The sequence below is a fragment of the Epinephelus lanceolatus genome, chromosome 2 (genome assembly GCF_041903045.1).
Source record: "Epinephelus lanceolatus isolate andai-2023 chromosome 2, ASM4190304v1, whole genome shotgun sequence".
Classification (NCBI taxonomy): domain Eukaryota; kingdom Metazoa; phylum Chordata; class Actinopteri; order Perciformes; family Serranidae; genus Epinephelus; species Epinephelus lanceolatus.
In genome coordinates this window covers 42,470,445-42,735,570 of record NC_135735.1, presented here as the reverse complement: position 1 = coordinate 42,735,570, position 265,126 = coordinate 42,470,445, and the positions used below count along the sequence as shown (strand labels likewise).

Here is a 265,126-nt window from a genome sequence, read left to right as displayed (position 1 = left end):
ATGATATAAATAATTTATTGATACATTGGTAATACAGTAGATATGCACATGAAATATGAGCAATAAATTATAAAATAAATCAATTACTTATTAAAATTTAATTCACTATTATGAAGTGCTGTTTCTTCAGGCTTATTTTTTTCAGTTTTATTGCCCTTCAGCAGTTCTAATTTTGTGGTGTCACTTTCATTTCATAATAGCGCTTTTCTTGACAGAGTTGTTGTGACCAATTTCCACCTCCTCACCTTTCTACCAATCAAATGCTGCATGCTGACATTTCAAAATAATGGGTTCACCTTTAATAATAAAAATTACACGCACACTCTTCACAACACAAAGTCCTCATCAGATGCACACGTTTATTCTGTGCTCTGTGAGCTTGCAGATCATTCAGTTTCCCACATTTCCCCCCTCCTGAAATAATATTATTGAGGTCTGGTCTTAATGCAAACTCCTTTTTGTTATTCTGTGTGTGTGGGAAAAGATGGCATGTGCAGATTCATACCCACTCTACCTTTCTATCCCCTATGGATTGCTCTAGCTCGCTTCAAACAACTGCATTTGCTCCAGGCTGTGTGGTTTGACTAATTGGTCTCTAAATAATTAAAGAGTTTCATTCTAAAATGACATTTCCACCATTTGTACAAACGTGACGCCTACTTTTACAACAAGATTGATAGCACCATTTAAAACATGCAACAGCACTTTGAAAGTCCTTGACTGACAGTATTACAATACTTTCACAGACTAGATCCACATACATATCCCATGATATAAAAGTTAAATTGATGAGGTATTGTTTGGGGAGAGTCTGTGATAGCAGATGTTTGGAGACAAAAAGAGAAAGCTCCAGTGAGAAATGGGTCAAGATCAAGCTGCCAGTTTCCGGACAAATCATGTCCCACACTTCTTTTTGTTTATTTTTACTGGAAAGAGTGCAGGAAGGATCAAAGCGCAAATATCTATCCTTTTTACCATGAAGGACAATATCCTGGCTTACGTCCAATACTCTGTGCCAGGGGAGAGGGGCAGTGAATTGGCTGACCTCATGACTTGGCTAACTCTCTCTTTCTTTTTCATTCACACACAAACGTGTACTTGCAAACTCAGCCAGCAGCAGTGCTCCTGTAAATCACATGTGCAGGGCTAATTAGCCTTCTAATGGGAAGGTCACTGTAAAAGGCATTCCTGCATGCATTAGCAACATGGCTGCAGTGTTCTGAGTGAAACATGCAAGGTAAAAGACAGATGAAGAGACTGAGATGCAGCATTTCAAAAATTTGTGTTGAGTTTCTGATTCACTGACTTTGTTGCTCACTGAAATTTAGGAAGAGATGACAAAGATGTTGACACCCATCACCTTGTCATAAAAACATTTAGAACTACAAATAAAAATGTACTTTTGTCAACAAAACAAGCAAATAAATTACAAATTTCTTCAACCCATTTCAAGCTATGCTGGTATTAGCCATATACTGTAACAATTACTGATGTAGCTATCATGGCGTCACCCACTGGTTTGTGGACTCCCATTCTGTAGCCTTGAGTTCACCATTTCAGCTGTCACTATCACACTAGAAGCAACTATATTTGGGCGAGAGGTTCATGCTGTGGAGGAGTGAGGGCTGGATCTGAATGAGAGGCAGAGGACACATAGGCAGACAACATGTCACTCAGTGTGACCTGTCCTTAATTATGTGTTACTTAAAGCCTTAATGAAATGTAAATGGGTGATTTCCATAAAAATTCACCCCTTGTGCAGTTGTCATGAAGGGGGAAAGTAGCTATAGAGACCGAAACTGTTTTTTGTGCCAGGCTGTAAACATGTTTACTTCTGCTGTAAAGCTGAGCATTTCAACATGTGGGTCTATGGGGATTAACTGGTTTCTGGAGCCAACCTTGAGCAACCATTCAAAGAACTGCAGTTTTTGGCACTTCTGTATTGGCTTCATTTTTTAGCCCTGGAGGCTGCAGCTTGTTGTTAACATACCCAGACTCCATGTGGTACGAGTAATCCAACCATTTTCTAGCCCAAACAGCTGCAACTGAGCTAAGAGGCAAGGCAGGGAAATGCCAAGTATAAGCCCACACAGAACTGACATGAAGTCTAATCAGCCAAAAATACTGTGATTAAAATCCCCTGGTCACACTTACCATGGGTGTGCATGACCTTTAAACCTGCATTTATAGACTGGTGCAGGGATGAGTTAGCATTTTTTCACTCTGGTTCCCTCCTCTCAAAGTCAGTGAGTTTTTGGTTAGATGCCTGACATTAGATCTGTGATTAACACAAGCTCAAGAGACTTCCACGTTTTGGTCTACAACATAAAATATATCAGTAAATACCCCACTTGTAATTTTTTTGCTTTTAGGTTTATAAAAAAAGGCAGTTGCTAACAAGTAACTAAATGAGACTACAGAATGTCATCATGCTGAACACAGCTTTACAACCTTGCTTTGGTGGTGATGTTGAGTCATGCGACTGTAGTGTAGTTTGTTTATAGCCTCATGCTAGCTTTTTTTGCATTCATTTTTGAAGATTATCTTGCTGAACAAAACATGTAAGTATCATAAACTAAACAGAGGTTATTTTGGCAATAATCCAGTGGAGAAATTCCATAGGCTTTTTGCAGAGGAAACCAAGAACCAAGGCAACACACAAAAAGACCAATGGCCTACAAGAAAGAAAAAAAAAACTTAAAAAAAGTCATCCCTGCAGAACTCTGTTGCTTTAAAACACACACACACACACACACACACACACACACACACACACACACACACACACACGTTTATGACAAATCACCTTACAAAATTGTTATGACAAACATATTGGCAAACACTAGTTAGCATTCATTTTAAGTCATGTCTCCACCAACTCCTGAGGGAAATATCTGGCTTTTTTTTTTTTTATTCTTTTCTATATTCCACTATATTCACCAGCTAACTGTTAACTTGTCTACTGTTTGTTGCTGGAGGTGTTACGAAGTTACAATTGGTTTATCAAAGCTTTTTGTGCTGAAAACAGCTGTCTGCTGTGACTCGAGGGGGAGAGTCATGAGACTAAACCAAAACAGTAAAGTTAGAGACCATAAAAACAAGATCTTAAAATTGTGTGTAGCTAAAGGAGCTGCAGTGTCAGGTGATAATTCTCTACAGACTATTTTCAAATCACACGTTCATTCAGAATTTGAAAATACTGATCAGAGAAGCTTTAACAGTAATGTGAAAAATAGACTGTCACTTGTAATAAAATGCAACAACTCATTAATTAGGGCAGCTTGGTTAGTGGCCCTACACTTCACACTATGATGCTCTAGGTTCCCCTTGAGTGTCAGTTTTGGACGTGTCAATTTCCACTCATTACACGTCACAATATTTTTCAGAATGAACCTCAGTCATCACAGGAAACGTACCATCTAAACTATTCTAGGTTTTGGTAACAAAACAACTTGCATGGGTTATGTAAAATAGCTATGTTTGCTAGTCAGCAGCTCTAGTGAGAAGTTTTGATTTGTGCAGCCTGACATGTGGGTAGAAAAGCAAGTTTCCTTCACACAGATTGGACTGAGATGTGGGGAAGCAGAAGAGGAAAGCTGAGTAACAGAACAGTGGAGTGAGAAAAGAATTGGGAAACAGGAGGGACATAGATCTGTGTGTGTGTGTGTGTGTGTGTGTGTGTGTGTGTGCGTGCGTGCATGCGTGTGTGTGTTCATGCGTGCTCGTGTGCATCGTGCGTTCATGTATGTGTGTGTTTGTGTATGTGTGTGGTTTTCACCAAGGCTGTGTAATGGAGTTACGATGGTTTTTTTAAAGGTGGCCATATGGGTCCTGACCACAGAGCGAAGTGTCCAGCAGCTGGTTGTCTGTAACCACAGATGGTGTTCAGATCAAATGATTCTCACTGGTTATGTAGCTTCCTTTCCTGATGCAACCTGCAGAGCATCTGGTTCAAGCAGCAATACGGACTAGCCATCTGTCTAATTCAGACAGCTTTGTGGAATATAAAAACTATTGCCACTGGCATGAATTCTTCCATAACTGTGCTTAACTGAAAACAGCAATTTTACATGAAGCTAATGGGTCTAAAAGATACAGCAGACAAGATTTTTATATAAAATATAACCATGTTGTCTGCCTAAATCAGGAAGCAGGGTTGAAATTTAGAAAAGCATCAGTTCCAACTAAATCAATTCACTGCTCAAATTAAATTGTGGTGTTTGAACATTGCATGGAAATATTCTTTGCTCAGGGAAAGTGATGACTCAAAAATAAAATAAATTTATACTCTCTCTTCAACAGCTGCAATCCATCCAGAGAGATGTGGATTCCCTGACATTAGAACTCTTAAAGGAAATGGCCACTTTAGAATGAAAATACAGACAATACTAGGCTAGCTGCCTTTACATGGCAACTCGCACGAGACTAGCTGATGGCTAGTGATGGTGCTAGTTCTCGAAAAGCTATTTTTTTGGGGCATTTTTTGCCTTTAATGTACAGGACAGTTAAGTGTGAAGGAGGGAGAGAGAGAGAGGGGATGACATGCAGCAAGGGGCCACAGGCTGGACTCGAACCCGGGCTGCTGCGGCAACAGCCTTGTACATGGGGCGCCTGCTCTACCACGAAGCCACTGAAGCCCCAGGTGGCCATTTCCTTTAAGCTACAGCTTAGTCACCAGAAGAAAATGTTAGCACTGGAGGTGACAATGGCCAGTATTACTGGACCTACCTACCTACCTAGGTAGTTTAATGAAAATTTTGGGATATAAGAAGAGACTCGCAAAGCAGCAATGAGTTCCTTAGCACCTCTAACTTTAAAGAGAACATCAGTGTTGATATAACCATGGCTGAAGTGAAACACAAAGGAGCTTCTCTGCCAGCGCACAAGGCCCTTTTAGGCCCATTTGGAGCAAAGCCTTCCCATCTTCAGGACGGCAGCCAGTATGGCCTGTATCAGTAGCCCTTTTTAAACAAGAATTGTGCAGTAGTAGCGAATTTGCAGGAAAGCCCAATCAGTCTTTTTTCAGCATTTGCAATATAAAAACAAAATTGGAGAGTACGGCAAAATGCCATCTATGCCTACTTTTGTTTATATAGAATGCGCTTTTTTGGGGCAATGGGGGGCGTGAGCAAGTAACAAAACATGTAGCTCAGCGTGTGGCATAGGGCTGCAAGATGCATCGTTTAAACATCGTCATCGCGATGTGCGCATGTGCAATAGTCAAATCGCAGGACGTTCAATGTTTTCTCTCTCTTTTTTTTTGTTTTTAGAACATGTCAACTTTTCTTTTGCTTCAGAAAAGCATCTCTGAAGCGGCTCCTTGCTCTGCGCTCTCTCTCTCTCTCTCTCTGCAGCAGTCAGCTCACAGTCAGCCCCTCCCCCTATGCACATGCAGTCCATCACACGGCACACACCAAGCTGAGCAGAAGAAGCAGAAGATGAGTGATAGACAAGAGGAAGAGACTGCGAAGGACGAATTAGTCCCCAAAAGAAGGTCAATGTCCGAAATATGGAAATATTTCGGATATAAAAAAGATGATGTCAACCAAAAGAGCATACTGTGCCGACAGTACCTCACCGTTGTCGCCACAACACAAGGTAACACAACGAATCTTTTTGATCACCTGAGTCACCATCACAGAGCGCTATATGATGAGTGCAAAGCAAGAATTCAAACAAACGTTACGGCACAAAAAACTATTCAGGATGCCTTTGCTGCTGTGACATCATACAACAAAAAGTCCAAACGGCATAGAGATATTACGGAGGCCATAACCTTTTGTTTAAAAGATGTTTACTACTTAAAATAAAATGTTAAATAACGTCTATTTTGTCACTTGTGTTAATTCCACTTGTGTGAATCAACCTAATTCTTTACAAATAGAGCTACTCAAGTCACCTGGTGAGAATTCTTGTATTTTTTAACATCGCAATATACATCGCAAAATTTTTTTTTAAAAAATCGCAATATCTAGTGTGACGTAAACAGTGACGTGGAAGGGAAGCTGCGGCTGGTCAGTCCTTCGGCGATTCTCTCGTAAGTCGCCCCTTCACCGTTCCCATCATCTGACGGTTAATGGCCTCTTCGTTTGCGAGGGCAAGGAGGGCGCGCAATTCCCTGTCTCCTCAGTTGCTCATCTTTACTGTGTCTGTCAGGTTTGTGTTTCCCTCTTGCTACTAGCTGCTCGCTAATTCCTGCTATCAGCTGTTTCCTGTTTATCCACCGCCAGTGGGTCGCACGTGCGGCGTCATCAACAGCTCTTCCCACAAGTTATCAACAGCCCCTCCCGTGGCGGAAGGCCGCCTCTGTCTTTTTAAACTAAAAGGGTTCCGACAATATGACTACACTACGAGGCAGAAAACTGGGCACCTCGGATCAACTTGCCAGTCCGGCTCTGTGTGTCTAAACGCTCGCAGCTTGCCGGCAAAACGGCCCAACATTCACGGAAAATCTGGCAGTGTAAAAGGGGCCAGTGACTTACCACCAGCAATGGCAAGTCCTGGGTGGACTCCCTTCACAGTGCTCTTGGAGAAAGCAGCATGGATTATTTTGGGGCAATGCCCTTCACAGGTGTTCTTTTTTCCCTACTTTTTTTCTCAGCATTGCTGGGGGTGGTCTTGTGGCCCACTAAGTGGGCCAGCCCATCTGACATTTGCCAGAATTGCCTAATGGCCAGTCAGAGCCTGATCACACCTACGGCCATAAGGGTAATTTTGGGAGGCTCCTGAACTTTGCTCCAACAAGCTTTATTAATTCAGTAGTTTATGTAATTGATCATTCAATAACAGTTACAGTTACGGTTGTGTTTCGGTTCGGCCAATTCTGAGAGGAAGTGCTACCTTTGAGCCTCCACTCAGGGAACAAAAACCTTCAATGCACAAATACCTGCAAGCAGCTTTAAAAAGAATGTGCAAGTAAATATATATTTCTTAGGGATGTAAACATTTTTAGGGATGATATTTGTGTCAGTCTGTTTTCAAACAGCATCATTATTTTTCTTAGCAATGTCTGAATTGTGACGAATGAAGAAATGAAGCTGAACAACTATTTTCGAACTTCCGCAAAGCATTCAATGCACATGAAAACAGCATAACATCAGAGTGGCCTCTATGGCTGCTCACCGAAACTGAGAAAAGCTACAGAACTACATTTCTATGTCTTGTATTTGTCAGTGCAAGTTACCTTACACAGAGACACAAGAAATATCAGACAGAATTATTCATATGGAGGATTCTTCATACCCGCAAGATTGTCTTTCAAAAACTTCAAGTTCCTCCTTTCACAGTGAAGTCAGAGGCTGCCGTGTTGTACCAGTGGTATCTGGCACATACAGTACTGTATCAGTCATCGTCAGACAACTGCAACTTGTAGCCAGCAGGGAAAACATCACATGAGCTCAAAGCAATACAAACTTGCACACACCCATGCAAACAAAGAGTCCCACAACAAGCCACTGTGTATAACGCACAATATCTCATGTCCCAAGGGATGTAGACTTCATTGTAATTCCCCTGATGAGGCAGGAGGCCTATAACTTAGCCTTGTTTGGCTGAGCCCCCTTCCAGCCCCCACCTCTTGTCTGCTTGTGGTTGAGGTCTCTCTTCATTACATCCTAGGGCTCATTTTTGACATTCTTAACTTGCCTTCTCATCTTGTACTTCTTGTTGTTTTGATGGACTCATTTTCAAACCACAAACCTCACATGCACGTGGGGATGTTGCTCTGAAACAACATGACATTTTTTATTGTAGCATCCCTCCTGTTGCCTCTATCGCAAACTGCCATACCTGCCACACCTGTCGCATGAGCCTCTGGGCTTAAAAACACACACTATTTTTAGGTGATTACTGCTTCAGTGCACTAGATCATACACAGAGGGAGAAAACAAAGTAGGAGAGCTGCAGAGATTATGCACAACAAAGGTCATGAACCAGTCTCTTATAGCCCGCTGTGCCCCCAGGGAACCCAAGAAACACAATTTTCCATGAATTGTCTCCGGTTGCTTCAGCGTTTGCAGTGGTTGCAACATGCAGAACACGACCCTCGGTTCCTAATATTTCCGGCCAGGTCTAGCTGCTTAACATTTAAACAGCATCTATTCTCATTAAGTGAGATGTACTTGTGGTGTGCATCATCCAGGAAGAGGCATAATCCACACCTACGCAGCTGCATGACAGGAATGGATGAGGACTAGACAGACGCCCGACTGGCACGATAAATAGCCCTATAAATCTACTGAGCTGCTGTCTGCATGTGTGTGTGTGTGTGTGTGTGTGTGTGCATCATCCCTGGGGTGTAAGTTAGTGGTCAAAACAGAGCTGGTTGCTAACTTACTATCTGTCTGCATTCCTGAGCCCAATGAAATAACAAGACAACACGATACAAATGCAAACACATTCCATGCAACAGAGAATAACTGGGGTGGCAGAGATGTTCTTATAGCCTCATTTAATTTTTACCCAGCATGCATTCTTATGTCTCTTGGTGTTGATACGTTCCTTGTTTTTACTTGTTGTCTCTGAGCTACTTCTGATCCTTACTATTTCTGCAACCTTGATACAAGGAAATCATTGTTCTACTTTTTTTTTTCTTTTAGGGGGCGTATGATTTTAAGAGTCTCATTCTACCATATAATAATATTCTAATAAATTGGATGGTGAAGTTGCATTCCTGCAGAGGTTCATAATGTTGCTGCTGAATACATTTCAGCCAAAATGTGTTATTCTTAAGCCAAAAAAGCCAGTGGCAAAAAGCACTTTCATTACTGCAGTATTTAGTAGTCTCATACTTCACTTCTCTCCTTTTTCTTGTTTCTAAAAAAAAACTTCTGCTCTAAAACTCCATCTTAATCTTCTCCGTTACGAAGGCATGACTTCAGTATTAGTCTGGTTAATAATAACTGAGAGTCTTAATTAGTTCTATCCATCCATCTATTTTCAAACGCTTGTCTGCAGCCAGGTTGCAGGGGCAGCAAACTGACCAAGGTACTCGAGACGTCTCTCTCCCCAGCAACACTTTCCAGCTCCTCCAGGGGGATCTCGAGGTGTTCTCAGGCCAGATGAGATTCCTCCACTGCGAAATACCCGGAAAACTTCTAGCTGGAGGTGCCCAGGAGGCATCTCGATCAGATCCCTGAACCACCTCAACTGGCCCCTTTTGACGAGAAGGAGCTGCGGCTCTACTTCAAGCTCCCTCTGGATGTCTGTGCTCATGATCTCATTCTTTCGGTCACTACCCAAAGCTCATGACCATAGGTGAGTGTTGGGATGTAGATGGACTGGTAACTCAAAAGTTTTGCCCTCTGGCTCAGCTCCCTCTTTACCGTAACTGTACAGCACAGGGCCTGCATCACTGCTGATATCCTATCCATCTCCATTTTACCCTCACTCATAAACAAGACCCCAAGATACTTGAACTCCTTCGCTTGGGGCAGTAACTAACCCCCAACCCAGAGGGAGCAATCCATTGTTTTCCGGCAGAGAACCATGGCCTCACACTTGGAGGTACTGGCTCTCATCCCGACCGCTACACATTTGGCTGCAATCTGCCCCAGTGCATGCTGGAGGTCACAGTGTGATGACGCCATCAGAATCACATCATCTGCAAAGAGCCAGCGAGACATAACTCTTGGGTCCCGAAACCAGACACTGTCCTCCCCCCAACTGCACCTTGAGATCCTGTCAATGAATGTCAAAAACAGAGTCTGTTTGACTTTATGCCACATATGCGGACATATTTCTCACTTTGGTTATACAAGGACCGGACTTAATTACTTGTCATAATTAAATGTGTGTGACATTTTTGTGCCACAACTAGAGATACCAGTAACAAGGTTTGGTGTTGCTACAGTCAGCTATCAAGGCACAGTAGGGTGATATTTTCAACATTGAAGATAAAGCTCTGTCTTCAGCCTTTGTGCTAAACTTAGCTAGTGTTCCATACATAAAGCTTTGGGGGAGTTTTTAAAAACCTGTTATCCAGCAGCAGGATACATCTTCAAATACTTGAATCTCACATGCATCTGCTTTCAGCCTGGAATTATAATATGTCTGCTCAGGGCTAAACCAAAGTTTAAAGGATCTGTATGCAACATTTTGAGCATTAACATAGCACCACCGTTAGCGGCTAGCTGCAGGCTTAGCCACTTCCATGTTGAGAACTGTATGCAGACAGCCTGAGTCAGACACTTAATCATAGATATATCTTATACAGCTCATTAAAATCTACAGATTGCACCTCTTCATTGCTGGAACGGAGTGCTGCAATCCCAAATGGGCCTACAGTAGCTATATGTCTGCTGGATCTCACTCCATATGTAGCTTACTAACTTGTGGAATCTATCTTTTCATCTAACTCTGGACAAAAGAAGAAAGAGAGAAAGACTATCTCGCAAAATGTTGCCTTGATTAGTATAGGAGCTAAGGTCAATAGGTACAGCCACCTCAGTATGTGCCCATAAACCAAAAAAGTCATAGAAAATGTAACAGAGTCTGGATTTGGTCCACAATCAGTGTAATATCCAGTAATCTAAGGGACCTATAAATATTAAAATTCCATATTGAAGTGTTTCAAACACACAGCTACATTCTCTTTCAAAGCTGAACTTTCCATCTCACTTCCCTCTGTGTCATACATTTTTGGACAGACTTATTAGTGTTAATGTTTCAGCTGGACTTCCTCAGGCATTTAATGTACATATCTTATGGATGGTATTCCCCTATAGTTGTCCTCCAGCTCTGTTGGGAACGTGGCTTGTCGATCTCAAGGATGTGATTCGGATAGGTCACAGTACGAGGACAATGCAGCCATTCAACCACCCAGCAGCCAGCAGGCCAGACAGACATCCAGCAGGTCAAATAGCCAGTCAGCCAAAATGTCTGCAAGGGCCTGATTCAGATAATACAAAGTATTTTTGCCCTCTATGAATTGAGATGTGCAAATTTGAGATATTTAAAGAGTGGACATGTAATGATGCCTTTGCTTGTACATGAATTGCTTCAGCTATTGCAATCCAGTCTCTGGTATTTCCCGACAGAACTGTATTGTGATAACTAACCGTAACAAAACCCATGATATCTCTATCTCTAGTTGTGACACAAAATGTAATGCACATGTGAATATGTCAGTCATGCCATAGATATTATTTGCCAGACTGAAAGTGAAACACACTGAAGTCATGCCTTCAGAACAGAGAGGGGTAAGAGGAACTCCTAGAGCACAGATTCATCAGCAACTACAAGAAGTGTAAGTGAACAGATGTTGAAGCCAGAAGCACCTTGCAATGGCTAGTGCTGGAATTACAAATTACAATTGTTGGCATTAAATAATCCTGGGTTTGTACAATCGTTGTCAAGAGGAGTGGCATTGGTTAGGGTTAGGGTAAGAATGTCAGGGTAAACCAATCAGAGGCACAGTAAGGCAGAGTAAGACGGGCCATTCCTTTGCCATCCTAGGATTTGCAAATTCGCTCCCTGGTTGGCCTGTCTCCTTGATTCCTTAAAAACCTGTGAGAGAATTTACAAAAAGCTGTTTAGAGTTGTAGTCTGACACATCTCCACCTTTTCAAATTGTCATAGCAGCCATATGCTCACATTGCAATTTTTTCTGTTGGTGATGTTTTGTTTTCTTTTTTAATTTATATTTTGTCTTTTTAGAGTTTTTCATTTTTTCCCCAAACAAAGTGGCAACGTGACACGCATCACTTCCTGTACACCAGACAGGGTATTTTAAACTTTGAAGTAACACTTCGCACCAAATCTATTTTAAATATCTAACATTAAAGCTGAGATAGGAAGTTTAATTTTGCATCAAGAGGCAAAAATCCCATGAATAACCTGAGCGAATTGAAATTTAAGTGGTCTGAGAAAACACAAGACTTCTGCACTTCCTCGCTCTGTTTTCAGGATTTACTTAGGATTTATTTATCTCAACTTTGGCCAATCACAGGTAGTTTCAGTGAGGAGACATTCCTATTGGATCTTCTAAAAATGCAGATGCATGTGCACATCTGTTCACATGGTAAAAGCCTGATTTAATGGTGGGGAGTCCTGCAGAGAAAGTTGCTATTCCAGCATTGGCAACAACTTCCTACACTACTAAACAATGCAAAAAGGAAGACAGACTTATCAAACAGAGAGTATGACAATAACTAAATTAAATGTATCAATACTGGCAAAGTGTTTCAAAGATGGAGAGAAAATGTTCTGTTTACCACAGCCAAAGGCGCACATCTGAGGCGAATTCAAGTTTACGTTTATGTAGCTAATGTTAGCTAATGTTAGAGCCTCAAATCACAGTGTTTCCTCCACCTCACTCCGGCTAGGCTACCTCATCAGGAGGGGAGCAGGCAGTAGCCTCGAGACAGACCTCAAGCCAGCGACTGCAGCAACTGGAACTCAGGTGGCACTGGGGTACCGGACTGCCCCAATTTTTGACTCAGTTGACCCGGCAAGACCCAGCACTGCCGCTGCCACTAAATCTGAGATGCTACAGCTATTGACCAGAGGTCTGCCCCCCCCCCCCCCCCCACCCCCCCGCGAAGCAGCCCACAGCAACGGGGAGTGAGGCGCAGGAACCGCAGGGTGTGGTAGATAGCTAATTCTTGTCTTATTTGTGACAAACAGAGAGAGGGCTGTAAAATGAAATAGGATTAAATTAATCAATGTATAGGAAACACTGGGTTAAGGTATGAAGCATGTGCATATGCTCATGCTCATCTGGTGGGAGTGGCTTAGAGGGGAGAGTGGCAGGAGGAGGGGATTTTCAAATTCTGCCACTTTTTTTTCTCTTTCCAGAAAACTGCATACCCAGCTTTTAAGTCAAAACTAAAAACATTCCTTTATCACACTGCCTACTCCACCCTGTAATGACTGCAAACTTGATTTTAAACTCAATTTTAAATCATTGTAAATAATCTTTTCGTCTTTGCACCTGTCTGCATTTTTGTCAATTTAAGTGGCAACTTTTTTTTTTAAGTTGTCAATCATTTAGTAATTAATTTTAGCTTTTAAATCTTCCCCCTTTACTTTCCTATTGTAAATCTGTATCCTTTATTTTATTTTGTGTCTCACTGCTCTGTAGAGCACTTTGAATTGCCCTGGTGTATAAAATGTGCTTTACAAATAAAACTTCCTTGCCTTGAAAGGTGACTGCAAACAGTCTGTAGTTTTGTTTCACTGCAGCATAATCTTCACTCTCTTTTTCCATGAATGAATAAATAAATAAATACATGCGTCAACACACTTGCAGAAGGAAGAAGGACATTTGTTTTTGTGAGAATCTCAGTATTATGACAGAAACCACCACAGGTCTTGGTTATTTCTAGCTATCTCTCACTGAAGACAGAACTCTGGGTTGGGCTGTAAAAAACTCACTGGCTGTTTAAAATTGAAATGGGGCTAATGTCAAACTCTCTGCAAGCAACAACCTCAACTCCAAGTAACACCCACACTTAGCTGGTTATCAACCCCGTCAGCCTGTTAGAAAGTCACACAGGCAGACTGCAGATAGACAAGCAGCCACCTACTCAGCCCACTCAGCCAGTCAAGAGTGCATCAAGACTGAAGCCATTGCCCTGGGCTGAGATGAGACGGAGGCTGGAATGCATGTAGAGGCGAGAGTCGGGCCAGACTGCGCTCACTCTGCACAAGAATCCTTTATTCTGAGACAGACATGAGAGAAAGGCACAGTCGCTGTTAGACCAATGGAGGGAGGGGGTGACGAGAGCCTGATAACCAACTGGCTTGAGAAAATAAGTTGCAGACATCAAAAACAGCGAAGGGCATCTTGGAAGCGGGGTTTGGCTAAATATGTTTTTTGCTCAATTAAGAGTCAGGCAATGGAAATTCAAAAATGAGAATACATTTACTTTCATTCCCAGTCTATAAAACATTACTAAAAGAACACTTTTCCATTATGTTGTAATTTGCACTTCTTAAATTTAACAATTTAAATCAAGCAAATTGAAACTGAACTGCCAACAGGGACCTTAATACTCGGAGTCTCTCACAGTCCAGACTCTCTTTCGCTGACTTACAGCCTCTCCATCTCTCTCTTTCATGTGTGTCAGTGTGAAGGCATATCTTCACTTTGAGGATGCTATCACAGGAATCCTTCTGGCCCCAGGCGGGATCTGACGGAAAACGAAACGAAGACAGAACAGGCTCGCCTCGACAGCACGATGAATGAGCAGGAGTGATAGAGGGAGATGAAGCGAGCCGAGAAGTGTTTCTGCCATAAAAAAAGATGAAAATGGGGGAGAATGAGAGCTGAGATGTAGAGGCCCGAGCTGAAAAGAGTTCTTATCACTGTCAGCACGACAGCGAGAGCGGTCCGACAATTGCATGTAGAGAATGAAGAAGTGATTTTTGTACAAAGAGGTGCAAGAGAAAGCAGCATTATATAATTACCTACCTGTAGCATTAAAATTTCCAACTTTAATCAGCATGAACAAATGAGACTGTGGTAATAATTACTGTCATGGCAGGCAGTGTTGTTCATGCTAATGTCTCTTAAAATAGAACCATATTTTCTGAAACCCACTGCTTCTTATAAACAGGATGTTAGTGCTTGGATCTATTTATGTTGAAAGAGCAGTACGTCTTCCCGTTTTGTGCCTTCAAACACTTCTGCTTTGTGCCATGCAGCAGTAGATATAATCCTCCATGTAAATTGGTAGAGTGGCATTATATGACACTCCTTAATGGTCTGTTTTGTGTTAGGTGTGTCCATTATCCTCTCTGGATTAATGGTGCACTGATGCCAAATATCAGAAGAGACATTAAGTTGTTTGATAGTTAACACATGTTTATTACACAACCACTAACTAGGAAGTCTTTACACATACACACTTACTGGCTTTCTTACAGAAAATTCGATGAAAAGCTTGATACCTCTTTCGTGTTTGGGCTTTAGGAAGTTTGAGGAGACTCGAGTAACATGACTTGTCTTGAGTCAGACTGAAGTCGCAAATCTGAGGACTTGAAACTTGTTTGACAAACACTGATGAAAAGAGGTGGGACCAAGTCATTTTTTTGCAAGTAACAAGTGAGGCTGCCTTTACACTACCATGTCTTGATGCCCAATTCCGATTTGTTGCCTATATCCGATTTTTCCTGACTGCTGTTTACAGTTGCCTACGGGTTACATCTGTAACAGGAAACCGATGGAATTGGGAGCCGGCGATGTTTTTATTCCCACAGCTGGGGAAATCACAAGTTCGCACCATTTTGGTATTCCTCTGTTTACCTACAGCAGCTGACGAGGGTGTGTCGTGAGCCTGAGCTGGTGTTCGCGCTGTAGTAGTAGGTACAGTCAGGTCCATAATTATTTGGACAATGATACAGTTGTCGTCATTTTGGCTCTGTACACCACCACAATGGGTTTTAAATGAAACAATGAATACCTGCTTAAAGTGCAGACTCTCAGCTTTCATTTAAACCTTTTTTAAGCAGCAGGATGAAAGCTGAAGTGTTTGGGGCAACATTATCTGCTCAGATTCATACAAAAGGCTTCAAAACTCATTGGACGATGCTTCACAGTGCAGATGGACAATGACCTGAAGCATACTGCAAAAGCAACCAAAGACATTTTTAAGGCAAAGAAGTGGAATGTTCTGCAGCGGCCAAGTCATATCATCTGACCTGAATCCAACTGAGCATGCGTTTCTCTTGCTGAAGCCAAAACTGAGGGCAAAACACCCAAAACACAAGCAGGAAGTGCAGACGGCTACAGTAAAGGGCTGGCAGAGCATCACCAGGGAAGAAACCCAGCATCTGATGATGCCTATGTGTCCAACACTTCAGGCAGTCATTGACTGTAAAGGATTTGCAACCAAGTATTAAAACTGACTGTTTAATTGATGATTATGTTAGTTTGTCCAAATACTTATGAGCCCTTAAAGTTGGGGGACTGTGTGAAGAAATGGTTGTAATTCCTACACGGTTCATACTACATTTTTGAAAAAAGCCTTAAATGAAAGCTGAGAGTCTGCACTTTAAGCAGGTATTCATTGTTTCATTTAAAACCCATTGTGGTGGTGTACAGAGCCAAAATGACGACAACTGTATCATTGTCCAAATAATTATGGACCCGACTGTATATATAGGGCTAGTACATCTTTTTCCTCACTAATAATAGCCTGCTGGTTCTCTATTGGAAACAGCTGATGAAGTTTTCGTTAGCCGTTGCTATCCTGCGCACCTGCATGGCGTGGTGATGAACTGTCTGATTGATTTCTGTTGGCGTGCTGTCTTGCGGGCCTGCACGGCGGAGTGATACTGGCCAGAAAATAGTCCCAATTGATAGTAAAGTCTGACGTAATGCGGGGATGTTTTAAAATTATTGAAATAGTCTAACAAAACACATGCATACTTTTTTGTAGCTTAAACCCTTTTGGTTACGTGTCCCCTGTACATCTTCAGAACTACTTTTTCTCCGGTAAGCTATGGGCCATTTCTCAGAGCAGGAGGCTCGTTGACAGTAGTGACACCGTCACATCAGAGCTACAGATGGTCAGCGTTTCACACAACTTCATGTCCAAAAACCTGAACTATCACTTTAATAACATGACGTTAGTTTGTCATAGTTCTCTCCTGCAACTTGATTAGATGCTGCCAAATTGGTTCAAACAAAGTGGATCGTCTTGGGAACTGAGTGTTGACTTACTGGAAATACAGTTAATGATAACTGATTTAGGAAATGAAGGTAAATTATTTTTTTAAATAACATACTTTGAAATCTTTTGGCTTGGGGGGACGATACCAGGTATTTTCCAGTCAAGAGGCTCAAGTCCAAGTAAAGTCACAAGTCACTGACGTTTAAGTCCAAGTTGATTTGCAAATCTGTTCTGATTTTGTCAAGTCATGTCTGAAGTAATCAAATTTGACTCAAGTCCAGGTCATGTGACTCGAGTCCACACTTGTGCTGATAAAACACTTGAGATTGACTTGGTGATCGTGACTTGACACTTGACTTAGATTTGAGACAGCTGGCACAAAAGAATTTTTTTTTCTATTGAATTTTTCTAGTTTATATTTTTCTGGACATGTAGAAATGTTGTCTTGTTTTTAAAGCATAATTGGGTGATTTCTGCAATATCTGGCAAAATCTCACAAATTATTAAGACGCAGCAACAGCGCAGCAGAGATCAACATGAGACAGTTACCATGAGGGCTAGTCCAAAAACAATGAAATTTGTACTCAGGCTCATGTGGACGATGATAGTAAGAAGAGAACAGTGGTATGCAAGATCTGCAGTTAAAAATCAATGACATGGCCACAACAACATCCAACTCCATCCATTACCACAAGACCCACAAAGAAAGGTACATGAAAGTGTACTTACAGTGAACTTGCTGGCTGGTCAAACGCTAGCAAGAGAGCTTACATTAAGTTTAAATAATGTTAGACTTGGCTTCAAAAAGATTATGAAAAAAAATCCTTTTAAATTGAAAGACCAATTAATGTTGAAAATAAGACTAAACTTTTCATGACCACTGCCTTTGTCCTCCACTCACACCTCCACATCTTGCATCATTAGATCAGGAGGAAGAGAATCAGTTAGAGTAGCTACTACCCACGAGCTGATGTTCAGTCATGGTTAGCTCATTGGTTTTTGCATATTTCTGGCATATAACACGTGTTTTATTTAATTTCCTGTATCTTTTAACTGTTCCTTTAAAGGGCCAGTGTGTAAAATGGGTTGAAAACAGTGACATCAGTGGTCAAATTCTAGATTGCAGGGCTCACTCACTCACCCCTCCCGTCGGGTAAATGACGGTGGCCTCGTAGGGACAAAAAGCCTTGCACACGAGTTTTTCAGGAGTAGGTCAATCTAGTGACGAGGTGAATATTTATTTAGAAATCTAAACCATGTTACGATATTGTAATGAATCCCTCACGAGCAGGAGACCAGAGGACCATTCGGGAAAAAGGCCAGTTTATTTGAGCACTCCAAAAACTCCGGTAACACTCCAGGGGGTAAAAGACTCCGTCCCAAACTCTGACTCTTCTAGTGTAACAGACACACTTCATACACACATACTCGTTTACCATACCGAGTGGGGACCCCCTCCCCTCTCTGCTCCGCCAATCTCCAGCCCGCACACTGACTGACAGCGTAGCCGGTAAACAGAGCTCAGCTGTTTATTTAGCCTAGCAATATCTCCGGACTATAGTAGCTGCAATGGACGACTTTGAACGCGATTTTGAAGAGTTTCTTGAAGTGGACACAGACCCAGAGCCATATCTGTTTGAGCCGGAGCATACAGATGAGGAACTCCATGTGTTTGATGCTGAGCGGGCGAGAAGAGAGGCTGAATGCACAGAATGGGATTCGGTGCTACCATCGTTGGGGAGATATATCATCAGGAGGAAAGGCCTCCTGTTGCGTGGTAAGTGTGGTCCATTCGCAAACTTTATAACTAAAAAAACTTTTCACTACTCTCCATCGACGAACTACTAACACTCTCTGCTGTTTCCTCCTCCTTCTTCCTTCCTTCCGCTGTCTTCGTTGGTTTATTTATACACGCGAAACGTGTTCTCTGGCTGGCTGGATTGTCCGCTCGGTCTGCCATACATACATGGCGGCGCAAGATGGCTACCTCTCTAAAGCAAGGCCCTTGCTATATATACAGTATATATATATAAAAGCATAATTATAAGGCTACGAAAACCAAACGAATTTTATTTTATGGCGATTATACACTTGTGTAAACATATTAATGGGTAGAATATTCAGTTTCAGATTCAGATTGACAATAAACCATGCCAAATATTACACACTGGCCCTTTAACAGAGAATTATATATTTACATATTGTGTGTCGACACCCAGGCCCAACTTCTTTAAAAACTGTTGTTTGACCATGTGTGTTTGTGTACAGATTTAATAAATGAGATGAATAGTGTAATAAGTGAGTTTTACAGGCTCTGGGAGGTGCAGTTTGCTTTTTAACTCCCAACTGGCTCGATACTTAGGCCTTCTGGTATCATCTTATCTAATTCTTGGTAAGCATGTGAACAAGTGTATTTCCCCAAACACTGAAGTGTTCCATTAAATTAAAATGAATGATCCTCTTTTATGTATACAAGGAGCTGTAGTGCAAAGGGAACTTGTCTCCTGTCCAAAAGTGTTTTTCTAACCCAGCTGCAATTATTTATCCTGTTAAAGTGTCCTTCATCAAGAGTCCTTGTCCTGAATGTCATCATAGATCATTGCTGTTTTGGTTGACTCTAAATATAAATTATTTATATGCATAATTGGCAAATATCCAGTATGAATACGATTTTTCCCCCTAAAGCAGAATTAGGGTAATGGGACCTGGGTGCCCACCTGGTGTGTAAAAGTTTCTCATTTCCTCACACACAGACACACACATGCACTTGTGTGTCTTTCATTCCATTCTCCATTTGGCATCTGCTTGTTTTCTGCCAGTTAGTAGCCCGCCTCACCATTCCTGCCCCAGCTGCCTGGAAAACATGACGGCATCTCCAGAGCCTCTTCAGGACTAGGGGCTTTACTCCTGCTGTGTGGCCCCCACTAACGCTGCCTCTCGGACTCAGCTCCAGATGTCCCTGCCCTGATGGAGGCAGAGTTTCTCCAGATGAAGGTGTTGTGTGTTTCTGTAGGTGTGTGTGTGTGTGTGCGTTTGTTTGTTTGTGTTTGCAACCGTAACAGCTGTTAGACAGCTAGAAATCATGGGTGGAGAATGTTTGACTAATCTTGTATCCAGATGCTTAGTGTGCGTGCGTGTGTGTGTGTGTGTGTGTGTTCTCTGTAATATCAGCTAAATAACCTGCCATAAACACACTTATCACAAAACACACCCTCACAACAAACATGTACGCATTAACGGAACTATTACCTTTTAAAATAACTCAAATTAAAGTAATGACGGAAGAACAAAGACAAACAAGGAAAAAGAAAAGAAAGAGTTATTTCTAAAGAGGTCAAAAGGAAACAGATTATAATTATTCTTATTATAATTAGTATGGGTCCTTAAGTTGCTGTTTATATTCACTGCATATCAAATCTGACATTAGGCAAATAAATTGGAAAGTGTTATTAATAGCTCACTCCTTATTAGTATAACCAATGACCCAGCCCCACTGCAGGCACCCCAAGGGCCCCAGAAGTTGCAGGTTCACGTCATAGTTGTATCTAATCGTGGTTATGTTTGGTATATGGGCCCTGTGACAAATTCTACTTTTAAGACCTATACCATTTGCTTATATTGAGCTCATGTGGTTTGTATTTCTACATAGAAGGTTGTATTAAAAATACCACTAACTAATTGGCACAACCTGAGGTCAGGTAGTCTGCTGTGCACTGTGATTAATGGGAACTAAACGCAGCAGAGTGCATACACTGAGGGCAGTAGGTGCAGCAGAGTCAGGTTTTGATCTAGGCTAAAACCATTGTTTTGCTAAGGAAAACGTAGCAGGTTGAATCCCAGTGACCACAAAACAAACCCCCCCCCCAGTGTGCCATCCTTACACACCCTCCAACTCTTAACAAAACCAGGTGATCCCAAACTAAGAAGACACAACAAGGAAGACAACTTTTGAACATGGTCTTCTTTGTGCAGAGGCTAGCTGCCTGCTACCCTGCAGAGCCAGAAGCTATCACATCCAGTCTGTCCACTAACAAAAGCAAGTGTATAAGATTTGGGGGAATTTAGTGACATCTAGGAGTGAGGACAGCAGATTGCAACCAGCTGAAACCTCTCCTAGTTAGAATTCCTTCAGTGTTCATTGCTTGGGAGGTTTTTCACTGGGACCAGATTTGTCTGCAGATTTGTATTCCTCTCTTTAAAAATGTCCCCAGAGATTTAAAGTGGTAAAACCAAAGCTGTTTTACACTACAAATCAGTGTTTTTCTGACACTGCTCCTGGTGGAGGGCGTGCCAACTACGGTGGCTGATGCAAAAATATGAAATCGGAAATGGCTCTATCTTAGGGTGACCATATTTTGATTTCCAAAAAAGATACTCGCAGTTTACTCAAAGATGCCTTATAATTTTAATATATTTAAAGTTTATATGTATGGATAGAATATTCAGTTATATTACAAAATAATATCTCTCAAATACAGAAATTCAGATAGGCTTCTCAGAGGTTACTCAACTTGCTTTTATTATGCCTAAAATAATAATCTTTTTACAAGTTTCAATTGTACAAAAATAAATATAAATGTAAAATAAATGTAAAATCTCTGGCATTAAATAATGATAGAAATAATGTCTCTTCTGTATTAGAAAAAGGAAAACCGGACATTATCATCAATTTATAAAACCCCCCCGGACAGGACGTGAAAAGTGGACATGTCTGGGCAAAAGAGGACGTTTGGCTATCTACAGCTAATAGCGAACATGAAACAGTAAAATAAAACAGATATCTAAGGTAAAAAAAGGACGCAGGAGAGAAACTAAACTCCAAACCATAGAAATTCAGTCAGAAGCTACAAAAGCACTGAGAGCTGAACACATTGACTCATAAAAACGCCTTTCTCTCTGGTCTTGGGCAGACAGAGGTGAGAAGAGTCTCGCAACACACAGGCTTGTTTGAGGGGGAGAAGCAGGGCGGTCGGGGGTTGGCTGCAGTCGGCAAGATGTCTCAACTACCTACTGGAGGGCGGGCAGCCCAGCTTTTGGACCTACTCAGGAGAAGGTCCATCACTGATCAGCGCAGCATGGCTTAACTCAATCAGCACAGACAAACTTTGCAGTGGAAAAGGCCCACTGAGCCAGTGCTTGGTTTGTCCATTCTGGGCTACTGTAGAAACATTGTGGTGCAACATAGCACTCTGATTAAACACTAAAGAAAACAAACGTATTACATTATATTCCAAGTCTGCCACAATATGCTCCTAAATACTACACACTGGATTTTATATACATATATTTATCTATTTTTATTTTTTTTCTGATCACTCGACTGTGATGCCAACAGAATGTTATCACTTCTGTGCCAGCATACACTTTGTCCTTTCTCATGTTGCCCATTTGCCTAATGAAGACCCACTAGGGTTGAAACTTTGCCTTTTTTCACTCCAATAAAGTTTTGGGAGCTTTAATTGAGTGTGCAGATAGCATTATTGGGAAAAATAACTCCAGTGTAATTACTCAATAAAAAATTGTAATCATTATAGTATTAGCTACATGGAAAAGTAACCACACTGCTGTAATGTGGCACACAATAATGTGTCACTGCCCAACACTGCACACCAGTACTCTTCTGTGGTCTCTGACACAAACAGAGTACATCTTCATTGCTTTCTCTCACTGCAGTCACACACACACAGCTGCAGATACACACACCATGTGTCCCTTGTGATGTTTTGCTCATTAACTTTATTACATCCCATAATTTTATGAGCTTTCCTGCCGGTTGTTATGATAATAGGTTTAACATCAGTGTGAAACTAGACTCTGTGCAGGTTGTTTCTGCATACACATCCTGATGCATGCACATAAGAGTGTAACCGCATACTCACACATATACAGGTTTTATTGTACAGATGGGGGAAACTACATATCATAATAAAATACACGGACACAGCAGGTTTGCATTAAATCTCAACACCTCATCTGGGTTCTCTTTGTAGTCTCAGCTTTGTAGTGCACATCAATGCACCATGCTACACTTCATCCGCTGCAAAGAGTTGATGTAGGATGTGATAAAAGTTTAGAGATAGTAATATAAAGTCAGGAGAACATGATGACCAGGTAAGTCTGCCTGTGACTGTTGTACGATTTCCCTGTGGATTTTGAGCTGAATGTAGAGGGTTTGATAGCCCATCTTTTTAGGCTCCAAATGTTCCCTGCAGGCTGTAGGAAGCTCTGAATATTTTGGTTCACCTAGGATACAGTGATGTAAGGGTGTAATGACTGAAAAGACCTGTGGGAAAAAGAATACATTTTCCCCTCACAGTTCCACAACAAAACTAATCTGTTTGTTCATACCATTGTGTAATTCTGAAGATGAAAAACTGGCAATATTTCTTACTTTTCTTATCACGAACACAGTAGCTTCACAGATATGAGAGAGGATTCATCTTGAGAATACGTCTCCTGCTATTATGTCTCATCTCTCATGGGTTTGTGGAGGTCAGAGGTTCATAAAACAGGGGATTGTGGGAAGTGAGTAGTCTGCTCGTATTTAAGATTCAGCTGCTGTGGAGACAAGGTCAGAACTTTCTCTTAGGAAAAAGGGATGGACTGACTGTGGAAGTTTGGCGAAGACATTTCTAGAGCAGCTGGACCAATCGGGAACACAGATACACAACATGTACATGTACAGAATCTGTAATGCTTGGTGTTTTCAACTTTTTACAACTCTTCAAAGTCACATTTTACAATATGGCCCCCACCGTGAAGCATCTTTTGTTGCAAATATTATTTCATTGTCACAAGTTGTAGTTTTAGTTTTTTTTAATAATTGAAATAAACAGATAGGCTACGAGCCATAAGACTCATTTACCACATGATGGGCTTCAGTGACACCCAGCTGTGTGTGTGTGTGTGTGTGTGTGTGTGTGTGTGTGTGTGTATATTTCTAAGTACTCATGCACCTGCATCTGTACATGTTAATTCATGAATTCTTTGCATGTTTGTGAGTCCAGATGGAATTTGTGAGCACAGCCAGGTGTTGTTTGTGGTTCCATGCTGGAGGCCAGCTGGGCTTGTTTAGCAGCTGAGTGGACTCGACATCTCTACACAGGGCCAAACCCACTATAATGTTACACAGGTTCATGCTGTAGAGGTATGAGTGGAGGTCTATATTTTGGTTTAAAACTTACCTAAATGGCTAAATTGCAGTAATGACATGAAACAGTGACAATTGGCTCATCTTAGGAATGGCAGAAATGTAACTATTAGGTAATAATATGGTCTAATTGCCCTAAGACAGAATTGATCCATCTTATATCCAGCTTATTCTTTTATATAATGACAATACTGCGTGTAAAGCTGGAAAGGGGCTTCTGACCTCTAGGTCCTCTTCGATTTTTATGCCACTTTTTCCTGCCAGACATGGTCACCACAATCTAAAGACGATCTTATGTTTATGTCATTGTTAAGTTTAGAGGTAAACTCTGGCTTGCCATACTGAGCTTCAATTTCCAGCTAATGAAACCATTTCAAGCTCAATTATATTAAAGCAGAAAACAGGTCTGCAAGGTAGATAAGAAAGGTTTATGTCTGGGTTTTATGGGTTGGTGGAGGAGACAGAAAAACTGCACTAGAACCTTTGACAGATTAATTAAGCCAGTGCACTTGGTCTCTCTCCCAGAAACAAGGAGATGGACTAGGAGCACTGATAGCTTAACACAGAAAGAGCAGGCTGTTCTAATGCCATGTTCGTATGTTTTCCTATGAAAAATAATGTACCACATCTCATACATATCCTACATAATCCATGTATTTTGGAAGGCTGCAATCATGTGACCAATGTGTTCATGGGACTACAGAAAGTGGACCACATGAAGGGTGGCAGGTGGGTCACAAAACATAGGACCCCCACAAGGAGACTAGTGTTCGGAACTGTGTAACGCCAAATGAACTTTGATGTGTTTTGAGGTACGTCATCTCCCTGTTTCTTCTTTACTTAAGAATTAAACATCATCTGTGGGGCGCTAATTTGTTACATATCATACAAACTGTTGTATGAGGATATGTTGGAAAGAGAGGCATCTACAGAGACTTACTATGCCAGAAAATTAAGAAAAAAAGTTGCAGGGCTGACAAATCTTTCATAGTGAGTGCTTATCACCAAAGAAGGAAACAAAATAATCGCTACAACATTGCACAAACAGTGACATTTTGTGAGAGCACCAAAATAAGGGATGAGTAGTATCAGAATATAACAAATCCTCATGGTTTGTATGATGTCTTCGTGTAGTTGGGCATTATCATGTTATGTAAACTTACAGAAGATAGGAAGAGTAACATGATTGGGCATCATCACATTACAAACTCAACATGACGATGTGACAACATACTTTAAAATAATTCAAAGTTCATTTGGATTCACACAGGACATGAACAGCGTTCTCCCAGGAGACAGTCCTATATTTTTTTCATCCATCCACCAACCAAAATACCTCACTTTCACTCTTTATAACACATCCTCCTTTACTTGCTCCAGGACTTCACAGTTACGTGGATTATATACAAATTCTGTTGGATTTTTTTTTTTGGCGTACATACATACAGTGCATGAAAACAGCCTGCAGAATGATAAGTGTATCTTTTCTTTGTTTAGGTTGTTTGTTAACTTGTACATCATACAAACATACAATATCTGTTACAGTGTGTTCACATCGTCACACTGTTAATGTGTTATTATCAACCAGAGGTCTAATCAAAATTTGCTTAAAGATATGTTCCATCTGACTGTGATTCTTTTATGATGTGTAATATGTCTGCTCTGCGCCGCAGGTTTTTGATTATATAGTCAAGTATGGTAAGTAAGACGTTTTAGGGATCATAAATATAAGACACTTTTGGTACTTTTGATTTGAGGCATTTCCTGACATAAACCCACCTTTCCAGAGCAGCATGTGATGACTCTGAGCAGTAGGGGTGGACGGATTGATCTTAAAATATCGATACTGTCAATACTAGGTTTTTATTTTGAAGATCAATCCTAGCGTCAGCAGGATCGATATCAAAAAAGAACACATCTAATCTCAAGGCAATTGAATCGAACGCAACTGGACTTAGTTTTTGTTGCGTTAGTTGCGTTCGATTCAATTGCCTTGAGATAACTATGACCTGGATAAATGAGAATATCCACAGGCAACACATCTAATGCATGAACTCTTTGTTTCTCCACTGCTTTTGTGTTGTCTGCACTCAATCAACTTACTTAAGATCCAGCAGTGTCTTCTTAGTTTCACTTTCACCTGATGTCAGCAGTAGAAGGACGGTAAGCTCACCTCCCAGCCCTCCTTTTTACTGCTGTGTGCTGACGTGGACCCTTAATTGTACTATAAATAGGACGGCATGTGCATCCACTTGACCATAGCTGTCTGCGGACATTCAATGCGAATAGTATGTCCAAGCCTGGCTAGTTTTATCCAACACATCATTGTAATGATGGATTAATGAAAGGGGAAAACACATGAGAAAGAGAACTTGGAGCTGTATCTGAAAAGAAGGGAGGAGGAGGGAAACACCTCAGCATCCAGACCTCTGACATAGAGACAGAGTTCACTGGCAGAGTCTTTTCAGAGAGGCTCAGGCAAGGAATATCTAGGCATATAGTAGCCTGGTGAAATTAATATTTTAGTCAAATCAGATCTTTAACAGTAGTTAATGTTAAATTTTCAATTTGTAATTGGTCATCACTTGCTGTGTCTTAATCAGACCGATTATTCACCTCATAAATCGTAACATATGGCTTTCACCCACATTAAAAAAGTCACTTTTAATAATATAAAGTATCCTGTCAGTATTGATATCAGCAGTTCTGGCCCTGTATTACTTGGTATCTGATCAAAACCAAATTTTGTGGTCTCGCCTACCCCTGCTGAGCAGTGTAACAGGTCCTCCCTGATTGCTCCGCCTGTCACTCATTGAGGGATTGGCCTCAGCTGTTTAGGAGTCTACCATATGAGCCAGTTTGCTTTCAAAATGGTTCCATCCCTCCCTCCTCAGAGGCTGGTGGCTTTTAGGCATCCCACTTGGTTTGCTTTGGTTCGATTATGTTTAGTTTATCCTTTGTCCATGCCACATGTAATCATAGGTTAGCGCCTTCACTTTCATAGCACCCAGCACCCACACTTGACCACTGATGGCTGACTTCAAACAGCATGCTTTGCTTATGTTGAATTATCCTTAATAAATGACATGTTTAATTAAATTGTTGCTGCGTGGACCTCCCTTCTTTATTATGGCCTGATCGAGCTGGGCATATCAAGTATTACTGTGCTGTAACTATGACCTACACAGTATTTTACAAGCATCAGGAGTATCGTGGCATTGACCAAAACACTGGCAATCACACCAGTAAACCCGTGCTGCCCTGCAGTAGCATGTCCACGCCCCGTGCTGTGGGGATGTGTGCCACGGCACCAAAACACACTGGACCCGACTATATTACAGCTCCAGATGTTACCTCAACATTACCTCACTGTAACATAATAAAAGTGAAGGAGGGAAGGGGGATGAGTCAAGGAGGAGAAAAGAAAATAGAAACTGTGTTTTTATGGTGAGGAATATATACATCACATGCACAGTACAGAAAATATTCTCATTTACGGCATTTTCTTGTCAAGCTGTTTGCATTTAATTTCATAAGAGAAATGCTGTCACGCTCCATCCCATATTTGTCATATTTCTATTCTTTGTCTTAGTATAGTAACATACTGTAATTCTGTACAGCCACAGTGCTTTTTTTTCTCTGGATGCTCCTCAGCTCTACACTTATTTTTCTTTGCTGTATCCCATTATCTGCTGCCTCAGATTACCCCCAGTGCTCATTAAAGTTTCATCTAATCTAATCAGCTAATCTAAATAAGTTATGTTACACCTAAAAAAAAGTAAAATAAAAGAACATTGGAATGGTTTGAATTTATAGCTCATTTACTCTTGTCTACATCTTTTTTACATTTTGCCAAATTGCTTCACAATGCACACTGTAAGTAATTACTAGGGATGCACCGATTTGTCGGTCGCACATTGGTATCGGCCAATATTCGCCTTGTTGACTGCCATGGGCCTATCTACAGAAAAGATGGCATTCACCGATGGTAGTGGCCAATGTTTTTCTGTTGTGTCACATCAATGTTGCACAGGCTAAAAAGGAAGGCTCAAAACTAACACTGTCCCATTGCAAATTTTCCTAGGATAGCAAAAGCCTGACCTGCCCTGATCTCCCTTTGATTGGCTAGTACTTGCCAATTGGTTCAATTGGCTCAGTTACAACACATTCTCACTCCGACCTTGTCACACATAGACGTTTGGTCATGGACCTTCCACGTCCAGATATGACGTGAAAGGCACCCTTCGTGTGTTGGCTGTTGACATTCTGGGATGCTGTGTCAAGTTAAGCCTGTTACATGCATTGTCTTCTTTCAAAATACACTACCGTTTTCACAGGAATGTTATCGTTTACATACTGTCTCTTTCACAATAAAAAAAACCCACTACGTCAATACAACACAAATAACGCACATAGTTGGGTTTAGGCAATAAAAGTACGTGGTTAGGAAAAAAGAGCAGGGTTTGGCTTTATAATCTTATGGGATGTGAACACAGCTCTCCCAGGTGGAAGTCAGTGTTTGTTGGACCCATCCACCCATCTTACTCAGACTTTTGCTCCCTTAACTTTTGATCTTTTCCTGCCATGTTTCCCCCTGACACTGCCAAGCACAGTTAAACTATAACTTTTTTCATCCGTGTCTGGCGCCGCACGTCACTGCCCAAGCCCCGGATTTCGATTGACTTCATAGTGAGGTTGTAAGTTCAGGCAAAAAGAGTGGGATTGGTTAGAGTTAGGGTAAGAATGTCATGTTAAGACATCCTGAGGGAGCTCAGAGTAGAGCCACTCTTGCTTTGCATTGAAAAAAGCCAGTTGAGGTGGATGGTCATCTGACCAAGATGCCTCCTGACTGCCTGCCTTTGGAGGTTTCCAGGCACGTCCAACTGGTGGGAGACCCCGGGGTAGACCCAGACCACACTGGAAGGATTATATATCTTATTTGACATGGGAACGCCTCATGATCACCAAGGAGGAGCTGGAAAATGTTGTTGGAGAGAAAGCCATTTGGAGCACCTTGCTTAGCCTGCTGCCACCAAAAGCTGGATAAGCAGAAGACGTTACAACAGTATTGATGATTGAAAGTCAGTTCACTCCAATAAGCAGTCCTGGTTTTTCTGAATAATCTATAGGCATTATCATAGGAACTATTTGATGATGATGATGATGATGATGATGATGATGATGATGACGATGACAAACTAAAATTTATACGAAGCCCCAGTCATTTAAATTGCTGCTTGTTTGCATGCAGCATTCAGGATGCCCAACAGGTGTAGAAGCATTTTATAACAGGTGGTTCAGTTTCACCACATTCAGACATTACAGCTGTACCTGCTAGTGATTAACTTAATCTGTGTGTGTATGCACATGCACATACTGTATGTGTGTGCGTGTGTGCGTGTGTGCGCGCGCGCGCGCGTGCGCGCGTGTGTGAGTGCATGCGTGTGTTGTAGGGCTAAAAGTGAGTTAATTTTCTACCCAGAAGAGAGAGATGACTGCAAGTAATTATGGCACTCCACAGGGTGTACCTAGTGATAACTGTAGAGGATAGATTTAACAAGCAATGATCCTGGCCAGACTCAGACTTCACATCCACAGCAGGAAAGCATTAAAAGCATGTAAACAGTGCAAAACAGGCCAACGTACTCAAACAGCGTGCACACACACGACATGCCCCATTAAAGTTGTTTGTTTACAATGTGCACAGAGGTATGTCCAACAAAAAATGTAATGTTGATGACGCATCTCAAAGTAGGTCATTAGGAGACAGAAAGTTTGGTTGTGCATCCATCCTCCTCCAGTATTACAACAGTTCAGACTCCTGCTCTGTCAAGCAAGACTATAATCTGACAGTCTACTGTAAGTTGGCAGTTACCAAGTTTTCTAAGAAGTTGTATAACAAAAAAGTACATTTCTCAGATTCCTCTGTTGCAACCCAAGGACTAGTGATGGTCATTAAAGTTGTTCTTATCAATATTTCATAATAAAAATGGTTTAAAAATACTATGCATAATGCGTATTATAATAATAATGTGAAAAGATTGTCTCATAGTAACCTGTCACCTGTCTGTGCAGTTCCCATCACCTCATCTTCAGTTTGTTTTGCTTTTACAGTTAAAACTTTACTGTTCTGGTTGAGGCTCATTACTCTCATCAGAGGTCATGCAGGCAGCTGATTACAGTCACCCATTGTTCAGCACCTCCCCAGCACCAAAAGGCAGTTTGCATCATAGTGGAGAATTGAGCAGCTAAAGAGCCATATATTTCACTTAGCTGTTGGTGGAGACCAAAAACAGAGCTTAAAGGAGAGTGACCATTAAATTTACATAAGCCAGGTGCCCAGGAAAATATCTTTGGATTACTGCTAATGTTGCTCTGTGTTACCTGAATGTGTAAAGAGGTGGCTGTTTGTTAACCTGTTCACCATTCGCCTAAGTAGCTAAAACATTATCTTAAAAGAACAGTTCACCCCAAAATCAAAAATACATGCTTTTCCTCTCACCTGTAGTGAGATTGTTTTGGTGCCAGTTGCCCAGTGTTGGAGATGTCTGCCTTCTCTCCAGTATAATGGAACTAGATGGCTCGGCTTGTGGTATTGCTGGAATCTATTGTAATTGGGAGGAAGCTAGTTACAGCTTTTCAGAGCCACCTATCAAACCAGCAGGCGGTGAACATTAGATATGTAAAACTTACATGCTGGGACAGGGGGAACATTTTACCCGCTGGTGGCATGAAGTGCAGTGTCAGAGAACATCAAAGTCAGAGTCTAAGAAAATATCCTGCACTTTCACTTATTCAATAATTTCCATTATAATTTCCATTAGACCCAAAACAGATAGAGCTCCATTGTTGCAACAACAAGTGAGAGCACATCATTGAGCCACACTGCCGCACTGGGTGTTCCTTCAATACCCTGAACATGGACAGCTTATTTTGAGTCAACCTGTTGCATGCCCCCCAGTACACATTGTTGAAAGTTGCCTGCAACATACCTATGTAGGCTACATACACTCCTGTTTGACTAAAATTCGCTGAAAACGTTAGAGCCAAGCTGTTTTAGGAAAATTCTTCGCCTTTTTATAAGTGACATTTTTGAGGGCAGTTTTTTAATATTCATGACTTCAGTAGGAAAAAATGGTTATGGTTCTGACTGAGTACCACTGACAGGGTAGAGATGTGAGAACGTACTGAGAGAGGGCCTGATGTGTTGGTATCTTATAGCATCTGTTGACAATATGTATAGTGAGGATTCTTTTACTGGGGGGCATTTTTATCTACTATATGTCAACTATCCATCCAGTGGTTGGCATGATATTTCACTCTGAACCAGACAGACACACACTGTCTTCCCTTAAGACATGTCTGTAGTATGTCTTGTTTTCTTTGTCTCATCCCACTGATATATACCTTCTTTCGAAAAGCTTGCAGTCCTCAGATAGCCTCCCAAATTGATCACAAGGACCCAGATGAAAATAAAATAACTATCATTTGGTGTCAATTTTGGCCAATTACGCCTGCGATGGGATGTGAGTAGGTGTCGCTTTATTTTCGGTCTTGGCAGCAACTTACTTCAAGTCACAAAACATCTTATTAAACGCAGCCGTCAGTCTCTGTTCTGTAATTTGGGTGTTTGGATAAAATCCATCACAAAAAAAGTCTTGCGGTGCTGCGAACAATGAATTTCCTCTCAGTGTGATGACACCATTGCCCTGTCGGTTTCTTACAGGCTCTACAAGCTGCTTGCTAACTTCCTCCCTGCTCATGTGGCTTCCTGGCAATCAGCCAGACCCCTCTCTCCCCACGCCTCAGCCGCTTTGCTGCCTGTCCCGTGTGAGACAGGAAGCAAGGCCCTATGGACAGTGACCTCACCAGGAAGAGTGTGTGTGTACCGTATGTGTGTGCACAACTGTAGCCCTCTAGTCTCTTCAGATAGCCAGAAAGCATAAAAAACATTACTTTCAATATTTTCAGAGCATTTTTTTAATGTGTACATGTCCAGCATGGCTTGTTAACACACTCAACTAGAGGTGAACACACAACAACACAAATGTATAAAATCTTACATTTTCTACAGAAAAACAAAACACTAACAACCAATCAAAAAAACTAATTGGAATGTTATTAACAAAAATATTCTATCAAGTTTGGAGCGAAAAAAATGCACAAATAAAATCAAAATAATTTTTTTTTAGACGAACAGTAACCTCATCTTTTCTGATCGACGCTGCTTTCTTCTTTTTCTCGTCTCATCCCAGTCAGGGATGATGGTTTAGTTTTTTTCAGAAAGTCACTGAACCATTACTCAGGTAGTAATGAAGAGAGGCCTAGTGTGAGATGCCAAGTTCCACTATCGATGGTCAGCACAGGATTGACTGAATCCAACATCTACTCTCTACTTTAGCTGCAGTTAGAGGATGAAAACAGTTTTCTACAGTGGGCTGCTCAACAGTTTGTATGCCTGTGTGAAGCACCATGAGAGCTGCACTCGTCTGGGGCAAAGCCGTGACACAGATGCTGAAAGTCATTTGTCAGCCATCTTTTCTGTTCCATCCCCAGCGGTGAGGAGTGGAGTGGTGATTTAAAATGAGTGGTTTCAGAGTGGATAGGGGTCGATGAGCGAGGTGAGATGCACTCTGGGAAAAGACAGAAGCATCTGGACAACCCACGATCCTTTGGGTTCGAGCCATCATTAAGCCACAAAGTTGAGCCAAGTGAAACGGTAACAGAACACAGTCATACTGTTGCAGTTTTTTTTTTCTTTTTTCTTTGATCTGTTCAGTCCGTTATTTATTGATCTGGTTTTTCCCAGTAGAGTTCAGACTTTGCACAGGGGCTGATGCAATGACTTTGAAGCTCGTGGTTATTAGAAAGTGCAGGGATACACAGTGACCGCAGGAAGCTGAAACTGGAGAGCACAGACACAGCTAGAAGAATACCTGCCGTTTGAGTGATTGTGGAGATTTTAACAGTTCATTAAAATAAAAGACAAAAAAAAGATGTTCAGAGTCAAAACAGTGGGGCTGAATGAGAAGCGCTTAACTTGCAGTGTTTACAGAAACACATCCTGAGAGAGATGAAAGCTTAGACAAGCTCAGCGATGTCCTAACCTTACCTAAACTTTGCATCAAGGCCCTGTTCATCAAAACGACCGCGGCATTAACATAAAAGAAATTCAGCCTTTGCAACTTTATATGTGAATGTGACATCCTGTTGCTGCGTTCAACAAACCTGACAGGTACACTGTTTGTAAGTGAGTCATTCCACAGTATTAAATGTTGCTGAACAAGGAGGTTGATCTAAAAACAGGCTCTGCTGTGTGAAACTGGACCTTGGCCTGGACTAGTTTCTTAAAGGGTGAGGGAGGAAAGAGGGGGAAGGAGGGGAGGAAGGTGATGCCGGGGAAGACAATAATGTGTTTGTGTGTGTATGATGGAGAGAGAAAGTAGGGGGAGAAGAAAGAGAGTGAGAGAGAAAGAGAGAGAGAGAGAGAGAGAGAGAGAGAGAGAAGGCCATTGTTGTTGTTATGATCCCCTCGGGTTTAGAGGGCTGGGCTGAGTATGTGGAGGGGTGGGGAGAGAGGGAGAGCGTGGCAGATTTACAGTCAGAAAACAGGCCTCGCTTATGGAGAGCAGAGCTGATTAACTGAACACCTCCACACACACACAAACACGCATCAATCAGCCTCTCTCCATACCTTTCAATGTTTCTCTCCTGCTCACTGTCCGGAGACAATGAATCTCCGTCAGCCTCAAACCACAGAGAATCTCTCAAACTGCTGAATCGCAGAAACTAACATTTCAGGTAAAGAGAACTCAGGTGACTTTTTTTCAACACTGAAGTGGTTACTTTAGCTTTGAAGTGGTTATCTCCCTGTGGGCTCGCTGTGCGGAGGTTACAGAGGAGAAAAGGAGGTCTGATAAACAAGAACTGCACACACAATGCTGTGTCTAGTGCAATGAGTCGACATTTTCTGAGCCTGTCCAGACACTCGGCTGTCTGAGCGCTCATTGATGTGCCTGTAGGACCAATGGAAGGACAGGACAGCTGAGGAGAGAGCAGAGGAGGTGGGGGTGGGGGCTTTTAACGCTGATTAGCTACGTCCGCCAATCCCCCCCCTCCCCCCCAAAACCCTGATGGCGAGGAGGTGAGCGATGGACACAGGACACCGTTTCCTGGCAACTGCTATTGACTAGCCACAGATCAATCTCCAGACTTCTGGTGACGGCTGATTATGCTCTTCCCTTTCTTCCTTTCAGTAAGTGTCCTGTAAGCTTTACCTCTGTTTGTGTAGGTGTCTCACCTCAGCCTGTCTGCACCTTGCTGGAGACCTGACAGAACAGCAGAGTCATGTATCTGTGCCGTCTTTCAACATGTGGGGCAAAAGAAAGACGGATGAAGCAAAACTTTTGCTGCTCGTGAGGCACAAATGGAATCGATATGCAGGTTGTTACATGGGGGACATCCGCAAGCAAAGCGCTTACTTAAAAGATCTGTCGCCTACTGTAAGCTAAAGTTTCCTCTTTGGCCAGCGCTGCTGTTGAGCTAACAGGAGATTTGGGTCACATGAACTTTTGCCAGTGGGATAGAGCCATCAAACTCCTGTCTCACTCTCTCTCTCTCTCTCTCTCTCTCTCTCCCTTCCACCCCTCCTTATTCCTGAGATTCAAGCTCTGCAAGCTCAGGGAGACGAGGTCTGCCTCCCTCCCCCTCCACCCGCTTTTCCTTGTCTCCAGTCTCTCCTCACCCTCCCCATCCACATCTGTAACCTGAGCCGGGTGAGCTGAGCCCCCTCTGGTCAATTTGGCAGCTTACCTCTCAGATAAGCCTTCCTCCCATTCATATTTGAAGTGGCACTCTAAAGTCGTCCACTCCTACACTCTCTTATTTCAGGCTGGTTTCAAGACTCAAAATTGATTTTTTTTTAGTGAAAGACTAGCAATGATGAGATAATTTCCCATTTTCCATTCCTGCTACAATTTTCGAACATCTTGAGATAAGGCTGCTCATTCCACAAGAAATGAGTTATGTCACCAGACCAAAGAAGTTCCTGAAAATGTATTCACAAATGGGTCAAAGGAAATGTTCTTGTCTTTGATGAATATTGCTTCGCTTCTTTCAAGGAAAAATAAGAGATTATTTTACAGGATAACACATTGCACCTCCTGAACTACTACTAAACAATGTAAAAACCATTTACAACAGTCGTGTATACTGTGCTGATTTTTTCACGCATATTTCCATGGCAACCATTGGCTTCCATTAATTTCTGTGCAGTATAAAAATCAGTAAGCAAACTCAAAAAACTTGCTTGAGATGCTTAAATCATCAAAGTAAACTATTTTTGCGTTTCAATAGTTTGTTAATGTGATTTCCATACTCTACTACAAAAATAAATGGAAATCAATGACTGCCAGGAAAAAAGGAAAACACAGCTTTTTTTTTTTTTTTTTTTTTTTTAAACTGATATAACAGAGTAGTTAAGAAGGACAATTTTCTTTGTCCCATCTTTGTTCTTGCGAGATGAAAAGGGGGCAGAGAGTGTTTTGGTTCCGGGAGTTCAAGGTTTAGTTTAGGGGTCACAGGGGTTAACAACATTCGCACACACCTGCTGTTTTTTAATGAAGAGGATTAGTCTGTGTTCACATGATCCTGCAGGGCCTGAGCCCGCCCTGGTGCTTACAGCTACGGTATATTTACAACAGATAAACCGCAGGTCATCTGTAGAGTTTCTTAAATCGTCCTTTCAGAAAACACCAGCAGTAAAAAGTCTATTACAAACTGCATGGTACATTAGCTGCACCCTGCCACTGCTGTGTTGCACTTGTGGTGTTACATCCTGTCCCGAAGTTAAAGGCCGCGGCTTTGCTTTGTTTCTCCCTTGTTTTATGTTACACACACACGCACACGGATGCGATGAATGCTCCCACTCTTGTGTTATTTCACAGTGAGCTGACTTTTTAAATTAACCATTAGTCTGTCTCCTCTCCCGTACAAAGAAAAGGTCTTATTGTTGACAGAAAGGAAGCTCTCTGAGAATTAGCCACATAAATGAAAGTTAAGGGAAGAAATCCCCTTTAAAGTCTGAACCCTTTCAGCCAAAAGGTATTTAAAGGCTTTCCAAATAAGGAAAAGAAAGAAGGTAGACTTATTGTTCAACTACGTGAGCACAAGATTAGAAGGAAAACAAGGCAGCAGTGGTCTGAATTCAAAGGACATTTACTATTTATTACAACTTGGGTCTTATTTTTATAGCTACAATTTCTATGTGTTATAACGTTTTACTTAGCTTAAAGACTGGAAGTAGCGGGAAGCAGCTACACTGATTAAAGCTTCCTCCATTTTTTGGAGTTTATCATTATCTGAATCGTGGGTCTATGGATAGAGGGTGATGAATACTGTACAGATCATAAAGCCCCTTGAAGCAAGTTTTGATATTGGGCTACATGTCCACCAACAGAGCCCTATGTTAGACATTGCCTGAACCAATTTATTTGGAGTTAGGCCAACAGTGAGCACACATAAAATGTGAGCATCATCGCACCCTAATGCTGTCTGTGCACAGCTACGTTAAGTACGGCAGGTCAAGGTCGAACCAGGAAGCTGGTCTGTAAACTGATTTATGTTTACACCAGACAGTTTGAGTGTGAATTTTACCATCTGTCTTCATTTTTTCCTCCAAATAAGTTTGGCTGACATGGGGGTTTGTTTTTGAAGGAATACTTCACCCCCCAAATGACCATTTGTATCAATTAATCTTAGGCAAGCATGAGACGGGTGCCTGCGCTGTTAATGTGCAAGTGTTTTAAATAGTACCATTTTAGAGAAAATGCATGTGTCTGGGGAGTACTGAGCAATATGTCCGAATAAATGAGAATGAGAATTACAGTTTGTAAATGGGTGTTTTGCTGTTATTAAATGCAGTCCCCTATAACTTCAATTCATTAAGAATTCTCTGTTTTCGGATTCTTTGCTCAATGTGAAGGCGTGAGAAAACGTTTTTTTAAATGCAACAAAAATAATCTACAATTTATCATTTGGTGGGTGAAGTGGGAAGCACTTCACCCACCAAAGCTCTACTAAAGCTCTAGTGCGTCTTACTGTGAAGTTGCAGATTGCAAACAACTGAAATTTCTCCCGTGTGTGTTGACAAACTACGTTGGCTGACGCAAAAACGCAATTAGCCCTATCTGGAGCCAATGTTTGGTTTGTCTCTTCTGTAGAATAAACACGGTGGTAAGGTGGTAACGAAAACACAACAATTTTCAGGTCATTGTGTGAATACTATATTCTATTTCTGCCAATAGATGCCCCTTAATCCTACACACTGAACCTCCGAGCCTGTAAAATCTTTTCAGCGATATTGCTACATTCCCAGTTATCAGCTATTATCTTGATGAGTACAGTGTTATTATTATTATTATTATTATTATTAAAACCACTATAAAAAATAAAATCTAAGTTGTCATAAATTGGAATTATCCTTTAAAACCAAGGTGATGCCTGTATGACAACAAACTGAACTGGTCCAATCTTCAGAGTAACAGCCGTAGCCTCATCTGTTAGTGAGAGTCAAAGGGAGGATAATATCTGGGCTCAAGGCAGGAGTCAAAATACCTCTTAATGTAAACTACAGTGAAATGTCTGTGACCAAACCCTGTTTCACTCTCACTCACCACCCAGCCCATGACATACTGTACTGCAGAGCAAAGGGAAGAGATGGAAGAGGATGATGAGAGAAGGGAGAGCACTACTGAAGCACTGTGGTCCATCTACAATTCTCGCTCTTTCTTTTCTAACCCTTTGCATTAGTTCCTTTTGTGGCAGCTGCGATAGCATAAGCAGATGTCAAGTTATCAGGGAGGACAAAGCCCCTACTGAGATTAGAGGGAGGAGGGAGGCGGTGCAGAAAGAATAGAATGGTCTTCCTGGTTTAGAAATAATAATAATAACAACAAATAGTCACACAAAATGAACCAAAACAAAAACATGAAAAAAAAACAATGTGCAAACTTCTCTCATATAAATAGACTACAGTCAACGCATTGTAGAGCACCATGGGAGACGGAAGGAGGTTAGGGTGGTGTGTGTTTGTGTGTGTGTGTGTGTGTGTGTGTGTGTGCAGATGTGTGTGTGTGTATCAGTACAGTATTGGATCTTCTACCACATGTACTAAGAGTTGCAGGAGCCACTGAGCACAGAGACATGAGACAGATGGATCACTGGGAGGAGGGATGGATTAGAGGAGGGTGGTGTCTAAGGTTTCCATTTAAGTTGAAAGTTCACTGTCCCCTAATGTCAAGGGTCAGACCCAGTCCTGCAGTGAGCGCTTGCAGTGCACCAGCAGCCGCGGCGCCCCTTTGCTCTGCAACGTGTTGATGATGGCGTAGATCAGTCCCAGGATGCACAGCACCAGGACCAGTGGGATGGTTACCATCAGGATGTTCATGGTCCGCTCCTCGCTGTCGTCCACCTTCAGCACCACGTCCACCTCGTTGGTGTCTTCCTCGCGACCCTCTCGGTAGTCTTCGTCTTTGTCGCTGTCCGACCCTTTGCCCGTGTCTTTGTCCGTTCCACCACGATCCGTTCCCTCTGGGTCTTTGCCTTTGTCACCGTCACGTCCGTTCACGTCCGGGTTGAACGGCGGGCGGTTCACGTCAGGGAATTTGCGTCCTGAGTCTGTGTCCGTGTCTCTGTCTGGGTCCAGATCCACGGTGCAGCCCATGAAGTCTCTTAGGATGGACTTGGGGTAGCCTGGTTCGCTCTTCATACGGTGGTTGTCAAACTTCCAGTACTTGGAACCCTTGTAGAAGTAGGTGTACGCTGGAGAGGGCAAAGAGTGCAGAAGATGTCAGCCAACACAACAATTGGAAGTCATGAAATTTATAGCAATAGTTCCAAATTTGCCAAGATTTAAATGAGAAGCATGATACCACTCTTATTATCGAGTGGCATCAATCTTCTCATCGTAAAATTCTCTTTTTATCAAAACTAATTTGTTGTATAAATGGAAAAATGTCTTTAACAGAGACTCTGCTTTGAGATTGGATCAGCCCTCTCTGTTTTCAGTCTCACTAAGCACAGCAGAGCAAAAAGCACTTCACATGTAGGCTCAAATTCTCACACACATGCTATCCCCTGTCCCTCCTGACGATTGCATGACCACACCCTAATTCTTTGTTTCAGGCGTGTCTCTCTCTCTCCCCAGCCCCTCCTTGCTCCATTACACACATATACACACACACACAGAAGCCACTTGTCTCGTCTCAGCTCACCTCCATCATCACTGAGGAAGGCCCCCTTGGGAGAAGAGGGCACTGACGTTCCCCAGACACTGATTGGTTTCGGGTAGCCTCTGTCAGCCAAGCGCGACTGCTCGTTGAAGCGCCAGTACCTGCAGACAGCAACGGAGATGGTTGTTACTGTTTATGAACTGTCCAAATGAAAAAAAGAGCAAACTTCTTACACAGTACAGAACATGGTGCGTACATATCTGTTCTATTTCCACACAACATCCATATCTGTTGTGCGTGTAAATGCACCAGTAAACCTTAAGCACGTCAGTCATATTGTGCTTAGCGAGGGCTTATTGGATTCACAGACCTAAAGTGAAATTATTTTTCTATCAGTACTGTATATATTACCCTTGCATATTTACAGAACTTGCTCATATTGTTAACACAGAACTGTACAAATACAGCTGCTGCTATTCGTCATGTGTAGCTTATACTCACAGGGCAATGGGGGAGGGGCACTCTGCCATGTTCTCTGCTGTGATTGGTTGTTACATCACCAATTATCCATTCTTACACAAGCCAATGCAAGAGTGCTGATTCTGACCACACCCCCGAAGCTTATCAAAAATAATAATTCCAAAATCACATTTTCACATTTCTTTAGAAATGGGCTGGAGAGACAGTCATGGTGGGTGAGAGATGAGCCAGGGCCCACAGAGCATGCTGGAGGCTCCACATCCAGGGGTGCGTGGACACTGGAGGACATTTGACAGTGGACACAAGGCCGTGGGCACAGTCTCTGCAGACTTACTGTCGCTTGCTCTGGTTCTCAGACATGTTCTGCAGGCCCTGGCTCTCCATTCACCCACCATGACTGCCTCTTCATGGTACGGGGGCCCTGGCTTGACTCTCAGCCGCCTGGCTCTATCCCACAGCCCCTAAGAAGCTCAACAGGTGAATGAGAGGTTTCATGTGATGTTGACAGTTTGCAGGCTACATTACCAGTCTCCTTGGAAGAAGTAAGTGTAGCCGGATGGCTCCCACCAGATGGCTGTGTCTATTCGGTCGTAGGGAATATCTTGACCGTAATCAACCAGCTCCATTGGATAGCCCTGTTCCAGGTTAGCCTCCCTGAAGAGCCAGAATCTGTTTGCTGAGGAGAGGAGAGGAGAGGAGAGGAGAGGAGAGAGGAAAAGTGCTCAATGATCCTTTATGGTGCACACATCTGTACATTGCATATCCACCCCCACTCATAACCCTTAAAGACTCTGGAAAATGTTAATGCACACAATCATACAGCATATGTCATGTACACTTGGTTACACACGCGTCCACCCACACACAATAACAGATGTACCAATACACACTCGGGCACGCACATTTTAATTTGCTGGCACAGAATATGTTAAATAATTGAAACTGAATGAGAAATAAAAGAGAACAATACAGACAATCAGAGAAAGCAGACCAGCATTTACACACTTGTAAATTATATGAACGCAATAATGATTTGCTGGCAGGCAATCAGAAACACAGCAGAAATGAGCACATCATTGACTAAGGAGTTTTGGTTTAGCTTGTAATTATCCATTAGGAGCGGCTTGTCTCATGTCAGGCTGAAGCAGATTTCTCGCTGAAGGGAAGGTTTTATTGTGTTTTATTGTGTCAGACAGGGGGACTCCGTTCCTCCTGGCACCATTACATCTCTCTTCTTGGCTTCAATCCGCCTTTCCCTCCTTCTCCCCCCCTTCACACCCACCCATCCATCCACCCACCTCCAGCCCCTTGCTCCTTGTTTAAAATGAAAGCTCTACGCTCAGCATCTGGAGAGAACAAGAGGTTGACGCAATGCTTCCCAGGGTTCCTGCAGTGCACAGCCCTCATGTAAAATCCCATGACTTATTCCATGACTTTCCATAACCACACTGAAGCGCTTCAGTGACCTAAAGATTTGATTCCTTCCTGCTGTGTATCTTGTTTTTCTGAAAGGATAAACAGTTTGGTGTCTATTACAGTTGGGCTTATTTGGGATAAAAACAGCTGTGAAACCCCTGGGTAATAACACAACAGCTGTGTAAGAGAAGCGGATAAATATTTTTTACACCTTTTAAAATAGACATTCCAGATATTTGATGCCCAATATGTCCTAAATCAATTAATCCCTCTATGCATCCACCCATTTATCCTCATTAACCCTTTGAACTCTGCAACAGAAAGTGCAAAGGCGTTGTGATGGAATCATCATTCATTCCTCTGGCACCGCCACATGTAATGTAATGTGATGACACAGATGATAGAAGCCTTAGCTTTTTTCTGCAAAAAGACTGAATGTTCTAGCTGTTATAGTTTCCATTTTAGATCTATATATATCCAGGATTATGCAAACAATGAATCCCGCAGCCATTACAGGAAATTACCAGCAGAATTATGGTGAAATACCGTGTTCCTAAGGTCATTACGTGATGACATAGAAGATAGAAGCCTTAGCTTCCTGCTGCAAAAAGAAGGAATACTGTAGCTAACACGGTTGCTATTTTAGAGTGATTTCAACAAGATCATGCAAACAACAGTCTGCTGCAGCCATCCCCAGGAGCTCTATTTTTAAAGGGTAAAGTATAATTTAAAGTTTAAAAAAAAAAAAAAAAAAAATCAAAAGGTTTAGCCAGTCAACACATGCAGAATGCATCATATTGTCAAAGCAGAATACGTATAATGTTGATACTGGGCGTCTTGTCACTCCCCAAAGGGACACACCAAGCTCAGGACAGCAGGAGGTGGGGAGTGACGATAATAACTTCCCCCACAGGGAAATGTAGACTGTGAAAGCTGTGGGTTTTGTTGACCACTGTTTCCGCTGATTGGATGCAAACTGTATACTGCGATTCTTGTCTATCTCAAAATCACACGTCAGCTCACAAAGCAAGTATAAGAACAAGAACACATCCCTACATTTGGACCATTCTGGACTAAGTTGAGGCCATTAGTCCACAAAAAAAGTACAGGAAAAAAAATCAGGTCTACTGTCTTCATGCTGAAAGCATCAAGATGATGTTCTATTTTGATGTGCCCATTTAAAGGTCTGTGTTTGTCTCTCCCTCTCACAGGTCTGCCAATCCTTCCTTCCTTCCTTTTATCTTCCCTTCCCCTTCATTCCTCTTGTTCCTTCTTTGCTAATGGCTTGCAGCCAAGTGTCACACTGAGAGGCTTGCCGATGACATCATCCTCCTCATCAACAGCTGCCCCAAAGCCTGTAGCTCTCAGAGTGAAGCGGCATGAAAGACTGAATTCTTTTTTCGTTCAACAACTTTATCCACCGTTGTAAAAGACAAGCCTCTCTCAGCGACTTGCAGCACAAATAATGAGCTGTGCTAAAAGAGATTTATACTCTGCATGTAGAATACATTATGCACCCTCTCAAGGAGGTGGGGGGTGTATATCTTTAACATAATCTAAAGAAGATGAAAAAAGTTCCAGAATCTGTTTTATTGTTAATATATGAAAGCAGTGAGATATGGTGGTTTCAAATGACCATGGAGCATTATAAATGTATTTAGGTTGTTAAGAAGAAACCAGATGGTGGATGGTTTTCTATGCAGGAGGGTTACGTTGAAGGGTATGCTTATGTTCCATATACTAGTGATATGAACCCTGCACCACTTGTACATTGCATTATCTATAATGATAAAAAGAAAAGAATATATATACCTCAAAGAGCTGACATGCTGCTATATATGGTCTAAGACAGACTGACATGATGATAAACCTAGATCTTGTGAATCCAGCTATGATTGTGTATTGGCACGACAGAGTAAACGGCGCTGCTTCACTGGAAACTGAATCCAAACACTGGTGTTGTTTGTCATTGTTGCTACTTGAGCATAGCAGTGCTGAGAAACAAAGTTTGTATGTTACTTTCCTGCAGGCTGTAAGGCAGCTACAACCCTAATTAAAAAATTGGGCATATTTTCAGAGATTGTTTTTGATACTGGAAGTCTGTCGTGCTCTAGAAGTGACAGCTAATAATACCAGAAGACGATTATTTAAAACAGACCTAGGCCTGTTTTTACAGCAACAATAACCAGAAACATAAATGATATGTGTATTTCCTGCAGGAGGGTGGAGAGGCTGCTTTTCACTAGCAAGATAAGAGGAGTATGGATGAAGAGGTGAATGTGAGTCAGTTGGAAGAAATGTAGTTTTGATGTCAAACTGTGGATCATTATCTATTTTATATCATTCAAAAATATATGAATGATAATTGTAGGTTTCTGCTGTATTAAACATGATTCAGCACTTCTTTTATGACCTAGAGATAAAAGATAACAACTACCGGTCCTGACCAGTTATTCTGCGCTCTTGTTCTTTACAGTAATAAGTGAGTTTGTTGCCCTTTAATCCCCCCCCCCATTGGGCAGCAAGGTAAAAGGTAGCAGATTCAGAAGATGGATTTCTTTCTCTGTTACCAGGAATTGCTTCATTTTGGTGTCAACATTGCTCCATCTGGATACTGTGGAAACAACAAGTATACCAGACAACTGCTAACTTTGGGCAATGCAGAGCTTGTCTTGGAAACAAACCAGCAATTAATAACATGATGACTGTACACACAGTGAGGTGCAGACCAGTGTGAGCTTCAATGCAAGTAAATCAAAATGAAAACACACAACACCACTCTTCTCCAGTACAGCATTCCTCATATACCAAAACTCTATATGCATGTGTTTGCTGCTTACCTTTAAAGAAGACGAACCTGCCGTCGTGTCTCTCATAGGCAGCGTCTATGTCTCCAGGCAGACCCCTCCAGAAGTGACTGATGGGCATGGGGTAGTTATCCAGAACCCTGTTCCTACGCACTCTCCAGAACCAACGGCCCTGAGGAGACAAAATTAAGAAGTGTGTTTGAGTGTGCATCATTTCTTATCATCAGTTAAGCTAGAAAAACTACATTTTCTTTTTCCTCTGTCTTTCTTTAAGGAATACTCCCCCCAGAAAATAACCAGTTGTATATTAATTACTCACCCCCTGTTACCTTTAATTTGTGATGAAAACTTTGTTTTTCTCACATGCCTCCACGGTGTACAAAGAATCCAAAAACCAAGAACATTATTGATTAATTGAAATCCTGGGCAACCACATTTAACAACAGCAAAACTATATCAAAACATCTGTTAACAAACTCACACAACTCCTGTCCACCTCCTGAATGAGCTGGAATGAGGTGGTATTTCAACTGAAAGCACAGGCAGAGTTCAAACGTACGTGCTTGCCAAGGCATGGTACTTCCCCCTGCATGAGACTGTTGATGCAGAAGTGTTTTAAATAGTAAGATTTTAGCAAAAATGCAGGTGTTTGGGCAGTTCTGAGCATACAACAAGGTAATGAGATTTGGATTATACTGGAAAAGTTGTGTGAGAGTTTGTAAACAGGTTTTAATATAGTTTTGCTGTTGTTAAAGGCGGCCCCCATTTACTTCAATTAATCAAAAACCATTTTTGGATTCTTCGTTCACCTTGGAGACGTGACAAAAACACAGTTTTCTTCAAGAATTCACTGTAACAGGAAGTGAGCCATGAATTTTCCAATAAAAATTTGGGGGTGAAGTATTCCTTTAATTCCTGGCTGAAACTCAAAGCCTCTGAATAAATCAGAATCAAACCAATGCTATGGCTTCTTATCTAAGTATAAATATAAATCTCTGTTCAGTGGATGCACAGAAAGCTACTGTAAGCAAGGTGTTCTCTTTTCATTAGTCAACTGATTATAACTATTTTACCTACTGACCTGAGCACTGTAGTAAGGTTTTTATGGTCACCATGCCAAGCAAACTGAGGTCTGCAGGATAACTAGACCAGAACGTACAATAAACTAACAATAGCAGAACACTGGCAGGCTAATAATAGTCCGTCTCTGCTCTGGTGGCTTTATCATGTCCCTTATTGCACTCTCTCTGTCGATCATAGCCACAAGATCACTTTTATCAAGAGCTGTTAGGGTGATTTCCTCATCAAGTCAGCAGCACAAAACATGGGAAATCACTGGTAGTACTTTTTAACCTAAGAACTGCTGAACATTCATATCTTCTCTTTGTGCTGCGCACACAAAGCAGCAGACAGATTTACACCAGAAGCCCTCAGACTCATTCATAAGTGGTGAGTCAGTGGCCCTGCTCGTCCTGGATAATGTAACGGTAAAATGCTCAGTGCTGCTTCTTTCTGGCAAGCACACCTAGTTTTGTCCTTCACGCAGGACACACTGGCAGACAAGACGGCGCGGCATGGTATGGAATGGAACAGAATGGAGATGGGTTGGAGAGAGCTGAGAGAAATAGAACAGGGCCAAACCGAACAGACTGCACACCCTTCGATCTGTGTGGTCTGACAGCTCCTTGCGTTGACCAGATTAAGAGTGAATTGACCATATTAGTCCTCAGCAGACGAGAGCTGATCCCAATGTGGGAGTCTTAATACTGAAAGCAGCTCCGTGTGCTCTGCTGGTTGTCTTTATGTCCAGCCTTCTGCTGTGAAGATATACGAAAAGTGAATAAAAGAAATGACAGCTCCTTTCTTCTTATAATGGACAGGACTCTGTGGAGAAGAGAGAGTGGCGCTGATGTGCTACAGATTACTCCCACTCATGCAGTACATTAAGTTGTTTTGCCAATGCAGAGTAATAGAAGGGAAGAACAATGTCTGCCATTAATAACTAGAATTTCTTAACAGTGGAGGCATCACTTCCAAATTTACATTGGGGAATATCTGAATATAGACAGCAGTCTGAAATGAATCCCAAGTCAAGTACTGAATAACAATAAAACATATAAATCAATAACAGTCAATACTAGCTGAACATTTCTGACAACATCTCAAGTGTGTACATCACATGCCTCTCTTTGTCCTTTCTGACACACTCTCGGAGCCACGACTGATGTATTTTACTATTTGGCACTTGGTAGGTGGCTGTTCCAAAAATACTTTTTCCATAATGTTTTATAGTCACAAAATTCAACTTCTCACTCAAAGTATATGAATTGCTTTTGGTCTGTATTCACTCTGATCAGGTCTGCAGGGCCGCCCATACGGAACATAATAATTGTTGTCCCCCATGGGGGATAATTGTTGTCCCCCATGGGGGACAATAATTATCATGTTCAGCCTAAATATGAGCAACGATAACCACATTTCATTTTGAACCAAAACATTCACCATTACTTACTAAAACAATTAAAGTAAATGTATTATTGTTGCTTGTAAGCAAACTGTTGCAGGAAAAAAAAAGAAAAAATGCAGGTGGCCAGCCACATGATCTGAGAAATTTAGTGATCTTAAACAAACCAAAGCCAATTTGACAGTGGCCAAACTGTAAAATTACATCTTTACGCGCGTCACGTGATACCATGGGGCCAAAATGACATCTGTAAATAAGTGGATAATATTTTTTGAGATACAACAAAGTACAAACACTTAAATAGCTCTTATTTAAATCACTATGTCCTAAATGTTGTAAAACCCAGAGATATTTTCCTGCTGTTATTCATGTGAACAAGGCTGAGACCGAGTGGTTGGGAGGAGGGGTTAAAGGAAACGCTGGTGCGCTTGGTCTATGGGCCCATGGATGCAGAAGATCTGGGTATTTTTATACCTGGAAGTAAAAGTTTTTTGGCTTCATGCATCACTGAGCAACTTTCAAAGGAATGAAAATGGCTAACCCTCCAATGCTGTATCCAGTTCTCTTCATAAATCTATGCTCTAAACTAGGAGAGAGAGCACGCGCATGCTTAATATGAGAAAAGCAGATCTGGGGAGGTCCTATTCACTTGACCTTTTCAGGGGCTCAGCCATTTCTGTGGGTGGGCCTAGTCATTTGTATTAGGCTAAGAACCGCCGGTTGGCAAGGAAAAAGTTAATTTTGGACACTGATTAATGTTATCTGGTCTAGCTTCATGACTGTGGATGAAACCTAAGAACACAGACATTACTGGCTGAGATGAAACCCGAGAGCACAGATATAACTGTCTGACCATGTGCAGCACTTGTCCAGGCAGCTGTAGGCCAAGTGTTATAACTACCGGTCAGTGTCAGACACACTTACAGTCTGAGATAAGAGATATTCATAGCCTGATCTCTGGGTGTTTGTGGGGACAGGGCTATTCTATACTTCACTCGTCAGCAATAATAATGCAAAACAGAAACATCTTCCTAAGTTTTTTTTATCTTTCTTTCACTCAAAGTAAACAAACAGTTTACTTCAAGATATGGCTGATAGTTTGATACTATTAGATATCTTCAGCTGCTTGAATCCGTGCTGCTTCCGTTCCCTGTGAAATGTCAAAAATTGCAGATATCATGACAACATTTGTGGAAGAGAGGCTGATGCTATTTTACAGTAAAGCCTGGGTGTTCTCTCTCCAGCTCTGTCTAATAGCTGCCAAACTCTTCAGAGTTCATCGCTGCCAACACTGGACGCCTCCTCTGACCTCTCTCACTGAAACACATCATTGCTTATCTTTGTAGAGCTGCACTATGTATAGAGCATCGCTGAATAATCCCTGAAGAAGAAATGGAGTCCCTTTTCTTCAGAAATTTCTGTTACTTAAACTTTGAGAATGACCATGTAAATTTCTTGCATGATCGCCACTGAGCAGGAACCCTTACCTGGTGGTAACACTTAGCAGATGTTTAATAACACGACCACAGGGCTGAGTTACATAATATCAAAAGACCTCCAATATTAAATAATGAAAACAACCCAGTTGACAGCAACTGCAGCCAACAGTGAAATGACCTGTAGGTAAAAACCCAGCTAATAGCTCAATACTGCTTCAGCCCTTATGAATATTTTGTGTGGGTCCCGAGGCTCTTTAAGTCAAACACCTGACCACACCCCACCCTTTAAACAGCGTTCCGTCTCATAAAAAACACAGGCCCTGTTGGTTTACAATCCACAAGGACCTGATTGAAAACAGAGCCCTTGTTGGCTGTGCACACGCCGTTTGTTTTAAACTGATTCTACAGAAAAGAATAAGTAATTTATTGACACTGTTAACTTGTCAGGACAGCTCCTCTGCTGGAAGCCAGCTGAATTTCCAAGCAAGGACATGTAATAAACCACTGTGAAGGTACAGTAAACATATCGCCTCTAATTTTTTATGTTCATAACAAGCTAGCAGGCTGTGGCTGAAGTTAACATCCTTATTTTCTGATCCCCAAACAATTTACCTTGAAAACAAACATCTCTCCTCGGAGCATTGCAACCGTGTCAAAGTTCCCTTCGCAGATATTGGGTCCATAGTGATCTGGTCTCTCTGTGGTCCTGGGACGGTCAGGATGCCGAGGAGGTGTTTGAGGTGGCCTGGGCTCTGGGCGGCGGGGTGTCACAGTGGGCAGGGCCTGGGTGGGGCCGCTGTCTGGTTGACCTACAGGGACAAATGGAATGAGTTAAACATATTGTATCACATTATGAATAATGACAAGATATACCTGGGACTGGCTGAGCAGGAAAAATGTTACCCAATATGTCTTACTTTTCCTTCAGTACTTCTGAAATGCTTGAAATCAATTTTCTAGATAAATTAAGGCAAACTATTGGGATAGGAATTTGGATAAACTAGAATTACAGCCTCACAGATGTATGCCTCCACCAACCAGTGACGCTGCAGTTTACATCCATGTCTGTCTGAACTCATATATTACATGCAGTGAAGACTTTGACGGAATTTAATGAAAGGTATTAAGTGTTATACTTCAGCAAAACATGGCTTCAACCCAGCAGCACAAATGTTCTATACAATCAGAGGAGTTTCAAGGTGGACACTCAAGATTATTCTCACCAATTCAGTATCTGACCAAATGTCTCCCCTTCTGTCTCTTAGTTTCGGTGTTGAATAATGTCCAGGAAAGTAATTTTGCAGAACATTCTGATATCACAGATAAGCTGACCTTTGAACTTTTGGATATAAAATGTCATCATGTCTTTGTTTTATCTTATTAGACATCTGTGTAAAAAAATTGTCATAAGTTATGGCGAAAACATGATTTATGAGGTCACAGTGACCTTTGACCATCAAAATCTAATCAGTTCATCTTTGAGTCTAATACCCCTTTTCCACCAAAATTAGCATGTGTACGCAGGTTGTTGTTTTTTTAACTGTGTGTCACGTCAGAGTCAGGCCGGAAAACAGGTTAGTCAACAGTAGAAAGCAGCATGGAAATGTTACAATGGTTACATCTTTATATATATCTGTTACTTATTTGGTCTCTCTTTCAAACTCAGTGCAGGCTAAGTTGGAATGATGTTTAAGTGCTGCTTGGACAGAGACAGACAGGGTTTTGTGGTGGCGCGTCATTGCATCTCGCTAGTAAAGGGGCTAAAACTAGCATGTTCACCTGTGCATTGTGTGACGTTTGGAGCAGGAGGCGTGAGTAATTTGACCTGGGTGTGAATGCCGATTGTAACCTTTCCCGTTGCATTAAAAAGCCAGATGTTAGCAGGTTTCTTGTGCAGTGGGAAGAGGGCTTAAGTGGATTTTGTGCCAAATTTTAAGAAACGCTCTGAAGGCATTCCCGAGGTATTATGCTCACTAAAATGGGACGGACAGAGGGATGGACAGATAGACTAATGAACCAACAACCCAAAAACATAATGAAAACACATAAAAATGAAAAGAAAATGGTCATCAACAGAGTGGTCATTTTGTTGCTGGTAAACATACAAAAAAAATATATTTCAATTTTACAGAAAGTGCAATCATCAGTTCATGTTTGCATGATTTAACGCACTGAAAGGGTTATTTATATACTCTTGACATCAGAAGAGTCATCCATAAAACATCCTACCATAGATCTGCTGTATGCCCCGCCGGTCGTCCTCAGGCAACTGGAAGTCGTCCGTCTCCATCCATTGGTAGAAGGGAGCCATGATGGCCAGTGGGTTGTTGGAGTGCTCTAAACCCAGGGCGTGGCCCAGCTCGTGGACTGCCACCAGGAAGAGGTCATTACCTGTGTGGATATAACGAAGCAAAGACACAAGTTAGGGGAGGAAAATTAGAAGATATGCACTGAGTTTTTTACATTTGATCTCAAGAAAGGGACAGTTTGAGTTTGTTCAGAAGAACTAAGAGAGAATACACATGCCCCTCTGCATTTATTCATGTGCCTTGGAAAAACAGGACGGCAAAAGCTGCAGGCAACAGAGAGCAGGAAGGCCCAATAAGTCCATGCAGTCAGTGTATAAAAACAGCTTTTCATTGTTCCCTCCCAGTTATGATGTCATTAAACATCTCCGTAGATGTGACACATAAATCACACACAGGCATGCTAATGATTGCTGATATGAATCAACATACATTTGTAACATTTCTACCCAGTCAAAGGATGCTGTTGTCCACTGCCACCACAGCAATTACACACTGGCAGAGCTGACACACTGACCACTGCATCAACTTCCTCTTTGCACAAAAGATGTCTTTTTTTAAATAGAACCAAAGAAAACCTGGTCCAGAATTGACCAACATATCCCTTAAAGTTCATCTCTGAAGTAAAGCCAGCACACACACGGTTATTTCCCCTCAGTCAATACCTCCTTGTTTCCCTGCCCTGCTCTTGGTGAACTTTGAACTTGCTAGGCATTTTGTCTGGCGAGATGGACTTTGCTGATTGGTCAGATTTGTATGAGTGACATAACGCAGTTGGGGGATTGGGACTTGGTGATGTCACTGCTGTGCATGCAAAGGGAAGGGGAGATGTTCTGGATGCCTGTCCTTGTACATCTCCTCATTTCCTCTTTGCAAAACACAAACACACGCAAACACAAACACACACACAGGGATACACACAGTTCATCTCCCCCACCATCTATAATTTCAGAGTCACATGAATGTCCTCATGGTGTACTAAGCTGCAGCTCACACTCAAGGAGAGAAAACAGCAGAGGGCAAGACAGAGTGCTAGAGATAGCTGGGGATGGAAACAAAGAGAGACAGAGAGAACTGAGAGCAGATAAAGAGGCCTTTGTGAGGTAACTGTGACAACCATTCAGTTTGACAGAGTAAACTTCAAAAGTCTGGGCAAAGTTAGAAGTTCAGCCAGTGCAACTACTGCTAATTCTGACTACCCTGTACACATACATGCATATTTTGTTATTTAAGCAGTATTTCAACTCTTTGAAGCTTTGTTCACTTGTTTACCATGTCTCACACCTCATTCATCAGCAGCTGAAGGGACTCCCTTTGACGGACACACACACTAAAGCAGCACCCCGACAACCAACATGGACTCTCCAAGTCATTTGCTCTGCCTTTTTGCCAGTAACTGACTCACATTTGTCTCATCTGACCACAAAGCACCACAAAAGCCTCTGACCTTTTACTGCTACTGGCCTTTAGCGTTTCATCTGTGTGAGGTGTGTTCGAGTGTGCCTGTCAGCAAGTTACTGGGCTAAAGGGTAGAAGCTGTTTTTGTTTGAACGTCTGTGCCAGAAAGGCTGATTAATCACATTGTGCATCACAAGGTGCAACTGCTCTTCTCTGACAAATCAAACTGAGGTCAAGGAAAGGGAAAGAATACACTTTTCCCACAAAGAATAGATTGAATGGATTTGTGCTTTTACCATCATATACATTTTTTATGTTTAACTATTGATCCCTAAGCTGAAGTCCGTTTCTGTTTGGCCTCACCCAAAAAGAGGTCAGAGGTCAGATCTGATTCTATCTCATACTCAAGGACACTGCAGCAGGGCTAACTAAGGCTCACTTTTCTCTTCACAAAAATTATGGTTGCACAATGTATCTTTTTTTTCACATCATAGTAATACCAACTTCTGTGTAAACACATTGCAAATGACTGAAGTATTGCACTCAGGGATTTTTTGCGTAAGTTGAAACAGTATCAGTATTGTGAATTTTCCTCATATCATGAAGCCCTTTATACTGTGCACTGTCAGCCAACTGAAGGGTCAATCTGTTTGAGTTTTGCCAGCTGAAAAAAAATCCTAAAATTTCACAAAGGGTAGAATATATGTATCAGCAATAGTGCAACTGTAAGGCAGTAAAAAGCTGAAGTTAAATGAAGACTAAGTCTGTGAAAAGTTTGACTAATTAGATATGTGTCTAACTGGTGTCAGACACGTTTGTAATTTGGTTCTACTTTGCTTCTGAGCTGTTTAAGTAGCGTGGTGCAACAAAGGGACCAGTCTGCAGATCTCCCCAAGTGGAACACACTCCCACTTACTGTGGCATTCCACCGTCCCTGTGATCTGTCCTGCTACACATCCCACACACAGCTGATCACACAGATACAGACACACACACACACACACACACACACACACACACACACACATACATGCGTGGTCACACATGCACACACGCAGAGTTAAGCTGTCTCTGTCTGCTGTGTGCATGTTGATAACAGGGCAAGGAAGCCCATTGTCACAGAATATCCCTCTCTAGGCAGCAGGGTTAATGGGTTCACAGCAACAAGAGGAAGACTTCTTAAAGATTCTTGAAAATGAAGACATTTTCTTAATCCTCACTTGTGAATATGATTAGTTTAATTCTAGACATTGGTGATAAGAGTTGTAATTGGGTTTAGGGTTCATCTTAAGGAAAGTGTAAAGGTTAGGCAATGGTTTAGGCAATGGTTTCAGCAAACTGAAGTCCTCAAAGGCACAAATGTACAAATATCTTGCATGTGTGTGTGTGCGCCTGGTGCAGCTTGACAGATGGATCACAAAGCCCATAGCGTTATTGTATGTCAGTACAAGTTCTTAGCAACATTTGAGATCTATAAAGAGGTGCAGTTGGGGCAAAGACTGTGATGTCAACAAGTGTCGACTTTGAACTTTTACAGAGGTAAATGGAGCAGCAGAGCCTGACAAATGAGAGATGATGTAGCTGGCTAAGCCATGCCAACTCTAGTTAGATGTGGAGGAAAGCGACGGGGACAGCTGTTTGCAATCTATTATACAGATCCATTACAACCTGTGCAACATGGCATGACTGCACTGCTGCAAACTGACCATAAGCTGAACACTCACAGAGATGATCAAGGACCTAACAGCCCCTCAGTCCTCATTTCTACCTGAAAGTTCAGTAATGACTCCCTCTGCCCTCGAGAAAAAGTTTTATAACACAGTGAGCTGTCTGTGTGGCTGCACGCACATAAACAGACATTCTACACACCAACTCAACTTGTACAGCAAAACATCCACCCACCTGAAGCCACTTAAGACAGTGTTTCTTTTTAAAGTTGTAAAAACCTCTCCCAGAAAGGTTTTTGTATATTTGGAACATCATTTTCTTTCTGGTTGTTATTTATGCTTTCTGTAGCACTAGGCTGTCACTAAGAAAAATAACTACTGTCCTTAAAATCCACAGTGCAATAGACATTCTGAATCATACAGACAGTAACCATTTACCTTGTACATTCTGGTTTCCTATGGTCCATGGTTCATCCGAGTCAAAGTGTGTGTCTCCACCCATCCCAGGTCCAGGGAAGTAGGCATGAGCTAGGAAGCCTCCCTCCCCATCGAAAGGAGAGCTGTCACCGTGAAAACCAGAAGCGAAGAAGATCATAATGTCGGGCTCCTTACGGCGTCCATATTTGATCTCCTGGTAGGGAATTTCATCAAAGGTCAACGGGGTCACCCTCTCCCAGACTTTAAAAGCGCGACGGATGGCTTCGTATGAATTATACTCTCCAATCTTGGGAGTGTAGTTCTGGATACTGTGGGAACAAAGAGGAGAAGAGAAAATGAATCTAACAAATACCATTGTCCCAGTGGAGTCATTTGTGGAGTCATAAGCAACATGGAAATGAAAAAGTAGGCCTGTCACAATAATTAGGTTATCAACTTATCGTATGATATATTGACATGACTTTGATAATTTTTCCAACCTTGATACTGCCTGCTGTGTTTGCATGCCTGTTTTCTTCACAAAGGATTGTCACCAATATTTTAGCCAGCACGAATCCTAAACAGCGGAATTTTCCCGACCATTATAGGACTTGGGAGCAGCAATTTTCCCTTTTTTCTTTCCACCCTCGCCTATTTGCACAAGTCCAACTAAAAATGAAACAACACTCAAAGATGTCACAGCATAGCTTAGCGGTAGCCTGCAGCTGTACGTCTGGAATGGAAGACGCACAGTCCTCATAGTTAGCTTGTCAACCTCTGGCAATGAGCCCAAAAGTCCAACAACTTTGTCCTCCACTCCGTAAATCCATCAGCAAACCACACGGCTCACAAGCCGGACATGGAGGTTAACTGTGGTGTTCGCTATGCTCAGCTTGTCTATAAATTGCAAAATGCATCACTTAGTTTTGTTTTTGTTGGCCAAATTTTGTATTAATTCTCAAACTGAATAATTGTGGGCTACTCCTACACATTTCCTATAGTCTTATACATACCTTTTTTTGTATATATTAACAGGTGTTTCTTACTTTTTAAAAAATATGTTTAATATTTTTTTCATAATCTAATTCCAGTGTCTGAATATTATTTAAAAAAAATCAAAAGTTTAATCTCTCTGAAAGGGTCTGTTTGTGATAATATTATCATTATATCAATGGCATATGATGGTCTTAAAATGACAATGTCCCTAAGCCCACTTATTTCTGGGACAATGTATCATTTCACAAGGTAGTTATTGTGATATTGTGATAGAAAGATTTTGTGGATGTACTGTGCATTTGTGGCAGGTCAGATTTCCTTTACAAGCAGAACGTCTTTTTCTTACCTGTAAGTGAGGTGGCTCTTGTTCCATTTATGTCCTGTGAGGGCATAGCGTTTCCGCCGCACGTTGGTTTTGATCTGGCCTCCAAACTTGTCAGGCACACCGCAGCGGGGTCTCCTCATGGCACTGAAGGAAGTCAGAAGCAGGCAAGAGATATATGTGTGAGAGTGTGTTGAAAGGCAGGAGCACCCAAGAGAAGAGATGAAGGGGAGCATGATGTTAAAACTTCTACATTCTCCTCCACTTTTTGTTGTTTAATTTAAAGTGTACATGTGAGCTGCCTAGTGCAGCCAGGCTTCTGATCCTGCTCCTCTAAAGTAACTGGGGATAACCTGCGCCTTGCTCAATGGTGGTTACTGAGTATTTGACCAGCAAAATCCTGTCCTGGTTAAAAGTTTATTTCCAAATTTGAGGCCAAATCATCATCAAAACGGACAGCAGGACAGTGATTTGGGAGCTGGTCCACATTAGATATTTTTATTAGTGGGTGTTCGTTTAAATGTGGAAAACATCCTAGTTAATCTCTGCTAACCTGATGGTTTGAGGGTCCATCGTTCCAGTGACCTCCAGGCCATAGAACCGCTGCATGTCGCTGACTGCGTTGGACAGGATCTGAGCTGATCGCATGGTCGACATCTGTCTGCTGGCCTGGGGCAGGTAACCGTACATCCTCAGCCATGCCTGTAGACAGGAAGAAAAACATACAGAAAACTGTTACATGTATCATATATACATACATTTATCATTATATCATCTATTTGTATATTGTGATGCCAGCTCACTTGAATCAAAGCTCATTAGACTTATATCTCTGAAGATGACAACACCAAAAAAGGGGAGAAAGATTTACCCTAAGACAGAATGTGACAATATGTCCACAAAAGCCATTTCTAACCAAGGATGGATTTGGGGCTGAAACAACTGCATGGAAATCTATAAAAACTGATTTTGTGGGTTCTTATGAATGCTTGCACAACCCTGCAGAACATATTGAAAAAAACATTCTGACAAACCTCTATTTCAGTGGATTACTGCCTGCCTTTGACCAATGAAATCCTTTGTTTCAAATGACTCTACCCCCTGGTCATACCTAGCTTGGGAAACATCTTATTAAATTTGGTTTCTCAACACACAATATTACATGACAAACACTGCGACGACTCCCTTCACAACCAAAGATCACCCAGCAACTGCCAACATTGTATGCTGGTCATGGAACAGGGCTAGCTACAAGGACATCAACACTGTAGGGCCTACTGTATCTGACTGTTCTCTGGGGGTGTGTAACTGGTAGGGCTGGGGTGCAGGGGGTTAATTACAGACTCACAGAAACGTGATATTTGACCCAATCACAGATGACGCAAAGTCTATCCCACCTGTTATGTAGAAACCTTATATCACACGCACGCACACACAGGCAAGCACTTGCCTATGGGGTAGTCTCAGACACTAGATACGCCTACACACGGACAGACTCCCCACGGTGGTGCAGGGAATGTAAAAGGATGTGTGTCTGAGTGTGCATGTGTGCTCATGCATGTGGCTGTGTGAGTGTCTTTGTGTGCAAGTTTACGCCCAGTTTTCACAATGCAGAATACTGCCTGATAATCTGTATTGACTTATCCACTCCTTAAAAGCCATAAAAACAAAACTCACCTCTTTCAGTCTGTCTGTCTCTCTCTCTCACACAAACCAACAATACACACATCTCATAAATCTGAAATACTGTATATAATAAGTGCTCTGGTCACATAGCTGCCCAACAAATTGGTTAGTGGAGGTGGTAACCCCCCAACCAGACGAAGGGTTTATTTGCTGTATGTGTGTCCTACACAAACAAAATATCCCCACAGTCCAATGAAAACAAATTACAAAGGGTCTCCCAGACCTGCCTTGATTTACTCTGTTTCCCCTCTGCCTGAGTCTTCTGCACTGTATACACAACTATTATAGGACTGTATGTAATAAAGGGAAAAGGACCTGTGCTCCTCTTTGAAATCACCCACTGATGAGAGGAGTTGATATTATCAACACAGAGCTACTGACATTAAAAGTACCAGCCCAGCTGGTGATATTAAACCTCAACATGACTTCAAACAGAGTACTTTGCCTGCAACATTCACAGCTGGAGATAAAACCACATTTTGCCTACACCGTGAATTAATGTAAAGAGAATGCATAATGCCTATCAATCAATCACTGTCAATTTCTGAGCTGAGTCTGACAGATACTGACGGCATCTCATCCTTTGTGATCAATTAATGTAGGAGATAACTACTGTCACCCATTAAATATGGAGCCTTTACTGAAGTGGCGACTCTTCTCTTTTCCCCAGAGGTTAGACTTTTACACCAAAAGTGCATCAAATTTTTCTGACAGTGGTGAAAAAAACGACAGGAAAGCTGTAAGTCATTCAGTAAGCTCATTTGTCAAAAACTTAAAAAAAAAATGTTGAAAATACAAGCAGATGATCTGTATTGTTAGGCTTGTTCTGGTTGTTTCTTCTTTAGGGAATACATTCATAGAAATATATGTAAAAAAAATTACCGCCTAGCAGCACAGAGGATCTATAGGCCTACAATTAGCACAGTTTCAAGGTGGACACCCAAAGTTAGTGTCCGCAATTTAGTCTCTGACCAAATGTCTCCCCTTCTGTTTCTGTTATCATTGAATATTGACCAGAAAAGTGTTTTTGCAGAACCATATGATGTCAGAGTGAAGATTTACTTGTGTTGTTTTTTTTTCTTGGAACCAGAAAAATATGCAACAAAACAAGAAATATGGAACAAAACAAAAAGAAGGAAAGAACACAGGTTGTTTCAAAGAAAAACTAAACAGTATGATGACACATGCGATAAGTGAACCATAGACACAATAAAAACAAGGGCAACTACAAACAATTGAAAAGACCAGCCAGAACACACCCTTACATTGGCATATAAATGACTGCACACAAAATTCCTGCGACAGTGCTTGAAAACAGCCTTGAGGAACCAATGACTGCAATTTTAAGTCCCTCTACAGAAGACTCCACAAATATGGAGCAGCATACATACAGGCTCGTTTGCCAAACTCTGTACATACCCTAGGTTTAGACAATAAGATGACCTTTGACCTTTTGGATATAAAATGTCATCAGATCACAGTGACAGTGACTACCAAAATCTAATCAGTTCATTCTTGAGTTCAAGAGGACGTCTGTATGTATGTATATATATATATATACATATATATATATATATATATATATATATATCTTACTATATAATGACGAAAACTCTGTCTGTGTGTCTGTCTGTGTGTCTGTTCCATGTTTTTCTCCTCGCTGACTTGGTGGTAGAGGGTCATGGGAGGATGCGAATGAAGCAATATTACATCAATTGCCCAAGCAACCGATTGAAATTGCAAACTTTGAATGGGCATATCTCATGCCCCGTATGTTGTAGAGACGTGAAACTTTGCACAGAGATGCCTCTCCTCATGAGGAACATATTTGCTTCAAGAACCCATAACTTCCGGTTATATAGATTTTCTGCCATTTTGAATTTTTTGAAAAACACTTAAAATCGATCTCTTCCTAGGAAGTTTGACCAATCTGCATGAAACTCGGTGAACATAATCTAGGGACCAATATCTAAAGTTCCCTCTTGGCAAAAGTTGGAAAACTTACTAAAACTGAGCTTCTATAAGTCAATGAATATTGCGGAGGGCGTGGCTCGTCACATAAAGGTGTATAACATCTCAAGGGTTTCACCGATCACCACGCAACTTTGTAGGCATATGACCACACATAATCTGAGGGGACCCCTCCATTATTGACCCCATCAAACAAAATGGGGGTGCTAGAGAGTTAATTTCTTATCGAGGCCTAACCGCCACATCGATTTTTACTAAACTTGGTAGATATGTATGTGTGTCATTCTGTCAGTCAGTCATTCTGTCTGTCCCACGTTTTTCTACTCACTGACGTGGTCAATCTATGTGAAACTGCACATAGGCATTGAGGATCGGCATAGGTAGAAGGTGACAAAGCTATGGACTAGTATATATGTACATATATATGTACATATATATATATATATATATATATATATATATATATATATATACAGCCCTCCAATCCGAAACCCCGCCGTTCCGAACCACACCCACTCCGAAATTGATTTTCAAGTCCATATCGAGTTTCCTGCATCAAACACTGCCGCCCGCTCTCCGGCCGCACTCGCACAATTCTGAAACTCGTTGTACTACAAAAGCTTGAAATGAACGTTCAACCCATTGTTTTTTATTGAAAATATGTCACTGTCTTCATTTATTATGTATAATTTCGCTAGCAGCGAACACATTTAGAGGAGACGCTTGTCAAGTCTTTATACGCGCGCCATCCGTGGTGCTGAAATCCCCGCTGCAGCCGCCGCTCTCTGCTGACAGCAGACCAGGGGAGAAAATAAAGACATTTCTTTGCTCTGTGCTTTCAGAAAATAACCAGGGTTAGGGTAAGAAAGACCAACGGTCTGTACAGCAGTCCCACCGTGTTTGCAGGGCATATCAGGCTGTGTGATTATGCACAAAGATTGGTTTAACGCATTGGAGCAATTTCATACAATTTCGGACATTTAACATAAACTAATTTCAATTCAACATGGTCATTTTCTTAGAGGATTCAGCTGAAGCATAATGAGTGTTATATGTCATTAAGATGAAGTATTTGCTTGTTTTGTGGTTAATGTATGGGATTTATATTCGTTCCTGCAGACAGAGGCAAAAGGATCAATGCGCAGCCTCCGTTTCCTTTGCATCCGTCTCGTTCATTCTTTGTAAACACGGTTGGGATTTGTAGGGGACATACATGTGTATGCCGCTCACTATAAAATGTGTTTACTAGCCTCATTTCTAGTCAAAACAAATCTCTTTACACTTAAAAAATACTTGTTTCAAGCAAATTTTCACTTGAAATAAGTATGAAAATCTGCCCATGGAGCAAGTTGTTTTTTTTTGCTTGCAATAAGAAAAAAAAACTTGCTCCATTGACAGATTTTTTTTCTACTTATTTCAAGTGAAAATCTTTGTCTAAAAACAAGTTACTTTTTAGGTGATGAGTCTTATTTCAATTGTAATGAGATTTGTTTTGACTAGAAATAAATATTCTTGGTAAGATTTTGAGTTTTTGCAGTGTACATACACACACATATACGCATGTACGTTTTTGACCATGTTGCGACTGTTTGAAGCAGGTCTTCATTCTTGCTGTTGTGGTTTGAGTCGTGTTGGGAGTTAGTGCAGGTCACTGTTCAATAAACAATTGAACTTAACTTTTTTACCTGCCTATCTGTTTGAGTGACAGTTTTATTGATCAGTAAGATAACTCTGACTTGGCACGAAGTTGGTTCAATTTAGTAAAAAGCTTGGATGTAGTTGCACTAGTTACTTTCATTTTGCTGTAGCTTAGCTTGCTACATTTCTGAGGGTGATAGCTTTGATGTAGTAAAGCTTCATTTAATATTAGAGTAACTAGTAGCTTAGCTCACTACACTTTCCAAGTAGCTTGCCCAACACTGTATATATATATATATATATATATATATATATATATATGTATACACATAATTTATTTTAGCATTTCTCCCTCTCTGTGACTCATCTTTGTCTTTCTCATCCTGTCAGTGGCTGTATCAGCTCTCTAAGTGAGTGTGTAGGAGCAGGAAGAGATGTGGAGAGTATTGAACTGGACGTGACCCTGACCCACCTCTGCCTGCAGATAAGAAAGCTTCAGACACACAATGACACACACGCACAAATAAATTCCAACACAAATATGCACTTCCTGAAAGACTATCTAAATACTCTCACCCACATGCACACACACGCACACACACACACACACACACACACACACACACCCAGGCAAAGGAAACAGGTGGCGGGGTTCACAAAACACTCTCTTCATCTGAAATAACTTCAGCATACGTTTTCACTGTTACACAATGACTATGAAGACACCAGCATCATCATTAGTATATCAGCTGGACAATAACTCAACACCAATGACTAATCAATAAGCACTCCTCCTCTTGGTTACTGTTGCTATGCCTGTAGTTTTCCAATCTTGCAAGACGTATAATGCAGTTAACAGTGATAAGAGTGGCAGATTTATCATTGTATATTTTCAGTAATGTCTGATAAAGGGTCCCTGGTTTCAATAAAAGGTCAACAAAAGCAGGCTTCTCATTTTTAGACAGTGACTATTGATTTTCCCAATTGAATTGATAACTGTCACTGGCAGATATTATCATGTGGGTTGAAAAATCCATCTCAGACTGACTTGTTTTAAAACAAAACTCTGTGGAGAGGCAAAGACCATTCCTTTCCAGTGAACCGCCATGGAACCTTATTTCAGAAAAAATATATGTGGTAGTTAATGGGGAGAAAAACAAGGAAAACAACAAAGTCACAGTTTGTTATAGAACTGCTTAAGTCTCAAGGGAGTTACGATACCTGCGTGTTTCATGCCAGGATATACTCACATGAGCAAGGGGTCTCACATGTGTTTTTCATGGCACATTTCAAATGGGATGAAACATGACAAATAATAAATTCATCTTAAAATGAAGAACAATACAGTCAGACCGAGTCACACAGCAGAGGGGACCTGCCTTCTCTGGAGCTGTACCCAGTGATCAGCCTCCTTTTTGCTGAATTTAACACATTGTATAAATTAGCCTAGCAGGTAGCACCCTTTTCCTCTACTCTCATGAAGCTGGGGACAGCAGCAACATTTAACAAAGGTAACATATCGGCTCCATTATTACTCACAAGGTTCAAAAACAAAAAATGTCTTAAACTAGACATGTTTTCCTCACACATACAACATGCTAACATTATAAGCATAAGCTTGTGACATTTCCCATTGCATTAATTAGCCTAGCTGCTAGTGGACTTTCCTCTACTCATATGAAGCCATAATGAATCACACATAAGATTTAAAATGCTATTTGTGGGGGCTTTATCATCTCATTTATTGTTTACGTTTTATGGTTTCTAATTTAAAAAAAAAAATAAACAGGAGGTCTGGGTTGACTTGCCACGTACACTCATCAGTTACTCCAAAATGGTGTAATTTCATCACTAACTCACTAACAGACAGACTTTCGTCTAGGGGGTCTGGCTGGCCTGCATTCTACGGTCCAGCCAAAAATAATTATTACCTCGCCATTGACCACCCTAAATATTTTTTTCCAAAATAAGGTCCCATGGGCGACCATCCAAACTCTTTAGATGCAGAGTATTGTTCTTACTACAGCCTATGCATACTACCGTGGCATGTAGAGAAATCCAAAGTCTGACAGGCATACTGTGCCTGGTTACCACTGAGCTATGACAAACTCTTCAGTATAAAATATTAAGAGAGCATCTTACCAGAGTTTGATTTCATCACAGCAGCATACAACCTTTGAACTTTTTTTTTTTTGCAAAATGCTAATTTTATAGGTTGGATTCCATTAGCTGGGTTGAAGAAAACAAATGATTCTTAAATGACAAAAAACATGTCCATAAAAGACAGAAAATCTTTCAAGAGCTAATTAGTAATGAGCAGCATTGATTGTTGCTTCATGTCAGCTAATGCTGTTCATATTTCATACTCTCTTAAGATAAAAACAAAGCACTTGCTGTAATGCCCCCACTAACGCTGGTAGTGTTGCTACAGTCACCCAACCACAACAGAAACTGCAGGAGAAACAGAGGAGTAAAACTGCAATTCCCATCAGAATTCCAACAAAAGTAATTTAAAGTAAAACCCAAGCTCGTATTCTGTGTAATCTCCAACATGAGCCTTTCCACATTCCAGCTACTTCCTCCCCGCTCCTCTGTGATCAGTATCTCCACATGGTTGTCATTGTTGCACTGATAGTAATTGATGAAAAAGGGAAATGCCTTCATGTCTGTTGATGTTTGTGTCTCGTGTATATAGGAATGTGAGGTTGTCTCTACACACTCTCTGTCCCTTTACCAAGCCAGTATTTACAACGGGCTGCAGTTGGGTATGCGGGAAGAGCTGCAGTGCTGTTGGGAAGATGTATGGAGGCATATGAACCCCTGCCACCCCTCACGCCCATCGTCTAAAACAGAAAAGTACTTCAGTCTGGCTGTTCACCTTCCCTCATCAGCTGGGCTGAATACAAAACAAGTCTTAGACAACAGGAGCAATAGGGGAGTGCTTGTGTGTGTGTGTGTGTGTGTGCGCCTGTACGATTGGCCTCGTCTATTAAATGGTCTTTCAAAGAGTCCTTGAGCTTACCTGCCAAAACCAGACCTAGCAATATACAACGAGCTGTAAAACCTGCCAGGAGTGTGTGTGTGTGTGTGTGTGTGTGTGTGTGTGTGTGCGTGTGCATGTGTGAGTGAGTGAGTGAGTGAGTGTGTGTCCACCACAATGTCAGCCAAGATACTAACAGAGCTTTTATTCCGGGGCTTGGTCTGCTGCCATCTCTTACCCCCAAAGTCCTACCAAGAAGATGGATAAGTAAATGGAGTACGAGAAAGAGAGAGAAACAGAGACAGACAGAAGGAAGAGGATTTAATTTGTTCAATTTAAAGATTTCATGAGGCACACAGAGTTAGAGAGGCAAACAGACATGCCACTTTTTCTGCCTGCAAGACAGTAATCCACACATACAGACATATGAAGCAGTAGAGCTGCACAAGACTGGGAAAAAATAACATTGTGATCTTTTTTGTCCGGGTTTGAGCAGCAAACCCCCTTTCATCACTGTTAGCGCTGCTAGCAATGTTAGCAGCATCAGCACGGCTAGTGGTGCTAACAATGCTAAGTGGGTTTTACCAGTGGTAATCACAAGTAAGCGGCGCTACCAGCTAGTGCGTAGTGCAGAGCAGCCAAAGCTAACCAGTGGGGACTGAAGGGTGGACACCGAGTTTTCACATGTAAAAGCAGCTCTGTCAGTTAAGCCATCGGAAAGCAAAAGGCAAGACATTTACAACACCACACAAAAGTTTCACCACCTCTAAATGGATAGCTCTTTGAAATGTCAAAGGAGTGCTGGACAAAAAGGAAAGCCTCTTGTTTGTCATGTCATTTTGCATTTTTCTTAGAAATCAACTGGTTAGTTAACAGTTAATGGGTGTCGGGCTATCAAAAGCAAAATTAACCAAAACTGACAACCCTAATATTGCAATGTAAAAACACTGGAATCTTTTCAAGATGAACTGAATAGCTGTATTTGTAAAGGATAAATCATTCTATATATTCTATAGTCTCTGCCTGGAAAATAATAACAAGAAAACCTGCGCCTGAAAATGGCATTTTTGATGACTGATGACTTTTTGAGTGTAAACCGTCCTCTGAATTGATTTTGGAGGGTGAAATTAGATACTTTACTACACTGGTTGACTCACCATGACACCATTGTATTCATATAACGTTAATAAGGGAGACCAGGGGCAATTATAAAGGGGCCGATTGTAACACACTGTTGAGCCAGCCTTAGTCACCGCAGGGTAAATTCATTCACCTTGACAGCCCTAACTTCCCATGTCACTTACATACGTAACCTGTCTTACAGGGGAAGACATGGCTAGTTACATTAGTCATCGAAAATGAGGACCATGTGAGTTTTCATTTTGTATCAAGCAGCAAAAATGTTGTAGTGTGAGGTGTTTGCGTTAATTTGCCTTACTTGACATCACACATCCTGCGATGCCGCTATTGCGCACATCTTAATGTCAATGCTGAAATGATATATTGTGTAGCCCTATAAAGTATACTAGGACACATAAAAACACAATTGGGCATAGGACAGGAAATACCAAAAACATATAAATAAATGCACAATTATCCTAAGACACACTCAGAGATGGCTTCCATCCAGTTTGTGAACATGGTGTTAGTCAATCACAGGGGAGCAGGGGGGAAGCGGTTGGAATGTGAAGAGACAGCATGCTGCAGATTACATGGATATAAAGAGGATACAGACTGAGGAAGTTGTCGAGTTATCTGCAGCAATAAGTCACTCATTACTACTCTCCCTACTATTGCTCAGCTTTAGCTAAAAAAATGCTGTTGCACACTTTTTGCATTCTCTCTATGCAGTCTGTCTTATCATGTCCATGTTTCTTTCTGTACTCTGTTTCTTTCTGTACTCTCCCATCCTTTTTCTCTCCTATTCGCCAGTTTTCTCTCACAGCTTTCTCTTCAGACAAGAGGGTCCATTGTATTTCCTAAGATGCCTTCGAGTCCCAGGCCCAGCATGCCTGTGCACTGTGTGTGTGTATGTGTGTGTCCCATTTAGAGAACAGCTGTCACATTCAGCCATCACATGCTGCACAGCTGAGACTGACCACCACCGTCCCCATCAACTTTCTCTCTGTCTTTGTATGCTCTCCCTATTTCATAAAGAGCCCCACCACAGGTTTCTCTTGGCCGTTGCTCTGATATTTCTCTTTTTCAATCAAAATTTCTCTGATTCTTGTCGCACTCACAATCTCTCTCTTTTTCCTTCATTCCTCTACCTTCCCACTTCATCCTTTTTGTCCAGACAGAGTAGGAGTTGAGGTCTCAGGCCAACTCCTAAACACATGGATTGAGCTACATCTGAGAGTGAGGATCAGATTGAACTCCAGACAAAGTATTACAGTGTGTGAATAAACTGTTGAGTGTGTGTATATCGTAGTTTCAACACAATCCAACACAGTCTAGGTTTGTTTTACAGACACAGGCTGCTATGGACCAAACCAAATAAGATACCATGTTATGTGATTTTATATGTTGATTATGCTGATCAAGACACACTAAGGCTTCATCCAGACTTAAATTCCGTACGCATTAGTTTTTTAGCACCATTTCAGAATTAATTTCTGTCCATATTATCACACCTGAAAAATGTGTATCAAATGACTTCACGTACACTAAGCATGCATGTACCAATGTAAATAAGGAAGCAGATTGTGTACACTGCAGGTGGTTGCTTAGTTACAAAAAAATCCTACAAGGATGGCGAAAAGTAAGACCAGTGATTTATTTACTAAACCGACAACAAGGTGAAATGAAAGTGACATTAGTATGGCGGTCAGAGCAAACAAATAGGGCAACATACTAAGGCAATACCATCTGGGAGCATTATCCATCATCAAAGAAAGCCATGGAAATGGGAAGTAAGTACCCACACAAGAAAGATGAAACCACAAAAGGCATGTGGACCTATCTAAAATGTTTTGACTCTAGAAGCTGTGGTAAGACCCAGTCAGGAGCAAACGTGGGTGTCTATGTCATGGCTTCCAAAAGTCTCAATTTTTGCCATTCCAGACTAAAACGCAACCCCGGAGTTTTCAAAGGTCTTCATTTTAAGGGCTCCAAAATACCGGAGTAGTGCGGAAAGTAGGTGTAAACGTAGCAAGAGTTATGTTTTTTTAAAACTGAAACATAATAGTGTAAAAGTAGCCAAAGTCCTTCTTTACCTTTATTTGAGAAAGTAGACCATAAAGTGTGTGCGTACCTAATTCCTTACCACAGAAAATCCAGCGTATTTTCTGTTCACACATACAAATTTCTATAATCCCTGTCATGGCATTTGTGAGTGAAATCAAATGTTCCTCTCAGACTACAAAGAAACGTAGCCTTTATCAGCCACAACAAACACCAGTGACTTCTTAAAGCAGGGTCTCCACTACCATAAGGATTAGTGGGCAGGTCATGGAGATCAGCAGACCCATCAACAAAACAACAGCATGACATGTTGACATGTTTAAGTCAACAAGAAGCACTTGTGGTCTTAGGACACATTCACACCCGCACTATTTGGTCGGCTTTAAATGAATCCTGGTCCGCTTCTATGGATAGTTCAGTTCGTTTTGAGTGGTATGAACGCTCATTCGAACTCTGGTGTGGACCAAACCCTGGTCCACTTACAGTGGGAATTTCAAACAGACTATCCAGCGAACCAAAGAGAGGAGGTGAACCAAAGAGGGGAAGTGACGTACAGCACAGTGCATTTTGGCTAGGAAAAAAAACAAAGCCAACAACGCAAACCGGGAGAAGCAGAGGTAAAAAAAAAAGAAAAAGTTGGGAAATGTCTCGTGGGCAGACGTGGAGTAGTGAGGAGATGCAGGTGTTGCTCCATTGTTTTTGTGGTGACCAAGCCAGCTGAAGGGGACGGATTTCCATTTTCTGTCCTGGCCAAGCGATTAGCCGGGTTTTCTTCTTCCTCATGCTTTTTTTCTTCCTGGTCAGTGGTTGTTTTGGGCAATACCGCCCCCAAACGAGCAGCTGTTGTAACTGCATGACTTTAAAAAGTGTAGTGTGAAAGTGAACCGAACCAAATTAAGGCATGAAATTTTTCAGCATTCCCCGCCCAATCAAACCAAGTCCCCTGGACTATCCTAGTGTGAATGTGCCCTTAGATACAAGCCTCCGTTCTTTACCATACTTGCCAAGGTGCTGCTGATTTTAAGATAACAATGCAGAAATAAAAATCATCTGAACTTGTCAGATGGAAAGTTACAGGCTTTCCTAACAACAACCGTGGCATGGCACGAGCATCCTGACCATATAGATATTTAGCATATCTTCATATGTAAAACTGACCCCAAAGTAAAGGCAGTCCTGACACTTACATCGTCTCATAATTTGACTTTTAATGCAAATAGCCTAATAGTGTTTTGAGTACCTACTTCTTAATAAAACATTCATGCACGACACCAGTCTGTATTGTCTTCTTTATTTTGCTTTGTAATACGACAGAGTAGGAGCTGAGGTCTCCTATAGCTATCCAGTAAATGCCTATCCAGTAAATTAACTGCTACAGGGGGACAATATTTGTTGTTGGCTTGACTGTCATTGACATTCAGCTCTTTTCAACAACACCACAGATTTCTACCAGCGCAAGAATATCCTATTTGGGAAGCTGTCAAGCCTTTCTTCTTCAATTAGTTATGGAGCCTTAATTTACTTTTGTTGGAACAGCAACCATCAATAAAGTGCAAGTGCAGCGTGTCCAAGATGCACTTTACTTGCGGAGATCTATGCTTGTATGGAGCATTCCAAATGTTAAGTAGACAACATGGGTAATGCAATTGTTATGATTTCAACTGACATACACAAACACAAACACATTTAGCAACAAGTGCTTAGGAATTTCTCATCTGTCCACACATTGTGTAAACCCTTTAGCTCTTGTCTGAGTAAGACACATTAGCAGACACCTGTGCACACCCACACAACCCCACACCCACACACAATACGCCACCAGAATATGTTGTAACCTGACTGACAAGCAGCTCCCTGAGTTTGGTAATGCAAGCTCACTTCTGATGACCAGGCGGTCTCTCTAGCTCTCTGTCTGTCTGTCTGTCTGTCTGTCTCTCTCTCTCTCTCTGTCAGGCAACAAACAAAAGCTCCACCACTAATTACCTTCTTATAGGTATAAAGTCGGCTCTTATCTCTTACATTGTCTCTCAAAACAAACAAGTGTCCTGGATAGCCGCTGGACTGGCGGAACAAACATGCAAGAAATGCTGGTTCAAGTTCCAACTTGTTACTTTGGTGCACTTTGGCTAATGACACACCTAAATGAGGTAAAAGAAATGTGTGCAGGTGTTCCTAAGGGTTAACAGGTCAGTGAAAAAGACATTACGAGCATTAAAAAATATGAATTGCCAAGAGAAAGATCTCATTGGATATCCTGTTGGAGAAGTAAGCTAAGTCTTGTTGATTCTGCTTTGCATTAAAATAGCTCTCAAAGTGATAAGCATGAGTATGATGCTTTGCTTTTTGTGCGTGTTTTGCCATTCACCTAAATTTTAAGGATAGGGTTCCTAAATTCTAGCACAGTAATTTTCAAAGAAAGGTCTAGAGGCAATGAAGTGTCTTTGAGAAGGTGCGATGGGAGTGCCCATTAGAAAAAATAAAACATCTCAACTCACGTTCAATTACTAAAGGACATGAAGGTCTCTGAGAGGTAGGGGGAATTACATTATAGATGCAAATGGTCAAAATACTGGGTCCCTGACAGGCAGATTTTTGGAACCCTTTGGATGTAAACGATTGCAGTATAAAAGAGTTTAAGTTCACATAGTTCTTATTTTGCCTGCCACAGTGTAAGGGTTTGCTGAGGAAGCTTTTCTTTTTGTGGACTATACACCTGTCAGTCAATCTGAAACCAAATGAACCACACAGCACAATAAGCTTGTGTTAATGGTATTATGGTTATAATGATAATGTAATTATTAGTATCATAAACCAGATGCTGTGCACTGGATGGTCCTGCGTTAATAATGATTGAAGTGTTAGACAGGTAACAATAATAATAAAGGCTGCTATCATGAATTGTAACAGTATAATGCTCAGAAGATGAATACCATTTTAAACACACTTGTGTGGTTATTTTAACGTATTTGACTTGAGCAAAATTGAATTGTACTCTTTCCAGTGCAGCAGTGAATCCCTGTTTCTTTGTGGAAGCAAACCACTGCTTGACACCATGACTTAATTTGGTCATTTTCAAATGGTGTAGTGTTAAAATTAATATTATGAAGTATTCTCTAACCTCTCCTGTCTCTGTTTTTACTGCTGTATGTAAGTAAAGAGAATCATTTAGTTAGTTTTATCAGTGATAACACTGTTGTGTTTTTACCTCTGCGTTGAAGGCGCTGGCATCCTCCGCTCCACGCGCCACCAGCGCACACAGCCACAGCGCGAGGAAGGTGCGTCTCCAGAGCAACCAGAAGCAACTGCTCCGCGAGGTGGAGGCCATGGTCCGAGCGCGAAGGAAATCACTCGTCGTTCGTCTTGGTTCAATCCCGGCGGTGTAATACAATGTCTCTGACGAGTTTCTAACTCGCGGTTTTGCTAATTCATGCGGTAAAAGCCCTAATAAAAAACTGCTGTAAACTACTCCCTGGCAAAAATGTTACGACAGTCCTCAACAGTGCACTTGCATCTTGGAAAAGAGCCCCACTCCAGATTTACAGTCAGAGCTGTACTACAAACCCACCCTCCATAAATGTCGGTAAGTTGTCTTCACTCATGTGTGAACCTGTGAGCCCATACAGCTTTCTCCTTCAAGTTTTTTTATAACGTTGACAGACCGTGGCACCTTTATTTGCTTACAGTGCTGTGTTATCTCTAGCGGGAGTAACCCACCAGAGCGCACGTCTCATTTAATAAACATCGAAGTCGTTGCCTTCCTCGTAACCTTGAAAGTGCACTTTACCAAAGAGCCACACCGTCTCCAGCTAAGCTAAGACTACTATCAGCAAATTGGGTCTACCGCAGAAATGCTCTGTAGTAAATCATTTACTGCCAACAATGTTCAAATCCGGCTGGTGGATAATCTCCCCTCGCGATAATGCCTATTACAGTGCAGTGAAATATACCCTGAGAAAGTTTGCAAACTACAAAAACAACAACAAAATGATAAGTTCACCGCACTTGACCGACTCCTTCAGCAGTAGCTTGAACCGGTGTCGTAGCGAGCACCGCTCTTTTAGACCGCGACCTCTCTTGTTAAAAAACATATATACATGACGGTTTCTTTGCCCTCTACATCCAGTTTGTCCCTTTTCTCAGAGGAAATCTTCTCGGACGCCGACACCTAGCTAGTTGCTATCAGTCATGTCCTGAGTGAGTGGCTCTGTGTTGTCTCCCGACCGGAGCGGGACGGACAGTGGACTGCTGCTCGTGCCTGTTTCGGTACCTAACGTGGAGATGCCAGCGTCAAGCGTGACAGCACGGTGACGAGGAGTCCCTGTCATGACTTTCAAAATAAAAGCTAGGTAATCTGATTTAGTCTGACAGCAGAGAGACGAGGCAGAAAGAGGGATATATGATAAACTAATACACAAAGCTTATTTTCTCCCTTCAAAACCTATGACATTTCCTTTCTCAAATATGGTCTTGTTAACAGCACACAACAGTTAAAACTTTGAAATGTTCGTGAGAGGTAATGGGAAAGATGTATTAGCTTATAACATTTTACACAGGCAGCCAAGAGAACTGCAAACTACCTGTCTTGGTTTTTAATTGAAATATTTTTAAAAGCTTTTTTTCCCCATATGATTACCTTTGCATCTTATTTTAAAGGCACATCGTTTCCGGCACTGTCTTGTCTCTTTGTGGCTGACTTGATGGAACTGACCACTACAATGCTCTAATCAACCGGACGGATGGAGGTGGAAGTGGGGAGGGAGCAGAGAGGCCGGATGCTAGCAGACAGGACCCTCCCCCCCGGGACTCCACCACAGCGACGTGATAGACCATATCACGCACACACACGCGCGTGCACACACAATCCGAATATGGCAGGAAAGAACTGATAAGATATGAGATTATAACCACCATTATGTATAATAAACTAACTGTAAACTCATTATTCATTAACCAACATAAGAGTGTTGTTACTGTGAGTTTCGTGTGGGCACACACACACACACACACACACACACACACACACACACACACAAATACATAGCAGCACACACAATGGTTAAACTTTATGTTTGCACTTGCATCTCATTTGACATGTTTGTGAGCAATGCTGCAACGTTAACTTTCTATACTGTATGTCACTTTGAAATCCTTAGCCTATTCAAAATAAGGTATACTTATTTAGTCAAGAATAAAAGTATGATGGTCAGCACGTGCCCAGGTGAGAGGGAAGCATCCGTCATCACTGCAGATGGGTTAATGGGACAGCAGAGAATGATCTTAGCTCCTCAGGCGGTCCCTGTCATTTGCTCCCTCTCTGAGACTGTGGAGAGACATGTCCATATAATCAGATCCCTATCAAGGGATCCCATCTAAGGCAAAAGGAAGTAGCTACTTGCAGAATGGGTATGTTAAAGGTTACTGTTTGTAGAAGCTCAAACCATGCCTAAAACTGCACTGCATGATCAATATCCAGGTTTGTAATTGTATTTTGTCATTTCTCATTCATTGGGGAGTCACAAAAAAGATTAAAGAGGGTAAGAGAGAGGGTGATAGTATGGTAAAGGTCTAAAAGGCTCACTGATCTCAGTAGCCTGAGGTCAGTACAGGAGAATAGGTGCTATAGTCTTACCAAAAACACATAAAGGTCACTAGTAAAGCCTTCCTAAAGTGCTTCTCAATATCTGAGCCTCGGTGCATGCAGGATATTATAATGCTTCTCAGCTAGTGTTTTAGATGTGGAGGCAAAAGGCAGCAGTAGATCAGCAAAACATTTTGTCATCAGTAAGAGTTTTTCTTTTTTGGAAATCCCCACTGTCTAATGTGTAGCCACTTTTGCTGACAGCTGAAAATGCTACATTTACGGACAAATAAAGAGTATGTTTTATCACCCAGGGTTTTCCATTTAGTCATGAGGATCATCACCTGGTGTATGTGAGTCATTCTGCTTCACTGGTCTCTTTGTATCCAGGTGAGCAGTCAATGGTGGTTTCTCACAGGTAGGATCAAACCCCAGAGGCTAACATCAGTCAACCCCTGCCCACATACCAATGATCTCAACTGTCTTGACATCAACCAACCAAACATGGGGAAATCCCTCCATAGACCCCGTCCTGATACATTTTTAGAGGAACTAGCCTCTGTTTAGTTTTTATGCTGATTTATTATTGTTCTTCAGAAATGTTTTGGCAAATTCCTCTGAGATAGTACATCACAGAATAATTAAATTTTCTCCAATGACTGGAAGTTGTGTACAAATACAGCTCAAGAAATATCATAATATGACCCTTGCCTGGTGCTGCACTATGATTAGAGGTAACTTTTGAACAGTTTTAACTTCTATACAGTTAGATGGATTGACTTGTAATTTGCCAGATAAGTCCAGCTCAATGTGCTCAAAAAAGCCACAGAACCATTAAGGTCCACCAAACTAGAATTTCCAACATTTCGATCTTTTTGAAAAATAAATTTTTGACATCTTCTCCTTAACTGTAGGTCTGATTTGCACCAAATTTTCTGTGGATCATTATTGGATCAAGTTTATCGCCAATGAACTTTAGAGGAGGTGCGCCTTAGCACATAAATAGACCTAACTTCATAACAGCTGAGCCCATGGATGTATTGAGATCAAGACACTTCTGGTTTAGCGCTCCGATTATTTTGAATGGGGATAAAGTAATCAAATCTTGAGGCTCTTCTAGACTCTCAAATGTTATTGAACCAAATGGATTAAATCCCGAGTGCAAGGGCTGCAACATTCACAAAAATGTATCGATTGATTTGCAGACATCTCATTTACAATATATGTCTAAGAGCATCACGTGACGGGCTCTGAAGTTGGAATTCGGCTACTATGAAAACCGGCTTCAAAGCCAGGGGCACTTCCTGAGGGCCTGGTTGGACCAATCATCACAAAACTTGCTGAAAATGTTGGCATTCCAGCTTGATTTGGGCAGAGGAGGCGAATTTCCGTTTCCGACGTCCGTTTACATGTAAGTAAATATGCTGAACCATTGCGATGGATTCAGAGTTTGCAGTGACGCAAATTATGTTCCGCCTCGTTAGTTCACCTCATGGAGCGTTTAACCTGGCAACAACTGCAGCCGGCTCAAATGTGATTGGTCAATATCAGGCGGACTACAAACAGCCTACAACCGGAAACCAGGGCTCTTCCGCTCTTCTTCTGGAGGCAAGATCTCCAGGGTTTGCCTACAGACTCTACATTCACTGAATGCAGAGTCTGTATAGAGAGAGTACTTGCAACATACCCTGAAATGTTAATTTGAATAAACCACTAGGGGGCAGCACAAATGCAAAAACATGGGCATGACAAATTACACTATAAATCAGAAGTTGTTTGCACAATAGTTAGAAAACGCAAGATATGCTGAACAGTGTTGAATCATATGTGTATAATTATTTTGACATCAGGCAATAAGGTGGTGCTGCAATGCAATTTTGATTTATTTTTTAAAACTTCATACCACATCTTCCATGGACCATTATTGGATAAAGCTTATCAAAAGTTATCAAAATCTTTTTGATATCTCATTGTTTTTCGAAGATATTGAACAGTTTCTTCACAAGCAGCATAGCTCAGCTCATAAATAGACCTGCTTCTACAACCATTACTACGAAATTTGCAGGATATGTCCACATAAGTTCCAGAAACATAACCTGAAAGTTTCATTTCCAATGACCAATAGGAGGTGCTACAAATGGAAAAGAAAAAAAAAAAAAAAAAAAAAAGATAGCTGTGGCATAATACAAATCAGATGTGCCCCCAGGGAGTGCACCTTGAAGCCAATTTTTGTAGTGGCCAAACAGTGGAACTACAACTCTTGAGCATGTCACCTGATGCTACCCAAAAATACTTTCCCCCATAGGCTTACTTTGAGAAAGAGACATCTGATCTGATTCACCAAACGGTCTATTTCACTATCGGGATTTAATCCACTCAGACCGATAACATTTTGAAAATCTAAAAGATCTGCAAGATTACATCTTTTTATCCCCATTCAAGTTAGCAGAGTACTAAACCTGAAGTAGCCAGCTCGTCCGGCAGTAGTCTCTAGTGCACTTGCTCTATGGCAACAATGATGCGGAAGCAGCACCAATCACCCAGGTATTTTCATACCAAAGAAATAGAGCTTTTTTGCCTTCACGCACTACTTAGCAACTTTCATAGGAATGAATGGGGTCCTGCCTCCAGCACTGTATCCAGGTCTCTTTTTTCCATCTGTGAAATCAACCCATAAATAACAAATTGTTTTTCCAATTATTACAGAACTTGCAGGATATGTTCCATAACAATGTTGAACCATGTTTGTAGAACTATTTTGAAACTGCTCCTTAGGGGCCACCACCAGCTCCAAACAAGTGTATTGACCCGGCACAAAATCTGGCCATTAATCAATGAGAGTCATCACCAAAGTCGATAGTTTTTTTTTTTGTTTTTTTAAAATCAAACAGAGTTTCTGCAATTAATCAATAGGGGTGAACACTGTTGCCAAAGAAGAGCGTGGCACGGTACAGATTGGGACATAAATAAATGAGCATCTATCAGATGGTCATAAAACCTGTTCATTATCTTTATGCAGTTGTTGTGAACCATCGAAGGTCTTGATCCTTTGCAACTTTCAACTTGAAATAGTTCATGCTGCCTTGAACTTCCAAATCACCACTTGCTGCTATATTTGCATTATTGTAACAGTATTTTATTGTTTTCCTTAGTAAGTAAACACAGACAACATTTGTCTCCCAACAAGAAAACTTTGTCCACAATGACCTCTAAAACAGCAAAATGTGTCACTATTGTCTTCAGGGTTTTTTTTACTTAGACTGTTAAGTTATACAGTAATGCAATACACAACAAACATGTATTTACCATACATACACTTGTAGGATAGCTACAGATACATACAGCCATGCTAGTCAACCCTGTCTTCTGCATTTGGCAACAAGTTCTCATTCACATAACACCTTATGTTTCCCTTATGTCCTCTCTTGTCCCCTTACTTCACCTGGCACTGTGAGGAAAGTCGCCATAAAGGTCACACAGAAATGAAATGAGGCAGTCAAGTGTTGTACTGTCCAATTTCAAGTTATAATGTATGTATGTCATGTTGTACAATGTAGCAAATTGCAGTCTGGTTTACAGTAGTGATGTGTTAAAGTAGGTTTTAAAATTGTATATAAATTGACTGTAAATACATACAGCTTGTCTGAGTTTGAGTAAGAAAACAATTCATGACACTTTGAAAGATGTCGTCAGTGAACGCGCTTTGTCAAAGCAATGAAAAGTTAATCACTGTTGTGCTGAATGTGTGGAGAGTTTTGAAAATCAAGATCTGGCTGTTGAGAAATGTGTGTAAACAATTGAAATGTATTGTATGTTCTTCTTTGTTTTGTTTTGCTCAGTCAGCTCTGTTCTATTCTGATTAAGTCTTGTCTTGTCTGATTTGTTGGCTCTTTGCCGAACGGGCCACCTGGTGGAAAGGCCACCTGCGTGCCCAGCCAGTTAACTTGTTGATGGATCAAGCATAATGCGTAATACACACACACACACGTACACAGCAGAGAGAGAGAGCAATGGAATGCATGCTCAGCATCACAAGCTACAGGTGGGTCCATAAACACATAAGAGTTAGAATTAGTCAGGTGGCCTCAGGTTCTTCTGATGACAATACCAGCTCCAAACACAAAACATCAAACACCATCACCACCATCACTTCCTCCACAAGTCAAATGGGCCTGACAGATATTAAGCGTGTTCAAGATTACGTAAGTGAATTCATAAATATGTATGAAATAAATAATCACATGAATAAAAAAATGTGGAAAAAATGTAAGTGAATTAATAATTTGTGAAATGATTTAAGATTTTATTAAATCTCAGCTTATAATGTTATTTTATCTTCCTTTTATCAAGGGTTTTATAGGACTTTTTTCCATTATAATGTCACTTAATTTAACAATGTCATTTTTTATAATGATGAAAAGTGACATTATGGCCCCCAGGGGTAGAGGGCAGTGACAACACCACTGTCATGAAAAGTCATATCATCATAAAACAACATGAAACATGTTAACAGGAAAAATGTCACAATAAAAATAAATATGATCTGCAAGGAAATTTGGTAATTATAGGTATGAATTGTGAAATATTTTGTAATAATTGCTTGAGATTTAATAATTTCTTCAATTATTCCAGAAATTGTTGGCTCATTTATGAATTTTACACACTTTATTCCTGTGATTATTTTTCTCATAATGTCTGTTGTATTTATTTAATATTGAACAGTTTTGGTTTTATAGACAGCAGACATGGGCATTTTGTCTATTCTTAATAGTGTTGGGGGGGGGGGGGGGTATGACTTAATGAACATGCTTATGGGTTTGTTAAGATTTTTTTTTTTCTGCTCCATTACATATAAATGTCACAATAGCCAGAAAATATGGGAGTAAGATGTGCATGGCTTGCAATAAAGATCCAGGTTTTCATGTGGAATGCATATGTGATGGAGAGCAGTGGGGTCTTCATTGGGGGAAAAGTGGAACTGATTACCCAGGGCCCCAGTGGGAGGGGAGCCCCTGAAATTCTAGAAGTTTAGTATTATTTGCTTATTTTTTATTTCTAAATAATTAATGCCATTACTAAATTAAAAGTGGCTGACTTAATCGGTTGAAAGACTGAGCGTTGGACAGTGGAAAATGGCAAAATGGCTTAATCAACCCCTGCACTAGGATTCGTCTTGAAACGCAGCTAGAACTGAGTAAGCGACTGCTTATGCTGCTGGAGCACCAGCTGACAATGTCATGTCTTTCCAAGAAAGAAAGGAAGCCAACTTTGTCAGAAAAAAATTCAAAAGGTGCGTGAGAGAGACATGGATCAAGAGAGGAAGGGCGAGGACCCACAGAGACTGCTTATGTATTAGGCCCAGAATTTGGTGCTACACCCCTGCAGGAGAGTCACAATTCAAATGTTTGCCTGTTACCAAAAATACATTTTTGCAATTACTGAATTCTCCAGGCTTTGATTTAGCATTTCATTCTTGTCATACAAGAGGACAAAATACAACATCATCAAATAAAAGGACTTGATGCCTTCATTCAACTCACAACACCTTGGTTTGTTTGATTTTTTTTGTGTGCTCCTGCCCTCTGTTGGTTGAAGTAGTGACATGCAGCCATTAACCAAGTGCAGTGCAGTATATTGACCAATGACTGCAATGAAGTTCAGGATAAACAAACTTCTAAACAAAACCTTTAGGGCTTACAGTATATAATGTATTTGCAATGCATCCAGTGTTGAGTATAATGTTCTTTAGTTTGTGAGCCCATATTAGGTGACAACAAAGGTGATACAAAAGGTATTTTTAGCTTTTTGTCAGTTACTTCCTCCTTACTTTCTTCCTTTTGTTTCAGAATGTCATTTACATGTTGTTGGGTTTTTTTTTTTCACTTCTCATGAAGCGCTTTAATTTCAGCTGGTTTCCTCACTTGCTTCTGTCCTGTTGTCACATCAGCTATACTCGGTATCTTCTTCAGACAGGGGAACCAGCAACCTGAAAAGGTAGACAATGTTTTGATTCTCTTTAGGTCAGAACTATATAACTTAGCTATCTACATTGATGCTGATATTAGGCCTATGGAATATCTGTTGGTTATTGGTTAAGTGTATGGAAATTACTGCTTTTGTAGTCTCAGCTGAGATCAACAAATGTGGTCAGGGGATTGTGTTTGTATTTCCCCCCATGTCTGTGTTTTGTAGATGACCTCAGAGGGGTCACATTTAATGACTATTTCTTTGCTATACATTTGTCTGTAAAGCACAAACAGGTTTTTGTTCTAAATGAATCCTGTTCCCTTAACAGGATGGAGCTGTGGCTCCTCTGTTGGCTGGTCCTGTCTTTGGTGTCTCATAACATCACCTTTCAAAAGGGTTCAGGTCGTTGTAAAATGTTCAACGGAAGGAAACCTAGTTAGTTGCCACAAATATGTTTTCTTAAAAATATATACTATTTTTGTATTTCTTGAATATCAATCAATCATTCATTTATTCTACAGAGCCTCCAGACGGCAAAAAGTGTATGGAAGACGTGAACAACCTTTTGGGAAACGGAAAACACTGTGACTCTATTGAGTAAACATTTTAATTCTCTACTATTTGTTGGGATTTTTATGTTTTTGTGAGCATCCATGTTTGAGTAATAAAAAAAAAGTATTTCACCAGATATGTACATGGGAGTAAAAACCAGGGCAGAGGGTTGAAATCACATGTAAGGTTAAGGCATTCAGTGGTCCAGAATTAATGGCATGTTTTAAGGAAAACAATTTTAAATTGGAATGATGTGAATATGTTTGTACTTTGTTGTCCTCTTCCACAAGAGCAGTGAAGGCCCTAGAGGAGTTTCTAGAGAAAACAGAGATGAATGAGACTAAAGCCATGTCTGTCGGCCGTTTGGTGGCTGTTCTGCACAAACAAAAAGGCCCCTTCAGAGGTCTTAAACTTTATGCTAATGATGATGCGGTAAGTACGCTAGTAGCATGGCCCTATATGGCAATGTTAGCAATTAGTTAGTGAACGTTCTGATCCCTTGTCCATGTTCCTAAGAATGAATTTTATTCACACTGGTGATCCCCTGACTTTTTCTCTATAGCTCCACCACCACCAACACCATTACTGCTAATTAGAAAATGTTAGGTTTGCATGCTCACATGCAAATCTAAGATGGTGAGCATAGTAAACATTATACCTTCTTTGCATGCTAACATTGACTTGTGAGCATGTTTGCATGTCAACATTAGCATTTAGCTCAGTGCAGCACTGTGCCTAAGTATAGTCTCAATGAGCTGCAAGCATTGTGGGTCTTTTTTAACATACTTGCTTTGCAACATTTGCATCTTTTTTTAAATGTTTGCAACTGGTAATAGAGTTACCCATCTAAAATGATGACATTCAATCATGCATTTTGCTTTTTAAATGATAATTATTAGATCAGCCAAAGGAAAAATGATCTTCTCTGCATCCACAGGGATGTCGGAAGTCAGTGTCAGCTGCACAACATTCACCCAGATTGGTAGTGAATATGCTTTCACCAAAAATACTTAAGCAGGCTGAATGTTATCCCTCCACATGCCTTCTGACTGAGCATTTACACTGTGTTGAGTCAGCAGCATTGTTTGCAAATTCATATGTGTTCTCTGATGGTGGTCAGATACAAACATAGCTGTGAGAGCAGCATTGTTCTGTTGTTCTGATGTTTTTCTGTTTTTGGCTCTGTGGCTCTGATATAGGCAAAGTCAGACGAGGCTGTCACCAACAGCAAAGTGAGCGTTCGACTGCCGAGAGAGTTGGATATTGGATCAGACAACATGGTTGTGTTCTGCATGCTTACCTGGCCAGAAGCAAATGGGGTCAGAGACTACACACTATTATGTAAAATTTTGCGTAAAAGAATCTGAAGAACTGTAGTCCAAAAGACTATATGTGCATTTTACATTGTACGCAAGGGACCCAAATCATCTGGAGCACTTTGCACACCATAACTACTCCTTACATTGACATGCAGTTTTGCAGCATGTTCATTGTTTTCATGATCATATTATTACGATTTAGATAACGGGGTTCAGATGGGATTCATTTGGAAATGGTCTGATCTCTTGTGTTACATACCACACACTGTATCCTCAATCAAGCCAGTTAGGAAAACAGTATCCAAATATTATATTGACTGTAATATAATAGTCAAAATCTTTTTATATAAAACTCGGGTTGTAAAAAAAAATCAATCTATTTTTATAACAACAATATGTATATATTTTGCATAAGTGGTGCCCATTTTCAAATCATATTTTGGAATTATTTATTGCATTCTAGGCAGCCATTGATTCTATGCTAATATCAATGAACCGGGGCTGGGACAGGTGTGAAACCAGAGTCACTCTTTACTGTGGTGTCTGTTTGTGTTTTTGCAAATGAACCAAGTAGTTGCAGTGTTTCACATTACCCTTTTAACTTTAAATGCATGCACTGTTTCTTTTTTTCTTTTCTTTTTTTTGTGGCTAAAGAAAAAATTCAGCCCTATAGCACCTTAATAAATTATTTTATTATCAGTATTAGCTTCTCTCTACTGGCTGCATTGGTTTATAGGAAGTGGACTAGGTGTGCCTCATTTACAAGTGAACAAGGCTTGGGCTGAGTTTATAAAAAGAGGAACACTGTCGAAGGTTGCAAATCTGACGTCATAGCTTGCATGTGCTCATTTTTCCAAGCTAAATTACTCAATATATTTAGCTCATATAAATGACCACATAGTTTCTGCTTCAGCTGACCACCGGCTACTCATTTTAACCACAGGAGGGCAAACCATGTCAAGTTTAGTTTCTATAAACAGACTCTACATATCGCTGTCTGCCGGAAGTCAGGTGGCGAATAGGCCTACAGCCGATGGGTTCCAAGAATGTGTCAAGTTAAGTGAGCTGAACAGGGCACAGATTCATTCATTTGATAATATAACTAGCACTGTTTCATTTCATTGATTTAATTTTTTATAAGAATAGTACTAACCAAGTAAAGCCACTAAAAACAATTACATTGCATTTGTGGGAGTGTTCACATTTCGATACTAAGCATAGTGGTTTGACACATAAACTGTGTGTTAATTTCATGTCTTGTACAGTTGTTCAACAATCACCCTGACAGGAATCATTCATAAAAGAGGAAGAGATCTCAATTTCTGACTAAATACAATATCGTTAATGGTGCAGCAAAGCATGCAAGGGTAACAAATAGCTGTCACTTTTCGCTTCAGTCTGCAGTAACATGCAAAACATTATGAGTTTCAGTAAGCTTTTATGAAGGATACACCGATACAGAAAGACTGATAATATCAAGCACAGGATGATAGGGTGGATATTTTCTATTAACCACAGTGGTAACTTCAGGAAAGTGATGACATTTGTCATAATACTTGTCTTGCATAATCTGCCAAAGTAACTGTCTGACTGTACGTTGTCCTGTAGATCATATGGGGAAACAAAGATGTATTATATGAGAGCAGACTGGTTGGCCTGAGTGTGGGGGGCAAGAAAATTTCCGGACTACGGGAGTATGTCAACATCACATGGAATCTTACTGTAAATGTAAATACAAGCTCATTTCTCCAATCATTTACTGTAATCTTAACTTCTGTGACTTTTTAGATTTGTATGTTTTGCCAAACAAAAGTCATAATTAATACATACAATATAAAATACAAACGTAAAGCTGGTATATTGTTGTGTCACAGGAGACCCAAGAACCCAGGTGTGTCTTCTTTAACTTTTCAACCAAGGGTGAGTAACCAGACATCACATCCATCATGAATAACTTTTATCTTACAATAGAGTTTATGAAATTGGGATCTGTCTGTCTCTTTGTTTGACTTGCCAGAATACAGCAGCGAGGGCTGTGAAACAGTGTGGGAACGTGGTCAGAGTGACGTCACCTGCTCCTGTAATCACCTCACATACTTTGGTGTGCTCATGGTAGGCTCAGCCCTCCTCGTACATAGTAGAATTGCATAGAGACAAAAGAGACATTGTGTACAGGATGTAAGTAAATCGTGAACATGACGTAACGTGACATAAGCAAGTTAAGTTCAAATAAGTCAACACTGACTTTTGGTTTTTACACGGGACACAAACAGCAGTCTCCTGGGTGAAAGTCCTGTGTTTGTCAACCCACCCACCACCCCAACTGTCTTCTGTACAAGGACTTTCTTGCAATTTATACTACCTATGGGGTCATAACCAGGGATGTAAAAAGAGAACTGGATACAGTGTTGCAGGGCCCCTATTTATTTAAAGTTGCTCAATGCGCATGAAACCAAAAAAGTTTGATTTCCGGGTATAAAATCACCTGCATCTGCTGCATCCATGGGACCCACAGAGCACTAGTGTTTCCTTTGACCCAGTCTTCCAGGTACTTGGTCTCAGGCTCTTTCACATAAATGACAGAAAGAAAGTAACTTTGGATTTGGCTATTAGTGAATTTTACAACTTTTAGGACATAATGATTTAAATAGGGACAATTCAAGTGTTTGCACTGGGAAGTTTACATGCCTCAAATAAAGAAAAAAGATCCACTAATTCACAGACATCTTTTTCACAATGTAAGTCTATGAGAAAAATACTTTTAGGCCCAATGGCATTGTGTGTTGTATTCTACAGTTTGGCCACTATGTCAAATTGACTTCAGAGCCTGGCATTATTCCTGGGAGCTTGGTCATAACAATCAATAACTCACTGTGTGACGTTGTTGAACCAGGGAATTCATGTCTCAACCACAACACGAGAGAGGATCCTAACTGACTTTCCATTGGCATTGTTTCTGTTCTTCCGGTACCTAATTTGAATACATGACATGACAAAACATCTTCCATGAGGCCTATTAAATTGCTACTCCATCTACTAGCCAGAAGCGACAACAGTCCACTGATTTACCAAAAAGATATATTGAAAAAATGTAGATAGACAATATAAACGTATAGAGTGTAGATATAGTGAATAACCTTTTAGCATGACCTCCGCACCTTCAGCCCTTTAACTTATCTTAACACGTATCTTAAATGTCTGCAGTGTGTTGCCTTTGACTGTCAAACATTTCCCTCAAAGGTTCATTGTCATGAATTTTTATATGCTGCATTGCTGTGTGATATCATGCTTTGCTGCTTACTGTATTGTCATGCATAATTCTACCACTAAATCTTTATATATATGTATAATTCTACACATTATGACTTTTAGTTAAGATATGTAAGTATTAGCAGCAAGATATCATGGTATATTGAAGTATCACTTATAGAAGTAATCAAGAGTCATAATGCACAATGTAATTATATATAATTTTAGATTATTAGTAATGACGCATAACGGTTGCATACTGCTAAATGAACATATGGAATTGAATACAAAACCTGGTGAGAATGGAGCCTATTTAAACCGCATTATGCGTTTCGGCAGTTTAATTTGTAACTCTGCGTCATTATTTATTAGCTTTTCTCAAGCAAATCCTTATCAGCTCTATCAGATAAATGTAATAACATAAAAAGACAAAATTCCCCTGTAAAACATAATCTTTGTACTCTCTCCTCAGGTGTCTCCTTCCTCCTTGTCAGATGTAGACCTGGAGGTTCTGTCATACATCACTCTGATTGGCTGTAGTCTTTCTCTTTTTACCCTGGTCATCACTGTTCTGCTCTTCATCACAAATAGGTAATTTATTCTCCCCAGGTGAATGACGGTACTTCATCCCTGCTTACCTTCAGTCTAAGCTCTCATATTTTCAGGCACAGCAGCAACCCTCTGTCCCCGCCCCATCACTTATTTACTTTAGCACTTTCTTAACGGCTTTGTCCACATTTTCCTGATTAATTACTTTCCTTCTTCCATGACTTTAATGCCATGTGCTCTACCTCCTTCTCTATCACATTTTGTCATTCCTTCTTGCAGTAAATGCCATCCTTCCTTCCTTATTTTTGGATGCAACATCCTTCCTTTCTTCCCCAACTTTATATGACTTAATTTCAGTGCTACTGGTAAGATGGTGAAATCTTCACATAACTGAACACTTACCACACATCAACTCTCCTCTATCTGACAGAAAAGCCAGAGCAGATGTCTCCATGAAAGTCCACATCAACCTTGTCATTGCCCTGATCCTCCTCAACCTGCACTTCCTCCCAAGCCAGGCGGTGGCAGCACTGTCCTCCACTGGGCTTTGCCTTTACATGGCCCTCTCTCTTCATTACTCCCTGCTGGCCACTTTCAGTTGGATGGCCCTGGAGGGTTTCCACCTCTACCTCCTCTTGGTCAGAGTCTTCAACATCTATGTCAGGAGATACTTGCTCAAACTCAGTGCGGTGGGATGGGGTGAGTGCAGTTGCCAAGGCTAGGGACCTATAAATTGCCAGCATCAGTCAACAAACTCTTGAGTGATTAAACTCCTTGCTTAATCCTTGTGTTTCAGGTATCCCTGCAATCGTAGTGGCCCTAGTGGTCATCATTGACAGAAGCGCATATGGACGTGTCCCTCTTGACTTCGATAACCCCAACAGCACTAAAATGTAAGGGAGAGGCAGGAACAAATTTGCAAGCGAGTACAATCTAGACTAACTGAGACTTACTGTTTTGCATGTGCATCATATTTTCTGTGTATTTGAATGCATTTGGAAATTCACAGTAACAACCGTTATTATAAACGACAGTTCCAGGAATACTTCACAGCTGAATCTTTAGTCGCCTGAATTTACATTTTTTAATACAGAATTCATATTTGATTTTCCAGTATATTTGATTTAATCCCTAATCTATACTCTCTCTTTCTATGTGTAGATGCTATATAGGTGATACTACAGTGAAGACAGTGACTACAGTTGGAGTATTTGGCTTGGTGTTCCTCTTTGATGTGATCATGTTAGGGGTGACATTCAGACACGTTGTGAGTCTCCACCGAATCAAAGAGGTTCGAGTCATAACTATTATTCCCCTGTGCTACAATCCTCATCCTCTGTCAAAATTTAACATTGTAAAAGCTATTAAAAACAATTCACTGCACCACTCTGACGCACTATGCCACATGGACCGGCTGTGCCAGGATCCTCATTGTAAAATTACATATTTGCAACCTTTTTGTCAAGACTGACCCCTCAGTATGAACCAGTGGGCTTGAGGCTAAGTGCCACAAACACAGCAGGGAAGATGAAAATATGATCGACACGTTGTTTATTTTGGTCTATGTATGGGATTTGTGGGCAATTTAGAATGTCTTGTTAGAATGTCATTTAGTCTATGTTTGCTATTGCGATAACCTTCCATTAGTGTCTGGTAATTTTGTTAACAGTTCACCCCAGAATCAAGAACACATATTTGTCCTCTTACCCATAGTGCTATTTATCAATATAGATTGTTTGTTGTTGCTGAACATTGGAGATTTCTGCCTTCTTTCCACTATAATGGAATTAGATGGCACTTGGCCCATGGTAGCATCAAAAAAAAAAAAAGTATACATTTGAAAAACTCAACAGCAATGTCTCTTTTCAGAAATCATAATCTAATTTACTCAAGATAATCAGCACACCTTATTGTGAGCAGTTTCATATGGGAACTATTTTCTTTCCACAAAACTATGCTCGCCAACTGTATCACTGTGCAGAAGGAAGCGTGCATCTACTTATTTACAAGATGCTTATGCGTGATACAGAATGAGATGTATACATTAATGGTATCCTCAGCTGAGCTGTGATGTTTGCTAGCTCAAGTGAGCTAGAAGTATCAAACTAAGATCCGCACTTCCCTCTGCACAGTGATACACCTGATGAGTGTAGTTTGTCAGAAAGAAAATAGTTCCGACAAGGTCTGTGGGTTATCTTGAGTAAGCAGGTCATTATTTCTGAAAAGATGCATTGCTGTTGAGTGTCATCTAGTTTGCTACAGGTAACAGGAAAAAAAAATCAATCCTGGGTTGAACTGACCCTTTAATACTCATTCTCACCATAGTTGTCTCCCTTACACACACAGTCTGTATACAGTAAGTGAACAGCTGTATCTCAAAATGATGATGACATAATAAGACTCCTGAGAGAAAAATTTTAAAATGAAGAAAATAAATCTACTTCCACTCAGGACGAGTTTTCTAGACTCACCACTGTCCTCAAAAGCACATTTGATGTTCAGTGTTAAGACCAAATACACTTCATTGTCTCTAACCAGTAGTTTCTGAGTGTCTTTAACTTGCTCATGTGTCATTTTTGCAAGTCAGTTTGGGAAGAGTGACCCTGGTAGAGCCAAGAGAGACATCTGTACCCTGCTGGGAGTCACTACACTGCTTGGCATTACCTGGGGCCTGGTCTTCTTCTCATTTGGCTACCTGACCACTCCTGGCCTCTATCTCTTCTGCATCCTGAACTCACTGCAAGGTCTGCATAACCTGCCTTCACATGATCAGCTCTTACATGTGGTGATGTCAGCCAAGCGTTGTTGGCTGATATTTCATTGACAGTATTCAAAGTCAATCCTCTTTGTTTCACGCTTGATTAGTAGATTTAGGATGGGGCACAATAATGTGTAACTTCCATAACTACAGAAAGCTAAAAATAGCATTTTTTTTACATTGATTCACATGTTTATGCCAAATATAACTTTGTTTAGAGCAAGGAAGCTATCAAGGAAAGGTCATACGTCAGTTGAGGATTATGAGATATTGAGGGACTCTGTTTGTCTAAATATGCGCATTCATTTTCCTTGTTAATGGTCTCCAAACAGATCATGGCTCTGTCAGCTGCACCTCAGCCTCTGCTGGACAGAGCCATGATCTGTTTGGAGACCATTGATAAGGAAAACAAATGCGCATAATCAGATAAAATCAGTAAGCGTCATGTAATGTGTGTTTTTTAATCTGGTCGAAGGGTTTTTCAGTGAAAGTTGATGGGTTATAGTGTGATTTGCAGGGCCCACCAATAGAACTAACACCAAAGACTCGCTCCTCAAACACTGCCACTGACGTATGACCTTTCCTTCATGAAAATTTCCTTGGTTAAGAGCAGGAACTGTAATGTTTTGTCCATGCAGAACCATAAAGGCCAACTTGGGACTCTCTCACTGTGAATGATTAATTGAAACACAAATTTGTACAGTAGCATGAATAGCTTCACAATACATGGTGAAAGTTTCTGGATTTTTACCCATGACACAAGTTCAGGAGTTTTGCAAACTGAGAATTCCTCAAATGTCAAGAATTGGTGTATGTTATGATAATATTTTTACGGGTATCAGCCTGACTATTTGTATACCGACAAACAGTGACATGGCACGGTTGTTTATCAGTCAGCTATTTGCATGATTTGCATGATCCTGTCCTCCTGTACTCTCCCTAACACTGTCCCTGTCTCTTTTCCTCCTTTCACTTAGGTTTATTCATCTTCCTGTGGTTTGTGATGTCTTTGAGAAAGACTGAGAACCCATCGGCTAAGACGAGTAGTGAAACACGCAGCACCAACAGCTAAGGCTAAAGCCATCACACCAAGACATTTTTATTGTGTGTGTGTGTGTGTGTGTGTGTTTAGACGTATTCATACTGTCAAGTTTGCTAATATTATTTCTTTTTTAGATGTCTTGTACAACAATGTAGCAGAGAAGCAAACATGCTAGTTATGGTGAACTCAGCTGTAGGTGACTCTAATATTTAATACAAAGATTCATAAATTTAGTGTGATTTTTGTTTGTTTTGTCGTGTACCCTGTAGCTCTGTGTTGAAGTGTTTATCCATCCTCTATACCCAGCAGCTCTTCTGCTTCATTTTGTGTACAACTGTGTGAACATGAAAAGAGCATGCATGCTACTTTGAATCATGGACTGCCTTGGTGTGACTGTCACACCCTGAGATTTCTTTTTCTTTTTACAAAGAACATCCAGAAGGGAAGTTAAGAGGATATCATTAATTTCCTCTTTGAGCCCTCACCAAAATCATTTTGCTACTGAACTCTGTATCCACTAAACTAAAGTGTCTGGTGCAAGTGTGACCCGTAACTGTGTAGATCATTGCAACATAGTTGAACACCATCCATCACTATCCCCGAAACACACTCCAGTGTAGCACAGAGTAGATGATTAAGCATTTTACCTTTTCCATTTTGGGGCAGCTTGATGTGGGTCGTACCCATCTCACTCCTATTAGCGAAAGTTTCAGGAGAGAATGTTGCAGTAAGGAGATCCCTTGATAACCCATTAAAGAAGAGAGAGAGAATCCATCAAGCAATGGCAACGAGTTGCCCAGATGTGACAGGGAGAGCTACTGTAATTGGTGCAGATTGATTTTATGCCTCAAGCCCAGTCGCCAGAAGAGAGTGTTGGCATTGTACATTTGTGCAAACCATGCTACATTTGTACATTTCATACGCATAATATCAAAGTTTCTAAGATGATGTAGTTGACTACATACGAGCGGATTTTGTCATCCGGAGATGGTGGATTGTGTGACACCATCTGCCATCCCACACCACTGAAGACTATTGTTCAAGACCTACAAAGAAAAAATTTGATTGTTTTTAGCTGAGCTACTAAAATTGTGCCACCAAAAACAAGTAATAAAAGCCAAAACAGGATCTTTTCCTAATGATAACCAAGTGTTTTTTTGTGCCTAAACATAGCCACACATTAACCACAGCATTTTTGAAATATAAAGAAATTTACAAATGTTACATATCCATGCTTTGCAGAAACGTACATATGCTAATATCCATTTTGGTGACTGGGTTGAAGGCTCATATCCACTTTTCTGCAGTATGTCATGACAGGATCTGGGTCGGATCTGACACTGATTGAGTGCAAGACTTTCTGAGAGTGTAGATTTTGAGGTGTACCCTTGCAGAGAATCGTCTATTTCATATTGTATATTTTATCTGAAGTACTGTTTTGTGAACATTTTCATCATAAATACATATATATATATATATATATATACAGTATATATATTAAACTTTTTTCACATGTTCATATGTGTCTGCATATGTTACTTTAATGCCGTGCATTCATTTTCACTGAAAGCTGTGTACACCAGTACACCTGGAAACTTTACAGCCCTCAGTGGTTTTCCAAACCATAAGGTTATTGTATATGATATCACCTTCATGGTGACAGACCTGGTTCACTGTAGCAGTGGAATTTAGACTCTGACAAACACACTCACCTGCAGTAAATTTACTGTACTGATATGGAGTTTTTTGCATAAAACAAATACATGGAGCAGACCAAACACAAGCACTATTGTATTTTACTTTAAGCCCCTAATCATGAGATAACCCAACCAACACAGTTCACAAGTGTTTGTCTGGCTCACTGCGTACACTGCGGGAGGAAGGAGAGAACTGCTCTGGGTCCACTGAGTAATAATGTAAGTGTTTGTTAAAATATTTTTTCTTGATAGGCATGTACTTTAGGTATTACATCATTTGGTATTGTGTCATTGCTTGTCAAAGTGTAAAGATTACATGTCGGCGAATGTAATCTAACCAGAAAAGTTGAACATTTGAATCATAGACATAGGAACTGAGGTGATGGATTTTAAATATAACTTTAAGTAGAGCTGTATGAAAGACTTTGGCCAACAATATCCATGTCTAATTTTTACTTTACTGACTGTTTTTGAGTTTTGAATTTGGGATAGTTTCTGCAGCGTTTCCATTATGAGAACTGACCCCATATTTGTCTCTGTTAATCAGGTGTGAACTAGGCTGCTGTATCCATGGGAGAGCAATCTAACAAGAAGAGAGGGACAGAAAGAGGAGGGGAAAGGAACAAAGGAACTTCTGCTATTTTTCAAAACAAGTACTGTAGTTAAAATCAAGTGCAATCCTTTGATTAAGCAGAAACCTGCTTTTAACATTTTAGCACTGTTGGAATCCAGAGAGTAAGCTCATATTTGTGGGTATTTGATCACATAGAAAAAGCAACAAAAGAACAACGGGGGGTGTCATATACTATGCTGCTTTGCTCTGTTTTGTTTCATCTGTCTGAGTTTACAATTTTTTATTTTTTATTTTTTTGTGGATGTGAAATAACATACAGCTGAGATACACTGAATATATCTGCACTTAAATGTTGCCCCTCATTACTGCTTTTTATGTATTCCGTCAGTCACATATTCAGAGCAAGCTGCACAATGGCTCCCTTACTGCTGTTACTACTACTGCCCGGATCGCTGGCCTGCCATGGTATGGATGTCAGTTTTATCTGTGTAGGTTTTGCTCACAAAAGAAAGAGTTATCCACAAATTCAAATTAGGTCAAAAGTTATTTTATTATTTAGTCATTTCTTTGTTTTTTGCTATTTATTTTTAAGGTAACTATTTCAGTCAAAGCAGAAGTAAAATAGCACACGGTTGGTTATCTAGCACCGCAGCACATAAGAGGACTGACTGGGAGATGGTCCTGTGGAGTCTAAAAAGGAAAAAAGGAAGAGCTAGTATTGTTGAAAGTCAAATCATTGTACTTAGTAGGGGACTAAAATTCCATTGCACCTTATCATTTCTTAGATTTTCCCTAATAAATGTAGCCATCCCACTCCACTGTTAAAAGCCACTTTGCTTTCTTATGCTTCACACACTTCTTTGAAGCTGGGGAACATCTGTAAAACCCCTAACACATTTGGTACCTGTAAATCAGAAAGAACAAAAATGAACCTTTTTAGAGATGACATTAAAAAGCGAGAAGCTGGACATCTTGTGCTCCTAAGTATGCCAGTGTGATCTTTATGTCTTCAAGAATGTGCTTACCTTTTAGCCCCTTTCCTACTGCGCAAAAAACCCCACTAACACCTGCTACCATTTGGCTTTTGATTATTTGTTGGTTAAGGTTACAGTCACAGACAGGTTAAAGACATTCACTGGACAAATGACTATGCAGTAGTCCCAGGTATTTATCAACTCCTGCTCCAATGTGGATGGTGGATGTGCTAATTTCCACTGCTTGATACAATGATATGCTGCTACAAATACCATCTATCTCTGTCCAAGCCAGCCTGTTTTCTCTCCCAACTCGTCAAACGCTGCCATTTTGTCAGTGGATCTTGGCACCACATAACAACGTACAGTGGCACCCTTTGCGGCAGTATGATATGCACAGGGCAGTGGTTGTTTTTCATGCAGCGGAGAGCAACCCAACTTGACACACTCTATCAGTGGACCTTGGTGTCAGACAGTGAGCATAGAGGCAATGTTTTTAGCAGTATGATACGTGGCAGTTTGTGACTCTACCAGCAACTATACCTTATCATAAACAGTGAGAAAGTCTGTATAGGGCAGGTGGGAGGGAAGGTGAATGAGTCAAGCAAAATTCCACCTGGGAGCCCATTGTTTCTCCTCTAGACCTAGCCACGTGATTTTGGTTGCCTAAATCCAAGGAAGTAAACCTAAAAACGAAGTGTTTTACCCTTGTCGTAAGTTTATTTAAAAAAGACTGTATGCAAGTAATGAGTAGAAACTTTTTTCTGTGAAAATGGAAGTGTATTTTGAAAAGACACAATACATGGAACAAGAGTAAATTGATGCGCCGTCCCTGAAATTGTAAAAGTGACGCAAAAGGGTACCTAACGTCATATTTTGAGGTGTAGATCCGCTGACAAAGTAGCGGTATTTGATGAGTTGGGATGAGAATGTGTTGCAGCAGCACTGGAACATTGTTCAAAATTAGTCGGGACCAAGTCTGAAAGAGAGAGACTAAGTAACAGACATAAAAAGAAGTAACTACCGTAACCTCTTCACTGGCTTCCATGCTGCTTTCTACTGTTTACTAATATGTTTCTGGTGCAGTGGAGTCTGTGATTCTAATCCAAGACACTGTCAAATTCAACAAATATCTCCTCACAGTCCACTAGCTGTCGGTTATGTGTGTGTGAACTGAACCCTCTTCCATGTCCTCGCCCATGAGGAACCATGATAGTAATGAAACATAAATAACATCGGGATACTACCGGAGCTTCTGAAGGAGCGCAGACAGGAGGGGTGTATTTCTTCGAATGCTGACTTTAAATATCAATTATCTTTCTCCACAAAGACTCACACAGATTCCACCTGAAAATATGTTGAAAAGTCTTCTTTCATGTCTTTGTTCCTGAAGATGTGTAAGATACAGTAAGTTATTTCTCATCTTCTGTTTTTCTGTTCAGTTCATCTCAGCATTTCAGATGGTAACATTAACTTTACCATTAACACCAGCCACACTGTAATTACTGACAATCGGCCTGATACTGTGACAAGTTCAGAGGATGGATTTCCCTGCCACATTGAATGCACGCTCAGCAACTTGACCGTATGGCGCAATAAATCATTTGATTGCTTCAAGGCTGAAGAGACACGAGGTCCCAACATGACCGAGTACAGAATAACACAAGGTAAATACACTATCTCTCAAGAAGACTGATCACTACAGAATGAGGCACAAATTATCTCTGATCAGAAAGGTGCTGTGGCTGATTTGCCCTGTCTCCTAAAATATCTGATTTCTCTCTCACTTCTCAGATAGCAGTTGCAGTGTCTACATGTGCACCGACACTAGCATCTTGCCACTCATTGCTTCACTGGCTAGTAACAACTCTGGCCAGACAGCAATGATGCAACTCTCCCACATAAGGTATAGCTGTCCAGAGCTCTTCAGTAGCAACCATCAAGTCAAGAGAGCCTTTATAAGGTAAGTGTCAGAGTTGCCTCTGTCTGCTGCTCTCGAGACACACTGAATTAATTTCTCCTGTTTTTGGTCAAACTGTTTTAGCCACGGCTCTTAGGATGGCAATATTGGCTTGTCAGTCAATTACACCACTTTGGTCCAGTAGGAAATGCCTCAGCCACTGCAGGGGCTTTTGCACAAAATGTATTTACCTATAAATTAAATGTATTTATTTATAAATATATATGAATGACTACAGAGTCGCTGTTGGTGCTGTCATTTTCCTGATCTACAGTATAATAATCATGCAATATTATTATATTGTAGTGATGCTCTTTACACAGCAATGTCCCATCAGATCAGCTGACCCAACAATAAACAGATTTTGACTGAAGGGCTGTTGTCTCTTCTCTTCTTATCTCCTCCAGGATGTATTTAAGAAAGTACAGCATCCTCAATGATGATGAATTTCCAATTCAGATTAAATCATCATAATTCTTAAGTCAAATGAGTGTTTTCATGGCTTGGCGCTGGCGATAGCTGTGGCCAGAGGCATTATATCTTTGGGTTCTTCGTCTGTCCGTCCCATTGTCATGAGCCCATTGTCAAGCACTCCTCGAGGGAATTTCTTTACATTTAGTACAAACATCTACTTGGACTCAAGGATGAAGTGACTAGAATTTAGTGGTCAAAGGTCACTGTGACTTCACCAAACATGTTTTTGGCCATAACTCAAGAATTCATATGTTAGTTCATGTCTTAATTAGTGTGGACCACTGCTGAATTTTGTTTGTACCAAACAGAAAATTCTAAGTAAGAACAAACTCTCCAACAAAGCAAACTAATCTGTTTGAGGTCCATTGTCTCTCTGCAGTGCGGAAAAAAAGATGATTGATGACATCATGGGAACATCCCAGCCTGAGCCTGGAGGCTTTGTTTACTGCAACCTGAAAGACTTTTCTATGAATGTGTACAACATCAGTGAGGCTGACCTCAACTCCATAAACTCCAGGATCCAGCTAAAAGCCCCACAGGTACACAAGCTATGATAAAAATAGTGCTAATAAATGTAGAAGGAACAACCAGGGGTGAAAATCCCATTTCATAGTTGGGGGGGACAATAAACAGTAAAATTTTAGAGAATAATTCCAGGGGGGGAAGAGGAAAAAAAGTTGTAGCCTGTCTTTTATACAGCATCTTTTACCGCAATTTGACGCTTTAATCTTTTTTCTATCTCCAACAGGCAGGCATAGGACTTTTCTTAGCGCTGGCTGAGTCCACCTGCACATGTCCAGATTTAAAGCCACAGTGTGTAGGAATTTCTCCCATCTAACGTTGAAATTATATATTGTATTCAAACAGATGGCGCACTCTAGTGCCTCACTGAACAATGAACAATGCAGGAGAAATGTTGCAGACAGTTTATATTATCAGCCTGGGCCTGGGGCTTGTTGTAACAGTAAATGGGATGTGTTGTAACTTGTGTAAGTTAAACTGTATCTGCGAGAGTACATCTTACCCCGTGCGATGTGGACAGCCGGGTCCAGCCACACGCTGCAACTGCTGCCAAGTACTAACGGCTGCTAGCCCCGCCCATTGGAAAGAGTGTGGGATATACCAAGGGAGAGGGGGACTAAATCTTTTAAGATTTAAATAGCACATTATTGCGCTTTTATAATGAGCACCGCTTACATTGTGCTTTTAATAAATACTACTGCATTATTCAAAAATTATTAATTGTGTCTCAAATTATTCTAGGGGGGTACAGCTTTATTGAAGGGGGAGTCATGTCCCCCCTGTCCCCCCCCCCGGGATTTCCGCCCCTGGGAACAACGATGATAACGGTGACATGATGGTGAACTTTTCTGGCTGACATGACATTAGGCAGTGCTCAGTTAAAACAAACCTTGTTGACCAATGTTAAGATTGACATTTTTTTATATTCTGAGTGACAAATTGCCCTGCTTAACCTCATCTTCTTATATCAACTGTTAGCTGCTGCCTGAAAACAAGTCATACATCCCTGACGTTTGGCTGCCTGCGTATGCCCTTCGCACTATCCCAAAGGAGAAGAGGATCATTGGTTTGGTCAGCTACATGCAGCACAGCCAGTTCCAAGTATTTCCTTTGTCCTATTTACCCTCTTTTTTCAGTTTAAACATTAGTCATAGTTGTGAATGTTGGCAGATTGTTTGGTCATTGTGGTTGTGACATAATATATGTACTGTATGTATTTATATGTTTCTTTTCTTGACTATATTGAAACTGTCTCGCAGTTTAAACAGGAGGAAATCTCATCGATGGTTCTCAGGATAGAGCTACTGGGCGAACAACTTCATAATCTGACAACACCAATCAAGATGACTTTCAGAATTCCTCCACACACAGATGTGGGAAGTCTAATTAAGCTTGTATGCATTAATGTTTTTAATATCCATCTGTTTGATTTGGCAAATTTGTGCCATGTCAAATAGATTAACTTGAACTTGATAAATTTTGGCATTGAGCATTTCTGCAAACCAAGAACATGTTATATTTCCACATAAGTGAACAAATTAAAACTATGTATTTTCAAAAATGCATTGGCTAACCTGTGGTTAGCTTTAGGCACAAAAACCACTTGGTTATGTTTAGAAAAAGATCATGTTTTGGCTGAAAATACCCTGTTTGGAGGGCACAATCCCGGCCAGAGAAGCAGCGATGTTATGGTATGAAACAACTGAATTTCTTGCCAAAAAAGCCGCTGGGAACATCAGTGACTAGCTAAATCACAGCCCATTTTTGGCTGGTCTTGAACAGAGCTCTGCAATGGTCTGCAGCTCAACAGGCATCTCGCCAACACATTCTCACTCCAAACTTGTCAAATACCGACACTTGGTCAGTGGCCCGTCACATCAGTTATGACATGCTAGGTGCTCTCTCTTTGGACTTTCAGGGACGATGTGTCAATTTACGCTTGTTACATGCATTGTCTCTTTTTCAAAATAAATCTCAGTTTTCCCAGATGATGTATGGTTTCTGCTTGTTAAATGCATACAGGCTTTCTTAAAATAAATAAGTAATGAAAACGTTTTTAGGTTTATGTCCTTAAATTTAGGCAACTAAAGCCTGTGGTATTACAATATATATATATATATATATATATTAAAAAAACATCATGGTTTGGGTTTAAATTGGCATGATTGTTACTAACGTACATACATCACATGACAAACGTCAGTAGCATACCACATTGTTATTACAATAACTCCATTAACATTTGGTTTCGCATGGGACACAAACAGCTGGCTACCAGGTGAAAGTCCAGAGTTTGTTTGGCCCATCCACCTAATCTTCCCACCTGGCAGACTTCCTCACTCTTAATACCACAGTAGTTGCCCGGAACATCAACAAATGCCCCTGCCAGGTTGTCTCATACTGCCACTAAAGTGTGCCTCTGTGCGTTGGTGTGTGATGCCAATGGGCCACTGATCAAGTGTCAAGTATCAAATTCTGACATTATTTTTATACCTTTGTATTTTAATAACTTGGTTTAAATGTACATTTTGTTCCTGCAGCCAAGCAGTCCATCAGTCCATCTGTGCCTCCTTAATAAGGATACATTGTATTTTTTTGGTGCATAATCGCACAAACTGTCAAATCAAATTCATCCCAGAGTTTACAGAACACCACATCACTGAACACTTGATTTTATCACAGTGTTTTGTTAAATCTACTTTTAATCTGTTGGGTAAGCTTGTTTGACTGCATGGCATGTACAACTGTTAACTATGTTTTTTGCATTTTTTTACAGAATGAATCATTACAGTGTCACTATTTTAATGAAAATGGTGGGTTGTATGTTGGTTTTTGCTCAGAGCAGGATAAACAGGAAATAACTGGAACTGTATTCTCTGTTTATTACTGACAATTTGGAGATAATACATCAGTATGTTTCACATTTGCAGCAAAAAACGTTTGCAAAGTTATAAAAATTGGAAGTACCTGGAAAATAAGCAAGTCAGGAGAGAAAATCTCAGTTACATACAGTACAGGCCAAAAGTTTGGACACACCTTCTCATTCAATGCATTTTCTTTATTTTCATGACTATTTACATTGTAGATTCTCACTGAAGGCATCAAAACTATGAATGAACACATGTGGAGTTATGTACTTAACAAAAAAAGGTGAAATAACTGAAAACATGTTTTATATTCTAGTTTCTTCAAAATAGCCACCCTTTGCTCTGATTACTGCTTTGCACACTCTTGGCATTCTCTCGATGAGCTTCAAGAGGTAGTCACCTGAAATGGTTTCCACTTTACAGGTGTGCCTTATCAGGGTTAATTAGTGGAATTTCTTGCTTTATCAATGGGGTTGGGACCATCAGTTGTGTTGTGCAGAAGTCAGGTTAATACACAGCCGACAGCCCTATTGGACAACTGTTAAAATTCATATTATGGCAAGAACCAATCAGCTAACTAAAGAAAAATGAGTGGCCATCATTACTTTAAGAAATGAAGGTCAGTCAGTCCGGAAAATTGCAAAAACTTTAAATGTGTCCCCAAGTGGAGTCGCAAAAACCATCAAGCGCTACAACGAAACTGGCACACATGAGGACCGACCCAGGAAAGGAAGACCAAGAGTCACCTCTGCTTCTGAGGATAAGTTCATCCGAGTCACCAGCCTCAGAAATCGCAAGTTAACAGCAGCTCAGATCAGAGACCAGATGAATGCCACACAGAGTTCTAGCAGCAGACCCATCTCTAGAACAACTGTTAAGAGGAGACTGCGCGAATCAGGCCTTCATAGTCAAATAGCTGCTAGGAAACCACTGCTAAGGAGAGGCAACAAGCAGAAGAGATTTGTTTGGGCCAAGAAACACAAGGAATGGACATTAGACCAGTGGAAATCTGTGCTTTGGTCTGATGAGTCCAAATTTGAGATCTTTGGTTCCAGCCGTCGTGTCTTTGTGAGACGCAGAAAAGGTGAACGGATGGATTCCACATGCCTGGTTCCCACTGTGAAGCATGGAGGAGGAGGTGTGATGGTGTGGGGGTGTTTTGCTGGTGACACTGTTGGGGATTTATTCAAAATTGAAGGCACACTGAACCAGCATGGCTACCACAGCATCCTGCAGCGACATGCCATCCCATCCGGTTTGTGTTTAGTTGGACGATCATTTATTTTTCAACAGGACAATGACCCCAAACACACCTCCAGGCTGTGTAAGGGCTATTTGACCAAGAAGGAGAGTGATGGAGTGCTGCGGCAGATGACCTGGCCTCCACAGTCACCGGACCTGAACCCAATCGAGATGGTTTGGGGTGAGCTGGACCGCAGAGTGAAGGCAAAGGGGCCAACAAGTGCTTAACACCTCTGGGAACTCCTTCAAGACTGTTGGAAAACCATTTCAGGTGACTACCTCTTGAAGCTCATCGAGAGAATGCCAAGAGTGTGCAAAGCAGTAATCAGAGCAAAGGGTGGCTATTTTGAAGAAACTAGAATATAAAACATGTTTTCAGTTATTTCACCTTTTTTTGTTAAGTACATAACTCCACATGTGTTCATTCATAGTTTTGATGCCTTCAGTGAGAATCTACAATGTAAATAGTCATGAAAACAAAGAAAACGCATTGAATGAGAAGGTGTGTCCAAACTTTTGGCCTGTACTGTATTTAACTTTGTGATGGTAGTCCATCTTATTATGTGTTAGAATGTTTAAAAATGTTTTTGTTTTTTTTTGTTTTTGTTTTTGTTTTGTTTTTTTAAAGTGATGTTTGTTGATCATGCTATTTAGAAAGCCAGCAGAATTAGATCTTATTAAGCTAACTAAGTTATAATGTTCATGTTCCCAGAGTGGCTCTGGAAAACAGATGGCTGTGAGACCAATGGTAGCCAGACTGAGATCATTTGCAGCTGTGACCATGCAACACCTTTTGCTGTCCTACTGGTAAGAAGACAAACTTGCTGTCACTAACTCGCTCCTGATGATGTAGCCTTTGTTGATTTATTACCTTTTATACAGGAAATAAAAAGTACAACAGATGACAGTCATCTTTGATCATCTCTATCTATTCAGCAGTGGTGCAGTGCTGGTATTAACCCAGCATTAGAAATCCCACACTGTCTTGTTCCAAGATGTTGGTGAAAGTTACGCTGTAGATCACACTTAGTTTCCACACTTCCATATTTTTTGCAGATCAGAGAGCCAATTGCAGAAATCCACTGGAAAATCCTGTCATACATCAGTTACATAGGCTGTGGCCTGTCTGCGTTCTTCACTGCTTTGTCCCTGGTGATATATGTCTTCAGTCGGTAGGTATACAGGTATTCTAGGCATTCTATACAGCTACCTCTCAAACTTTTTCATCCTACCAGCCACTTCTGTATTGCCAGTCAAATGATCAAGTAAACTTATTGAATGATACATTTCTGAGTGTTAGCCCCTTTTCTTTTCATGGTTATCGTACCAGGCAGATATCAAACTTGGAGGAACAATCATACTGGGCTACCACTACTGAAAAATCTTAGTGTGTCTATACACACAGAGGCAGAGACACAAGAAAAGTAGACATACTGTGGAGGCCATACTTTTGAACATTTTGATGGTATCTCTGCACGCCAGCTCTGTCAAATACACCACACTCTTCTTCACCAGAACCACAGTGTGTATGGGCTGTAGCTGCTGCTGTAGTGGGTCAGTCATGGGTCTCATTAAATAAAAAACGCTTACAGTCATTGGCTGCAAGCAATACTATACAAATAGTCATTCTATTCTAGACCTGGGTACAAAAAGGATTGAATGCAGGTATCATTGTAATGAAGAAGTGAGGGTACTACTTGGTACCAGGCTAACGGCAGCCTCCAGAATGAAGCTAACGCAGTGCCAAAAACAGCAGTTCTTTGAGCAGCTGCTTGAGGCTGGCTCGGGAGGTTACTCAATCCATAGACCCCCATGTTAAAATGCAAAACTTCAAAGCAGAAATAAACATGTTCACAGCCTGGAACAAACAATGGTTTCTATAACTAATTCCAACATTCATGACAACATCTGTACAGGGGGTAAATTTTATTTGACTCACCCGTTTAACATTTTATTAAGGCTTAAATTTATGCATAATTAAGGGCAGGGCCACTTGAGTGACAGGCTGACTGTTGCCACCTGTAGCCTATGGGTCAGATCAACCCCTCATTCCCCACAGCTCCATCTTCTTGGTCAATTCTGGCTCCAAAAATCCAAGATGGCAACAGCCAGAAAGCCAAACTCGAGTCCACAAACCAATGGGTGGTCATGGTAGCTACATCCGTTATTTCATACAGTCTATGGCACTGGGTTATTTCGATCGATACTTTAGGTATTGAGTAGGGGTGTAACAATAAATTGGCATGTCTGTGTCACAATTTCCATGTAAGTTACCCTCCTTCCTAAATATTCAAACAGTGCTGACAGCTTAGCGCCAGGCAGACAATGGTAGGCAGCCAAGAAAAAAAGACAATGAGGAAATTTAGTGGTCTCATATCGATTGCAGGCACCTGAACTGCAACTGAATCAAACTGAAAGTGTATCATGGCAGACTTTGTGATATCAGCAAACATTGTATTGTCCAAAGAATCGCTATAATGTCGTATCAAAAGAAACTTGTGATTTGAACCCCTAGAATAACGTACTGATACCCAGCCCTATTTTTCCAAATTTAAAGAATCACATTCACCATGAGTATCCTACAGGCCCACAATATTTCTCTGCCAAGGTTACAATAGTGTTGGTTATTTCACTTAAGGGATTTCTGTATTCTTTTTTCTCTGCACTCTTTAAAGATACAAATAAGGGTTTTGCTTTCTTTGTATTTGGTGTTTCTTTACTCATAATCAAGATCAAGAAATGGCTCCAAATCCTGTCTGATTTTCATAAAGCACCCTATCTTGCTTGTGACTTGTTTTTCTCTTTCTGTCTCTTCCTCAGAAAGCACAAACTGCATTACTCCATCTCTATCCACGTTTCTCTGAGCGGGGCCTTGTTTCTGCTCAACTCAACCTTCCTGCTGACCGAATGGGGGCCCAAAGTGAAGCCGGACTGGGTGTGCGTGTTTATCGCCGCTTTCATGCATTATGCTTTGCTCTGCTGTTTCACCTGGATGGCCATAGAGGCACTTCACCTCTATCTACTGCTGATAAAGGTGTTTAACACTTACTTCAAACACTACCTGGTCAAACTGTCTCTTGCTGGATGGGGTGAGTGAAGCAAGCGCACCTACTGTGTTGACTACCTGCTGGTGTGGTGTGAGATAACTTTCATGATATCTCCAGTTTTACTTATTACTGAACTTTGCTGATTGACAACAAAATGTTTGGATGAATGTTTTACACCATCAAACTTCATCACAGCATCACCAGAAATATGTTGACGTGATGCCATGTTTTGTATGCTTAGTATATGAAAAGTCCATCAGGAGCAGGTTGTCTCTTTAATAACCTAGTGATGTTAAACTGTGTGTGTGTGTGTGTGTGTGTGTGTGTGTGTGTGTACACTTGTGATTCTCAGGGATCCCTGGTGTAATCGTAGCAGTCTCTTTGGGAGTGAAGGACTTCAAACAGTTTTACGGAGTTACACAAATGACCATTGCTGATACTAATCAAACTAACGCCATGTAAGTAAGCTAACTGCTTTTAGCATGACAACAGGAATCAACAATTTCAACAATATCAATCCTTAAAAAAACACAATCTGACCTGTCACAATCACAGAGCATGGTAAAATGTCATTTTTACACATTTATATATGATCATACAGTGTTTGTTGGTTTTGGCCGTTTTCACACAGTTTTTTGTGTGATTTCTGTGGCAAAAGGCCTTCAGGTTATTACAATCTTTGTTTATTTGGTGAAACCCATGCTTACTAATGGTAACATCAAGTGTGGTTTACAGTATTAAAAAACATTAGCATGTGCGAAGACGTTTTGAGTATCGCAAGGGAATGGCGGACTCCGCCACCAACACTGAAAACTTATGTAGAGAGGTGATGACAGACTGTAAACACATTTAATGGCTACTGCTGAAAAAACAGCAACCATTAATAGTATCAAAAACTGTATTTCATTTCATAATAAAAAAAGGACTGTAGCTTTAAACATTTAAGATGTAATAATAATAATAATTATCATCATCATCATCTATACTGTACTGTATGTCTTCTGTATGATCTGTTGTGAAAGTATTCTGACAGTCCATTGGGTTGCCCACAGCTGCTGGATCACTGATGACTCTTTCTTCTACTCCTTGAACCTGGTGTATTTCACCCTTATATTCATCTTCAACTCTGGCATATTGATGGCAGTGGCCTCTAACATCTGCAAGATGAAACGAGTGTTCAGGAACAAGTCCAAGCTTGGAGTGCAGGCTGATGGAGAAACATGGAACGACTCGAGGTTCAGTGAGTCCTGCAGGAGTGGCCTCACTGTGATGGGTCTTACCTGCCTGATGGGGACCACCTGGGGCCTGGCCTTCCTGGGCTCAGGATATGTCAACTACCCCATCCTCTACCTCTTCTGCATCCTCAACTCCACACAAGGTCTGCTGTCACTTCTGAGTTTGTCTCTGTTAAAATGTTTTTAACCTGTCTATGTGTTGACAGGTTTGTCTTTATTAAATGTTACCAGCTACCAGTTTAATAATTAATGTGTCTCTTTGTCAAGGTTTCTTTATTTTCCTGTGGATCTGCCTGTCGGCCAAGAAGCAGAGGAAGAGAGACATGGAGGACAAACTGTCCTCTACTCCTGTGAAGTCTTCAGGAGTCAAATTTGATTAGACTCCCTTTGCTGCCATTAGTCCTGATGATAAAGGCCTGATGTAATCACTGATAGCATAGCTGTGCTGGTAATCCCCATGTAACCACAGAAACTCCCATATGTAACCCTGTTTGAAATGTCCTTAAACTGTAAAACACTTTTATCTGTAACTTTATTATTATCCTCACGTAAATGTACATTTATTTTTTAGGCTTAAGTGTCATTTTAGTGAAGCTCTTTCCTTCACTAACCTACTATAGAATTTTGTACCTGTGTTTCTGAATAAAGTCTTAATATACCAGAATAGAGCAATGGTAACTTGTTGCTATTTGTAAATGGTTTACATTTTTTTTAAAATCATATAGCTTTGAATTATTTATATCATATATTAATGGGACAGTTCAGATTTGTTGAAGTGGAGCTGTATGGGGTACTTATCTATAGACAGTGTATTACATACAGTAGATGTCAGTTGTTACGCCCCCAGTTTGGAGAAGCAGGCAGTAGTCTGACGTGGAAGTTACGCAATCGACTGCTGTGGAGAGGTCAGCAACAAAAAACATTTTAGCCACATAAAAAAGTCCCACCTGAATATTTTCACAGCTTTACCTTGCTGTCAGACAGTGATTTCCAACGGGACAATAAAGCCGGTATATTGCTGTCTTCAAGGCCAGACTTCAATGAGAAAATCAATTATTTAACATCAGCTGAACACAGGATTTGCCGGTCTACCACTGCCTTGAACAATTATTTTGTGTTTCTGTGTGACTTTGGCTTTTAAAAGTTTGAATTCAGATTCACTAAAGTCACACAATGGCAAAAACTAACTAACAGATTAAGGCAGAGGAAAGCAGCTCTCATGTTCAGTGAACTAAAATTACTGTTTTTCTCAGTAGAGTCTGGTTGGTCTGATGAGAGCAGAGATGAGTAACTGAAGCTATTCATGGCTTCCCCTTTGAAACAGGCTTTCTGGTGGAAAGGTAAAGTGATGAAAATATTCTTAATATGCCATACACTTAAATTGATATTGCTTTTTGTAGGTAGCTAAAATGTGTTTTGTTGCTGACTCCTTCACAATAGTACATTGTTAAGCTTCCATGTCACACCCCAGTGTGCCAACAGATTGATTATGGAAAAGTACCGCTTACAACCCCACTTCAAAAAATCAGAACTATCCCTTAAAGAATATATGAATACGTGTGATCAGGGGCGTAGCCATCATTTCAGAAGTGAGGGGGACAAATTGTTCAGAGGTCTATTGAGTGATTTATCATCCTCTCGCATTCAGTTGCACCTCTCCATAGCGGCTAAAGAACCACATAACCACAAACAGCCACAGTACAGCACCAAGGGACTGACCGAAGATGGATATTTTCCCCAAAATTACATTTGAATTAAATTATGAGTGGTCGTCAGGAGAGGACGAGGAAAAGGAAAGCCAGGACTCTTCTGTGCAGACCTCCAGGTGTGTTTGTGTAACATCAGCCGACCTCGACAAACTGGAGATTAGCAAAAATTAAGCGAACACGGTCAGGAATTATCAATGATCATCTGATGAGCCTCATAGACGACCACTCATAATTTAATTCAAATGTAATTTTGGGGAAAATATCCATCTTCTTGGTGTAACGCCAGTGTCAGTTTGCGTCACTGTGAGTGTAACAACTGGTTAATTAATGGTTGTGTTTATATTTATAACACCTGTGAGCAGAGTGATTTTACTGTTACAAGTCCCAGTGATGTTATACTCTATATCAGCACTCATGGAATGCTTCTCGTCCAATCAAATTACTCCTTCGGAACTAATTGTTGTATAATTAACTTTATGTCTTAGCCAAACAGAACACTTAAAATCAGCACTATTTTACTACATGTTGTAATTTGTAGACTACTTAAGTAGCCAAACATACCCATACCTCACATCAAAGTGTAGTGTGTGGCATATCCGATGTACATGAGTTATTACCTCATTGTTTTGAGTTAGTATCCGTCAATGATGTTATCCATCATGACTGAGAGATGAAGAGTATGGATTGTCAAAGGCTGTAACTGTACTCATTCACCTCATTATTGGACTTAGTATCTCATTATTTTGACTTAGTATGTCATTATTTCGACTTAGTATCTCATTATTTTGAGATACTATGTCATTATTTTGACTTAGTATGTCATTATTTTGACTTAGTATCTCATTATTTTGAGTTATTAGATCTTATTTTTTTATCATCAAGTGGTGGAAATGGGCTTCCATACCCATGCGTGTGATGTGTATGTGTGCTGCCAACTTTGGAAAACATGAAGCAGTTGCAGTGTCAGTTTCGCTTCCCCAGAAGGCTGTAAGTGTCAGTACTTGTTTACAATTGTGACGAGACAATTTCTTTTTTTCTTGCGTTAATAGGAAAACAGTAACATTCAGAAACTTCCTCTTTTCTCAAGGCACTTTACTCTACTCTTAGAGATTTAGTCATGTTGAAATATTGACATCCTTTGTTTCTGTGAACAACCACATTGTAAGTGGTGAATTTATTTTCTTCTCTCTCAGTGATAATTACTATAAATCAAAATGTGACAGTTTACTCTCTCATAAGCAGATCAAATAGATTCCCTGTCAAAATGAACATCAGTAGCTTAAAAGAGTTGGGGCATAATATTTCCTTTAAAAAATATGTCAGACATGAATCACTTTTAGTCTGTATGAGCTCTCCACCCCCTCTCCACCACCACCATGTGACATATGTAGATGTGAAACTTACTGCTCATTCAACAGGCAAACCTCACACAAGCAGAACAACACTGCATCAAACAGTCGCACCATATGTGTGTTGGAGAAAAAGTGAGACATGATGTGGATTACTCTGTTTCTGGTGACACTTGTGTGGGTTTCAACAACCCAAGCTGATGGTGAGTTTTTCTCTTTTTATTGTGTTTTTTTATGGTTGTGTGCTTATGAGTCAAATGCAGTTTTAACGGTTAATACATTAAGATCCTAGATCTGTAACACCAGAGGCAAATGATGTCACTTATGGTACTGTGTCACCCAGCCCGAGGGACTCTGACTCAACCTGTAAGTGGTGATCATATGTCACATATAAGTTTAATCCTATTCACCTGTCTGTCTTATCTCCATATTTTGTACTACCTCTGACTTTTTCCACTTTTTTTCTCTGTCACTCTGACAGACTACTGTGAAAACGTCCTCAGAGACTGTGAAACTGACGTCCTCTGGATCAGGTAACTCATACTGCTCTAATAAATGCTGGGATAGCTTTGACATGATTGTGACACCCTGGAACAAAATAAGTACATAAAAAGCGACTGAGAAAATTATTAATTATAACTTACCATGTTGTTGTCGGAGGAAATATTTCTCTTCATCAGCCTTTTAGGAACTAAACGCACATGACTGTGCATTTCTCTGCTAATACCACAGTGTTTTGAAATGGCTTTATCAGCCAAAGAGGTGTTCACCTTCTTCAACCTATAAATGAGTGTGGCATAAAAATCATGTCAAAGGTTAAAAAAACAACTAAGATGTGTTGTTTGCTCACCTAAAATCAATACCTATCAATGTTCATGTAAGTGTTTGTATTGCTGAAATGCTGAAATATGTGTTGGTAGGTGTTATGAGAAAGGAATTGGGAGCTGTATACCAAAACGACGTGGGCCTATAAGAGACTTCATTCTTCTGCAGGCAAACTCGTCTCAAGAGGTGAGAACAAAATTTTGGATAACTGGCTTCGAGCTCTTGTCTCATCTGGCTATCAGACAGTCTAAAGTTTTATATGAAATGCATCAACAAATGAGCAGAACAGAAGGAAAATAGTTTGAGTTGTTTACTCATCATACACATAGGGTTCAGGATGTTAGTTTCCACTGCAATGTCTTTACTCAGAACATGTGCAGAAACCAGTGCAATCACCAACAAGTTCATCTCTATATCTAATATCTCTATCTAATAATACCAATCCATTTTTTGCATGTTTTGTGTAAACTGTATGTTTTATGTTTTGTTTAGGCTGAAGTGAGTCCCACTTCTAAACACAGGGTTTACATTCCATCCTCAGCTCTCAGGAGAAGCAGAGGAGATGAGTCTCAGGAGGAGGAGGTACGGCTGGTGGCCTCTGTGGTCAACAGCACTTTCTTCAAGGTCAGTAGTTGCTCTGAAGGTAAACGAATCCATCCCTCATTGATCGCCCTTATTAATCAAATGCTAATCAGAATAGATGTGTACATAAAGAGAAGTAGGCAAATTAAGGAATTTGTTTAGCTTTGTGAAATCTAATGTGCGAAAGGAGGATGGATGCAGAGGAGGACCTTCATATTATTGTGACACTGGCCTCTACTTTAAGTTAGCTCCTTCTGTATAATTACACAAGTGCCTTCCCCTCATGTCGATTTGCATTGATTTCCACACACTCACAGTAGCCATTGTGTATATTAAAATGAAGGAAAGGTTGATTGAGGAAGCTGATTTACCTTTAATTTACAGTACAGTATGTCATGTGTTGCAGCTGAGTCCCTCTCAGAGAAGACCACGTGTGAAACTTTTCACACCAGTCCACATACAAGGCACTGTTCTGGGGGGGTTAGTTCTGGTAGTGAAGGCAGGGAAGTATGCTGTCCAAAACCTTCCAGAGCCCGTCAAATTAAACTTCCAACACAACAAAGAGGTAAAGAGACTAAACCAGCTATTACAGTGTTATATTTGCAGCATGTATCAATCTCCTGTCCTCTTATACTTTGAATATGTTTCAGGAGGTGAATGGGACGTGTGTGTTTTGGCAGGAGTCAGATCTTGACAATACAACAGGTAGGCTACACATGCCAGCCTACAGTCTTTTTGCTCTTAAATAAACAGTCAGATTTATACATTATACCGTGTGTGTGTTTTAGGTCATTGGAGTGCAGTCGGCTGTGAGACCAGTGACACAGGAACTGAATTTATTTGCAGCTGCAACCACCTGAGCTTCTTTGCTGTGCTTGTGGTAAAATAAACATTTTCTCTCATCAGTCAAACGCTAACTAATGTACAATCATTTGCCATGAAGAGATGTTTTCAGTAATTGTTTTCAATAATCTAAAATGTAAATGTGTTATGTCCTGTGTCACAAAAAGAGTTGCGTGCCTGATAAGTAGGGTCATTGGCTTGTGGTGTGTTTTCTCGTCACTTGTTGGTTAAGCAGTCTCTGTGGGTGGCGGCCCCCTGCTCTGTCTTAAAGCTACAAGAGACCTCACGCTTAATTGTAACGTCAATCAATATGATTATAAATGTATTTAATTATTTATTTAGTGGTCGTTGATATACAAAGATACTGCCTTTACTGCTAGCACAGTCTGCAACCACGACTAATCTGTATCATTCAGTCCAGTTTGCCTAATTTCCCAAGATTTAGAAATAAAACAAGCCCATACTTTGCCACACAGTTCTACCTCTCATTTTCATCAAACCAAAATAATTCAGAATTTTTATGCCTCAGCGCCAGCGATAGCCGTGGTCCAGGGGAATTATGTTTTCAGGTTGTCTGTACGTACATACATCCGCACATCTGACGTACATACATCATGTCTGTCCCATCCTTGTGAACACAATATTTTTAGAATGCCTCAAGGGAATTTCTCCAAATTTGGCACAAATGTCCACTTAGACTCAACAAGGAACCAATTAGTTTTTAGTGGTCATAGGTCAAAGTCTGTGTCATTCTTGTGAATGTGGTATCTCAAGAACGCCTCAAAGCCTCCTGAAATTTTGTGGTCAAAGGTTCAAGGTCAGTGTGACCTCCCAAAACATGTTTTTGGCCAGAATTCAAGTATTTGTAAGTAAGTATGACAAAACTTCACACAAATGTCCGACAAGATAAAAAAAAATGTAATGACGATGTTTTATATCCAAAAGGTCAAATGTCAACTTCACTGTGACATTTTAATTTTCTGCATTAAACACTTTAATGGGCATTATTCAATGTCATATCTCAGGAACAGAAGGGGAGACATTTGGTCAGATACTTAATTGATGACACTAATCTTGGGTGTCCACCTTGAATTTGTGCTGAATGAATAGATGTTCTTTGCTGTTGGGGTGACAATGGGTGTGAAGCGTCCATGTTTTCACAGACATGTGTGGAGGCATACAGACATGGGGTGGTAATTCTAGTTTGTTCTGTGTTCTTACAAACGTGCATGCAGATTATCATATATATTTCAAATGTGCACTCAGAGCACAAGCTGAGACGATAGACTACAACTGAGAGGGTCATGGAGTTCACCGAAACGTGCAATGTTTTATCCCGCATATCACCTATCCGGGTGAAATTCCAAGATTTTAGTGATTATAGGCTGTCACTTGAGGTACAAAATTGTCATTCAAGGTCCCATCCAAAGTCACACAAAATTTGCAAGAGAAAATGCAGATTAATAGCCACTAATTCAGCCAAGCATAAAAATGCAATTTATGCACATTTTTAAATTGCGCATGAATTCCACCTGAATTTTTATTATATCTGCTTCTGTTCCAGAATCCTGAATTATCCGTGGATGAAAGTGACGCTGTGAACCTTAGCTACATCACTTACACTGGATCAGCACTTTCCATCTTCTTCACAGTTATCAGCTTGATCCTCTACATATGTCTACAGTGAGTCTTCACTTCGACTTAAAACGATTATTTCCATAAGACTTGAGGAAACTGTATTGAAATATATAAGGATATCCTTTCACAGAGATGCTGTTGTTATACTGTGCATTGACAATTCGTCATACTGCTTCACTGTTTCACACATAGATGCAGGGGGGTTGATCTAGTTTTCTGTCAGGATGTGGGCATGAACAGGAAGAACATAGTCATAGACCTATATCTGAAACTCAGCTGAATACATACATGTTCTTTTCTAAGCTATAGAGCCCAGAAGTAAAACATTCCGGTCGTCTTCACACAGTGGTGCTTTATAATCAACAGCAAGCTTATCTGCACTGCCAATATAGCCACCCTCTATGTTAGAGTTTTGACAGGCTGTCATGACTAAAAGTGAAACACCACCTCGCCAGTGGTGTCATATGTCATGCTGAAAGTAGCAGTACACTATAACGTAGACAGATGACCAAGGGAATTACTATGCTTTACCCAGAGTGCTTGTGGGATGGTTGACCAGTGTCTGAAACCCTCTCCCCCCACACCTTCCTCATGTCAGAACTGGGGGTTTTGCATTTGACAATTTCTGTAACTTTCCAAATAATAGTCTGACAATTATGCCTCTCTTTCGAGATCTCTTTATTTATTAACACAACTACTTCTGTCACTTTTTGTTTGTACAAAAATCTGACTGCAACACTATGAATGTTTCCAGTAAAGACAAAAGTGATTGCATCTCTACATGTCACACAAACTAGTCTCAAATCAAAGTACTGTGGCACAGTAACCAGACAGTCTGCAGAGTGAAAAAAACTTTTAAACCAGCAACTAAAATAACTTCTAACATCTTAACTGTCTGGGTGAGATAAGTGGGAGGAACTGCCACGTTCAGTGCAAGTGGAAACGCTGCGAAAAGTCCCCAAATAACAATGGGTGTTGCTGTTTGTTGGTCTCCAACAGGAGTCTGTAGCACATGGGTGTCACACCATCCATCAGCTCTTATACCACATGACTGTAGAAATGTTTATATGATATAAAACATACAATTGTAATGTATCCGTGGTTTGCAGAAACGTACAAATCTAACATTTCCTTCTGGTGAATGGGCTGACTGAATCTCCTCAATAGGCAATACAAAAATGATCATAATATATTGTAAACTGTTTCCCCTTCAGACGGCGACGTCCAGAGAAGGCCATCGGTGTGCATTTGCAACTGACAGTAGCACTGCTGTGCCTCCACATCATCTTCCTGCTGTCCAACCTCTGGGTGTGGCAGCTGAATGAGACTGAGGACGGCTGGGTTTGCAGGGGTTTGGGTCTCCTTTTACACTGGTCCCTACTGGCCACCTTCAGCTGGGCAGCTCTGGAGGGATTCCACCTCTACCTTCTCCTAATCCGAGTCTTTAACATCTACGTCAGGAGATACCTGCTCAAACTCAGCCTGGTGGGATGGGGTGAGTGGAGCCTGGTTGAGACAGTGTTTCTGTCAAATGTTTAAGGTGTATGAATTCACTTTCTTTAACTGTGCTATCAATGAGTCAGAAGATTACGACGGATATTTTCAAATTTAAAAAAGTCTTCAATTATTATGTTTTTTATAAATTTGAGAACATCAATGTAAATGCTTAGAATTATTTCCATGACCATGTCTTCACATTGTAATATGGACAGTTTTAATTCAAAGCAATTTCATCAAGTTACAGGGGCCTTTTTTTAACCACTAGGGGCGCAATAAACCAACGTACAGTTTTTGTATCTCAGGTTGTAGCATCAGGCTCCCAGAAACTCTGCTCAGCCTTGCAGCCAGTTTTTCCCAGTGGCCACTTGCAGTTTTGCAGCAAAGAAAATATAATAAAAATCCTGCTGCCAAAAAGAATTCTCCCCACAGACCACCATTATAAAAGAGATGTCTGTGAAACTGTTGGCAGGACACCTTTAACTGCAAACAAGGTTAATTATGACTCTTTTTATTATGAAGTGTTAGGCGTGATGTGTAACAGTACAACATCAGCCTTTAGTGTGACATACAACATACATGTTGGCAGCACTTTATAAACAATAACAGCGGGATAATATTGCAATAACAATCATTTGCTGTCCCTGTTACATGGTGGCTGACCCCTTCCTCTACTCGGAGGGTAAGGAGCTCCCAGACCTCATTGTTTTTCCAGTTTGCTGACAATTACGGTTGCTGTTCTTCTTCTTTGCGTTTGCTGCTAACTGCTACTATCCACTTTTTAAACCTCCCGACAGTGGGTCACACACGTAACAAGTCATCAAAATGTCACACCTGTCCCGTCCATTGTCCCGTCCTGCTGGCTGGCCCTTTTACACAGACGTTGATTCACCGGTGTTTCTATCTCTGCTGCCGGCTCAAAGGCGAGACAACTCTGTCCCTCCATTCAGTGATGGTACCTTTTAAAAAGAATGGCCAGATAAAACAACTGAAATAATACTCGTTTTGAACAGGCAGTATAAAAGGGCACAAAAGTCACAGAGGTTCGTTTATTTTGCATCCTGGAGGGGCTGAACAATGAGGCTCCGTCACACACAGGAATAAGCTTAATCAGGCTTAAGTTATACAGTCAGTAATTGGTAATATGATCAGTTCATTATAGGTTTTGGTCTTAATGGGATTTTGTAAAAATAAAACTAATATAGAATATTACTAGACTTGCCTTTTAAGCTCACTTATGCAAAGAGGGAGTCAATAGGAAACCACAGCTTATTTTTATCCTGGAACTCCCAGGTAAATCATCATGGTTATGAACTTTCTGCTAAGTGTGGTTGGTAATGCACCAAAAAAGCATCAATGCAATAAGTGGAAGTCTGTAGGTGATATAAATGTCACAGGTTTCAAAACTTTTAAAAACCCTCAAATGTTGGAATTTTGATCTTAATCTTTATTTTGGTCTTTGGTTTAATAAAATGATTTTAAAAACTGAGAACAGATGTGTTCTGTTGTCCTGTCTGTGCTCAGGCAAGCATGTCGAATGGTAATCAGAGCTTGTTAAATGAACTCCTCTATCTGTCTTGTCTTTACACAGGTCTTCCAACACTGATTGCAGTGGTTTGTGGGATTTCAGGTGTTTACGGCAAATTCAGTCCAGAATCGGAGGGTGTCAGCATCAGCAACTCACCAATGCAGTTGTAAGAATTGTTGGGATTTAACCATTCAACCATGCAGGAGGTTTAAATTCTTAATTGCTGACTTTGATTTTTTAATCTGCAGATGCTGGATGAGCAGACACAGGCTTTTAGTCAGCTACATCACCACTGTTGCCTACCCATGCCTTGTGATACTGTGCAATTCCTGCATGCTGGGCCTGGTGGTGTTTAAGCTCTGGGGGCTAAGGGCAGGTAACGGAGCCATTGGAAGCAGTAGTGGCTGGAGGAAGACGAAGAGAGAGAATAGGAGCAAGTTATGGAAGGACTGTGCCACAGTGCTGGGTCTCAGCTGCTTGCTGGGCTTACCTTGGGGGTTAGCAACCATCAGCTACGTCTCCATCCCTGGAATCTACATATTCACAATACTAATCTCCCTGCAGGGTCAGTGTGTGCATGGTCCTCATATAAAGGATCCACTGTGCTTTTACGATTTACTGGAAGAATTCACAGCCTTTCTTTTTTCTTCCTAGGTGTATACATGTTCCTGTGGTCCGTGGCTTTGAACCGCAAGTCTCGATCTGACTATAACTCCTCAACCAAAGACCCTTCCTCTCAGAAAGTGATGACCACCAGTTTCAATAATTGATATTCACACCTGACACAAATGTATTATCCATTGCCTATAGTAGGTGTTTACATGCCTTTGGACTGCAGCCGTTGAATGATAACTGACAATAATGCATCAAACATGCATCATGAACAGTAACCCCTTCTAATTATTTATTGTTTCTATGATTCTTATGGTTACAGTAGGTCGTCAGTGGTGAATCACTGAATGAAAAAAATCTCTGTCTTTTCTGTAAGCATTATAATACATGTCAAGATCAGGAGGACAACTTTGTTAAAGCAGCGCAGACACCGTGGATCCTACAGACGTTGTTTGCTAATGTGCTTCCAAAGATTAACACAGATATGTTACATTTGTTACAGAAACTGTCTAATAAAAAGGACACAGTACAAGTTCATCTTTGTCCAGTATAGCAGTGTGTTGTGTCTGAATTCTTGATGCTACATGTTGTATCGGGTAAGGCGGCGTTATGATGGAAATCCTACACAGTGAAATGTACTCACTAAAAGCATTAAATATCCTTTATCAAACTTAGAACTTAGAATATTATGATTTACTATAATGGCCCAGTCACACCAACCATGAGTACGGTGATATTCATCAAGGTAACTTCACAAAATATTTGGTTCCGCGAACCGGAACATGCTAACACCATTCTGTCGCAATAGCTCTCCAAGCTTTTTGTCAGCATAATGTGCTGTGTACACCATCCTGGCATTTCGTCCACAGGATCATTTCATTTAGGCACTGTGGAAGGGAAAAAGGCTTGTTTGCTTGGTTGTTAAGAATATGCAACCCACTTGCCAGAAAAAAAATATTGGCATTGTACATTTCTGCAAACCACGGATAGGTTACATCTGTAAATTGTTTTGAGATGGATACATTGAACCCTAACATTTCTCAGCAACACTGTGGTGAGGTTTGGTTTAGGGACAAAAACCACTTGGTTATGGTTAGGAAAAGAGCATCTTTTTGGCTTAAAACACCCATGTTAGCTAACCCTAACCTGCTGGAAAGGCAGGTAACGTGTCGCAGAAAAAATCAGGTTCCACACCACAAGCGCCACTGGGAAACACTGCAATGTGCCGCAAAAAACACCCAGGTGTGATTAAAAAGATATCTAGGCTTTGGTGCCACAAACACCATTAGAAAACACTGCATTGTGTTACTAAAAGTACCCAGGTCTAGTGGCACAAACACCACTGGAAACGTTGCAAAGGATCTCCAAAAAACAGCCAGTGTTGTTGGTGTCAAACAGTGGTCTGCAGCTTGGCAGCCATCTTGCTTTGGGCGTCACACCATCCCTTCCACCTCCTGATGATAAAATCAGCTCATATAGCCTACTAAGTCACTTTATGAAATATGTATGTATGCTATGTATGAAATGTACAAATTTTTACATATCCTTGGTTTGCGGAAAGGTATGATGCAAAAAATAATAATTATGCCAACTGGGCTGGCATAAGATCATAGTTTAGTCAACATACCTTACTACTGCTCAGAGGACGTACAAAAAAACGTACAAAAACAAACAAAAAAACCCTTAGTACTGGCTCTCTGTTTTCTGCAAAGTTAAAGTTGTTATGAGCAAATTTACATATCAGAGTTCACCAAAGCTGTTAACAAGACTTCCCAAAGGTCATATCATAGTCTCTGGCTTAGGGTCCCCCTGACCCAATTGGGTCCCTGGGCCTGGGCCTACTAATCTCTCCATGTTTGCAGGTTTACATGTGGAAGTGACAGCATGATTCCTTTTGTGAGTTTGAAGAGTTATCTGTTAGACCAGTGCTCTGTTTTACATTCCTACAAGTGTACAATTATGCCTTGATTAATTTGGTCTGTGAAAAATCATTTTGGTCTGTTTTGTTTATTTGTTTTGTGAAATATCAGTGTTTATTTGGGTGTCCCTATGTTAAGTGATGAGTTGTGTTATTTTGCTTTGTATGTCAGTATTGTAAATGTTGCTTTGCACTTCAGGGTAACAGTTGACCCTGTTCTGCTTGCACTTACACCAAAACCATCACATTCAAAAGTTTTTATCGGGCCCAGAGGTGTTACTGCTTTGAGGGGTTTTTTAATCTACAAAAAGGAAAAAAAAAAAAACAAAGAAAAGATATACAACCCTGACATAGTTTGTAGAGACACTTTTTTAGAAAATTAGCTAAAACAAGCCCAGTTTATAGTTTGTATTTGCTGCTGGTGCACATACAACTTGAACTTAACAGCAGCAGATGAGCAAATGATAGTTGGTTATCTAAGGTAAAAACATGGAAAGTACAGCTCTCCCATACTGATCAATAATGCTGATTGCAAAACAATAAACAATAAATACCCATAACATAAAACCATAGAATAAAAAAAACAGAAAACAATATAAACTAATAAAGCTTTTAAAAACAATCCCAAAACCAAAACTAAGATTATTTAGCTATTTCTTTAGCATTAGATTCTATTACAACAAAATTCATGGATTGCATCACCAGATAGTATCTCATAGATTTATCGGAAATGCCGCAACAAAATGCTTTAATAGATTTTCTTTGTTGTTGTTACAATTTTTGCAGAGTGATTTGAAATGCACAAAATGAAACCAAACTAATTCCAGTAATTCAACATTTGCTCCTTGTATTACAAGTTAAGTTTTAAGTTTAGTTTACTAATGGTAATAATAATTATTGCTTGAGAGTTGCGTGATAATGGGGAAAATAATTACATTTTGTTTGTCTGTTCGGATAAAAATGGACATCAAAGTTCAGTATCTCTTTATTTTACCCTAATAATCTACAGATACAGAAAAACAGCAGTGCTAGTCAACACTGTCTTCTGCATTTGGCCACAACTTCTCATCCACATCACACCTGGGGAAGACTGTGTCTCCATGTTAGATACATCCATGGCAGGCTTCTTTTGCTGATATGTCCAGACAGCTAGAATGCATTGCATCCGAGGGACATCTGATCATGTGGCTGGTCATAAACTTTCCACCCCCATGAGGAAATGACTTCCACTATGAGGTCAAGGAATTGAGAGTAAGGTGGAGTCAAAGTGCCACCATCCTGAGAAGAAACACCTTGTGACTAGAAGAGAATGGTGAAATGTCACAACATCCCATAAATTGTCAATTGTCTTGCAGGTGCAGGATGTAGCAAATTGCAGTCTGACTTACAGTAATTTTGTGTTATGTAGGCAAACTCAACAGTCTTTACAGTAGTATGTTGAAAACAGACTGTAAATACACAGGCATTTGGTGGTGGTTGAGTCTGAGTGAGAAAACAGCGTTTTGAGAGTTGTAATCACTGTGACAAACTAATGAAAAGTGATCAGCTTGCATCTACTGTTAGCTCAGCTAGCACCACTGAGCTAACATCACAGCTTCCTTCTGCACAGTGATACAGTTGGTGGGTGTAGTTTGGCATAATACTAAAACTACTACTACTACTACTAATAATAATAATATTAATATTTTTTTTACATTTTATAAATAAACAACATGAAAACAATACATATGTAAACAGATGATGCCAGGAGATCAGAGCACTAACAGAAATCATACATCAGTTCATGAAATATAGGCGATGATAATGATTGTTGTGTCCTAATGCTCCGCCGTACTGTGACGTCTGTGGTACCCGAAAATAAAGGCGGAGCTCCTCAGTTTTCCTCCTCCCTCTCTGACTGCCAGACAAACCAGACAAACTCAGACAGAGAGACAACATGGATCCGAACACGACGATTCTGCGAGTCAAGAGAAAAAGGGGGACCGACCCCGCGGATGCGTTGTTGCTGGCGTGTAAACGTATCCGACCGGAGACAGCCCAGAGCTCAGGTGAAACGGTCCCGGAGCCAAATGAAGCCGAGGTGGAAAACTCTGTGTTCAAACTCGTGGCGACCGTAGCGACACAGGTGAGAGGCCCGCTGCTACAGCACGGTGTTAGCTGACCAAGCGCTGCGGGCTAACGTCACGCAGCTGGCGGTGGAAACGGCAAATAAACCTTAGCTAGAGTGTCAGTACAAACCTACCAATATAATAAATGTGACTGGCTGATAGCAAGCTGCATTTAACTGCTTAAAACGATTGTCGTTGTTGGAAAACTACGCGCCTGCTGTGCTAGTTGTTGTTAGCATCATACTCAGTTTAGGCAGCGTTGCTAGCTAACATTAGCCGCACATCAGCTCCAAATTGCACTAGCCTCTGCAATAGTTAGCTCATCTTGTTGACGTTGAGCGTAGCTGTGACGTCTTTGCAGGCCTCGAAATGATGACTTCATCCAAAATCAAAGCCGCTGTAGCTTTACCATCACAATGTGTTTGAACACACAATGTCAAACAGGGACGCCTCTTCTATCACATAAGCTAATTAGCTTAGCTGCTAAATATCCTTGTACATACCTATTACGATGTAATGTGATGCAGCGTCATACGTGAATTTCATTGTGTTTTCCCAGCTTTTTATTAAAATGCAACATAATGCTTTATATGATAACCTAATGCGCACTGTGACACATGAAGAGAAAGCAAGTGTTGTCAGTGATACAATGAGGATTGAGTTTAAGAGAGAATTATGTTTGAGGAGATGTTTTGAAGAATTCTGTTGGTACCTGCTTAATTCTCACCCCTGTCATCTCATCACCAGGATGCTCCTGTTCAGACTCAGGTGCGACAGGCTTTGGCTCGGCCTCGCATGGCCCATGCCCTGCGCCCCTCTGCTGCCAGTTCACAACGGATAATTGGGGATCTACGGAGCACGAAGTGGAGCACCCGGAGGGAGGAACGCTACAGAATACTCTCCAGCCACCGTACAGGGCTGTCAAGTCCAGCTGAGCAGCAAACCCTCCAGACAGAAAACTCTGAGGGCGTAGAGGAGACTGGGAAAGAGCAGGACAAATGTCTGGGTCTTGGTGCGATCCAGGTGGTCGATCTCCTACATGAGGATGCAGAGGACCAGGACAAATCCCCTGGCAAGGTGGGTTCAATGTTATTGCAGCCATTTAGAGATTAGTAATATCAGGGTTTTGTTTAGAATGGAATCGACTATCATGCTGCCTACTAAAATTGAAAAGTTTACTTTGTAGCTGTCCACAATTTTGAAGGTAAAGAAGTGTTTTCCGAAATATAGATTCATACCTTTAAAAATAACAGTCAATAGAGTAAAACAAATGAACAGGGCAGAGAGAATGAATTGGTTCAAAGTGTGGTTACATTTTCCTTGAGCTGACAATAATGCCTGTATACCACTTTGTCTGATAAAACGTGCAAGCGGCTCCTAGATTTGCATCACTCACTGGCCAAACAAACAATAATTATCTATTGAGGGGCTGGTAGATTTTGGAATCCACCAGCCACAGTGGCAGGTGGACAGAAAATTTTATTTCCAACCCCTCCACCAGTGTAGGAGATATCATTGTTCTAAAACCTGCTAAACAAGCTGAACATACATTTGAAGAAACATGACACCATACCACAGTCAGCTCCCAGACCCATCTTTATCCATGGCCAGTATGTTTTACCAAGCCACATGGAACCTGCTGGGCTAATATCAAACTGCTGTGGACAGTTTAAAAAACAAAAGCTACCTGTATCTAATAGTTTTGCTTGTTCAGCTGAATGTCTTAAAATTTGGCAGATGGGTGCAGATATTTATAGGCTAACACTAACCAGCCCTTCCTCCTGTACCATTAGCACCTGCCTTCAACATTTATGTTTATCTTATTCTAAATTTCCTATTTTTCTTGCACAGCAATTAAAAGGAACACGTGAGCAATACTAATAAGAGTAGCTGTATTAATGCAGTTCTAACAATGCAGTTTCCATCCACACCAGGATTAAATTCACAGTTCAGTTTTATTTAGTAAAAAGGGTTCATCTATACAGGGTTCCTACAGTCATGGGAAACCTAGAAAAATTATGGAACTACATAATCACAATTTCTAGGCCTGGAATTTTGTTGTCTGTCATGAAATTGTTACAGTAATCTGCCATGGCTAACCTTCCATGCAGTGTAACACAATGGCAAATTTATTTTCTGTAGCTGTGGAAGTAACGCAGCTCTAATATGCATCACTGTGACATTGTTTTTGTTTACCGTCATTAGGGCTGCTTGATATTTGAAAAAATCATAATCACGATTATTTTGGTCAAAATCACAATTATGCAAATGATTATACAGCGCACGTGATGACTGATTGTTTACACGATGGCATGTCATTTCTGTCTCTACGGCATGTCATTTCTGTCTCCACATGGTCATGCGTTTACAATTCTCCTCTGCTCTCTGTACTGCGCACAGCGGAGTTCGGCCCCGATGCGTGCACACACACAGACGCATGCGTGCGTGCGCGCGCACACACACACACACACACACACACACACACACACAGACCAACCTCTCTTGCTCTCCCTCTGCCATTTTCGGCACACTGGGTTCGAAATCTTCCATGATCACCTGCCCCTTGCATTATTTGTAGACCACCTACTTGACTGGCTCGTGGAGTGAATAGAGGGGAGGGGGCAGTATTGCGCATGCACTGCTTCCGTAGAAGACAAAATAACATCTCCAGGCGTCCGTGACCAAAAATAGTTTACCCTGGATTTCATTAATTTTGAAATAGTTTGACCTCAAAATCGTAATCACAATCACCAGACGATTATTGCACAGCCTTAAAGGAAATGGCCACTTTAGAATGAAAATACAGACAGTACTTTCTCTTCTTCACGTGGACAAGAAGTCCAGTGTAGTTTTTTAATCCACAAAACTCGTTCGGGGTATCAGAGGATAACAGCTAGCTGGAATAACAGCTACTCTTGAAGTGCACGTAACCCACATTTTGAAAATGTAATAAGACTCCGCCAATGCAAGCTGCGGCATGCAAAATTGACTTGAAAAGACGTAATTTACACCACTTTTATAGCATAATTTCTCACTGTGGTCAGTTAGCATGCCCTGCAGGCGTGCTGTATTTACATGGCAACTTGCGCAAGACTAGCTGATGGCTAGTGGTGGTGCTAGTTCTTGAGTCTCGCACGAGTTGCCATGTAAACACAGCACGCCTGCAGGAGTGTTTCTTGTCACTATCTGGCATTATAACTCCATGCTTAACCTCCCTAACCATGCCTTATCATAGTCATAAAATCCATGTGCATGGATTGAACAACAAAATGTTTTTCGTGTTATCAAAGGCTTTGAACAGAAGCAACAGTAAATATTTGAAGGCGTATTGATTCGCTGTTGAAATACTGTTTGAATACAAAGAACAGATGTAAAGTTGTGACATAAGGTGCTGCATAAGTTGTTTAGCTTCGTATTTCATTAGAGTTGCATTTGTGAACATTGGTAATATCAATAGCCTCAGCAGTGATGTTTTCTCTCTGTCTCTTTTTGTATAGACACTGTCCTCAGACCCAGAGGTGATCCTGTGTAACAGCACCAAGATGCTGCGGGAGCGCCTGAGCATAACCGGAGAGAGACTGGGGGAAGAGCACCGGGAGCAGGATGACGACTACGTCTATGATCTTTACTACCAGGAAACAGTCACACCAGGGTGGATCCAGGACATCCTGTCTGTCAGGGCCTATGCTGATGAGGGAGAACTGGTGTGTGTAGATGGATGGACGGACAGATGAATGAGTGCTGGAATCGGAGTGAGTGAATGAAGACATGGGAGAAGTAGAAGGTAGACATGGGTACAGCCTCACAACCTTTATATGTTAACTACTTGTGCAGTAGTCATTTGGATAAATCAGCAAGTGTCAGCTGACGTGTCGCTGGTCTTGACTAAATTACATGACTTTGCCAACCTGTAAACTTTACCCACACTCTTGCTTACAGTTGCTTAATTAACTCAAAGCAACAGCCCTGGACCAAACCAGTCAGTCAGCACTATATAATCTTGTTTCTCCACATGCTGCTACTCTGATGTGGCTCTGATGAGACTACTTGTAAAAATAGTTTGTGCCTCTAATTTTGCCTATAGATGCATAAAAAGTAGCATTTAATACCATTTCTTCAAATCTTAATATTTTGGCCAAAAAGATCCCAACAAAGAACTTAAAGGAGCTCACTAGCTGTACAAAGAATTTCTCAGAGGACAATAAAACCAGTAATGATCAACAAAAATGAGACTTTTGCATAAATAGGTTGTTGTTGTTTACCCCAGGTGCCCGACCTTGTGGTCCATGAAGAGGAGGTGTATGAAGATGAGGATGATGAGAACGAGGAAGGCAACTGGAGGAATGACTACCCTGATGAGGAGAGTGATGCCGACAGTGACAGAGAGGAGCGCTATGGTGGTGCGTATTCATGTACTTATTAATGTTAGTTATTGTGGTCTGTGTAGGTTTGTACATGGGCCCCTTTTTAACTCAACATTAATATTAGTGTTTTGTGAATGTGTGATTTTACTTTACCTGCCTCTGAATAATAAATGTTGCACCCTGTTTTCTCTTCACTTGGAATGACAGTTAGTCATTGTTTTAAAAGTAGTAGCTATTTGGCCACCCAGTTTTTAGGTAGTGTTATCTTTGATATTTTTTATGTACTAAATTTTTGATAAATATACACTTGGAGTTAGTTAACAACAAATAACAGGCTCCTTGTCTTCTCATAAAGCAGGACACACACATTTCGACTGATGACTTCCGAGCCAGTTATGAATGAATGATGAATGAATGATATTTGGCTGTGATGATTGATGGGACTAAGTTAATCTGAGTCTGATCTAGGGCTGCTTGATTATGGAAAAAATCATAATCACGATTATTTTGGTCAAAATTGAAATCACGATTATGCAAACGATTATGCGGTGCATGGGATGACTTACATTGTTTACACTACAGCATGTCATTTCTGTCTCTACATGGTCGCACGTTTACAAATCTCTTCTGCTCTCTGCATCGCGCACGGTGGAGTTCCGCCCCGATGTGCACACACAAACACAGACACGTGCACACGCACACACACCACACACACAGACAAACCTCTCTCGCTCTCCCTCTGCCATTTTCCGCACACTGTTTTCGAAATCTTCCGCAATCACCTGCCCCTCGCATTATTCATAGTTCACCTACTTGACTGGCTCGTGGAGTGAGGAGAGGAGAGGAGGGGAGGGGGCGGTATTGTGCATGCATGGCTTCCGTAGAAGACAAAATAATATCTCCAGGCGTCCATGATCAAAATCGTTGACCCGCGATTTCATTCATTTTGAGATCGTTGGACCTCAAAATCGTAACCGCAATCACCAGACGATTAATGCAGAGCCATAGTCTGATCCATCTGCTGGGTAAATAAGTGTCTACCTGAGCACAAGGTCAGGAAAGAACTGTCGCTTGTCAACCCTCTGTTAGTGACAGAAGAGATAATATTTTTATTTCAGCTGGGCATTTTTCAAATAGAGAAAAAAAAAAAAATTTAACTGATCATATATTTTATGTGTAAAATTGATAAGAAAAGTAACCATAGCTGTGAATTAAAAGAAGTAAAAAGTACTATCTTTCTTTCTGAAATATTGTGTATGTAAGAGTGGAGGTATAAATTAACAGAAAATGAGAATACTTAAAGTACAAGTACCTTTAAACTGTCCTAAAGTACTTCAGTAAATATACCAAGTTACTTTGCACCACTGCTCTCTGCTACTAAATCACTTTTTGTCTGAAGCTAGTTATTGGATTAGTATTGCATTTTTGTTCAGATCCTGAACCCTTACTTCAGCAAGACAATTTTTTCCTGCTTATCATAACAAATCATTTGGCAATATTTTGCTGTTAATGCATAATGTAACGGTCACAAACAGTAACTTGGGTGTTGCTGCTGCCGAGTTAAGAGATGAGCAGTGACGATGTAGCTGTAATACAGTGCGTAATACAGTGACGGTGTTCTGCTTTTCACTTTTAGTTGAAACTTATCAGTTTCAACAGTGACAAATCTTGACTCATAAAGTTCACTTTTTGTAACAGCAGTGACCTGGGGTCATCTGGACACTATATTGGATCTTTATACATGAAGCACCAAAGCTTAGGCCTGAGTGACTGGGAGTGACAGGCGCCTTGATGAAGCAACGGTGCAAAACACTAAGTGAATGTTTTATGTCATGAGTGACAAATATTTTTGGTTCATCATGATACAGTGGCAGGAAAAATTAGAGGAGGTAACTGATGGAAAACACTGCGCCAGAAGAGCCTATACATATCTTTGCCGACTACAAGACTTAAAATTTCCATGAATCATTGAAGCAGCGGCACATTTGTGATGCGTGTGCAATTGTAGCCCCCAACACTTTCCTGTGTGTGGGCTGCTTATCGCAGTGCTTCCTGTCATTCACTGGCCGACCTTTGTCTCGTGTTTGCAGGTTACTGGGAGGAGGAGCACTCGTACAGCCGGAGGAGCTGGAACCGCTACCAGAGGGAAGTGCTGCATGAGCTGGGCTGCCATGGTGAAGATGACAATGAGGAGGATGATGATGATGATGGAGACAAATATAATTCCGATTGATCTATCCCTTAACCCCACACCTGTCAGTGGATCTTCCCATTGCTCTCTCCACTAATAACACCGTACTCCATTGACCTCTGTGTAGATGAGAGCAGAAGGAAACAATAATGGCACATGAGAGAAACCTGAAAAATAGATCCCATGTTTAAGTGTAGCAATTAATGTGTAGCACTCATCAGATTTGACAAAGTTAAATTGACTCAGAAGATCATGTTCTTAAGTGAACACCACTAACTATACCCTGCATGTTAAAACAAATTCCATTTTATGTGCCAATGCAAAAAAAAAAAGGTCACAGAGCACGTCAGCCACTAATGGTTGAGAAAACTGCAAACATACCATCTCTCAGTATACATGTTCTTATGATGAGATCCATCAGTCTCTGCTACACAGAAGGTGAAGGAGTAGGCGTTACTTCCAGAAGGATCCAGAGTGTCTTTTTTTTTTTTTTTTTAAACTGTGGTGGAGTGAATTTGTGTGTGGGTGTTTGTTCAATGTGGATGTGTGTTTAAAAATGTTGCACATTAGTGTGATATGCCTTGTATGCTTTGTGCTGTTAACACTTCTGTTAGTGAGACGTCTCGGGCCGCGCGTGGTTGCAATTTAGGATGCATTCTGTGCATGGTAGTGTGTGTAGGTACAACTGTGTGTGTTAGATTTTTTGCATAATGTGAAAGTGTGATGCATACGTTTTGTTGTGGGTGTGCAAGTTCAGTTCAGAAATTCCCTTTGAAGTTCAGATTGTTTCTCTTGGATGCTTGTTGAATTTAAATTTTTTTGTAAATATGTAGATGTGTATAAAAAGAAAGCTTTCAAAATAAACTTGAAACATCTCAGTGTCAATTTGTCCAGCATGGTGAATGCAAAGATCAGTCCCAGCTGGTCTGAAATTTTCAGTGATGCATCAAGTGTTTTAGGCGTAGGAGGAAAATCTGAAAAGCTTCGCTCTGACAAGTGAGGAGTTCAAAGCACATAGAGCATTTTAGGCCAAACATGAAGCACATCAAGAAAAGGGCTGGGATATGGATGCTTGACTGAAATTATATTTTAATAGACACTGTTCTGGATGCTTGTTTATCTGCACTGTAGTTAATGAGTAATTGTGCACTGTCAGTGAACGTCCCCTAAAATGTTTTAACAGGTAAAGATTGTTGTGTCTGACAACATTATGGAAAGGACCCCACAGAGATAAGGAGTTCATTTGTTAAAGACTAAGATCCTTTTTTCCCCCAACTAAACAGCCCCAAAATTTACACCGCCAAACCCACCACCACATAATTAGTAATTTTATAATCACGAAACAAACTTCATTCAAAGTCTACAGAAACAAAATAAAACCCACTAAAACCATCTTGGTTTGTCTTTCCACTCTCCCAACAACCACCAACTCTGGTTTGTTTGAAATAAACTCCTAATTCACTCTGTTACACATGAAAAATATGCTGATTCTGTACATGCTAAAATTACTGCTGATTTAAATGGAGTCTGGTGGGTTTAGCAATAGTGATTTCTGGGGCTGTTTGTGGTTAAATAAAAATGATTTTACCCTTTCACAAAAAGGTCTGTCTGTAGGAATCATTTCCACAATGTTCTCAGATACTTAGAATAACAATCTGAGCCTGTCAGTGATAAAAATAATATTTTAGTAGATATAAATGGACGTTGCAAAAATGCATGACGTGGTTACATTGCTGCTGGCTGCAGCACTCTTGCTCAGTACTGGACCAATTAAAAAATTGCTGTCTCCAATATTAACAAAACATGGTTAAAAGGTTCCAGGTTTGAAAACACTTAAGTTGCACTGTAATGGCACCAGATGAAACGCTACATTGAAACCAAGAGGTGCCATTTAAAGTTAAATGTAATTTTACCAGTTAAGTGAATATGGCCTTCAATCCTGTGCATATTGACCTTATAACACCATACAAATGACATGTTATTTAGAAATTATATTTAATATAAATTGATTTTTTTGCCACACAATTTAAGTCAAACAAAGAACAGGACAGCTTCCTATACTGCTGGACAGAGTGGATTCAGCAGACAGTTAACCCACCTCAGCCACCAAATGGAAAAAACCCTAATACTTTATTTCAACATACAATACTTAAAATGCCAAAAATAAACCAACCGACCAGACAACAACACCAAAAGTACATAAAGGCAATAACATTAGGACGATGTCTCAAAGTCTTCACATAGCAGCAGACAAACAAAATCTTCCCTTTTTCATTCCAGAAGTGTAAAACAGATAAGTCATGATTTGTCTTTTAATTCTCAGGTGACATTTAGCACATTCACACATACTGCACATAGTATCTTTCAGTTAAAATAGTTTAAATCCATATAATAAAATGTACTATTATAAAGGTCCCTGTGGTCATTTGCAACACCTGTAAAATCTCTCGGCACATACTGTTATGAAGGCATTTAAAGGGGAACACCACCTAAATGATGAATTCCAACATATTTCCATGGAAAGTTTAAGCAATATTTGCTAACATGATTTACTCTCTCTGAAAGCCAGACATCAGAGAAGCAAGTCTCAACCTTGTGATGCCATCAAGCATAAAGTCTGGAGCTGTTCTATAAACAACAACTTTATTCTCATGTAGTAATCTCAGTGCTGAAACAGAAAATGTACCCATATACTCCCAACAGACCCCTGGATAATCTCAGTGGCATCTAGGACATCTTTACCAGTTCACTGTCTATGGAGCAGCTCCAGACTTTATACCCTATGACATCACACATTTGAGTTTTAGCACTCTAGTTTTTGGAATTGGTAGAGAGCCCTTCTGTGCGGAGTTTGCATGTTCTTCCCTGTGTCAGCGTGGGTTTTCTCCGGGTACATCGGCTTCCTCCCACAGTCCAAAGACATGCAGGTTAATTGGTGACTCTAAATTGTCCGTAGGTATGAATGTGCGTGTGAATGGTTGTCTGTCTCTATGTGTCAGCCCTGGGATAGTCTGGCGACCTGACCAGGGTGTACCTCGCCCCTCGCCCAGTGTCAGCTGGGATAGGCTCCAGCACCCCCGTGACGAATGAATGAATAGAGAGTTGTTCATGTTTACTAATTTTTTTGGACTGTCTTTGACCGTAGGAATAACGTATGAATTTTGAAAATGGGTGAAGTTCCCCTTTAGTGAAAGCGAAGGGAGTCTCTGACTCTCTCTCAGAGAAAAATGTCTCTGTCCTAGCTTGTGCTGTCCGACAACCGTTTATCCAGTCGACTTCACACATGGTGGCTGCATTGCTGAGGACCCCAGGAAGTGCAGTGCTGAGTGCAAGCTCTTCAGATCTACGCGTCTACGAGTAGTGCATTACTACTGCCAGAAGTACACACTGTGTAGTGTACTGAAATGTGGACCCCTATTAACTGTTACACCTCTGAAAGGCATGCTGGATACAGCTCGTTCTCCGACGCTCACTCCAGTACATTCATAAACAGACGAAGACGAGATCGAGGAGAACAGAGTTGTTACAATTAACACATGTAACTTTTGAAATGAACAGCCGGGCTGTGACTTCACTGAGGCCATAAATGTTCGTGTGAGCTTTTGCACCCAAATGATGCGTATATTCTAGCACTGCTAGGGGATGCAACTATGTCATGGCAGGTTATTGCTCAGGAAGGAAGCTCAGTGTTGAATGTGAAGTAGTTTGGATGAGTGGCGCTCGAGAAGGCTGCAAGCAGCAATACTAGAGGCCAAGCAGTCTGCACGTTTTTAACGGGCACTGCACCAGTATAGACACATACCTGTGGAACTAACAAGGCAAATCTTTTATATTAATATATCTATATATAGAAAGATAATTAAATAATGTGCTGAAGAAATTAAACTGTAGCCATGTCCACAATATGCCATATAACAGTACTGTCTATCCTTATGGCTGGAGGTTTTGAATGTCCTTGAGTTTCAGGATAAATCTGCAAGTGAACGTGGCGTCTGTGGCAGCATCATCGGTGTTGTAAACAAGTCAGTGGAGCCTGGGAGCTTCATCACGGTGAACAGTACAATAAAATCTCTTTTTTCATTGAAGAATCCCTCGTCTGGCTCCCCTGGTGACTGTCAGCTGCGAGGATGCAGAGACTGCTGGATCAAGTTTTTAAGTGTATTGGATGCTATTCACTCTTGTCCATCTCTGTCAGTACGCAGTAGCAGGTGTACTGGGTGAGGTGAGTGAGAGAACCTGCGGTAAGAGACGACGACAACGTGTTAGCCTGCTGAATCCAGCTGTTGAGAGAGTGTAACAAGTGGATGCAGAAATAACAGGTGTGCCTTTTGTCAAAGGGTGTTAGTTTAGTGGTAAACTCACGCAGCAACTTGGTGATGATAGGCGGCCGTTTGGACTCTGGTAAATGGACACCCAGGAAGTAGACAGGAACGCCTGACAGTGCAATGGCGATGCCAATCAGGGAGTTGATGATGTCGCTGTAGAGAGGTACTGCCACCAAGAAAACAGCACATAGGCAGAACACCACCGGGTACAATAAAGACAACTGTAAAAAGAGAAATCAAGAGGCAGACTGTGAGCTGTAAACACAACAAAAAACTTTGTATTGTTGTGTGTAATTTGCTTTTATGACATGTAATAATTCTTAATATCATTTTTTCCCTATTCAGTTAAACAAACCAACAAAAAAACCTAAAGAAAAAAATCTTGCAGTTGTTATAAACTATAAATGACTGCAATATTTTCATTTAAATTTAATGGCACTTTGATGTTCAAATATTGAGCTTTTTCTGTCTGTTTACAATACAGAGCTTATCCACAATCATCATCTTACCCAGTATGAACATAGAAATAACTGATTTTTTTACATGTTCTATCATAATTAAATTAATTCATCAATTCAGTGGTATATTTAAAGGGATCTGGAAGGATACGTGTGCAATATTTGTTTGAGTTTGCTGGAGGAAATATATTTATTTCTATGTGACACAGGGAAGCTAAAATATGACTATTCTTGATAACATTTATTCAGCACAGAATTTACTCAGACTACTGTAACTATGACCCAGACCTGGATAAATGGCAGAAAAAAAGAGGAATAAATGGACGGGTGCGCAAGATTTACACAAGTGTGTTTAAGTGGTCTCACCTTGAGCGGTCTGGGTCTGTCGGGCTCTTTCCAGCGGAGGTAGATCTGGCCGGCGATGGACAGACCCATAAAGAACCAGTAGCTAAAGCTGTAGTAGTTGATGAGTTGGAAGACGTCTTCCACTGTCAGGTAGATCAGAGACATGATACACTGGACAGAGGAGGAAAGAGAGAATGAAGACAGTAAGTAAAAACAAAAACAGATGTGACTGAATATACACTGAGATATAGATAGAGATTACATTATTATCACCTCTACTTTATCTGCCTAAGTTGGGTAACTTTTATATTTATTAACAGGCAAAGAACTGACAGCTACTTCTAGTTTCCATTACCACCAGAATCTTGTTAATGGAGAAGGTGTTTGGCATAGAAGTTAATTAAAAACATATATGAAGTTCCAACTTCAAATCAACACATACAGTGAAGGAGACTAGTAAACTAGTGAGACTAGACTTTATAGTAAACTACCACTAAGTTTAAGTACTCTGTACTTGTCCTCAATAATGTACAAGTAATGATCTATTTTCATACATTGAAGATCAGAGCAGGGATCGGAGTGAATCTCTGAATGTGGATCATAGACAGAGCGTCTGGAAGGTGACCCTCACGAGAGCCCACAAAGAACAACCTGGACACAACAGATGGGAATTAAGTTGGATAACGCTTAAAAAAAAAAAAAAACAATTTTTAAATAACCAGTGCAGATTTTTGCAGTTGCAATTGGTGTGTGTCGTGTGTGTGTGTGTGTGTGTGTGTGTGTTCTACCTGGATGCAGCTATAATGGAGGCATTGAGGCCTCCATAGCAGGACAGAGCCACAGCAATAGGGATGGTCCAGCTCATCACACCAAGAGTATGATCTGCAAATGTCTGAAGCAGATGCAGAAACTGGTTTAGTAAATGCAGTTTGAACTTGTGCACATGCATCAGTCAATTAGTTTACTCACCACTGCCACTGCATCACTGGCCAGTATAGCACTGACATCCAGAACAGCATAGTAGGCCACATTGGTGAGGATGTAGATGATAGTGACGATGGGCATAGAGACGCCGATGGCCAGGGGCAGGTTCCTGGAACGACAGGACATTGGATCATTACCAGGTTGATTCAAGTATTCTGACTTGCCTCTGTTCAGCCTCTCTACTGAAAAGCAAACAAAAGCAAAAGTTACCTTTCAGGGTTTTTGATCTCCTCAGTAACAAAGTTGAGGGTGTCCCAGCCAGAATAGGAGAAAAGAGCAGAGTAGAGTGCCAGCGCGATGTCACCAGGGTCTGTAGACGATCCCTGAAAGGATGCTTCAAAGTTGGTTGTGTAACCTAAAGAGAGAGAGACACAGAGAAAGAACAATCAAAGGAACAATCTGTGAAATGTTTTTGCATTTATGTACAAAATGATCAGTCCTTATTCCTCTGTCCATGACTGCTAAGATTTCAAACTTTCTACAATGTAGGGCTGTCCTGGCACTTTTGAAAATCATGGCCTAGAGGAACAATGTGAAAAGGTAAGTATGGTAGCAACCCTACTCACCCTGGCACAGTTTGACAATGCCAGTAATGATAATGACAATGAGGGCAGCCACCTTGGCATAGGTGAAAATATCTTGCACTCGGGTCCCCCACTTTACATATGCAGAGTTGATGAATGTCAGTAAGCCTGGGGAGACAGGAACATTTCACAGAGGTTCTGTTGCTTCTACTCCGGCAGGAACAGTTAGACAGGCATGAGTAAACAGCAGTCGTACACAAAGTAGATCTACTTACATATACACGCTGCAGCGATGAGCCTGGCTGCTGCATATGGTGGTTCACATGTTGGAAAGAGTGGCTGCACCAGGTAGTTTGCAAATGTAATGGCTATGACCGCTTGGCTGGTGGGCTCAATAATCAATAAAGATGTCCACAGACGAATGAATGCTATGAAACCACCGAATGACTCCAGGATGTATGCATAAGACGCCCCTGATTTGGTGATGGTGGTGCCCAGCTCAGCGTAGCAGAGGGCCCCCACCACAGAGAACAGTCCCCCAATGACCCAGATGACTAGCGACAGCCCGTAAGAGGCACTGTAGATGAGCACACCCTTGGGGGAGACGAAGATGCCAGAGCCGATCATGTTTCCTACGATCAGGCTGACTCCATTGAGCAGTGAGATCTCCTTCTTAAGCTGCATGCTTTCTTTGGGTGGCTCTGAAAGATGGGGAGAGTGGCCCGCACTGCCGTTCATCTTCTTCGATTCTTCATGGTCGGCCATGGTGCCGCTGTCTCAGGGCTGAACCAGCAGGAACTGAGGACTGGCTGTGGACACTACAGAACCTTGTCCCTTTCTGGCAACCTCTGGAACAACCTGTACAAAAGATTCAGACGTAACAAGTTATTGATGGTGACGTAAAGAGGAGGTCAATGCTAAATGGTGAGTCAGGAGTGTCTTACAGCTGGTATTTTCATCTCTAATGTGTCAAACACTGGTAAAAGAAAGGTCATGACATGAGTGCAGAGTAGGCAGGGAAACAGAAGAGAGGTTTGATGAACAGATAAGAAAAAGGGTGGTGAAAGTGGAAACATTATCAGCAGAGGTAGGAAGGTGGAGAAACATAACATCATGCATCATTAATGTCCCATGATGCCGAAGGTGATTCAGCAGGGCCAGTGCTCATCATTAATCATCAACTACACAGCCAAGCTCAGCTCTTTAGTCATGTCATATGACAGAATCTGCATTCTTAGAAACACCCAACAGGAATGAGATACAAAAAAGAAAAGAAAAGGACATTCTTACAAAAATGTTCGTCCATTCCTAAACGTACAGTTCACCCCGGAATCTAAAGTATATATCTCTCCTCTTACCTGTATTGCTCTTTATCAATCAGATCGTTTTGGTGTGAGTTGCCAAGTTTTGGAGGTATTGGCCATAAAGATGTTTGCCTTCTCTCAAACAATGTCTCATGACATGGTTACTCAAGATAATCCACAGACCTTGTGAGCAGTTTCATGTAGGAGCTCTCTTCTTTCTACCAGACTCCACTCGCCAGTTGTATAACTGCGCAGTAAGAAAGGTGGATCTAAGTTAAATACTGCTAGATCACCTGAGCTAGCTGATGGTAAAGCTCAGCCAAGGAGAACACCATAATGTTTACATCTCACGCTGTCACAAGCATAAGCACGGTGACACAGTTGGTGGGTGTAGATTGAAGGAAAGAAAATAGTGCCTATGTGAAACTGCTCACAATAAGGTCTGTGGATTATCTTGAGTAACTGGGTCATGATTTCTATAAAGACACATTGCTGTTGAGTTTGGCAAATGTATCTTTTTGGCGCTTTGAGCACCACAAGCAAAGTGCCATCTAGTTCGATTATATTCAAGAGAAGGCTGACATCTCTACGGCAGATATCTCCAATACTCTGCAACTCACACCAAAACAACCTAGACTGATAAAGAGCACTACAGGTAAGAGAAAAAAATGTGTATTATTGCTTTTGGGGTGAACTGTCCCTTTAAATATGACAGGAAATCCCTGTTGGTCACACACCAGCAGTCCCAGGTAGTTAAAAAGACACATGCAAAACATTTATCCTGTCACTTCAATAGCAAGAGCGAAGTCATGAGGTCCTCCTGCCTCATACCACGCACACAAAAACAAGACATCACGATAGAATGCTGAACCATTTTATGTTTACTGTGTAGACACATAATAAATTACTGTATGTTATATGGAACAAAATAGTGAAATGGCATCATTTCAGAACACGATCTAACCTATCTCCAAGCCGGCCTGAGAGAGAACAAGTGGCATATAGATGAGAGAGGAGCAGGTCAGAATAGCAGGGGTCGTGCCGTGACAATGTAGGTGTGGAATGCACAATTTACAGGACAGTAACATAACTATAAATCGGACGGAGGGGTCAGTTTTCGCAAAGAGCTGGTGCTTGTTTGTTGGGTCTCTGCACATGAGGGGTGCATGCTTCACTTCAATCATTAGACATCTGTTCAACACGCACAAACTCACCACCACACCACCTGCTGACAATAACAGACCAATCAATGAGTCAAACAACCACACTGCTGTGAACCCGAATGTCATTACTCAACAACAGACACTTTCCCACACACAGATCGACACAAAGAAGTATCCTCCTGCAAGTCAGAGCACAGCTCGATTCATGCTAGGAGCTAAATGTGTTAAGTGGTGTGAACAATCCCGAAGAAGACGTAACAAAGGTGTGGTGTATGATAAACCTTGTGATACCTCAACTACAGCTAGAAATACATTGCTGAAAGGATTGACATTCAACACTGTTATGATTTTATAACTCTGGTGCAACCATGTGACATGTCACCATGATAGATTCCCTAATATGCTTACAGGATCAGTCACTGTTGCTACCTTGAGGCTACAAAAATCTGCAATGCTCTGTATATGATTTTATTGTCCTGGGTTTAGCCTAAACTCTTTGCCACATGTCATCCTCCTCTCTCCATCAGGTTTTCTCTATTTTCTAATAAAGGCTTGGAAGTACCTATAATAACCCTAAGAGACAAACAACGAGTAAATACAGAGTAAATCATTTTCCAGTGCAATAAAAGGTCAACACTGTGGAGGAGCCTTGTGTCTTTGGACTCCTTTGAGCAACGTCTCCTTCTCACATAAACTGAGAAATCCAACCAGCAGTACGAGCAGCTTGCTTGCTGCTGCGCTAGCTGGCTGAGATCATTTCAAAGCTAATAATTCATCTTACATTTAGTGCTGAAGCAAACGGTTAGTAACCAACAGTCAATTTATCTGCAGCTATTTAAAGAATCGGTTAATTGTTGAAGTTTTTTATCAAGCAAAAATGTCAAACATTCTGCGGTATCAGATTCTGTAATGTAAGGATTCTGCTTTGCTCTATTTCCTTTATCATTGGAAACTGAGTATCACTGGGTTCTGGACTCGGTAAATAAGAAACAAGCTTTTGAATTACATATTTATGAGCTGCTGGGAATTGTGACAGACATTTTTTACCATTTTCCTTCAATTTATAGACCAAACAATTAATCAGTTAATGGAGAAAATAATCAGCACATTAATCAGAGATGGAAATAATCATTAGCTGCAGCCCAATTTACACTGATCATTTCTGCAGCTTTATCATTCTCAACTGAGTGTGTGAGTGTGTGTGTGTGTGTGTGTGTGTGTGTGAGTATTTATACTATGCTTCTGTCTAAGACAGCAGGCTCACTATCATGTGTGACTGCTCGCCACATGAGCTTTGTTTTCAATTTATTGAGTAACAGGAGACAGACCCAGTGCTGGGGGAGCTACAGTCAAATAAACATGACGGGAAGCTCCTGATAATGAGAATTATTTACCTTCTTCTTTCACAATCTGTGACATAGGCCACAACAGGACGTTTTCCACCTATGGTCCCTTGTGGCCATATTTTGTATGTTTTTGTACTTTGTCTGTTTGTTTGTTTGTTTGACTGAGATAATTGAAATTAAGCTAAAATCCATATCTAACCCTTGGTATTCTTTTTTCAAAAACAAAATGACACTGATAAGAATCAAAACGGCCAGTGACACATTTCAGCTAAGATAAATTGTAAGAGTTGACATTCACAGTATTTGTGAAGTAATTAAGTGGATACGGCCAATCGTATTCTAATAAGCATCTTATGTCACGCCCCTCTACAAATGGCACAGACTCACGTTTACCACAATATTATGCCGAACAGGTGGATAAATCATTACAACGAATAAAGGGTACTGATGACTTCCCTGCTGCGACCATAGCTCTGATGACCTCAACCAGTTTTGGATAATCTCATTTCAGTTTTGATGATGGTGCAGTAGGGAGCAGTCTATTCACTGTTGTGACGTCACACTGGAAAACCCAAGCGCGCTACGAAAAATTAAAACACGATCATTAAAAATCATCTTACCGCAACAAAGCACCGGGCCGGTGTTTTCTTGTTTTAATTGCCGGTGTGTCAAGCGACATGATATCACTACACCCAACTTCCGCTTATGACTTTCAAAATGAAGCCACAATTAAATTGTCGCAACTTAGCGTAAGTTTTGTGTCTGTCTCCTACTGCTTTTTACTGAATATAACGAGTCAAATTTTGACCAAAGCCCACGTATGTCACATTACACACGGGCTTTACGAGACACGAGGCATAAGGAGGGGGCAAATCATAGAGAGAGCCCTGTCACTCGGTTAACGTTAGCTGGCGTGCAATGACAAAACAATGAGAAAATATATATGTATTTGCTGTTCTTAAATAGCCAAATATAAGTCTAATAAAGGGCAAAATGCGCTCTTAATAACAACAGGCCAATTTCCTGCAACAATTTTAACAATGAATGAACATTAGCGTTACTAGCTAGCCTACATTATTGCTAACATTAGCGTATTCTTTCATTAAGTTAAAGTTAACGTTACTCCCTCACTGCGTATCATTGTGGCATTGAATCCTACTACGGCAACCAAGACGAAAAATGTCTGCGCTCTCCTCCCTTAAAAAATTCAAAGGTACGAACGCTGTCACAAAATACACAAAGTAAGGTGATAAATTCAACATGTTGGCTTTCATTTTGAATGTGACCCTCTGTACCTCCGGTAGCATCTCGGCTGTCTGCGGTTAGCTTGCCGCGACTCCAAACAGACGGGACTTCCCTTTTGTCCCAGTGCTTTATCTAAATTCAGGTAGCTCTGTCTTCGGCGAAGACGCAGACATTGTCCCGTTTTAACAGGAACTATTCCTGCTCAGCGGCAACACTCACAGGAATTTATCACTCTTACCTGTGCTGCTTTCCCTCCTGCCGAGCTAGCTCTTTTGACAGCCAGCCAACACGATGTTCATCCGCAAATACATCAGTACCCGTAAACAACTGCTGCTGCTGCTCACAGGAGACGTCATGTGACCCCGCTATACTATAGGAGCATCAGGAGGAGCACAGTGTGCACACACAAGTGTTAGGATGCATTTCACAACATTTAGTCCGTGTCTGACAAACGTTTTTATGTCATTTAGTCAAATTTTTTTAGTATTCTTATTTTTTTGTGAGTAATACTGTTTCCAGGGCAACACTGCAGTCAAGGAAGCCATTATTATCTGAGATGTTATTTATCATATTTAATCATATCTTAATTAAGGATGTATAAAAAAGAGTATCAGTTACACAGAAAGCTTTATCATGATAAAAATCTTGAACTATTTTGGCATAGAAAATCAAATCATACCATACTGTACTGAAAGTCAACATGGAAGTTTTTATCACCATGCTGTTGTTATTGGCTGATTTGCCATTTCCCTTGTCCATTTCTGTGCATTACATTAAAACAGACAGTCCCATGACACACTGCTGGTGTGTGAAGAATGGACATGTAATTAGAGCAGCCCTGCTAAGGGCATAGGGCAGAGGGGATGGGCCTCAGAACAGTATGTGCCATTATCATGTAAGTGAAGTGACAGGGATGGGAACACACATTAAGCCAAGACAGAATTTTTCAAAGCTTAATCTGTGTATAGGAGCCATTTGTAGTAATATGTTTAAATGCATAAAGAGAAAGGATTTACTGGAAGGTTTCCCACCTTACACCTTGGCAATAAAAAGGTGGTAGAAGACAATTAAGTAGGGTCTTTGAAGAGGGAACACAAAGCCAAACTGACTCATTGCAGTTCTGAGTATTTAATGCTTATCTTAAGATAAAATGTCTTTTATTGTGTTGCTCTAGTTTTAGTTTATCTTATTTACAGTTATGAGGAAGATGACATTACATCACAGAAAACCATGTATGATACAACAAAGGCTTATTTCCATTGTGGCCCTTGATGTAAAGAGAACAATGATGCAGGATTTCAGGTTAGGTGACATGTTACAAACAAACGTAACAAAAGAGAACATTTACCAAAACTCTAATCTTTGGAAGACAAACAGGCCACTGAGCAGACTGAGAAGAGTGCCACCTGCAGACAGCTACACACCACTGCAACTACTAGCACCAGTGATGTGGACTGAATGAACAGTGCAGCACTGTACAGTGTAATGTTTTTATGTATACATATTACTTTTGTGCTCATATTGGTGGCATAGATGCCTTGTGATCTACCTTATTCTTTAAAAGTAGACCTCTGGGTCTGGTTTGACGCCAACTTCACACTTTGACCTGGCATGTCTGAAACTGGTTGGCAGTTTAGATAAAAATCATGGAAGAGGGTTTAAAAAAAGAAGCATTTCTGGTGATTGTTTGGCGAGCTTCTTGTGAGACAACACTTAGCATTATTACAGATTATTAGGAGGAAATAAACCCATAAACATGGTGGCAGAGACATTGAGAATTTTGATGGTGAACAAGCAGCATGTTTGTGAAGAGAACCAGAAATCTAAAACCTCCAGGGAGGAAACACACAGGCACAGATAAGAAGGAGGGACGACTGAGCAGGAAAACAGTGAGTCTCCAATGTGCTTACATTGCACTGGTGCACACTCAGTTTCAGAGACACAAACAGCCATTACTTCCTTTTAAGCAAAGATTTTTTATTAATACTATGTAAATCCATAAAAACACAACTATACACAGTCATTTCAGTGACATAACATTTCACCTTAGAAAATAAAAAAGTGCAAATATCACAGCATTTAAAACTCACTGGTGGGTTCTGCTTGAGATGAAAGAAATGTCATATTCACTAAAATTATATATACAGGAATCTGAAATTTCAGTTTGAAAGCTGACCACATTCTGCCAACCACATATATTAATTCAGTTTAAATTTGGTCCATTTGAAGAGGAAGACCTGATAATTATTGTATTTTATATGTATTATTTTGACTTTAGCTCTGTATGCAGTCTGGGGCAAAGTTATTATAAAACATTAAGCTATTATTTACACACATACTGTATGTCTTTTATTATGCACACCAGAACAATACAAAAGACGAGTCACTAAGCTTCTATAAATTCAGTTTTTTAAAAGACTGCAAATCTAAAGTGCTAAGAAGACTTAAAATAAGCTATTAAACAAATGCTTACACGTGACATACAAAATAAAAAGCTTATCTAAGGTTCAAAGAGAGCTTCACTTATAATATAGGCTATCATTTTTTCTTTGCAGACAACATAATGAAAATCACAGCACAGTAATCATTTACATCCCCATGTTTCTCTGTCTGGATGTAAAGCTTAACTTTATCCAGTTTACAATATATAATCTCAAACACATTTTTCCCTTCTTTAACTAGACCCAGTCTAGGTATTCTACAAACACAGGCTCCAGGCCTGTTTTATGAGTTCCTGAGTGATGGTGTCAATTCTTCTTCACTGTCCCAGAGAAGAAGAATCAAGTAATCAAGTATCTTTTCCTTAACCATATTTTGACTGCAAAGTGTACGTTGTTGATTAAAATACTTCCAGCAGAGTGTTGATTATATTTAGCTAGTCTCCAATAGAGGTCTTCACGGGTCTACCCCGACCCTAAGACACGAGACCCATAAAGGTTAGGGTCCACATTTGGCTCTAGGTCGGGTCCCATTAAATTACCATGGGTCTGTTTACCATTATGTGCAATACCTGAGTGGATCCGAGATGAACGCATAGGCTAAATGCTGTGTGTGTAACTTCAGTGATAATAAGGCTGATTTAGGATCAGATTACAAGAGCGAAAGTAAGGTGAAAAAAGCACTGAGCAACAGCGTCACTGAGTTGGCGATGGAGCGGAGAAAAGATGGATAGCCTAACAATATTCCTAACTTGAATTGATTACATGAAAAAGTGTTTTGACTGGTGGACCCTTAAAGACTAAAGGAAAATAAATAATTGAGGAATGGACACATATTCGGACTTTCTCTTGTTTACCATACTGGTAAATTTGAATAAATTATACTTCGGTGCTCATAGTTTCCCTAAAATTAACTGAACGATTGAATTGTGGAGAATCTAACCAAGCTAACGACGTGTAACATGTCTGTTTACATGTCACTAAAATTTCAACATTTATATTTGTACGTGCTATCAAAACGCTTATCAAAACTGCGAACAACTACCGTAAATTGTTCCAAGCAGGTGTAGCAGCTCACATCACAGCAATAACAACAACAAAAATGTGAAAATTGAATAAATAAAATAAAAACAGAAATTTGAAAAATTATTAAACATTATTTCCAGTGAGATGCCCAAGAACAGTAGCCTATGTTGTAGGCCTATCTGACATGAAAAACGTTTTTAGAAACAGAATGGCATGGAACGGTTGCAAATTTAATTACTGGGTTTGTAGCATCCATAAAATAAACCTGAGATCCGTCAGACCGCTCTCCTCTCTGACATGCACCGGTCTTGGGCAAAAACGTGTCAGGTAAATACGTTTTTCCAACCTGATGATTTTCATCAGGTTGGATCTTAGAATGAATTTCCTGTGTCTTTTAAGGTTCGGGTCCGTCATCTGGGACCCGTGAAGACCTTTAATCTCCATTCATGTGCTTTACACTTTTGTTTGTTATACCAGAGGACACCAGGAGCATTAGAGGCACAGTATGTATGGAAAGCTTGCTCACTGCTTTTTGGAGTCACTCTTCACTCCGCTCAGCTTTTCCAGCAGTTACCACACCTGACAGCTGAATTTTACCTGAAGAAACAGTGACTCTACAGTGTAGCAGCGGTGGAACGGTCTCCATTCTGTCATTTACTTTGATAAGAAGACCGTATTTTTACATAAAAAAAACTTGACTGCAGCAGCTTTGATTTGCTTTATGTGCCATGTTTTTTTTTTTTTTTTATGAAGTCTATCTAACTCTTCTCCTGGGCCTGTAGCATGTGTTGCCTGGTGGACCCAGTGCTGGTGCTGCCTAGAGAGGAGCCATCAGCCTGTTTCCGCATCCGGTCCAGCGTGAAGAACCGTAGCATCAGCAGGAACCCTGGGAGAACAGATCCAGAACAGGTTTGGCTTTATTAGCTGTCACAAGATGTTAGTACATGTATCCTAAAATGAAAAGCATTTGCTCTGTTGATAAAGGAAATGTTTGCCTGCCAGGTATCTCTGGTTTCAGTCCAGAGTTAATCAAATAAGAACCAATTTTTTGTTTTTAAACTTTTTACTTATTGTTTTTGTTGTTTCATAGAACCAAGTTTACGAGACTTATTAATATGAGACAAAATAATGTGACAAAAATAATTATTGCTAACAAAGACCACCTATATATTCTATACAGTACACGTCTATCTGCTATCTATACACTACTCACAAGTTTCTGTAGACATTGCGCAGAAGACAACGTGCTGCTTTGATCAGATTTACTTTTAGACAAAGGCTAGTGTTATTTCACTGTGATAAATAATCTGTGTTTCTGTGGGACCACATCAATTTATTTGGAAGCTGATCTTTTTCAGATCTGCTTTTCTTATTTTTCTATGGAAAGTACTTAATGTCTCATCATTGTATCTGTGAAGATTAAGTTTAAAGAAATCATTAGACATAAAGATCAATGTCCCTCTATCTAACCATATATGTCCTTCAAATCTGTCAGATGAAGCTACCGCTCAGCCAAGACATAGTCCAGCACATAACCCCATAAAACCACAACTTGTCATTATGCATTTTGGTTTTTGTAGAGAGGAACACAATGTGTGAGTTTAAGATGGGCTGGCAGGTGGATTTTGTTTTGTTTGGACAAAGCCGGGCAAGCTGTTTCCCCTGTTACCAGTCATTATGCTAAGCTAAGCTAACCGGCCCCTGGCTGCACTTTCATATTTACTGTACAGACATGAGAGATGTCTATTTCCCAAATGTCTAAGTACTTCTTTACATGTTTGGTGTGCATAAGTCAGCATACAATACAAATTCCATCCTCAATAAAACTCAAATGGAACAGCTGTTATAAGAGGGCCATGCACAGTGTGCATAGACCCGACCAGTTATATCATTATGCTGTCACATTAGCTAGCTGGCATAGAAAATTCTCTCACTGAACTACCAACATGCAGCAAAAATGGGGTTAACAAGTTGAAACCCGAATCAAAAACAAGCATCCTGCATGTGAGAGGAAACAGCCTCTCTTCTGATAGGCACCAGTAACAGGAGGCCTTGATTAACCACGGCCATTGTCTCATTCCCACACTGATACAATGGAGCACTGGCTCCACATAAACAGTCACCAATCTCTGAGCCAACAATGAAAATACCCCCAACTATATATAGTTAAACCTTGTGTGAAGGTGGTGATGATAAGCTGATGATAAATGACAGAAATAGGTAGCTTGTCTTGGTTTGTTTCATGTTTTTCCCCTTTGGATCAGTATATCTGTGACCAATTGACAAATATGTGTCTGGTGACACAGTACAACACCTGGAAATACAAGCCTCTGTCCTGCTCTGATAGTTCTGTTTTATGCTCTTTTATAAATGAGAAAAAACAGTCTACACAAGTTGATAGAAGCTGGCAGCTAAGCTCCTCCTGCTATGCAAAGCTGAGTGTAACAACATGATATAAACCCCAAGCTCAATCTGAAGTCTGCATGTTTTTAACTGGCACATAACACCACGAGCACAGACCTTGAAATGAGTTGAGGATGCAGGAGAGGAAGAGAATGAAGTCAGAGAGGGGTCCAAAGTCCAGGAAGGTCAGACCCCAAGTTGTCCCGAAGAGACAGCTGAGGCCCCAGATGCTGAGAAAAGCCACACGGTTCTGCCTCCATTCATCCCTGGTGCGAATCTTCCTGTAGACCAGGAAGAGCATCACAATGCCCGTGGACACCAGGATGGCCAGGATTGTCAAAGTGGTGAAATAGTGGGCAAGCCAGGCCTGACTGGTGTCTGTCATCCAGCACCTGGAAACACCAAATGTTTTAAAAGAGGGGAAAGCAAATAATCCTACAGAGGACTAATAAAATGCCAGAATAATGTTAAAATTATTCCTGTTTTTCTGAAACAGACATCCCACCATCCTCCTGCTAAAGACTATTGTCAAAACATGTGGTGTGTGAAATTGTGATTTACAGTGTTTGCTTTTATATTTACACTGTTCAGGCACTGTATTTCTCCCCAGAAATATGTAATCTAATGAAACAAGCCTGCTTACATCAGATAAGGATTGTGAACGTCATCGCTTGGCACCACCTCCCTCACTCCGTAAATGCCACCGACTGCAATTAGGATGATCACAGGAACAGCAGGGAGAACTGGAAAAGAATTTTCAAAGGTCATACCACGTTAACCTTAAAGTGCCATGACGTACATTTTTATAAATATTACTTGAAACACTCACCAAAGCCAATCAGGTTCCATATATAGGGCTTCGGGGAGGGGATGAAAATCATGTAGACCAACCAGAAGGTATGAAAAATTTCTATGCCCATCCAGATGAAGGAGCTGAGAAGGGTGTAGTGGAGGCCTGCCCCCACCCAGACACATACACTCTCCCCTCCCACGTTGGCCAGGACTCCAGTTAAGAAGAAGAGCAGGTTGAGGGAGGCAAGAGACACAGCTAGGCCTAAGTGGATGGGTATGGACTGCTCCTTACATCGCCTGCTACAGGGAGAGTAGAAAAGAAATGAGTAGGTTCCATAATTGTTAAAGAAATATTATATAATGTATATCTATTTTAATAAACTGCATAAGCGCTCAAAAGGCAGTATTACCTCTTCCTACAGAGAAAAATGATGAGAGCGATACAGCTGATTACAGACACAGCACAGCCCAGGGATGTAATGGCGGTCAGGGCCAGGAGGTGGCGCACTGGGCGAGGCTCCATTTGCTGTCAGAGGTCACAGAGCAATGAGCCACAAGGCCTTCAGCCACCAAAATGTAAGTGCGTATATGTTTTTTCTCTATGCATTTTTTGTGTTTCTTCACTTCAGGTTAATACGTGTGATAGTCTCTATATATGTGTGTGTAAACTCATAGATGTTGATTTTTTCCCCCACATTGTGTCACTTTCTCTGTTCAGTGTCGTGTGTGTGAAAACATAGCAGTGTGTCTGCGGCACGTCTCACCACTAGCACAGTGAAGTAAGTCAGATGGTTACAGAGGCACTCGGTGTGTTTCGCTCCTTTCTGTTTTGTCTTACATCCATCAACCAACCAATTGACCTGCAATGGATCTGCACAAATACAAATAAAGATTTAAACAAACTTAATTATCATCTATGGAAATTATAGTACATAAACACAGAAATCTGCACATATGTTGAAGGAATATTGTTTTTAAGGTTAGTTCTAAAGGGTTCCAACCTTTCCTGGTGTCCCATGAAACACATTTCCTTGAATGCATTTTCTGAAATAACAAGGTAGAGAAAGGCGTGAGCTGTGATCACTTCCCATTAAGATGCTGCACATTTTTGTTAATATTAAAGTTTCAAAGTAACCACTTTATTCAGTAGTAGTAGAAAGAGCCGCCACTGTAAATAGTCACAATAGTTACTTGAGTCCAACATGTAAAATCTGGTTTGCTGTGTGTAAACACATCACAACAGATAGTGGAAGTCACAGTGTAATATTAATAATACAGATCAAGTACGGCAATAAACTGTGGGTTTATGTGCATGTGTGCATTACAGAGAAGAGGCAACAGACTGTCCTACATGTATGAAGAGTACCATCTGTTTTCGCAAGACGTGAGGTAGGAAAAGAAACCTTCAAGTGGTTTCTGTGTTGTCTGCGTTCGTAAGGTAAACTGCCTGAAGCAGACGTCATGAAACTAAAAAGGAGCATCTTGTTTTTCTTTACAGCATCTGCAGCAAACCCACATTTGAGAAGTCTGTGAAAAATATCCGACTGTACTATTCGTAAATGCAGTATACAGTGGGGGAAGTAAGTTTTCAAGGCGTCAACATTTTTTCATTAAACATATTTTCAATGCAGCCACTCACATGGACTTTACACCAGACATTGAAGTTATTCCACTTCATTGCATATAACTTATTAATGTAAAATAATGTTGTAATTATTTATCTGTGTAGTTTTTTGAGTTAATATTAATGTCTGGTGTTCAATTCATGTGAATGGCTGCATTGGAATTACATTTAATGAAAAAAAAACCATTTATTTCCCCTACTACATATCTGTGGCTACCATTAATTTAAATCAAAATTAAAAAATTAAAAATCAAAATTAAACTTAAAATTTGACAGTATATATTTTTAAGATATAGCAGACTTTGATCATTCCAACACAGACAAAGGGCACAACAAATACACAAACTTACAGGTATGAAATCATGGTGAAAGTCAATCCTAATTGGCTCGGACAGATCAGCGATGACCTCGTTCTCCACAGTGATTTCCACAACATCATCAAGAACCCTGTCATGCTTGTGACCATCCTGGAACAAACACACGCACACACATCTTTACCTGTCCCCTGATATAATGCAGCCTACATACTGTATTTATACACAAAGGAAATGGTGCATTTTAGTATAGATATTATGTCGGTGAAACTGGTGTTTTATTACAAAGTCTAGTCTTGGATCAAGAAATTTGGTGCACAGGAGGAAGGTACATGAAGTCATACTGACTTCTTTTGTCCTCTGCCCGTGTTGACAGAGGGCAAACAGAGCCTCACCTGGAACAGGGAGTTGTTTTGGAAGAAAGTGCAGACTACTTTGCTGGTCTTTTTTGCAGCTTTTTTTAGAGCAGGGGGGAGGCAGACAGTGGTAGTGGTCTTCACAGATACACCTTTAGGGGCCTGGAAAACAGAATATACACAGAGAGAAGCCCACAGTTAGAGAAGGCACAGCAGGGTGTGGGTCAATTCATTTTCAAGTCGATACATGAACAGTGAGCAGGAAAACACTATACATGAACTGAGCATCAGTTCTTCATTAATTTATCAAATACAGGATGTAGGAACATTTTCAACCAAATAAAAAAGTTCCTAAATCACTGACACGACTTGAACCTCTCTGTTGCTCAGCTTGTGAGCGTGCATCACAACCCTATGCTGTACACAGCTGTAATTAGTAGATCTGCATGTGGGATTGCTGGGTACATACACAAATGACCCTATTTTAAGATACATAGTTTAGAGGGAAAAAAGTCAGCATTCAAAATCCATCCTGTACTTGTCAGTAAAATGCAGCTATCGTTCACTTTCATGTGGTTAACCTCTCACCTATTTTCTCAACTAAATCACCACCACCCCCGACTTAAATGAAAATGTTAACACAGTTACTCATTCACTGGGTTAAAAACCTGCTGTTAAGGAAGCCCCTGATTAAAAATGGACACGTATAGTTACAGGAGTGGAGCAGCCTACTCAGTTGAGCTACGTTATACTGCGGTCTCGAGACAAGTCAGTGCAATGCTTTCCAATGCTGTCTGACCACTGCTAAGGGGGAATAGACTTTGAGTGAATACATGAATATATGAGTTATTTTCTGAATCAATAAATTTCTCTGAACTGAACTGAGAGACTAAATCCTTAATTATTGATCTCGGAATGCTCTCGTAACTTCACATGTCACGTTTGCAGCAGCTATGTGCATTGTACACAAAATAACTGGCCAAATGTTTGCAAGGCTGGGGCAGAGGTGCATGCCCAAAAGAAAAAGCCCACATTCCTGCTCAGAAAGAGAAACACACCCACATTTAAACATTATGAAAGACTTAGAAATTAACAGGTTTTTGGATATACTCAAATATAACAACTGTACGTAAACAGGAATGTTAGTGGAATATTCGTTGTCATTAGACATGTAAACAGCTTAGTGGGAATATTGTCTCTTTCAGAATCAGGGAAAAACCAAAGTAGTATGTGCATGTAAAAGTAGTCACTGATTGCTTATAAATCCCTATGTGAACACGCTGCTGTGTTTCATGCGTGCTGATCTTCCCTTTTATTCTATGGTTCCAACAAAACAGGCATAAGAGCATAAATAACTTATGAATTTGAGTTTCTGTCTCAGAAGAAATTTGCTTCATTTTTGAATATGCAGCTTAAATGCAACTGAGACGAAACCAGTGTGGTCACAATATTGCTGATGTGGTTTGTGAAGGCTGCAGCGTAGGCTAACATGTGATACGAGACAATTAAGTGTAAATTCTAAAGTTCAAATTTAATTCTTGAGCTAAGACATGGCAGTTTATATATTGGTATGATGATATGTTTGAAAGCTCCAGAACAGCTACGAAATGGACCTTAGGGTGAGACTTTCTTCTCCACACCTTCCCAAGGTCAACCTTAGCCTTTAAACCAACAAGTACAAGCATTTTTTAAATGTGCTCAAAAAAAGCAAACATTCTAGCATCTGCAATTCCCACACATCTGAGCAAACTTTAACTCTTTTTGTTTGTTTGTCTTACAGGTGATGAGATGCTGTAACCCCTGAAATCGTCCTTCATCTCCACCTCAGATCTGCGAGCGCAGGGATGCTCAGGACTGAGTCCAATCTGGATGATATCCCCAGTCTCGTCAGTCCTGGATACACACATCAGCACACACCACCATGATATTAAGTCAAAAACGGTGGTTTCAATGGTAATTTAAAAGGCAAGTTTATTTTTGCTACCCCGCCCTAACAGAGTATAAAGTTTAGCTTCCTGTTTGTAGTCACAGTTCCCTTGATTACATAAAGCTTCACAACAGTGGCCTTAGCAATTAAGACAAAGTCATGTGAAAAAGGATGTTGACAAAAAAAAAACAAAAGTCTACAGCAGTAAATATGATGGTGCATTGAGAAAAAGAGAGGAAATTACATGTTGACTTGGGTGGATCCCTGGCTCATTTGATCACACAATACCGCTGCAAGAAAAGCAAAGTTTGGAATTTGACATGTTAAACATGTGTCAACCGTGACACTTAAACAGAAATGTGACTCTAAAGTCAGACAACAATCAATTTGTAAACACTGACTTAAAGGAGCAGAAACAATACTAAAACAAATTTAAATTATGTACAGTCAGTAAAACCCTCACTTGCTTAATATATTCCATTTACAGACTGTACTATAGATCACATTCATTTTACGTACTGCAGTTGACGGATTGTGCCTTAAAGTTGTAGGCTGTTCGGATTTTGTCGGTGACAGGATCAGTTTTGACTACTGCATCCTTGATGCCATAGGTTGCTTCAGGTGCCGTAGAACCATCAGACAGATCAGTGCAGCAGGAGCCCTGCATGCTGGCAGGCCAGCACAGAGTAAGGTTCTTTGCTTCAACCTGTACAACAAAATAATATAAACTAAAATTAACAACTTTCATTAAGCTTTTTAACCAGTATCCAATTAAGATACAGTAGCATAACTGCAACCAAAACTCTCTTCACTTGGTAGTACTTTTAAATTTTACACAGTTCATATACATGCATTAGTATAACACATTTCTATCACTATCACTTTCCCAGCTGCAGTTACCAAGAGAAACCTTCTACATAACAGACTGTATGATGTGTCCTTGCCATCCGCTCACTTTGAAAAGTTATTGAGTCAGATAATGGGAAAAAAATGGCAGGTGAAAAACTTGGGTTATATTCGTATGCCTCAAGAAAGTGCAGAGGACAGGAGGAAAACCAACAGTGTCATGTTATTTCACACTAGTTGGCTACTTATGTCTACTTTCTTATGTTCAGTGACAAATGAAGCAGTAAAAAAATGCTTACAAGATGTCTTAAAACAATCAGTGCAGCTCTGGATGGAAATGCAGCTTGTGTGTCTAATGTGTCACTAGAAGCCTGTCAGTCCAACGAGGGGTGACGCTGCACCAGCAGAGAGAGGGCCCATCCTAAGGAGGAAAGCTGACTGCCCCTCACCATTGCTTCACAGAGAATGCCCTTTCCCCCTCAGTTGTCATCTAACCCCTGACCCTAACCCATGAATGGATTTTTTCAAAGAAATGGGGAGTGAAATAATTTTATACGGAGATTTGGTAATTGTTTCTGTCAGCCAATTACTCCTTTATATATTTTGATCTCCCTCCTTTCTCTCAAAAATAGATTAGGAGCAACCTCCTCTGCCTCTATGGACCAGCCTCCTCCAGTTTACAAATCCTCACCTTGCCTCCTTTCTCCTTTGTCTGATTCACTTGCAGTTTCACCTGGTCCAGCAACGGCTCCCAGTACAGACAGAACTGAGTTTCTTCCCCTGAATAAAGCCCAAGATCCTTGAGAAGAATCACTTCAGACCGCCTACACTGAGCTGTGATCTGCCCATCGATGGACAGAGAGCTCTGATTAGCTGAGATGGAGATCCCACGACAGCCTGTGGAGAGGCTGACATTCAGGCTTGGGGAGTCGTTGCCGTGGCGCCAGGTGCCACAAAACTTCCAGTCCAGGTCATTTGAACCTAAACCTGAAGGAGACAGAAGAAGGCACACACTGACAAAAGGTGGCTGGATGTTTGGTTTTACTGTAAATATATCTAAAATACTGTAGCGACCCTGGGGCAGTGGTGAGTGTGGTATTAGTGGAGTCAGATGTCAGTCAGTGTGAGGGCTGGAGATTGGTGGAGCAGAGAGGGGGAAGGCTGTCCCGCTGGAGGGGGGGGGGGGGGGGGGGGGTGACAGTAGAGGAGTCAGAGTTTTGGGACGGAGACTTTACGTGCTACCCCTGGAGTGTTACTGGAGTTTTTGGAGTGATCAAATAAACTGACCTTTTCCTGAACGCTACTCTGGTCTCCTGCTTGTGAGTGATTCACACTAAATAAGACTAAATAAGAGCTGTGGACGCAATACTGAAACAAACACTCGAGGTTTACACACAGATGAACTCACACTACAAAAATGGTCATCATGAACAAGTAATCTCTTTCAGTTCTGATTCAGTAGCTGGGTTTCCATGAAATTGTCACATTTTAAGCAAACTTTTGAAATGTTGCAAAAAAAGAAATGTGAATTTGGTGTGTTTCCATCAACAGCTGATCAGTCATGTGAGTTTAAAGGTTGCTTTGTCAGAACTTATTCAGAAAAGGCGTTTCCCTATCTTATGCATCAACTCTTTTTTGACAGAAAGTAAAACCACCTCAAGCAAGTGAAAAATGTTTTGCGCAATTCAGGAAGTTTTATTGAATTTTTTTATTGAAAGTTTCCATAAAACTTTTATGATGCAACTTATCAAAATGTGCATGAAAATGGTATTTTTATGGGCTAAAATGATGCTCAATAACATTTTGGACTTGGAAAATGACATTCAGAAAAAGTTCTCGGCTATCATCAAGGTTATAGTACACGTCTTCCTATGGCGGTGTGCGGCAAGTTAACAGAATGCCAAACTGTCTTAGGTGAGGACCTCAGTGCTTGCAGGGAAATGCAGAGGTGCCTCTCGCCATGGCAACAGAGTAGAGCCCTCTGTGTGACACATGCACATATACGATTAATTTACAGGTGCAACTTGAACTTAAATATGTGTGCATGTATTTGTGAGCATGTAACACCTATGTTACACAGGCTGGTGTTTCACAGTGAGTGTTTACTAAAGGTGATTTACACCAACAAATGTGATTTCTTAACATAATTTACTAAACCTCAAAATCTTGACCCTTAATGGAGCCCACACATCCATTTTAAGATACTGACCCTCAAACAGTTCTTGCTACAAGTGAAACTGCACTGGTGGCAAGTGGAATGTTCCTAATGTCAGCTGAATATTTTCCTATTTTTTTAGGAGGCACTTGTACGCCCACAATGCCACACTTGTCATGAAATATTAAACATAACACAATACAGCAATTAGATTGTTAATTACGTATTTGATGACAAATATATGTTATCATGTGTGCCATCATACTGTTACTTATATGTACATGCAGAGACGTTATAGCAGTATTAGGCTGCTGTGTTTTGTTCACAGACATGCAAATGTACGTTGCAAACGCTTCACAAATCTAATCAGATCATCTTCTCTACAGAGGAAACGTGTGGTGTCTGTTTGAAGTTTCTACCATATGTTGTATTTGAATGTCTCCACACATGATAACGTATACTGCGTATAGAAACAGGCACAGAAGAGCTACAGCGTGTTGTGGATTTGTAACAAAGAAAATTAGGCTAAAAGAGCTTCTTACCTGTAGAGATGAGGATGATCAAGATTAACAAAACCCTCAGGTTATCTGTCAATCGGGGCTCCATTGGTAACAGCTGTCATTGAGAAACAAAGAAGGAGAAATGCAATTGTAAAAGAGGAACCAATCTGTAGTTTATTCCTGCGTAGACAGGGAGTGTCAGCAAATTAGAAAGCCCATCCCTGAGACCGGCTGCTGATAAAGTGGAGGATTAAATAAAAAAGCATGGTGTGCATTTGCTGCTAAATTATGACCGTAAAAGGCACATTTCAGTGAACCACAATCATTCTTTCAGTGTGTAAACACACATCCTATATAAAACAAAAAGTCCATATCTAGAGGCAGCACAGGTTTAACATGACACGTTTTTTAATGATACTATTCTTATCCAGACGCCTGCTTTCTTATCGCCTTACTCTCTTATCAATGAATACAAATGCGTTCATGTTCACAATCCACACAGGGGCCTTTCTGTGCTGTTATCAATGGAAACAGTCTTTCCCTTTAACTGGCACACATACGTATCCAAACACACACACAAACACACACACACACACACACACACACACGCACCAACAGTTAAGTCATTGCATCCCCCTATAGCAAGTTGATGTTACTCACTGCAAGGAAAAAGTAACAAAGCTGATATTGACTGTTTCAAAAATACACTGCAGACATTAAAATATTTTGAATAGAAGAGAATACGTTTCCTTGACAACAAAACTCCACTTTGCATCATTTTTAACTTACTGAGAATCATGTGAGTGTTGCCACACACCACACAGCATGTGTCAATTAACCACACACACGCACACACACACACACACACACACATATGTGACTTTCTGTTTTCTCAATTCCTACCAAACTAGCCAACTCATTCGAGACAGTTTTCATTACACAGATGTTCCAGGTTTACTTGTTGCTTGCATGATAACTAGCTTACCAGTTTTGTCACATTCATCCGTAGTCACACCTTGCAATTTAAAATACAACCAAAAAACACTGCATTGATGACTGTGTGGAATGACTTTACAGTATATGTGACACTGGTTACGTGTGTAGACATGCAGATGCTGATTATGAAAGGGAAACAGAGTAGTCGCGGTTGTCTCCGACATAGCAAGAAGGGAACCGGTTGAACCACAGACAAACAGAGAGGCAGCAATGGAAAAAAAGAGACAGACATAAAGAAAGGGAGAGAAACATATCAAGCTGCATCGCCTGGGGGGGTCAGCTGGCTATTTATAACTACGTGCGCTGAAACACACACCTGATACTGGAGAAGGACCTGAGTCTGTCCTAAGGACAGTCTGATAAACAAACACACACACAGAGGAACGGATGTTAAAGCAATACAGAGCAACATGCTACAATGAATATGTGTTATATGTGACACTTCAACACTTTGACAGATGGTAGTAGCTTGCATGTATTTTTAAAGGTAAATATTTCAACAGCATCACTCATTGGTATTGACTGTTTACTGTAATCAAACTAATTCAGGGACCAATATCTTGCTTCAAAGTCATTTTTAAACAAAGTCAGCAGTGTTACCATAAATCTCCCGAGGATACATGATATTGCTTGCTAACCTTTAGCTGATATAGCATTTGCATACCTTCTAAAATTCATTTTTCTGACTTTAGGTCACTGAAGCCCATTCAAAATAGGTTTGACATATGGCTTAGCATCATAGCAAAAGTATTTCAAAAGTGTCTTTAAATGTAATGTTTACAGACAAAAAAAAATGCAATTTGTTGTTTTAAATATACAGAGTATTACTTATTATGTGGATACATTTTTGACATTTATGATAGATTTTTCACACAATGAGAAAAAAAGTGTTATTCAAACTGGGCTTGAAACCAAGAGGACGCGATTAGACAGCAGCACTAAGTTCATCTATTTCTGTGCCCTTAAACTGTTGCCAAAGCTCACGCTATACATTCATTTTTTATGTCAATTTTCTGTCTTCAAAGATTGTTTAAAAGGTGCTGCTCTGTGGTCTGGAAATCATGACGCCTCAGTCTTCCTCATAATTAATCTGTGTGATGTTGTGCATTTTGAACGTGCAGTTTTCACACCAGGCCTGCAGTATTGTTAAGCTTTCTGGATCAGAAAAACCTGGTTTAGGATAAACTTGATTTGACTGGCTCATTTAAGCCACACTTTCAAAATGAAAGAAAAACAGTACTGTTAAAGTCTGCACTATACATTAACCACATAGTGGTTTCATACATCGCATTTTCTCTTTCACACTGACTAAATCCTGTGTGTATGTAAGTTGTTCTGTTGCAATCACCATAGACATGACAGCATACTCATTACTTTTTTGGGTAAAATTAACCAGTACAATAGAGTGTGAAGCAAATTTAAATGATGATTGACAAACTGAGCTCAGAAATATGGCTGTATGTATTCTAGGGAAAGTGAGTATTAACTGATACAGTGACATTAGCCCTTTTTAGATAGGAATTGTGCAAATTTGCAGGAAAGCCCAATCAGTCTTCTTTCAGCATTGGCAGTATAAAAACAAAATCGGCCTACTTTTGTTCATACAGAATGCGCCTTTTTCAGGGCAATGGGAGGCATGAGCAAGTAACAAAACGTGTAGCTCAGCGTGTGACGTAAACACGGCTCCGAGGGTAGCCGCAGCTGGTCTGTCCTTTGGCGATTCTCTAATAAGCTGGCCCGTCCTTCACCGTCCCCATCATCTGATGGTTAACGGCCTCTTCATTTGCGAGGGCAAGGAGGGGTTAAGTATGTGTTTCCCTCTTGCTATTAGCTGCTCATTCCTGCTATCAGCTGTTTCCTGTTAGTCCACCGCCAGTGGGTCGCACGTGTGGCATCATCAACAGCCCCTCCCGTGGCGGAAGGGCGCCTTGTTCTTTTTAAACCAAAAAGGTTCCGCCAATATCTCTACCCTACAAGGCGGAAAACATTCACCGAAAATCTAGCAGTGTAAAAGGGGCTATTATCTTTCTATTATTATACATACTTATATACTGCATACTGAAATATACAATTCTATAATACCAAAAGACAATACACCATAATAATCTAAATCTTAATACCATTTAGACTGCTTTCACTTCAGTCAAAGTGCATGCATATTGTGTGAAACTGCAGCATCTCAGTACTTGATCCGGCATGACTGGTTGCTTTGTGGTTTTGACACTTCCCTTTTTTCTAATTTAAGTGCGACAATAGAAGTTTTGGGGAAAAGGTGCTAAGGCGTAACTTCACAGTGGTTTTGTGATGGAACTTATATATTATACGCACACACACACAGGCACACACCTATTGTCCTACAGAGCATAGTGGTTCAGAAGCTACATTGGACGTAACCTGTGACCAATATCATGGCTCAGCTGCTAAAATAGTTTAGTAAAAAAAGTAATGGTGGACTGGCTAATACTAATTTTTTCCATTGTTTACAAATCAGCGACTTTCGACACAAAAGGTTTGCTAATTTCCCAACTATCCTCCCATTATCTTGTCTGGATCTTTTGTTAAAGGTCAATATGCTAAACACACGTAGAGTTTCACTGATTTATACTCAGATCATGGATAGATATAATCCCTCTTTATCTCATATTTAAGAGGAATGGGAAAATGATCTGAGGGCCTACTATCAGGTGAGGAATGGGACATGGCTCACTCTAGGGTTCATTTGTCTTATATATGCTCAAGGCAAGCCTTGCAGGTCTAGTGTGAAGGATTTAGTGGCATCTAACGGTGAGGTTGCAGAATTGAATCTTGTCCCGTGTGCTAAGTGTTTGTTAAGAGAACTACAGTGGCTGATGTGAAAATGTGAATCGCCTTATCGAGAGGCAGTGTATTTGTCTGGGCTACTGTAGCACAACACAGTGGATTTGGTGGAGGAGAAACCGATTCGTATGTAGATATAAACAGCTCATTTTAAGGTAACGAAAACACAAGAATTCTTCGTTTCATTTGATCATGAATTAATGAAAACATAGTTATGAATATTACACACCATTTCTACACGACTACAGATTCTACAGATGCCCCTAAATCCTACACACTGGACCTTTAATACAGTTATGACAGGTGCAAACAGACCCCAGTGACCCTCTACCATATGTGGTGGTCTTGCCAAAAACTTGTCTCTTTCCTGGTCATCCTTTTTTGACACCAGTTCCAAACCTTATGGCTGTAATAGTATGCCTAATTGCTATTTTAGGTATATCCTCAGTTCCAGATGATTCCAATCTCTGTGCTCACTTCCAGCCTTTACCTCTCTATTAGCTAGACTCTCAATTTTATTTGAATGGAAGGATGCAACCCCTCCATCACACAGCTAGATTATAGATATGTTGCAGAACATCGAGCTGGAAAATCAGAAATCTGAAGCCCCCTTAAAAGCTCCACTTAGAGATTTTATAAAACCTGGAACCAATTAATAAACTATGTAAATAGTCAACCTGGCCTGGAGCGCATACCTCTACAGGTGGTCTGTCCTATATGTGCTTGAATACTCTGTGATGATGTTTGTTTGTTTTCTGTTTTGTTTTTTGTGATCTGTCTGTTTCTCTTGTGCACATATTTGTACCGTAGCTTTTAAAAAACAACAACTAGTGGTTAACATTTACACGCGTTTCAAAATATTGTCTACAGCTCAGAATTGGTTTAGGTCTGTACACAATCATGCAACCGACAAATGTGGTTTGCAGTCTACCATGCTAGGACATGCAGAAACTTGATTTGGTTACACCATGACGTACAAATACCAGCATGAACCTACCTATCGCGTAAAGGTGGGCAATGTTAATTTATTATACAAACACAGTATATGTATTACAGTTAAAATCTATGTTGTCTAACTGTACATATAATTTTTTTTACTGTTTCACTTGTTATTCTAAATTAACTACTGGACATTTAGTCAAATGTGGGGAAAAAAGGAGAATATCTTATCTTTTTTTTTAACTCAAATTTGAAACTGCAGAGTGGTTAAAGCTCATTTAACAGATCAGTTGAATTCTGACTCAGATGTCTCAATCTCAAATTCCTCCGACATGATAATGACAATAAATATAAATTGGGATGTTTTCAAAAAAAGTTATCAGAAATGGTGTTAAACTGCCTGGGTTTGGTGATAGCAGCGCATATTTAAAAACACATTGGCTAAATTTAGACCGAACCAGGACTACGCAATTGAGTTTTGGGTTAAGGTGATGACACATAATTCAACAACAAGGTCCTACAACAGTCATTCAGCATCACACTGCTGCTGAATTCACCCACAGCATTAATGTGTGACTCACGTAAGCCCTGACCAGATCCTTCTCATGATGGCTCTCTGACTATAGACAGAGTATTGATGATAGTTGCACTGAGGGAAGTGGCTAGTGTCACCCCCACCCAAAGCTACAAGTGAGAGCACACAGTGGAAGGCTCAGTTCTCCGCAAATGTTTGAGAGAAGGCGAAAATGTCCCCCACCGACAACACAAAACCTTCTTGTATGTGCATATACGAACGTCTGTGAAAAAGTGTTGCCGCTACGTAGAGGGTACAGGGTGTATATGTATGTGCATTTAACAAAACTTTTCTTTTATGTGGGGCTTGATAAAAATATTATCTACATCTCAGACCATTATAATCTCCCTCTCTCACACAACGTTTTAACTTGCTGAAGTGGCATGACATGTAAGCTAACTCTCCCTCTACCCCCACACCCTCTCTATTGTCCCTGCACAGCGCCCAGGCATCAGTTCAGCACAAGAATTTCCCCTTTTCTTTCACTTCCCAGCCTCTAAGTGGGTGTGCGAGAGGCACTGGCCAAACATTGGCAAAAATGGATGTGTGTGTGAGATGCAGACTGGAACGCTGCTCACATACCGTAGACTTAGTATGTCTCATTTTTTATTACCAAGCACACACTCATCTTGAAACTTACTGCCTCACTGCACTTGTCAGGCCTACACCCATATAGGATGATATGGAGCCCTGATGTGTGTTTAGGTGTGAACGCATTCAAGTCCTCCAGCAACCCTTGCATGTGTGAACAAGACAGGCCCCATCAACCCCTGACCTCCTAGTCTGTCACTTTGTTTTCCAGTAAAATTTCTCATGTGTATTCCCATCTCTGCATCATATAGGGGTCTGACTCACACTGTCATCTTCACAAGTCTATTCTGACCGCATGCTAAGTAGAATGGCAGCCAAAACAATGTGTGAGACAGACAGCAGATGAGGGTGACAGAGAGTGGGCAAAATATCAACTCCTCTTTTGTCTGAGCCATTTACAGATCTAAAGCAGTGAAGCACGTTTTGTTTTTGGGGTGAAATGTCTGAAAAAGTATTGGATGGATTGCCATGACATGACTTTGGTGATTTTGTACTTTTTGTTGTGCTTTTCTACAAGCACCATTATTCAACATTTTAATTTGCCGAGTGCTTTGTTTGGTTTATGACCAAAGATTCATCAACTATACTTTGTGTTTAGTGGTATGATCAGCATGTTAGCAAATGGTGGCACACTAATACACAAAACTAAGATGGTTAACATTAGCATGTTAGCACTGTCACAGTGAGGACCTTAACATGCTGACATTTGCTTTAAACTCAAAGCACTGTTGTGCATTAGCCTCACAGAGCTGCTTGCATGTCACAAACTGTCTAATAAGATGCCACAGGCTTTAGTTGTCCAAAATACAAAGATAGTTAAAATAGAATTGTCAGATTTTACTGTGAATGTCAAAAGGTTGATTTGGCTTCTCAGCTACGGCTGCACTTTGGCTATACATTTGGTGATATATATGACCTGTTTTCAGTACAGTGAAGCACCTTCAAAAAATACCACTTCCTGCCCTTTTTAAGGTTGTTGCAGCATCTGAATGTCACATTTTCTGTAACTGCTTTTCATGTCTGTCCTTCTTTGTTGCTGACTCCTCACCTCAATAAAATTTTGACTCTTTTATTTGTGCTTTTTGTGTCTCAGGATTCTTTTGAACAAGTTGCTGCTTGCACTGAACTTTTTTGGTTCAGCTAACAACAAAGCCTGACACAAAGAAAAGTTTACATCATTATCTTGCACATGCACTCACAGTAGACTGAACTTGTAGCTTAGATTTTGTCTTGCAAGAGTTTAAGTTTGAATGTACTCCACTCCTCTACAAGCAGCAGAGTGAAAGAGTAAAGAATGTGCATGGAAGCGTAATTCAAAGAACAAAAGCTGCTCTTTGTTGACAGGCCTTAGAGCTGAAGTGACAGCGAGCGTGAATAAGGGTCAAAGACCGCTGGCTGGTTTGGAGGCTGTTTAAGCCAGTGGTCAAAAGACACACACATGGATACACATACAAATAGCTCTCATCCTCCGAAAACACTCAGCCAAAATGACAAAGAAAGGATGGATGTTACAGACCAGTTTGAACATTTATATTTTCAAATTGCATTTTGCTTTATTATGTTTCATTTTGAGCTCTTAAAGGGTAAGTTGGGTATTTTTTCAATGTGGAGCCCATTTTTCCGTGTTCTCTAAGCGAAATAATTTTTTTTAAATAGGTCCAGTACTGTGCAATATGTGTTGTAGCAGGCAGTGGTGAACCAAGCTGCAATGAAACCACTCCACCACCACACCGTCAATTTACGTCCACTCAAAGAGTTTGTACAGTAATATGCAAGCCAGTTATGTTGAGGAAACTGGTGAGGAAACAGTCTTTCACTTTTAGTGCTGAAGTAACACATTAACCTCAGACATCTTTCTGCAAAAGCAGTTGCTGTGAGAAGACTGCTCGGTGCTACAATGTTATGCATTGCTGCCAACATGGTTACAAGATAAGAGTTGAGTTTGTTTTCCTGAGGCACAAGGAGAGCCTGGCATGCTATGGCTGCTGGTTTACATGTTGATTTACAGCATATGAACACTTTAGGACTTGTGTGTGAAAAAGGCAGGCTACAGTCATACACTGAGCAAACACTGAGGAAGCTTCTGAAAGTGAGACTCATAACATGCAATGGAAAGTATTCATAATACCTCAGACGTTTCTTCTTACCAGATGCAACAAACAAATAAAACCCAGCAGAGCTGTGTCAAAGCAGGAATGAGCATCAAAGTCCCCTGCACACAAAGGTTTCAACTTGACGTGGAAGACTAAACATAATATCGTGGTTTTGGAATTTTCCCTAGGCTACATTTGTGTTATGTTCTTGCATTCTTTGCAATAGCACCATAGTGATGCAGTGTGCGTGTTAGTGTGTATGTGTTCCTTTATCTGTATCTTGCTTTGTCTGTGAGGAAATTGGAGGAGCAGGTGGAATGCTGCAGATATTTCCTTTGGGGCTACGAACAAATCAATAAAACAACACACACACACACACACACACACACACACACAAAAGCCAGCATGTTTATAGTGGCCTTAGGTGTGGGTCATGAGGCTCAGTTGGCCATCAGGGGCTTTCTTTTCCTCATTATGAAAAATGAAGTCGGCACAAAAGAGAAGTTTTTTGCAATGAGTCACACATCCACTGCAATATTTGCATTTCAAGGGATGGGGCATTTAGAAAAAACCCCTCCGCTTCACTTTCAGTTTCAGACATCAAGCGATCGGTGCATGTGCTGGTTTACAAATGTCTAAACCGGTGCAATGCCCAGGATTTTTTTTAGGCTTTTTCACACCATGTGTTTTTTTTTAACTGAGTGAAGTCTTTTGATTGTGCATCTCGGCACAGCCAGGAAACCGCATGATACAGCTGTGAGAGAGCAAGGTAGAGCCTTAAAGTCCCTGCTGCCTGACTCATGTCTGACTTACAACACCTACCGATATCAATCTAACACCATCTCATGATACGGGTAGACATAAGAGGACGAGGAACATAACACAAGAATAAGTTCAGCCCTCTGTAAACAATGACAAGGATGCCTTCATGACCCCACTGCCAAAATCATCAAAATAAAAACATGTTATAAATTAATAAATAAGATCATAACTACGTGGGTGCTGCATTTAACACGAACAATGGAGGGATGCAAACCGATTTTTATCTATGAACAGTCTTATTATTGATTACATGTTGCCTAGCAACTCCATTTATAACTATAAAAAAGCTATGTAGCTACATGCAAATTAAGTGACCTATAGGCAGCATCAGGTTCACCTCATTATCACATTATTCAGAAGATACGCATTTCATAAATTATTGAGGCTAATACATTCTTAAAACAAAATATTTAATAAAAATAATTACTTAACAATGATAGCAAAATATTTTAGGGTCACAAATGGAGATGCAAATGAATATCAGACATTTAATAGGCCAATGATTTTATAGCATTGTAACGTCATAGCCTAGCTTGTTTCTATAGAATAACCTTTTTCCTGGGCTCACTTTGAGGACTTTTTCTGTCCTTTTTCTGTCAGCAGTCGCTGGTCTGGTGTCCTCCTGTAGACTCAAAGATTCCTGATGCCCAATGCCTCCAGTTAAAACTTCAACCCACTGTTACACACAAACTGGACCCAGTATGAAATTGAAAAAAAGTAGCTACATACCGCAGTGACAACCTAGGATGGACGCTCAAATTCAGTCAACCACATGAACCAAGGGAGAACGGAGGGAGAGAAAAAACTTAATTCGTGTTCACTTGCAGTTTCTCATGTCATTTATCACGTCTTCAAAACACTCAAGAAGGCTGAAGTTATTTTAAAAACGGAAAAATCCGAAGAACAAGACGCCGGGCTGAAGCGTTGACAAACGTCGTCACATACAGCCTGCGCTCGCGAAGGGACTGTCAGCGCACGCGAGGTGTGAGCGAGAGCTGATGATGAAAAGGAGAGCCGTTTCCGGTAATGACTTTCAAAATAAGTCAATAAACGCTGGTAGAGAAACGAAGCACTCTTACATTTAACAGGGTATTTATAATTCATGTAAAAATCTGCTCCAAATCACCTCTCAAATGTTTTAATTAGCCTACCTCAACCTGAATCAGTTTATCACTTCTACAAAACTGTGCAGGCATAAATATTTTAGTCAATCATGTGCTATGACTTATAAATCTATGACTTAATAAATAAAAATACAAGAGACAATTACAGCGTATTTATTGGGGCAAACTTTAGCTAGAAATTATTCTGTGCTTTCTGTGTGTGTTATTCGAAGGGTATTGTACCTGGCAAACATAGCTCTAGTTGCGCACACTGACAGCGCATAGCTTCAAACAGTGAATTGAGCATTATAACAACTTATGCTCATTGTAAAATTGGGTAATTTTCTGATTTTGTATCTGTGCAAAGTAGCTAGTTGTTGCATCACCATTTTTCCTAAAAACCTAACAACTTGTAACCTGTGTTCACCGCACTTGAATGCGTGCTCATTAATCAGTTCCTTATTTATCCAAAGTGTAATCTTTTCTTTAACAGACGTACTATTTTGGTTGAATTGCAGTTTCACTCCATGGCTAATGTAAATTATGATTTATTTATTTTTTCAGTGACAAAATCTGCGCCTTTATTTTGAGGGGCCAAATTTCCGGTTTTGTTCTACTACCTGTGTCTGGCTTGACTGCTGTCGGTCGAGGCGCAAGGTGTTAACGGGAAGCCAGACAGGGTGACTGGATCTGGGAGCACAGAGGAGGGGCTGAATAAGTGAGAGTACAATCAGTCCGTTCACTTTCCAGAGCCACTCTCAAGCCAAGAGGCAGACAACCCTCAGCATTACATAACCTTTAGTGTTTGTTTACTGAAGAAAAAACATCTAATGTCATTATTATTAACCTAAAGCCCCATATTAAGTTTTGCAATAACATCTTAAAATCCCCCTAAAATCTATTATCAGATTCATGTTCATTGTGTTAATTCTTGTTCTGTTGAAGACTTGGATTTTGTAAAAGCTTAAGTCAGGATATTGCACAAGTTCTCGAATAAGCACTCCTTCAGTGCCTGGGAGCAACTGGTCTATTCATAAAGCAACATGTTAACTTGGTTATCTCCAAAAGCCTTAGCAGAGATCCCTGTGATGTTTTTTTTTTCTGCGACACTGGTATCAGGTAGTGTTAGAACTAAAGACTTCAATGCCACAGGCAGCTGGCATTCATACAGGTTTCAAATGTTACCACAAACCACAGCTACATCCCAAGGAGGCTTTGAACTGTGACGAAAGAAAACGGTATTGATGACTGCTTCCGAAAAACAAGTATTATCTGGCAAACATAAAGTCCCTTGGGTGAGAAATCCCTAAAAGGGTTTTAAGTTGGCAGCTGTAAAGCTGAGAAAATGACAAAAGACTCAAGTCTTGATGAGATATTGAAACTGGACAGCTACGATTAAGAGTTGGAGCTTGCTACCAGTTCATCCATGATTACTGCTCCCTTTCATGAAAAAACACAGGTCATATTAGGAGCATCACTGGGGCAGCTAGGACATTGCACACTGTGAATGACTTTTCCTTTTAAAATACAATGAGAGCTTGTGATATCCTTTACTACAAGTAGATTACAAAAACTGACTGCAAAGCTAATTTCCAGCAGCTTTTTCCAAATGAGTCTTATCTAAGAAACTGACCTGAACTTGGATACGCAGTCTTCCAGTAGACCTTACAGTTAACTTTATGGCTCTGCTGCTTGTCTAGAAAGCTCAGAATGGCACTACAATAAACTTCTGGCTTTGTTGCAGGATATGAGCCAATAGGTCTCTCGCGTCCTCTGCTATTGGCCTCTTGAAGCAAACACTGCAGACACTAAAAGCAAGAACCTTTTTTCTAAGAGTTATGCACATTTATGCATGTGCAAAAGCCCTTTGTGTCCACTGTATGTTATAGTTTCTTTACTTCCTGTCATGTGGATTGTATTGCTGATTGTATTTATTGTATTGCTTTCTGTAAAGCATGTGGTGTTTTGTCTCTAATGAAATTTGTCTCAGAGATAAGGTTTAGTTAACTTTGACTCGTGTTTGTATTCTGCTTTGCGCAAAAATATCCATGACGTACCTGCAGCTGCAGGTGTGAACACAGGTTAATGTTTAAACCCACAGAGTTATCTGATGCCATTGTTCGTGCTCACCTGACAATTAAACTAAACTACAACTAACCTTTGTTTTAAGATTCAGGCTTACATCTTAGAAAAAAGAGGAAAAGAGAGGGGGAGGAAATGGCTAGATTCAGCACCTGGCTCCTCTCTTCTGTTCAACCGTCTTTGTAAGTGGTTGAGTGTGTGTGTGTGTGTGTGTGTGTGTGTGTGTTTCCTTGTACATGATGCATAATGGGGACCAACGCTCATATTTTAGCAACAGAGTAGGGACATTTTGCCCGTTCCTCCCTTCTTCAAAGGCCTGTTTGAGGTTTAAGACTTGGTTTTAGGGTTGAGGGTTAGGGTAAGGGTTGGGGTTGGGGTTAGGCATTTAGTTGTGATGGTTACTGTTTGGATAAGGGGTTAGGGAATGAATTATGTCAATGAGTGTCCTCATAAAGCTGTAAGTACAAGAATGTGTGTGTGTGTGTGTGTTTGTCTGGAGCAGGATTTGTCAGTTGCGTGGGCATGGGTAATAAAGGGCCCACTGTCTCGGTGTTGACAGGTGCGCTTGGGATCACACACACACACACACACACACAAATGCACACACAATGACTAGAGGAAGAGATGAAAGTGACATATACATTTGTGACCCAAAAGATCTGCTGTGAGAGTTAGAGTAAGAGACAGGTTGACAAGAGTGAACAGGGAGAAAGATGAGACAGATAAAATCAACATGAGACACAGGCACTGCAGATAGTCTCAAGCCTCCACAAGTTAGTTATCTTATCATCCATCTCCATGTAAAAACCATAACCGACTCAGTGGGTGACTAAGGTTCTTCCTCAATAGATGAACTATTAGGCCTGCCATTAAAAAGGTAAGGTGCAGTGGAGCAGAAAATATTTGTGCGTGCTTGTCAGCAGTGAACAATGTCCTACACTTGTCTGTTGGCCCCTGTAAAGTCATCTCCTGTCAAAACCTCCAAATATGGTCAAATAGTCTCTGATTGTCTGAACCTGAAGACAGATGCTTTTGTGGCCTATCATGTGACACAAGTGTGGGCCTGACAGGAAATAAAGCACAGCACTTTGTGATTCAGTCACTTAGTTGATCTAACATCCTGCAATTATAGTTTCCCACAAGTACCCACCAAAGGCTAATATCCGAAAGCCAATTTTCTTAAATCCATCATGCTCAGCTGTGGTATTTTGGGACAAATATCACATGTTGTGAAAGCAGGGTTCTTTCTGTGAATGTGTGTTTTCTGTGTAACAGTGCAAATAACACCACACCGTGAGGGGAAGCACACACCTTCTTAGAGTGAGACTCTGCCCAAGGTATTAACAATGATACATTGTGTACTGGGAAACACGCTGGTATTACTGCACTTGTAAGGACCAATGCTGGCAAGTGCAACACACTTTGCTACATACAAGTCCTTGCCCTTGACTAATGAGTTGTTTTTTTACCCAAATTAAATCCTATTTTTAAATCTGAACTTTGACTTTAAAGATGGGGTGGGCAGAAATGTGGAAAAGGTGAAAAAAAATGAAGAATTTGAAAGTACACCCTTATTTAATTTTATTTCATTGCAGAGTTGCATGCACCTCACTCACTCAGCCCTTCCTTGCCCCAATCTCTCTCTCTTTGTGTTTTTCAGACACCAAATGAGAGAAGAGTTAGCTAGCTAGCCACCCTGAGGTCCCTCCAACTTGCCCCCTGCTGCTGTAGATTGCTTCCCCAGGAGGAGAGCAGACAGCAGCTTGGGAAATACACAGGACACAGAAATACAGTTGGTAGCTATAGTGGCTTGAATTTGGCTAGTGCAAACCCCCAGCATCAAGTGTAAAAGCAGGCTGTTGGCAGCGGCAGTGCTGGATCTAACCTGTGTAACAGCAGCAACAGAAAGTTTGCTGATCCCGCAGACAGTCCGGGTTCACTGGTCCCCTGGTGCTGGGGTTTGCGCTGGCAGGATTTGGGACACTGTTGCCACTGACAGGGGGTTCGTCTCTGGAGCTGCTGCCTGCTTTCCTCCTCATGAGGTAGTCTGAAGCAGCGGGGAGTGAAGTGGAGGACACACTGTGATTCAAGGCTCTAGCGTTAGCTACATAAATACCAACTTGAAGCCACAGCCGTGAAGCTAAACTATTTAGCAACCTTTTCTCTCAATCTCTGAAACGCTTTGCCGATATTGTCAAGTGTTTTATTTCGTTCGACTGTCTTTTAGACTGTTTTTGATAAGTATTCATTTTTGGGGTTGCTCTACAGTCTAAACAGTTGTTGCCAATACTGGTATAGCAATTTTCTTTGCAGGACTCTCCACCATCGAATCACGCTTTCACTGAAGGGACATGCACATGCATCTGCATTTGTAGAACAGCCAATAGGAACACCCTCTCTCTGAAACCTGTGATTGACCAACGTCTCCCATCACAAGCTTGATTTTCTAAAGCCTAACAACAGAGCCATGGGTTGGTGCAAAAGTCTGATGCTCTCTTGGACCACTTGAATTACAACATGCTCAAAGTTTTTTATGGGATTTTCCCCCGATGAAGCCAAAATGAAACTGCTTATCCCAGCTTTTACTCATACTCCCACTTCAGTTTGAATGTAATATATTCTCAGACTCCTGAACTCAAAATCAAAATCCTCCAAATTTCTCGGATTTCATTCTTACTGAGGACATTTTCAAATACACGTCTGTGTTTTCATGATGGAGGATGCTCACAGGAGCCCTTTCTTGTTAAATTCACCAACAATAGTCAGATGCTTTTGGGGTCACAGGGCTACACCCTCTAAAGTTTAATGATTTTACAGCAGGGTCATAAAAGTGAAAGGCCAGCTTTCTTTATGAAAGCAACAACTTTACATGGGTGTAAATCAGCTCAACACCTGTCACAGATTCAGCCATCTTTGGAGCTTTGTGCCTCAATACATTTCACACAGATAAGTAGCAATGGTTCACAACAATCAAAGGTTATTACAGAGTTTTTGATCACCTTCTTTGCAGAGGATGTCTGCAGGTCCTATTTTGGTCCTTTCATGTCAAGTGTCTGTGTAAAGGTCACTGTGATATGCACATAGTACACTGCCGTGGTTGCATGCAGGAAGTGAATTAAGTCACAGACATGAAAGCATAAAGGACGGATTCTAAGCTTACTTAATAAAAACAATAACGTACAAAGCTATGTGCTCCTATGTGCTCATACAAAAGTATACATACATGAGTTATCACATAAGAAGCTTTTGGGAAAATAGTTCATTATAATATGCTAAAATATGCACACAAACAAAAATATAGTAGAAGAATAAACACAATGTACTGCAGTCAACCTTTTGAGGCCTAATTAAGTATTAAAAACAGACACTAGGTAAATAAACCAACATGAAGCCACAGTAGAGGTGTAAGAGAGTTCTGAAGGGTGAGTGGGCTGAAAAGAAAATGCAATATATCTGTCGTGGAAATTTTTTAAAAAAATTAGTGAGTAAGAATGTCAGTGTCACCATGTATAATAATAGTAATTGTATGATTCCTAAAGGTTAAGATACTGTAAGATAAAGACCCTGTATATGTTCAGACTCCACTGTTAAACAGATCTGTATGATGTGTGAAATACACTTTATAAGGCTGAATCATTGTTCTGTTATTTAAAATTCTGGGTATGGCTGTGTAAATGCATACATGTTGTACCAAGATCGTGTGTTATATTAAACATATTCAGGTAAGATCAATTGAGCCTTTGAGATGTATTCTATTATCTATCAAAATGAAGACTGACCAAGAATACAAGATTTTTCACATCCTCTTTTCTGAACTGATTAGGCCTAATATTCTGCGGGCCAGATGAAAAGCTTTGGAGAGTCCTATGTGGCCCGCACACTGTCAGTTGACAATTACTTCCCCAAAGACTACAAAAGAGGATCTTAACTTTACAAAGATGTAGTTCCCTGAGGCCCATCAGGTATCTTTAGTCCCAGAATAGCTCTATTTATATGTGCTGTTTCCCAAGTTTAGCACATGAGAGAGGCTCTGGATGTTAGAGCGTCCTAGAGGTAAAGAAACCTCATTACAGAAATATTTCACTATCAGTATTTATGTGGTTTGAATCGCTCTTTGAAATTTCCAGTAGCAGGTAATTGTGAGTTGTGCACCTTCATAAATGACTATTGGCTATAACATGACCACTTGTATGAGAAAGAACAGGCAGCTGTGTCAGCAGTGTACACTACCTTTCCAGGGGAACTGCCCATTGGTTTGACAGCCCATTGGTTCAACATCCCATTGTTCCGACCATATTAAACTCATTGTTCCGAAGTCCGTTCCGAAATCATCATGATGCCCTGTGGTTAAGGTCTGGTTAGGTTTAGGCACAAAAACCACTTGGTTGGGGTCAGGAAAAGATCATGGTGTGGGTTAAAATGAAAAAGAAAGTGACAAACACATAAGCCGTGAGCCTGCTCTGCCTCAAGCCGGTCACGGCGCACCATACGCCCGCCGCGAGCTGTTGAGCACTGCGGACAGTCGGACTAATGGGATGTCGAACCAATGGGCTGTCGAACCAATGACATGGACCCCCTTCCCAGCACCAAACAGCAGACAATGTCAGCTATCGCAGAGCATTAAGCAGCCTAAGAGCCGGATATTTCACTCAGGAGTGGGGGTAGACCAAAAACAGAGCTAAAATGTGAATGTTGGACTAACTTTTATTATGTAGACAGACACACAACTCCAAATAAATAATAAAATATAAAATAATAATACTAATACGTATACGTATACTGTTACTACTACTACTACTACTAATAATAATAATACAATGATAATAATAATAATTATGATCATTTATAGCATGTTTATGTTTATTTAAGGTTTAAATTAGGTAAGCTTTACAGATCTAAAAATACAATCTTAGTCACTAAGCTAAAGCTAAGCTCAAATGGGACTGGGAAAATCCAGACATCAACATTAAATATGAAAAATCATACTTGAACATCCAGGCTACCGAGGATACCTCATTCATTTGATCCAAGAAAGAGAAGTTCTGATGAACAACAGGAAATCCTGGACACTACATTGTTATTGTTTCACCCCGTGTATGTGTATGTGTGTGTCATTATCGCAAAATGTGGTTCTGGTGACACCAACTGTAGCAGAAATGGGTCCATGTCATTGGTCCGACATCCCATTAGTCCAATGGTCCACGGTGCTGAACGGCTCCCAGCGGGTGTATTTCTACCTTGATGGTGCGCCGCGACCGGCTCTGGTCAGCTGGGAAAGGCTTGAGGCGAAGCAGGCTCATGGCTTATGTGTTTGTCACTTTCTTTTTCATTTTAACCCACACCATGATCTTTTCCTGACCCTAACCAAGTGGTTTTTGTGCCTAAACCTAACCAGACCTTAACCACAGGGCATCATGATGATTTCGGAACAACGGGACTTCGGAACAATGGGTTTAATATGGTCAGAAAAATGGGATGTCGGACCAATGGGCTGTTAGACCAATGGACAGTTCCTGCAGAAACTACCACAGAAACCATTTTAAGTATTTTGCAAGGTGTTTATTTGTCTGTCTGACTGACTGTGTCTGTCTGTGGACAGATTCTGTCAATGCAATAATTGAATAACTGTGCAAGATAGGGGCTGTCCACACCAACACGAGTATTTATAAAACCATGACTCTTTGCTCACGGTTTGGCCTTTCATCCACACATAACCGCAATTTTGGGCCCCTGTAACTGGAGTTATTTGTAACCGGAGTCCAAGGTGAACTTTTGGGAAAGTCTGGTGTCAGCAGTCATGTGTGGACAGGATAACCGCAGTTATTTTGTCTCGTCTCCAATGTATGATGTCACAGTGTGCGACGTAAACAGAAAACAGCTGTGTTATTACCCTATCCAGTGTGTGCGAGAGACGATTTGAGGATGGACCTAAACGAAATACTGCTGCTATTTGGCAGCATATCAGCACTTTGTGGCTGTATCATACAACTAACGCTACTCAACCACATCCAGCAACAGAGGCGCAGGAGTGTGCTATTACGGAGACTGCTCCTGCTGCATAATAGTACGCTTGTTGTTGTTTTTCCGGTAATGACGTTTTACTGCCTTCTGATTGGCTACAATGGGCTTACAGTTAGGAGTTATATCGCCACCTACTGCTTTGGCATGTGTATTACATTGCTTGATAGTGGAATTTGCGGTGTCATGTGGACAGAGGTATTTTTATTACACAGCTCATATGGACACAGATTTTTTAAAAACTGGAGGCTAAAAAAGTTCGGTTTTAAAAATACCCGTGCTCATGCAGACTAGGCCAAAGAGTCACAAAATTTCACCGGTGGGTAGTAGAGATCAAAAGGAATGCCAAGTTTGAAGATGAGCGTGGCCCGAGCAAGGGGAGAGAGGTACGGAGATGGAAAGCAGGAAAGGGGCCATTGGCCCCTCACTTTATGCTCCTGGCTCACAAAAATTCACAGGTGACGGCTGATTTTGAAGATAGGTGCAGTCCAAAAAAAATAAATAAATAAAAAATTGAAATCATAATCCCTTATTGAAACCCTCACCCTGACAGGGGATTCAAACTTTGTGAATTCAGATAGATTATTTTCAAAGTAAAACATTTAAATGCCATACATGTAAATGTCAACATTAAGTATTTAGTAGTGCTTAAATTTCAAAGGTAGGCATTCAGATGTCAATACAATTCAAAACTCTGATGCCCAGACCATTACCCGCACCTAATCATCCAACCACATCACCCTCATTCTCATCCAACTTCCCCATTCAGTATCGAATTGACGACAAAAACCTTTTGCTCACCTTCGAAGCCCTCCAATAGCTAGCCCCCACCCCAGACTGACCCTCTCCAGCAGTACACCCCCTCCCACTCTCTGCCCCCTTCTAACATTCTTCAAATCCCTTCTCGAAACCCATTTATTCAAACCAGCTTATGCACTGTAACACTGACTGTACCCCCATCCCTTTTTACAATCTTCAGTCACGTCTTTTGTTCTGTATATTATTTTATGCTTTGTTAGGTCTTCCATAGTCATTATGTTTGTCCATGGTTTGGTGCACACTTTTCTTTTCTCTAACTAGCAGAAAAGCAAATGTTACCCTGAACAGTAACCCTATAGTTTACAGTAGTTCCATCTGGGAATTATACAACTTCCGTACATTTACATTATTTCTGACATCTCTTTTTACATGTAATTGTTCTCTATCTATAATAGGAGTACAGTTTTTCACCTGGTATTATGAAAAATATAACAAAGGGTGCTGAAATTCCTCTCTGCACAGCTTGCGGGGCTACTGGTAACAAAAGATTTTAAATGAGGTTGTGGTGTGAGAGGGAGGTGGTCTGAGCAATTCAGCTCCTTTTCTGCTGCCTTACCTCCTTCCTTGTCCTCTCTACCCTTTGTTTTAGCCCTCATTCCTCTCAGTCTAGCACCTTGTATCCCCCCCACTCTATGTTCTGTCCTTTACATCCTTGCTTTTCTTTATAACTCCCCAGTTTTAAGAACATTCCTTCTCTTTTGTATCCTGACAGGCTATAAAGAGTGCTGTATAGACCATTGTTGTCAAATACTAAATTTGAAAACAACTGGTTGGGTAGTTAAGGAGGATTTGTGCCTCATAGCACATCACATGGCACACATGAAACCCGCTTAGTGATGTGTTTTTATCAACACAATTGTCTTTCATCTCCGTTTATTCTCTTTAGTCTCTTTGTCTGGTATACAGACAAGAAACCTGAAGGCTATATCGGGCACACACACACACACACACACACACACACACACACACAGAAGCACATACCCACCGGCCTGCCTTTATGCATTATTAAAAGATTGTTAAATCAACAGCACACACAAGCAATAAACCACACACATGGGTCCTCATTTGCTGGGCTTTGTCACCATGGTGACAACTGTGTGTCCTGCCTGATACCAGCTGGTAGACCCTGACTGTCATGCTGGGATAGAGGTGACGTGTATATGAGAAAGAGACACACAACAAAGAGAGAACACGCCGTGCTGCATGAGGTATTATTCATTGAGCTGTCTGTTTTCCACATTATATGCCTGGACACACACCTGAAAGCTAAGACGAAGAGAGAAAGCACAGCAGACATTAGCATATTGATCCTTGTATTGATTGCCAGTTGCAAATGAGTATTTATTCTCCAATTCATTTGAGTATCTAATTGTGGTGGCAGTAGTCGTGTTGACACTCCAGACAGCGTACCATCTGTCTCTACCACTCCTACAAAGAAACGTATGGAGCATGCAGAGACTCGTCTGGCAGTCTGGTTGGCACAAACGCAGCTATGTGTTTGTTGATTACAGACTTTCTACTACCAAAACATCCAGGCCTCCTTTCCATCATTCCACGCTTACTGACTCACTCTCTTGCCTGGCTTCCTTCTCGCCCCCCTCTGCACTGTGCCCTCAGCTCCACCTTGCTGACAACTAGAATAGTATTGTCTATGGAGAACCATATTCAGTGTTCAGGTCACACAGAATACAACCCTGTCTTGAATGGTCATCCACTTGAAAGGGCATACAGTGCTTCTTTCCAATCTTAAGTTAAGGCAACAGTACTGAAGCTAAAGAGACTGCCATGACCTGAAAGGAAGAAGAACTTTTACTATCTCCATGGCAGCTGGTCAGAGAGCTGACAGGAAATAAAGTGGGATAGAGATGGGGATTATGCTAGTGGTAGGTGGACTGATTCTTTTCACAGTATCGGTTCCTTTGAGTTGATACAAATGTAAATATGATGTCAGTCTCTCTGACAGCTAGTGCAGCCCACGCCACAAAACTTCTCTTCAATGCATTACCAGTCATTGTTTATAAGTTAACATTCATATTAATTTTAATGCATTTATTCGGCATCCCACTTGTCTGTAGGTGGGCTATGTGAGCTCAATATGATGCTACAGAAATGTCACTGAACAACGATCTGTCGTTCCAGATCATATTCTATGGTTGACCTGATAAGTGTCTTTTACTCTTTGTGATCAACGCTTTGTTTAAACGCTCTGATCAATAAAAAACAACACACCTTCTTTGTAGCATCTGTCTTTCTACATTACAACTCAAAGCTCATGAATACAAAGTTGAACAACCATCAGAGGAGCACATGTATGCACCATTGGCTTGTGGAGGTCTCGACTTGAGTCTGATTCAATCGTTTCCTATTCACCTACCATAGCAGGCAGCTGAGCAGTACCCTGCAATGACAGTGAGTGGGCGAATGGGAAAAGTCGGGGATTCATGAGCACTCGGACGTTTGACAGGCTAACCCAGAACCTACCTGACACTTTAAAGAGTTGTTCAAAAAGATCTGTTTGTTCACTTTTGCACATAGATTCTATTTGATTCATTCATGTATACAGATGTATTTATTCATATATACATTTATTTATAATGTAACTAAGTACACATACTCAAGTACTGTACATAAGTACATGATTTGGATTTCCAGAAAATGAGCTTGGAAGATTTGCTTCTAAAGACTCGAGATGTTTGATAGAGTTCAGGAAGCCTCTTGAGGACAACCCCAACACTCAGAATGATCTTACTGTATCAGCTTGAAATGTGTAGGGAACAACTCATCAATGAGTAGAAAATGCACAGAGGGACAAGTTATGCACAGTTAAATTCTAGAGCCTCTTGAACATTTAATCAGCCAAGCATGATAGAAGGCAAAGTTTTAGATGCATTACACATACATGTTTTGGAAATAATCAAAGTTTGGCTGAATTGCTGAGGGTGAAGAATTATTATGTCTTCATACTGAATGTTATGACTGTTTTTTAACATGCTGTAACAAGTTGTCCTTTGCAGTTTTGAATGCCATGTAGTATATTGGTGGCAATTTTAACGTTGACTTGTAATAAGCTTGTTTGTCTTAACAGAACACCAAAAGTGTTTATGAAAATATACATTTTTTTGTTAATTGATGACCTAATAATATATATATATATAATGGGTACAAATAACAACCCCTGAAAAAAGAAGCAAAAATATAAAGATGGAGATTTTATTTTTTCATTTCCCAATGGAATTGATAAAATAACACTACACATGGGTCAAAAAATGACTCTTTTTTGGTTTAATTGATGACACAATATAAAGGTCAGCTAGAGACCACTGCAGCAGAATCATTTCAACCATAATATAGTGATCCACAACCTAAAACAAATCATTGTGTCTTCATTGTGATCTAAACTATAAATCTGTGAAGTTTTGTGACTGCATCTTGCACTGTTGCTGCACTATTGTGTTGACAAAATCTGTCCAGTGACAGACAGACATCTAAACACTTGGAAAAGTGCTCAAAACAGCTTCTGTGGTAGCTTGCGCAACAATGGGTGTCACCGGGACCACATTTTGCCATGATGCCAAACACACAAACAAACACGCAAAAGGTGAAAACAAAACAACACCAATCTTCGCGATGTTGTCCTGGCTGGTAAAAACAACCTTACACAGAGTAAAAATAGCAACCCTGGGTCAAAACAAACCATTGTTTTGGGTGTGATTGGTGACCCAGTGGTTTTTATACCCATGGGTACTGGGTAAAGCCTGCCCAGCACTGGGTTGACCACTGCTAGTTTGGGTATCATGACGGACCCAGATTGGGTTAAAACTGACCCAGTATTTCAGCTGTAGAGAAACAAAGCGAAGCAGACCTGCACATAGGAGTTTGTCAAAAAGCAAAATGTAAAATGAGAAACAGATGTAATGAAAAGGAAATGCAATTTGAAGTATAGTGTTAGAATTATCTTTATTTACATAAATGTTACTTTACATTTAACTTTACCGTACTTTTACTATACTAAGACTTTATTGTACAACCCACCAAAAAGCAGCAGTGGAAACACAGATTAAATTTCATGTCATTTCAAACAGGCCCCTTTGTTGTAAAATTCACTGCAGTTGTACTGGAGCGCCCTCTGGTGGCTTTTCCTTGTCAAAAAGAGACAGCATAAGGGAGAACAAGTAGATAAGAGTACTTTAGAAAGGAGCAATGAAGTAGTGCTTTACTAATACACCTGAACATACCCAGTGATGACAGCAGAGGTGTCACACTCTTGCTTTAATTGGACCTACACCTTCATTAGGAACAGGGGAATGTTTACAAGATAGTAATCACAGTTGGGTGGGCGGAGACTGTGGAAGTTCATCCCCTTGTGCATCACTGGTCACTGTTTCTCCATTCTGGGCCACATCACCGAACAGGAGACGGACACGCTGTGGTTGTCTAGCTGTCGGCAGCCTGGAGCATCTTCTCGATCTCTTGATCCCATTGGTCATCTTTGTTGTCGGACTCAGAGACCACCTCGTACTCCTGAAGCTCCTGCTGCAGCTCCTTTTCCCAGTCTGCTGACTCATCTGAATGTCACAGGAAGATTATGAGCAAGACAGTTACTTACTCCACAATTTTACTTGATGCAATCACCGAATGTTGTCTACTAACATCTAAATTGGCTGAATAAGTACAGTAAATACTTGGGATGTGAGCAACTAGGAGAAAACACTTAGCTGAAGAATCAGTAAAAACTGTCATAAAGCTAACCATCAGGAGAGGGGACGCTCTCCTTCTTATCCAGCACCAGCTGCTCCATCTCTTTCCTCAGGTCCTCGTGGTTGATGGCGGTTGGGTCGAAAGCGTCACTCACAAACTCGGACACTCCGGGACTCGTTGACATCTCCTCCTCTTCCTCGTGAGGTGGCTAAAAGTCACACAGACAGGACAGAAAAAGAAACTGACTGCAATTCTCTCCCAAGTTTCAGAATGATTGTTAAAATATTAAGCTATGCATACACACCCATCTTTATTTTAGTGCTCTTACCTCCTGTATGTCACTGATGGAAACTGGTGGAGTTTTTGGTCTGACATTGTCTACGAAAAAGAACACAGTGCTATTAGTTTTCCATATGCAAAACAAATTGTGATGCTTGCTAAACTCGTGGTTTTCCTCTAAAATCACAGCCCTGTCTGTGGTTAAGGGTAGTAGGTGTGTCATGCACAGCGATGACACACTGAACTGAAGACTTCAACCCTCCTAACATCATTTTTAGCATTATTGGCCTCTGATCCTACACCATGACCTCCATCTACAGAGCACAGTCATACCACAACTTCAACTGTAAGGTCTTTTGCCTCCAGACCTCCGATCAGATCTCAAACTGCTTTCGCAAGAGGACAAGAAACTTTCCCAATAGAACCCAAGGCAGATATCAATGAGCTGTTCCTGATGATAAATCAAACAGTGTATGTGGTGTATTAGCTTATTCACAAATCATAGACACATAAGGTGACAAAAAAGATTATTCTCTCTTACCGTCTTAGTCTTTATAAATGCATGCCCAAGTTATGTAACTAAGGAGTGGAAAGAGAATACACCTGGGGCCAGATTCTTAAATGACATGTACGCACTAAAACCATGCATACATGTTTTTTTCTAGAGCAAGTCTAGGGTAAATAAGGCAAGAGAGGAAATAAGAATAAAACACATTTCACTGATGATGAACTGATTGATTTGTGTGTGATTGACTTATTCTTTTATTGAAAACACATCATCTTTTTACCCTGTTTAAATCTTCCTTTCATTTTGTCCTCAATTGTGAAGTGCTTTGTTTAGTCTGTTCTGAAATTGGCGCTCAATCACTGACCACCTTTATCTCGTCTAAAGGCACTCACACAGCTGACGGTCAGCCTTCCGTCATTGTGACACTGGTGTGTGTATGTCGCCCTGGTATTTGCGGTGTGTCCCACCCCGTTGGCCCTCGTTGGCCTTTGTCTGCAGGGGTCAGCAGAAAGTATGTCCGAGCCCTCACAAACTTGCACCAGCTAAAGGCCTTCATACTAGGCAGAACATTGGAGGTGCTTTGGCTTGTCATTAGCTGGGCGCATGGGAGATCCTGAGAAACCTGGGCATATATGCGTATGGGTGTGTTGATTTGCACGCACACTCATACATGGAGGTTACCACATGAATGTGTGTATTTTGAGCAGAGATAAGTAATTTTTTCATCAATTATTTCTTAACTTTTATTAGATGAGTCATAGTTTGTAAGTCAATGGGCAATGTAGCATCTAGAATATGATTTAAAATATGATTTTTGTTGTTGATATGTATTTGTTTCTGAATATTTAACCATGTGCTCAGTTTGGACTGTTTTCTTACCTTATTAAGACCAGTTGACAAGTTTGAAGTTCAGTTTAACTTTCGAACATTCCTATTCTGAGTATAGAGTGAGCTGGGAGAGGCTTGCGAAGTACACAGGATAGTTCTATAAGAAGCAGAAGCAGCTCTGGCAGTGGCCCCTGTTGATGTGAAAAGCAGGTGACATGGTCCCTTGGATGAAAATCTGACCTGTTAAGACGACGTCCTCAGGTGAAACATTGGCCCCTCTGTCCTCACCCTCCTTCTGCTGCTGCTGGGCTGCCAGTGCTGTGAGCTGAGCGGACTGCTTGATCAGAGACACCCGGTAGAAATAATTCCTCCAGAAAACCTCCTCCTTCACCCTGTCAAACACATCATACATCCATTTTATAACATCACTTGAATGTTGATTCCACAGGTAATTGTGTCCTGTTAACATCCTGGCAGAAACAGGGACATCAAGTAAAATACAAAAGACTACTGACTGTTTAGGAACCAGGTCAAAGCGCATGCGGTTGAGGAGCTGGTCTTCCTCCAGCATCACTGCAGCTAGAGGATACATCTGCTCCATGTCGAAGTTAAACTGAACACCAGCGGGAGGGTCTCGCAAGAAATTCCTCTTGTCCTGGAATCAGCAGCCAAAGAGCTCAGTTTGTACAAAAGGGGCTAAATAATTCAGAGATAAAGAGACAGACATGTCAACACATTTATGTAGTGTATTTGCTTACAGCTGACAGAGCAAGGATCTGCTGCTGGATTGTCTCCTCCTCATTGTAACCGACCCAGGGAGGCACTGCCGCTTCTAGACACAAACATCAGCAAACACACACACACATTCAGTTGAGCTGTGACACAAAGTACACAACACCATTAGACACAAGTAGGCTTCAGAGAGGTATTTCATCACTCAGTCACGAGTCTTATCACTCAGTTACACCCATGCACACACCTGGATGTGTGGTAATAGAAGCTGATAATGTGAGTCTGCTGCTCTCACTGACAGAACATAAACATAAAGATTAACACAGTTTCCATCAATGCAGTCCTGCAAGATCGCAATTTGAATTCATTTTGACATTTTAAAAAGGTAAAATCACCCTTTATTTTAATACATTACAATGTTAAGACAACTCAATTTATTATATACAGACAAAATAAGGAGTGACTGATAACGTGCCTTACAGAGAGATCAGGCTGACTACTGATGATTTTGTCTCTGTGTTGTGTGGGGTTCCACAAGGTTCAATCCTTGGTCCCATCTTGTTCAGTTTGTATATGCTCCCCCTTCTTATTTGTTAGTTTAAGAGTGTTGCTTACAATTGTTTTGCAGATGACACTCAACTTAATGTATAATTTAAGCCTGACTATCTCAAAAATCTGGATACTCTACATTGTTGCCTTACTGGTATCAAAGAGTGGATGTCACTTAAATCTTGGTCATTGTTTCAAAGAGTATTAGACCATATCTCAGTCATTTTGTAGGAAATGTAAAACCATCTGCAAGAAATTTGTGTTTGATCAAAACCTGAATTTTGACCATCACATTGAGAAAGTGGTCCAGTTTTATATTTTGCATCTCAGAAATATTGCCCAAATCAGTTCAGTGTTGCCAAAGGGTATCGTAGATGGAATCTTCCATGCCTTTATCTCTTCCTACCTGGATTACTGTAACTCCTTATTTTCTTGTTTAAACAAGTCTGCAATTGCCTGATTCCACTTGGTTCAGAATGTGGCAACCAGGCTTTTAACAAACACTAAACAATGACAGTAGCCTGTATCACCCTCATTCTAGCTCACTTACATTGGCTTCTCGTACACTTCAGGATTCAGTTAAAGATCTTCATGACATGTCCCATTCTCCAAATCCATGATTCCATTTGACTTTTGATTTGATTCAATGTTCAAATCAATTATTATTTTTCAGCACTGACAGCTAGAGGAGTCTTGATTTGTTAAGATCGACAGATTATTGGCTTTTTGCCCTGACAACTGTCATTTACATTTTTTGATTTCTTCTTTAAAAATATAGAATACATGGTATCAAGTGTGATATAACCCCCGATAATTTTTTTGGAATGTACCACACTTAGAAAATATGATCAAATTTAAATAATTAACTTAAAATGTAATAACAATAACTTCTTTCACCAGTCAACTGGAAACAAATGCAAAACAAAAAGAAGAGCAGCTAGATTTCAGAACAGCTTGAGTATGTTCACCTGCAAAGCCACCAGATCATCGTGGTGCCAGGATGGGCGTTGCCTGTGTTCATGTTCTTTTCCCACTCAAGTCTATTTGTTCATGATGCCTATGAATATGCCTTACCAAATTTGTCGTGTTGATTGAGGTGGTGTTTTGTACCTGTGCATAACCTCACCTTCAATCTGAGTTTTTTTTTGTGAACAACATGTTTGTTTACATAATTCATAGGGAGGGAAAAATATGACCACACCTGTGATTTCAGGAAGGAGATTTGTATAGCTTCAGACACATACTACTTGTAGCGTACCTAACACGTTGCAATAAAAATGCTCACCACAAGTACAAGGCAAACCCACCAACCCTGCTACAATGTGACACTGTGGTGAATAAATATGAGGCCAAACATAGCAATGACCGACTTTGTAATTCATAATGCATGAAAAGATGATTCACTTTATGAGTAATGAGTTGTAATCCTTACCATTAACCCTTCCATAACATTAACCACCTCTCTCATAACATAATACTTCATAGCTAGCTCATCACTAACTTAGCATTTTCGCCATGGCTTCTGCTTCTAGGCCAGGAGGGCAAAGGGGGCTGATTGCTGACTGATGTGTAGGTATGGTGGGCGGGTCATGTAGCTGCTGCAGCTGCAGTGGTATCTACTCATTGGGAAGCAGGAGGATTTTCCAGGTCTGTTGTTTCTCTGTCATCTCTGGCTCCAGAAATGGCCAAAGTGTCTCGACAACTGGAGCTGCAGACTACCAGACAGCTATGCTGTGTAGTCTTTGAAGTGTATTTTTCTTCGTACATGCACAAGTCGGCAGGAATACTGAGAGAATTGCATATCCTGTTTTTGATTTTTGACTCTAAATCAAAAGCTCATTTCGATCAATTTTCTATTTAGAATTAAAATTGTGACCTCCCCACTAAACTGCATATAAGGTGCTTCACAAATTGAGTTTGAGTGACTCATTACATTTCGTTAAAAACTTTAAGTAGTTATGAAAACTACAAGTCCTCATCAAGCCCATAAAGCTGTAGTAATACTCTGCTTACTGTACAGTGTGTTTCTGTTGGATTTAGCTTTGGCCTCACCCTTTTGAGAAAAAGTGACTTCGGGGTTCACTTTACTTTTAGTTACTATATTACTGTCACTTTCCCACTGTTGAATTTCTCATCAAGGCCTAGAAATCCTCAGTAGTGTTTCCAAAAACAGACCACGATGTGCAAGGTATGTAACTTCATTGGAAGCTAGTTTGTCATGTCTTTCACAGAATAAAAATGCATTTGTCGTAGGACTGAACAATTTGTCCAAATATTACCAAAATCACAAAATGGCCAAGTTTAATATCCAGATTGATATAGGAATATGTGATAAATATATGTCAAAGGAAAAATGTGCTACAGCATACCATTATAAATGAAGCACTGGGGCGTTATACAGATGCATCAGCCAACAAATTCTCCAAAAAAATTAAACGCAAAAATTCCCACTGATATCCTGATACATGCTGCATTGCATTATCTGTCAAAATAATTGCTTCATCATTTTTCTTTGCATGTTTGAGACACATTATTTAGAAAGTATTTGTTTATTTATCATAAAGAAGATTCTTGTTTACCTGATTTTTTCGCCTTCTTCTCTTGGACGAACTTCTCTTGCTCCTTTTGGAAGTCTCCTAGGAATGTCTGCAAATGCACAGTGTGACACAAACACACAGATACACATTAAACAGAGGAAAGGACTAGTGTTTCACACATCAACCAGAAGTCGGCCTCTAAATGCTGCTGAACTTGTCAGACGAGCAACAATGGCAACACACCTTATCTATGATGCCGTCGATTTTCCCTTCTTCCACAGTCTTCTTGATGGTCTGAGCTGTCTCTACCACTGACTCAGAGATCTTCTTGGTGGCACTGGAGGCAAAGCTGAAGATGTATTCTTCAGAGGGGGGAGGAAGATGAAAAGATGGTTGGCACCAGCATTATATTGTGAGACTGTTACTATAAGCATTGCTACAACAACACTAGACATATCAGATGGCAGCTCGTCCTGCAGTCACACATCCTCTTGTCACTGGACAACAAATAACAAAACTCAAAAAATAAAATAAAAATAACTAATAGCACGATGGCTATGGCAGCTAATTCCTCGAGCCTCTGCGAAGCAATTTAGCTAATGACCTAGCTTGAGATTCAATACAGCTATTCACCAAATGCAGCAGTAATACAGTAAACGCAGTTGGGTCTCACCTCCAAGTCCTTTGCCGTGTTCAGAGTTTTCTTGGTTCACCTCTGGTTCTCCATCCTGATCAGCTGGCTGCTGTTTGTTTACCTCGTTTTGTGCCTCCACCACCTTTTCTTCCTGCTCCACACTCACGTTTTCTTTCTCGTCCGACGTCTTCGTGTACGGCTGGTTCTCAAACCCCAACCACGACCCGAAACTTTTAAACATATTGGTCGAAATAAAACAACCGTTTGGCTTAGTAACGATGAGAAAAACAACAACCTGAACAGAGGCTGGCTCTCCACTTTACACAACCAGGAACTACACCGACAGGTTTTCTTCTTCTCTGTTTGCTTTTGTGTAGTTGAAGTTGTGTGCTGCTGCCACCGTGTGGTCTCTCCTGACACTGCAGCAGGTGTAAAGGACACATTTTGGCAATAATATTACAAAATTTGCAATTACAAACCCTATAGGATACACTAAAAATGAGAAAATTTAAGAATTTAGGGAAAATAGTAATATTTTAAGTAGTATAATGTTTCGATGTATGTGTTTATGTGGGACGTTAGGTTAGTTTAGCTTAGGGATAGTTTGTTACCTATAAAAGGGGTGGGGGGGGGGGGGGGGGGGCGTGCAAAAGGGTGGAGGCATGTCAAATATTTTTAAGCACTGGGGAGGGACTTGTGTTTTTTATTTCGTCTTAGGCCATTTGGAGGGCATGCTTTATTAAAAAAATCGCTACACAATTTCTACAGTGAGAAACCAAAAACAAACAAAACAACAACAATAAAACATAATCACATCTGAGTTTAAAATAGTGATAGTTCATCAAAGTCACTTTATTCTATGTCTCATTTAAAATCACAAATAAACTGTTTGCATGAACTAGCCAGCATGCACGGCAGTGAAAAACAGAGGCTTTTTTCAACTCCAAGATTTCATCTTCTACTTTTAATTTTGTAACATCAAAGGGTATGTTTTAAAAATCTAATAACTAAATTTATGGTGGAGGAAGGACCATGCATTTCCCCCGAGTTACTCAAGGAGGCTCTAGGAGAAATATTTGTAGCTTAAGGGAAAGTAAAAAACAACAAAAAAAACAAAGTCACACCCCTGCTACCTCTGTTCTCTGATAGGTAAAGAACAGTCCCTTAGTCTAGTTTAGTTTATTTGATATGAACACAGTAGCATTAGAAAAATACATTTATGCACAAGAATCAGATGCGATCAGTGTTTGCAGCGAAACGATAATTTGCAACACCACCACCTGTCTGTCTTTTTAATTAAAATGTTGAAAAGAAAATGCATCAGTAAGTACATGCACACAGGAAGAAAAGCATCCCAAATCCATACACATAAAACAAATCAGAAAAATACAAAACATCAACACAAAATACACAAATGTTACAGGACCGACTGTTGCTGTAATGATGTGATTGTTACAGTAGTTATTATAGAAGACTCGCCAATGAAGCTCTTCACCAGCAGGGGGCGGTAATGAGCACAGAACTAATTCACATCTTCACAGAACAGGACGAGCAGGAAGACAGAGCGGTGGACTGTCAGTGAGCTGAGGTGAGTTTACCGATGATCATAATTTAACCTAATATAGAGTATTTTATATGTATGAACCCAGGGAGTAGTCTAGTACAGAAATCCCTGTAATCTGTGTTATTCTCCGCTGAGCCTGATCTGAACTGTTGGAGCAGAATTTGAATGGAGGGATTAGCCTGGCTGCTAGCCTGTTCACTTGGAAGGAGACGTGGGTACACAAGACCTCTTAGAAAAATCAGCCATTTTAAACTTTGTGAGTCAAAACTTAGCCTTTACAGTTATAAGAACATAAATTAATACATGTGAGGATTAATTGGGTTGTTGTGGTACAATCGGCATACAGAGAAGATTATTTATTGATATACAGCAGCTGGTCGGTGCAGTTTATTGTGGTCAGACACGGTTCGTGCTGATAAAAGATAAGCTGTCTGAGTCTAACAGACAGAGCAGCCACAAGTAGATAATGTTTTGTACTATCCAAACCCTGATATCCCGACTAGACTGAGCAAACATGCGTAATACAATTTTATCTAGCAAGAATATTACATCATAATAATAACTGTCTTCTTACTCTAGGTCTTGCTGTGTATTTTTTCTATATTTTAAACAGTGATGTCTTTTTTCCAGGTGAAAAATGAAGAAGACTCTGATGGTGTTTGATTTTGACCACACTGTGGTCGACGACAACAGTGACACCTGGGTGGTCAGGTAAATAATAATCTGATTGAATCAATGCATTGATCACTACAGTGCATTACAAAACTGAAACAGGGTATAGTTTTACTGGTGCAAAATGTTTAGAAGTCTATAGGAATACTAGCCTACCACAAGACTGTTTGATACCACTAGATCAACATACCACACTGATAGGATCATTTTACAGTAAAGGACCACGTATGAAATATGATGTATGATATTTGACTTAAATCCACTGTGGATCTTTTTGGTTCTCTCTCTTCCCAGATGTCTTCCAGATCAGACTCTTCCTGACTCTGTGAAGAATACCTACAGAAAAGGCCACTGGACTGAGTTCATGGGCAGAGTGATGAACTACATAGGTAAGAATTCATTATCCTGTTTGGCAAGTCATTCATTTACACATCCCAAAAGCTGCTCCAAATATTTGTACATCAAGGTTTTATTCCTGCTTCTACTTCTCCTCTTTTTTCCATCTGTCCATTCAGGAGACCAGCAGGTCAGCCCCGACAGGGTCCGCAGTGTGATGGAGAGCATCCCCTTCACACCTGGAATGTCAGACCTGCTGACGTTCATATCGGAGCACAAAAGCACCATCGACTGCATTATCATCTCTGACTCCAACACCATGTTCATAGACTGGATCCTCCAAGTGTCTGGATTCCAGGCAGCTGTCGATCAGGTTTTCAGCAACCCGGCTAAGGTCAGTGACCTTGGGTACATGGAGGTGCTGCACCACCACTCTCACGATTGCAAGCGTTGCCCTGTAAACCTCTGTAAGAAAAAGGTCCTGGAGCTGTACCTGTCAGAGCAGGCGGATGGCGGCGTGGAGTACGAGCGGATATTTTACGCAGGGGATGGTGGGAATGATCTCTGTCCTTCAACCTGTCTGAGAGGGCATGATGTTGTGATGCCCAGGAGGGGGTACGCTCTGGAAAAACTGCTGGCCAAACTGGAGAAACAGAAAGATAACGCTTTTCTAAGAGCTAAAGTCATCATCTGGAGCAGTGGTATTGACATCCTGGAGGAACTGAAAGCCAGTATGCAGTTGTAGCCTGAGCCATGGAGTCCAAAACTTGATCAACTTCAGTTGCAACTGAAATATTGCACTTTTACTGAGTGTGTACTGTAGACGACAAATGCTGCTCCTCTTGTTTAAATTTTTTAAAATATGAAGACAGTATTTTTAATTTTTAAAGTACAAGGTTGTCCGTAAAATTATTTTAATTTTAGGTACAAATCCTTGAAATTTGTCGATTTGTCTGCAGTAAATTGTATCTTTTCATTAGAAACAGTAATTACCCCCTCAAACAAGATTGGACTTTCAGTTTAAATTAAGGATTTGTCTTTTATTCAGAGGTAAGAAATAGAGGCATCTGTGCCCAGCTACAATATAATAAAGTACAAAAACAATGTCTACACTGAAATTCAGGGATCAAGGTTTACAGAAAAAGCCCTGCCTGAGACAGCAGGTTGACTGACGAGGCAGTATATATTATAATGATAACTGGTGCTGTAAAAGTAACCTCTTATAAATAGATTCTGCCAACAACATTGAAATACAATATTTTATCCACCACATGAGTGCTTAATGTCTTTACAGTATGTTTATAAGTAAGAATGTATCAATATCAGTTATGCTTGGAGCCTTCACAGAGCACTTAAGCTACATTTTATAGTTTTAAAAACAAATACACTTTATGTTTTTACCTGTAAGGGTTCAGTGGTAATGTTTTTTTTCTTCACTTTTCTGGTTAGAGATCTACTTCCGCAAAGTCAGTTTTTACTTGCTCCTACAGTTTGAAAAATGACCCTGTTTTATCCGCCTTGCTCTCAGATTTGCAGCAAACTGAAATGCTGGATTGCACTTCAGCTCAAAACCTTTGTCTTTACCCGTCACCATTTTATCACAAGTGCCAGATCAGTGCTGTACATGTTCAGCTCCCAACAGAAATGAGAAGGAAGCAATGGCTCCCTCCTTCACTACTTGTATCACCAGCTATGGAAAAAAAACAATCAACTTAATTCTTTTTACACCTGCCCATTCGTAAGAGTGAGCTAAATTGCTTGAATTGCAATATGCCTTTTTTTATTTACTTATTTATTTATTTTACTTGACATAGCAGCAAAAGCACAGGTGTAACCCAAAACAGGCTGAAACTGAAGCAGCTAAATTGAATTAATAATTTTATTATTTACACTATGACATGTGAAATGTCAAACTTGAGCTAAAACAATCTAATGCAAATTATTTTAAATATAGCTGTAGATGCTGGGAACATCTCTGGCTTTCATTGATTTTAACTGTTTTACATCTCAGGTCTGTTGTAGTCTACATGTGAAGCTATTGAGATTGTTTAAACCAGGTTTGTATGAACCTGATCATATTTACTCTGAGTGGCATAAACTTCAACTAACAAGAAGTCCAGTTTTTTTGTTTTTTTTTTTACCAATACCCTTCAGGTTTACTGAGTTATGTGAGAAACCTTCCTGCATATCCAGAACTGACAGTTTTACATTCAGCCATGCCTCATACATTTGAGAAGGTTTCAGGTTTTATTTAGTCATATTTTCCAGATAGCTGGATAGGCTTGGTAATATGTACTGACTATGAGAAACCTGGACAGGGTGTTGGGTCTCCAATTTATATATTCATGGAAACATATACATTTTGAGATTTTGTTTGTCAGTCATGAAGCAACATGCAAAATATTATGTGTTTATTTTTAATCTTGTAACTCTGATGATGCAATTAAAACCAGAAACCTCTCGGATCCATTTGTTCTTTTTGTACCATTCACAGAGTGACCAGAAAACTGCAGTGCAGTCAAACGACAGTCTGACAGCCCAGTACTTACACCTTTGTGTAACTGTGATAGTGTGGTGTTGGATTGGATTATACTGTGAGAATTTTTCCAGTTTTTGCTGTGTATAAATAAATCGAGTTGACAAAATACCAGAAGTCTCAATACAGCCCATTAGATGTCTACAAGGGGCGTTTTAGCCATGCACTTTTATAAACAACTGAAACAACCTCTGGAGATAATATACAGCATGCTGGCCTAAATTCGTCATGGATATTATCGCAGGTTTAACCTGCTAAGAAAATCTATGGAAGCATCCAGTCAAGCTGTCAAAACATCTATATCCTCTTACCTCTCACTACCAGAAGATGGCTGTAACCATAAAATCTTAAACTGAAAGAAGAAAAATAAGAAATTTCACCACAAGAAAAAATGGGACATAGATACATTATTTAATGTGTGCTAGGACTAAGAAAAAAGGTGAGGAGGTAAAAAAAAAAGTAAAGTTAAAAATGTATTACTAAATTTAAAATACTAAAGAGTCTACAATGCTAGTGGTTCTTTGAGGCTCCACAGTAAACAAAATACTAATATTAGCGTGTTAACTTGCTCACAGTGACAATGCTATCTAACAGCTATAACATACCAACTTTTAGCAGGTATATTTACTGTGTTCACCATCTTATTGAGCATGTTAGCATGCTAATATTTGTTGATTGCCAATGAACACAAAGTACAGCTGCCATTAGTTCTGCAGGTATTTAAACACTGACCAAAATATTAAATAAATTAATATTTTGACCTGATGACCAAATAAAAATCTAGTTTATTTAGCACATTTAAAAAAACAACTGACCAAAGTACTGTACAAATTTATGTGAATGGCAGACGAATAGTAGTTTAAATAGGTACAATAACAATAATAAATGGCAAAAGGAAGATACAAGGCAATACCATAATATGTGCACAAATCTAAAACAATAACAGGACGTAAGTGGTATCACCTTATATTCAGTAAAAAAAAATTGAATTATTGCCTTGCGTTGTATGCCCCTGTGAACCAGTCAAGTTGCACTTACAGTTTACATCCATGTCTGTGATAACATGGATGCCTCACACAAATCAGTTCACTTTCGTACCAAATGTCTCCTCTTCTGTTCCTGAGATATGACATTGAATCATGGCCAGACAAGTGTTTTTGCAGAAAATTATGATGTCACAGTGAAGATGACTTTTTGGATATAAAATGTTATCACTTCATCATTATATCCTATTAGACATTTATGTGAAATTTTGTCATACTTATTAGTAGTCTTGAGTAATGGCAAAAAAACACATTTTTTGTGAGGTCACAATGACCTTTGACTTTTGTCCACCAAATTCTAATCAGTTTATTCTTGATTCCAAATGGACGTTTGTGCCAAATGTGAGGAAACTTCCTCAAAGACCTTCTTGAGATATTGTGTTCACAAGAATGAGATGGGCGCAGGGTCACAGTGACCTAGTCCTTTGACCTTCAAAATCTAAAAATTTCATTGTTGAGCCCAATTGGATGTTTGTGCCAAATTTGAAGAAGTTCTTAACGTTTTGTGTTCACAAGAAAGTGAAAGTGGAAAGCTCTTAAGTTTTGGAGCTGCCACTGCAAAGGTAAGTGCTATATTGTAGGCAACTGGACTTGCTTGCGCTTCTTTAAGACGTTTCGCCTCTCATCCAAGAAGCTTCTTCAGTTCTAAATGACTGGTACAAAGTTGCAGGCTATAAACCCTGTGTGTTTGGGAACCCTTGCAGAGTCCTAGGGGTCAAGGGTTCCCAAACACACAGGGTTTATAGCCTGCAACTTTGCACCAGTCATTTAGAACTGAAGAAGCTTCTTGGATGAGAGGCAAAAGGTTTTCAAGAAACACAAGCAAGTCCAGTTGCCTACGATATAGCACTTACGATTACCATGACCTGGAAGACTGAGAATCTTCATCGACACTGCAAAGGCACTGTTTACCCTACACAATAGTTTAAATCATGGGTGTGATGATGGTGCAAGATAAAATAATAAGGGATCACCATAGTGATTACAAATTCATCCTGAGGGGAACATGAATGTGAGTATTAAATGTCATGGCAATCAATCCAGTATTGACTGAAAACTTGACTCAAAATCACAACTGTCAACCTCATGGTTATTAGGATTCATCTTCTGGGAACCACAAACGTAGATACAACATTTTATGTCAATCCATCTAATAGGTTTTGATGTCATATTTGAATTTAGATAGTATTTCTCAGGACAAGTGAAGACTTTGACCTGGTGGTGACATAGAGGATGGTTCAGGGTATCATCAAGGGCAGTGGGCTTCATCCTGTGTAAAAATGAGAGATGTAAAATATATAAAAACTTAGTTAACTGTACTGATGCATCATCCTTTTTAATTATATCATTATTGATGCTGCTTCCACCTAAACTTCAGCCAGTAATTAACTGAAGAACTGTTGTACACTCCCTTCTAAGATAAGCAGATACATCCTGTGAAGATGCAAAGATATCCCTTCCCAAGACTGACTGAAAAAAAGCATCACTGGATTGGCACAAATGGAGAGGGATTTAAAGATGGATTTGAAGAGGGATGCAGGCCAACAACTCACAGAGACAGCTCTTGCCTAAGATCTAACCTGGTGTTATGATCCAAGACTCAGCAGGCTTTGTTTACTTTCTGAATTTATTCTTCAGTGGGAAGAAGCTTTAGATGAGACTTCCTGTATTAAAGGAAAATGCTTAGTTGCATAAGTAACAGCCAGGCTCAACAGTGAGGCTTTCAAACTGGGATACAAGTCCTGGAAGTTTGGACTAGTACTCTAAAAGTTTGGTGTTCAGGCCAGAGAGACGGATCAGAAACAGCTGGCATCTGTGAGTGACCAGAGATTTTACTCCATCATATTATCAACTGTTGCGCTTATGTCATAATGCTAATGTAACTATAATCACATTTCCTGGATAGTCACATATAATGTTGTTCTTGTATAAACCTGTAAAGGGAAATCTGTTGGAGGTAAGGCAGTATCAGTTGGTCTGTCTATAGTAGCCTCATTAGACCAGCATGCTATGCAGCCACAAGACATATTAAGTTTCTGTAGGCATTTCCTCTGCATATGAAAAACACAAGTGCAAAATATTCACCCCCCTCGCCACATTCTCTCAAGGTTGTTGAAAGGCAAAAATATCTATCAGTGTTCTTACATAGAACATTTTAAGCCATTAACATTCTTTCGTAACACTTATGGTCCTTATCTATTCTAGTTTTATTGGTGGAATAAATGTGGCTAAATTTGTTGTTTCAAGCTCATTGTTTCACCTTTGTGCGACAGAGCATTGTATGATTTCCACTGAGATAAATCATTTACTTCACTTTATTTCTTGCATGGGCCAATCATTAGCTTAAATCAACTGTAGCTGTAAGTATCAAGAACAGTCAGGCTTGAAAAGACAGATGTTCTTGTGGTGATCCTCTTGGATGGGATGTGGGCCCACTTGATGACTGAAATAATTCTATAGTAGCTGAAACTTTACCTTCACCTCTCACTAATAGGTGTTTCCATTTTTAACAGATTAAAAAGATCTTATTTGTAACCTGTTGGTAAGGAGCCCCACATATAGTTTTAATATCTTTAAAAGTTGATATTATTATGCTTACACAATGCATATTCCTTAATATTCAGATGTAGAGCTGAAACAGTTGGTTGATTAATCGATTAGCTGATCAGTAGAAAATGAACACTTACTATTTCGCAAATCAATTAATTGTTTTGAATCTTTAAAGGAAAAAATGGCAACATTGACTCTTTTCAGCTTCTCAAATGTTAAAATTTCCTGGCTTGCTTATTCTTCTATAAATGTACACTGAGTATATTTGGGGTTTGGACTGTTGATGAGACAAAGACAGGCATTTAAGATATTGACTTCAACTCTATGGACATTTTCCATTATCCACGGACCAAACAATTAATTGATTAAATGAGAAAACTAAATATGTAAAGGTCTATAATGAATTTGGGACCTAGCTTTATCTAAGAAAATTTTGCCATAATTGGCCTACTGAATGAAATCTGTCCAAGTCTAAAGGTCTCTCTTTTGCACCATCCCACCACTATCTTTATAGCCTCTATAATCTTATTTTCAATTCCACAGACTGGGACAGTTTGAAATGCTTGCATGCAATCTTGGTAACCAGCTGCGATAACGTCACAATGGCTGGTATTGTTTCTTTTCTTTGTGAGTCTGTGTGTGTCATTATGGCAAAATTTGGTCCTAGTGCCTATGGTAGCAGTAGCTACTACAGAAGCTGTTTTCACTATTTTGAGAGGTGTTGATATGTTGTCTGACACACACACACACACACACACACACACACACACACACAAACACACACACACACACACACCTGGCCCACATTTATTTTAAGTTGCTGATTGCTGTATTGCAGCTGGAGTGATCCCATTGCAAGATGGTCACAAGTTTATTTTAATATCAAAGCTGAGCTTTAATGCAGGTGGTACTATGTTTAGGAGTGAACCACTGGCACTGTGATCATTCAAAGCCTTCATGCACTCAGAGGACTTGTCAGTGACAGCAGTGTAAGCTCGACGCATGGAACTGGAACATCAGTGACTTGGTCTACAAAGTAAAAGTGTCAATTTGAAAGTAAAATTACCAAAGTTTAAATAACAAAAAGTTGCAGTATCAGCACTGTCAACGTTACATAAATGATACCAATACTATGATCATTACTATTGATGCATTACTATAGAAACATATATGTAAACAGTACATGTTGAACATATAACCTGAAACAGTGGTGTCAAACTCAATATAGTTCATGGGCCACATACAGTCTAATTTGATCTTGAGTGGGCTAGACCAGTAAACCCATAGCATAATAACCTACAAATAACAACACCACCAAACTTTTTCACTTTATTCTAATGCAAAGATGTACCTGATAACCTCGTGACAACTGCCACCCAGGCTCCTGCAGGTGGCAGTTCTCGTGAGGCTAGTGACAGAGTTCAGTTTGTAGAGGCAGAGGAATGTTTTTTTTTTTTTTTTATTATATTATAATACGGGAGATTTACGGGAAAATACTAATACGGGAGGATGGCGGGAAAGAGGGGTAAAATACGGTAGTTTCCCGGCCAAAACGGGAGGCTTGACAGGTATGCCTGATGTACCATCTGGGATCTCCTTTGGTCCACTTATCAGCGTCAGTAGCGCGTCTGTCAGTTTTGGCAGCGACTTCCATGTTGACCATGCTGCCTTCTTTCCATGTCCAGCAAAGCTGTGTCACAGCCTGTCAAAGCATGGAATATTGGAAGGGCACATGACATCTCTGGTCCAAGACATGCAGCCATTTGGTGGGCTGCAAGATAGCGAAAGCTCTTGCCTGTTCCGAATGAAACATATTTTTCACTTTAACTGGTCTCTAAATTATGTTTGTGGTGCTGAAAACATGGTACCAGTAGCTTGGGGGGTGACCAAAGTGTTCTATTCCAGTATATTGAGATATGAATGTACCAAATTTGGCGCTTTTATCGTAAAAATGAATTTTTTTTTTTAGCTATGCCGCCAAATTTATTAGTTTGTTAGCAGAATTATACAAAAACTGCCTGACCGATTTTCACAAAATTCAGTGGAGGGATGTAACACATGCCAACTTAGAATACATTAAATTTTGGTGTTGATGCAACTCAGGGGGCGAGTCCACGGGCCGCCCAAACGTGGCCGCCCATTCACTTCTATTCATTTTTTGGATGAGGATTACGTGAAATCTGTCTAACCGATTTTCACAAAACTTGGTGGAGGCATGTAGCATGGTCCAACTTAGAAGCCATTACATTTTGGAGTGGATCCAATTAACGGGACGGGTCAATGGGCAGGTAGGATTCAATTGCCTGCTCTGGCCACCAGGGGGCGAGTTTCTGATGCCCCAATATCCAGATTTGTTCTAAATATATTTGTCAACACATCTGCCAAATTTGGTGCTTTTATCACAAAATTGAACGATTCTAGAAAAATATTGAGCTATGCTGCCCCACTATATGGCCGTTTTCCACTCACATTGATGCATCATGCTCAAAATATGGTTTTGTTGTGGAAACTCAAAGTTTTTTTTTCTCTCCTTTACTCAGTCATGCATTCTACTACATACTACAAGTTCATTATCAAGGGCAGAAATCTAAAGCCAACGATTTGCAAAGCTAAAAACCACAATGCAGGAGGCAGTGTTGTAATTTTGTGTCACTGGGCTTACCTATAATGTTATTAATGGTTTTTTAGCATGTTTATAATATTCATAAGAGCCATTTGAGGGGGAACCAGATCTATAGAAGAATCTTAACACCGTCATTTAAGACTGCAAATGATGCATATATATGTATTACATCACCATAACACCATTTATTATGCATGAAATGTTGATAAATATTTAAAGGAGCAATCCTTGATTTCAGTGGGCAACTGTCTCATTTGCACATTAAGCTGAAGAATGGGCTTTGAGACCTTGAGGGCACCACAATAATTTACATCCCTCTTCTCTGATCCATTACACTTTTTCTTCCCCCACGGCACAGCTTTTCATCACAGAAAACCCCAGAGATGTCGTCACCGCAATTTACATGCAGAACAAATGTAGTTTTGAAATAGATGTGTCAAAATGAAATTGTCAATAAATCCCCAAAGCTATGACTATTATGTGACATGTTGTGTCAACTTTTGCAGTGCCACAGACAGACTACAGCTGCATCACCCAGGCGACCCCAGGACCTCTAAGTGTATGATTTCCATGATGTGAGCCACCCTTAGGAGGTGCTGGATGTCCAGTGCACGCCACTCATACTTCAGGGTCATGTTCACCGCTGACATGAGGGAGAGGACCAGTACCCTTGTCAGGTATGCACAAGTATATGAGAGAAATGGAGAGGGAAGGGTCATAGATGGATTATGCCAACTGAGGACACTGAAGTGCTCATATTAGATGTCCCACTGCCATCTGCAGGCAATCAGCATTGGCCCAGTTTGTGCATCTGCATTGACGTAATTAAAGACCAGTCAAGTATCTGCCTTGTTTCACTGTATCAGCAATACTGAATATTGAAGGACAGCACTCTTGAATGCATACGTGTGTGGATGGCTGACTAAAAATCACTTAGGGAAAATGTATTAATAAGAACTATGAAATCACACTGGGGTCTTGCTTTGGTGTTTGCTGGACCTGTTGTTCTGCCGGCCCAAGAAAGACCGTAGCGGAGGAGCTTGGAGCGCATTAATGTACCATGGATGTCGAGGGGGAGAACAGCCCACCTAATCTACTTGTGACTATAAGCTCCACGAAATTCTGCTGGTCAGACAGCCATGTTCTATGATGATGCTGGCCTACCTCGTGTATCCGTGAAAGAAGTCTCTAAGGACTGGTGCATAGGGGCATCCATAAAGGTTCAGGTTTCTCTGGGCCCCTCAGCAAAACTATAAAGGTGCACTCAGTAAAGGGCAGATCTCTGCCTCGGCTGATCGCAGCAACTGAACATAAATCTTAAAATTCAAGCAGATCTGCCACAACACATTCCAGAAGAGTTCCAGAAGTGTCCCAGGAGCTAATAAAAATACATACCTTGTCTATTTTTGAATGATCAAGGGCACATAGCACAGAACAGATCAAGTTTTCTTTACAGGCACTGTATATGAAATATAGATACAATATAATTATGAGGATGAACGTATTTTTTTTAAGTAAAACACAACCAGAAATCTTTGATCCATGTCATTCAAAGCTGGACTATCAACGCTATCAACAACAAAGTAAATACCAACAATAAACACAATATCAAAACAGACAAGAAAAACCATTTAACTACGCAGACTGCTTACTTACTTATGGTAGAAGCACAAAACTCAAGACACTGGAAAAACTGCCTTGCTGTTGTATGCCACCAATCAAGTTGCACTTTCAGTTTACATGCATGTCTGTGAAAATGTGGATGCTTCACACATCTTCCCCCCAGCAGCATAGAAAATCTATACAATCAGCACAGTTTCAAAGAGGGCATCCAAGAGTAATGTCATCAATTCAGTAACTGACCAAATGTCTCCCCTTCTGTTTCTGAGATATGACGTTGAGTAATAGCCAGAAAAGTATTTTTGCAGATGTCACAGTGAAGTTGAAGTTTGGCCTTTTGGATATAAAATGCCATCATTTTATCGTTATATCCTATTAGAGATCTGTGTGGAATTTTGTTGTTTATTAATTAATGTATGAATTCTTGTTTTATGGCCAAAAATATGTGTGGTGAGGTCTTGATGACCTTGACCTTTGACCTTCAACAACCAAATTCTAATTAGTTTATTGTGAAGTCTAAGTTGACGTTTGTGTGAAATTTGAAGAAATTCTCTTAAGGTACTCCTGAGATATCACTTTCATGAGAGTTAGACAAATGCAAGGTCACAGTGACCTTGACCTCTGACCTCTGATCACCAAATTCTCATCAGTTCATTGTGAAGTCTAAGTTGACATTTGTTTGAAATTTGAAGAAACTCCCTGAAGGTACTCCTGAGATATCACATTAATGAGAATGAGGTGAATGCAAGGTCACAGTGACCTTGACCTTTGACCACCAAACTGAATCAGTTCATTAGATTAGGTCCAAGTGAACATTTATGCCAGATTTGAAGATATTCTCTTGAGGCGTTCTTTCCAAATGAACAATATCTGCAAGACTACAAAATCTGGCAGGCAAAATCGGCTTCTTTCTCGGCTTGTGAAATGCTCCAGGTGTGGTACGATGCCATGTGGAGAACCTAACAAAACCAGATCGCCGCCTGACTATGGAGAGCTGCAGCCAGTGAAGTTGTCACTTGATAGTGGCGAAGATAACAAAATTGGAACTATTCATCTCATATCATGCCTAACTTTAGTGGATCAAAATGAAACCAAACTCTTCTATGGATGTCAGTTACTGAGTCACGACGAACATGTGGCCTGCAACAGATGGTCATTCCATGTTGCTCATATTTACAAACATGTGCTGAGGTGTAATAGCCTTGAGATAGACACTGAAGATCTTCAAACACTATGACCTCTTACCTGCCTGCATGAGAGGAAGAAGAGGAGAGGAGAGGAGAGAAAAGATTCTTTAAGGGGTCAAAAAATTTTCTCAAAACCCTTTGAATCATGTGCAGTCAGGGTCTTTTGTTCTGCATAACCAGATTGTGATAGCCAACAGGGGAGCTGGCTCATGAGGAGAGAGGGCTACAAGTAACCACTGTTTTCTTCCATGTTGTCCCCCACAATGAAATTAGTATGAAGAATGTGGATGAACTACCCCTTAATGGATTTCAGCAGCACTTGGGGAATAATAGTTCTTACAACTTGCAGAGGTTTCATAAGATATTGGTAGATTTTTCATAATATAATATCTTCTCCTTTACAAACTGACCACTATGTTTCAGTAATTACTGTGTGGCTTATTATTGTCTATGTCCAATCAAGATGGTGCACATTCCTCACCTTGTCCTCACTCTCTACCCTTTGTGAAGTGTGGTTAGCCACACCGAAAACTTACCGAAGGTGACTGGCAGTTTTTATGCATGTGTAGCTTGTGATATATATATATATATCTATATATATATATATATATATATATATATATATATATAGATATATATATATATATACACGTATATGCCATTTATAAGGAAGTTGTAACCTGTGTCCTGATATTATTTTCTAAATGAAAGTTAATTCATTAGTGTATGAAGTCATTTACGGATAATAAAAATGTAGGATACTATCAAAAAAATTATGATTATATAAGGCTGCTGCATGTTGTATCTCAAAGATATCAGAATGCAAGCCATAAGTGTACTGCGTTATGTCAGTGATAATGTTTTCCAGATTTCTGATCAACACTGCAGGCATGAGTTTGACTCCTCAACATCACAGACGTCATTTGCCAGTTGACATTTCTGGTACAAGTAGCCTAGTACAGCTATCACACTTTAGCCTATAGGCACTGTGAATGCAGTGGTGGCTGCTGGTCTTTCAAGGAGGGGAAGCTCATTTTCGGCCTACATCATAAAATGTGTCCGTTTATTTATACGTAAATTCTACCCTGTGGGGCTGCTGCGCGAGGCTAGTGTGACCGCCTGTAAGTGCTTTGATACGGTGGAGGGGCTCACAGCAGCACCCGCTGCTCGTTGGGGACAGTAACTGCAGAGCGACAGAAGTCAGAGTCTCCAAACACGAGTACAGTCTCCAATAACACCAGAAAAAGATGCTAGATTTGTCGCTAGTCATTTTTAACAAAGAAAAGTCTCTATGAGGATTGGAAAAGTCTCCAGATCAACTCGGAACAACGGAATGAAACTTGAAAAATGCTCCGGTGGTGGTTTATATTTCAAGATCGCTGATTCGCTCATTTCCCTGTCAATCAAAAAGGGATTCAGCCTCAGACAGATCATCCAATCATCATGCAGAAGCCCAGCGTCCAGGCCGGCCGAGGCCAGCCGACTGCCCCATAGACCCCCAGAGACGCTGAGCATCTGATGGGCGGGACAAAACCGAGCATTTATCCAATGACTGTCTAGTTTCGCTGCAGTGGAACAACCCACTCTATGCTTCCCCACTGAAGTCTTTGGACGCTGAGCTTCCACTGTTTAATGCACTGTGACGCTACGGGAATGAATGAGAGGAAAGTCGCGTCAGTGAGCTGTGATAAGTAGCTGATTCTGAACAAAAGTTGAACGTGTTCTAGAGCATATTTAGTCAATGAAATGTAAACACAACAGTACATATTTGACATATTTTTTGACATTTTAGGGGAAGCTAAACTTCCCTTGCAGTCTTAGAGCAATCGCCACTGTGTGAATGGTAAATGGACTGCACTTATACAGTATAGAGCTTTTCTACCTTTATGGACAAAAAAAACTTTACAACTGGCCTTGTTACCTTGTAGTGGAGGGCCGCTCTACTTCCTGAGCCTAAACTACAATTAAAGTTTAGACAGCACGCTTCTGACCACATCCATCAGTCACGTTTCTCAGACAGGTGAAGCAGAAATTCCTGTAGGCTGATGTGGAAGTTAGCGTCACCCTGGTTCCCTCATCAAAAAGCCAATGGGATTTTCATTGGATTTTGGATGCAGAAAATAAGCTCTGTGGCAAACAAAAGTTAATGATACTTACACATTTTGCTCAGCAAGATAATCTTCACAAATGAACATCACTTGTATGATTTTTGAAGCCTAACTGTAATTGCCAGAAATGAAAAGCTATAAACTAACTACACTGCAGTCGCATAACATCGCCACCACAATGAGGCTGTAAAGCCATGTTCAGTGTGATGATGTTCTATAGTCTCATTTAGCCACTTGTTAGCAACTGCCTTTTTTTTTCGAAATAAAAGCTTCAAAACCCATTCAAAAAACCCATTGGCTTCAAGACAAGGGAACCGAGAGTGGTAAAATGCTAACTCATTCCTGTGGCACTCTATTATGACTATGCTATGGGGTGCCGTTTGTAAAGTGGCTCACGCACATTTAGCTTCAAACAATGTTTAAAAAAGTGTTGTGAATTTTTTAACGTCACCTTTTACCACATTTACAGTAATATTTGTTAACTTAGAAATATATTAAATAGTTAAATCTAAATATTAAATGTGGCACCTAAATGTTAAATGTTAAATCTAAATATTAAATCTAAATATAAATCTAAATGTTAAATCTAAATGCTAAATCTAAATGTTAAATCTAAATGTTAAATCTAAATGCTAAATATAAATATAAATGTTAAATCTAAATATTAAATCTAAATCTAAATGCTAAATATAAATCAAAATGTTAAATGTGAAATCTAAATGTTCTGGGTGAAACTAAATATTTAGCTAATATGCAAATTCACACTGCCAGTCACCAGAAGTACCAAAATAAAAGCTCGAGATGGTCAGACTGTGTTTATAGAATCAAATAACGAATTAAAACCAACTTATCGGGGGAAATGGACACTTGAACATACATTAGCGTGATAATAACTACCTAAAATAACAAGAAACATGTTTGGAGAAATTTTATTTGATGTGTACTTTGAGTTGTTAGTGTCCCTTCGGAGGGAATCACCTTGTTGTTTACAAATACGTCCGGGTAGAAAACCAGCGGAGTTTAGCTACATATATATATGCATATCTCACATTTTTCACGTCACTATATCACCGTTTAGACTAATCTGGTGTTTGTAAAGTCTATAAACACAATGATTGAACAAACATTACTATCACGTTCTGAAATTAATAACATGGTTATCGTAGATTAGCGGGGCTAACCGTTAGCTGTTAGCCCCGTTAGCGGTGTCTGTAATGACTCACTAACTCTAAACGGTCCGTGAAAAAAATTTTTTTTTCCAGCAGATGTCTTAGTTACAACATGATTGAGCTAACTGGAGTAGTTTCATGTCGTATCCGACAACGGGAGGCTTTTAACAGATGACGTCCTGATAGCTTTGCTGCTGCTGCAGCCACTGATGCTTTCTAGACATCGTGATTTCCCAAAACTGAATAAATACCACACATCGCAACACAAAACTGCTTTGCTAGCTCAATTATGCTGTAACTAAGATATCCACTGGAAAAAATATTTTTTTCACGGACCGTTTAAAAGTTAATGAGTCATTACAGACACTGCTAACGGGGCTAAGAGCTAATGGTTGATAGCTTAGCTTAGGTTGTTAATCCCTCCGAAGGGACACTAACAACTCAAAGTACACATCAAATAAAATTTCTCCAAACATGTTTCTTGTTATTTTAGGTAGTTATTATCACGCTAATGTATGTTCAAGTGTTCATTTCCCCCGATAAGTTGGTTTTAATTCATTATTTGATTCTATAAACACAGTCTGACCATCTCAAGCTTTTATTTTGGTACTTCCGGTGACCGGCAGTGTGAATTTGCATATTAGTTAAATATTTAGTTTCACCCAGAACATTTAGATTTAACATTTAACATTTAGATTTAATATTTAGATTTAACATTTATATTTATAGTTAGCATTTAGATTTAACATTTAGATTTAGATTTATATTTAACATTTAGATTTAATATTTAGATTTAATATTTAGATTTAACATTTAGATTTAGATTTAGATTTAATATTTAGATTTAGATTTAGCATTTAGATTTAACATTTAGATTTAGATTTAATATTTAAATTTAACATTTAACATTTAGGTGCCACATTTAATATTTAGATTTAACTATTTAATATATTTCTAAGTTAACAAATATTGCTATAAATGTGGTAAAAGGTGACGTTAAAAAATTCACAATACTTTTTTAAACATTGTTTGAAGCTAAATGTGGCAAAATGTTGATGTTATTTTCAGCGTGAGACACTTTACAAACAGCACCCCATAAGGAGCAACTCAAGGGTCACAACAAAGGAGGGAGATGCACTCCAAACAAACAATAACAAACTGAAATTTAAAAGATTAAGCCAAGATAAGATGTACAATGGAAGTGTGAAAGTCAGGATCAGTATTGTATGAGAGAAATCAGTGCTGTGGTTTAAGAGGCAAATTCTGTCACTGTAAAACAAAAGAAGGCAGTGCAACAAAGTAACAATCGGAGCTTGGTAAAGGGTGAAGGGACCCACAGGTGTTCCCAGTTAGGGCACGCACGCACACACACACACACACACACACACACACACACACACACACACACAGTACACAGGACTGAGGCAATAAGACTCTTTGGCTGTCACACTATGAAAAGAAAGTGAGTGAATACTACCTACTACCTTTTTCACCCTTGGTTCACAAGGCTATCTTTTGTGTAGCTAGAGATTAAATTTAGCCAGTAACCATGGCCAGCATCAAGATTTTTTCCCTCCTGGTGCCAAGGGGGACCTTGACCAATAAATGGTTGTGCTAAAAAACTAGTCAATTTTAATAACTTCAGAGTTACTTTATAGGGAAGTTGGGTTTTTTTCCCAATAAAAGCAGATATGGAACACAGCACATTCAACGTAAATGTACTTTTTGATTAAATTTGGGCAAAGACCATTAAACAAAATAACACTTAGCCCGATACAACTGACCACAAGGTAATGATGAAATTGTCTTTCACACACAAAGGTGAACTGTGGCACCCATGCAGTCTAACATGTTTAAGCACAGACACCAGAAACCCCTCAGCTCCCCCCCACACACACATCATGTGTTACACGCTTGGCAAAAGCACACAGGAGAGATTGGGAACAGAATGGCTGGTTATTAACATTTACACGTTACTTTTAAAAATAAATAAATAAATAAATAATTAAAAAAGAAAATGCTTGACTGGGGCTCTGCAGATATGTAATACAGCTGAAGCAACCCCTAGTCCTGGTGTATTTACATATATATATTCATCCTGTTCTACACATGCTGACAGTGAGGAAAGGCCAGGCTCCTCCATATCTTTGTAGTCCTTAGACTGGCACTTTCCACACTTCATAACTTTTCCTTTCCTCTCCTCCCAGGCTGCCAGTGGTGGAAGTGGAGGTCGTATCAGCCTTGGTAGACTACACCTCCTCCTCTAGATGCACCATAACCCAGCTGAACGAGGAGAGCTTGCTGAAGGCCACTGACCTGCATACAGTTCAGAGCAGCAAAGCGGGCCTGTGAGGCAAAGTTTAGTTTAGTTTAAGTTTTTTGCAGTGTAGAAGTTGGGATTTTTAGAGCTGAGACAAAGTGAAAGCAGACCAATACTTTTCTGATTTGTAGATTTTGCTTTTCATGTCATCGAGCATTTTTTCACTGCGTGGTGATCTTTAAATGGTCAATCAGTAAGGTTAGGCAATACAGACAGAAATCTTGGTTTTTATCAAAGTGCTCCTTTCCAGGAAATAATTAATCTTACTGATCTATTGTAGTTCCTCCATGTGTACATATTTTTACTGTAAGGTATGGCTGCTAAAATCACTCGATTCTCTGTGGAAGATTCCTAAGTTATTTAATTTCAGAAAGGCTAACTCTGAACACTTTGCTACAGGGTTTAAGAGATAATCAAAGAGGAGAAATTTCTGCAAGTGGACCCTGACAGCCTGAGGACTATTGTAGCTGAGGAGAACAGGAGAAGTGGTGGCCAAGTCAGTGATCAGGTGGCTGGGTCATTACCCTCTCATCTTAACAAAACATCTCTCCTCTCCTCCCAGGACACTGACCCAACTAACCTCAGCAAGACCTTGCCATGTGTGCCGGTGACAGTGAGCTAAATGACTCTGACAGCCTCCTTCCAATGTTCACCTAAACGCCCATGTTCAAACAGTCCTCCATGAGATTTCATTGAATGAGATCCACCTCAAAGATGTTAGTAATTACAGGCACTACCATTGGCATACTTTGTTTGAGGTCCAGTGTGGGATCTGTTGAGTGGGGAGGTGGGTGCAGGGTAAAGTCATACTACATCACTCGAAGGAGAACCATGCATTGCCCATACTGGGCTGTACCATTTATGTGAGGGGGAGTGCAGAACCAACATTACTAAGTTGCTGTATACAGTCTGGAAGCACAATGTTGATTCTGATTATTGGACTGAAGGGCAGCCCATGCTGACTGCCAGGTACTTTGTTTTTGATTTGTTTGAAGCTTTTTTACTTAAAAAACGTGCATTTTTTTACAGGATGGAGTTAGACTCTGAGTTTCCTGGCAAGATTGCAGTGGTGGAAGAAGTATTAGGATGCTTTACTTAAAGCTGCTATAATCAATATTTTTATATAACAAGAGATTTACTTAAAATATCAAAATGAATAGTAGATTGGCCCATTTCAGAATGTTAGGTATGATATTATTTTTGCTAGTCAGGATGGAGCCAATATCAACTACTTTACAGGTCATAGGTTTGTATTTACAGTTTGAATCTTCAAAGAAACTATCAACAGAAGTTGTCATATAAAATTAATGAAGTAAAAAGTGTTACGTTATAAAAGTATACAGTAGCATTCAATGGAAATAAGCAACGCAAGTACAATCAAATCCAAATTGTTCTGTGAGTAAATGTTCTTGCACTCACAGCATTGCTGATCTATTTCATTTTGTCAACAACCAAGATGATCAAAATGTTGTAAGTGGTGAAAGAATTATGTACAAATTGGTTCAAAAGGTTTGAGGACAAACCCACAATACCATAAAGTATGAGACTTGACTTTTAATGAATGATGGGTGCCAAATATTCCATGTGAGGGCCACAATAAAATCTGTGCTTACAAGCTAACATCAATGGTATATTTCAACATTTTGCTCAATATACTTATTTGCTTTGTTGCCAAAAGTTATTGCTACACTTTACACTGTACCGTGTCAGCATTTAGTTATTTTAAGTTAAGTACATATGTAACGTCATGTTGACACCTGATTCTTTTCCTAATCCCAACCTAACCGGTAAGGGCGCTAATTTATGACATGTTGTAAGACAAGCTGTTCTCATCCACTGTTCGTACATTTTCCCATGAAGAGTAATGCACCCAAATTTGTAAATACCACACATTAATGAGGCAATAATATACGTATAACCAACGTATTTGGTGAAGGGGCTGCAATCACGTGACCAATGGGGTCCCGAGCGGTCCAGTCAGGAGGCGGGATGGGTGATAGCTAGCTCACAAAACAGAGGACTTTCCTCGGGAGACCAGTGATCGAAACCTTGTGAAATTTGAGTCATTTTAAGGTAGGTCCTTGCCATGATTGTTTTCCTAACCTAACCACAGTAACTTTACATTAATCATCTAACTTTATGTTAAAGACATAATGTCATTTGTCAGCTGCAAATTTGTAGAATATCATATGAACTGTTGTATGCGCATACATTGAAGTAAGAATCTAAGAAAGTGAAAAAGTCTATTTCCCAAAATGTTAAACTATTCCTATAAACTGACCAGAATAATATTGATTAAATGATTTACAGGGGTGGGTAACGCCTCTGTGATTGTCTTGGGGAACAACTTCTATGTAGCAGGCGGTATTTATGGCTTCAAGGGCAGCTGCAGCTACAACAAGATCCAGGATTACAAGCTGGACGTCAACTAGTGAAGTATCCTAAACACCGGCCCCCATCCAGGTAGTTCTGTTATCAAGTCTAATCATAAGATAACCTACTTCTCACGCATAAAAAGATACTCCTTCCCAAGCACAAAAGTAATCTCAACTGTTCTTGATTGTACGTGCAGAAAGACAGGGCCCTGAAAGTTGCTTTTTCCAATTTATTATAACTCAATAAATCTATACTTACATAAAAATACTTTGATTGAAACTTAGTTATTATGATGTTGTTTCTCCCTGCAGAGTACAGGATATGCCTGGTGTCTTTAACAGCAGCCTGTACCTGGTAGGAGGCCGGACCACCCTTGCTGAATGCTTTGACCCAGACACAGTAGATAGATCCCGCTTGCCAGCATGAAGGAGAGAGGGATAAAGTGCGGGGTAGTGGCTGTGCTGGGCTGTGTGTATGACACTGGGGGCTATTCCTGCTCTAAAGGGACCTACCTACCTGCAGAGCGTGGAGAAATATGACCTTCACACATACACATGGAACATTGTTGGAGATGTGACCGAAGCAGCACGTTTGCATAGCTGCATCTGTGTTTATAATGGCAAGTAGTGTAGAAAGACAGACGCAAGCCAAATATACTGCATCATACCCTCCTACTGAAATGATTGTAGTGCCAATAGGGTGAACTAGTTTAATAGTTCCCAGTCAGACAGTAATGTACCAGCTGGTTTGAGTTTTATTGGTTCTCCCAGGCTCTGTCTCCTAAAGTGCCCTCTCTGAACCAGCAGGGAAAACTAGAAAACAAACTAGAGAGGGAATGCTTAATGCTCATGTACATTTCATTATCTCTGGGGTTAAAGAAATAAAGAAAAGAAAGGAGGCATTTGGGAAATATGCATATTCACTTTTTATCAGTCTAAATATAAAATCCATCAACCAGCACCTCTAAAGCTCACTAACTAACACAGGACATCATCACTGTCAATACTGCCAAGAAAAGGTTCAACATATCACCACCAATAACGGACAACACGTCCTCACTTCCTCCCACTGTACAAAAATGAAGCCAAAATATCATGGATAAGGCTGCTTCCATCTTGCACAGGTGATGCAATTTGGAGCCAGAGCCTGTGCAGTAGCAATCTTTGCGGTGTTTCCATCATCACCATCATTGTTATTTTTTGTTTTTTACGAGCTGCTGGACAGCTGAATTTCCCTTCGGCTTTGGGGTTGAATAAAGTTCTTTCTATTCTATTCTTTTCTATTATGATATATACAGCCAGCGACCAGGGGGCGATCTATCTATCTATCTTCTGCATTGTGGGTCTGTAAATATGATGAGTTCATCGCTATCGACTCAAGGACAGGGAGACTCCCTGCCTCTTATATGAGAATGATGGCTAGAAATCGCACCTTCACAAGTCCAATAGAAATAGCTGTGGTGTGGGCCCTTGGTGCTTTCTGTGGGTCTTCAGGTAGCAACCCCTTCACCGGTGTTTCACCAATTTAAGTTCACACCACCTCCGGAGGGCTTGACGGCACGCCCCAGCGTCCTGGGGCAGCCCCCTTGGCCCCTTGGGCTCCACAACCACGCAGCTCTATGATGTCTCCTCTTAACTGAGTGGGTTAATCCAGCGCTCATTGCGCTTCAGCCACAGCCATCTGGATGCTTGGAAAGGGCGCTCCACAGCGACTCTCCAGGGAATCCTCGGCAACCTACTTCCACTGGGAAGTTCCGTGCCCGCCATCCCACCTGTTGGCATTCGTGGATGAGAGCCTGGTACTTCACGAGCTTCCTCTCATGGGCCTCCTCCATCCTCTTCTCCCATGGCACAGTCAGCTCGAGGAGCACCACTTGTTTTGTTGCTCTGGACCATAGAACTATGTCTGGTCTGAGGGTTGAGATGGTAATCTCCTCTGGAAACTTAAGTTGTTTCTTGAGGTCAACTCTCATGTCCCAGTCAGCAGCTGTTGTCAGAATCCCAGTGCTAGCCGGTGTCCCCCTGGAGCTTTCTCCTGCTTTAACAAATGTGATCAAGCGTGGCCCTTTTGTCCTGATGTTAATACGAGACTTCTTCCTCTCCTCCAGACCTACCACCAGTTCAGATAGAATCTGATCGTGCCTTCATCTGAACTTCAGATTTCAGATTTTTATTCGCACACCACACAGAATCAACATGTGTCAACAGTTAAACAAGTACAAAACATAATTGTGTGGAGTGCCAGGTCTCTCATGAAGCTACTTAAAGCTTATGGCGGGAGCCTGATCAAGAAGATGAGTCAAGAAGTATAGCAGTGACATGATACAAGACATGTTACAAACACAAAACATATTACAGACACAAAACATAAAACGCACAGGACAAATCAACATACATTCAGCATACTTGCTGGATTCCCACAGAGCGTGCTGCACTGAGTATGGGCTGGAAGTCCCGAGGTCACAATAGAAGACACTTCCTAAGGTGGTTGAGAATGACCAAGCTAAGATCCTGTGGGACTTCCAGATCCAGACCAACAAACTGATGATGGCTAACCAACCGGACATCGTGTTGATTGACAAACAATAGAAAAAGGTGGTGGTGATAGATGTAGCAATCCCGAGCGACAGCAAAATCAAGCAGAAGGAACACGAGAAGCCTGAAAAATATCAAGGGCTGAAAGAGGAGCTAGAAAAGATGTGGGGAGTAAAGACAACAGTGGTGCCTGTGGTAATCGGAGCACTCAGGGCAGTGACCCCCAAACTGGGAGAATGGCTACAGCAGATTTCAGGTTCAACATCTGAGGTCTCTGTCCAAAAGAATGTAGTCCTAGGAACAGCTAAGATACTGCGCAGGACCCTCAAACTCTCTGGTCTGGTCATGGACGTCATTAGACCTGGGCATTCCTGGCTATAGCCCCGGATCTTTTAAGCCTCCGTTTTTTTTGTTGTTGTTGTTTTTTTTACTAATAAGGCACCTCGTTTCCAACTTAAGTCCACGGCACAGGAGCACAACAGACAGCAACGCACGCAGAATGATGTTTATTATATACACATACAACTGTCCGTTTCGTTTTTTTCATGTATTTCCCACTCCAAACTGACCACACACACACACACACATCTAAATGTGAAGTAAGGGATAATGTATAGTGAGCCGACTGTTGAAAAATAACTCCTGACAGGGGAATGGAACCCTGATGCGCAGCTGAGTTATTTTTCAACAGTCACCGGCTCACTATACATTATCCCGCTTAGAACATGGCTTACTACTCACTTCTTCTAGTTTGTTTGTGCTGGTTTGCTCCTGACGGCCCTGCAATTCTCTCTTCCTTTCTTTTTTTTTTTTTTTTTTTGCTGGGGACATGTCATTTTTTAGCCAAACATCAAGCGTTTTGTCCTCTCCAAAAATGTTAAAAGTGATGTCCTGAAAATGCTGCATTTTGCCACTCTGATCCTATTTGGCCTGTGAAGACTAACATTAACTGATTTTGATGCTCCTCAGTCTAAGGCGCCCTAGCAACGGAGCAGCAGAGCAGCGGTGATACCTCAAGAAATAAACACTGCAGAATTTTGTTGGTTGACCAATCAGAATCAAGTATTTAAGAGTGCCATGTTCTAAGAAAAGTTACTCTTCTATGTTTTGGAGGCCCGTATCTCCACAACAGATTGGTCGATTTGAGTGACTGACACTTCGTTCGATTCGTTAGAGCCAATAGAATGACGCTATACCCACCAACATGAGATTGACAGCACTGTAACGTTTCATGGCAAAACAACAATGGTAAGAGAAATTTTACAACTCGGCGAAACGATTTCTGTTGTTGTTCTTTGGCCTCTATCTCTCTGATGCTTTGGCGCATATATGTGGAAAGAGCAGTGTCTCTGCTTTCATTTGAGATGAATGGTGTGTGTTTTGCATAACATGGCGTTGTGGTAGAGCCCGAAATATAACGAGTGGGTATGGACTTTGATTTGTTGTTATTTATGTAGTTGTTGTTTGAACTGTGTTTGGGGCATGTAAAAAGGGTTTATACAGTCTTGTAGCCCAGGTTCTGCTGTTTAATTTGATGTGCAGCATATTCTTCGTGATTGGTGCATTATTTCACACTGTTTGCAAAGTCGTTCTCAAAGTCCCCCAGGTGGGGGACTTTCAGGTTTAACAGGTTTTAACCAACAATTTGGGCAACCCAATAATAGAAAATGACTGCTCATTCTTTGTCAAAATACGTTAAAATCACGTGGAATTATTCAAAATTTTCCGGGGGAGAAACCCCCGAATCCCCAGGTAAAGCATTGTTCCCACTTCAGGGCTAAAGCCCCAGATGTTTTCAACTCCTAGCAATGCCTCTTGGTCTGGTTTGTAAGATTTAGTGACATCTCGCAGGGAACATTGCAGAACTGAAGCTTGTCTCATGTGCCAACGTGTAGAAGAACCACGGTGACTGAAGCAAAAACGTGAAAACATGAATACCTCTGTAGCCAGTGTTTGGTTTGTCCATTCACGTCTACTATAGAAGAACATGACAGACTCTGTGGGAGAGGACCTACTCCGTGGGTAAGTATAAACAGGTGTAACAACCTGATAGATAAAAACCTTAATAACCTTAAAAAGGTGTAATTATTTTGAGTTATTAATAGGATGTCTGATTAATATTCAGTTGTCATAGTTAAGTTCATATTACATGGAGGTGAATTAGAATTAAATAAGTTAAAATGCATAAATAAGTTATAGTTAAAAATATGTGCCTTAAAAGATATTTCATTGTTTGGTCAGTGTTTTAAAAGCCTAATAAGTAATTTTGGTTACGTTTGAGGAGTAATGACCCCAGAGCAAGTGGTATTTCCGATTCACCTGCTGGGGAAGAAGTAGGAAGCGCGCTGCTGACGAGCAGAGAGGTCAATGGCGTGTCACAGAGATTCAGAGCCATGTGAGACTGGATACAGACTATGTTATGTTGATCGCTTTTATTCCCTAAGGTTGGACTGAGAACATTTGCCAGATACCTCGCGCTTAAGTGAGTGAGTTAGACTGCTTGCCGCAAGACCGAGCTTGGTCTCTTCGCTGCAAATTGAGTTAGCCAAGTTAGCTTAGCCACCGCCATTGCAGGAGAGTCTCTATTCGCATTCTCCCCTGTATGTATGTCGGAGGAGATCGTGGGACCTGTGGAGCTTCAGTGGACATCGCGGGTGTGTGTCGGGTGTCGTGGATGGACTTCTCTTACTGCTGGGTGAGGCTGAGGACTGTGCTGCTTATCGCTGCTGTGCCGCAACTGTCAAAGAGACACACAAGGGATTTTCCTCGCGGTAGGAGTTATTGGCCATACAGAGGTAGGCTACTGTTGCCCTGTTTCTTCATGAGCTCCAACTTTAAAGCACCCCAACAAAACGAAATGCAAGCTTAAAAGAATAAATATCCAAACAAAGAGTGCACTCAAAAAGGTTGAACAGACTAAAGACCCTTTGGGGTATTTTCTTTTATTATTATCCTATTTTCATTAAAGGGTTTCTGTGTTTTTGTGCCTTTGAAATGTGTTAATAACGTTATATTTCTAACAAAAAGGCATTATACTGTGTTTGTGTCATTTCATGATGTTTACATTAATAAGGTAATTCATACATTTCATTTGCATTTTATTAAGAAAGAAACCTATGAATATTCCTGTCAGCCTCTAATTAATAATTTGTGAAAGTGAGAGTCATAGCTTACCCTAGACAGTGTATTTACATGGAGATGTCTCTTTCATCATATGATAACAGATTTGAGTTTAAAGGGGTTTAATACTTTATTATTTAGCAAAACATAAAGTAAATACTTAAAGGGTTACACAGGTCATTCTACAGTTATAAAAACATTATGATTCTCAAGTGGTTATAAACTACTGAAAGCAAAGTTATGAGGAGTATACCATTTCTGCAAAAAGATGCCCCGAAAACCTACAAACTAAAATTTTAGAATTTATAGAATAAGTAGCAGTGGCTCTATTGTCAAAGTATGGGGGCTAAGTTTACCACAGTGAGTGCGTTTACATGGACAGTTTAATTCCCTTCTCATTTGGAATGAAAGTTCATTCCTATTAAAAGTGATCTTGTAAACACCTAATTCGGATTGAAAATGGCCAATGCGATTAAAAATTCAATCTGATGTAAGGGGCTGGAATATTCCATTTCTAATTCCGAATGAAAGAATTTCTCGCACTTGTATACACTCATTCCTCTTTAAATTCATTCCTGTCTTTCTGCGCATGCTCGTTTCCTTGCCCTTCTGGTGCGCTGACATATATAGCGCCCATAGCAACGGGCTGAGATAGAGCAGTCGGACTCGTTGCACTCACCGGTTTCCATTTGCCACAGCACGGTCTTCTATCTCTGACGCCCCATTGTTCTGTTTTTCTTATTTGATAAGCCCTAGTACTGGATGCTGTAGAGCTGTGCTTTTAATGTATTTGATTTATGTTGATAGGTTCTAAAAATAAACCATCGGACAGTAGCCGCTGCGGTCGGATATGCTGTATAGCACACATTATCGTTACCGTCGTTGTTATTTATTGACACTTTTTTGGAAGTGGACTGTAGCCCACAGACAGTGTTGTTATTTCATTCTGTTTGGTTGACTGCTGCATTTGCACTTTTTTTTTTTTTTATTAATAAAAGTTGTTAATGTTGAACATGTTTTGATGTTATTTTTTCAGTATTCTTAGGCCTACGTAATGTTTGTTATTATGTTTCTGAACGGTATAGGCACAAGCCGACATTTTGGCAACTCCCTCTGAGCCTCTGATTTTTAATTAGTCACGGTAATACCGTATACCCCGGGAAAATGTGGGGAAGGTTTAACAGTAACAAAATTTTGAAAAGCCACCATGTAACCGCACCCAGTGTACAGATACACCATGCAACATGAAGAACTGTTCGAATCTTTTTCCTCCTCCTTTTAGTCCCCCTCCTGCTCTCTCACTTTCACTCTCAGCCTCCCTGCTGTAAACCAAAGGCAATAACTGTTCATTGTGAATTAGCGAAACTGCCTACTTTTCCAGGAACTCAATCTGCCAACTCATGAGCAGTTTTTTCTTAAACCTTTTTGCAACTCATTTTGCCACATTTCAGATTGACTCAAAGAATACAGGAATCTGACAGAGACTGATGGCTGGTGCTCTCCTGGGGGCAGAAATAATCCAATCCAATATTTTTCACAGCAGAGATTTTAACTTGTCATAGCAGGAAAAGCACAGGTGTATAAGTAATAACACTCAGTTCCAGCAGTGTACCAGTAAGCCATGACAGTGTGAATTCAGCCATCATTAATTTCATTATTTACTTTACACCTGTGCTTTTCCTACTGTGACATTTCACAAAACATGTTCACTCAAAAATGGCCTATTAGAGTTCAGTAAACTTTTTAAACTTTTTGCAGAACAGTAGCCACTGTGACTACAAGTGGGAAATATGGGATAATGGTTAATGATAAAATGTAACAGAGCACAAGTTAAGAGAAGTTGTGAGGTCAATGATCTGACTCAGTAATGTCAGTCACACAACAATATATCTCAAGTTTAATAACATTAGTTTGTTAGCCACCATATGCTCTTGCTCATACCTGACAAATTAATTTTGTAGCCACAAAATACTTAAGTATATTGAATAAAGGGAATTCAACCTTTCATTTGTAAGAGCGAGGATGTTGTATTTCTTCTGTTTAAAGTTGCATAGTGTCACTTAATACACTCATTCCCAACTTGTCAAATATGTCAGCTGAGTCAATGGCCTACGCTTCAAACTATGCCGCTCTAGGTACCCCTTAGTGATGTGCAAGTCAGGGTTCAGCCTGTTATGAGAGCCAATTCGCTCCACTTGACCTGGAAACATATGGGTTCATCAATGACCCAAACCTGACCCACAAACCAACGCTGTAAGTTTATGGGAATGGTCATCGCTAATAACTTGTTAGTGTTGCACGGTGTACTGGTACCAGCGATAGACCGCAGTACTTAAACACCACGGTACATATGATACCATAATGTTGGAGTACAGTAGTACTACGGTACCTCACAGTACCACTACTGTGGGATAAGTTCAAAGTCCAATCGCAAGAGGGTGAGTGTCCATGCGCCGTCCAATAATGGCGTGCGCTGGCCACCTGGCACTCAACATGCTGCTGCAGTGGTTTGTTTTCCAGTGACATTTCAGGTATTAGCTGAGCTGATTAAAGGGAAATTTCGGTTTATTTCAACCCGTCTCCTATCGTCCTAAATTTGTTTCAAGTGACTAGTGACATTGAAATAATAGTTAGCATGTTAGCTGTTAGCCTAGATACAGCTGTAGCGTCAGACCTTCAAGTGCAAAGTTAGTCCACTAAACAAGCTTTTTTTCCACAAAGACCGCCTCATATCGTTAGGATAAATGTCAGAGAACATATAGAAAACGACATGTAAACGTGTTGTCTTACCTTACCGGTGTGCTGCCATGTTTGTTTATCCCTCTAGTTCTGCTTTCCAAAGGGCGGCTGAAATATTGCGAGAACAAGCAGCGATCTCATAGCGTGCCTGAACAAGCAGCAACAGCTGGAAGGCAGAACCGGACAGTAGCCTGAAAAGTTCATTCATTTATTTTATGAAAGATTTATAGAATAATGGCTGACTTTTTGCCAGACTTCGACTTTGTGGAGGAGGAATTTGATTTTGCAGAGTCTGATGGCCTCGAAATGCCTCTCTGTGGACCGTGAGCATGTGAACACACATGAGGGCTGTGCCCATGTCTCACGGTCTTGCGCAAGCGCACATGTCAGCACAGTGTACACAGAGGCAGTTAGAGCTACAGGCTACAATGAGGCTAAAAACAGAGTTCAAATGACGTTTTTCCAAACAACTTTTTATGTTGGGGCTTCAGGACACTTGGATCACTACGGACGAGCAGTATGGAGATATTTTATGGTTTCAATTCTGTGTTCTTGGACGTTTTAATCTGGGTCGCCGTCAGCCATTAGGTGTGCAGTTGTGGTGCTACCCACTTCCCCCTCGGATCTCCGTAAGTGTTGTGAGGACTCTAAAACTTCACCAGAGCCTCCCTCGGCATATGAGTGAGTAGATAATGACTGAATTTTCATTTTTGGGTGCACTATCCCTTTAAGGATGATCTTGAGCACACAGCTTATAGATATGGTGGTTTTACATGACGTTACAGAAATGCATAATTAACAGAGTCAATGTGGACAGACAGATTATTGTTTGTTTATTGTTAGCACTAAGTGTTAGGCCTACATATGCTCAGAGGGAAATATTCTTATTAGACATTATGATCAGAAAGATTTAAATATGTCAGACTTAAGCAGGTTTTCCTAGTCAAAAACCAGATAACGGAACCCCTGAGTGCAGCAGTGCTGATGATAAAGCTGCTTGCTGTGTGTGTTTGAGACAGAACGAAAGACGGAGAAAGACAGAGGGAGAGCCGAAGAAAGAGAGACAGAGTGGGGAAGAGTAAGGTGGAGGGTGGACTATTGCACAGTGTTTCTGTAAGTTAGTTATAACTTACTCAGAATGTTTGCTTTGTCACTTAATGACCCGCCTACCTGAAACCCGCAATTTTTTTTAAAAAGCTTACCCTAATGGCCTGACCTGAAGCTCAACCTAAGGGTCAACCCCCAGGTCCTGCAGGTTGTTGACCCACAACCTGCAGGCCCCACAGGTCCCGTGGGTTGTGGGTCAACCCGCACATCACTAGTACCCCTCTAGTGTCAGTTTTGGATATGTCAATTTCCATGTCAGTTCTTGCTAATTGTCTTTCCAGATAAACTTCTGTTTTTTCAGGAAATGTAGGTTTTAGCTTTACTTTTACTTTAGGTTTAGGCAACAAAATGGTTTTGCCAGATTAAGGCAAACAAACAGACAAAAAATGAATAAACAAAAATAATCCAAAAACTACTTGGTTAGTGTTAGACAAATGATCACGGCTTGGTTATGAGTACATAATTTGACAACTATGTCATGTGAGGTCCACCAGTAACTACATTATGTGGCTGAAGTTGAGTTTTGGTTTCACCATGACACCAAGAGTGGTCTCCTGGGTGAAAGTCCTGTGGGTGTTTGAGCCATCCACCACCACTCTCTTCCACCCTACTTGGACTTTCTCGTTTTTTATGCTGTAGATGGGTTTACATCGGAGTTAGCTGAAAGCCCAGTGCATCTCATGCGGCACTATGAGGTATCTTGTCCATCAGTAACAGAAGCCAAGGGCCACTGACCAGACTGCTATATTTGACGGAAACCCTGATTGCAAAACAAAACTTGCATTGTTGTAGGGTAAGGAATTTAAGAGCCCTTTTTATTTTAAGTCAGTCATTCATTCATGAGATAGCAAGTTTCATGGATGAATTCCTTTTTTGTATCTACTTTGTCTCTTACTTTTTCCTTTGGGCTTAAGTCTGCAGACAGACAGACAGAACTTGAGGCTATTGGACTTTGCTCAGTGAGGTTAAACTCAAATGTAAGATTGTTCCTGCTCCCAATAAAAAGCTTTTCCAAAAAGGCCAATCTGCCTGCTGGGGTCTTGTTTCTGGGTATCCTTAAGCAAGTTCATCTAATAACTGCTAATCAATTTAGAGTTTTATCTATTCTGAAAAGGAGGCACTGTGTGGGTGTGTGTGGCTGTTTGAGAGTTAACAAAGTAAAAGAAGAAATCAATGAAGACAGATTGACAGGCGGTCTAGCAGATAGCAAGGCAGACAGAGACAGACACAAAAGGACAGTCTCCGGTCATCTGTGTCTTTCTACCTCACCCTTATCTGAATTCCTGAATCACAGGGAGTTTCTCTCTGTATAGTCCTACACTGATCATCACAGAGAAATGACACCATCCAGAGGAGAGTAATACCACTTCAATGCATCTCAGACTTCTCTTCCAGGCCAGCTGGAACTGCATCTTTTGCTTCCATTTTTGTAACTTATTTAAACTTTATATGTCCATCATAACTACAGTGTATTTTTAATTAACTTTTCAGCCATGTTGGTAGTGTGGCTGTAGGGATGGCAGTGTCAGTCTGCTGGTTATTCAGCCAAGCACTTTGGTCCTGACCATGATGTTTTGTACTAACCTTGGTGATCCCTAAACTTTCCATATAGCGGCATCATATGGTCAACGTGTCATTTTATTGTTTACGTTTATGGTTTATGACCTACAAACGATGGTTCATGATGGTTTATGACCCACAAAACATTCCCATTAGCCTCAGCTGTACCCATAGACTCTCTAAAAATAATGGACGTAGCCACCGTGACATCACCCATTGGTTTGTGGACTACCATTTTGAAGCCTCGAGTATGGCAGTTTGGCAGTTGCCATCTTGGATATTTGGAGTCAGAAGTGATCTGAGGTGACGAGAGAGTGGAGCTGTGGAGGAGCAAGGGGTGGATCTGACGGAGAATCTAAGGTGATGGCAAGCAGACAGCCTACAGCCTGTCACCTGTTAGCATTCTATCAAAACTAGGATGGTGAACATTGTAAACAACCATAGATGTATTATAATACTAGATACCCCAAGATGACACCTGTACATTCCAACTGAACTGCTCGCCTGGCACATACAGCAAAAAAAGTTTCTAGCCTGCAGGTTTACTTCCTCGATATGTGGCCCACTGAATATGCACAGTAGTGTTTCTCTCGCTGGCCCCACCTGCAAGTTCCCGCTCAAACTCAGACTTTACACTGTGAAGACGTCTCAGATTTTTAAAAATTCTTTCCTTTGATCTGGGAAGTTTTACAAATATAAAACCTTCCCAGATCAAAATTAATAACAAGGATAAACATATTTGAATTTGTTTGGTCTACAGAGTAGGCCGACGCAAGAGTTTGTGTCGGCCTGGTTCTCTTGTCAAAAAGTCAATGAGATTATCCCATTGGATTTTGGATTATTGCAAAAATAAGCTCTGAGGTAAACAAAAGTTTATGCTAGGCTACCTAGGCCTACATGTTTTGTTCAGCAAGATAATCTTCACAAATTAACACCACTTTTTAGTGTTTTTGAAGTGTAAATAAAATTGCTAAAAGTAAAATGTTCACGTTATGCTGTAAACAAACAACACCATGGTCGAACAACTTAACTGTGCAACCAGAGCAAGACTGTAAAGCCATGTTTGGCGTGACAACGTTCTGTAGTCTCATTTAGCCACTTTTTTAAGGCACATAAGGATTCAAAATTAACGAGTGGGCACTGACATATTTTATGTCTGTTGAACAAAATGTGTCCCTTAAGCTTGTTTCAGGCATCTAACAAAAAAAGAAAAAAGCTAACTCATTTCCTGGTTACAGGACTCATTCTTGCACCACTTCATAGAGAAAATGCTTCTAGGGGCGCAGGGGATTTTTTTGGTGGCTGCAATACCACAATGAGTCAGTGGGAAAAATTGGAGGCAAGGCTGAGCTACTTTCCTGGAGGCCTGTAAACAACCTGCTTGTCGTGAGCATGTTCATATTGTTAATGTGAGTATGTTAGCATGCTGACGTTAGCATTCAGCTAAGAAGACCACTGTGACTAAGTATAGTCTCAAAGTAATGCTAGCACAGCTGTAACATTAGACTCTCAGTCTTGTTGTAGCATAATTGAAGTTGATTGTCCATTACTGATACATTGGTAAGTAAATTCACAATGCTTCTATTTAAATTTTGTATTTTTGTTTGTTTTCCCCCCCATTTCTAAAATATTGGCCAAAATTTGATATGAAAATTCCTTGGTGTATTGTTCGCTGTTTAATGACAGCAAGCCTAACATTAATTTCATCCTATAAATGATTGATTGACAATGTTTTGAAATTGTAAAACTGTTACACCTGAAATCAACACTGTTGCTTAAGTAAAAATGATATTATGCAAAATCATTCAAGGCTTGTAAGTCTGTAATGTTCTAAACTGGAGAAAGAAGGTGTCTTTATCAAGCAGCTGAAAGGTGACACATATTAATTATGCTTGGGAATAGCTAATATGACATTGGCTGCAATAAAGCAAATATGCCTTTGTAAACTGTGTGAAACCCTATTAGGTATGCACAGAACCCAGTCTGAACTTACATGACAAATGCTTACCCTTTTCTACCAATTACTCCAAAGTCTATGCTCATTGTTCTCTTTGACAATAATGGCCCAGATATAAATCTCCTTGACCCATTTCATTTCAAGTTCCATTTCTGTGCTCTGAAGGCTGAATACCAGGCCTGCATAACTGCTCTTTCTTACAAATTTGGTGCCTTTGCAGCACAGCCTGTATGGCTAAAAGTCACAGTAATGAACAGGTACTGTACTGCCAGGTGATGGCAGTGTTGCTCTATATAGAATCTATGAAGAGGCTTGGCAAGAAATACAAAGTCTCTGAGTGTGTGAATGGTTTGTACCATGCTTTTTTGAGTTTTTCTTACATCTCAAAACCAAACTCAGAGGAGCTTTGCTCTTGACAAGCAAGGACACGAACAATCATAAAATCAATGAAAGAGCTGATGGACAAGAGAATCTTGGTGAATTACCTTTGGATGTAGCCTGAGTAAGTGTTCATCCTTCATCAGTTATGTGGTGCAGGGTAAAGCCCCCTCGTCGAAACCACTTTCACTTGCAGGAAGCACCCCAGCTTTTGATGGCTGGGAAGCAAATATCATTCACAACCATCTCAAAACCTTTTGTCAACTTGCCCTTATGCAAGGCTCATAACCACAAACAGCTGCATGGAATACATCTGTGGGTGCTTTTATAGGGGTTTTGCTCATATAGGTTGCTGCCATTACTACCAGTACTAAACATCCCCCTCCTACTGCAGCACACAGCAACGAGGGAACAACTTGTGTCATAAAATAAGTCACCATAGAGGCTAAAAAGTTCTCAAGACAAAGAAGTGTTTCATGTTTTGATAAATTATCTTTTTTCTACATGTTGTATCTATAGATTGTGGTGATAATGAAAAGCCATTCATAAAAGGGGTGAGGAACTTGAGCAAATAAGATCGGTGGTAACAGGTTATCAATTGAGGTTGACAAAGGTCAAACATTTAATGTTTATAAACAAAAATAACCAAGATGAAAATGAAGAGGGCCATTAGAAATCCACCTCTTTTACACACCCAATATATTCCACCCATATTTTCCCCTTTTATCATTCCTCTTGTCACAGCTCTGCTCCATGCCCTGATCCTTGTTGTTTTCGCCCACTTAAAGCTGATAATGAAATGTATGCACTGGGTGAAGCAGGCGATTAATCAGAGCAGATGTGTATCTAGGTGAGTGCCAGAGCAAGTCTCTGGTGCGCAGCGGCCTGACGGCTCAAACTCCACGCTGGTTTTAGTAGGGAAGCCGAGCCCTCGCCTCTCACCCTGTGGCTGTCATTGCCAACGTATGTGCCAGCCTGCCTTATTACAATTAATTAGCCAGTGCCGAAATGTCCTCACACTTCAGAAGCGATCATGTCTCATCCTGGCCAACGAAAAGGCTGCTTGTGGGCTGTTGTCACATTTGCCTGATAAATCTGGGATGACAATTTAATAGCACAATATAGTGGTTTTATCCTTAGAGAAATATCACAGTAATGTTCCTGTGACATTCTACTACAGTGTGTCCATAGTCCTCAGTACACATTTTGGTTGCTTCATGCAAGGGAGTAGGAATCGTTTCATTTTGAGGGTGGGTGTGTAGTGGGGGTCCTCCACCAGGAAATTTTGAGCATGAAACACTTTTTTATGCAGCAATTTATGGGGTAAATGTCTTTAATTCTGTCCAAATAAAAGTCTTTGCTGCCGTCATGTTTTGCCCATGTTTTAAATATTGAGGGGGACATGTCCCCTGCGTCCCACACCAAAATCTACGGCTATGGCTTTATGATATTTCCAGTCCCTTATGGCATTCCCTATGATGTTATTACAATTGTGTCTAGCACATTTGTGTTTGTGTTGTTATTTAGTTTATTTAGACAGACAGCATCTCTCAAAACAGAGTTACACAGGGCTTTACACAGAAAAAATAGCTTAAAATACCAAAGAATAAGCCAACATAAATTATAACATATTAGAACCATAAATAAATAAATAAATATAAATCTATATAGTATATGTTGTGTCACAAGATGGCACATATGGATCACTTAAAGAAAGAAAGAAAGAAAAGAAAAGAAAACCTAAGAAAAAGTTAAGAACAACAACAACAACAAAAAAAAAAACAACGATTGATAAGTGGCTTCAAATATGTTACTGGTTCTGCATTGTGCTCAATCGTTGCTTTATTTTCTCCTTATTGTACTTTATCTCTCATAGTGTATCTCTATAATATTCCTGAAATCCTTATCAGATGTTACATTTAATTTATGGTTCCATTCTTCTGGAATGTGTTTGTTTACAACAAGTCATCTCCCTGAGGGCTGCACCATTAAAACAGTTAGTCTGTTACTGTTAGACTAAATAATCTCATAATGTTGCTTGCTTTATGCCTTCAGATTAATTGCAGCTTTCAAGCTGGATGCCATTCAGTCAGCTCGTCAAACTTTCAGGCTTAGCTGACTAGTTGAAAATGGAAATGATGCTTAACTAGTTTTGGGTTCATTGCATGAGACCTGATGCACATACTCAAGGCTCCATTGATTTCTTACTGAGGTGTCCAGTGTTCACAGATTCACAGAACTCAACTTGTATTTGATTGAAGAATTACCTCCAAGTGTTATTTCATGCTGTTTCAGTAGCTTCACAACATTTCTGACTACTGTCTGCACAAGGCAAAATTACCTCGTTTAAAGTATGCTGTGCAGAGAAAAAAAAGAAATCCTCACATTGCTGTAAGGTGCGTTGAACAATAGAAGATTATAAGATTAGATTTTTAAAGTTGAAAGCAAATTAGGTAATACAGTTACCTGGGGCAGCCAATATAAGTGACTGAGGCATGTGTGCAAAAAAGTAAAAATGTCCTACAAAGTGAGATATTGCTTTAAAGTATCTGATATCGCACATGAGGTCTGTCTGTACTGCAGCATGGCAGCAGTATGGCACCTGTTCACAAGACTCTCAAATGACTACACTGTACCATAACAGTATCACGGGACCTTCAGAATGATGTTGAGAGAAAAAATTAAAGAAAAAAAACACAATGAGGCAAGGATCATTTGCAAGTGAAGTGCTCTTATCAAAGTCACATTGCTGATGTTTGAGAAGAAACAATACAATATATGTATGTCTATAACAATACGTTATGATCTGTTTGTTGTTTCCATCTGAGGAACTAGAAAATGCTGGTGAGGTGAGGTAGTGAGTACATCTGTACTAGATGATCACAGAAATACATTCAGTTCCTGTTAAGGTTGTACTTTTTTCTTGCCCATCCTGACCCACACTGCTCACTCGCTGACATCATCTGAAAGTCAGTGTGATGAATTGCTTGTCAGTGAGAAAAACAATTTGTTTCTAAAGGATGTATGGGAAATGAAAATACCATGATTTCTGATGCAAAGAAGACATTTGCCTTAGTTTTGTTTGGCTGAGCAGCGACTGGAGAGACGGAAGCCAGCTCTGCAAGGATACACCAAATGACATTTACTTTGTGGTTAGAATTAAGCACTGTTCGTCTAATGTTTCCTATCGTAAGTAAATTTAGGTACTGGCAATCTTTTTTCCTTTTCATTTCCTTCTCTGCAGGCTGTCATTTACTCTCTGCTCATCTGTACCTATGAAGTCATTATCACTGTCACTCAAGACATCCTCACACACACACATAAGCACACACGCAAACATGGATAGATCTGTATCCTATGGTACACTTTCAGCATTTGAAATCCAAAGATGTCACTGCCAGTTCAGGCCTTTCTAATGTCCTCATCACATATCACAGTACACTGCCTAGAGTCAGCAGTATCAAGTCAACCCACGTACTCGCCAGCACTGCACTCTGTGTAGTATTTGATATACAGGCCATGAAAAACACTCTACTCAGGAATAACTGTTTGATTTGTCTACACTTACCAGTTCAGTGGGAAATAACCTAAAATGATGTGCTTGATAAACTTCATTTTCATCATTATATTTGTCTGTTTATATGTATTTTCTGTCTTCAGTGGGCAATAAAAGCATTTAAAACCTCAACTTCATCCTGTACTTGGGCACCCAAATTCAGCAAAATTGTTCTGAGCCAATGTTTTTAAAAAAACATAAGTTGAGCAGACTGTTTTACTGGAACTACTTCGTAGGGCATCACACAGGAAGTGTGGAAGTGCAGGTTGCAAAACGCAAGGCGCGTCGCACTGCCTTTTTTCTTTTTAATTGAATGCCACTACTGAAAAAAAAAAACAAAAACGCTTGCTGCACCCTTTTATTGTTGCAACCACACCATCACCTCCTTACTCTAATCGCCTGTGAAATCAATTTACCATTTATCTTATTATATTTAACAGTAATTAGTAGCTAGTTCCTAAAATGGACAGGCAAAGGGTACTTGCTGTGGCTCTGGTTGAGAGTGAAGGGCTGTCAGCAAATAGTTTGTTGGGCACAGGGAAACGGAGATCTGTGTGGCTACATGAGACCTTAAAAAAAGAGGGTGGATCACTTGGAGAACCACCAGCTGGTCCAAGAGCTCCACCTTGATGATGCCCATTTCCAGGCATTTTTTAGGATGACTCCAGGGTAGTTTGACAACCTGCTGTCTATCGTCAGGCCGTTTAGCTCTGGGTGTCTAGCAACTGCTACCACCAGTTTTTTCTCCATTGTTTACCACCTGTAAACTTGTTGTTGTGACCTCCACAGAAGACCTGCCTCTCAAATCATCCGATGGGGGGAAAAAAGACCTCCAGCACCTCCAGCTGCTAAAATGCTTTCTGTGTGATCAGGAGTAGCATGTGGCTGCAGGACACTCATCAGATGAGGAAATCAACACACCAGTCTGTAAACTACTGCAGACCTCTTGCTAGCTAGTTGCTAGTTAGCCAGGTCAAGGTTTTGAAATGTAAACATTAGTAAACATCGAGGAAGATCGACAAGTAATGGACATCATCCAACCTAGCATCCTGCTAGCACTTGTACAGGCCTTGGAAAATAAATTGGATGATCTCTATGCTGCATCAGTTTTCAACAGGATCTCTAATATCCTTTGATTCACCAAAACATTGGCTAAATGGAATGGATTACCAGAACCATCCAGCAACATGGACAATTATAAAGCTGCAGTAATGTGAGAAGATGCAAAAAATGACAAAATTACAATGCACATGTTAAAGGACCTGATGGGTTCACATCTAACTGGAGTTTTACCTGTATAATTTCATGTAACAAATAAATGATTGATTGATTGAAAAACCATTTGGTTAGGGTTTGGAAAACATCATGTTTTGGCTTAAAATATCGGTTTTGTTGAAACAAACACTGCTGGAAATGTCCTGATGTGTCATTAAAAATACCTGGTTTTGTTGTTTGTAACTCTTGAGCAGTGGTGTGCTGCCGTCTTGCCTAGGTGTCATGCCATCCGCCATTCCCTCTCTTCCTTACGAAAAACTCAGCTCATACATATGTAATCTGAACTACGTCACTTTAGAAATGTTGATATGATATGCATGAAATGTACAAGTGTAACAAAGCTGTGGTTTGCAGAAATGAACAATGCCACCATTTTATTCTGGTGACTGGGCTTTGAAAATATTGACACATTATCACATTATAAGGTTGTTGTATTGAACATGTTAGCACACAGTTGCATGCCTAGCAGCACAGATGAACCAGCTGCTAAGCGATGGGACCCACCCAGGATGGGACCCACCTAGAATGATTTACACAGGGCAGGACAGTCCTGATCATGAAAGACCCCCAGAAGGGAACCGTCCCATCCAACTACAGACCGATAACTTGTCTCTCCACAACATGGAAGCTCCTGTCAGGCATCATAGCGACTAAGATAACTAGGCATATGGGCCAATACATGAGCGAGGCACAGAAAGGAATTGGCAGCAATACCAGAGGAGCCAATCACCGGCTACTGGTCGACAGAGCAATCGCCTGAGACTGCAAGAACAAGACTACAAGAAAGCCTACGACTTGTCTCTCCACAACATGGAAACTCCTGTCAGGCATCATAGCGACTAAGATAACTAGGCATATGGGCCAATACATGAGCGAGGCACAGAAAGGAATTGGCAGCAACACCAGAGGAGCCAATCACCGGCTACTGGTCGACAGAGCAATCGCCTGAGACTGCAAGAACAAGACTACAAGAAAGCCTACGACTTAACGCCACACACATGGATACTGGAATGTCTGGAACTATACAAGATCAACAGGACACTAACGGCCTTCATAAAGAACTTCATGGGAATGTGGAGGACAACCCTAGAGGCCAACTCAAAGCCGATTGCCCAAGTCACCATCAAATGCGACATATGCCAAGGGGATGCACTGTCACCGCTGCTGTTCTGCATAGACCTGAATCCCCTCAGTCAGATCATCAAGAAGACTGGCTATGGATACCAATTACGAAGTGGAGTAACGATCAGCCACCTGCTCTACGTGGACATCAAACCGTACGCTAAGGATGAGTGAGAAATTGACTCACTGATCCACACCACCAGGATCTACAGCAAGGACATAAGGATGTCATTTGGATTAGACATGTGTGACCGGATGGTATCAAAGAGAGGCAAGATGATCAGAACTGAGGGAGTTGACCTATCAGAGGGCAGCATAGGAGATATCCAGGACAGCTACAAGTACCTTGGGATTCCACAGGCTAATGGAAATCATGACGAGGCCACAAGGAAGTTGACCACAACCAAATACCTCCAGAGAGTGAGGCAAGTCCTGAGAAGTCAGCTGAATGGTCAGAACAAGGTCCGAGCCATCAACATGTATGCTCCGCCAGTCATCAGATACCCAGCTGGGATCTGGCCAAATCCACAGATATCAAGACAAGAAAGCTCTTCACCATGCATGTAGGGTTCCACCCCAAGTCCAGCACCTGAGGCTATACACAAAGCGGAAAGAGGGAGGCCAAGGACTAGTGAGCACCAGAGCCACTATCCAGGATAAAACCTCGAAAATCCAGGAGTACATCAAGAAGATGGCCCCAAAGGATGAGCTGCTAAGTGAATGCCTCAGACAACAGAAACCGGATGAGGGCAAAGAAGTGGAGGAGCAAACAACATGGAGGGACAAGCCCCTACATGGTGCATACCACTGTCAGATAGAGGAAGTGGCTGATATCAAGAAGACCTACCAGTGGCCTGAGAATGCTGGACTGACAAGCAGCACGGAGGCACTAATCATTGCAGCACAAGAACAGGCCCTAAGTGCAGGGGCCATAGAGGCCAGGGTCTGCCACAGCAGATCAGACCCAAGGTGCAGGCTGTGCAAAGATGCCCCTGAGTCGGTCCACCACATAGTGGTAGGGTGTAAGATGCAGGCAAGATCAGCGTACATGGAGAGGCACAACCAAGTGGCTGGGATAGTGTACAGGAACATCTGTACCCAGATAGGAGGTATGAGGTATGAGCTCGAAGTACCCTAATCCCGCCGGGACACACCACCGAAGGTGGTTGAGAACAACAGGGCTAAGATCCTGTGGGACTTCAGCTTCCAGACTGACAAACAGCTGCTGGCTAACCAACGGACATAGTGGTGGTTGACAAACACCAGAAGAGGGCAGTGGTGGTAGATGTGCCGATACCAGCCGACAACAACATCAGAAGGAAGGAACATGAAAAGGTGGAGAAGAATCAAGGGTGGAAAGAACAGCTGGAACAGATGTGGAAGGTCAAAGTTGACGTAATAATCCATAATCCAGCAAAGGTAAAAAAGTTGCAGATTTCAAGTGTCTCCTTGCCCAAAGGGAGAAGTTAGTTTTATTTCTAAAAAAAGAAGCCCACTTTAACCTTCAGCTGTGAGACAAGGTTTTCAATATGTGATTTAAAAGACAAGTTCTGATCAATGATTATACCTATACTTGTATGTTGTAACCATTTCAGTTTCAATCCATCAAGTGGTTATGATCTTTGGAAGATCAGATGTTAAGTCTTTGCCATTTGAAAATGGCATGACTTTGGATTTTTCTGCATATAACACCAGCTTAAGTTGAATTAAGTGGGTCTGAACAACATCAAAGGCATACTGCAGGTATTCCAGAGCTTTTACTGAAGGGGATGAACAATAGATAATGGTATTATCTGCAAAAAAATTGTCACAGAGATTGTTAACATATATAGAAAACAACAATGGCCCCAGTATGGAACCCTGAGGAACAACTTTTAATACTGGGAGGCAGAGGAAGACCCAGCAAACTGAATGCACTGTGCTCTACCCAACAAATAATTAGCAAACCAGCATACAGCATGCTCAGGCCAATTTTACGGAGTCTGTCTGTCAGGGTAACATGGTTTACTGTGTCAAAGGCATTTGACAAATCGATGAAAAGTGCTGCACAATATTTTTTGCAGTCCAGTGCCTCGATAATATTATTGACCACCTTAATAGCAGCTGTTGTCGTGCTGTGTTGTTTTCCAAAACCTCTCTGGACTGATTTGGTGATAAAATGCTATATGCTTCTGAAAACTCTTTAAGTTGTTTGCTAACAAGCTTTTCAAGGACTTTAGCAAGGGCACATATTTTAGAGATTGACCCGTAGTTATTAACAACTGAGGGGTCTCCTCCTTTCGGCAACCAGAGCACATAAGGAGATTTCCAAATGTTTGGAGTGACATTATTAGAAAGTGTATAAAGTGTATAAAAATATATGTCAGAGGTTCTGCTTAAAATCTACTGTAAGCTTGAGAAAATGAGGATCCAGCAAGTCAGGACCAGTCGATTTGCTGGGATCCAGATGCTTTAAAGCTCTATTAACGTCAATCACATCAAGAGGAGTGAGACTGAATGATTGAATTTTTGAATTGATTTGGGGTAGAGTAGGATGAGTCCTCTCTTCATGAGGTAGATTTGGAACTGGGTGTTAAGATTCAAATAAGGAACTTGATGAGACAAAATGTTAATTGAAACAATTTAGAATGGCTGATTTATCTGTTATAGCGCAATAATCTTTCACAATGCAGGCTGGCAATTCATTTGTGGTTACGTTTCCATACGAGGATTTCATTACTGTTTCTTAGGGTTTTAGAAAGTTTTAGAAGTTTTAGAAAGGTAAAAATCAGATTTGGCCTTTTTGGTGAGAGAGGTAGAATGATTTTGGAGCTGTTTAAAAATCAACCACTCAGCCTGGGATTTGGATTTTCTCGCCCAGGCAACATCCCTTTCCTTTAGTAAATTGGACAACTTGGGGGTAAACCATGGATTGTTTCAGCCTTTCATTCTAAATTTGCGGAGAGGAGCATGTTTATCTACAATTTTAATAAAAGCATCATGAAAATATTTCCAAGCCAGTTCTACATCATTAATGAGAGAGATTTTCTTCCAGTCAAAGGCCCACAGATCATGAAGAGCTTGCTCACAGAAGTGCTTAAAAACTCTTTTAAAGGGAAATTTTGGTTTATTTCAACCTGTCTCCTATCGTCCTAAATTTGTTTCAAGTGACTAGTGACATAAAAATAATAGTTAGCATGTTAGCCATTAGCCTAGATACAGCCGGGGAGCATAGTAGCGTCAGACCTGTTAAAATGTAAGTGAACGGGCATACCTTCAAGTGCAAAGTTAGTCCACTAAACAAGCTTTTTTTCCACAAAGACCGCCTCATATCGTTAGGATAAATGTCAGAGAACATATAGAAAACGACATGTAAACATGTTGTCTTACCTTACCGGTGTGCTGCCATGTTTGTTTACCATCTAGTTCTGCTTTCCAAAGCGCAGCCGAAATATAAATAAATAAAATAAGAATCAACCAGCCACCCTCCTCCCCTTCATAAGTAAAGAACAGTCCCTAAAGTGTGATGAGGTTTGTGGGCCGTGAACGGCTCGTTTCTCCTCTGACACGTCACATACCTGTGTTCGGCTGGCTCGGCTGTTCAGGTACTTCTGGGCAGTCCACACGCCAAGAAGAGGATATTATTGGAGCCGACTTCTCCGTCGCTGGTAAGCCGATGGCCGCCGTATTTGACAGGAATTCATTACTGTCTGTATCTGTGACCCCCGTTCAACCCACAATCGGTGGGATTCGCCTTTCGTTTCTGCCGGTGGTTGAAATCTGTAGGCTGCTCGCACAGCGTGTTGAATGATTTAAGCCTATTTTGTGCGCTCAAAACTATTTTTAGTCGCAAATGCGAGTGCGGTGACGGACGGATCGCCACACTGTCAACATTTTACTCCGCCCATCAGGGCACGCTGTTTGATTGCGTTATCAAAACACGCCGTTATTATTCGGCCTTGCTTTTAACTTATTCCACCGAATACTGAATGTGTGTTTTTTTTGCAATATTCGGCCAAATATATTCGGTTACCGAATATTCGGTGCATCCCTAGTATATATATATATATATGTAGTCTCGCCACCAGACAATCAGAGATCTCCGCCTTCTGATAGTCTGGGGTGCTCTGTCAGGATGTGTGGCACCTTGGTGAAGAGCACCAAGCCAACTGTCCCTTGCTTACAGTCAAGTATAGTGGTGGCAGCATCATGGTTTGGGGCTGCCGGCTCTGGGGAGCTCAGTTCATTTAGGGAAACATGAATTCCAAGCAGAGCATGATCACCCCTCTTCAGAAACTGAGCCGCAATGCAGTTTTACAACATGATAATGACCCAAAACACACCGAGTAGATGACAACTGCCTTGCTGAGGAAGCTGAAGGTGAAGGTGATGGACTGGCCAAGTGTGTATCCAGCCCTAAACTCACCTGTGCACCTGTGGGCCATCCTCAAGCTGAAGATGGGGTAGCGCAAGGTGTCTTCACATCCATCTGCTCTATGATGTCATCATGGAGGAGTGGGAGAGGATTCCTGAAGCAACTTGTGGGCTCTGGTGAATTCCATGCCCAAAAGGGTTAAGGCAGTGCTAGATAATAATGGTTGGCACATAAAATACTGACACTTTAGGCACAATTTGGACATGTTCACTGTGGGGTGTACTCACTTATGTTGCCAGCTGTTTTGAGTAATTTTCAGAGGAAGGTAAATCTATACTACTATACAAGCTGTACACTGACTACTTTAAGTTATATCAAAGTGTCATTTCTATAGTGTTGTCCCATGAAAAGATATCATGAAATATTTGCAAAAATGGGAGGGGTGTACTCACTTATGTGAGATATGTCATATGTCATTGTCGTGGCTTGTCTACTCATTGTGTACTCATATATATACTCCTATATATATATATACATATATATATATATATACATATATATATATATATGTCTACTCATTGTGTACTCATATATATGCTCATATATATATATAGGAGTATATATATGAGTACACAATGAGTAGACAAGCCACGACAATGACATATTCAATCAATGCTGTCGTCCAAAATGACATCACCTCCTATCCCTATCCTTAAAATAAAAATAAAAATAAAGGTAAAATACCATGTCTGGTCTATTATCTTCTGTATGTGTGTGCCCCCACGTCCACATATCTAACAATGACTACTTCCTTCTGCTGACATCATTCAGGGCTCAAATAGAGACCGGGATGAAGGAGTTTTTAAAATATGCTATCTCACTCACTGGCTCATGTAGTTTAAGCTCATGGCTGATAATTATGCAGCATTTCCTATAAGTGATGACTGCAGAATGATATTCATCAAGTTAGCCTATTTTATTGCATTATTACTGGGTATCAGATGAAAAGTTTATACTTACTATAAGTGATGATAATCTCTGCAATATGTTTGATTTTTTTTTAATACCGTCTTCAGTTTTAAGGAAATAGTTTATCAGATACAGTCACTTTTTCAAACTTGATAAAACTATGATATATTCTATATATATTGCACAGCCCTGTTAACCAAGTGTGAAATCATTGCAGAGGTCTCCAGACTGAAGTCAACAGAGCCTGACATCAAGCAGTACATGGCCCCCTGGGAGATCTGCCACCAAGACAACTCTTCCACAAGTGGAAGTGACCAAGCAGAACCAGAGAACAGGTTGGTGAGATTCTCATTCTTCAAAAGTTCTGTTGCTTGCTGTCACCAGAGGTCAGAGTATGGGTCAAAGAACAAGATCAGAAAGTGGCTCGTACAGATACAAATGTGTGGAGACCTACCTTGAAACAGGACAAGAAATCAAGACCCTATTGTGGGAGACCCAGCTGAACCCCACTGGAGCTGGAGGAAAACTGTTGGTCTTCGAGGTACTATTTCAGATCTTGGCTGAGCTAGTAATGACGCAGCAAAGAGATATAAGTTCATCTCCATTTTTTGGCACTGAAGGCAGGATATCAGGCCAGAATGCAGATGGCCGCACAAAAAAGCGTTTCATCTGGGCACTTTAGAAAGTCCTGCAAAAGGTATAGATCTCAGTAGACTACTTCAAGTGAGGATGATTATCCAGCTGGTCTGTGTGATGACCTGCGTGGGCTCTAATTGTGCCCACATGGTGCCAGGAGCAGGCCCTGTATCAGGAGTCAGAAAGGCTCTAGTTTAAAAGAGGTACAAATCTTACAAACAGGTAGAACCCCATGTTTGGAGTTAGGAGGAGCAAACTGCCCAGTACGTTTCAACAAAATTGTGGAAAAAAAAATGCTGTCACTCTACATTTCTGCAAACCATGGATATGTCACATTTGTGTGCTATTATGTACTGAATACGTTGAAACTTGACATTCAACACTGCTGTGGTGAATGTGTGGTTAGTTTTAGAGACAAAAACCACTTGGTTATGGTGAGTAAAAGATCATGTTTTGGCTTAAAATACCCAATTTTGGGGGCGCAGTTCCCGATTGAAAAGCAGTGATGTCTGGGTAAAAAAAAGAAAACATTCTTTGTGGCACTATCACTGCTGGAAAACAGAGACAGGTTGCTGGACACACAGCAATGACCAACCAATTTTGCTGTTTATTGGTCTCAGTTTGGCAGGCGTCTCCTCCTCCTGATGACAAAGTCAGCGCATATACTACGTCACTTTAGAAATATTGATATGATACCTATGAAATGTGCAAATGTATTTGTGGTTTGCAGAAACATGAAATGCCAACACTTTATTCTGGTGACTGGGCTGATTTGTCTTTCCTCAGGAGATGACTGCCTAATAGATGAAACTAGATGAAAATGGACACAGCTGCTAAGTAGACAAAAAATTGAGAAAAAGTGCACCACAGATAACCAGACCCAGCGTCAGACAATTGTTAGCGGAGGGGCACTGGATTTTTGCGGGTGGGCACTCCTTTTTACGTACCGGTAGTTCTAGATATGACAATGCTCAAGCTAGGTGGAGCGTCCGGAAACCTGCTCCATCATGCGTTACTAACTATAGTTTGCTCACAGCCCCATACTCATCACACGCTCAGACAGAAATACACACGTAACCTGCGCCAGGCACTCCAGGATTTTAGTTTTGGATGGGCCAGACCAATTGTGGGTGGGCCTTAAAAAAAAAAAAAAACTAAAGTGAGCGCGCCTGCAAGGAGACAGGGATTATTTCATTGGTCAACAATAAACCTGGTGTTCTGTTGGTTGGGGGATTTTGACAGGGTTGTTACACAAAAATATCCAAGTGCAGGGCAGAAATCTGAGGGCAGAAATTCTGCAGCACACAGAAACAGTTTGAGCGCGAGAAGAAATGCCGAAGCTGGAGCAGGAAATCTGATCAAGCAACATGGTATCTGAGTGCGAGCACACAGTTTGAGCAGAAACAGAGTAGATCTAAGCGCAAGCAGAGGCTATTTGAGTGCAACGGCAGGGTTTTGAGGGACAATATTACAAAATCTGAACGTGAAATCAATAAACTGATAAACCACTCTCTTGAATAAAGATAGGGATAAAGCTCCATAAGTACAGGGATTATTTTTATTATTTTTATTTTTATTATACTTATATTATACTATACTTTATTATACTGGCATAGTCGATAGTGTTGTTGTGTTGCGTTAGCGTGGGCTGTTTCAGGACCAAGGACAGTGTCCGTGATCAGGTGTGGCTGATCACGGACACTGTCCTTGGTCCTGAAACGGCTTATGGCTGTCTGTCAAGGACAGTGAGGGAGAGAGAGGGCGGGTGGGCTTTGTTGCAAGAGTCTGAATCTATCTTATTTTGTTTTGCTCAGTGTGTATTATGGCCCGTGAAAATATGCGCTCTCTCTCTAACATGACATAACATGAGGCCGAATATTTCACAATTTAAATGTTATTAAATATTTGTTAATATTTTTATTATAATTTAATGATTCTTTAATTTGGGGGGGGGGGGGGGGGCATAAAAAAAACATTTGGCCAGGCATCGCCCCCCTATGCCCCCCCATGCCCCATCCCCATGATGCCAGGTGTGCAGATAATAATCCTGCCATAACCAATTGGGACTGGGTTGCACTGGCAGTTTGTAAATCCATTACAAAGTCTGTGCTTGAAGTCCATCCTACGTTCTTAACAATTCACTTGCTGCAAAATAGTGATTTTCCAAATTTGGTAGCACCATTAAAACTTAAAGTAATTTTTTACAGTATCAGTGTGTCAAATGACAATATATAATGTGAAAGGGATCAGTTGTGGACATACCGAGACTCTGTGGCTCCTTCGGCTTTATAGAGTTTTATAGTGAGTTTCAGCTCATTGTTTAGCTGTCTTGCTGCAACTTTACCATTTTGATTCACTCTCACAGCTCTCATTTACGGATTTCGTTCATGGCCGCAGCAGACAGCTACTTTAAGCGTAAAAACTATAAAAGCCCACTGTTCACTGCCTGCTCAGCACCAAACAGCAGACAGACACACACAAACTCGGGAACAGAATGGAACATGCAGCAGAAAAAGAGCCAGATATTTCCCCCAGGAGTTGGTAGGGACCAAAAACAGAGCTAAAGAAGGGTGAATATTGCTCTGATGGCACGTTGTTGGCAAACAAATGGGGCCAATGTATGCCTCTGACAACCCATAGTTATAGGCCCTCATACCACCACACCTGTCTCAGGAGAGACCAGGTTTCTCCAACCTTAATAGAAAAAGTTCTCTCTAGCACAGAATCAATTTTAGCAGCTTACCTGGCTGTCATCTTCAGAAACTCATGGCAAGAGCACTCACTCACATGGAGGACATCGTGCAAAAGATCAAACTGACCATAAATCTCACCATAAATCACCATAAAAAAAATATGCAGCCCTTTTGTCTCACCACTACCAATAAAAACAAGCTGGCCTGGGGTGAAGAGCAGAGGAGGGCATTCATGGATCTCAAAGAGGCCCCCTGCGATGAATCTGTGGCTCAGATGTCCCTTCCTGCGGAGGACACTATCTTTTGCGATTCATTATTTTGCTGTGAATTAAATGCTTTTGATACATTTTTTCGCTTTTATGCATAGACTTAATTCTGAAAACAAGTTTATAATGGACCTTCTGGAGGAATGTAAATGTCTTTGTTTTTACTCTCTGGTAACCCTGATGTGAAAATTGGTGATAAATTCCTCTTTCCATATATTGAGGATATTTCAGTGCTAGATTTATGGGCTGTGAAACTCAGCAGGCCGAATAGCATCAAAGTGTATCTTATAGGGAACCAGTCTAAATGCAGACAGTATCATTCTTTAGCCATAACATTATGCAGTCAACATTTACTTCATAATGATAAGTTAAAGCAAATAAACTCATCTATGTCTACTTCAACAACAGAGCAGCAAGCAAGATCTGTTATGTAGGCTACTGCAGGTGGTTTTTCTGGACACTGAGGCTGTTTCTTCTACACGGACTCAGTCGCAGAGACAGATCCTGCAGAGTTTTCCATATTTGGAATTCCTCCAGTATTGCACTTATTGCTTGTTCAGTCACCTGTTGACTGTGTTATTTGTGAATGAGCCTGTGCAGAGGGTCGGCTCATTGCTGGTGAGAGTTTCTTTGTGCTTTGTTTTCAAGCTGTGCTGTGTGAGTAATGAGCTCAAAGTAACAAGAACACTGCAGACTTTGTAGGCAGTGAATAAGCCATGTATTAGATACATGCATTGACATTTTTTCATGTGAGCACAAGCTTTTTAGATTTTTAGTCTGCAATATTGTAGTATTCAGTTCTGGTCTGTGTCAGAGTAAAAACTTTGGACTGCTGTGTATTTTGTATGCTAAGAAAATAGATAACGTTTTGTGTCAGTCATGTATCTATGATATGTGCATTATTTCTTGATGATGTGAACATCTAAAAGTTTACTAATTCCAGTGTCTCGGAACCTCTCAAATGTTAAAAGTGCATCACTGTAGAGATAATTTCACTACATTTCAGAGGCAACTTGTAATTTTTACTCTATTACAATTGATTGACTGCTTTAGTTATACTTCATATAGAAATACCTTAAATATATATGGTCAGTGGAGACATTCATCTCCAAAGATGACTTTACAATATGGATATCGACAGATGATGAACCACCACAGATGAAACATAACCTTTTGCCTTACTACAGCAAAGTTTATTAATACCTGTTAAATTAACCGTGGCTGCTGATTCTTTGAAGTCAGTTTGGTGTGTCCGGGCCTAAACACTGGAGCACCCCAGGGCTGCGTTTTAAGCCCCCCACTTTACTCCCTGTACACACATGACTGTGCAGCCATTTTGGACTCCAAAAGCATCATGAAGAAGCAGAAGACCTGACCCGCTGGTGTCAGGACAACAACCTACTCCTAAACATCAGCAAGACTAGGGACTGATAGTGGACTTTGGGCAATCCATTCTCATATAACTGTTGGTATAATATCCTACGAAAAATGCATGCACAACAGTTTGTAGGATATCCTACGAATTTGCATCCTACGAATTACGTTACTTCTATAATGCACAGTTATGTAACTAACGTAAAGTAACAGAGGTTAGGTTTAGGCAAGTGAAGTTACATTGGTTAGGTTTAGGAAAAGAAACATGGTGAGGATGTAACAAGATGACTCAAACTGCACTCAAAGTTCACACTTATTTGAACACGCAACTCCGGTGGAGAGTCCCGGGCGAAAGTCAGGTTTTTTGTGACCCATCCATCTTCCCAACCAGCCTCCTTACATTGGTCACATAATCTCAGCCTTTCAAAATACGTAGGATATGTATGAATTTAGCTGCATTGCTTTTCGTAGGAAAGCATATGAAAAATTTGTGAGAGCAGATTGTTTATGGAAGAAGTAGCAAAGGAATGACATCCTCCTTAATATCAACGGGTCCTCCGGGAGAGGATGGATGGCTTTAAGTACCTTGATGTCCACATCTGTGATGGTCTAACATTGGTGCTGCACACTGACTCAGGCATAATACTGTTGACCTCAGATGTCTGAGGATTTTCAGATATCCTCTCTAATACAGAGGAATTTTTAATCTTGTACCACCAAGAGCGCCCTGATGGGTAACACCAGTGCAGCACATAAAACAGTGCTGCAAAGCCCTGCCAAGAGTGGTTGGTTCAGCTGAGCACACTATAGTTGCTGCTCTACCCTACCTAAAGGATGTTTACACCAGGTGCTGCAAAAATAAAGCCAGGAGAATCATTTAAGATCCTAACCATCCGGAAAACGGTCTTTCCTCCCTGCTGCTGTCAAGAAGAAGGTATCAGATACACCAGGAAGAGCTTCTACCCTCAGGCCAGAAAGATCTTAAATGAAGACACTGCCTAAGACTGCCCAATCTTATATTCATTATTACAGTCTTTTTTAAGGGCACAAATTGAGGAAATTGGCAGGATTACATTTCACTGAAATGTTATTTTATCTAATTTCATGTGACAAATGACTGATAGATAATATTTAAGCAGGGATGCTAAACAGAGAATAGAGTGTAGAGATCTGGATGCTGAAAGTCAAAGTTGCCATAGAGCAAAGTCAAGTTACCTCTGGGGAATTATGTTGACGAAGAGCAGCTCCACCCATCTCTTCGCTGTCATCCTCAACATCTTCAACTTCCCACTGTTCGAGCAGACCTCTCACATACACTTAAGGAATGTTCATGTGTTACTCCAGTTGACTTGGTCTTGGGCCCAAAAATACTGCAGGGAGCACCATAATGACCTGGCCACCTTTAGCCATAAGAGAAGAACTTTATGCACTACAGAGTCCAATCACCACACACTCTGTTGGATTGGTCCAAATGGACAAAAAAATTGACTGTAACGTGTGAAACTGGTCTGATGGAGAGGAAGGCAGCTTTACAAACTGGAAGCACAAAAATTATCAGCCTAAAACCATCTTGGATTAGAGAATTGTGCTGCTATGAGAAGGACATTTTGGTATGGTTAATATGTGATGTTCAACAAGCATTTCTGTTCTGATAATCCAGTCTTAGTGAAAGCAAGCAAGACATGGGAGGAGGCTCTGACACTGAACACTACAGGATTCTTGACACAGACCCAGACCCAGACACGAGGGGTGGATAGGTCAAAGTTTCCTGGCAGGAAAGTGGCTTTGGGTGGACAGAATGCCTCTGCAGGAACAACTGCCTGCCTGCACAGCACCCAGGATGGGCAGTGGGACAGTGTTGAAGACAGGAGAGGTTTGGCCACTCAGGGACTGTTTGGAGATAAGTGAATTATTTTGCTGAATAAGGAAGATACATATTTTATTGGTCAGTATTTTAGCTATTTGTGCTTGTTTTGGAAGATTTTGAGAAATTTTGAGAAATTTAACTTCTAGATTTAAGAATGTCAGCATATTGTTAGTTTGTTGTTATTATCCTGCTTTCATATACAGTAAAACTCAAAAATGTATTTACAAATTGTAAAACAGTGTAAGTTTAAGGAATAACATTTCCAGTCAAAGAGTTATTCCACTGTGGCGTTATTTAAAATTACAGTGAGTCATATTTTTGTCTAAACTAAACAACTACAAAACTGTGAATGTAAATTGTGTTAAGAAAATTTCTTGTCATCATATCCTTTGTGTGACTTCAATCAACATTGTTGTTGACGGTGAGTAAGCAGCTGCATCCTTTGAGATATATAGCAGAATTGTTTGTTTGCTTCAATCTCATACTAACTGCATCCAAAGCAGGTATCCTTGATGCTGATAATAACACCAAACTTTTCATTGAAAAGGATGGGAGAGAAAAGATTGTTATATAATTTGGAGGACAATAAAGAAGCTGGCCAACATTTTAAGCCATTTATGAAAATAAGAAATAACAGTCATAATAATAACGTAGAGCAGGCTGACACAAATGCAGGTGATAGATGATTGCAACAGTTTGTGGTCGTCTTTGCTCCTGCTTTCTTTTCTGTCGCAGTTCTACAGTATGTGCTCTTTCTCTGTATAACTTTAGTCTGGAGTAAAGTCTGCTCTTTGCCTTTCCACAAACATCAGAAGTGATGATATTTTATTTACCAGTAAAAAAAATATGCAATTAAAAAAAAAAAAAAAAAAAAAAAAAGTTTTCTTTTTTTCAGCCCTTCTCACCTCTTGGTCCACATCAGTTGATGGAATTTCCCCAGTTGTCAGGGAGATGACTCATACCATCAGCTGAAGCAAGTGTGGAACTTCAGATACATGATAATTATATAATTAGTATAATAACTATGATAACAATTTGATTTATAGACAGCTGGTGTCTGTTTTCTGTGCTAATCCAGTCTCTTGTCAGGGAAAGTGCCAGAAAAAAGCAAGTGAGTGGACCTTGAGTATACTGGGGGCGCTGAGGGATGTGGCTAATGGATGGCTAATTGATTATTTAGTGATAACTTTTGAGATATGGTCATATTTTTTTTTGTATACTGTACCAGTGAGAAAACTGCTGAGGGGCACTGCTGTGTTAATAAGCTATAGGCTTATTAATACAGCACTTACTACATGAAATGATTGTTTCATGTTAGATACATGAAACAACTCGCTCGCCAACAACTAGCTCAGCCTACCATTACTTGTCATCTCACTACCGACGAAAATCCTAAACCATCAGAGCAGAGGGAAATAAAGCATTCTTCCAGATGTATGGGAATGCCAATATTATGTTTACAGTATCATAATACAGCTGCAGATACTGACCAAACCGCTCAGAAAAAGTACAACTTTCTTGGAAAATGGAGAACATTCTTGGCTGTAGATATGGCATGGTGCATGCTATTGGACAAATCCAAATGTCCCAACTAGTTATGGTAGAAATTAGTCTAAAGCTGTCGAGGCAGCTACTAATGGACCAATGTATTACCTTTGTAATTAGCTATGACACTGAACATATCAGCCAGATTAAGACTGAATGCATTACAAAGACCACACACTGACAGATGCATGCCAATAAATTAGGGACAGGCATTTTATCTTGGTTGTAGTTAAATGTTATATTACACATAGTTAAGAAAACAAGAACTGATCTGAGCAACAGACATGTTTCTATTCAATTTGATATAATATGAAATATAGCATTGGGCAGGCATAGTTTTTGTTCGGTCTGTCCACCACTGATATTTCAATCAGACTTTGGTCTGTAGATAGAAATATAGTGACAACTATTGGATACAATTTGTAGACATTCATGGTTCACAGAAGATGACACCTACTTTGGTGATCCTCTGACTTTTCCTTTAGTGCCATCCTGAGGTCAAAATGTTCCCTTATTCTGTGAACTCTATAGGATGGATTGGCACAAAAATTTAGACAGGTAGTCATGGCTCCCAGAGGATGAATCCTGACTTTTTCTCTTGTGTCATGTCAGTTTTTTGTTATTCTTTTTAAATGTCTAGACAACCTTTGGATAGTTTGCCATTAAAATGTTGTGCACTTGATCATGTCCCCTTTAGGATGAACTGCAGTTTCTTTTTTCTGACTTTTTATGTAGCACCACCATGAGGCCACAGTTTCAATTTGTTTAATGCTTTGGTTTGTGGCTAAATACTTGCAACTTGCATCAGTCTCTGCTGCAGTTTGTGTTTTGTGCTAATCAGCAAATGTTACCATGCTAACACATTGAACTAAGATTATAAACATGGTGAAAACTACCTGCTAAACAGCAGCATGTTATTATTATAATTGTCACTGTGGCTAAGTAAGTCTTGAGGACACACCACCAGCGAACAGCACGCATCAAAACAGCTGCCCCTATTATTTTCTTTGTACAACCCCACACGAGTGGCGAGTAGGTGCGCACCGCCCCATGACACCTCATGCCACTGTCCTATTTCCAGCCTCACCTCCTCTGAGTTTTTAATTTAAAAAAAAGCAAAAAAAAAAATCATTCCCTGCTTGTGTATTCCAGCTCCCATAGCAGCCCTTCTTGTTTGATTCCATGGCAGCTCGACTACTCTCCTCTTCATGGCTGTATAAAGAGAACTTTCACCTCTTGCTGTCACTGTTTCTTATGTGTGTCAAAGAATGGATGAGGAGAGACTGAGGAGGTCGAAAAATATCTTTATAGCTTTATGACCCACAATCCTATCATTATAAAGACAGTGGCAAAAAAGATACTGCCTGGCGAGCCATAGCTCTGGAGCTCAGCTCTCAGGTGGAAAATCAGGTTTAATTTGTGGGTGCCCACACATTATTTTAAGTTAATGAAGAGGTGGAAGAAACGCAGATCTTCTAAAGTAGTAATAACTGTGCTTGGTCTTCTGTTGACGCGCTGCAGTGTGATGCTTCTTATTGGGACTTGGAGTGGTTCATGATGTGATGCTGCAGTGATGGTATGTTTTCAGCTTTACAGAGCTGCTAGCATGGCTGTAGACTCATAGTCTTGTTTTATATGAAATCATTTTGAAGATTCATGTGCTAAATGTATGAATATCTACAACATATCTTTTAGTTTTGAACATGCTGTATCCTTTGGTGCTATCATGCAGCTTAAACATAGCTGCAGCAGTTCATATGATGGACTGTAGACTAACGCAGTATAACACTTCATGTAACTGATGCTACTCTGTACCTGACCTTGACTCATCTGTCTAACAGTATATCACCTCCCTTCGTTAATGTGATTAATGAAAACACATTGACTGTTCATGTTCATGGAATATCCCCAGTAATACTCAGCTGGTGCCGTAGGATGAAGACTAGCCAACAGTATGCTGAGAGAGAAAATGTGCCTTAGTGAATTGTACAAGACGATCTAATCTATGAGCTTTTTCTTGTGAGCGAGCTTGTGTGTAAGTGATGCCTTACATAACCGCACCCCTCACCTTTTCTGTCATTTTACAGGACAGGCTTACCTGGAAGGCCCTGTTTAACAGTGAAAGGCGCACACAATCCTATTTGAAGCCTGCTCTGTGGATTTAGCCACTTTTTAAATTCAAATCACTCACACCACAGTGTCAGGACAAGGGGAGGGTGGGGAGGGGAAGGTGGACTTAATATAAAGCCCAAATCCCATTAGAGATGGACCGCAGGAAAATGAGGGGTTGGCACTGTTTCGCCTTACCACACGATGTGAAGAGAGAACTCTTTGATGGGGGTCAGAGATGATGTCCCATATTGCATGCTTTTTCCTTTTTTTGTTTTCACATTTCTACCCATCAAACTGGAAATCGCCAGAAGTGAAATGTATCATTACAGGATCTGTGTCCGCAGAGGAGCAAGGCTAGAAGGAGTAGGTGACTTACCTGCCACAGACGTAGGTCTTTGGGGTAATAAGGCATGCATGAGAAGCTGTTTCCCTCCTCTGAATGGGGTATCCATGTCGCTTGGTCCCTGTGTAGCCTGCAGACTCTCTGAAGTGGTCGACTTAGCTTGGCCTTCTTGTATAATTAGTCTCCTGAACCATGTAGGATGTGTTTCTCGATGGCTCACCTCCTCTACTTTCACTTATACCTGTCCCTCTAAGTCTCTCTCTCTCTCTGAATTTTCTAGTCTCTTTCTCTCTCAAGACCACGCGCACAAAAAAGAAGCAGTCAAAATCTAAACAACCTCCCAGATATTAAGTGCTAGTTTTAATGGTAGGGTAATGATAATATAGGCTAATGTTATGGTGCATACAGAACTGACTGCTAATACTTAGGGTGTAGGTTTGCATATGGACGGCATGGACACGTCCATACAAATATTTTGGGATGATTAAATTGTCCCTACCAACAGAGTGCACTTGTTTGCATTTACGCATATAAATCACGTCTTGTACTGATACAGTGAATTTTATTTTTCAATACAGGGCTCCTCAGAGAACCGTCACCTTATCGTGGTGGAGGAGTTTGAGTGCTGAGTGGAGTGAGTGGATCGGGCAGCAGACCAAGGTGGAGGCCTTGGTGGTCCGATCCTCGGCTACAGAAGTTGGCTCTTAGGACATGGAATGTCACCTCTCTGGCGGGGAAGGAGCCGGAGCTTGTGGAAGAGGTTGAGCTCTACCGGCTAGATATAGTCGGCCTCACCTTGACACATAGTTCCGGCTCTGGAACCCAAGTCCTTGAGAGGGGTTGGACTCTCTCCTTTGCTGGAGTTGCTCCGGGTGAGAGGTGGAGGGCCGGGGTGGGTTTCTGATAGCCCCCAGACTCTCTGCCTGTACGTCGGGGTTCACCCCAGTAGACGAAAGGGTTGCGTCCCTGCGCCTTCGGGTCGGGGAATGGGTCCTGACTGTTGTCTGCGCTTATGCGCCGAACAGCAGCTCAGAGTACCCGCCCTTTCTGGAGGCCCTGGGACAGGTGCTGGACAGTGCCCCGACCGGGGACTCCATTGCTCTGCTGGGGGACTTCAACGCTCACGTGGGCAATGACAGCAGGACCTGGAGGGGCGTGATTGGGAGGAATGGCCTGCCCGATCTGAACCCGAGTGGTGTGCAGTTATTGGACTTCTGTGCGGGTCGCAGTTTGGCCATAACTAACACCATGTTTGAGCATAAGGATGTCCATCGGTGCACGTGGCACCAGGACAGCCTAGGTCGCAGGTCAATGATAGACTTTGTAGTCGTATCATTTGACCTGCGACCATATGTTCTGGACACTCGGGTGAAGAGAGGAGCAGAACTGTCAACTGATCACCACCTGGTGGTGAGTTGGATCAGGTGGCAGGGGAGGACGCCGCACAGACCTGGCAGGCCCAAACGAGCAGTGACGGTCTGCTGGGATTGCCTGGCGGAAGAACCTCTCAAAATGATCTTCAACTCCCACCTCCGGGAGAGTTTCGACCGCGTCCCGAGGGCAGAGGGGGACATTGAGTCCGAATGAGCCTTGTTCCGCTCTGCCATTGTCGAGGTGGCTGTTGCGAGCTGTGGCTGCAAGGCCGCGGGGGCCAGTCGCGGCGGTAACCCCCGAACCCGCTGGTGATCACCAGAGGTGAGGGGAGCCGTCAGGCTGAAGAAGGAGGCCTACAGGGCATGGTTGGTCTGTGGGTCTCCAGAGGCAGCTGATGGGTACCGGAGGGCCAAGCAGAGCGCAGCAGCGGCAGTCGCGGACGCAAAAACTCGGGCGTGGGAAGAGTTCGGTGAGGCCATGGAGGAAGACTATCGATCGGCTCCAAAGAGGTTCTGGCAAACCATCCGGCGCCTCAGGGGGGGAAGGCGGCAACTTGCTCACACTGTTTACAGTGGGGGCGGGGAGCTGCTGATGTCAACTGGGGACATTGTCGGGCGGTGGAAGGAATACTTTGAGGAGCTCCTCAATCCCACCAACACGTATTCCAGTGAGGAAACAGAGCCGGGGTCTCGGGGGCGGGTCGTCCAATTTCGGGGGCAGAAGTCGCAGAGGTAGTGAAGGAACTACGCGGCGGCGGAGCCCTGGGGGAGGACGAGATTTGCCTTGGATATCTCAAGGCTCTGGATGTTGTAGGGCTGTCCTGGCTGACACGCCTCTGCAACATTGCGTGGACATCAGGGGCAGTGCCTCTGGAATGGCAGACCGGGGTGGTGGTCCCCATCTTCAAGAAAGGGGACCAGAGGGTGTGTTCCAACTACAGGGGGATCACACTCCTCAGCCTACCTGGTAAGGTCTACGCCAGGGTGCTGGAGAAGAGGGTCCGGTCGATAGTTGAACCTCAGATTGAGGAGGAGCAATGTGGTTTTCGTCCCGGACACGGAACCGTGGACCAGCTCTTTACCCTCGCCAGGGTGCTGGAGGGGGCACGGGAGTTCGCCCAACCAGTCCACATGTGTTTTGTGGATTTGGAGAAGGCTTACGACCGTGTCCCCAGGGGCATCCTGTGGGGGGTGCTCCGGGAGTATGGGGTTCTCTGCTAGGGGCCATCCAGTCCAGTGGTGGATTGCCCACTCCAGGTCGGGGGGGAGGTCCTGCCTCAGGTGGAGGAGTTTAAGTATCTCGGGATCTTGTTCACAAGTGAGGGTAGGATGGAGCGGGAGATTGACAGGCGGATTGGGGCGGCGTCAGCAGTGATGCGGATGCTTAACCGGTCCGTTGTGGTGAAGAGGGAGCTTAGCCAGAAAGCGAAGCTATAGATTTACCGGTCGATCTACGTTCCAACCCTCACATATGGTTACGAGCTCTGGGTAGTGACCGAAAGAACGAGATCGCAAGTACAAGTGGCCGAAATGAGTTTCCTCCGCAGGGTGGCTGGGCTCAGCCTTAGAGATAGGGTGAGGAGCTCGGACATCTGGGAGAGACTCGGAGTAGAGCCGCTGCTCCTCCACATCGAGAGGAGCCAGTTGAGGTGGTTCGGGCATCTGGTAAGGATGCCTCCCGGACGCCTCCCTTGGGAGGTGTTTCAGGCATGTCCAACCGGGAGGAGACCTCGGGGCCGCCCCAGGACACGCTGGAGGGATTACATCGCCCGGCTGGCCTGGGAACACCTCGGGGTTCACTCGGAAGAGCTGACAGAGGTGGCTGGGGAAAGGACTGTCTGGGCTTCTTTGCTGAGGCTGCTGCCCTCGCAACCCAGACCTGGATAAGCGGAGGACGACGAGACGAGACGAGACGAGACGAGACGAGACGAGAAGAGACGAGAATACAGGGCAATCACATTTTATACCTGATCCAAAGAGTTGTTTTTTTTTTTTTTCTTAAGTTAATTACGGTATAACTTTGCCTCCTCCAGAGTCTCAAACAGGCTTCTGTGTCTGCCAGACGGTCTGAAAGGGATTCCACCATATCAGCGCAGCAATAATATTGTGCACACATCACACGACAGGGCAGTTGGATTTTTTATTTTCAAATACTACAAAATTATTCTCGTTACATTATGAGTTTATTTTCTCAGTACTACAACTTTTTTTTTGCTCAAAATATTGTAACTTCATTCTCGACTGCAGAGAGAATACAGATATGTGAGATGTGTTTTAAATGTTTAGAAAGTTTTGAACATGAGCAGAAATCTTGCAGAAACGCATATCAGCTTTTAAAGTTAAATTATGAATTAAGTAAAATGAATTAGTGTATCGTTGATGTAAAAATTTGGCACATGCACATTTAAAGACGTAACTTCCCTAAACAAAAGACACAAAGTGGGATTGATTAGTAATCTATGCTTTAATGTGTGCTGAATCAGTAAGGATAATATTAAATGAGAAAAGCTGATCTACAGCAGAATAAATATTTCAAAGCACAGAATGCCCAAGAGCCTCTCTGCATTATATCCCATCAAGTCCTATTCATATTTTGAATTGTCATCTGTTGCTTGAATTTTGTTTTTTCTTTTCATGAAGACATTTCCACCATAAACTGGTGCATAAAACTTTTACCAGAATGCAAGAAATAAAGTGTTTGATGTTTAAAATTTCAATTGATGTATGAAAACCACCTAGGAACACTACAGTACATGGATGGATGTTTGCCATTGAAATGCACCTTGGGATAGTTGACTTCTGAAGTTTTCTGAAGCCAATAATATCTCCCTGAAACTGGCTATAAAATGTTACAAACACTGCATGAATCAGTCTCCTGTAAATCTTCTGTTTTGACCTGTAATTATACTTAGTGCAGCTCTGACACCTCTGAGAACACCCGAGAGCTGCAGCAAGACACACAATTTACCACAGAGGTAAAAGCAAGCATGCAACCTTGAGGTCATCTGGTTCAAATCTCCACATTGGCATGGAATAACCTTTGTGTGGGATGTGAATGAGACACTTGCTGACCTTCGTCAAAAACTACCTATCAGGTGCCTTTAAGCAAAGCCCTTTAACCCTCAACCCCGCTAGTGGAGCAACAATAGGAGACATTTTTGACTCTGCCACTCACACATGTGGGTGTACGTTTGAATGCAGAGGATTTCAGCACAGAGGAAGAATATTTGTGCTAAGTCTAGCTCCCCTGACTAAATAAACGTTAAAAACAACAATGATGTGTTTTAGAAAGTGCGGCTCAGTGTGCTAGAACACCGATTAGCCATCCTAGATTAGCTAAAGAGCACCACTCCCCTGGTCACATTTCCTCCATGCTCCAGTACTACTGAGATTGTTCCTAAGTTGAGAGAAAATGAAGAAATAAATGACTGAGACATGGGAGGGAAGGAGGGCAGCCTGGCTTCGCTTGCCTGCCTTGTTAAAGGAAAGAATAATTACTGGAGCATTACACAGTAATGCATCAAATGATCATGTCAGTTTTGACTGTGCACAGGGAATGATTAACAAGCTAGAAGAGCCGTCTTGCAGTCTGAAATGGCCACTGGGCAAAAAAAGAACTTCACTTTTCAGCGTTGCACCTTCCTTTAAGGTAATAACATACAACATTTTCAGATAAATAAATGTCTATGTCGCTGCTCTCATTGATGTGAGCTTTGCTGAGTTTTCAGGAGAGAAAGCTGCAACAATTTCTCAGTATACCAAAAGCATATCTTTCTTCATTAGCTGAAAACCAATACAATTTATTATATACTGTACAGTATGTGGTCCTCAACATTTTTTTTCCACTGGGGTAAAATATATCCAACCTGTGTATTGAAAACCTTTCCTTTATGCAGTGTATATGTATTTATCACCTTAAGGGCTACGTCTTAGGAGATTTTTTTCCAAAGTACAATAAAAACATTGCTGACAGATTTTGTCCACTGTGGAGGAAATGACCAGCCATAGGGTTAGAGGGTCACTCTGGGTTCTAATGTTCAGACATACAGTGCCTGTAGCTCCCAAAAAGCTGTCCCTGTGACGTATTGATAGGCTACAGGAACAGCCCACAGTATAGGTAACATAGCCGGCGTATAGATAATAACTCATTTTCTACGATAATGGACTTCTTCTCTGTGGGCTGTAGCAGGTTCCTAATGATGCAGTGGAGACTGACAGGGTGTAACCATAGACTGTAGCCTATATAAAGATGGACAATGCTTCTCCACTTCCTCCCACTCCACAAGGATTAAGCCAAAATATCTTGGAAACAGGCCATCTTGCACTAGTGATGTTATTTGGAGCCAGAGTCTGCACAGTAGTGATCGGAACATGGAGCTGTATCGAGTTCCCACCTATATCCATCTGACCCAATTGGGAGCAGTGCTATTGATTGCAAACACACCAACTGATACACACAGCTGTCATGTGTGATGTTACACCCCTTTTCTATAGCATTAAATTAAACTTATAAAAATAATTAACACATACATTGATCAGATGACGTGTTTGCAAATAACCCACCCCAAAGTAATAAATGGTTGTGATTGGCCCGGTAAGCTTTAACCGATGCCAGAATGCGCCTTTATGATTGCATGGCTAGACTGATCTGTGGAGCGAAATAGAATATGAGCTTGCGAGATTAGGATGGTTTCATCAGGCTAGTCTTTTGTTGCCCTGTCCCAACTTTTTTGGAATGTGTTTCAGGCATCAAATTCAGAATAATGGTATATTCTTTAAAAAACAAAGTTTATTTGGTTGAACATTAAATATCTTGTTTTTGTACTGCATTCATCTGAATATAGGTCAAAAAGAATTTGTAAATTATTGTATTCGGTTTTATTTCTGTTTTACACAGCATCCTAACTTTTTAGGAATTGGGGTTGTACTCTCTCTAAACAGACTGTTAGATTTACTAACAAACTCAATGAGGTGAAGTGCAGAAACACTTCAGCAAAGAAAGAGACAAAATTCATTTGGACGTCTAACGTAACCCAATGATAAACCATGTCTATATTAACAGACAATGCATGTGTCATACATGATGCATTCATAATGCTGGGACAGATGTGTTTAAAATCAATTCATGGAATCTCATATCTAATATTTATGCTGCATCTCTTCAGCTAATCCATCTTCACTCTGTAATCATAATCATAACTCCACCACAGCCCAAATGACAAACCATCCAGTCATAGAACATATTGCATTTATAACTGGAGTTCCTGCAAGTGGTAAATGTTCCCTCAGCTGGACTTATATAATGTATTTAAAGCACGGAATCCTATCTTACTTCTTTAATTAATTCCATAAATCATTATTAATAACCTTTAAAGCCCCCCATCTGCATGGTTATAATCACTATAGTCAATCTTTGGTGTCAGGTTTGATTGCCAATCCATGTCCTTCTCTAATTGACCTTGTCCAGTGAGGGAAGAGCAGACAATATTGCGTTTTCCCACTGGTGCCCCACTCATTTCTGCTCCAAATGAAGACTGCTCCCAGTTTGTTCAGCAGATTGAATTCCAACACTTTATCCTTTAAACAGCTGACACACAGGCTACTTCAATTTAAAGTTATTGAATGTGTAAAATCCTTACCAGCATCCAATAAAAAACAGATGAAAAAAGTTGTCATTTTAACACTTACAACTGAAAATGTGTTTGTATTTGTGTGAATGATATCTTTAATTTAGCGGTATATGTTAGACAGAGCATGAAGTACTGTGTATACCAACTTACGTTCAGTGTTGCAGCTGACTGACTCAGCATCAATCCTGAACAGTCTGGAGAGACTCTAAAAATCAGAAATGTTTCTTTAAGAGTTTTAGAATGCAGGAAGGTTGTTGTGAGTTTGATCAAATCTGTCTCTGCCACTGTCCATTCTGTCAAGTGTATGATGTCTCTCTTTTATCTTTTAAACACTCTCCTCAATGGAGCAGTTAACAGGAAAAAGCACAGTAGCCTCATACTTAAACTCCTGTATTTGTGAGAGACGGTCTTAATGGGCTAAATTAATTTAGGTTTAAAAAAACATTGATAAAACAATGTAAACCAAGCAGCCAGTTATCTACTCTTTATCACTAATTGAGAAATTATGCATCTGGCCACAGCTGCCTTCACTTCCTGCTTTCTCCAGTGCTACTCCTGCTAGGTTGACCAGTAAAACAACAGTGTACGTCAAGATGACTAACGTTAGCATTAGCGGAAACTCTGAATGATTTGGCCACATGTTTGAGCAGTAGTCAGACAGAAGACTTTGTTGAGCACCAAAACTGGCGACAAGTAGACGTATCAGACTGGTAAGTGTAGTTAGCATTATTTCTTTGTTTATGTTGTTTGCTAACTTGTTAGCTTGTAGGCTAACTAGCAGTGGCTGACAGTCTTAGTGTTTGGTAGATAGTAGAAGGAATCTCTAGGGTCTAGTAGCCTTTCCATCCAAAAACTGCACTCTCTTCTATGTTTTCTGTCAAATCTTTTGCTACAGTATGTTAATGCTAACTCTGCTTTCTGTGCTGACGAGTCTGCTTTGGAGCATTAAGGTTTCATTGCTGGTGTTGTGTCAAAGATTATTCCCCCGTACATAGCCTATGTGTTTCCCATATTAGACAGCTAATGGCTTTCATGTTACTGATGCAGGCCTACCTTATCTAGTTTCCTGACATACATTAAATCCAAAGACTGTATAAAAACAATGGACGACATGACAGCTCCCTGAAAGTGAAGCAAAAACATCTCAATCGCCCCCTGGTGGCTAGCTGCAGTACAGGTCTTAAACCCCACTCCCTCCATGTTAGCAGATGGGACATGGGCCAAAATAAAAACTCGAAGTACACCTCAAATATATTTTTCCCAAAATGGTTTTGATCATTTTAGGTAGTTGTTATCATGCTGAGGGATGTTCAAGTGTTAGTTTTTCTTATTAAGGTTGGTTTTAATTAGATATTTATTGCAATAAAGTGCCAGTTGATGTGCTCGTGACCAGTGGCACTGCACGTGATTGGGGTTTGACTGGTGTTTGGATGAGAACTCGATACTGCCGAGATCACTACTGCACAGACTTTGGCTCCAAATGACGACACCAGCGCAAGATGGCAGCAATATTTTGGCTTCGTTTTTGTACAGTGGGGGTTAGTGGAGACTTTCTAGCTTTGTATGCAGTCTATGGCTGAATCTCAGACTTAGGGGAAATATACAGTCATTGCCCTCTTCAGTAGAGGTATGTCAAAACACCTCCCTGATGACAAACTTTGTACAGATAAACGTCAGTATAATCAAGGTCAGACATTTTAGGGAGATAAACATAAGAAAAACACATTTTTTTAATAAAGGGAGACTTTAAGGGACAACAGACAACAGAAATATGTGTCATTAACTCAGTTAAAATCATCTGTGCATGAATTGTTTAACTTGAATGATTACATTGAAAAACTGAATCTGTACATTACAATACATGACACGCTCTCATTAATTTTGATAGGTGTGTATCACACCTTTAAAAGCTGTTGCATATGTTAACACAACAGAGTCCACATCAAAACCCCCAGAAAGCAAAACTTTCATCCAACAATGTTGAATTAAACAAGTAAAACACACTCAGCAGAGAATGTGTCACATAGGTTTAAAGTGGTAGTGGGCAAATTGTGCAGGTGGACAGATCAGGTGATGACACACTTGACCGTGAGCCATCAGTGTGCTAGATTTTTGATCCAGATCTTCTGTTATGTTGTAAAAAATTACACATATAGCAAGAGGTTTGGAGAAGGGATGTAGCATAGCAGCTGCAGTTCTGATATAATACAGTTCTCTAAATTGCAGAGAGCTTTGTCAGGTACTTATTATGCTGTTTGTTAACACTGTCCCTTGGAGCGTGCCACACAGGTGAAGTTATGGCCCCAAGGGACAAGTCATCAACTGAACCAAATCTCAGAGGAGGCTGCTGGAAACTGTGTAGTTGCAGCTTTTTCAGCACTTTTATTAGAGTGTGATACTTCCCACCTCTGCTTGTATTATACTTCAATGTCAAACCACTGCCTGTTTCCAGTAGTCTATTAATCAGTCTTTTGGTGGTGAGAAATATGGTGAGACCTCACCGTTTGTCTAACAGGGATGTTATTCACATTATCAGACAGCTTATTTTATGAACTGTTACAAGACCAAAGACAGAGCTTGTTTTAATTGCCTTCAGGGTGCTTGAAATTCAGGCCTCATGACAATAACACAAGAGCACTTAAACAATAAATATATAAACCACAGGGTCCCTGTTCAGCTCTGGGCCCCCTAAATTATTCAGGGTACCCCTTACTCCTGTGGCGTCCCTGACTGCTGGAACTGGCTGCGTGCGCACTGTGTATGTCAGTGCCGACAATACACTTATTTTGATTGATATTGGCAGTCACCAAGTGGAGCCAAAGTTTGGTAAAGCATAACCCACACTGCCCATATTTACTCTTGATCATTTGATTTACTGTATGGTGACAAAGCCGTTAAAACTGAGGCTAGTCTTTGTGCCCTTTGTAATTCCTTACCTTGTCAAAAACTATGCTAAACAAAGCAACTTTTCAAAAGTGACCCAATAACACGCATGCACACACACCGGGACACACACACACACACACACACACACACATCAGCAGGGTGATTTATTTTAAGACTCCGAGAGTCTAAGAATGCCATTTAGTAAAGATGGCAGTGGGTAATAAATCCTCATCAAGTCTGGTACATCCTGTTAGCTTCTTCTCTCCTCGTGACAGCTTTTTAATAAGCTGTGTGTGGTCCTGTATGTGTACTTGACATTTACTAGCTGATGTTACTCCTCCCTGTCCGTCAGTGCACATTATGCATATTCTACTAGAACCCCAGCAAAACATTAGAATGTACTATAACCATGTCATTCGTACTTTCCAAGGTCTAGGGGAATGGCGCTCGCCTGTTTGTTGCCGTAATTGATTTCTTTTCAGCTGCGCAAATGAGTTTCTTATTTCTTTGGAAGTTATTTATATGGAAATGGTGTGATGTTGTGACTACATTAGCCGAGTTATTCTCACCTCCCTCTAAAGTCACTACCTCCTGGGGAAACTCCCTTTGTTGCCATTTGCTGTTTTGCTGATTCTGTCAGCAAAAATTAATTGGTGTCCATTTTAACTCCCCTCGAGCCTTAATTTCTATGAGCAGAGAGATACCCAGGCCCAATTAGGTGGTGTAAATAACATTTGCTCTATAATTGCTTCAATAAAGATTTATCGCCTTCTCTTCATTGTCCTTATGTTAAGGCATTGCGAGGCCAGCCAGAGGAGACTGAGGCATGGGAAAGTTATCTGGCAGACGGGTAAACACAGGGTATGTTGATGAAAGCAGTATAGACTGCTCTGGCTGTGTACGTGTGTAATATCCATGTGTAGATGTCAAAGGTAGTCCTGCATTGAATTGGGTATTCTGTCTTTTTCCTGGGGTTCGGTTGGGGAAATCTAAAAGAAAAAGGAAATAAGCAGAAAGGACACACTAACAAGGACATTCATTTTCTTTAATCTTCACTGATGGACTGTAAGTGACAGTCAAACAAATGCAGACTTTCTCTGAAAACAAATCTAGATGACAATTACTGTGAGCATCCCCAGTTGACCCTTTGTCTTTATGACCACCTTTGTTTTTGTTGCTGTCTGCAGCCTTACATTTAGAGTGACACATATGTAGTTCACCATGGTAACAGTGGCAGCTTTCCACCTCAAAATTTGTGAGAATTTTTTGTTGTAATTGGTCCTCAATTTCAGATGGAAGTAGACAAAAGCAGGCTCCTTTTTTAGCGAGTGACCAGTGGTTTTGCTGGCCAAAAGAACAACTGACACTGTCTTTAACTGATATGCTCGAAAATGTGAGAACTGCCACAAAAACAGCAACAGAAAAAAACATACATAATTAAATATAATAACATAATAATAGTGAAAAATCAGCAGTAATTGACTCTTTTTTGACAAGGAAATTGGGAATCAGAGTGGATTGTTAGTTCAGCCCATCTCCTAGAATGGTTAGATATGCTTAGATTATATTTCACCTTCAGAAAGAAAAGCCTTCAAGTATAAGCTAACCAGTAATTGACATAATTATCACACATAGACCTGTAGAGGAACACCATGGAGGACATTGATGGATGTGGTGAAAGAGGACGTTAAGTCAGTTGGTGTGAGAAAAGAGGATGCAGAGGATGGGGTTAGATGGAGGCAGATGATTCAATGTGGTGACTGCTAAAGGGAACAGCGGAAAGAAGAAGAAGAAGAGACTTGTAGTAAGTATCAGATAATTACTCTGCCAGTCTTATGGTACATTTCATTGTACTGTGAAGTCGAAATTTCTAAGTTCCCAGTTTCACCTGGGGTCAGATTTCCAACTCAGAAATTTGGGAGAACCACACAAATTGCGACTGCAAAATCCAAGATGGCTGCTCCACAAATCAACAGTTGTCAGATGTAGTAATATACTGTTTATTAGCACTTCTGTTTTATTTGTGTCTCATTAAAACAGTTCTACACACTGTCCAACTTCTATCTGTCACTATAGTATTTGTAGCAACAGCGTTCCTGAAAAATAAAAGAACTTCAAACTTTTAGACCTGAACAGCATGTTCATGGTATATAAATGGTATGAGAAGAAACTAGAGAATGAGGTCAGCCGCCCTCACTACAAATGCAATCCTCATTTTTTTCTGTTATGTAAAGAATGCTGAAAATATATCATGCAGTGACACAAAGCCAACCTATTGTTACTGCACTCTATATTCTCTTAAATACTCGAGATCATACATCAACGATGACTAACAACTTTAGAAAACCTTCTGGGCTGATATACGATTTAAACAGCTCACAGTTATATTAATGATGCTTAGAGGTATGATGATTAGTGAGGGAGATCTCTGGCTGGCAGAAACATCCAGTGCTCATAAGGGACCCTGGAAGCATCAGTTTGCCACCATTACTAAAAGCTATTGCTTGCCTATTCATCCATTTCCCATGTACGATCCAAATAAACATGGCAGTGCTTGGCCTGCCAGGTGGATCTGGGGCTCGCCACCTCCTCTCCTCTGTTCCTCTCCTCATATTAATAGCTCCTCAGGAGAGCCGGAGAGGTCTGTATGTCAGGTTTTATCTCCAGAGAAGAACAGGGAGAAAACTAAATGAAGCCTGAACTTGAGAACAGCCCCATCTAAGCTTCTCAAGGGGATGCTCGGAGCACATTAAGGGAAACATCAGTAATGTGCAAAACAAATGGAGGGATGTGAAAACCCCCAAAGACTTTCCCCCACCAGCTACGTTGAGCTGCTGCCATAAATCTCAGGACCCCTGTGCACAGTGTTGTATCAAGACTGGGGAAGAGAAACGGGGACTAAGCAGAGCCAGGTTTCTTCCGCATGGAAACAGCGAACTGTCAGAAGGAGGCTTTTCATTTCAGCCCTTAGCTCCAAATGTGGGCTGCTTGTTGTCTCTTTGCCAAAGGCTTTTCAGACTTGATGCACTAAACAGTTACACTAAACAGAAAAGTTAAAGCAATTATCCATCGCTGATGTCCAGAGAGTATTTCTCCTGCCTTCAGTGACAGTCTGTTTGTAACTACATGATTTGGATAAAGACTAATGGAGTGTGAGTAAAGCACAGGAGCAACAGGATTATACTAATAAAGATGTATTATGGCTGAGAACAAAAGGCCTTGGCAAGGTATCCGACCACTGGGGCTTGTGGGTTGGTTGTGGATAGGGAAGGTAGGCGGTACACACTGAACTGTACATTTTCCCTGATGAAATGTAGGCATGCTTTGCAGTGATAGTGCAGATTATATTCTAAATACTGAGTGATGGAAAGGCTACAATCAGATCCTGTGGATTTCACAAAATCTAAATCTGGCTCTGTGAATGGTAATATCACCACTTTGGTAAAGACTGAAATATCTTCACAACAATTAGAATTCCATTAAATTTTACACGGACATTCATGGTTTCCAGAGGACAAAACAACTGCTTTTGTTGATACCCTGACTTTTAATCTAGTGCCACTAGCAGGTTTTGGTATTTTGTTTTTAGTGAAAGACTAATCAGCTATTGGATTTGATGATGAATGTATTTCCATAAAAATCTGGACTAAATATCCATGTTGGCCGGAAGATGAATCTTTTATATAGCACCATCATCATCAGGCAAAACACTGTATTTATAAATTCAATCAATCAATCAATCAATCAATTTTATTAATAAAGCCCAATATCACAAATCACAATTTGCATCACAGGGCTTTACAGCATACGACATCCCTCTGTCCTTAGGACCCTCACAGCGGATAAGGAAAAACTCCCCAAAAGAAAAAACCTTTAACGGGGAAAAAAAAGGTAGAAACCTCAGGAAGAGCAACTGAGGAGGGATCCCTCTTCCAGGACGGACAGACGTGCAATAGATGTCTTACAGAACAGATCAGCATAATAAATTAACAGTAATCCGTATGACACAATGAGACAGAAAGAGAGACAGAGACAGAGACAGAGAGAGATGCAGGACAGACGGTAATGACAGTAGCTTACAACAACATTAATGAAAATAATAATATTATAATTATAGTTCTGGCTACTGTGGTACAATATGTTGAAAGTATGCATTAATATCTGATAGTATACATATCTGACAATAATCATATGTGTATAATAACAGTAGAAGTATGACTAATGATAACAGCAGCAGCAGGAGGCATCTGGCAGGACCATGGCAGCAGCACAACCACACACGTCACACTATCCAGGCATCGCTGCAATATGAGTTAACCTGAGAGACAGTGGAGCACAAAGGCTCCGGAGAAGAAGCCGAGTTAGTGACATGCAGAATGGCCAAGTTAGCAAGATGCAGTAATAGAGTGAGAGAGAGAGAGAGAGAGAGAGAGAGAGAGAGAAGGAGAGAGAGAAGGAGAGAGAGAAAGAGAGAGAGAAGGAGAGAGAGAAGGTGAGAAGGTCTCCGGTGTATTGTAGGGGGTCCTCCGGCAGACTAGGCCTAAGTCAGCCTAACTAGGGGCTGGTACAAGGCAAGCCTGAGCCAGCCCTAACTATAAGCTTTATCAAAGAGGAAAGTCTTAAGTCTAGTCTTAAATGTGGAGACGGTGTCTGCCTCCCGGACCGTAACAGGAAGATGATTCCACAGGAGAGGAGCCTGATAGCTGAAGGCTCTGGCTCCTGATCTACTTTTGGAGACTTTAGGGATCACGAGTAACCCTGCATTCTCAGAGCTCAGAGTTCTGGTGGGATAATATGGCACTATGAGCTCTCTAAGATATGACGGAGCTTGACCATTTAGAGCTTTATAAGTTAACAGTAGGATTTTAAATTCAATTCTGGATTTTACAGGGAGCCAGTGCAGAGAAGCTAAAACAGGAGAAATATGATCTCGTTTCTTAGTTCCTGTTAGTACACGTGCTGCTGCATTCTGAATTAGCTGGAGAGTTTTTAAGGACTTACTAGAGCTACCTGATAATAGAGAGTTACAGTAATCCAGTCTAGAGGTAACAAAAGCGTGGACCAATTTTTCTGCATCTTTTTGAGTCAGGATAGGCCTAATTTTTGCAATATTATGCAGATGAAAAAATGCAGTCCATGAGGTTTGTTTTAAATGAGAATTAAAAGAGAAATCTTGTTCAAATGTTACTCCGAGGTTTCTTACGGTAGTGGTAGAGGCCAGAGCAATGCTATCTAGAGAAACTATCGGCCAGATCCTCGAAAGGATTGCACTGCTTTTGCGACCGCTAAACCTGTGCGAATGAGAGAAAAAAATAGCGTGCAATCCGCAAAGTACACGCAAAGGGTGAAATGCACGCAAACTGAACACAAACTGCACTGCCACTCCTAGCTGCGCTGGTCCAATTTGCATGCATGTAAATTAGGGAATATTCATAAATTCAGCGCAAAATTGCCCCCTTCCTATGCAAATAAGCCTCATTGCAAATACCACCTAATCCACAAAGACCAGCGCTAATTGCCACAGGCAGTAAAGCGGTGCTATTTAACGCCAGTGAGACCCGTGTATTAAATCCGCGCAATTTCTCTTTCTCCCTCTCTCACTCTCTCTAACTGTGGAGCATAGCCTATATAAGGGCTGTCATGCCAGAACTCTCCGGTAATCATGGCAGCAGTGATTGTAGCCAGGTGAAGGCACCGTAATGGCAGGCGCGCACAAGAAAGGATTTATCGGAGGAGAGTATCACTTTTTGATTTAAGTGACAATGAAATCATTTGCAGATACCGGTTGCCAGGCCGCATGATCCTTGCGCTACTAGATGACATCAAGGACGACATTGAGTCTGCCACCCAGAGATCCCATGCTTTACCTGGCATTGTCAAATTAGTGTCTACATTACAGGTTCTTGCATCTGGCTCTTTCTAGAACCCCATTGCAGGCGTCTCAGGGCTCTCACAGTCATCCATCAGCAGGGCCATGTGGGAGGTTGTACCTGCCATTGTGAGAAGAGTGGGCAGCTATATTAGGTTTCCCCAAAACCGACGTGACATTGAAGTGACAAAACTTGCATTCTTCCGTATTGCCGGCTTCCCAAATATTGTGGGTGCAACTGATTGCACACACGTTCTTGTTGTTCCACCATCAGACACCGAAAACGTGTTCCGAAACAGGAAGCATACCCATTCTATTAATGTCCAGGTAGTGTGCGACGCAAATAACATCATCACGCATGTGGTCGCCAAATTCCCTGGGTCTGTGCACGACAGCTATATATTTAGGAATAGCAGTGTGCACAGGATGGTGCAGGGCATGGATGATGACTGCTGGCTACTGGGTAAGAAAGTTTGTTTATTTATTTAATTATTTATTTGTGTATTTTTCAGAAAATGTCCGTACTCTAATACTGATTGCTAATGTGGGGGATAATATGTGCAATTCATTATAGGTGACAGGGGCTACCAACTTCAGCCATGGCTGATGACTCCGGCCAATGATGGGGAAGCTGCCTACAACCGGGCACACATCCGGACATGGGGTGTGATAGAGCGCACCTTCGGCATTTTAAAGAGCAGATTTAGATGCCTGGATCGCAGCGGTGGAGCTCTGCTATACAGTCCCCCCAAGGTATGCCGGATCATAGTGGTGTGCTGCATCCTCCACGACATAGCCATGAGAGCCGGGCTGCGTGTTGAGGAAGACGAGGATAACAATGACTCGGGATGAAGAAGAGGAGCCACCTGCCCCACTGGTTGATGTGCGGGAGGACAAGGGCGTGTCAGACAGCATATTATTCAGAATTATTTCCAGTAATTTGTTTTAGTTAGGCATAACGTTATTTCCAGCGACATGCTGTGTTTTCAGTTAACATTATTTCCAGCTATATAAAGTATTCTGTTTTACGTTACTTTAAGCAGTGTGCTGTGTTTTCTGTTGTGCAATGTTATTTTTACTTTGATTAGGCGCTAAATAAAAGTGACCAGACTTCCAGTAATATAGCCTACTGTGTTCGTCTCTGCGACCATTCCACCTTTTTTAAGTAAACATGAATAATTTGTCTAAATACAGTCTGTTAAAAACCCCTATGACCCCCTTGACCACTTTTTGGTCATTTGAGTTGTATTTTCTGCATTTATTTTGGCTGTTTCAATAACAAAGGCAAAAAAACAAAAAACGGAATGAACAACAACAAAAAAAAGACAAAAAAGCGACACGTATGGACATATGGTCCTTTGACCACTTTGAACCACTTTGTGTTCATAATAAATAATTTGAAGTTTTTTCTTAAGGGGCACAATTAATACTTTGACATTTATACACTTGGTGGCTGTGTCTCAGGAGGTAAGGGTCGTCCACTAAATGCGGAATGCTTCACTAAATAAGGGGATAAATCAGTAATACCCAAAAAAACATGAGAAATAAATGCAACTCAACCTCTCACCCTGACAATAGTAATTCAGCGGCCTCAGTGATAGGTCACAGTGGGCTTTATGTTGACCTAAAGTCAGGACCACGGACAGCTCTGCTCTAAGGTAAATAGGTCAGTACAAAAGATTCAGGACCATGGACAGCTCAGCACCAACTTGTTTATTTTGTTAAGGTGCAATCACAGTTGTGTCATGAAAAAAAATTAATTGACTGTATACTACAAGTCGACCTTAACCCATTTATACACTGAAGATCATCAGGAGTCTTTCCATTCACACACAATAAATCAACATATAAAGCCTTAAGCATTTCTGGAAACACGTGAGTCTGAAAACGAGAACAAAAAGTGAATGTCAAATAAGGTCATTATAAATTAAATTTTTTTTTATCTTTCTTTTCTCTTAATTGCCATCGTGTGGCAGGCGGCTCAGGCTGTGTGGCAGGCGGCTCAGGCTGACTCTCCCCCCTTGCAACGGAAGCATTTCTGGCCTCAAGAGCAGCAACAATCCTACTCATGACCCCCATCATCTCTGCATGACTCGCCTGCATTTGTGCTCTCAAGCCCGAAATGTTTTGGTTTAGGCCTGCTAGAGCACTTACCAGCTGACGTGAACTACTTGCTATAGCTGCAAGTTCGCGTCTTGTGTCTCGCTGTTCAAATTTAATGCCCTTCAGTGTTACTGCATATTGTTCTTGTGCCGTTGTTTGTTTTTGCTGCTCAGTGTAAAGGAGACGGTCAATCTCCTCGAAGTTTGCAGGGACAGATGGGGGTGGAATTTCAACCGGATTCTGGCCGGGCGCCAAGGCGGGAGGTGTGTGGTGGGATGTGGTGGTGTCCTCCAGATGGGTGACCAGTGTGTTCAAGCCGGATGGGCCAGGCATTGGATCGTCTAAACAAGGGTGGCATATTAATTTATGTTAGCCTATATACAGTACAGGCCAAAAGTTTGGACACACCTTCTCATTCAATGCGTTTTCTTTATTTTCATGACTATTTACATTGTAGATTCTCACTGAAGGCATCAAAACTATGAATGAACACATGTGGAGTTATGTACTTAACAAAAAAAGGTGAAATAACTGAAAACATGTTTTATATTCTAGTTTCTTCAAAATAGCCACCCTTTGCTCTGATTACTGCTTTGCACACTCTTGGCATTCTCTCCATGAGCTTCAAGAGGTAGTCACCTGAAATGGTTTTCCAACAGTCTTGAAGGAGTTCCCAGAGGTGTTTAGCACTTGTTGGCCCCTTTGCCTTCACTCTGTGGTCCAGCTCACCCCAAACCATCTCGATTGGGTTCAGGTCCGGTGACTGTGGAGGCCAGGTCATCTGCTGCAGCACTCCATCACTCTCCTTCTTGGTCAAATAGCCCTTACACAGCCTGGAGGTGTGTTTGGGGTCATTGTCCTGTTGAAAAATAAATGATTGTCCAACTAAACACAGACCGGATGGGATGGCATGTCGCTGCAGGATGCTGTGGTAGCCATGCTGGTTCAGTGTGCCTTCAATTTTGAATAAATCCCCAACAGTGTCACCAGCAAAACACCCCCACACCATCACACCTCCTCCTCCATGCTTCACAGTGGGAACCAGGCATGTGGAATCCATCCGTTCACCTTTTCTGCGTCTCACAAAGACACGGCGGTTGGAACCAAAGATCTCAAATTTGGACTCATCAGACCAAAGCACAGATTTCCACTGCTCTAATGTCCATTCCTTGTGTTTCTTGGCCCAAACAAATCTCTTCTGCTTGTTGCCTCTCCTTAGCAGTGGTTTCCTAGCAGCTATTTGACCATGAAGGCCTGATTGGCGCAGTCTCCTCTTAACAGTTGTTCTAGAGATGGGTCTGCTGCTAGAACTCTGTGTGGCATTCATCTGGTCTCTGATCTGAGCTGCTGTTAACTTGCCATTTCTGAGGCTGGTGACTCGGATGAACTTATCCTCAGAAGCAGAGGTGACTCTTGGTCTTCCTTTCCTGGGTCGGTCCTTATGTGTGCCAGTTTCGTTGTAGCGCTTGATGGTTTTTGCGACTCCACTTGGGGACACATTTAAAGTTTTTGCAATTTTCCGGACTGACTGACCTTCATTTCTTAAAGTAATGATGGCCACTCGTTTTTCTTTAGTTAGCTGACTGGTTCTTGCCATAATATGAATTTTAACAGTTGTCCAATAGGGCTGTCGGCTGTGTATTAACCTGACTTCTGCACAACACAACTGATGGTCCCAACCCCATTGATAAAGCAAGAAATTCCACTAATTAACCCTGATAAGGCACACCTGTGAAGTGGAAACCATTTCAGGTGACTACCTCTTGAAGCTCATGGAGAGAATGCCAAGAGTGTGCAAAGCAGTAATCAGAGCAAAGGGTGGCTATTTTGAAGAAACTAGAATATAAAACATGTTTTCAGTTATTTCACCTTTTTTTGTTAAGTACATAACTCCACATGTGTTCATTCATAGTTTTGATGCCTTCAGTGAGAATCTACAATGTAAATAGTCATGAAAATAAAGAAAACGCATTGAATGAGAAGGTGTGTCCAAACTTTTGGCCTGTACTGTATTTTTTAACAAACTAACCCAAGTTAAACATATGACACATGCTGCATACAGAAATGGGCATTTTTAATATACATACCTTGATATACTTGTAAAACACACTCGCCTGTGTCTATTCCCTCCAGGCCAACAATTTGCTCAGGCTGGAGGGTCTGCTGAACTATTTCCTCAAGATCTGTTAGAGGTTGTTCCTGGGGTGGCCCCCTGCCAGTTGCAGATGCTTGGTTGTGGTTGTATGAAATCTTTTCTTTGGTCCTGCGCTTCAGATCATGCCATCTTCTTTTGCATTCTGGAGGAGAGCGTTTGCACACACCAACTGCACTGACACAGTGGGATATAGATTCCCATATACGACTTCTCTCTGTTGCAGTGAGATTTTTAGACTGGAGTTTGGATGTATGTCTCTGCACCTCGTCAGTGAGGACTTTGAGTTCTCGGTCTCTAAATTTTTGTTTTCTTTTTCTGTCTGAGATCTTGGAACAAAGCCACCTATATGCCACGCGGCTTATTGTAATCAGAGGCGCAAATTGTGCTCAGCTGCCAAACTTTGTGGGCGTGTTAGCGCCGGCATATGATTAGAGCAAATTCTTTTGAGGATAAGGCGCTAAAACAGGGCAGATTGCGTGAGCTAATTCTGCGCAAATAATGGCACTATTAGCAGGAGCAATCCATTCTTTGTGGATCTGGCCCTAAGTCATCAGATAAAGAGTCTCTGAGTTGTTTGGGGCCAAGAACAATAACTTCAGTTTTGTCTGAATTTAACATCAGGAAATTGGTGCTCATCCAGGTTTTTATGTCTTTAAGGCAATTATGAAGTTTAGTTAATTGATTACTTTCTTCTGGCTTCACAGATAAATACAACTGTGTATCATCCACATAACAATGGAAATTTACAGAGTGATTTCTAATGATGTTACCTAAAGGAAGCATATATAGAGTAAATAGGATTAGTCCAAGCACAGAACCTTGCGGAACTCCAGAACAAACTTTTGTACGTAAGGATGATTCATTATGAATGCGAACAAACTGAAAACGATCAGATAAATAAGATTTAAACCAGCTTAGTGCAGAACCTTTTAGGCCAATTAAGTGTTCCAGTCTCTGTAGCAGAATTTGATGGTCAATAGTGTCAAACGCCACACTAAGGTCTAATAAAACAAGTACAGAGATGAGTCCTTTGTCTGAAGCAATCAGAAGGTCATTTGTAATTTTAACTAGTGCTGTCTCAGTGCTATGATGCACTCAAAATTTAAATTTACTTTGGTCTTTGACTAAATACCTGCAAATGTAAAGACATTCTTGCCAGCCTCAGCTTTACTTTATGTTTAGTGCTGATTAGCAAAAGTTAGCATGCTAACACGCTGTGGGCAGCAGTAGCTCAGTCCATGGGGACTTGGGTTGGGAACCAGAGGGTCGCCTGTTCAAGTCCCCTAACCCTAACCCTAACCCAGACCAAATATTGAGCGTGGACTGGTGGCTGGAGAGGTGCCAGTTCACCTCCTGAGCACTGCCGAGGTGACCTTGAGCAAGGCACTGAACTCCCAACCGCTCGGGGCGCCTGTCCAAGGCAAAAAAATAACATTAAACACAGTGCTGGAGGACCAACTCTCAAGATTGGAGCTGCTTTTCAGGTCAATTCAATGTCTGCCAGGTTAGCACAAGGTAACTAAGCAGCAGCAACTAATATCCAAAACCAGATGCATCGCATCAGCAAGAATTTCTGAGTATAAGGTGTGATGTACTCAAATGCCCCACAATGAACTGTGTCTCTTGGGGCGGCGCAACAGCTGGCAATGGCTGAGATACTGAGCCAGGCAAAAAAATAATTTCACTTTATTAAGTTTTAAAAATTTTTTGTTAAAATGAATGTAAGAATGTGACCAAAACGGTTACTGCACTCAAATTCAAAATACTGCCGTGTCCGGCCCCCCTCCCCTACAGATTCGAGGTTGCTGGACAGCGGCACGCTGGTGACTGATTTGTTTGCCCACGGGCAGCTGCCGGTTTTCCAGAGGACCTTTCGAGCAAGTCCGGCTTCTCTGCTGCTAACGCTGCTGCCGGGATACAGCTGACGCCAGGGCCACAGTGCCAACGAAGTGCTGCGAAGCACAGCGCAGCGAAATTCTTGCGCGAGCCCGTTCACATCAGACGCGCATTTCTCCACGCCAGTCGACAAGCGCTTCTGCTCCCAGCTGTTGTCTCCGTCACATTTGGGGCTGTTTTTTAATCATGGGTATCTCTGTTTGCGTATGTGTGCCCCAACCCCCATCCCATATAGCCGGACCTCTCTCTCTCTCTCTCTCTCTCCCTCTCTTTCTTGTGTGTGTGTGTGTGTGTGTGTGTGTGTGTTAGTGGGTGTGAGTATGTGTGTGTTAAACTCTCTCGCGCTCTGTTTAGATACCACTGACTAATATGTATAGTCTATATTCCTTCCCGGCTTGACACATTCGCTTGCAGCTCGCGCAGAAAATAGACCAGACACCGAAACAATCGCTGCAGCGCCGGCCGTGGACACAATCAGTTAACATGGGCGCCGAAAGGAAACTGGCTTCGCTTCCCAGTGCTTCGAGGCTATTCGCAGCGCTTCCACGTCCGGTGCGGCCCTGGCGTGAGGAGGAGCCGGCTGCTAATGCTATGTACTGGGACACTGCTAATGCTGCTTGCCGTGCTGCTGTAGCTCAGTCGTAACTGTAACTGATGCTGAGACTCTACTGACTGCGTGACTGGTAGACGCCGGTGGGTGGCGCAACAGGCCAAAACACAAATTCAAAACATAAACATGATTTGCGGACTGTAAAAATGTTTTTTAAATGCGAATATTCTGGCCGTACTATTGTTGTCGGTGAGATCAGTATGTTATATGAACATTATTCCTTAGTCTCTGTGCCATATTAGGAGGATTTTACGACTATTTGCTCTAGATTTCTTACATACAGCTCCTTTAAGAAAGTTACTAAATTTATTTAGATTGCAAATATGTGGTGAATTTATCCAAATAATGCCTGTTTGGAAATTTGCTGTAATGTTTTTGGAGATGTGAGAGCTGCTGGACAGGTCAGAGCTGTCAGTCATGTGATACAGTCATGCTGCTTTAGTATACTTAAGTGTCATTGTAGTGGATGGTACGTTAGTAGGCCTACGTGATTCTTAACACAGCCCATGTTAGCATTGCCATTGTGAGCATTTTAGCATGCTGACATTAGCATTTAGCACTCAGCACTGCTGTGCCTAAGCTTCACAGAGCAGCTAGTGTGGCTAGCTAGTGTGGCAATTTTAGTTTCAAATCCTTTAAAAAGACCCTTCTTTTGGAGCAGAATTTCAGTCAACAGGAGCATTTCAGAACCATTTCACAAAAATCAATTTGAGCAAACAGACAACAAACAACAGTAAAAGAGCCCACATTTGATCATTCCTTCTAGCAAGCAATGACAAAAAATTCTTAGAAATCTGAGTTAAATACCTTTGAATACCCAAATCAGCAGCAGTTAAAATGTCAAATGCGATTTATCAACCCAGTAAAGGCAGCAGAGCAGTTTGCAGATTGGGTATGAATTACCATTCTCCTCCTTTCCCTCTAGCTGTTGCTCATAGCGAATGGTCAGAGCGGCTTGCCTGGCCTCATTTGCTGGTTAATTGCATTTTATAGTTGAGCTAAAGACCTGTCATCTGTTTCTGTGGTTTCATTTATCTTACAAATAACCTAGAGAGGGTGGGTTAAAGTACCTGTGCAGGCCAAATAAGCTCTTTCGCTGTGTTTCTCACATAGCGTTTATTGCAGATATCGCCTTTTCACACCCTATTTCATGCCCATGAAATAGGGTGTGATGAGACAGAATTAAATTTTGGGAATTAATGTGGCTGAAAATATTAGGGAAAATAAAATATGAACAAAGGTGTCTTCAGTTTTGTGAATTCTAGCTGTCAATCGGACATTGCTGGAACGAAGACTCTCACAGCATACACAAGTGAATGTGGTCCCAGTTTTTGAGCCATAAATTCAACGATAATCAACCCACCCAAAAACATGAAGAGTACAACATCAAGATATCTCTGCCACCACAGCTTACAAGATTGTGTTGCATCTTTTTTTTTTCTCTTCAAGGTAGTGTGTATTCCCACTGTGAATGGTGTCCCCATTCCTTGTAATTATGCAAATGACACATTAATGAGGTGTAATTGTGAATTCATAAAACAGCAGGGATAAACTGTATAAAGATGCCATGTCTTAATAGGCGTAGTGGGAAGCTTCATCATTGAAGGGCTGAATACGCTAATTGTTTACCCACCACTGCTACTTTAAGTAGCACATATTCATTTCAGGGGCATGAAGTCTAGTTATGCGTGTTTATACTACTTAATGAATGGTGTTGAGTGTTTATCATGGCAAGGAACATTTACTACACAAACTATACATTTTAAAAGGCACGCAGCCACTGCCGGGAGCAAAGGCTCAACTATTTAGCCTCGACTTCATTTCTTCTTACAGCGTGTGAGATAATTAGTGCATTGCATTACTGCTTATTGCTGTCTGTGGCCTTTCACAGTTGAGGTGACTCAGCAGTTTCACAAGCAGCACAATATTTAAATGCATCTGTAGTTGAAAGCTATAGAAAATGTCTTTGAGCGTTTTGAATTTGAACAATTTAGGATTTAAAGACTTCTAAATGAACCGTTTATGAGTTTAAATCAACTAAGAAAAAGCTTTGCTTTAGGGGGCATGCTGCTTCACAGCCACTTTTTAGACTCAAGCACCAAATGTAAAATATAAACACATGGATGTATCTTTTCGACAATATAAAAACAGAAGAATAACATTATTTTCCCTAGCTTTTAACATTTCTCAGAGGGCAACATTTTTATTCAACCTATGCAACATCAAAGCACCTGCAAACGATCAAATCTTAAAGTCCCCTACTCAAAAAAAAAAAGTGTTTTTCTTCTTGTTACTTCACTGTGATGTTTGAGCTTCACTGTGCAGAATGATGTATGTGCCGAGTCTGACACTAGAAGGCTGTTTTCACTTTCATCTGCTAAAGGTGGAAAGTTTCCCACTGCTCACCTTAAATCTCAGTTTAAAACATGTACTGTGCAAACAAGCACGACATGGAAAATCATGACACCACAACTAGTTTAGGGTCATCATCTGATCATGGACGCCTTCAATGCACATACACTGAAAATGTACTTATCAGTGAGGTAGGAGACATTTTGTGTCCAGTAGGTAAACTTTTGAAATGAAAAAATATTCATAGATTCTGGATTTTCAGTGATGGAGAAGGAAAGGCTGTACTTTTAAGATTTTTTTTAACAAAGTAATTGAACTTTTTCAGTGATGTGTGGTCAGGGTAGGCAAGGTAGACTGTGCCCACCCAGGCTCCCTTAAATCACATTTTCTAAACCAAAAATATTTAATATAATAAACTTGTAATTGTAAAATTACTGTTTATTCTTGTTATTTCTATCTATTTTCTGTGTATTAATTTAATAGTTTAGACCTGACAATGAGAAATGTTGCAGTTACACATCATCAAATACGAAATAGTGGTACAAAAGCAATGTTTTTAGTGTGCATACATTATGAATACAATCCAAAAGGACTGTGCACTTTGATCCTGTATTGTGCAATATTAACGTCAAAAAGCAGAGCTCCTCTGTCTTTTTATGTGAACATGCTAGAAACTCTCTCTTATATATTTGTATAATCAAGATTCCATACTCAGTTGGATTTGAATGTCACCATATCAGAGGTCATTGAAGCTAACAGATGTAAAACAGGCTCAGACTGGCCATTGGGCAATTTTGGCAAATGCCAGATGGGCTGGCCCACCTTGTGGGCTGCAAGGCCACCACCAGCAATGTTAAAAAATAAAAAAATAGGGAAAAAAACAGACCTGTCAGCTGCGACCCACTTGATCTTGACACAGTCCATCTGATTAGGGGTTACATAGTCCCAAAACTATCACTAGACTACCTATACAGTACAGTAGGTGCAGTTGTACCAGCTGTCATCACCTCCCGCCTCACCCCGTCAAGTGAATCGGTCCATCATGTAATATCAGAGCTGAAGCGGGAAATAAAGATAAAATCAAGACAGAAAGAGCAGAGGAGGTGGAATTTAAATACAAACTAGATGGATAAGGAGCTAAAAAAGAAGAAAAAAGTGATGCAGAAAAGGTCAAAAGAAAAAAAAGTACTCAAGGCTGATGCTGTAAAGTGTTTGTAACTTTAGCAGCAGTGATACAACACCAAATGAAGAGGGGGAAAGAGTAACGTGGACAGAGGAGCAGCCACAGGCCAACCTGTGCAGGCTGATACCAGCGCAGTAACGTCACAGGCCAGGGGCAAGAACAGGAAGTCGCTGCCCGCTGCTGAGGACGAGTGACATGACAACTTCTCAGCAGGTGCTCATGTAGTGACAGTTGAAGGAGTTAGCCAGATATAGGACTACTGTCAGTGCCAATGCTGTACCACTCAGGTGGCTTCAACTTATCTCTTATTGGCCTTTACCTGAGTGTAACTGTGCTGTAAATCCTGTTTTAAATCCATTCCACAATTTGTTATTTCTAAATAGTAGACCACTGCTATGAAAAACAGACCATTGCTGGACGCTGTTCTGGGCCCGTATTCACAAAGAATCCTAAGACTAAAAGTAGCTCTTAGTGATGTTATTCTAAGAAAAATCTTAGAATTCCTCGAATTCTAAGATTTTTCTTAGAATTTTCCCTTGGTAAGATAAAAGTTATTCACAAAGCATCTTAGGCCTTAAGAGAGCTCCTAAGGTGACAAACTGTTAAGAGGAGTGAGGAGGACTTTTAAGAAGCCTAAGAGTGTCTTAAACAGAGAAGATGGCATTAAGACATAGAGGAAGGAGAGATATTCTCCGTATATTTAACGACAGTGATTTAATAGGACGCTACCGGCTTGATAGTGCAGGGTAATGTTTGTGGTTGACCTCATCAGGGATGAGCTTGCTTTTCCCACCCAGCGTAGTAACGCAATAACGCCCACTTTGGATTGCAGCACGTACCAGCGCTTCTCACACTCATCGCTTGTGCGTAAAAGGAGAGGGAACGACGCATTGATTTGTCAGGCATTGCGCTCCCAAGTCTACCTCTTCCCTTGTGCCATGATCCTGGGACCGAATTTCCCTCTTAAAACTCCTTTGTTCTCCTCCACGATCTGTGCCAACAGCAGGCACTGCTCTTCTGTCCAGTTCGGCTTTCTCGTTCTTTTTCCTCCATTTCATTCATTGTTTTGGTCATTCTGCCAAATCAAACCGCTTTCAGCAACCACAGTAATTGCTGACAGCTGAGTCTGCGTCCACCATTAATATCAAATAGATTAAGTAGTAAAATTACCAGCATGGCGAGTAAACATAACAATAAGCAAATCAATATAATAATCGGCATGTGAATGAGGTACGTTCAAACATTTTGAAGCTGTGTAACAATTAATTTAATTTTGCTGAGTTTCATCATCATGACATAAAATTATTTTCATGATTACACATTTCTTAATAGCCTACAGTCTAAGTTCTATGATCGGTTGATTTCACTGTCCATTCATTACTAGGAGCGCATTTTTTTTCTTTTTGTAACAACCAATCACAGCTTTGAGAAGACCGCGTCATACCTAGCAACGGGGTCAACCACACCTCCTCACTAAGATAAAAGTTTCTGTCCCCTCCTTGCTCAGAGTTGCTCTCAGAAACTTCCTGAATCACTCTTAAGCTAAGATTCCTTGCTAGGAATTTTTAGGCTAAGTTAGGAGCTCTCTGAGAGGACTCTGAGAATCTTTGTGAATAGGGGCCCTGATCATTGATGCTGTATGCAAAAAAAAAAAAAAAATCCTGTTTGAATGCAGGTGACTGTGTGCCTGAATTGATGAAGTCTGTACATAGGGGGAATTGACCCGTGTTTTCTAATTGTCTCCAAATTAACATAGGCCAGAAACATAATTGGTCACTGTGCTGCAGTTAGGGATACAGGTAGTTGCATTCTGATGCTGAACATTGGCTACTGGTGCTTAATAGGTACATTTCAGAAGCAGTCATTTTGTATACAACTCTTGTATGTGATTTCTGAGTAAACGCTGATGAGAACTTGCTTGATACTGACCAGTGTGTGCATGCCTGCGTGGGGGCATGCTTGCGTAAACTGAAAGACAAAATACTTTTTAGGTTTAATCTGGCTTTTTGACGCAATGCCTGTCTTTACTGACCTCACTCCATGTAACTGAACCTTTTGTAAGACACCAATTATCATTTACAAGAAGTATTTTTATATTTCAAAAACATATCTGGAGTGGGTCTTTAAAAAATATGTATTTAAGACTAAATAAGCAACAATCTAAGTTTTTTAAGGATTTTTTTTTTAAAGAGTTTAAGACTCAGAAACTCAGCTAATCTCCTTTATCAAGACTGTTGGAGTGTGCTTTAGTGAGATATGATATGTAACGCCCCCACAACTGTCATCTTTGTTGCTAAACTGTGAACTGTAAGAAGCTGGTTGAGAAATGAGGTTTTCAAGGCCTGTAAAAGAAAGCTGTGTTTTATAGCATTTACCATATTTATTAGTTGGAACAGTGCTGTTTTCACTAAAGTAATTGCTGAGATCTTGGAGCGTAGCAACATTGCTGCAATGAAGTCTGATGGGTCAGAAAAACATGCTGATTTTACAGGCCCCCACGGGTTGTTTGGAAGAAAAAAAAAACAGGCGAAATTATTACTCAAACTGTCCTGTGTGATTCATCAGTTTCAACTAAACTTGCAAAAAAATAGCAGCTAATCTGGTAAAACTGTTAGTTTGTGTGAAACCAGTATGATTGTCTGACCTGATCATGTTTCTAGCCCCGTTGGGCCATCACCTCCTGAGATCTTAGCCATGCGATAGAACTGACAGAGCTATGAAAATGAGGCCCATGTTGCACGTTTTCTTTAAGAATCAACACAAAAGAAACAAACATTTTAGAAATGCTTGTTAGTATTCAAACATGGTCCTGTGGTGCCAATGAATCT

The 265,126-nt window shown here is 40.8% G+C and overlaps 9 protein-coding genes and 1 pseudogene across 12 annotated transcripts; 6 read left to right on the top strand and 4 right to left on the bottom strand.

Moving 5' to 3' along the window:
* Window positions 1-31,736: 31,736 nt before the first annotated feature.
* On the bottom strand, window positions 31,737-70,430 carry LOC117253061 (matrix metalloproteinase-15). The gene is made up of 10 exons (XM_033620401.2): window positions 69,372-70,430; window positions 55,262-55,410; window positions 54,733-54,855; window positions 53,412-53,719; window positions 49,832-49,993; window positions 48,215-48,411; window positions 43,733-43,871; window positions 40,002-40,152; window positions 39,039-39,157; window positions 31,737-38,586 (listed from the first exon to the last, which is right to left on the bottom strand). Exons 1-10 carry the CDS (start codon window positions 69,489-69,491, stop codon window positions 38,069-38,071), a joined length of 1,986 nt encoding a protein of 661 aa, XP_033476292.1. The 5' UTR covers window positions 69,492-70,430; the 3' UTR covers window positions 31,737-38,068.
* A 7,204-nt stretch (window positions 70,431-77,634) lies between these two features.
* Window positions 77,635-88,697, top strand: LOC144458709 (adhesion G-protein coupled receptor G5-like). 2 transcript variants are annotated; one of them, XM_078161845.1, is made up of 14 exons: window positions 77,635-77,738; window positions 78,040-78,146; window positions 78,233-78,308; window positions 78,559-78,695; window positions 79,463-79,582; window positions 81,191-81,310; window positions 81,457-81,502; window positions 81,600-81,694; window positions 83,304-83,422; window positions 83,811-84,079; window positions 84,177-84,273; window positions 84,542-84,671; window positions 85,968-86,124; window positions 87,116-88,697. In XM_078161845.1, coding segments are annotated over exons 3-14 (1,386 nt in total). In that variant the 5' UTR covers window positions 77,635-77,738; window positions 78,040-78,146; window positions 78,233-78,307; the 3' UTR covers window positions 87,211-88,697. The 2 variants fall into 2 exon arrangements, with proteins under 2 accessions (XP_078017971.1, XP_078017969.1); XM_078161843.1 differs by having other exon boundaries at window positions 78,554-78,695.
* A 170-nt stretch (window positions 88,698-88,867) lies between these two features.
* On the top strand, window positions 88,868-102,428 carry LOC117255494 (adhesion G-protein coupled receptor G5-like). The gene is made up of 15 exons (XM_078161834.1): window positions 88,868-89,096; window positions 89,425-89,530; window positions 89,840-89,916; window positions 91,868-92,092; window positions 92,220-92,388; window positions 93,239-93,398; window positions 94,360-94,482; window positions 94,641-94,775; window positions 96,158-96,194; window positions 98,203-98,297; window positions 98,547-98,662; window positions 100,311-100,579; window positions 100,890-100,995; window positions 101,590-101,915; window positions 102,040-102,428. Exons 2-15 carry the CDS (start codon window positions 89,448-89,450, stop codon window positions 102,150-102,152), a joined length of 2,034 nt encoding a protein of 677 aa, XP_078017960.1. The 5' UTR covers window positions 88,868-89,096; window positions 89,425-89,447; the 3' UTR covers window positions 102,153-102,428.
* A 2,451-nt stretch (window positions 102,429-104,879) lies between these two features.
* Window positions 104,880-112,892, top strand: adgrg3 (adhesion G protein-coupled receptor G3). Its single transcript, XM_033619508.2, has 13 exons — window positions 104,880-105,033; window positions 105,116-105,196; window positions 105,312-105,363; window positions 105,751-105,841; window positions 106,148-106,279; window positions 106,644-106,802; window positions 106,888-106,942; window positions 107,026-107,117; window positions 108,645-108,763; window positions 109,933-110,213; window positions 111,807-111,909; window positions 111,992-112,308; window positions 112,398-112,892. The coding sequence occupies exons 1-13, from the start codon at window positions 104,973-104,975 to the stop codon at window positions 112,511-112,513; spliced, it is 1,659 nt and encodes a 552-aa protein (XP_033475399.1). The 5' UTR covers window positions 104,880-104,972; the 3' UTR covers window positions 112,514-112,892.
* A 3,266-nt stretch (window positions 112,893-116,158) lies between these two features.
* On the top strand, window positions 116,159-123,816 carry slc7a6os (solute carrier family 7 member 6 opposite strand). The gene is made up of 5 exons (XM_033630085.2): window positions 116,159-116,398; window positions 117,129-117,458; window positions 119,879-120,085; window positions 120,649-120,781; window positions 122,836-123,816. The coding sequence occupies exons 1-5, from the start codon at window positions 116,210-116,212 to the stop codon at window positions 122,976-122,978; spliced, it is 1,002 nt and encodes a 333-aa protein (XP_033485976.1). The 5' UTR covers window positions 116,159-116,209; the 3' UTR covers window positions 122,979-123,816.
* A 2,239-nt stretch (window positions 123,817-126,055) lies between these two features.
* slc7a6 (solute carrier family 7 member 6) lies at window positions 126,056-134,981 on the bottom strand. 2 transcript variants are annotated; one of them, XM_033640405.2, is made up of 10 exons: window positions 134,869-134,981; window positions 129,848-130,430; window positions 129,615-129,740; window positions 129,259-129,403; window positions 129,034-129,157; window positions 128,853-128,956; window positions 128,619-128,715; window positions 128,086-128,235; window positions 127,299-127,482; window positions 126,056-127,172 (listed from the first exon to the last, which is right to left on the bottom strand). In XM_033640405.2, exons 2-10 carry the CDS (start codon window positions 130,335-130,337, stop codon window positions 127,105-127,107), a joined length of 1,488 nt encoding a protein of 495 aa, XP_033496296.2. In that variant the 5' UTR covers window positions 130,338-130,430; window positions 134,869-134,981; the 3' UTR covers window positions 126,056-127,104. The 2 variants fall into 2 exon arrangements, with proteins under 2 accessions (XP_033496296.2, XP_033496382.2); XM_033640491.2 differs by lacking the exon at window positions 134,869-134,981 and adding an exon at window positions 134,006-134,082.
* Window positions 134,982-138,716: 3,735 nt separating this feature from the next.
* Window positions 138,717-158,813, bottom strand: adgrg1 (adhesion G protein-coupled receptor G1). 2 transcript variants are annotated; one of them, XM_033630099.2, is made up of 15 exons: window positions 158,573-158,813; window positions 149,054-149,126; window positions 147,048-147,343; window positions 146,030-146,216; window positions 145,755-145,800; window positions 145,362-145,476; window positions 143,623-143,745; window positions 143,264-143,380; window positions 142,291-142,333; window positions 142,054-142,160; window positions 141,700-141,815; window positions 141,327-141,589; window positions 141,141-141,240; window positions 140,615-140,889; window positions 138,717-138,980 (listed from the first exon to the last, which is right to left on the bottom strand). In XM_033630099.2, exons 2-15 carry the CDS (start codon window positions 149,115-149,117, stop codon window positions 138,853-138,855), a joined length of 1,980 nt encoding a protein of 659 aa, XP_033485990.1. In that variant the 5' UTR covers window positions 149,118-149,126; window positions 158,573-158,813; the 3' UTR covers window positions 138,717-138,852. The 2 variants fall into 2 exon arrangements, with proteins under 2 accessions (XP_033485990.1, XP_033485997.1); XM_033630106.2 differs by having other exon boundaries at window positions 141,327-141,586.
* A 12,990-nt stretch (window positions 158,814-171,803) lies between these two features.
* LOC117256818 (synapse-associated protein 1-like) lies at window positions 171,804-178,982 on the bottom strand. Its single transcript, XM_033626555.2, has 9 exons — window positions 178,670-178,982; window positions 178,240-178,358; window positions 178,039-178,105; window positions 174,937-175,010; window positions 174,694-174,833; window positions 174,419-174,570; window positions 172,892-172,941; window positions 172,615-172,771; window positions 171,804-172,430 (listed from the first exon to the last, which is right to left on the bottom strand). The coding sequence occupies exons 1-9, from the start codon at window positions 178,869-178,871 to the stop codon at window positions 172,300-172,302; spliced, it is 1,092 nt and encodes a 363-aa protein (XP_033482446.1). The 5' UTR covers window positions 178,872-178,982; the 3' UTR covers window positions 171,804-172,299.
* Window positions 178,983-180,147: 1,165 nt separating this feature from the next.
* phospho2 (phosphatase, orphan 2) lies at window positions 180,148-183,667 on the top strand. Its single transcript, XM_033646085.2, has 4 exons — window positions 180,148-180,218; window positions 180,825-180,905; window positions 181,161-181,255; window positions 181,382-183,667. Exons 2-4 carry the CDS (start codon window positions 180,832-180,834, stop codon window positions 181,945-181,947), a joined length of 735 nt encoding a protein of 244 aa, XP_033501976.1. The 5' UTR covers window positions 180,148-180,218; window positions 180,825-180,831; the 3' UTR covers window positions 181,948-183,667.
* A 36,149-nt stretch (window positions 183,668-219,816) lies between these two features.
* On the top strand, window positions 219,817-226,842 carry LOC144458950 (uncharacterized; annotated as a pseudogene).
* Window positions 226,843-265,126: the final 38,284 nt, after the last annotated feature.

Bases quoted from the DNA above. Each gene is read 5' to 3' on its own strand.
- LOC117253061 (XM_033620401.2), bottom strand. From the start codon at position 69,491: ATGGCCTCCACCTCGCGGAGCAGTTGCTTCTGGTTGCTCTGGAGACGC. The intron at 40,153-43,732 runs GTAAGCAGCAAA...TCCTCTCCTCAG, and splicing joins CAGGTTCGTCTTCTTTAAAG to CAAACAGATTCTGGCTCTTC. The intron at 38,587-39,038 runs GTGAGCTGAGAC...TGCCCTCTCCAG, and splicing joins CTTCCTCAGTGATGATGGAG to CGTACACCTACTTCTACAAG.
- LOC144458709 (XM_078161843.1), top strand. From the start codon at position 78,041: ATGGAGCTGTGGCTCCTCTGTTGGCTGGTCCTGTCTTTGGTGTCTCAT. The intron at 83,423-83,810 runs GTAATTTATTCT...TCTATCTGACAG, and splicing joins CTGCTCTTCATCACAAATAG to AAAAGCCAGAGCAGATGTCT. The intron at 86,125-87,115 runs GTCTGCATAACC...CCTTTCACTTAG, and splicing joins CATCCTGAACTCACTGCAAG to GTTTATTCATCTTCCTGTGG.
- LOC117255494 (XM_078161834.1), top strand. From the start codon at position 89,448: ATGGGAGAGCAATCTAACAAGAAGAGAGGGACAGAAAGAGGAGGGGAA. The intron at 94,776-96,157 runs GTATGCATTAAT...ATTTTTTTACAG, and splicing joins TGGGAAGTCTAATTAAGCTT to AATGAATCATTACAGTGTCA. The intron at 98,663-100,310 runs GTAGGTATACAG...TCTCTTCCTCAG, and splicing joins GTGATATATGTCTTCAGTCG to AAAGCACAAACTGCATTACT.
- adgrg3 (XM_033619508.2), top strand. From the start codon at position 104,973: ATGATGTGGATTACTCTGTTTCTGGTGACACTTGTGTGGGTTTCAACA. The intron at 105,364-105,750 runs GTAACTCATACT...ATGTGTTGGTAG, and splicing joins ACTGACGTCCTCTGGATCAG to GTGTTATGAGAAAGGAATTG. The intron at 106,803-106,887 runs GTAAAGAGACTA...AATATGTTTCAG, and splicing joins ACTTCCAACACAACAAAGAG to GAGGTGAATGGGACGTGTGT.
- slc7a6os (XM_033630085.2), top strand. From the start codon at position 116,210: ATGGATCCGAACACGACGATTCTGCGAGTCAAGAGAAAAAGGGGGACC. The intron at 117,459-119,878 runs GTGGGTTCAATG...CTTTTTGTATAG, and splicing joins AGGACAAATCCCCTGGCAAG to ACACTGTCCTCAGACCCAGA. The intron at 120,086-120,648 runs GTGTGTGTAGAT...TGTTTACCCCAG, and splicing joins ATGCTGATGAGGGAGAACTG to GTGCCCGACCTTGTGGTCCA.
- slc7a6 (XM_033640405.2), bottom strand. From the start codon at position 130,337: ATGGCCGACCATGAAGAATCGAAGAAGATGAACGGCAGTGCGGGCCAC. The intron at 129,158-129,258 runs GTAACTTTTGCT...CTGTCGTTCCAG, and splicing joins GAGATCAAAAACCCTGAAAG to GAACCTGCCCCTGGCCATCG. The intron at 127,483-128,085 runs GTGAGACCACTT...CTCTTTTTACAG, and splicing joins ACAGACCCAGACCGCTCAAG to TTGTCTTTATTGTACCCGGT.
- adgrg1 (XM_033630099.2), bottom strand. From the start codon at position 149,117: ATGGAGCCCCGATTGACAGATAACCTGAGGGTTTTGTTAATCTTGATC. The intron at 145,801-146,029 runs GTACGTAAAATG...CTTTTCTTGCAG, and splicing joins GGCACAATCCGTCAACTGCA to CGGTATTGTGTGATCAAATG. The intron at 142,161-142,290 runs GTTGGAACCCTT...GTATTTGTGCAG, and splicing joins TTCATGGGACACCAGGAAAG to ATCCATTGCAGGTCAATTGG.
- LOC117256818 (XM_033626555.2), bottom strand. From the start codon at position 178,871: ATGTTTAAAAGTTTCGGGTCGTGGTTGGGGTTTGAGAACCAGCCGTAC. The intron at 178,359-178,669 runs GTGAGACCCAAC...CCCCCTCTGAAG, and splicing joins ACACGGCAAAGGACTTGGAG to AATACATCTTCAGCTTTGCC. The intron at 172,431-172,614 runs GTTAGCTTTATG...TGTGACATTCAG, and splicing joins GAGCGTCCCCTCTCCTGATG to ATGAGTCAGCAGACTGGGAA.
- phospho2 (XM_033646085.2), top strand. From the start codon at position 180,832: ATGAAGAAGACTCTGATGGTGTTTGATTTTGACCACACTGTGGTCGAC. The intron at 180,906-181,160 runs GTAAATAATAAT...CTCTCTTCCCAG, and splicing joins AGTGACACCTGGGTGGTCAG to ATGTCTTCCAGATCAGACTC. The intron at 181,256-181,381 runs GTAAGAATTCAT...CTGTCCATTCAG, and splicing joins CAGAGTGATGAACTACATAG to GAGACCAGCAGGTCAGCCCC.